We start from the raw sequence: 277,700 nt of genomic DNA, 5'->3' as shown, positions 1-277,700 counted from the left end.
GTCAATACAAAATGCCGATGTGTTTTGTGAGCATCGATAAATTCCGAGTCTTTGGTGGTACTCATAAGAACGGTTGGAGGCGTTTTGGTGGTACGTGCATGGACTTTGCTTTGCTTAAAAGTGCTAATAAAACGTACTCGCATCTTTGGAATGTACATGATGTGAGCTAATCTGTATGGATTAAGGTTGTAAAGGTTAGGTTCACGTCAACCGTTGGCTTTCGATCCTGACCTGGCAGCTGATTTGAAACCTAGCGAGATGCCAAGCATCAGGCTTTGGTCGTCGATGCCATGACATTTTATCTTTTGATCGAGTTGCCGAGCTGCATACGTCACCGGCCGGAGCGCTATGGTGGGTACGGATCAAGCAGTTCCGTGTAATGTCAAGGATGGCCGACATAAATCTCAAAAAAAAAAAGGATGGCCGACATATCAGCCGCCATTCCTGACATGTGCACACGCAAACATGTCACTATCTGAACTTCTCTCTCTCTCTCTCTCTCTCTCTCTCTCTCTCTCTCTCTCTCTCTCTCTCTCTCTCTCTCTCTCTCATGTCTGAACCTCTCCTTTTTTGGGTAATTAAAGATACATTCAATCATCAAAAACAGATAACAGAGGTACGACTGAAACAGCTCCATTAAACATTTTGCAGCGCCTGTTTAACTGGGCATTCAGTAGTGTGACCTATGTGATAGCAGGAGTATAAAAATGGAGGAAATGAAAATTTCCATGCCTCCTTTGCTAATCTGTGAGCATTGTTGTTGTTGTGCGTACTGATCTTCCTACACCGGAAGGTTGAACCTCTCTTTTGGATTCGTGCTATCCAAATCTTTTAACATAATTTATATGTCTCTCCTGTGAACACAACACAGAGGCTGAAGAGACCGGAGATTCAGTTCCATCCATGGTTAGGGACGCTTGCAAATTGCAATGGCACGGTCGGCCCAAAACGCGGCCGTGCGTACGTACGTGCAGTGTGGATTCAGTTGGGACTCGGGAGACAAAGCTGCAACGCAACCAATAGAGGCAGGTCTAGTCTAGGAAGGAAGCGTTCACTGCATCCCAATTCCAACTTCTCTTCGTCAGTCGTCACCGGCTTTTCTTTTCTTTTTTCTTCTTTATCCCAGATGCGTTTGATCTAGTCGGATGAAGTAGTGTTGGCCGCCTGCTTGTACGTTCAGAGCAATCCGCTGTATGCCACCGCCGTAGCAGAGACACACAGAGCAAAAAATAGGCGGCACGGAGCCGCGTTCGTTGCAGATAGCCAAGCAAAGAGGCGGTCATGCCCACGCAGGCCGCCGCCCCACGAGGTGCCCCCTCGAGATGCGCTTCGACCTTGGAATTTGGGATGCCGCCGGCTTGATCTTCTTTTGTGCTGGCCCACAGAGGTTTGATATGGGACATGATCCTCTTTTGTGCTGGCCCACAGAGGCTTGATATGGGATACAGGGGGCTCGCAGGGGCTATGGCCCCCTCTACAAAAAAAAAAACCAATACATAAATATATAGTAGTATATAACAGACGTGACAAGACGTCGCACGTGGGGTAAAAGATTAAATTGAGGCGATTGGAAAAGTTTAAGAATTATCTCCAACAAATTACTTATCCAACTCTCCAGTACTAAATAATTGATGTTTTGGTAATTAGAGTGTTCCAATAAATTACCAATCCAATTTCGTTATCTAAACATTTTAGTAATCACCAAAACACACCTTCCTCCCATCTCAATATGCAGGGTATTCATTATTTACCCTATTCTTGGTGTCTGAATTTTGATAATATGCTTCATCCCTTTACCCTATCCTTGGTTGAATTTTGATAGCCAGCTTCATCCCTCTACCCTATTCTTGGTGATTGAATTTTGATAGTCAGCTTCATCCCTCTACCCTATTCTTAGTGACTGAATTTTGATAATCTGCTACAACAACCATTACTAAAAAAATACAAAAAAAATATTGGTAATGGAGAGAGGGCATATTTTGGGTGTGAGATGTTAGTAATTTATTGAAGATGCTCTAAAATAGTTGTCTTGTAAGTTTAGAAATGAAGTTGAGATTCAGCAAAAAAAAATTAAGGATGAAACTGATTATTTATATATTCGTATGGTTCCTTTGATTTTCTCTACAGTTCCACTGGCAGCGCGAGATAGACCTGCAAGGGTTCGTGGCGTGATGGGTTTGGGCGTTTGGTTAATAAGATTGGGTGGGGATGAGGGAGTCATCTATCCCAGCAAGCATGGAATACTCCGCAAAATAATATTCCGGACCGTCAAAGACCGGGGGACCGAGCGTCCGAGAGCCATGAGAGCGGAGAGCCACGCACGGCTTGAGAGAGCCAGGCAGGCGCCCGCGCTGATGGCCGCCGCGGCAGCGAGCGCGCGGGAGGAAGCGACATGAGCGCTGGTGGCCACGACGCGCTCACGTCGGCGGGCGCGTGGACGACCTCTTTGCGGCGGGCATGTCGGTATGTGGGGAGGAGAGAAAGCAGGTGGGCGGTGAGCATGAGGGTGCGCCCGACGGCGAGCTCACCTGCTCACGGCATGTTGCTTCTCCATGCGTTCTCGCGTCTTTATGCTCTCAATTGGCTAGGTTACACCGTTACAGGCTGTAAACCTGCCTATTTAGCATTTGTGTTTCGACGGTAGTCGACAGTGAAATGTTTGTGGTAACTTTATCTATCTCTAGAGAGATCAAATGACTAGTCTCTTCTTGGAGCCGACTGTATGTTGAGTCTTGTGTTTTGGTTGCCAACTGAACAAAACGTGATCAACTCTAATTAATCCAAGAGAACCATCAAACACCACCCAACCATATATATTCATGTGTTGCAGTTAAAGCTCATTGGGAACAGGCAGTTAAAGCTCACTGGGGGCAAACAGGCATATTGAACTTATTGACAAATAGTAAATTCAAATGGTTAAATCCCAAGACGGAAAGAAGAGTACTCCTAACACAGTATAAGAACAAAAGAACATTTCATTCGCTACTACTTGTTTAGAGTTTAGACAGGGAAATAACACTAGATGCTTTCCCTGGCATAAACTTAATGCTTGTACTACTTTCGTAAACATGTTTTCCAAGATTTTGAAGAGCTTAAAGATAAGATTAGATAAACTTTCTTTCTGCCCGAGTCAATTATTCCACAAAAGATATAATAAAGAATCACACTTTGCATCATTCTCCTCCATCTGTTCCTCGTGCAGCATTCGTTGTCACCTTTCCGCAGCCCACCTTGCTTCACGCTCAATGTGTTCCTTAGCCTGCTGAGATTGCTCGGTGTCCAACCACTGCACGAAATCACATAGAGGCGCTGGAGTCTTCTCCAAATTATGTTAGTAATCAGTAATTGGTCTAGAAATGTGCGGTCCTTGCCGTAACCCTTGGGTGGGTCGTACTCATAGTTGTCGCACATGAAGAATCTCATCTCGAAGTCGTCCCCCAAAACCGAGGACTCCATGAGCTTGCACAAGAAACCGCAAAAGCACATAGGCACCTGGATTCCTTGGGAGACAGTTGCTCCGCTTCCTCCATGGAATATAGGTGGATCCTAAGGACAACATGGTGTTGCACTGTGTGGTGCTTATGGTGTGCAGTTCTTTGGTTCCATGAGCTGTCTGGTGGCCTTATTTATGGACCCAGTTGGAAGACCCATGGGCTATGTCCATGCACCTCCTGAAAAGAATGCAGTGAGTTGTCATATCATTGGTTGGCGTGCGAGCTTCATAGTGTAGCGCGCCGAAAGCCTGCAGCGGGCTAGCCGTCCTAGTGTCACTGCAATGTGGTATCCCATGTACCGTAGACCCTCACGGGGCAAATAGGTGTGCTGGCACTGCACTATCCTATACATAGCCTGCACCGGCCTATTTGTGATAATGACTTGGCACAGTTTAAAGCTGTCAACTTTATCCTGGACATGTTCCATCAGTTAGAAATGGTTGGGTTGATACATTGAATGAACAACATATGAAGGCAATACACAAACGTACATCAACCTTTAGAATACTTCAAGCGGCATACAGACACCATGGATTCGAAACTTTTATAATTTTTGCAGTGGCATGTGGGGCACCTTGCTACCATAAACGAGGGCTGTTTCTAAACCTAACCTTGTTTCTAAACCTAACCTTGTTTCTAAACCTAACCTGCCTTAGGAAATTTAGATAGGCGGATTTTAAACGAATATAATAAAGGTTACACCTAATAGTTCGGCTACCTAGCATATTGTGTGGCGCCTTCGCCATAGTAACCTCCCATTGGTGGTGGTTGTGGCGGTGGCGGTGGTGGCGTCGGTGGCAGATCCCCCTCCTTGTTGTGACAAGTACAGTTGCAGTATGGATCACTGCAGATTGGCTCCTGTGAAACGGCAACATTATTGTTGTCATCATCTTCCATACCGTTGTCACCGATATTCATTTCTAGATCGAAGATACGACTCTGCAGGTACTCAATGTATTCCTGATGTGGATAATAGGAGCTGGATCCACCCACCTAACGAACTCGCATTCATCCGGATCTGCAGAAGACTGAAACATGTATCTGGGGTAAGTAATAGGAACGAAGTGTGATGTGTGTAACAAATAAAGATTAGTTAAAGTTATCCATGCTCGCGGACATTTGAAGAAACGACGGCCTCCATCCTCTCCCTCGATCTTCATCTACACTAAACAGACGTCACCATGCATATATTTTGGCCAATCCTCTTTGCGGTTATCGTATCCTCTCAGAAGTTTTTTGGTAGTGAAGTTACTTTTGCTCTTTATTGGAAACTTTTGCTATGGCCCCCTAAAAAAAAAACCAATACATAGTACTTCTCCTTCCGTATCGTTTTAATTATCGTTCATAGTTCAACCGAAAAGGATCCAAAACAGATACCATTATAATGTAGGCATAAGTGATTGATTATTTTTGCCATTTTTGCCCTCCTCCACTCAGGGTTTTATTTCCCAACCGGAAACCGGTTACCGCCGCCCTCCGGTACCGGTTTACCGGACCGGTTAGGCCGGTAACCGGTGGAAACCGGTTGAATTCAAATCCAAATTCAAATAAATTCAAATTTTCCCGTGCAACCGGTTCCGACCGGTTTACCGGCCGGTTTTACCGGTTTACCGGTCGGTTTGACCGGTTTGAAATTCAAAAGCTCCCGTGCAACCGGTTTACCGGCCAGTTTTACCAGTTTACCGACCGGTTTGACCGGTTTACCGGCCGGTTTGACCTGTTTGATCGGTGGGCCTTCATGGGCCGGCCCATTTTTTTTCTTTTTCTTTTTTGATTTAACTTTAAATTCCCACAAACTATACTAAATGAATGAATTTTTGAGAAAATTTGACACCATTAGATTCATCACACCTTGAAGTATTTTTAGGAATTTTTTGGGAATTTTTCATTTTTTGAATTCAAATTTAAAATTTGAATTTTGGCCGGTTGGGTACCGGCCGGAACCGGAACCGGACCGGACCGGTTTGACCGGTAACCGGTCAAACCGGACCGGTTTCCACTGATTAGGTTAACCTTGCCTCCACTACGGCTGCTTTCCTCCTCCGCTGCTGTCGCTTCCATCGATTAGATGCTTCCAGGCTCCAGCCGCTTCTGCTTCTCATCATCCTCCTCCGCTTGTCCCCATGGCTGCCACCACTTTGTCCTCACGTGTTCCATCCATCTCCACACGTTGATGCTGCAGCATCCGGCGGCAGCAACGATGACGCGCACCAAAAAGGCAAGCAACAACGAGATAGAGTAGAGCATAAGTCTGTCTGCACTCATATTCCTCTAAAATAATCCTCTATAAAAACTATTTCCGTCTAATCATCAAAATTCTTTCCTCTATTTTCAATTTCTCCAAATCCATTCAGCCTCTGTACCTCCCTCTCTATCAACTAACAACCTGTGAGGCCCACGCGTCATATTTCTTTTTCATTTTTTACCAACCGAGCCCTCTCTCCCTACCATTCTCTCTCTCTCTCCCGGACCCTCTCTCTCCCGGTGGCGGCCGGCCCTCCGTCCCTCCCTCCATCGCCGGCGGCCGGCCCTCCGCGAGGCCGGGCCCCTGCCCCTCCTCTCCTCCAATGGAGGCGCGCCCTGGCCCTGGCCCCTCCTCCCTCTCCGTCAGCGCGGCGGCCGCGGCCCCTGCCCCTCCGCTCGCGCCGGCCGCGGTGGCGTGGCGACGGCGGGGACGAGCCGAGCCGTGCGGGCCGCTCCCGGCACCGCTCGAGGGTGGCCTTCCCCGCGCGCTCCACCTCCGCGGCACGGCACCGGGTCGCGGATACCTCCCGCGCGGCCTCCGCGTGCGCCGCGCCGCACCGGTCGAACGCCGCCGCGGACGAGGACGCTCCAGAGGCCCTCGGCGGAGAGGTGGCCCGGCGACGCATCTGGCGCGCGGCCGTGGGAAGCGTGGCCGCGGGCGAGCAGGAGCTGCGCGCGGCGCCCCTACCGCCCGCCCGCCCTCCCGGCCGCGAGGAGGACGACTAGAGCGGCGACGAGCAGCGGGGGAGGCGGCGCGGTGCGCGCGCGAGCGACCCCCTCCCCTGCTCCCTCAGCCGGCGAGGCGGAGCTACGAACGCGCTCGCCGCCGTCTCGCCACACCGCCGCTGCGCCATGGCCGCCGTTGTGGTGCCCTCTCCTCCCATGGAGATGCGGCCTCCCATGGCGGCGCGGCGAGCGGCCAGGGCGGGCGAGGGCGGGGGTCCGGCGCGGCATAGCAGAGGCTAGGCAGGGCGGAGGCGCACCGTGCGGCGGGCCGGAGGCGCGCCGGTGAGCTCCGATGGCGGCGGCGCGCAGGGACTCCGGAGCAGGCGAGGGCGGCGTCCCATTCTCGGCCTCGCCTGCTCCCCTGCTCGGGAACGGCGCGGCTCGGCATCGAGGCGGCCGGCGCACGCGCGGCGGGGCGGCGGAGGCCCGAGCGTTGGCGGCACAGTGCAGGCCACGCGGCGGCGGAGGCCCGAGCGTTAGCGGCGCGACGGGCAAAGGCGCTCTGGCGCCGGCGGAGCACGGCCACGGCGAAGGGGCGGGATCAGCCGGATAGTTGGCACCACGCGGGCCCACGCTGGGATACCGGAGGTCCTCTGCGTCCTCTTGAAATGGCGGAAGCACACCCCTCCGCTTGGGTTGCGGAAGCGATACCGGACCCCGGTGCAGTTAATTTTACGCAAAACGCGTACTGCAGGAGCGTATAGCGTTCCCCGATGCGGACAGCCAAAGGGGCGTGGCAAGGGCAGGGTAGCCATGGGGAGAAGCTCGGATGGGCCGGCCGATTGGAGCAGCTAGGATGAAGTGTCACAGGGAGCACCTCGGATGGGTCGACCGCGGCGATCGGAGTAGCTCCGACGAGCCGGCGGTGGGGGCACCGGGCGACCACTCGGCCTGTGGTGCCATTCTCCACCGGACGCAAAGTGTCGGCTGCCGGTAGCAGCATGAAACAAAGGACACTATCTTGAGGCTGATTGGAGTAAAGGCATCAATAGAATTTTACACATTTCTTATTTTTTCTATAGCTGTCGGAAACGACATTTAAATCGATACAGAGAGAGTGTATAACAGATGTGACAAGACTATGATAAAGAATTAAATTGAGCCGAATGGAAAAGTTTGAGGATTATCTTCAACAAATTACTCATTCCACTCCCCAGTACCAAATAATTGATGTTTTGGTAATTAGAGGGCTCCAACAGATTACCAATCCAATTTTGTTATCTAAAAATTTTTAGTAATCACTAAAACACACATCTCTCTCATCTAAATACGAAGGGGATTCATTCCTTACCCTATCCATCCCTCTACTCTATCCTTGATGATTGAATTTTGATAGTCTGCTTTATTCCTCTACTCCTACTCTTGACCGAAAGCAACCATTACCGGAAATATAAAAATAAAATACTGGTAATCGAGAAAGTGTGTGTTTTGGGTGTGTGGTATTAGTAATTTATTGAAGGTGCTCTAAAATAGTTATTTTGGAAGTTTAGAAACGAAGTTGAGATTCAGCTAAAAAATTGAGGATGAAACTGATTATTTATATATTCGTATGGTTCCTTTGATTTTCTCTACAGTTCCACTGGCAGCGCGAGATAGACCTGCAAGGGTTCGTGGCGTGATGGGTTTGGGCGTTTGGTTAATAAGATTGGGTGGGGATGAGGGAGTCATCTATCCCAGCAAGCATGGAATACTCCGCAAAATAATATTCCGGACCGTCAAAGACCGGGGGACCGAGCGTCCGAGAGCCATGAGAGCGGAGAGCCACGCACGGCTTGAGAGAGCCAGGCAGGCGCCCGCGCTGATGGCCGCCGCGGCAGCGAGCGCGCGGGAGGAAGCGACATGAGCGCTGGTGGCCACGACGCGCTCACGTCGGCGGGCGCGTGGACGACCTCTTTGCGGCGGGCATGTCGGTATGTGGGGAGGAGAGAAAGCAGGTGGGCGGTGAGCATGAGGGTGCGCCCGACGGCGAGCTCACCTGCTCACGGCATGTTGCTTCTCCATGCGTTCTCGCGTCTTTATGCTCTCAATTGGCTAGGTTACACCGTTACAGGCTGTAAACCTGCCTATTTAGCATTTGTGTTTCGACGGTAGTCGACAGTGAAATGTTTGTGGTAACTTTATCTATCTCTAGAGAGATCAAATGACTAGTCTCTTCTTGGAGCCGACTGTATGTTGAGTCTTGTGTTTTGGTTGCCAACTGAACAAAACGTGATCAACTCTAATTAATCCAAGAGAACCATCAAACACCACCCAACCATATATATTCATGTGTTGCAGTTAAAGCTCATTGGGAACAGGCAGTTAAAGCTCACTGGGGGCAAACAGGCATATTGAACTTATTGACAAATAGTAAATTCAAATGGTTAAATCCCAAGACGGAAAGAAGAGTACTCCTAACATAGTATAAGAACAAAAGAACATTTCATTCGCTACTACTTGTTTAGAGTTTAGACAGGGAAATAACACTAGATGCTTTCCCTGGCATAAACTTAATGCATGTTTTCCAAGATTTTGAAGAGCTTAAAGATAAGATTAGATAAACTTTCTTTCTGCCCGAGTCAATTATTCCACAAAAGATATAATAAAGAATCACACTTTGCATATACATCCAGTGGACAAATTTCTATGACATGAGTGAAATCAAGGATGACAGCTTAAAAGGGTCACCATGCACTAATGCTCTAGAATGTCCTGGATAAGATTTTTATAAAAATGATAAAGCACCAATGATATTCACGGCACAGAAATAGATGGGGAACCATGGGGGATCAGAAGATTATATACATATACTATTTGGTGGAAGGAATCGACTTACTATATCGTACACCAGATGATTATTCGTGCATATGTACAAATTTACATCAAGATTCTACATAAGTTGCTAATAGGATAGGTGCACAGACCTGAGATGGCTATAACACTCCTCACTGCTCTTGAATTTCTCCAAGCATGCCCAACAGATGTGGCTGCCACACCTACACTCAACATGGTTGCAACCTTCAGTTTTCTCAATTGTATATCCACATGAAGGACAACTCTTCACGTTCTCCTTCCCTTTGCGCCATTCACGCAAAGTTGCATCTGGGTCTGCCTTGTATTCTTTGTATGCCTCACAAGATATGAATGGATGGTACTCGAGATGGCACTTGGTACAGATCTCTACATAGCAAGACCCACAGACAAAAGGTTTGCCTTCTGCATCTGCAGGAGCTACTTGGTAAATGGACGTGCAGTCAGGTGTGGTGCAGAAGCGGTATAATCCTGGGCTAGATGCAACAAATGCATTCAAGGAAGCTCTAAACAGCTCATCAAGCTTGTCAGGCAGGAGAGACCTCAGATCTACAAGGAGGAGGAGCTTCTTGCACTCATTTTTAAGGCAACAAAGAGGGAAACCATCCTGTGATTTCATGGCAGATTCACACTGATCCACCAAACAAGCCTTACAAAACATGTGGCCACAGGATTCGAGCTTAAATGGATCTTCGAGCTCACAAAAGCAAATAGGACATGCATTCTCTGACAACAGTTGACCCAGAGAATTGTGGCCACTAGAGGTTATCAGTTCAGATATCATCTCTTCCACCCTTTGCTTATCTTCCTTGCTGCCTCGAACATATAGCACATGTTGTCGTGTGTTTAACTGAAGCTCTGCAGAAGGTACCTCTTTCTTAAATCCTTCTAGATCAGCTCCAAATTTTTTTATTACTTCCTTCATCAAGTTTGGTGGGAGGTTCCGGCCACGAAGACGAACTTCATGTGGCTTCTTCTCATGGAGCTGTAGAAGTGCATGAACCAATTTTTCCTCAGCTGCTGCCACCTGGTCTGTGTGTCCAAAGACTTTAGTGTTCAGGCTTTGCCTGTCATAGTGAATGTAAGTACCAGTCTCTTGTTCAACTGATCTCAAATGTGCCAAACCATCACGCGACAAGAGTAATTGAACAGCGCTTAACGTCAGATCAGGGTGGTTTATGGTTTTGCCTTCCATCAAAAGCTCAAGAGGTCTTCTCAAATCTGCTATGGTCTTTGTTGCATTTGCAGTGAGTTTAACCCGGAAATTGCCATTCTCATTCTTCTCTAAATTGTAAGATACACCTGCATGCAGAAACATCAATTGATCAAGACTTTAAACTAACCAGTGTGTTCAAAGACTATGCAGTCTCGAAGAAACAGATAACAAAGTGGTGCACTAGGAGCTACTTAAGACGGCCAGCAATACAATTAGATGTGTTAGGCTATTGCCATTATCTTTAATGGTTTATTTCACAGGACAGCTCACTTCACTTTATTCTTTATTACTGGATCTGCTAGCAAAGTCTACAGTGGTTCTGAAAATGTCACTTCTGAACACAAGGAACACAACTATGAATTAACATATCAATAATACAGCCAAAAAATTAGTAGCATCATACATGTATGATTACCTTACCCACATTCTTCTGACAGATAATTGGATATTATTTGCTGATTTGAAGGCATTTTGAATTTTCATTGATTTTGCACCCAGTGCATTCAAAAACACTTTTACATTGGGATAGGAGCAGATGACACTGAAATTTTACCCTTTTCGAACAGATAAAGTTCAAATAAAGAAATCTACCTAAATGCTCATTTGTGTGAGTGAAGACATGAGGCACAAAAAGATAACTGGATACATCCTAACATGGTCATCTCTTGAACCATTAAATAGGCTAGATTTCAAATTCTTCCAGAAAAAAAAAAGGACAGCAAAGCTAAGTGCGAAAAATAAAAAGTAGCTTTCTATGGAGAAATGGGAAGGAGAAAGGATTTTGGAACAGAATGAGGAGATTAGAATGAAATGCTAGAAAGGATGGCTAACACTTTGTAACTGGCTTGTATAAACTGAAGAACGGGGAGACAGACAAACAAGAATAGAACAAAGACAGAAGAGCAGGGTATGGTTCCACCAACAGAACACAAGGACCATTAAAGGAAGGTAATTTTTTTAACATACAAGAACATGGCATTAACAGGGAAGGCAGAGTATGTTGCGACAAACAGAGAAGTGGGAAGATAGAAGCAAATTTTCTAACAGATGGATTGAAGCCATACCTTTTTGGCTTCTGAAGCTCTCGAGCAAAGAACCAACTGCCTGGCTGATAACATTGTAAATGCGTGTCGGACAGGAAACAGTACTATGAAAAACATGTTGGCATTGTATTATCTGCCAAGGAAGACAACAAGGAAGAACACTTCCTTGAAGATGGTCCAGTGCTGTTGCAGCCTCTCTATGCATACTTCCATCAAAGGTTATGCTAGCTCTCATCATTGAGTCTCTCTCTTCTGGATTGAACACTTGCACACGGAAATTTTGTCCAGGAAAATTCTTATTTGGCATGAATTGAGATATCTCTCTCATCAGTGCTTCTTCACATTCCGAAACAGAGGGGCCAACTGTTGATGGTCCTCTAAGCAGGCGGATACCAAGGATTGTCCTGGTTGTTGTACCACGAAAAGCATCATACAATTCTGGCTCTGTTACATGGAAAGGAACCCCTGTGACAAAGACACAGTTCTCATACTTCTTACTAACCTCACAATTGAGGTACCTCCAACCAACTCCTAGGGCAAAGCAGTCCTTTACAACAAATTCAGCTTCTCCACTAGCACATATTACAAGTGCATGTCCCCTGCTTGGCTTACGTGGCCAAGATACTTTAGCTTTTACTGCAGGAAATGGTAACCCTGGATTCCTGTAAGAGCATACAGGAACCACTTTTAGCAAGGAACCATGAAATTCGATCCCATTCAATTTCGAAATAGCATCCTCAGCATTTTCTGGTGTTAGGAATGTAAACTTTCCCCACTTCATTTCATCTGAGGTTGCCTGAAAACCCCCGAATATATAAAAATTAGCTATACTAGGGACGTGATCATCCACCAAACGAATTAGCTCCTTCTCATCTATGTCACAAGGATTCTGATGCAGAATCTCCACTGTTAGATACCTCTTCCCAAGTTCCAAATGCTTGATTTCACCACCTGAGCCAAATAGTGCAAGAACAGAGCAACCAGGTCTTCGCTCGTCACATTCATTTCTCAGTAACTTAGCTTCAAATTCCAAAGCATCGTTAACAATGCAAAAGACCTTTTCCATATCATGTTGTTTAGCATATAACAAAACTTCATTGCCATTGAAGTCTATATCAACTGTTATTCGGTCATCTCTGCAGCCCTCCCTCAGCAGTGAAACAACTTTGTGCAGATTTTGGCCAGATTTACCACAAAATCTTCTCAGTGATTTATTTCCAATCCCAGTAATCACTTTCCTCTGCAATTTATTCATCTCCAATTCTTTAATAAAAGACATGGGGTAAACTGTACACAAGGCATCATGATCAACAGCTGTTACACACACCAAATACTGATTAGGGACTGACAAGATTTCTGCAAATACCACCCATTCAGGCTTGCTATCATAAATAAATAATGAGCATGAAGGGTGAAGCTGCACAGGTTGATCTGCTGAAATCACCTGATAACCAAACTTTTCATGTCCAGAAAACATAGCAAGATTGCCTCTAAGAGATGATAGAATGATCCTCTTTAACGAAGCATCATGCAAAGTAGGCTCCTCAGGGTTCCAACGCCAATAACTTGGAATAATAATGTTCAGTTCATGCTTTAGACAATTTTCAAGTTCAGATATAGTTTCCTGGCACCTCCTCAGGGTCTTGGCATTGATACTATTCTGCCAGCACCAGACATTCTTGTTCGCATGACCATCCTCCCACTTCTTATAAACAGCAAGTGAAGTGAAAAGGTCTCCATCAGGGTGACAGAATGGGACTTTCCGACGGTCAGCTTTATATTTCTCCTCATTAGTGCCCACTCTACAAAATATGCTACTAGAATTAGCCATAACAGCGGCTAGGACTACACCTTCTTTCTTCAGACCAGAACTGAAGCAATCAAGCATGATTTTCCCAAGCCTTGGTTCAATTCCTAATTTGACCAGGTGGTGTCCGATATCAGTTAGCTCAAACCCATTATATTTACATTCTATGGCACCTAGTTGCTCAAGATTATTCACAGCCATATTGATGGCCTCTGGATCTGGAGCATCAACAAACTCAAAATTTTGTACATCCCCAACACCCAAAGCAAGTATTCTCAGGACAGCAGTGCCAAGATGAACTTTACGGATTTCAGGTTCTTGATGCACTTCCATCATACCGAAGTCAGATTCTGAGTAAAGCCTGTAACATTTGCCTGCTCCTGTTCGACCAGCTCGGCCAGCACGTTGATTAGCAGAACTTTGAGAAATCCAATTGACTTTCAGTATATTGAGTCCACTACTAGGAATAAATCTGCATTCCTTGGCCAGGCCACAATCAACAACATACTTCACATCTTTTATGGTCAATGATGTTTCAGCTATATTTGTGCAGAAGATAATCTTCCTCTTTCCAGGATAGCTTTTGAATACCTGACTCTGTTCTACATGTGAAAGCTTTCCATGCATCGGAAGCACCACAGCATTTGGATCACTGAAGGATTCACAGGACCATTCTACTTCCAGTTGAGATGTCAAAAAAGCAAGTATAGCACCCTCTTCTTCATTCTTGTGGATGAAGCTAACCATTCTTACAACATCAGTAACATAGGAAGCAGTAGCACAAGCAACAGAACAAATACTTTGCAAAGGATTCAAGGAAGCCTCTGCTGATATGTCTGGGACATACTTAATTTCAACTGGGAAACTTCGCCCTTTAACATGAAATGTTTGACAACCATAAAAGTACTCCATAAGTCTGTCAGCATCAGCAGTGGCAGACATTATAATAAGCCGCAGATCCAGCCTATCAAGCAGCTTGTTCTTGATCATAGCTAACAGAAGATCAGTATTCAAGCTTCTTTCATGAGCTTCATCTACAATAATATACGAAATGCCATCCAGGCCCTTATCACTCATGCAGTGATGCAAAAGACAACTGTCTGTGGTGAATATAATCTCAGAGCCAAAACCTTGAGAATTTAAGAAGGTTGAATATGACATCACAGAATTGTTCCCATAACAGCCATTGCTTTCTTCATCTACTCTATGTGCTAAAGATATAGCAGCAATCTTTCGAGGTTGAGTACAGACGATGGAACCACCGGCAGCAAGACCCGAGTCTGCAAGAAACTGAACCAACTGTGTGCTCTTCCCAGAACCAGTTTCCCCTATCAAGATCATGACCTAAAGAAAATAGAGATCATTAAATTTAGATCACAAAGAAATTTTCTAGCTGACGTGCTGTGCGTATAAATTCAAATGGATGAATGATAGCAAATAGCATAAATTGCTCCCACACAAACATTGAACAAGCCAAACATTAAAAGTTTGATGCCTCATGCACTTAGGGGTCTGCACAAAGCATTTAGGATTACAGGCGCTTCTAGATGGTTACTATCTGACCGCCACGGTGGAGGGCAGCCCAATCTTTCCAGGCACTTATTAACAGAGTAGCCGCTCCACTTGGCAGTCGGACACTAGGTCCTTGCATGATTAACATTTCTAGCCTGAGCGCAACAACTAATGAATGGTAATTGGATTTAATTCGTTCAAGCCTAGTTGACCCCAAGAGCTCTCCTCTGCTCTATGAGCATGATTGGTCCAAAGTCCGAACTAAACGCATGCAAGGCCTGAGCAAAACTAAAATGAGTCTATGGTTCTGAAGTATGAATAAAAGGCCAGAGGAGAACTCTAACACAGCAGCAGAATGAGAGTTTCTCCTGCTATGGTCTCTAAACAATACCCAGTACAACTGACTGATCAATCCCTCGAAAATTCCAGCCTCACTTAATCGATGAAGAAGCAGGGTGTGATAAGGACAAGAACAGTTCAGTAAAGAAAAGGCAGATGCTTGTGGTAATGTGGTTAGTATTGGAGGCGAAAGGCACTTAAATGGCTCTTAAGTTTTTCAATATACTCCCTCCGTCCCATTTTATTTGCACGTATGCAGTTTAAAAAAAATCCCACAATAACGGGCTCCATGGCACTGCTAGACCGGTGAACTGTGGTGGCTGCGGTGGTTGCAGACGTGAACATAAAATATGCAAACAGCTGGAGCAATCTCATCCACACAAGCGGAGGCAAAAAAAAAGGAAAAAAAATCTCACAGCTGGAGTAATCATGGTTTGTATACTTACTGTAGATGTCAGGCCCTTTTTTTTAGGGGCAGTTTGGTAATTTCACAGCTTCCTTAAATGCCTCCCCCTCATCCTAGACGTGCAAATAAATTGGGACGGAGGGAGTATTTAAACGTCTGCAAATAGGTGTTCCATTGTAGGTTGAGGTTCTTATGTGAATGCCTATTGATATTCTCTCAAGCGCCTCCCTGTTGTACATGCCCTACTAAACTTTCTTCTAATACTCATCAGAAAGCACAAGCAAGGGTGTTCTTTCAGTATGCATCAAAATCCAAAACTGAGGCCACAAATCAGTTAACTCAGGATGCTGGACAACCCATCCAAACAAAGTCGAACATCTAGATGGCGCATCATTGTATTTGATAATGCACCCACAACCAAACACCAAACACGACACTTATCCAGAGTTGTAAGCATACTAAGCACGAACCTTCAAATAATTTACATGGTATTGCATTTCCCTCGAAATTAAAATCACGTAGTGAATTCAAATAAACCATCGTTACCTGGTTAGTGAAAATGTGATTGAGAATCCTCCTGCGGTACGCATAGATTGGCAGGCCCTCCTTGAGCCTCCGGCACTCACGCAGCATTATCTTGTGCACCCTCGCAAAGTCCACTTCCACACCTTGCACAGACCCAAAAACGTCCACCCCCTCCTCCTCATCATCAGTCTCACGCAGCATTGCGCGTCGTATCGACCTCATTGCCACCTGATACTCCGCAATTTTGGCGTCCACCAATTCCTTCTCCGCCTCGAGTGTCTTCATCTCGAGATTGAGCTGATCAAAGTCGCGGAAGCGATTTGGCGAGCGCAGGCGGCGCTTCACAGCCTGGATGGACGCTGCGAGTTCAGCAGACCGGGCGGCCGAGAGGGCCGAGAGGTCCGAATCGAGGAGGCGGGAGGCGTGGACCGCGAAGAGTGAGGCAATTAGCGGGGAGGCGTGGGCTGCGAGGGTGGGGTCCTGGAGTTCCAGGGTGAGGAGGTGATGCCCCTCGAGGCGGCGCGCCCAGAGCTCGGCCGCGGCGGCCGCGGCCTCGCGGAGGGTGCGGAAGACGAGGCGCGCGGCGAGGCGGCCCGAGGAGTTGACGGAGAGGCTGGCCGGGGCCGGGGACGGGAGGGCCCCGACGAGGGCCTCCACCTCAGTTGCGGTTGGCGCGGAGTAATCGGGACCCGTGCGGAGGAGGAACACGGCGAGCTGCGGCGGGGGATGCGACGGCTGCACGGGGCGGTAGCGTTGGGGCTGGGGCTGGGGCTGGTACTGGTGCTGATTGTGGTAGTGGTGGTCGCGGTAGTCGCGATGGCGGTGCGGAGGAGGCGGGGCCCAGTCCGGCGGGCGGAAGGGACGGCGGTCCTGAGATCCGAGCATGGCTGCGGTGGCGACGGCGAGGGGCGATGGCGTGGGTTCCAAGGGTTTGGGGGAGGGTTTTTTTTTGGGGAAGGTTTTGGAGAAGGCAAAATTAGCCCGTGGGCACTCTTCGATTGATGCTTTTGCTGCAGCCCACTAAGGGTGCGTTTAGTTCCCAAAAGAAAAAAAATTTGAATGTCTCGTCAACGTTTGACCAGATGTCGGGAGGATTTTTCGGACACTAATTAAAAAACTAATTTCAGAACTCACTTGGAAACCGCGAGACGAATCTTTTAAAGCCTTTGACCGCGACATTAGCACATGTGGGTTACTGTAGCACTTATGGCTAATCATGCACTAATTAGGCTTAAAAAATTCGTCTCGTCGTGTACATCCAAACTGTGTAATTAGTTTTGTTATTTAATTACATTTAGTGCTTCATATATGTGTTTAAAAGGGAGGTGAAAATTTTTGGGTGAAAATTTTTGGGAACTAAACGGGGCCTAACAAAAAACGGTTTGGCTATTTGCTGCTAGACACCGGACTCAATTGTAAAGGCAGCTGGAATAACAGATTTACCCCGTTGTCTTTTCCCCTCCCAACTCATTCCCTACTTGCCTTCTCAGGGCTAGCTGCTCGCACGAGAGAAGCGGCGGGGTCACTGCTGCATCCCAGACAGCGCCGCCCTGGCCGCCGGCGCGCAGCCCCTCCGGCGGATCTCCTCCCCAACCCACCTCACTCGCGGCGCGGGTCGTGCTTGACGGGCGACAGCAACCGGAGGTTGGAGGCACGCGACCTTGGCCTACCAGAGGTACAGTGCGACCACACCAAGCGGCAGTTGGTAGAAGATGGAAGCTCCACGATTTCTCAATGAGATTTTTCCAGAGGATCAAATGATCTTTCATGGGTTCCCGATGGATAAGTTTTCTTCCAATTTTTCCTAGTGTTAGTTTTTAACTTTGACCTTGATTCGGCGAAATAGGCCATACTGGGTGTTAATTCTACTTCAATTTGTGCCAATGTTTGTGTAGGATGGATCCCAGTTCGTCCTATAGGCTTGCTGTGCTGTCGGTGCTTATGTGAAATTGACTGATGATGGTGGCAGCATAACATGCCTTGTGTGTTGCAGGGAATCACCGAAACCTTAGATGCCCAAATTATTGCAGTATCTTCATCTGAAACTACACCATCCCTTTTGGAGCCTCTAGTTCAGGAAACTGTCGAAGTAGCCCAGTGACAAGAAGGTATTGCATTTTCCTGATTGTATTACTATCATAACTACAATTTTACATGCTTTCTACCTATATGTAGTATGTCAAGAAAAATGCTGGAATATGACTTGTCTACACCAACTAGAGCCATGACACTAGTTTCTACACCAAGCCCTGTCACAAGAAGGTACTGCAACTTCAATCTCTGTGCCTTTATGCTTTTTATCTATATTTATTTCACACAACTTTATATACATTTACAGCCGTAAGAGGATACTTGAACTTGAAGACACTATAGAGCCTGTTCAATGTCTTGCTTTATCCCCAGTTCCTATCAATGGCAAGGGAAAGCCAAAAAAAATGAAGGTTGTCAGATCCAAGAAAACATAAGCTATGTAGTGATATTTTCCTGTAATGTTGCTGTTCAAAGCATGACCTTGTAATATGTGGTCTTGTAATGTGTGGATCTATGGTTGGAGCATGATATTTTGTTGGACCTGCTACTTCCGTTTGAATCTGTAGTATTATTTTAAGATAAAATGATATTCACTTGCTCTATCATATTGCACTGTTATGCTGTTCAAATATTCCCCTGTTATGGTGTTCAAATGTTTATTTGAAGGGGTAAGGGTATTTTTGTCCAGAAATGTTGTTTACTTACTTGTTTGAGTGAGATATATTATTATAACAGCTATGATGTCCAGCAGCAAATTGACATGTTTGAGCAGTGTGTTTTGGCAAATCTCTTCTTTTTTAGTGTCCTGTGGCAAAAACCACAATTGAGTGATGTCCAGCAGCCAATTTTCCCTTTGGAGAAGCGGGGAGGGGAACGGCGATTGGAGATTGGAGTTGAGGGGAGGAGGCCGAGGTGGGAGACGAACAGAATCAGATCTTCAATTCAAAACGGGGTCTTCAATTCGCTTGGAGGACATAATTGAACCCAAGTTTAATAGTTGAAGGATTAAATTGGCCAAAACAAAAGTATAAGGACGAACTTGATCCTTTGCCAAAAATTTAGGGACCATTTTGACTATTTTGCTTTTCTACTTCCCACTACGACAGTGTCCAGGCAAACACTACGGTAAGATATGCAAATCAAACAAACAAAAAAAGTATAGAAAAATATAAATTTAAGATCCATGAAAATAGAAACGATACAAATAAAGTTATTATAATGATTACATAACATAAACAATTTCGCTCTGTTCGTTTGGTTTGTCAGCCAACCAGCCAGCAATACTGTTCTCTCATACTAAATCAGCACCAGCCACCAGCTACCAGCTAGTTAGCAGTACTGTTCTGACGGGGGAGTAAACCCAGGATCCCTAACAGGCCCGACTTGTGTGGAGCAAGGCCCAGCAGACTTATTGGGCCAAGGACGGGACGGCCCGCTAACCTGCGCGGGGAGCTACCTTCGCTGCTAAGCCAACGCGTCCGGGAGCCCGACCTCCCGGGACACGTGGCGGCCCTGCGACCCAACGCCCCGGGTCAGAGCCATGCCGGTGACCCGAGATGTGCGCTCCAAGGGCGCCGCGCCTCCTGACAGCCGTGCCGGCAAAGACAGGCTCCGTGCAAGCCCCAAGATGCCAGCCCTCCTTATCTTGCGGCAAGGGCTAAGCCAGCGGGACTCCCTGACAAGGGGACAGTGCCGCTCGAGCGGGCCCCTTGACACAACGGGAGGGGACGTCCGCAGACGCTGCCTCCCCTCGCCGTAATGATGGCTGCCTCAGTGCACCGCCACAGTACGCCAGCAAGCGTAACCAGACGCCCCCGGCCAGGCCTCGGTAAGACGCCTCTCACCGGGCGCGCCGTCCGGTGGCAGATCTACGTAAGATAGCCCCGCGGATAAGGAACACAGGCTCTGGCGGACAAGACCGAAGGAGACCCCCGAGCGACCGTCCAAGTGGTCGCGCCGCTGTAGCGAAAATGGCCTCTCATGCCATATTTCAATATAATGTTTTGGCGATTGATGACACACGCAACACTTGAACTAATGTGTTTGCTTAGATGATATACTCAGGCTTTTAGGTTCAAGTGATGACAAAGAGAAGAGAGGCGAAGCTAGGCCCGAAGGGCCGCCCCTACGGGGGTTCCGCTACCCGGTTAGCGGACGGGGGTCGAGGGGGAGCCGCCCCTCGCGGGTCTCAGGGCAGCGCCCTGAAACCTAAAAGAAATCAAGTCACCGGTTGAACCGACGCCAAGCAAATTACACACGTCGGTGCATTGACTTGAGCACGTCTGGGAGTTTTAGTATCACCGGTTGAACCGACGTAAGGCAAAATGTACTCATCGGTGCAATGACAGAAATGGCCTGCGGGCTAGGGTTGGGCACCGGATGAACCGACGATAGGAAGTTTGAATACGTCGGTGCAATGGCAGAAGCAGACCAAGAAAAATGCATACATCGGATGAACCGATGATGCACCGGTTAATGGCGTCGGTGCAGTTGTCCAGAGAGTTTGTTTTTCAAGGATCAGAGGACAGTTGCACTCACCGGTTAAACCGACGCTAACATTACATACACCGGTCGATTGCGTCGGTTGATTGCCCGTACACGTAACGGCTAGTTTTCAGTGGGCAGTTTAGTATCACCGGTTAAACCGACGATGGCATTTTGGGGAGCATCGGATTAACCGGTGTTAAGCACATTTCTGGCAGCTTTTCTCCAACGGCTATATTTGCTTGTGCTGCCTATATATACCCCCAAGGCCGCACCATTTGAGTGTGCTGGAGTTCAAAGAAGTATACTAGAGCCAAAGATCATCTCCAACCACCATAGAGCTTCATTATACATCATATAGGCTTAAGCACACTTGTTAGAGTGCTTAGTGCTTGATTAGGGATTAGTTCTTGCGAGAGCTCCCTTGAGAGAAGTCTTGCTACGGCAAGCAAACACTTGTACTCGTCGTGTGACCCTCCGACTTGGTGTGGAGTGGCAACGACACTTTGTGCGGGGAAGGAGGCCCCTACTTGGTGTTAAAGCTCCAAGATAGTGAAGACGGTGCCGTGGTGACGCTTCGAGATAGACGGTGGCGGTGACCTCGTCTTTGTGACTTGGTGTCACTTAGCCTTTGCTTGTCGGGAGCCTTGGAGGCGTGGCAAGACGGTGATCAAGCGAAGAGACTCGGTATCACACTTGTTCTTTGTGAGCAAGTGGCCGTGGACGTAGGGAGGGACTTTGGTGTCCTAACCGAACCACGTTAAATCGTGTGTCTTGGTGTCTTCACGGGAGTTTGCATATCCTCTCCCTTACCGCTTTACTTACCGCATTACGTTTCCGCATTTACTCTTTCTTGCTTACCTTTACTTTCCTAGTTAGTTTGATTAGGATTGACTATAGGTTGCAAGTCTTTTGGGGTAAGTAGAGGGTAGTATAGATAAACCTTAGTCATAACTAGCATGTGTAGGACGTGTTAGGTTTATCTTATGCAATTAGATTGAGCCCTAGGATAGAAAAGCGATTAGCGACCCTATTCACCCCCTCCCCCTCTAGGGTCGGACACCCCGGTGATCCTTACAGCCGCCCCGACTGAGCCAGAATGGGACAGCACCAGGAGAACGTGCCGCCCAAGAAAATCGCCAGGATCATCCCCTGCTCAGAAGATCGCCAGAATCAAGCCAGCCCACTCCCGACCGACCGACTGGGCCCCGACGACTGACAAGGATGAATCGCACCCCAACAGTGCCAAGACACAATGCTAGATATCTGTAATGGGGGCCCCACCTTGGACTATAAAGGGGAAAGCCCCCCACATAGGAAATGGTTGGACTCTCATGGGTTCAACACTGCTTGACCAGCTTTAAAGCTCCCCTCTACACTTTGAGCACCCAGGCTCGAGAGCAATAGAGCAAGAACACCACCTCCCATACTGGACGTAGGGCATTTTCGGCCCGAACCAGTCTAAATCCTCGAGTCTTTGCGTGCTAGACCATATCCGATCAAGCGCACAACCAACGAGCAATCGAGTAGTTTAGTAGTCGCCCATTTTCCGCAGTGACAGTTTTGGCGCCGTCCGTGGGGAGTGCTTTGTGTGTTCGCTGCTTCGGTGATCGGATGGTTTCGATCACCCTATTCACCGCTCCGGCGGCGAGCCACAGTGAGACGATCCATTTCGGGTCCCTGGAGTTCCCTGCGATCCCCCCGACGGATCGTGGGCGCCTCCACCGTTCCCGCCTTCCCAGACCCTCCGCTTCGGAAGTCTGGAGTTCGTCACCGACCAGCTCGGTGCGCTGCGCCTCCACGAGGAGGAAGCCACCCCGGCGGCCATAGAGGAGCTCGCTCCTCCCCCCAAGCCTCGCAACCTGAGGCGTCGGCGATCAGTTCGCTAGCGCATCAAGAAACATAGGCCATCACAGCCAACCCGAGCGGTGCTCCGCCGCATCGCGTTCATGATGGCCTGCAACCCCGCTGTCAAGGACGTCAATTTGGTCCTCTTCTCTCTGGCCAACGTCTCTTGGCAGCTCGCGGGCGGACCTCCGCTCCCGACACCCCTCTCATTCTCAGAGCAACTCCCGTTCGGCCTACGCAACACCGCGAACGTCTACGCTCGGGAGGTGCGCAAGGCCACCAAAGGATTCCAGCCTGCGTCATAGTTCATGGGCATGACAGAGAGCTACCCTAACTCCATCCACGACCTCTTGTGCTACGAGGATCCCCTGAGTGATTCCTCCAGCACGGGGGACAACCGCCTGGAGGGGACATCTGCACCGCCGTGCATGTGTGCCATGGCCGACGGCGACCCGCCACCAGAGGTGGTGCCGTCCGAACAGACGCACACTCCAGCGGACCATCACGAGCACGCGCTCGTCAACGCGCGGGCTCACGGCGAAGACCTCCTCAATCGTCAACAGACGCCTCCGCCCGTGGAACAGCCTCCGCGGGCCCCCTCCGGGTCAAAAAGGATAAACCCCACGAGTTCCGTGCGCCAGCGCGCACGTGGGGTCAACCGCGACATCATCAACAACGCCCGCATGCAACTGCCGCAAGAGTTCCGTGCAGGCCAAAACATCGCAGCGGCCACAATCCTCTTACAGATGTTGCCAGAGCTGGAGGATCCGGCCCAAAGAAATCTTCACCGTCAGGTGAGGAACATGGTGGAACTCGCCACCGTCCAACAGGCGGAGAGCTCCTCGCTACACCGCCGACAGGCCGCCGCCTTGTGTCCCATTGGCGGCGCGAGCCACGGTGGGCGGCAGCCATCCGAAGTACAGCGCACCCCACGTGCACGCCAGGACAACGTGGACGGCGCGCGCGTCCCAGCGGCAGCATCCGCTCCTCTCCCGCCGAGGCCACCGGTTCATGACCGCATCGGTCCCTACTACGATGCGTGCAGCATGATCCAAGGCCCGCAGCAGGCGAGGCACCACGCCGACGTTGACCGCGTGGCCGCGCGAGCGGAAGAAGCGCGAGAATACGCGCCCAACCCGGAACGCTCACCGCTCCGGCGTGGCGGACGTCCCTGCGACCCTGACGAGGATCGCGACTTGAGTCTGAACCCGGACCCCACCGGGCCAAACGCCTTCTCCAGGGCAATCCGGGGGGCGCCTTTCCCCCAACGCTTTCGACCGCCGGCGAACGTCGTGAAGTATACTGGGGACACGAACCCTGGCGTGTGGCTGGAGGATTACCGGCTTGCATGCCGGGCTGGAGGGGCAAACAACGACCGCTTCATCATCGAGTACCTCTCTATATGCTTGGGAGAGAACGTCCGCGCCTGGTTAGATTTCTTGCCCGCCGACTCCATCGGCAGCAGGGCAGATCTCCGAAAAGTATTCATCAGTAACTTTCAAGGTACATACGTACGCCCTGGCAACTCTTGGGACCTCAAGAACTGCAAGCAAGAGCCCGGCGAGTCCCTGTGCGACAACATCCGGCGCTTCTCCAAGCAGTGTAACTCACTGCCGGGCGTCGTCGACGCCGACGTCATTGGTGTGTTCCTCAGCGGAACGCACTGCAAGACCCTTGTCCATAAACTAGGGTGCCAGAAGCCGCGCACTACGCACGAGCTCCTGGAGATCGCCACCAACCACGCCTCCGGCGAGGAGGCGGTCGGGGCCGTCTTTGAGCGTGACCAGCACGCGGCAAAAGAAAAGCAACGTGACCGCGACAGGCCGTCCTCGAGCCACGAGGACAAAAGAAACAAGAAAAACTGCCGACCTCCCGCCGTCGGCGAGGTCGCGGCGACCGAGCGCCAAGATAACCGCCCGCCGAGAAACGATCACTTCTACCAGCTCCTGGAAAAGCCATGCACCAACCATGGCTATCCGGTGAACCACAAGTTCAAAGATTGTGACATGATGAAGCGCCTCCTCCGACGGACAGCCAAGGCCGACGGCGACGGCCGCAACAAGCGGCCCGACGCCGACCAGGACAAAGGGAAGCTGGCGGAAGGAGAGATCCTGGACGTGGATCAGTGTCTGGTGATCATCGGCGGCCTGGAGGACGAGTGCTCCAGATGACTGCAGAAGATTCGGCTCCGCGAGGTATGTGCTGCCGCAAGTTCCATTCCTAGAAAGTTGAAGTGGGCGTCCACGCCCATTATTTTTGATCAGGACGACCATCCGGTCAGCATCCCTCGTCTGGAAGCTATCCTCTCGTCGTCGACCCCGTCATCAGCAACATGCGCCTGACCATGGTGCTGATGGACGAAGGCAGCAACCTCAACATCCTCTACGTCGACACCTTGGAAGCCATGGAAATCCCGCGAGCCTGCTTGCGAGAATCCCTCTTCCACTTCTACGACATCCTGCCGGGCATGAAGGCGTACCCGATCGGCAACATCGACTTGCCGGTCACGTTTGGCAGCAAAGCCAACTTCCGCACCGAGACCCTCGAGTTTGAGGTGGTGGACTGGAAGGGCGTATACCATGCCATTCTCGGGCCCTGTTGGTGCTCCTTAAGTACCCATTTTATCCCTTATTTATCCTTGATAATGGCATGAATTTAATATCAAAATCACAAACTATCCTAACCCCGGCCTAATTATTGGTCATTTTCACATTTGCACATATATTTTGGAGGAACTTCATTTTTGCAGGTTTTTGGCCTATTTTGGAGCATGAAATGACGAGGCCCGTGATCGAGCGCTAACACGGAGAAAGACGAAGGCCAAAGCCCAAAGGAAGGACCAAAGCCCAAGTTGATTTGAAGCCCATTCATGCACATCCATACTCCAAGAGAGCCCAAAAGACCAAGCCCACGAAGATGAGATCAAGATACTTCGGGATTAAGCAAAGCAAATAAAAATTTAAGGAAGGATTCCCTATCCTATCCTTTCCTCGAAGATATCTCCAAGATAACGACGTCCAAAGGGGTGCAATCGTGAAGGACATAAACTCTAGAAGATGCGAGGAGTCTACACGCGAAAGATGAGACCGAGGCGGGCCCAAAAGAGGGTAGGCCGGCCGGCCTAGCCCATTTCTGAGGCGATTCGGCCTCCCCTTCGACCGGTGGCTTCCTCGGCTTATAAATAGCTCGCACCTTATTCAACTCGGGGAATCAATCCATCCAGAACTCGACGAAAACCTAGGGCCAAGACCGGAGGGAGGCGAATGGCCGCCGCAAGTCTTCGAGGGTACCTAGGAGATGGCTTAGGCCACCCCTAGCCGCCATGGCCTCCCTGCGAGGTTGTGCCATGGTGGAGTTCGGGAGTCACCCCCAACATTCGTCGGGATATGTACACACACGATGGTGATATCAATCTACTCTTTATTCTAGTTGTCTCGACTTTGGTCTACTTCAATGCATGCTTTCTTCCTCATATGTGATGCATCCATATGTTCATAGTAAGATTAGATCTATTCGTGGTGATTAGTCTATATCTTGCGGATACGTTGAGGTAGTGTGTTTTAGCTAGTTGGTTGATTACCCCGGTATGGTGATAGCATGGCGGAGGGAAAAATTCTAGCGACGCCATGATGTGGAATAGGATAGATGGCGAGTACCATGGGAGTTGTTGCGCGGCCACCAAGAGGAGGAGCTTCGAGTAAGAGCACTTGGTGGGCGTTTGGGGTAAAGCTTTGGGAAACCTTAGGCGTCGACACGCACCTCGCACCGGTGACCTTGGGAAAGTAGGCCGCTTGCGAGTCGCCTTTCTGAGAGATTATTTCGTGTACCTTTAGTTGAGATGCAATCTATGTTTTGATCACCTTTTTTACTAGCTCCTTGGTTGTGTTATCTCATCTACGGTTGTGGGTGTGATGAACACTTATGCTTCATTCATATCTATCAAGTGTTCAGTTTTTATGCAATCTTCGCTTCATGTTTAGGATAGGTTCGATAGATTAGATGGTAAACCCTAGTCGGTTCGCTTTCGATCCACGGATGATAAACCTTGGGGGAGTACTCTAAGGGAAAAGCTACCATGATCCGTGCACTTGCGGTATGTAAATTGGGGCTCTAAGGAGTGTCAACAAGCTTTTCTGGCATTGTTGCCGGGGATCGGCAACTCGAACCCTAGGGAGATCTATCTATCTTTTTGGACTAACCCTAATTTTATTATTGCATATATCCTATGTTTCTTGTTTGTGTCCATGAATGCAGGTAAAACCCTAGACACAAAGCGATTGAGAAGTTCTCAACGTCCGTACTTTGACAAGTCCAATCTCACTCAAGCAAGTTGATGGCTACGTGAAGACCCGCTCTTTAGTGGTAGGTGCTAACTTTTGTTAGTGGCCCAGCATCCACTATCGAGCCCACACTCAAAACAAGTAAAGATGAAAAAGGTATGCCACCGTGTCAATTTTGGCTAATGTCTCTTGGAGATTTCTTTGTCCAAGCCATAGGTGATGAAGTATGCCCAAAAAGAAAATCGTACGATCGGATCATCATCATCCCCAAAGTGCTACTGTTGTGATGAGATTTTCGTCCATGATCAGAGAAGTACCATGAGAGAAAATTGTATATTGTAAATCTCCATCAAGGCTTCTTTCCAACGCATCAAGAATCGTGAATTTTGGAGATCGGTGTGAAGAGTTGTGGTAAAATCTTTCAACGATGCGTGTTCTGAAATGTCTCAGGACAGAGCACAGTGCCGGAGTAAAACGACCATAACTTCTTCATCCGGAGTCCGTTTGGGATCAATGACCACTCGTTGAAAAGTTAATTTCATAAGTCTTTCCATGGAGTAGAATTTTGGTACATGTTCTATGCAGTATGATCATGGAATTCAATGAAGAAGAGGCAGCAACAAACAATGGAGAAAGTGATGACGATGTCGCAAGATGTTTGGAGGACCTTGTGCACAAAAAATTGATGATTTGAAGTTGACCAACGCTGGAGGCAACAAGATTAGAGGAACCATGATGCCACCCATCTTCTCCATGGGATGCTCAAGAAGCTTCTAGTCGAGTACAATCAAAGAAAGAGACCACTCTGATCATCGACACAAAGCACGAGAGCCTCCTTCGATCCTGACATCTTAGGCAAAGCAAGAACCATGGAGACAGACCATTGGAGCCATGCTACTCACTGGTGAATCAATGGTGATGACCTTGAAGCCAAGGATGCACAACAAGACGCTCCGAAGACCACAAGATCAAGATCATCGACATCTTCTGATCGATTCATAATAAGTCATTGTTATCATCAATATTCTGCTTGACCTTAGAAGAAAATTGCAGTATATTTTTGGATATTCAAAAGCCCCATGAAGTTCCGGTTCCAACAAATTAAAAATGAAGTCAATCGAAGTTTCCCACAAGAAGTTATGGCCAAAACATCGAAGGTCGTGCACTCTGAAATTTTCTGGACAGCATGCAGCGCTAAAGTAAAACGGTCATAACTCTCTCGTTTGGACTCCGTTTAAACCGAATGACCACTTGTTGGAAAGGTAATTTCATAAACTTTTCAATAGAGCTATATTTTGGTATATGTTCTATTCTGGACGCAGGGTAAAATCTGCGAAGGAGAGGCGAAGAGCAACATGACAAGAACAAGGTGAAGGAGATAAGGATGACAACAAAGAAGAGGAGCTTGGGCTGTGGTTTCATCAAGCATACATGATCGAATTCAGAAGCTCAGGACAAAATAAGGGCCCCAAGGATGTTGGCAAAGGAAGGCACGAGTGACAACATTCAACGCATGAAGATGTTAAGAGCGAACCACGATGGATTACTAAAGACGTCATCAATACAAGCTGCGCATGGACAATTCGAATTCTCGCACGAAGGACCATGGCTTCACATCAATGAGAAGGTATGTGATAAAGTCAAGCTCTATGATTTTAAATAAAGCGCTTTGCGGGAGGCAACCCGTTCATTTTATTTATCTATTTATATATATTAATATGACCGTCTACATTGCACTCTTTAATTGGAATATCAAGTAACATTGTACCATTGCTCTAACAAAAACCACAACTTCATGTTGTTCATTCTAAATGTTATTGAGGGAGCACTTTGTTATTTGATCTTGGGAAACTTGTAGACCTTTTTGTGTGCTTTATTTGTGTCCTTTTAGAGGGAAATAAGAAGCATTGCACCACCCTTTGATTCTAAACTTGTGGCTAGTTAACTTAGGCTAACTTTTGTTTTGTTTTAGACCACCTCATCATGTCATATCATTTTGTTCACCCACCCCGTGTTGCATTGCATACCATGTTGTTCGTCTCACCCTTGCATTGCATTGCATGTTGCATTTTAAAAAAACTTTTTCTTAAAACATTGACTAGCCTCGCTTTTGAGATCCTAAAACCCTTAGGAAAACCACTCATAGAGCAATCCTAAAACCATAGGTTATGTTTTTCTTTCAAAAAAAAATCTAACTTTTGTTTCTCTCTAGTTTTTTAAAACCACCTTAGATAGAATTTCTATACCCAACACTCTGTCTTCAAAATTTTTGTTTTAAGCCAAAAAAAATATAGGAAACCCATAAACCTACTTCTAAAACCTTGTTAGCTCGGTTGCTTGGTCCTTTTCGATAAATAACATTTTCATTGACAAAAGCCTCACTTCTTATGAAGTGTCGCGAAGGCTTTTTGTCACTCTTAGCAATTATTTTTGAATAAGCTAGTTGCGGAACAACATCGAAAGGTCCTTTCAACCTTGCTAACACTTGTTTTTGCTAACTTTGCATTTGCACTTTGCATCCATACCATTGTTCATGCCCTCATTTTGCTAGCTTGGTCTCAATCTTATTGATGTATGCTTTCCTATCCATGTAATGCTTATCATGATAGTATTTACCTTTTGCAATCTTGTGTAAACGTGGTGTTTAAACTTGTTTGCAGACCTCCATCTTTAAGCTCTTTTGACCAAGATAGCAATCCATTTTCCTCTCATTTGCATACACACACCTCCCACTTGCATTCACATACACCCATTAGGTTTAATTTTCACTAGACTAACTATGCCACAAGTTAAGTATCTTAGGGGATGTTTTTGGTTTGTTGGCAATTGTTTCTACTCCCAACTGTCACCTTGGGGGTAGATTGTGCACTTGAATTGTTTTGCAGGCATGACAAAGCGTTTCCATGAATTCGTGATCAAAGAAGAAATCAAATTCGTCAACATCTCCAAAGTTCGAGAGCAAGCCCCGCTGTTTTCATCAAATTTTGCACATGGACAGATATGTACAAGGAAGAAAAAGTTGATATTCAGAAGCTCCATGAAATTCCCGTTCCAACACATCTAAGATCAATGAATTTGAAGACCCGTACAAGGAGATATGGCAAGAACATTGGACGTTGCGCGTTCTGAAATTCGTCGGGACAGATTGCAGCAATGGGATGAAATGGACATAACTCTCTTGTTCGGAATCAATTTTGGGCGAATGAGGACTCGTTGAAAAGGAAAATTCATACACTTCACAATGGAGCAATGTTTCAGTACATGTTCTGTTCTGAAAATTGAAAGAAAAATTTATGAAGATGAGGCAGCAATGGGACAACGAGGAATTGAAGGAGGCGACGACGATGTGAAGCAATGATTGGGACCATGACTCAGTACAAGAAGAAGTTGAAGGGAATTGAGGCAACAAAGGTGAAGACACATTGAAGATGATATTCATACACATGAGGGAAGGACTTCAAGAATTGCAAGATGGTCCATCTTCTCCTTCCATGCCTAGCATCATGCTAAGCATGGGGGAGGATTTCGTGGACAAGAAAGAAAGATCTCATGGAGTAAGATAATCACGGTTGCCATAAGATGCTCATGATTCTTCTTCCATGCTTAGCACAATGCTTAAGTATGGGGGAGGCCGCACTACACTTCATTACGAGCATCGAGAAGGACGGTAATTCTTCCTCAACTCTCTCTTTTTCTAATGCTTATACATATATGTCGTCAACCATAGATGCAACCTTTGTATATCTCTCCCTATAATAACATGGCTACTAGGAGTACAACCTAGATTTGTTTTTGTTTTCAATGAATGATAACCACCATCACCTTGAGCTCACCACGATGATATTCTTATATGCTCTTGCTTATGGAAAAGTGATGAAAGTTGCTGCTTTGTTTTACCTACGCTATGTTGTATATGACTTGACCATTTGCTCTCAATTAAATGGAATTAAAATGATTAAATACCGGCTCTTTTATTTGTGGATGTTAAATTACTAAATTCTAGACCCACATATTCTATGTTGCTCTTTGTTTAAGTCTACCGATGACGTTACACTTTGTGTTGTTTAATTTGAAAACTTAATTCCTATACTATCTACATTTGTGAATCTCTTGTAAAGTTATACCTACCAAAGCCTATACCTACATATTCTTTAAAGATGAAACCTTTAGATTGCAAACTTATATTTTGATGAGTTGGATTAAGATTGATTTCTTTGGTATGAGACTAAGAAGCTGGTCATTCCGTTTTTTTTGTGTAACCTTCTTTTTGCTAGCCTATTTATCCATGCATTGTGAATTTCTACTTCGGGAATTTTGCAAACCTCGCTGGATATCCTCCCTAAACCAAAAATATCTTTTTGTCATTACCTCCTTACCACAACCCAATTTGAGTATGAATTATCATTTTGACGGAATCAAAAGAATCAAGGGCACCATATAAAGAAAAGTTTTGGGAGACAAGGCTCCCCGGAGATTCAAGAGGTTATACGAAGAAGAAGGTGAATTTGAGATACTTACCCTAGCTAATTTGTTCTCCCACTATTCATACTCAAGGACGAGCATTTGTTCAAGCTTGGGGGGATGGCTGGGTAAGTATTCTATGTTATCAAAAGTTCTAAGGAGCAAAAAGAAAGAAAAAGAGAAAAATAGACAAATGAAAAAAAGAGGAGAAAAGAAAAATGAAAGAAAAAAAGAGAAGAATAAAATGCTCCTTAGTTCTTTTTGGCTTCATTAATTTTCCAAGTTACTTTGAAGAACTATTCCATACTCAAATCTTCCAACCATATGCAATCCGATAACGAGAACTTCATTTGTGTCTCGGGATCATCCATTTGCCACTTGCACATGTCCACCTATCTAAATGTGTGTGTTTCATCTTTCTCCCTCTCCAACATTATTTTTCAAAGGCCTTTTTGACAAGTCTCAGTAAATCCAATAGATCTCTCTCTTAGTTTGACAATATTTCAGATATAATGTTTTGCTAGGATTGTTTTTACCTACCAAGCTCCACATAAGCCTTCCACTTTTATATATGAGTAGAATAGGTTGAAGACAATCTAATGTAGGCTTGAGAGACTTGATGAGATGAGTATTTCCATGATCTTTTGCAATAGAACCTCACTTATGTTTGATATGCATTCTTTTGAAAACTCTTCACGATGAAACAATGTAAATGTTTGAAGTTCGCTTAAGTTTGAGAGCATTGCATTTATTTATTATTGTGGCTTGTTCTTTAATTGCTAGTCTATCTTCCATAATGAAAAAGTAGCCGGTCACAACATGAACTTAAATGCTAAATACTTGAGAGAGCAATATGTCTTGTTATGTATGACTAAGTGCAGAAAGGACATTGAGGGGCAACGCTGATTTCTTTATAAGCAAAGCTCCTGGACTTACTCGAGGACGAGCAAGGTTTAAGCTTGGGGGGAATGTTGGTGCTCCTTAAGTACCCATTGTATCCCTTGTTTATCCTTGATAATGGCATGAATTTAATATCAAAATCACTAACCGTCCTAACCCCGGCCTAATTATTGGTCATTTTCACATTTGCACATTTATTTTGGAGGAACTTCGTTTTTGCAGGTTTTTGGCCTATTTTGGAGCATGAAATGACGAGGCCCGTGATCGAGCGCTAACACAGAGAAAGACGAAGGCCAAAGCCCAAAGGAAGGACCAAAGCCCATGTTGATTCGAAGCCCATTAATGCACATCCATCCTCCAAGAGAGCCCAAAGGACCAAGCCCACGAAGATGAGATCAAGATACTTCGGGATTAAGCAAAGCAAATAAAGATTTAAGGAAGGATTCCCTATCCTATCCTTTCCTCGAAGATATCTCCAAGATAACGACGTCCAAAAGGGTGCAATCGTGAAGGACATAAACTGTAGAAGATGTGAGGAGTCTACACGCGAAAGATGAGACCGAGGCGGGCCCAAAAGAGGGTAGGCCGGCCGGTCTAGGCCCATGAGGCCGGCCGCCCTAGCCTGTTTCCGAGGCGGTTCGGCCTCCCCTTCGACCGGTGGCTTCCTTGGTTTATAAATAGCTCGCACCTTATTCAACTCGGGGAATCAATCCACCCAGAACTCGACGAAAACCTAGGGCCAAGACCGGAGGGAGGCGAACGGCCGCCGCAAGTCTTCGAGGGTACCTAGGAGATGGCTTAGGCCACCCCTAGCTGCCATGGCCTCCCTGCGAGGTTGTGCCATGGTGGAGTTCGGGAGTTACCCCCAACATTCGTCGGGGTATGTACACACACGATGGTCATATCAATCTACTCTTTGTTCTAGTTGTCTCGACTCTGGTCTACTTCAATGCATGCTTTCTTTCTCATATGTGATGCATCCATATGTTCATAGTAAGATTAGATCTATTCGTGGTGATTAGTCTATATCTTGCGGATACGTTGAGGTAGCGTGTTTTAGCTAGTTGGTTGATTACCCCGGTGTGGTGACAGCATGGCGGAGGGAAAAATTCTAGCGACGACATGATGTGGAATAGGATCGATGGCGAGTACCATGGGAGTCGTTGCGCGGCCACCAAGAGGAGGAGCTTCAAGTAAGAACACTTGGTGGGCGTTTGGGGTAAAGCTTTGGGAAACCTTAGGCGTCGACACGCACCTCGCACCGGTGACCTTGGGAAAGTAGGCCGCTTGCGAGCCGCCTTTCTGAGAGATGATTTCGTGTACCTTTAGTTGAGATGCAATCTATGTTTTGATCAACTTTTTGACTAGAACTATACCTAGAGACGATAGGCCCTAGCTCCTTGGTTGTGTTATCTCATCTACGGTTGTGGGTGTGATGAACACTTATGCTTCATTCATATCTATCAAGTGTTCAGTTTATATGCAATCTTCGCTTCATGTTTAGGATAGGTTCGATAGATTAGATGGTAAACCCTAGTCGGTTCGCTTCCGATCCACAGATGATAAATCTTGGGGGAGTACTCTAAGGGAAAAGCTACCACGATCTGTGCGCTTGCGGTATATAAATTGGGGCTCTAAGGAGTGTCAATAGACGCCCCACCTACGCCTAGTTCATGGCGGTGGCCAACTACACCTACCTCAAGCTCAAGCTGCCGGGCCCGAACGAGGTCATCACCGTGAGTGGCTCCTTCGAGCAGGCCTACACCAGCAGCCGCGAGTACTACGACCTCGCCACCACCGCGGCAAACTCGGCTGAGCTTGGCCAGCTTCGCGCCACCACTCCCAAGTCCCGTCCTGACCCTGGCAAGCCTAGCCAGACACCGACCTTTGTCTCGACCGACGAGACCAAGACGGTCGTGGTCGACAACGCCGACCCAACCAAGACGGTGCGGATCGGCTCCCAGCTGTAGGCCAAATAGGAGCACGCACTCGTCGACTTCCTCCACGCCAACAAGGACACTTTTGCCTGGAAACCGTCCGACATGCCGGGCATCCCAAGGGAGGTCGCCGAGCACGAGTTCCGCATTTTGCCGGGATCCAAGCCCGTCCAGCAATGACTGCGCTATTGGGTGCAGGACCATAGGGGAGGAGATAGCTAAGCTATTAGCTGCTGGCTTCATAAAAGAAGTCTACCACTCCGACTGGCTCTCTAACCCAGTCCTTGTTAAAAAGAAAATTGGTCAATGAAGGATGTGTGTTGATTACACCAGCCTGAACAAGGCTTGCCCCAAAGACCCTTTTCCTTTACCTAGAATAGATCAGATAATCGACTCCACCTCCGGGTGCGAAATCTTATCTTTTCTGGACGCTTACTCAGGTTATCACCAGATAGCGATGAAGGAATCCGACCAGCTCACGACATCCTTCATCATGCCATTCGGCTCGTTCTGCTACGTATCGATGCCGTTCGGTCTCAAGAATGCAGGGGCAACATACCAGCGATGCATGCAAGCCTGCTTTTCCGACCAGATCAACCCGCCAATCGACCCTGACCGGCCGGATCCGCCTCGGGCGACGGTTGTGGTCTACGTTGACGACATCATTGTCAAGACGCCGCGAGAGGACGACCTGGTCACCACCCTAAGCACCACGTTCACAAATCTCAAGAGGTTCAACATCAAGTTGAATCCTGAGAAATGCACATTCAAGTGCCTAAGGGCAACTACTCGGATACATGGTGCCCGAGCGTGGCATCGAGGCTAACCGCGACAAAATCACGGCCATCACCAACATGGGATCCATCCGTGGCGTCAAGGGCGTCCAGAGGTTAATCGGGTGCCTAGCGGCGCTCAGCCGGTTCATAGCCAGGCTGGGAGAGCGAGGACTGTCGCTGTACAAACTCCTCAAGAAATCCAACATCTTTGTTTGGACAGAGGAGGCACAGGCGGCCCTCGACCGCCTCAAGGCCCTCTTATCCCCTCCGCCGGTGCTCGTGGCACCGGACCCCTGCGAACCCCTTTTACTTTACCTGACGGCCACTAACCATGTGGTCAGCGCCGCTCTGGTGGTCGAAAGGGAAGAACAGGGACATGCCCTTAAGGTCCAAGGCCCGTGTATTTTGTCAGCGAGGTACTAACTGACACCAAGTCACGTTACCCACAGACACAAAAACTCCTCTACGTCGTCATCATGGTAGCCAAGAAGTTGCAACACTACTTCACCAAGCACGAGGTGTCGGTCATCACCTCGTTCCCACTAGGGGAAGTCATTCGCAATCGCAATGCAGTGGGACGGATTTCAAAATGGGCAATCGAGCTAATGGGTTACGACGTCAAGTTCGTATCACGCACGGCGATAAAGTCCCAGGCCCTGGCCGACTTCATCGCCGAGTGGACGAAAATCCAAGCCCCGATCCCTGAAATATCCCACGAGTACTGGACCCTCTACTTCGATGGGTCGGTCATGGGACCCGGCACGAGGGCCGGGGTCGTCCTGATCTCCCCAGAGGGAGGCAAGTTCCAGTACACGGTCCGTCTCCATTTTTCTGCATCCAACAACGTTGCAGAGTATGAGGCGCTCATCAGCGGCCTCCGCATAGCCATCGACATTGGGGCAACCCGCCTGTACGTCTATGGCGACTCCAAGCTGGTAATTGACCAAGTCATGAAGACCTCCAACTGCATACTGCCAGGAAGTCCGAAAGCTGGAAGGGAGATTCCGGGGTTTGGAGCTCCACCATATCCCACGGAAGCAAAACCCTGATGTGGACGCTCTCGCAAAGATGGCCGCCGAGCGCAAGCCGACACCCAATGGCGTTTTCGTCAACGACTTGAATGCGCTGACGGCGCGAGAGAAACAGCCAGCCGCAAACAAGACAAAAACAGGGGAAACAGAGCATGCTCCCTCCGGCCCAGCCCCCGACCAGGTACCCGGGGGCCCAACCTGTCTCGCTACAGGACAATCCGACCCAAGCCAGGCAGACAACACAGATTGGAGAGCCGATCTATTGGCTTATCTCCTCCACAAAGTCCTCCCAGAGGAACGCAACGCAGCTCGTCGGGTAGCCCGACAGTCCAAAACTTTCGCTGTAATCGACGGCGAACTCTACAAACGCAGCCCCTCAGAAGCTGGCATTCTCATGAAGTGCATCCCCATTGCCCAGGGGAAGGAGCTCCTTCTCAAGATACATGCCGGGATCTGCGAACATCATGCTGCGCCATGTTCCCTGGTTGGAAAGGCCTTCCGACAGGGATTTTACTGGCCAATAGCCCTACGCAACACGGAAGACATCGTCCGTGCATACAAAAGCTGCCAGTTCTACGCCAAACAAACCCACCTGCCAGCCCAAGCACTGCAGACCATTCCCATAACATGGCCATTCGCCGTATGGGGTCTAGACATGGTCGGGCCACTCAAGAAGGCACCAGGGGGGTTCACCCATTTACTTGTCGCGATCGACAAGTTCACGATATGGATAGAGGCAAAACCGATAACCACGATAGACTCCAAGGAAGCAGTCAAGTTCTTCCTAGACATCGATTACAGATTCGGCATGCCCAATTCCATCATCACCGACAACGGGATCAACTTCACTGGTCACTACTTCCAAGAATTCACGGAAGGATACAGGATCCAAATCGAATGGGCATCGGTCAGACACCGGCGCACAAATGGTCAAGTAGAAAGGGCTAACGGCTTAATCCTCCAAGGGCTCAAACCCCGCATTTTTGACATGCTCAAAAAGTTCGCGGGCCGTTGGGTCGAGGAGCTGCCGGCAGTGCTCTGGAGCTTGCGAACCACACTCAACCGATCCACGGGACAAACACCCTTCTTCCTAACATACGACTTCGAGGCCGTGCTCCCTTCTGATCTAGACTACGGTGCACCGAGAGTCAAAGCCTTTGATCCTGCAAAGGCAGCCGAGGCCCAGAGGGATGCCATGGATGTCTTGGAGGAAGCAAGGTTAGCCACACTACACCGATCGGCCCACTACCAACAAACTTTACGCAGGTACCACGAGAGGCGAATTTGGGAGAGTACGCTGCGGGTCGGAGATCTAGTCTTGTGATGGGTCATGTCGACGAAGGACAAGCACAAGCTCTCGCCGCCATGGGAAGGACCCTACAGCATCGCAGAGGTGATACGACCAGGCACCTACAAGCTAATAGGCTCTGACGGTAACATTCTGACCAACTCTTGGAATATAGAACAGTTGTTGGCGCTCGTTAAGTATCCATTTTATCCCCTGTTTAACTTTGATAATGGCATGAATTTAATATCAAAATCACTAACCATCCTAACCTCGGCCCAATTATTGGTCGTTTTCGCGTTTGCACATATATTTTGGAGGTACTTCGTTTTTGCAGGTTTTTGACCAATCTTGGAGCATGAAATGACGAGGCCCACGATCACGTGATGACACGAAGAAAGACAAAGGCCAAAGCCTGAACAAAGGACCGAAGGCCATGATGATTAGAGGCCCGTTCGTGCACATCCACCCTCCAATGAAGCCCAAAGGACAAAGCCCACAAGATAAGATCAAGATACTTCGGGGCTAAGCAAAGCAAAGATAGATTTAAGGAAGGATTTTCCATCCTATCCTTTTCCTCGAAGAAATCTTGAAGATAACAACGTCTAATGGGGTGCAATCGTGAAAGGCATAAACTCTAGAAGATTCCATTAAACTTGGGGAGAAAGGAGGACACGAGGCGGCGAAGAAATGGGCCAAGCCGGCCGGCCTAGCCCCTTTTTGAGGCGGTTCGGCCTCCCCTTTGACCTAGGGTTTCTTGAGGCTATTTAAAGACCCCTCCCCAAGGTTCACGCAGGGATCGATTCGGGAGACGACGCCAAGGAGCAGAGAAGATAGAGGGACACCTCTCGGAGAGCCGAGGGTCGTGCTAGTTGTCTAGGGGCTTCCCTAGCCGACGTGGGAACCTTGCAAGGAAGACCACGTCGGAGTTCTGGAGCTAGGATCATCAAGATCAAGGTAGGGCCCCGGTTGTGATCTTGTGATGTACAATCATTCATGATGAAGTTATTTGTGATTCCGAATGTTTAGCGACCATGTTCTCTCTTTCGATTTCGTTCTTTTCTTTGGGTTTGCTTTATCCTAGATCTATTATCGAGATAGATCGCTTAGCATGATCTTGTAGTCATGGTGGCTAGAGGTTCATGGCGGAACTACCAAAGGGGGTTCGACTTGCTTCAGGATACTTTTGTCCAAAGGGGCGGCGTCGTGACAGGGCGTTGCCACTGAGTAGGTGGGGTATCGAGGGATCGGATTGGAGATTTTGAGTTTAAAGATGCTTTTCATTGAGATTCACATCTATCTTACTTCACTAAATCTAGCTGGAACTACAACATATGCATGATCTAGGTGATCTAGATTAGTTATCTCTAACTTTCTCTTGCTACCTTCGGTGTTTGTCGTTTTTAATAGTTTAGATTCGTTTTTCACCATCTCAACACAAAGGAATCTCTATGCTAGTAGATTGTTTCTTGTATCTTTGGTTCCGTGGATTGATAAACCTTGGGGGAATACTCTAAGGGAAAAGCTACACGAACCGTGCGCTTGCGGTATACAAATCGGGGGCGCTAAGGAGCTTCAACAAGCTTTTCTAGCGCCGTTGCCGGGGAACCATCGATTTAAGATCCAATCTTACTTGCATTCGTAAATATTTCTTTTTCTTGATTTTTTCTTTTTGACCTTTTTAGATCTCTTATTTTTCTAAGCTAACTAAAAAAACGGATATATTCCACGAAAATTAATCTAATCTAGAGTTTGCTTTATTTTTCTTTTATGTTTTGGATCTTGTATATTTATCTTTTAGATCTGGTATATATTTTTTTTTCACTAACCCCTAATAGGGGATGGACGGGAGCCTCTCCAACAAACCCGAAAATTTTGTGGATGATCCAGAAAAAATTTACAGGCAAAGGAGACGAGAAGCACAATCAAGGAAGCCGGAACTAGTAGATCCAAAAGTCGAAGCCGACGGTTCATCGTCTTCATCTCAAGCAACTCCACCAACAAGTCCAAAGGAGGCGCCACTTCACCAAGGGATGGCGCTACCGGAGCAGGAGAGTACGATCGGAGAGCTATGCACTCCAGACATTCGGGACTTGCCGATCCAAAATCTCGACAACATCGGAGTTCCGTTCGAGATCAAGACTTCAATCATAAGGATGGTGCAAAGCTCGCCCTTCACTGGAAAAGAAGACGCTAATCTACATCTTCAAGCGTTCCTCCAACTATGCCGCACCTTCGACATGCAAGGGATGACTCAAGATCAAATAAGAGCGATGCTCTTTCTGTTCTCTCTACTTGGGAGAGCGTTGCAATGGTTTCATTCTCTACCACCGCGCACGGTGCAAAATTGGGAGTCCTTGATGAAAGAGTTCATGACGGAGTTCTACTCGTCGGGCAAGACCCAGATTCTGCGCAACAAGATTGCAACATTCGCGCAAGCCCCGACGGAGACTATTGCGGAAGCATATGAGCGCTTCAACGACTACATCCGCGCCGTACCTCATCACAAGTTCTCAAGGGAGGATGTGGTCCAGAAGTTCTATCAAGGCCTCACTACTGCATCAAGGGGGATCATTGACGCATCGGCCGGATGTTCTATCATTGAGCTCACGCCTACTCAAGTTTTCAAGCTATTCAAGAAGGTGGCAGACAATGACGCATGGGCATCATCGGGGCGCCTACAACCACTCCAAGCCGTGGGCGCCGCGAAGAGTGTATTGCAAGTGGAACGTGAAGAAGTGCTAGAAGGGAAGATCGACTCGCTCATGAGAAGGTTGGAGAAGATGGAAGTGGAAAAGAGAGAAGCCCAAGCTATTGATTTGAAGGCGGCCGAAGCAAGGTCTACATGTGAAGAATGTGGAGAGTACGGCCATGTCCAAAAGAATTGCCCAGAGGAAGCCAAGATGCTCGACTACATGAAGAAGGGAGAATGGATCCCGCCACCCAACTTCCGCTACGGGCAAGGTAGACCCCAATTTAATGAAAGCTCTTCCATTCAAAACTTGGTGCCTCTTCATATAAATTGAAGGAGTTCATGGAGGAGCAAGACAAGATCAACAAGGACACCGTCACCAAGTTCAAGGCTATGGACAAGATCTTGGAGAACATTGATGGCAAGGTGATGGAGGTCGGGAGCTCTAACCTTCAAGTACTCAACATGATGAAGATGCTAGAGACGCAAGTGGCCCAGCTCGCCGGACGCCTATCTAGAAAAAAAAGGAAAATTGCCCGGGCAACCTCAAAGTCCGGAGACGGCAAAGGCAATTCAAACTCGCTCGGGAAAGGAGACCGAAGAACCCGAACATGCGACGGGAGCAAGGAAGCCTAAGCCAAGAGTTGAAGTGGAGACCCTCATCAAGGAGAAGGCACCTACTCCTATGCCAGAGATAGTCACCGAAGAGCCGGAGTTTAAGCTAGATGATATAGACACCAAGATTCTACCGCCAAGACCACGATACCACAAAGGTAAACATGAAGATGAGCAATTCAACAAATTTGTTGACTTGGTACGCAGGTTGAGCATCAATATGCCGCTCTTGGACGCTCTACAAGTTCCGACGTATTCTCGCTACGTCAAAGACATCATGGGAAACAAGCGCGAGATTCCATCAAGCACTGTCAAGCTAACCGAGGAATGTAGCACGACAAATGCTAATGAAGCTCCTGAAAAGAAGAGGGACCCCGGATGTCCTACCATCCCGTGTTCCATTGGATCTCTTTTGTTCGAAAGAACACTTTGTGATCTCGGAGTAAGTGTGAGCGTCATGCCAAAGAATGTGTTCGAGAAGCTACGCTTACCGGAGCCGGAGCCCACCGCCATGTGCCTAGAGTTAGCGGAGAATTCCATTCGCTATCCTTTGGAAATCGCCGAAGACGTGCCCGTGAAGATTGGAGAACACTTAGTCCCCGTTGACTTTGTGATTCTCGATATGGGAGAAGGGAGCAAGGTGCCTCTCATACTTGGGAGGCCTTTCCTCAAGACCGCAAGGGCGAACATCGACGTTGGCAAGGGGGAGATAAAGTTCGACATCAATGGCACCACAAGCGAATTCAAGTTTCGTCCACGCCTCGAGGTATGCAGCATGATCAATGTCAAATATATTCCGCCTCACCGCCGTGTCACAGAGGAGAAACCAAAGAAAGAGGAGGAGCTGAACAAGAAGGAAGCGAAGAAGGAGATTGAAGTCGTCGCGTCCATCGCGACAAAGAAGATCGCTGCACCCGTCAAGAAGAAAGCTAAAAGCCCGCCTGTGAAGACCAAAAAGACGACTAACCTAGAAGACAAACCTGCACCATGGATTGTGCAGAAGTGGGTACCCAAGACTACAGCGCCATCACCGAGCGTTGATCCGAAGTGAAGAAGAAGAAAGTCTAGCTATAGACTATAAACGAAGCGCTTTGCGGGAGTTCAACCCGTTCGTCGAGTCAAGAATAAGCTGCCGGGAGGACAACCCGCGAGAGGTTTTGGAAAGTGAGTCAAGAATTTTGCTACACAAGGACATGATAAACTTTTGAACAATTGGTCGTTTGGTCGAATAATTCGATTTGGATTTTATTCGCTCGGTCATTTCGATGTTGTTTCTTATTTTAAACCAATGACATGAGCCATCCTATGATTTATTTGCCTCTTCTTGAGAAAGTGTCGGTGTCCCGACCCGGGGGCCTGGATCCCAAACTAGTAAATGCTGCGTGTTTCCTCGTCCCAGATGATGATGCAAGAGGCAATCACAGTAACGCACGGTTTTATACTGGTTCTGGCCGCGGGGCCGTATGTCCAGCAAAGGGGGTGTGCGAGGGCACTGTATTATCTTGCACCCGGAGTGCTTGTAGTAGGGGATACAAGTGAGGCGAGAGAGGGAGAGAAGCTCCCAAGTCTCTGCTAGGAGTGGAGTCGGTTGAGATGAGTGCTCAATAGTGCTGAGAGTTCTCTTGGGAGATAGAAACCAGAGAGACCCAGCAGACTAGAGTCCAGTTAGAGCCCAGAGAGGCTTAAAGGGGGTCCGCCTCCTCCTTTTATAGTCACAAGGAGGGGGCGGCGTACACGAGTGTAGGGGCGCGGAAGTCGTCGTTTTCCCCTGAATCGCCGGTACAGTGGTCGAACATTGTAGGAAGTACATTGTGGGAAGGCGGCGCGCGTCGCTGTCGTCCTGGATTTCGTCCTTGGTTCTGCGAAGATGGCGCCGGCCGTTTTGCAGTGCCCCAGCGGTAGTAATGGCGCGAGTCGGCCCCGGACCCCCTGGTCGGAGTGCGGTTGTGCACACTAGAAGGTCCGGTGGACACGTGACGTCGCCGGACCCTTTCCTCAGTGGGGGTGGGTCCGGAAGGTCGGCGTCGGCAGAACAGTAACGGGAGCAGTGCCGAGCCTGTCCTATCCCGCGTCGCAGGTCCCAAGGCACTGCTACAGTGTCCAGGATGGCGGAGTGATGACCAGAGTCAGCGGATGGGACCCCGGTCACATCCACTGTGGGAGTTGCGGCCTGACGCCGCCCGTCCATTGAGCCATGGTGGAGCGGCTGGCTTTTAATGCCTTCGTACGGTGAGCGGTTGGGCGGCGGGACCGTTTGTCCCTTGTGCCGATAGACGGCCTCGAGCGAGGCGGAGATGAGTCACCCGCTCGAGGGTAGGTCCGCTACCCTTGAGCAAGGTGGAGATCGGTCACCTGCTCGAGGTCGGATTCGCTACCCTCAAGCGAGGCGGAGATCGGTCACCTGCTTGAGGGCGGGTTCGCTACCCTCGAGCGAGGCGTAGATTGTCCGGCCGGCCCGAGAGGGACCCTCGAGCGAGGCGGAGATCGTTCCGCGGGTTCGAGGGGGATGCGAATCCGCCCGTTGGGCTTCTTTGAGTCCCTTCCTTTCTTCCGAATGGGAGGCAGGTCGTGGGCCTTCATGGGCCCAGTTGCCTTAACAGGTGTTTTTGTGTTTTAAAGCGATCTTATCGCCCCAATTAGGGTGTCCCTAATTGTGGCACCCGACAGTAGCCCCCGAGGCTTTGGTCGAGTCAATGGATTCGGCCAAAGGGTGATTCGGTGATTTCCCTTTTGACGTGATCAGTCAATGTCGCGCACCCGCCAGATGCGCCTAAGCGCCAGCCCAGCAGATGTGACAACACGCCGGTCGGGGTAGTATGCCCGAGGGGGGAGTACTTCAGGCGCGCGCCTCTTTGTTTGTTTGTTTGTTTGAAGGACAAGACGTGTCCGCGCGCTGAGGGGGGCCAGGGCGACAGTAGCGCCCGCTGCTTGGCAGCTGGTGCTCCCATCGCGCTGTCCCGTACGTAGGGCCTTGGCCCCGGCGTTCCTGGTTGCTTTATGGTGCGCAGTTCGAGGGCATCCGGCCAGAGCCGATGCTGCACTGCTTAGCATCCTGGGGCTCAGCTCCGCTTCATTTCGTTCGGTCGTGTCTCGGCGCGGGGACCGAGGACATCCATTGCTCATGGAGCGCCGCTTCGTCACGGGCGATACAAGCCTCCGCTCTTTGATAAGCTTGAAGCTTTGTGCCCGGCGCAGCTGTAAATAGGGGTCGTGGGATTTCCCTTCTTCTCCAGCCTCCCGACTCTTTCGTCCAGCATTGCCTAAATCTTGTAATGTTTCCTTTGCCTTTTTGTGACCGGCCCCCAAATGGGGTGGCCTGGCTTTTTTAGGCTTTTGGCGCTAGAAGAATGCTTGCGAGCGGCAGGGAAAGACCGGAGTGGGCGTGCGCTCCATCCCCCAGACTCAGTGGGATCAGCAGAAGAGCATAGGGCCCGTGAGGTCATACTTCTGCGATGTCCCCTAGCCTGAAGGGGGATGGAGGCGCCTGACCATGGCGTTAGCGCCGGGTCCGGCGGCTGTTTTTCGCATCGTCCCCCCGGCGACAAGGTTGCTCTCGGGGAGACGGTGCGGAGGGCGCCGTCCGCCAGCTCTGTGGCGGAACCACCCTAAACTACTGGGCCCGGGTGCACTGATCTTTGTTGCTAAGCAACTCTGACCCAATTTGGCACTCACCGGTAGTTCCTCGAGTGAAGCCTCGATAAAAGCCACGCTCTTCCAGGATCAGCAGACAACACTCACACGAAGGTGAGCCCAGAGATTACAACACAGAATATTACATACACCTCAGAGTTTGCAGCGGAAAAGAAATTTATTACAAACCATGTTCAAAGTAGCAAAGTACTACAGAGTTCCATCTACTCAAAATTATCCAAGTCTCATTGTTCAGCGGAAGCATTAAAAGATAACTAGCGAAAAACATGACGCATCGATAAAGCCCGTACGAAAGCGTCACTCAGCGGAAGGGTGGTCAGCACCGGCTGAAGGGCCATCCCACTCAACAGACCAGCCCGGAGGCAAAGTACACAGCCAAGTAAGACTCGCGAACAGATCTTCAAAGTTAGTACCTGAAAAACAGTGCCACAAGCAAGGCTGAGTATACTAATACTCAGCAAGACTGACCCGTCACCGGATATAACATAGTCCGATAACTAGACATGCAAAGCTTTTTGGTTGGTGGGGTTTGTTTTGCCAAAAATGCCACTAAATGTTGATCCTTATTTTCAGATTTTATTTAGCCATCTTCCAGTTGGATTAACTATTCTACGTTTGCATCTAACTCTACACAAACATGGTAGAGCAACCATTTAATCAACCAGCAGTATTATCATCATCATGTTCCACTTGTTACTCTATGTGACCGAAAATAATAAGCAGTATCATGCCGTGAGAGGCGGACGATTCTGAATCGAATTTCAACCTGGCCAGGGGAACCTAGACCACACGTATGGGAACCAAGTCACCCACACAACTTTCCCCCTTTCTTTCCAGTCCGTGGATCCGGCACACCCTCCCCGACTACAGAGCCCGACGTCTCTGCACCCGTACGTCCGGACAAAAATAAAACCTACTTCTACCAGGAGGGTGCGAGATCGTTCCACTCGCTGGTCCAATCAGGTACTTAAGCTTACCGATTACCATATTTCTCGGCATGTGGCTAGTACTTTTAAACGCTTAACGAAATGAGCCACACCCCGCGACCTTAGCCATTTTTACTACACCTGCGGGGTATCACAACTACACAACCCCGCCCGTTGTCCTTATATTTCAGCACGAATTAAAGTCAGTCAACTCCTATAATCTCGCAAAAGGCAGGAAACCTCTCGACTTTTACCGTACCTAGTTAGCGGGGCAACTAGTCGAGAAAAAGATCCGGATAACAAACATAGGTACCTAGGGATCATGCACCTAAGGTTTTCGATCAACTCCTAGAAAACGTAAATGCGCAATAAAATTATTACAACATACACAAATAGTAAGATGAATATAATATGTAAAATAATGGGATTATGCACCGGGGCTTGCCTTCTTGGGCACTGTTCAAAAGTTGCCTTTTGCTCTTCCGAACATTGGTTCGGGTCTTGATTCAAGTCAGTATAATTAAGAGAGACACTCTCCGGAGCGGTAGTATTCGCGGGCACCAACTCGTAATCACCGTCGAGTAGATTTACCGTTTCTATATGTATGCAGAAATGATATTGTTACAACATGATATAACATATTTCTTTCCTTCACTATAAAGTTGTAGTCCAGAATAGCACGTGTTTGTTGTGGTGGTCTTAGTTAACTTTATTTTCTGGGCAATCGTTTATAGAGTAGTTCTTAATTTCACTTTACTTCATAAAAGAGCTGTGTGTTTTGATTTTCATTCTTATCATTAAAACATAGCAGACTTTCACTATTTCATAGCAACCAATTTACTCATGAGCTAGTGATGAAAAACTAAAGTAACACACATCCCAAACTTTAACATCTATGGTATAGAATTCAGCATCTAATCATAAAGAAAAATTATAACTATTCATGCAAGTGGATTAATCTAGTTGCTTCACCTTTTTGTACAGAACGTTTTACATAGGTTCTGGTGCTACAAATTTTACGGGAGCATCTACTCAGTACTGAAATTTTTCCAGATTTTATTCACGTATACAACAGAGGTAATAAAAAGAACAAAAACAACAAGCCATTAACTAAGATTAATTCTCCAGAGAGTTGTACTAGGGATATGATTCTCAAATTTTTACCAGAGCCTATTCATGAGCTAAACATACTCCAGAAAAATTATCGAGCTTTATAACCACCAGATAAATTAGTTATGCATTTAACTTAACATGAATTAGCATAAATTTCTCAAGGTGCATTTTGACCAGTACTGCATATGAAACTTTTACCATAGCTAGTCCTCATTATATCTAGTAACATGTCCAAAGATGAAGGCCAAAAATGACAGATTTCTTCTAGAACAAAAATAGCAAAACTAAACATGATATCTCAAGCATGGATTATAACTGTAATAATATTCAGTAAATGGTGCTCAAAATTTGTAGACATGTTTATATGACTAAACCAAAGTTTCAGAAATAAACCTAGATTTATCTAAGTACAGGAACTATATATCACAAATAAAGCCTCCATATCAAGCATTAACTCAAATATATAGTTAATTAGTTCAATAATTTCTAAAACTTGCGCAACAGTAAGGATTTAGTAACATGTATACACAGAAAAAGTTTCGTACATAGATCACTAGCATTTCTACCAGAATTAATATATGAGCAATAGTAGTAGATTTAGGAATCTTGGAACTTTGACCTAGTTAATTGAGTCACAAGGCATTCCAATTTTTACCAGGTACTAGAAACATTGTAATACATCACCTAGCCAAAAACTAGCTATGGTTACTGAGCATAACATCTAGAACAAACATAGCCCATTTAATCTAATCATTTTCGTAGATTAAAATAAAAGCAAAATATGAATATGTGACTGTAACAAAAGTTGTAGTTCTTGTTCTAAGGATTCCAGAACATTTTTGTTTGCATTTTTATGATTTTTATACGATTTTCTAGGCATTTTTGAAGTTTGCTGTTTTGGAGTTTAAGCACATTTTGCAGATTAGTCCCTGGAGGTTTTGGTTCTTCTCAATCGAGGTCCCTGGCGGAACTTCATAATAGAGCAGGGAACGGGAGCGGCGTTTCCCGGCGAGGAGGTTGGCCGGCGGCGAGGGGAAAGTGGGGGAAAAGGATGAGGAGCTCGAGAGCTACCTTTGGGTGGCCGTGGCTCGTCGGGAGAGGGTCTGAGGAGGCGGATCCACGGTGAGGGGCAGCAGGCGGAGGTTCTGGTCGCCGGTGGCGCCACTCCGGCGAGGGAAAGGCTGCGGGGCTTGGCCGGTGAGGTGCAGGGCGGTGAGAGGAACCCGTTCAGGGGCTCTATTGGAGCCGAGGAGGGGCGGAACGGTGGCTCTACGGAGCTCCGGCGGCGTCCGGCAATGGTGGCGATGGCCGGCGGCCTTGCTGGGCACGCGCGAGGGGCTGGGCTCTGCCCTTTATAGGCCCGGAAGGAGGGGGAGGGCGAGCTAAGGAGGGAGCAGCTGGGGCAGGGCGCGAAGCCAGGGGAGGACGCGGGCTCGGCGCGTGGCGCGGCGGCCATCCTCGTGGCGCGCGCAGGAGAGGAAAGGGGGGCGTGGCGAGCTCAGGGGCGCCCGAGAAGGTGGGTTGGGGCAATACCAGGGGCGCAGGAGCAGTTTTGGGTGGAGGCGCGACGCGTGGGGGCGGCCAGGTGGCTTCGCCGGCGTACGGCACCGCCGTGGGCGAGGTGCAGGGAGACGGAGGTGGAAGAAACGGTCAGGGGCAGTTTCGTAATTAGACCAAAGTTCCAAAACCCAGTTCTGTAATTTCAATTTTGCTCCATCTTATTGGCCTCAAATGAAAAAGTGTTGAATACCACTTTTGCTCAGTTTTTCGAGATCTACAACTTTTGTGTTATGCACTTTTTCATTAGAGCAATGGTTTGAGAGTTAGTTAATTATTTCAAAAACTGTCATTTAAAGTACTTATCATTTCATGTGAATTTTGGCACTTTTACTCCTAGGCTTCAACTAGGTTTTTGTTGAACATGACATGGTGAATATGTATATTCATTTTCCTATGCATAAGTGCATTGGTTTGAAAGTTATTTTTAACTTCCTTATTTCTAGAAACTGAACTCTTATTTATTTAATTTGTTTGAATTAGTAGCTCTTCACAAATCCAAGAATGGTTCCATTGATCTTTGCATTTGAGGGCTTTCTAGTTTGGGTTTGATTTGCATAGCAAGTTTATAGCTCATTATGAAAAGTGTATTTTATTGTCTTATTTACCACACATGTCAAGTCAAGTTTAAAAGGGTACCAATTTTTTTTTTCAAACACATTGCACTCAACATACATTTACACACAAGTTTGCAAGAACTAGACATAGGGTTCTTATTTAAGTTTTCTTAGCTCATTTGTGTGTGAAGTTATGTTAATTGACTAGCTTTGGTTAAACTGACTCCAGAGGTGTCACAGCCTACCCCCCTTAAAAAGAATCTCGTCCTGAGATTCAGGTAGAATAAGCTAAGTGTGGACAAGTGTGTGTGCCTTTGGTTGGTGAAATCAGAAGGTAGACATTATTACCGACTTCGAGTTGCAAAGATTTTCTTCTTCTTATCCAAATAACTCATTTGGCTAGAGTGGTCAGCTCTAAGATTTTCTTGTATTACCTTTGGTTGTTATTCTGCTTAATGATCAAGTCTGGTCCAAATATTTAGTGGTCTTCGGTTTGCGACAAACTCAGAGGAGTTTGACACCTTTGATCGTACGATGCTTTAAATAGTGCCATTTTCCAGCTTGCTTGATAGCTGGGTGAGAACTCTGCTAAAAACGGGTATTGGTCTTCAGTGGTTGTCATAATGATTGATATAAGATCTTAGCATGTCTTTTAAGATTCGGTCCACTTTTCAGTTTGGCCGTCGGTTCGAGGATGATAAGCTGAACTTCGGATCAGTTTGGTGATAGGAGAAGATTACAAGGGATTTCCCAAAAATGTCCTAGGAATTGAATGTCACTATTGGAATTAATTCTATGTGGTGTGATATGCAGACCATAATGTAATCAAGATGAATACCGGCTCACTTCTTGGTAGTATGAATAGTGTGTAATTGAAGAAAAGGTGTCGGTTGTCGATAATGATCCATATGGAATCAGGCCTTGGAGAGGTGCTTGGCAAACCAATCATGAAATCCATAATCGGCAAAAATTGGAGTGTAATGGGTATTTATAAGTGGTCTCGGTATAGCATTATGAGATATATTTAGCGAGAAATTTTGCCTAGGGTCTTGATATACTTTGTTAATACTCAAGTGACTGGAAAGCTTTGGAAGGGGTGACCTATCAAGAATTGGTTTTCAGAGATCACGGTTCAGTTGATCCACTATGGAGATTCAAACCATACAACTCTATCCTTGTCGCAGTAAAACATTTAGGCTTCTCCATTCTTTAGAAGAGCTTGTACTTGATGATTTTCGCAGGACAGATTCTGGGTAGCTGATAAAATTTAGCATAACTGATGAATCCAAGGTCGAAAAATTCTCAAATTTTTACTGGGGGTGCCTAAGATAATTGTGATCATTTCCTCTAGTCAACTCCAACTCAGAAACAGAGCTTAAGATAGTCAAATCCTTAAGTGTTTGCAGGAAGGTTGACCCAGATTTCAGACATGAACAGAGGGCTAGTATTTTGACTGTAAGTACCAAACCACTTGAAATAAAATTCTCAAAAACTTTCAGTAGCTTCTAGACTTAGTTATCAGCAACTTTCATGTTTAACGTTTTCTCAGGAAAAGCGTTTAGGTGGGTCGAAAAATTCATGTGGCCAGACTGCTACAAGTTGATAGGATCATAGGGGTTTACCAAAAGACTGAATTTTAGAGGGTTACAATTCTCCAAAATTTTCAAAATTTTACAGCAGTAAGGAGATTTGTTTTACTACATTTTGTTACACAGGCTCAACTTATTTTGAGGTAGTTGATCAGGTCTGAGATTTGGGTTTCTCTTCTGTACCTACCGGTCCGCTTACATTTGATTGCCTTCTAGGATGGAGATTGCAATGTGGCAATGCAGATATGTGGTTAAATGAGTTAAAGCACCCATGGGAGATAAGTTTGTGTCGATGTAATATACGGATACAACGACCCATACTCCTAAGAAATATGCACACGGATTGGTGCATTTGTCCTGAGGTAAGCTAGTGGATGTGCGGTTCATAGGTGTGATGGTACACATGGTTTATGCACATAATGTGGTACACACAAGTGTGCTGAGTAAGTGCGTGGGCATGCGTTGCACATGTTGCAATGCAGTGTACTGACCAAGAAAGTTATGCAAGTTCTTTATATTTCTGTTGACCTTCATGAATTTCTTCAAGAGTGGTGAAATTGATCCTTCCTTGTTCGACCTGATCAGCCTGTTTCTTGCACTCATCCCGCAATCTTTTGCGCATGCTTTTAGTTGTTTGGCTAGAACCTTGGTCCTGATTTTGCATGTGTGGCCTGAGGGCATCTTCGAGCGAAGTGGGTAGGACTTCTACAGATGAAACAACGGTTCGTCTCACTCGGACCATTGTGCTGTTTGCATCGTACGGATGTCATCACTGGCATATCTACTGAACCATTCTCGGGTATAGTGCACCTAGCTGGGTCCATGGTTTCACGGACAGGCGAGCGAGTTCTTGCTCTTAGGACTGTGTTGGCAGCAATAGCATTGCGGGTTTGTCTTTTACCACGGGGAATGAATTTTGTGCATGTAATTTCCCATCCAGTCAAGTCCATATTGCTTGAGCCATGCTTGGAGGTCAGACACTTTACTTGGTCATCCTTAAGTTTCATCAGAAGTTGTGATGGCGGCATTAGGGAATCCGCGTGAACATCCTTTATTTCTTGTGTCTCTTCCTGGAGCTCTTGATAGTCTGCAACTGGAGATTGGTGGACCTTGTGCCCATCTAGTTGAAAGTGTTGTTGCTGCAGAAAATGAGAAATCGCTTGCTGTCCCTGAACAAGTTGTCGAAGCAACTCATTTTGGGTGGCAAGTAATTCCTCAAGGCCGGGTGGTGGTGGCTGCGATCCGCTACCACTGGCACCGAAATTATCTAGATTACTATGGGTGGCTCTCACCATCTGAAATATATGAGTTCAAGCATCAGCGATAGCATTCGTATAGCTTACAAGATGCAATGAACAAGTGTGCAACAAAATAGAACACAACAAATGCTGTGTAACCAGTTTGTGCAGCATTAGTCGTTACAAAGAAATTTGTAACTTTCTTTTGGTTCATCGAAACTTTCTGAAATTTTGACAGCAACTAGATAATTAGACGTGCTACACCTTTGGTAGTCAACTCAGAGGCTAATTCTAAGAGTAAGATGGTTGAAATTGTCCATTACTACACCTCTGGTTTTCTGAACAGAATCTCTGTATTTAGGCCATAACTCCTACTGTATACATCTAATGAAGTTGAAATTTTGTAGGCATGTAGCTTAGGATGTTTGGAGCAACTTTGGTATTCAACCCCAAGGCTAAAACAGTGGTTAAGATGGGTGAAATATTCGGTCTTTGCTTCTCTATTCTGGCTGTTTTTCAGTAGGCCAGGCGATAATGTTTTGTCTATAGCTTGGAGTATACTATCTTCATGGATTTGAAAATTTGTGAGAACCTAGATCATGAAATTTGTGACCACTTGATTATTCAACTCATATCCAAGAAAAGTCATCTACAAGGGTGAAAATTTTAGCAATATCCCGTAGGATATAAATTGGACAATGAGAGTTCAATTGTACCGGAAGCAAGTTTAGTTTTTCATCACTCTAAATAGAGGGGTCCAAAAATTTTTGAAATTTTTCTAGGACATGTATTTAGTAATTGTGCACAACTTTTCTAGTCAAGCCTAGATCCAAATCAGATTTTAATGTGGTCATGTTTTCAAGTTTTCATCTTGCTGGCTACCCAGAAAACTCAGCAACCAGAGGGCTAGTGTTTTGTTCACCAGGGACAATCTACTTGGCATAAAATTCTCAAACTTTTACAGAAGATGCCCAAGGTAGTTAGGAACATTTCATCTAGACAACACTAAGGCCAGTTCAGATCCTAACAAGGTGATATGCTCAAGGTTTTGAAGCGATGTCAAACCAGAAAACAGATTGTCCAGAGAGGGTGAAATTTGACCATATCTACCAAACCACTTGACAAAGATAAATAAAAATTTTACAGTGAGTTATTCATCAAGTTCCCTACAACTTTTGTGTTGAAAGATTTTTCATATAAGCATCTTAAGGTGGTCGAAAAATTTCGTTTGGACAGACCGCTCCGAGTTAACAGATTTGCAGAAGATTACTATAAATTTAAAAACACTAAGGTGGGAAACTTAAAAAATTCTCATATTTTTACAGCAGCTTGGAATTTGTCGTAGCTACATTTCATATTACAACCTAAACTTGATTTGAAGTGATTTTCATATGTTAAAAATTCGAGGAAACCAGAATTTCCAGATTACACAGATTTGCTAGATGATCCTTAATGATGGATTTGTGACCTTTTCGATTACAATTTCTTCCAAAGGTTTCTTTGCTGAAGATTTGAGAATGAATGCAGAGCCTATTCGTCCTCACCAAGGAAAAGAATTGCCAAGTAACCTTGGTCTTACGCAAATGACTTTGGTGGCATACATATTACGTCTCTCACTATATAGCTACTTGATATAGATATCTAGCCTATGATTCGATTTCGAGTTAGCATACCTGCAGAAGATTGACAGTATATAAAATGAACCTTTCGTGCCAACACTCACGAAAGCATTCCCATACATTACCGATCACTATAGAACCGGCATCCATACAATTCCCGCCGTATGGACAACGTTAAGCATACGTTATCGAAATAACGTATTGACTGTGTACCATCTTTGACGGGGAATTGAATTCCAATTTCGAACCATTACTCTCCATATAATCAACCGAAGTTGGTATATGGGCAGCAGCTCAAGTAGGCCACTGCTTGAGCTCCAGCGTTCGGCTCGCATCACCGACGGGAAGGTCAGACTCGCTCAGCTGACTGAGTAAGCATACCTCCGCGACGACGATGTAGTTGTAGAATTTAAATTTCGGAATTTAAATACTAGAAAGTAATGTGCTGGAAGTTAGCCATACAAAATAAGCCACCTGATTATACCCATAAGATCCCCTAGGGCTTTACGTTCTAGACTTGTCCTTGGAGATCCTAAATTCTCTCAAAAACTTTAGTAGTCTTGAAGTCAAGTTTTAAGGTTTGTTGTTAGAAAACAAGGGTTGCCATCTCTGGTAGGCTGTCTGCGAGCTCTGATGCCAGCTGTGGCAGAACCACCCAAAACTACTGGGCCCGGGTGCACTGATCTTTGTTGCTAAGCAACTCTGACCCAATTCGGCACTCACCGGTAGTTCCTCGAGTGAAGCCTCGATAAAAGCCACGCTCTTCCAGGATCAGCAGACAACACTCGCACGAAGGTGAGCCCGGAGATTACAACACAGAATATTACATACACCTCAGAGTTTGCAGCGGAAAATAAATTTATTACAAACCATGTTCAAAGTAGCAAAGTACTACAGAGTTCCATCTACTCAAATGATCCAAGTCTCATTGTTCAGCGGAAGCATTAAAAGATAACTAGCGAAAAACATGACGCATCGATAAAGCCCGTACGAAAGCGTCACTCAGCGGGAGGGTGGTCAGCACCGGCTGAAGGGCCATCCCACTCAACAGACCAGCCCGGAGGCAAAGTACACAGCCAAGTAAGACTCGCGAACAGATCTTCAAAGTTAGTACCTGAAAAACAGTGCCACAAGCAAGGCTGAGTATACTAATACTCAGCAAGACTGACCCGTCACCAGATATAACATAGTCCGATAACTAGACATGCAAGGCTTTTTGGTTGGTGGGGTTTGTTTTGCCAAAAATGCCACTAAATGTTGATCCTTATTTTCAGATTTTATTTAGCCATCTTCCAGTTGGATTAACTATTCTACGTTTGCATCTAACTCTACACAAACATGGTAGAGCAACCATTTAATCAACCAGCAGTATTATCATCATCATGTTCCACTTGTTACTCTATGTGACCAAAAACATTAAGCAGTCTCATGCCGTGAGAGGCGGACGATTCTGAATCGAATTTCAACCTGGCCAGGGGAACCTGGACCACACGTATGGGAACCAAGTCACCCACACAACTTTCCCCCTTTCTTTCCAGTCCGTGGATCCGGCACACCCTCCCCGACTACAGAGCCCGACGTCTCTGCACCTGTACGTCTGGACAAAAATAAAACCTACTTCTACCAGGAGGGTGCGAGATCGTTCCACTCGCTGGTCCAATCAGGTACTTAAGCTTACCGATTACCATATTTCTCGGCATGTGGCTAGTACTTTCAAACGCTTAACGAAATGAGCCACACCCCGCGACCTTAGCTATTTTTACTACACCAGCGGGGTATCACAACTACACAACCCCGTCCGTTGTCCTTATATTTCAGCAGGAATTAAAGTCAGTCAACTCCTATAATCTCGCGAAAGGCAGGAAACCTCTCGACTTTTACCGTACCTAGTTAGCGGGGCAACTAGTCGAGAAAAAGATCCAGATAACAAACATAGGTACCTAGGGATCATGCACCTAAGGTTTTCGATCAACTCCTAGAAAACGTAAATGCGCAATAAAATTATTACAACATACACAAATAGTAAGATGAATATAATATGTAAAATAATGGGATTATGCACCGGGGCTTGCCTTCTTGGGCACTGTTCAAAAGTAGCCTTTTGCTCTTCCGAACATTTGTTCGGGTCTTGATTCAAGTCAGTATAATTAAGAGAGACACTCTCCGGAGCGGTAGTATTCGCGGGCACCAACTCGTAATCACCGTCGAGTAGATTTACCGTTTCTATATGCATGCAGAAATGATATTGTTACAACATGATATAACATATTTCTTTCCTTCACTATAAAGTTGTAGTCCAGAATAGCACGTGTTTGTTGTGGTGGTCTTAGTTAACTTTATTTTCTGGGCAATCGTTTATAGAGTATTCTTAATTTCAATTTACTTCATAAAAGAGCTGTGTGTTTTGATTTTCATTCTTATCATTAAAACATAGCAGACTTTCACTATTTCATAGCAACCAATTTACTCATGAGCTAGTGATGAAAAACTAAAGTAACACACATCCCAAACTTTAACATCTATGGTATAAAATTCAGCATCTAATCATAAAGCAAAAATTATAACTATTCATGCAAGTGGATTAATCTAGTTGCTTCACCTTTTTGTACAGAATGTTTTACATAGATTCTGGTGCTACAAATTTTACGGGAGCATCTACTCAGTACTGAAATTTTTCCAGATTTTATTCACGTATACAGCAGAGGTAATAAAAAGAACAAAAACAACAAGCCATTAACTAAGATTAATTCTCCAGAGAGTTGTACTAGGGATATGATTCTCAAATTTTTACCAGAGCCTATTCATGAGCTAAACATACTCCAGAAAAATTATCGAGCTTTATAACCACCAGATAAATTAGTTATGCATTTAACTAAACATGAATTAGCATAAATTTCTCAAGGTCCATTTTGACCAGTACTGCATATGAAACTTTTACCATAGCTAGTTCTCATTATATCTAGTAACATGTAAAAAGATGAAGGCCAAAAATGACAGATTTCTTCTAGAACAAAAATAGCAAAACTAAACATGATATCTCAAGCATGGATTATAACTGTAATAATATTCAGTAAATGGTGCTCAAAATTAGTAGGCATGTTTATATGACTAAAACAATGTTTCAGAAATAAACCTAGATTTATCTAAGCACAGGAACTATATATCACAAATAAAGCCTACTTATCAAGCATTAACTCAAATATATAGTTAATTCGTTCAATAATTTCTAAAACTTGCGCACAGTAAGGATTTAGTAACATGTATACACAGAAAAAATTTCATACATAGATCATTAACATTTCTACCAGAATTAATATATGAGCAATACTAGTAGATTTAGGAATCTTGGAACTTTGACCTAGTTAATTGAGTCACAAGGCATTCAAATTTTTACCAGGTACTAGAAACATTGCAAGACATCGCCTAGCCAAAAACCAGCTATGGTTACTGAGCATAACATCTAGAACAAACATAGCCCATTTAATCTAATCATTTTCGTAGATTAAAATAAAAGCAAAATATGAATATGTGACTGTAACAAAAGTTGTAGTTCTTGTTCTAAGGATTCCAGAACATTTTTTTTTTTGCATTTTTATGATTTTTATACGATTTTCTAGGCATTTTTGAAGTTTGCTGTTTTGGAGTTTAAGCACATTTTGCAGATTAGTCCCTGGAGGTTTTGGTTCTTCTCAATCGAGGTCCCTAGCGGAACTTCAGAACAGAGCAGGGAATGGGAGTGGCGTTTCCCGGCGAGGAGGTTGGCCGGCGGCGAGGGGAAAGTGGGGGAAAAGGATGAGGAGCTCGAGAGCTACCTTTGGGTGGCCGTGGCTCGTCGGGAGAGGGTCTGAGGAGGCGGGTCCACGGTGAGGGGCGGCCGGCGGAGGTTCTGGTCGCCGGTGGCGCGACTCCGGCGAGGGAAAGGCGGCGGGGCTTGGCCAGTGAGGTGCAGGGCGGTGAGAGGAACCCGTTCAGGGGCTCTATTGGAGCCGAGGAGGGGCGGAACGGTGGCTCTACGGAGCTCCGGCGGCGTCCGGCAATGGTGGCGATGGCCGGCGGCCTTGCTGGGCACGCGCGAGGGGCTGGGCTCTGCCCTTTATAGGCCCGGAAGGAGGGGGAGGGCGAGCTGAGGAGGGAGCAGCCGGGGTAGGGCGCGAAGCCAGGGGAGGACGCGGGCTCGGCGCGTGGCGCGGCGGCCATCCTCGTGGCGTGCGCAGGAGAGGAAAGGGGGGCGTGGCGAGCTCAGGGGCGCCCGAGAAGGTGGGTTGGGGCAATACCAGGGGCGCGGGAGCGGTTTTGGGCGGAGGCGCGACGCGTGGGGGTGGCCAAGTGGCTTCGCCGGCGTACGGCGCCGCCGTGGGCGAGGTGCAGGGAGACGGAGGTGGAAGAAACGGTCAGGAGCAGTTTCGTAATTAGACCAAAGTTCCAAAACCCAGTTCTGTAATTTCAATTTTTCTCCATCTTCTTGGCCTCAAATGAAAAATTGTTGAATACCACTTTTGCTCAGTTTTTCGAGATCTACAACTTTCGTGTTATGCACTTTTTCATTAGAGCAATGGTTTGAGAGTTATTTAATTATTTTAAAAACTGTCATTTAAAGTACTTATCATTTCATGTGAATTTTGGCACTTTTACTCCTAGGCTTCAACTAGGTTTTTGTTGAACCTGACATGGTGAATATGTATATTCATTTTCCTATGCATAAGTGCATTGGTTTGAAAGTTATTTTTAACTTCCTTATTTCTAGAAATTGAACTCTTGTTTATTTAATTTGTTTGAATTAGTAGCTCTTCACAAATCCAAGAATGGTTCCATTGATCTTTGCATTTGAGGGCTTTCCAGTTTGGGTTTGATTTGCATAGCAAGTTTATAGCTCATTATGAAAAGTGTATTTTATTGCCTTATTTACCACACATGTCAAGTCAAGTTTAAAAGGGTACCAATTATTTTTTTTTCAAACACATTGCACTCAAACACATGCACACATACATTTACACACAAGTTTGCAAGAACTAGACATAGGGTTCTTATTTAAGTTTTCTTAGCTCATTTGTGTGTGAAGTTATGTTAATTGACTAGCTTTGGTTAAACTGACACCAGAGGTGTCACAAGCTCGACCCCCCGCGTGGTCTTCGGTGGAGGAGACGCTAGAAGAAGACTTGCGAGGAGAGCGTCCCGCTGGACCTGTGAGGTCTGGGGGCTGCTTCTCGCATCCCTAGCAGCCTCGCTATTGCGTCAGCTAGGGGCTCGGTGCCTTTCTGCGTCGCTCTCTCCTCCCCAAGACAGGGAAAATTGCCACGTAGGTGGCAACGTGTTTGTATCTTTCGATGGCTTCGCGCCGGTGACCCTTTGTAATCTTTATTTGCATTGAGCAATAAAGTTCCCTTTCTCCTCTACGGGGAGGATCCCCGAGGGTATAGGGATGTAATAGAGTCTCGACCCTCGAATATGTGTGAAGTTACCTTCGCGGGGGCGCGTCAGTGCACCCGCGGGTGTAGCCCCCGAGGTCTTGGAGGAGAGTTTTGTGCTCGTCCAAGGGCTATAAATGTTGTCCCGCTGGGTAGCTTTACTGGGATGGCCGTCCAGCTTCTTTTTCAGCCGGCATCGACACTTTTTCAGCCGGCCTCGGCACTCTCAGTGCTGGTACAGAGATCCGGCGTTCAGCTTTAGCCATTAGGGGAACGTACGCTAATAGCGGTGGGTTCGGTTTACACGTGGAGCTCCATAAGTGACGGTTGTCGATTTATTCGAGGGTGTGGTTTTGAACTGTGGTGTGCGAGGAGCCCCCGAGCCTAGGCCCGTGTGAAGGCGTTCAGGGGAAACCCTCGACTTCGACTACGACCCTCGTCGCCCTTCCGCAGGGAGGAGGGGTGAAGCGCACCATGCTACCCATGCCCGGGCCGCGAGCTATGGCTGCTTCAGTGAGCTATTAGCGGGTTGTTCAAGCGGACGTCCGTGCCCCATTCGATAGGGGTCGGCTCGTGGTCCATAGACATGTCTCATAAAGTGCTCGCGAGGGTTCGCTAGGCGGGGCTCGAACCCATTCGGTAGGGTTCGAGGGCTCGATGCTCTCCCTCGATGGGATCCCCCTTCTAGGCACCCTCGACTGGCCTTGAACACTACGTAGGATGTCTCGAACTCCGCGCTCGAGGGTAGCTTGTACGGCACATCCCCGCAGTCCCTGACTCTGGTGATCTGGGGCGCCTGTCGAACCCCCTGAAGGGCCAGGCTTCGACCCCCTGATCAGTAAGGCCTCGAAATGCGATTCCTTCGAGGGTAAAGGGACCCAATGAAGGAATATTATGTCATGATCTGAAAACGTCGCAGAACCGTGAGCCACACGCGCGCGGGTCTTCCGCTAGTAGCGGGCGACGTGGCCCGATTTGGGCGGCACGGCGTGGGCGCGCCTTTTCAGGCATCCGCCTCGGGCAAACGAAGCGGCGTGGGCGGCGGCTGACGGATGGGATAGCGCAACAGTCGCGCCGCGCCCGCCGGTTACCGTGTCGCATTTATTGTCGCATGCGCGCGTGGGAGACTCCGCGGTCGTGGGACCCATCCGTCAGCGATAGCAAAATCTACCGCCTTCAATGCGGTAGATTTGGGCCATGGCTACGGATGCGCCCGTAATGGTGAATAAATATGAAGAGAAAGGGGAGGTTCCGGGTTCACCTGGCCATTTGCTTTTATTCTGCTTCGCCTTCTCCGCGTCCCCTGCATCCTGAGCCCGCAGCCAAGAGCGGAAGGAAGAAGGGGGAGGAGAGAGAGAGAGAGAGAGAGAGAGAGAGAGAGAGAGGGAGAAGGGAGAAAGAAGCACCTTAGCCATCCAGAGCTTTCGTTCCCACATTCCCCTTCGAATCGAAGACATGTCGGACATCCAGGAGCCCTTGCCGTGGGGGAAGTCCTCCGCCACCGTGGCGGTCCTGGAGCAGCTGGTCGCCAACTGCTGCTGCCACGGAACCCAGACTTGGGGGCGCCGGCGTGGATTTCCCCGCACCCGGACGAGACCGAGCCGAAGCCCCCGCAAGGCTATGTCGTGAGCTTCGTGCGCCTCCACGAGCGGGGCTTCGGCGTTCCCGTCAACAGGCTCATGCGGGCCTTATGCGACTACTACGAGGTGGAGCTGCACAATTTCAGCCCCAACTCCATCTCGTAGGTGGCGATCTTCGTCGCCATCTGCGAGGGGTACCTCGGCATCGAGGCCCACTGGGACCTCTGGATACATCTGTTCCGCGGCGAACTCTTCGTCGAGAACGTGCGGAACCAGCCGAGGCGGTACGCGCGCGCCGGTGGCCTGACGCTCCACGTCCGCCCGACCAGGAGGAACTTCTACATCACGAGCAAGATGACGACGAACAATGCTGGGTGGAGCCGAGGGTGGTTCTACCTTCGGAACCACAAGGGCGCACTTCCGGAGTTCACCAACAAAGTTCTCCGGGAGCGACCGCCGAAGTGGGACTGGGGGGTGTCGCCCCCAGCGCAACAGGCCAAGCTCGAGGGCCTCACCGACGCGCTGGTGCGTCTGGCGAAGAAGGGGCTGACGGCAGCGGCCGTCATCGCGAACTTCCACCGGCAGAGGGTTATCCCTCTCGTGGAAAGGGCCCTGCCGATTTTCGAGCTCACCCCCGGGAGCAAGGTCGAAGGCTCGAGGACGTCGAGCAAGCTTCTCTCCCACACCAACGCCGCCCAGAGGGCAAAGTACGCGGTGTCAGAGTTTCCCCAAGATCCCGCGGATCTTTGGAGGATCAAGATGCGCCCGAGCCGGGGTATATTTCCCTGGTAAGTTTTGGCTTCGAACTCGTCGTGCGTCGTGTAATTCCCCTTTCCTGACCCTATCTCCGGTGTGTTTTACAGGGGTTGAGGTGCGGCACCTCGAGGCCCCCGGTCCCAGAACAGCGCCTGATCAATCGCCTCCACGCAGAGAAGATGAAGAGGCGGAAGGACGCGGCGGAGACAAAGGCCGAGAGGAAGAGGAAGAGGAAGGCGAGGCACGACAAGGCGTGCAAGCTCGCTCGAGCAGAGGGGAAGGCGCGGCCCGCCACACCCGAGTCCTCGGAGGAGGATGAGGAGGAGGCCTCGGATGCCGAGGACCACGCTCCGAGGAGGGACGGGGAGGGCGCTAGCCCCCCACCGTTCTACCTGTGGGACGAAGAAGAGGGAGCGATCGTGGCGCCAGAGGAGCCGAGGGCCGTAGCGGGGTCATCGGCGAATCCCTCTCTCGAGAGTGCGGCGCAGGAGTCATCCTCGCCGGCGGCCGGCGAGGAGACACCCGCGCCCCAGGTGCTGATCCGTGGCCACGAGGCTGCGGCGGGAGAGGAGTCCATGCCGGCATCCTCGAGCCACCGGGCCGACACGAGGGGGGCGGCTTCGGGGCAGTCTTCGAGGGACAGCACGATGCCCCGGGCTCGAAGGAGCGCCACGAAGAAGCAGAGCATGAGTGCTCGATCTGGGTAAGTAATTTGGATTTCGTTTTTGTTACGTATTTGGTGGATTTCTCGATCCTGCTCAACTCGCGTCTCTTGATTTTCAGCCCCGGGGCCGTTCCCAAGGATGCAGTGCGGCTTGCCCCGGCCAAGGCTCTCAAGACCGGGGCTCGCAGCACTCCGCACACGGCGCCGCAGCCCCAGCCCGCCGTGGATCTCGAGGCGGCGGCTGCTAGGCTACGGGAGGCCATGGCCCGAGGGGCCCAGGCGGTGCAGCAAGCCCGGGAGGAGGAGGGTGACGCCTGTCAGAGCGACGCCGGCCAGCGTGGTGCCGAGGCGGCTGCTCAGGCGGCCGACGCCGGCGAAGAGTCCGGCCAGGACAGTGTCGGTGGCGCTGCCCAGGCGGCCATCGAAGTTGAGGCTGGTCAGGGCGACGCAGCCAGCGCCGCCCGGCTGGACACGGAAGGAGAGACCGGTGGGGGCGCGCAGGAGCGCCCTGCCGACCGTGTGGAGGAGACCCTCGTCTTCGAGCCCTCGAGGACCGAGGGCGGGGGCGTCGCGGAGGATGATACGGCGCAAGAAGCGCCGGCGGTGGAAGGAGCCCCTGCGCCGGGGCCCGCGGAGGCCCTGGACGAGGGTACCGTTGCGGTAGTGCCTCAGCCAATGGCGCAAGGGGGTGTGACAGCGGTGATGGAGCTGCCGGACAGCAGCGAGGAGTACGGGGATTCGATGGACATCGACCCCGCTGCTGCGGCGAGCACTGCCGCACATATCGCCGAGTTCGCGTCGGCCAGCGCGGGCGTGCTCGAAGCGGGGGCGTCCGAGGGGAGCCACCTCGGGGTGATCGTCCCGTCCGGGGTCCCCTCGGAGTTCCTCCGCAAGGAGCAGGAGGAGCAGGAGGCCTGGAACAAGCAGATGGGCATCGGGCGCGAGATCTTGCAGGCCCTCGACCGCGCTTATCAGCTCCATCAGAATGCGGATTACCAGGTCAGCCAGGTAAATATTTCCCCCCGGAAATTGCTCGGATTCGGTTTTAGCTTTTACGCGTCTTCACCCACGCCCTCCCCCTTTGCAGCAGCTGAGGGAAATCTCGCGCCAAAAGAGCGTCGAGATGAACTGGTTGTACTCCCAGATGAGCCAGCTCGGGCAACACAATGCCGAGCTGGTGCTCAAAAACATCGACGCCAATACAAAAATGGCTGATCTGGGAGCGCGTCAGCAGGCGCTGGAGGAGGAGCTGGCACGGGTTGCTGGCGAGCGAGACGTCCAGAGGGCGGCAGTGGAGCAGAAGGCCCGGGAGGCCGAGGCGCAAACTGCCGAGCTGCAGCGCCTTCGGACGGCGCTCGAGGAGAGAGCTCGCGAGGCGGAGGTGCAGAGCGCTGAGCTGCAGCGCCTCAGCACCACGCTCGAGCAGCAGAAGGCCGAGCACCTCCATAAATAGGTGGCCGTGGTCGCGCTCACCGGGACCCTCCGGGAAAAGGGCGAGGCCCTCGAGGGGAAGGAGGTGGCCCTCCAGAACATGGGGGCCGCCCTTAGAGAAAAGGAAGCCTCCTTGTCCTCGCTCGAAGAGGCCGCCCGTACACAGAGGGAGGAAGCGCAGAAGAACATGGCGGGTGAGTACCTTTGATTTTTCGTCGATTTGTTTTCTTTCGTAACTGACATTGGTTTTCTTTGCTCAGAGCTGAGGCAAAAGGTGGCGGACGAGACCGCGGCGAAGGAAGCGGTCCACACCGCGCTCACGGCGGCACAGATGGAGTTTGCTGAGCTGGAGCAGACCATCGTGAGCGTGTGTCAAGAGCTCGAGGGGGAGGGTGCTGTCTCGGGCAGTTCGGTGATCAGCTGCCTGCGCGCGCTAGGCGGCCGGGTTGCCGAACACGCCAAGAGCACCTTCCATCTCGGTGTCCTGCGGGCTCTCGTCGTGGCCTCGACACACTACCTCATGGATCTCCAGAGGGTGTCGTCGGGGTACGTCATTCCCGATGATGCGGATGCGGACGCTGCGTCGGTCATCATGGACGAAGCCGATGCAGCCGCGGAGGAGTTCGCCACCGTCCTCGCCGAGAAGCTCGAAGCAGACATCCCTCCCATCGCCGAATTCGACGCCCCTGAGGGTCCGCAAGGGGGGGATGGTAGCCTGTAGGAAAGTTGGGCCTCGAAGCCCATTGTAAGTAGATTAGTGTTTATATCATAGTCGCGCTTTGTAATCGCATTCTATGAATATAGAAGATTCTGTTTCGTAATTTGAGTGCGTGGCCCGTCGAGGCCTTGTGTGCTCGAGCCTGTGCTCCTTTACTTTATTCCCGTGTTCTTGTATGCGACTTGGACGACGTCTGCGAGGGGGTTCGCATTCATAAGCAACGTAGGCGTAGGGTGGTGAGGGGGGTGCCGTATCCCGGAGGCGTAGGCGGCCCCATGACTCAGCCGGCCCCGTACCGTAGTTGCTTATGCCTCGCGTGCATTTTTTCCAAGGATACGAGAAACTTAGGGTCGAGACGGAAATATTTCAAAAAACATTGGTGACTTTTTGGGGACGTTCGGGGGTTCCCCCCATAGTAGCCCCCGAGGGAGGCTCGGCTTTGCCGAGGGTAAAGCCGGGCGTACCTCAGTGTTAACGTGCATCCTAGCCTTCGAGGGCCCAGACGGTTCCCAAAAATAAGCCAGTAAAGCGTACTTTATTATTTCGGGAAATTGAAGATGCGAGTACGAGCAAATGCACAGAAAACTTGAAATTCTAAGGATAGAAACGACGTAGCTGTTGTATATTCCAAGCATTGGTGAGGACTTCGCCTTTTTCGTTGGCCAGCTTGTACGTGCCGGGCTTGAGCACCTCGGTGATTATGTACGGTCCTTCCCATAGAGGTGAGAGCTTGTGGCGGCCCCTGTTGTCCTGTCGAAGCCTTAGCACCAAGTCCCCTTCGTTGAGGTCCCGGCGCCGGACCCTCTGCGCTTGATACCTTCGCAAGGACTGCTGGTAGCGCGCAGAGTGGAGGAGCGCCATGTCTCGAGCCTCGTTCACTTGGTCCAGCGAGTCTTTGCGAGCTTGCTGGTTTCGTTGGTCCCGTCGAGGGGTGTACCTCCTGTCGTTGATGACGTTGCGGGCGTCGCCGTCGCCAGTGTACCCGCGAGTATCACGGATTCGCTCCCTTTCGGGAACTCTTCTGATGCGCTCATGCACCGAGGGTGCCCTCACGCCGGGCGCTACGACTGCCTTGCCCTTCCCCGCTGGGGGTGTGTGCACAGAAACCTCGCGGTCCTGACGCACAGTCCCATCACGTTGCTCCGGGGCCTTCGAGCGCATACGAGACGCAGAACTCTCGGCCTACTGCATGGCAGCTTGCTCGATGAGCTCTTGTGCCACGCGGCGCAAGTTGCGGCCCGAAGGTGTCGATGGCTCGGGCATAGCTTGGAGTAGGTAAGCCGCAGCGACGAGCTTCTCGCCCGCCGTCTTCAGTTCTGGTGTTTTGTCGACGTTGTCGTCGGCCAGGATGCGCTCCTGGGCAACACGTCCCGCCGCCTGGGCGTGTGCACCAGGGGCGGTACGCTGCTGCTCGAGTGTGGCGCGTAGCTCCTGGGTTTGTTGACGCTGCTCGTCGAGCTTGGCTTGAAGCTCGTTGAGCTGCGCAAGTTGAGCTTGTCGCGCCGCTGAACTTGACGAGGAAGGGGCTGCAGGCGGGACTACTGGTTGCTTTGCCCGTACGTCCGCCCTGCCGTCCTCGTCGTTGGATGGAGCATTGTCGTCTTGCTCGTCCGCGAGGTCCGCCATGAAGCATTCCCTGGAAGGATCGAAATCCCCCTCGCTGGAGTCTTCGGAGCAGGTGAGATAGTATGCCGTCGCCAGCTGGAACGCGCGGAGAGCGTCGGGGTCGCGGACCCCGGAGTAGTCCTCGGCCTCCTCGGCTACGAAGTTGTTCATGAAGAAGTCGATGTCGTCGGTGATCGAGCTCGCCGTCTCGGGGTAGGATTCGTCAGGGGATGACGCGATGAGGCTGCGAATCGACCAGAGATGATGACCCGGCAGATCCTCATGCTCGATGAAGCTAGCGCTAGTTGACGAGGCGTGGGCGGCAGCGTTGCGCATCCCGAAGGGGAAGGGCGACGCCGAAGTCAAGCCCCCCCCTGGGAGGCACTAGTGCCGCAGCAGGTGACGATGTCGGCGCAGATGACGCCGAGGCACGTGATGACGAAACGGTGGCCCCGTTGGCCGTGATGCTGAGTTGCGACATGCCAGCCTCAACCCACATGGGGGAGCTGTGGCGTGCCGCACGACGCCGCTCCGCGCGTGCTTGTCGCGAACGCTGACCCGAGCGCCTGTTGCGCCGGGCTGGCGAAGTCGGAGCGATGGGGTTGCGTCCGGGAGAGAGGAGCTGCATAAGGTAACCGTTGCCGGTTGCCCTGAACTCGAGACTCCCGAACGAGATCACGCGTCCCGCTGGGAACGGATCCGAAACACCCATAGGGTATGGGTTGGATCTGCTCGCCATTCCTGGAGATCAAATGGGAAAAAGAGAGAAAATGTCACGCAGAGCTCCCGTACCTGGCGCGCCAACTGTCGGTGTCCCGACCCGGGGGCCTGGATCCCAACTAGTAAATGCTGCGTGTTTCCTCGTCCCAGATGATGATGCAAGAGGCAATGACAGTAACGCACGGTTTTATCCTGGTTCCGGCCACGGGGCCGTACGTCCAGCAAAGGGGGTGTGCGAGGGCACTGTATTATCTTTCACCCGGAGTGCTTGTAGTAGGGGATACAAGCAAGGCGAGAGAGGGAGAGAAGCTCCCAAGTCTCTGCTAGGAGTGGAGTCGGTTGAGATGAGTGCTCAGTAGTGCTGAGAGTTCTCTTGGGAGATAGAAACTAGAGAGACCCAGCAGACTAGAGTCTAGTTAGAGCCCAGAGAGGCTTAAAGGGGGTCCGCCTCCTCCTTTTATAGTCACAAGGAGGGGGAGGCGTACACAAGTGTAGGGGCGCGGAAGTCGTCGTTTTCCCCCGAATCGCGGGTACAGTGGTCGAACACTGTAGGAAGTACACTGTGGGAAGGCGGCGCGCGACGCTGTCGTCTTGGATTTCGTCCTTGGTTCTGCGAAGATGGCGCCGGTCGTTCTGCAGTGCCCCGGCGGTAGTAATGGCGCGAGTCGGCCCCGGACCCCCTGGTCGGAGTGCGGGTGTGCACACTAGAAGGTCCGGTGGACACGTGACGTCGCCGGACCCATTCCTCAATGGGGGGCGGGTCCGGAAGGTCGGCGTCGGCAGAACAGTAACGGGAGCAGTGCCGAGCCTGTCCTATCCCGTGTCGCAGGTCCCAAGGCACTACTACAGTGTCCGGGATGGCGGAGTGATGACCAGAGTCAGCGGATGGGACCCCGGTCACATCCACTGTGGGAGTGGCGGCCTGACGCCGCCCGTCCTTTGAGCCGTGGTGGAGCGGCTGGCTTTTAATGCCTTTGTACGGCGAGCGGTTGGGCGGCGGGGTCGTTTGTCCCTTGTGCCGAGAGACGGCCTCGAGCGAGACGGAGATGAGTCACCCGCTCGAGGGTAGGTCCGCTACCCTTGAGCGAGGCGGAGATCGGTCACCTGCTCGAGGGTGGATTCGCTACCCTCGAGCGAGGCGGAGATCGGTCACCTGCTCGAGGGCGGGTTCGCTACCCTCGAGCGAGGCGGAGATTGTCCAGCGGGCCCGAGAGGGACCCTCGAGCGAGGCGGAGATCGTTCCGCGGGTTCGAGGGGGATGCGAATCCGCCCATTGGGCTTCTTTGAGTCCCTTCCTTTCTTCCGAATGGGAGACAGGTCGTGGGCCTTCGTGGGCCCAGTTGCCTTAACAGGTGTTTTTGTGTTTTAAAGCGATCTTATCGCCCCAATTAGGGTGTCCCTAATTGTGGCACCCGACAGAAAGCCACATCCAAAATTCCATACCCATTTTTGGCGACCGTCCTGTCCATGACAGCCGGACCAAGTTGAGATAAAACACACGAGTAGGGCCGCGCTATGTTTATATTATTTAAATTCCTGATGTGTAGGTTCGCACAAACATAAAGAGAATTTTCAATTTCATTACCATAGGACTAGAATTTTCCTAACCTTAATTATTCTCTTTTTCAAAAATCTCTCTCTCATTTTGGAAAAAATTAGAACCTAAACCCAAGACCCACGGTTGAATTCGAGATTGTTCGCTATCAATTCATGAAAGTGAACGGTTCCGGTGCAACGAAAATTAATGTAGTCGGGAAATATTTTTCGACTTACAAATGTAAAGATGTTTCAATTCCCCTCTGATTATTCATTTAAACTCATTGCATGCTTTGAGTCAATTCTGAAATTTCGAAGTTAGAGGAGGATTAAACATCTAAGCATGATTTGGAAAGGGTTTATGTGCTTTATTAACATCCATTGATCAAAGTGAGTTCACGGGAAAGAATTGTGCTCTCTACCTACCACCACAAGCAAATAATCCAAAGGAGGGAGCAGCCATGCATGGGAATGACATGTGATTTTCAGCAAAGATGGCACCATATGATGAATGATTAAGCATGGGACAAGGTGAATGACACAAAGTGAAGAAGTAATATTGCAAGTGGACATCAAAGGCAAAGAAGGAGTGGTTCACAGGATTTGGACGGTGCAAAGCATGAAAGATGTACTGAACAGAAGCAAATAATTGCACCAGAAAGCCACCAGAGAAAATTAAAGTGAAGGAGGGCCAGGAATGCCCTAGGCCGGCCGGCCCCAAGGCCCTAGGCCGGTCGGCCTGGCCCCTTTATAAGTGCTCTGGTGCTCCCCTTTGACAGGTACGTTCCTCACTCAGTTCATTGCTTATGTTCTTCAAGTTCTTCACCTAGAAACATCAGTTAGAGCCCTAAAAAATTCGTCCACCAAAATCTACTCCAAAAATCTCCGAAAATTTGCCACAAATCCTAGTTTGCTCCACTCTTCGATATATTGTTCTCCCGCCGGCAAGAAACCCCCGGTGTGTTTGTTTTTGTGTGTGTGCAGCAAGGAGTCACCATGAGTGGCATCATGAGGTTCGTCACCGGGAGGAGAAGGACGCGTTCATCAACATCCGACGCATTGGCAAGTTCTTCGTGGAGGCACTCGGTCTCCGAGTCTCCGCGGAGCATGGAGGAAGACAACCCCGCACCGAGGAGCGACATATTGCTCCTTGGTGGGATGAGAGACCTGAGAAGCTCCTCCATGAGATTCACCGAAGGGATGCCACCTCCTCCACGGCGTTCGAAAAGGTCATCCGCACGACCACCATACAAGCCCAAGAATTCAGAATATGGGTTTATTATCTTGTCGAAGGAAGAAGAAGAAAAGCTCAAGTTCATGAAGGGAAGGCTGCGAGCAAACTATGATTTTGATGATGAAGCATTGGAGAAGTTGGGATTTAATCATGACATCTAACAACTCTTGGAGAACATCGGTTGGAAGTTATTTTCCGACGGTGTCACGGTAGACATGCAAGAAGAAGTGGCTTTGGAGATGTTCATGACATTGGAGAAAACAATGGAAGTGGTGGATGACGAAGAAGTTCCATGTCTGAAATTTCGGCTCAAGAATGAAGAAAAAGTCATCACCTATGGAGAAATAGTAAGTTTGCTCGGATTCAAAAGTAATGCATATGAAATGGTGCAAGTTGAAGATGGAGAGCTTGATGAATTTTGGGCAAAGATAGCAAAAGATGTCAACCGCCAAAGGAAGAATATAAGTAATGTGACTCTCCAAATATTCCACTCTTGGTTGAGAAAAAAATTCTCGGGAGGATGAGAGAATCAAAGGTCACCGACCAAGAATTAAATTGGATGTATGCTGCATTGGTGAAGAAGCAAGTGATTGATCCCACCTACATCATGGTTGAAAGGTGGATTTGTGAAGCATCATCCGGTACGGGAGAAGTAGGTTCGGGGTGTTATCTCACAATGATAGCCCGAGCCATGACTCCAGGGTTACGAGTGATCCAAAAATATTACGTCCCGGGAAGAGATATTGGGATTGAATATTTGAGGCAAGGCCATTATATCGGAGGGGATGAAAAGAAGGGATTCACTATTTCTGAGATGGATATTTCCCTCCCCGATCAAAGGCTGAAATTATTCGCAAGAGGGAGGACTGATTGGCGAGTTGAAAATATTGGAAGAAAGGTGAAGAAATCAAAAAGAGGAAGGTTAATTGAAGGAACATCGGCATCGGCACAACAAGAAGACTTGGAAGTAGACCTTCCACCGCCAAGTTCCGCTTATTGGAGGAATGAATTTCAAGGTGCATCAAGTGGACAAGGATACCCGCAAGGATGAACAAGTCAATGGGAAGGGAACCAAGATCAAGCAAGGGGGCATGCTGCGGTGGCGGCGCCACCATTTAGCAACTACGGCTACCCACCCCCATCACACCAAGGAGAGATGCCCGACTCGTCATTTGGAGCACAATTTTTTGACCTCCCTCAACCGGAACAAGGAATGAGAATCATGGGTGCCTATGTAAGAAGAAACATGGAAGACATAGACGCCATCCGGAGGCACACAAGCCAACTAGAAGATGGAACCGCGGGAATTGCATATCAAATGGGACTTCTAGGCCTGGTGCCACCGGAACAATTTGATGGAGGAGCATTTCAACAATATTATGACCAAGGATACAACACAAGAGGCAATCAAGAAGAGTGATCGATGACAAGACCATGAATAAAATGCTCGCACGTGTGGTTTGGATTTTTCTATTTCTTTTCATTTATTTTCAGCATGTGTGCAATTTGCTTTCTTTTGTTTTCATCACCATGATAAATAAATGCATCACCCACGCTTTAATGTTATGGTTAGTAATGATGATAGAAAGTTTGTGCCATGATAAAATATGATGATCGTTGCCGCCTTGTCTACTTTCTTGTGCTTGGTTTATGCATGATTAAACTAATGCTCTCTCTAACTTGATCTGAAAATTAATTAAATACCGGCTAATTCAATTGTGGAGGTTATGATAAATTAAGACCCATGTAACACCCTAATTTAAATTTCAGCATTTAGTAATAAATTTAATTGGCTTTATTTAATTTTCTAAGTTTTATTGTGTTTAGCTGCCATTTAATCCAATTTTGTTCCTCAAGAAATTAAAATTTACCATAGGTTTAATTTTTGTTGTTGCATTCATGCTGGTTCATACTTTTATTTGAGTGTGGTTTGAATCCAAATTTTTGTTTTGAATTCAAACTTTGTTTGAATTAGGAATAGAAATAGAAGAGAAAAAGAAATAGAAGAGGAAAGGAAACCTAAACCCCAGCCCAACCCAACAGCCCAAGCCCACTCCTCCCTCTCCCTTCCCGCTGGCCCACTTCGGCCCAGCTCGCGCCGCGGCCCGAACTTCACCTCAGCCTGGCCCGCGTTCCACTCCGGCCCAGCCCGATCTCCCGCGGCCCAGCACGCTCGCAGCGGCCGTCCCGCGTCGCCCAGCAACCAAGCCAGCGCCCCGCCCCTGCCAACTGGGCCCCGCTTGTCGGCGCCCCTCTCCCGCAGACCGCACGCCCCGTCGCTCTCACTGCCAGCCCGGGCCCGCTCGCCAGGTCCGTCCTCCTCCTCCCGCAACGCCCGCCCGCGACCCCCGCCTGGGATCTCGCCGGCCTTCCAAACCGGGCGCGCACGCCTAGGTTGGCCGCCGCCTTATAAATGCCCCCTGCGGCCTCCCTGGACCCCGTCCTCGCGTCCACAGCCGCCGTAAACCCTAGCAGCCGCCCCCACCGGCTCCGCCGTGCCGCCACTCCTCTGCGCCGCTGTGAGCTCGCCGCCCCGCTGCAGTGCAAGCTTCCCCGTGCCACGCAAAAGCTTCGCCACGGTCCAGTGAACCTTTCCAAGCCCTCAGCACCGAACCTGCGCCACTGCATCGCCGGAATTTGGGTGCGGACCTTGCCGCGGGTGAGCTTCGCCGCCGTCGCAATCCCTCGTCACCGGCGACCCCCGTGCCTCGCTAACCCCTGGATTTGCTTCACAGGGACATCACACGTCGATCTCTGGAGTCCAGGTGCCCGGACTCCGTCTGCAGCGACCCCTCCTCGAACTCCGACCCTGCGCCGCCGCTCGCCTTTGACGCCGCCGCCCCTGCACGGCTGCTCTACCCGATTTCGGGCACCGGTGAGCACTTCCCGAGCCCCTGACCCTTTTATGCTAGATTTTAATCCCTGACTCGCGCCCAGGATAGCCTCCACGCTTCATGCCGGCGAAGCACCGCCACACCGAGCCGCCCCCACAGCCGAGCACCCCGCTACGACCCCCGCCGCACCTTGATTTCCACTCCAGTGGATTACGCGTTCCACACCGAACCTCCACGGCCAAACCCCGGCCCAAACGGAGCTCTGTAGCCCCAGAAAACCCCTACTCCGGCGAGCCGCCGCCGCGGAGCTCTGCTCCGGCGGTGTTCCGCCGCCGCCCCGAGTGCCTTTGCCCAGATCCGTCCGATCCGAGATGGACGCCTGTGATCCCAAACCGATCAGATCTGGACCCTCAGATCCGAATCCAACGGCTGAGATCCAACCGTACCCCTTCGGCCTGTCACATTTGCTAAAGAGCCCTCGCCTTTCTTTGAAATCAACCCGCCGTCCAACTCGGTTGAAAAGTATTTACAAATCTGTCCTTACTTTTACGCTTTAGCCCCTGACTTTTCCAGTATTCGAACCCGCCGTCCACCCCTGGCTTTTTCACGTGATAGCCCCTGGATCTTTTCAGTATTTATGTTTAGGCCCTCGGTTTTTGCAGAAAACCCCCTGGAACCTTAGTTTTCTTACAAATAAGCCCCTAGAACTTGTTTTTAGCCTAGAAAATGCGTTTTAGCTCCGTTTTTAGCGTTCTTTATATCCACGCGATCGTTGTAACGAGTAGAACAGTTTAGACTTAGTTTTTCTTGCTGTTTTATTGTATTGATGTACTGTTTCTTAGCTTTTGTTAGTGTTTGCTCGTATGCTTATTTTCGTGCATTGTTTTGGCCATGTGTTCGTGAGTAGACATTGATCCATCTGAGGAGCCCCAGTACCAGTACCCGGAGCAGCCGTCTTCGGAGCAGTTTGAGCAGCAGCCAGAGCAGTACGAGGAAGGCAAGTATAACATGAACAGCCTATCATTTTAAATACAATTTCATACTGCATTTAATACTGTATGCCTATAAGGATTTCCTAGCCACTTTATATCCTTTATATATACCTTTGGGTTGCATTTTGGTTAGTTGTGCTAGGTTGCTGCGCTATAACACACTCTGGTCCTTTTTAATTAAATTGATTAATGGTTTACTTGAACTTAATTCTGAGAGTGGCCCTCTGTGTGGATGAGTGGCTCACGTCTCGTTAAAAGATGGTTTTTGTAGAAACATGGTTTAGGGGGCCAGCACGGTGCTTAGTGCTTGGTTGGCCACTCTCCATAAGGACCGGTTCATAGAGCGACAACCTGGGACAACAGCGCTACCACAAGGCTAGAATGGGATAGACTTGGCTTACTAATTAGGTCTTTTTGGTTTGGAGTAACTTACCTGCGGGGCAAGAGTAGTAAGCTTCAATGGTCCCTGCTCCTCCGGCTGGTCTGTGCTTGGATTGCGCTCCTGTGCTTGTACCCCCGTGAGGTGGGCCCCATCGTCGCTGACCTATCTCTCGCGGTTACGCTTTACCAATGAGATTCTTTGTAACGGCCTCGTAGTGAGTCGCTAGTCATCTCACCTAAGGAAGTGTGATGAACCTCTGGCGTAGCTCACGACTTGTGGGTAAAGATGTGCAACCTCTGCAGAGTGTAAAACTGGTATACTAGCCGTGCTCACGGTTATGAGCGGCCCAGATCCTCCTTTTGATTAGTGGAGTTATCTCCTTCCGACGAGGGAGGTGCTTCTCGGGGTTACCTTGGTGGCTTGGTTTTGGTTTGGTTTCTCAGTAGTTACATGATTAAACTTGATTAATAACTATGTAACTGGGTTAATGGTAAATCATCAACTCGTAGTAAATAGCTTAAATAAAATCTTGCCAACACTTAAAAGCTAATGCAGTTGAGTCAGCCAGCCTAGAGCCTCATAGTTTGTGTTATACTTGTTGAGTACAAGTTGTGTACTCACCCTTGCCTCTTCTCTACTTTTTCCTCTTGGCTACGCTACTGCTGCTCAGTTCCTGCCGACACGAGGGAGTTCGTCCAGCGCTACCAGGACTTCGAGGACTTCTAGGTGTTCGTCTCCCAGTCGACGTCCCTGTGGCGCCCTGCTTCAGCTTCGGAGAGCTTTATTCATATTTTGTACTTCGCTTCCGCTGTATCAGACATTTTTGTCATTAATGTAATAAATAACATTCGTATTCGCTTTATTATATCTTTTTACGTGATATGTGCTTTGATATACTATTCATTCTGTTGTATATACGTGTGACTAGATCCTGGCACGTATATGATTGCTCGGTTTATGTTCTCTTATAAACCGGGTGTTACAGAGTGGTATCAGAGCCGTATCGACTGTAGGACGAAGCCTAGATAGAACTGGTCGAGTTTTAGGACTTCTTCTCACCAATCCTTGCCTGCTGAAATTATTTTACTATTATACCCCTTGACTTCTTTGACTTTTACCCTTCTTGCCTTGATTTCTCTCTCTGAAGAATAGTTTCGTAGATTTTGGCCTGAATCAGTCATCTGACCACCATGAGTATTAGCTAGGTGACCCTTTTATAATAATACGATAGCACGCTCTGCGACGCGTGGTGTTAGTCGAGTCTTGTGTTAAACTCGGCTAAGTCGTGAAAATTGTCTGCTTGTTATTATGCTACATGTTTGATTTGGATTTTTGAATGATTGCATAGCATAGTAGTTTAAATTTGTTTAAAGAAAATCACTCAGATGTAAAGTTAACTAATTAATAAAATGAGTTAGATCATTGGGGGTAAAACAGTCAACTCTATCCTGTCTACTTTATCATGGCTGAGTCTTTTTCCGCAAAGGTTATCATATCCATCTGAGTTTATTCCTGCAATATCCTTACTCGTGAAATCTTTTGATCAAATCAGATGGTGAACACCAGGAGCACCGGTTCCGGTTCTGGCCAGCAGCAGGGTCAGAACAACCAGGGTACCGGGATCCCGATGCCTCCGCCTTTGACTCCGGAGCAGTACTTCCAGCTCCAGATGCAGATGATGGCTACCCTGAACAACACCGTTCAGGCACTTCAGCAGGCTCACACTCAGCCCCCGCCTCCTCCACCGCCGCAGCCTCGCGACAGGCGTGCTGAGTTCCTGAGGGGTCACCCGCCGACGTTTTCTCACACGTCCGACCCTCTTCAGGCTGACGACTGGCTCCGTGCAGTGGAACGTCAGCTGGACATCGCCCAGTGCGATGATCATGAGCGAGTTCTGTACGCAGCAGGACAGCTGCGAGGGGCAGCTTTGGACTGGTGGGAGTCCCACCCAGTTCACGACCGCGAGACTCTCACTTGGCTCCAGTTCAGGGAGCGGTTCCGCAGCCACAACGTCCCCGCGGGCGTTATGAAGATGAAGCAGAAGGAGTTCCTTGCACTGAAGCTGGTAATCTTAAGTATAATCATTCAGTGTTTTCTTTTGAGCTAATGCCCCCTTGTTCTATCCTTATGAATCTTGAGTTAATCTTTCGATATCTATCTGTCTTTGTCAATTCAGGGGACTATGTCGGTCACGGAGTATCGTGATCGCTTTCTTCAGCTGGCTCGCTACGCCCCTGCCGATGTTGCAGATCACCGCAAGAAGCAGGAGCACTTCATGGAGGGTCTTGAGGACTACCTCCAGTACGCGCTGCTCAACCTCCGCTTCGACGACTTCAACCATCTGGTTGACAGCGCGCTCAACACTGAGCGCAAGCACCTGGAGATGGAGGACAAGAAGAGGAAGATTGTCCCCGTTGCTTCCGGCAGCAACACTCGCCCTCGACTCCAGCAGCCCCAGCAGTACCAGCAGCAGTACCAGCCTCCCCAGCAGTACCAACCGAGGCCGCAGCAGTACCCGCCTCGACAGCAGCAGCAGGCAGGTCAGGGCCCGAGGTTACCGGCACCTCCGGCTCGTGCTCCACCGGCTCCACCGGCACCGCAGGCTCCACGTCCGGCAGCTCCTACCGGACAGCAGGCTCAGGGACCTCCTCGCACCTGCTTTCACTGCGGCCAGCCGGGGCACTACGCCAACGCTTGCCCCCGGAAGGCGCAGGCGGGACAGCAGGGGCGCCCAGCTCAGCCCAGGGCGCCACTTCAGGGCAGAGTGAACCACGTGACGGCCGAGTCAGCGGCCGAGGCTCCCAACGTGGTTATGGGTACGTTCATGGTTAATTCATATCCAGCTACAGTGCTTTTTGATACTGGTGCTACGCATTCCTTCATTACTCAGTCTTTTGTCGAGCATCATGGTATTCATACTAGCACATTAAAGAGGTGCCTATTAGTATCTTCACCGGGAGGACAGTTGAGGTCTCACACTTACTGCCCGAGAGTCAGTGTTTCTTTGAGGGGAGTAGAGTTCTGTACTGATCTGATGGTGCTAGACACCAAGGGCATTAATGTCATTCTGGGAATGGTGACTCTGGCCAAATGGGGAGTTCGGATAGATTGTGCTCAGAGGACAGTCTTGCTATCAGCTTCCAGTGGCCAAGAGGTTGTTATCAGTGCAGTAGAGCCTTCGGGATTTCTTCATCAGATGGAGGCTAGACCCACGGACGGTATTCGCGTGGTGTCTGAATTCCCGGATGTCTTTCCGGATGATCTGCCAGGTATGCCGCCTGAACGCGCCATTGAGTTTTGTATTGATCTCTTGCCTGGCACAGCTCCTATTGCAAAGCGGCCCTACCGTATGGCACCTATAGAGCATGAAGAAGTTAAGAAGACTATTGATGAGTTGCTAGCCAAGGGCTATATCCGTCGCAGCTTCTCTCCTTGGGCTTTTCCATTGCTGCTAGTAGATAAGAAGGATGGCTCGAAGAGGATGTGTGTCGATTATCGGGAGCTGAATGCAGTCACTATCAAGAATAAGCATCCACTGCCCCGTATTGAGGATCTCTTCGATCTGCTTCGAGGTGCTCGTATATTCTCGAAGATTGACCTTCGTTCGGGTTATTTTCAGCTGAGGATCCGTCCTGGGGATATTCCGAAGACGGCATTCACTTGCAAGTATGGGCTATATGAGTATACAGTCATGTCCTTCGGCTTGACTAATGCCCCGGCTTTCTTCATGCATCTGATGAACATGGTCTTCATGGATTATCTGGATGTCTTCGTGGTGATCTTTATTGATGATATCCTGATCTTCTCCAAGACAGAAGAAGAGCATGAGGAGCATCTGAGACTCGTATTGCAGAGATTGAGAGAGCATCAGCTGTATGCCAAGTTCAGCAAGTGCGAGTTCTGGATTGACGAGGTTCCATTCCTTGGTCATGTTATCTCTCAGGGAGGCATTGCTGTTGATCCGAGCAAGGTGAAAGATGTGCTCGAGTGGGAGACACCGCAGACAGTAAAGGAAGTCAGGTCTTTCTTGGGCTTAGCAGGATATTATCGGAGGTTCATTAAGAATTTCTCCAAGATCGCGAAGCCTTTGACTTCCTTGCTGGAGAAAAATGTGGCTTTCGTGTGGACTGATGAGCGTCAGAGGGCCTTTGATGAGCTAAAGAAAAGGTTGACTACGGCGCCAGTCCTGACTCTGCCAGACCAGACGAAGAGGTTCACGGTGTATTGTGATGCTTCGAAGGATGGTCTTGGGTGTGTTCTGATGCAGGAGGGCAGAGTGATTGCTTATGCTTCACGGCAGCTACGCCGGCATGAGTTGAACTATCCTACTCATGATCTTGAGTTAGCCGCAGTTGTGCATGCTCTGAAGATTTGGAGGCATTACTTGTATGGGCAGCGGTGTGATATCTACACTGATCACAAGAGCCTCAAGTACATTTTCACGCAGAATGAGCTGAACATGCGGCAGAGAAGATAGCTAGAGTTAGTCAAGGATTATGACCTGGAGATTCACTATCATCCGGGCAAGGCCAATGTTGTAGCAGATGCTCTGAGCAGAAGAAGTTATGTCAACATGGCCGTGGGTTTCCAGATGCCTCCAGAGTTATGCGAGGAGTTCGAGCAGTTGAGTCTGGGCTTCTTGCATCATACTTCCAGTGCAGCATTTGAGGCAGTACCGACTCTAGAGTCAGAGATCAGGCAGCATCAGAAAGATGATGAGAAGCTGCAGGAGATTCGTGAGTTGCTCAAGAAGGGCAAGGCTCCTCATTTCAGGGAGGATGATCAGGGTACTTTGTGGTACAAGAACCGGATCTGTGTGCCAGATGTGAAGGATCTCCGGAAGTTGATTCTGAGTGAGGCCCATGATACAGCTTACTCTATTCATCCGGGCAGCACGAAGATGTATTATGATCTGAAGGAACGTTTCTGGTGGTATGGGATGAAGCGTTCAGTGGCAGAGTACGTGGCTATTTGTGACACCTGTCAGCGTGTCAAGGCTGAGCATCAGAGGCCAGCAGGTCTATTACAGCCTTTGAAGATTCCAGAGTGGAAATGGGAGGAAATCACTATGGACTTCATTGTTGGATTGCCTCGTACTCAGAAAGGGTACAACTCCATATGGGTAGTAGTGGATCGTCTGACGAAAGTTGCTCACTTCATTCCAGTGAACACTACTTACTCCGGTGCTAGACTTGCAGAGTTGTACATCTCTCGGATTGTCTGCTTGCATGGTGTGCCCAAGAAGATCATATCTGACAGAGGGTCTCAGTTTACTTCTCGGTTCTGGGAGCAGCTCCATGATTCGTTGGATACGAAGCTGTGCTTCAGTACGGCTTATCACCCTCAGACAGATGGGCAGACAGAGAGAACCAACCAAGTGTTGGAGGATATGCTGAGAGCTTGTGCTATTCAGTATGGTACTAGTTGGGATAAGTGCCTATCATATGCTGAGTTCTCGTATAACAATAGCTATCAGGCCAGTCTGAAGAAGTCCCCCTTTGAGGCATTGTATGGCAGAAAGTGCAGGACTCCTCTCTATTGGGATCAGATTGGTGAGAAGCAGCTCTTTGGCCCTGAGATCATAGATGATGTAGAGCAGATGGTTCAGGCTGTGCGAGAGAATCTGAGGATTGCACAGAGCAGACAGAAGAGCTATGCAGATGGCAAACGGAGAGACCTGACTTTCAGTGTCGGTGATTATGTGTATCTGAAGGTGTCTCCGATGAGAGGAATCCGCAGATAGATGGCAAACGGAGAGACCTGACTTTCAGTGTCGGTGATTATGTGTATCTGAAGGTGTCTCCGATGAGAGGAATCCGCTGATTCAATGTCAAAGGGAAGTTAGCACCTCGGTATGTGGGGCCATTCAAGGTGCTAGAGCGGAAAGGCGAAGTTGCTTATCGCCTGGAGTTACCTCTCAGCCTCTCAGGAGTTCAAGATGTCTTCCATATATCTCAGCTGAAGAGGTGTTTGCGAGTACCCGAGGAGCAGGCACCCCTGGATGGAGTCGATGTGCAGGAAGATCTGACATATACTGAGCATCCGGTGAAGATTCTGGAAACATCAGAGAGGGTTACTCGGAACAAGCGCATCAAGATGTGCAGAGTTCAGTGGAGTCATCACAGTGAAGCTGAGACTACATGGGAGCGAGAAGATGAGTTGAAGAAGACATATCCAGATCCCTTTGCTAGCCAGCCCAGCTAAATCTCGGGGACGAGATTTCTTTAAGGGGGTAGGGTCTGTAACACCCAAATTTAAATTTCAGCATTTAGTAATAAATTTAATTGGCTTTATTTAATTTTCTAAGTTTTATTGTGTTTAGCTGGCATTTAATCCAATTTTGTTCCTCAAGAAATTAAAATTTATCATAGGTTTAATTTTTGTTGTTGCATTCATGCTGGTTCATACTTTTATTTGAGTGTGGTTTGAATCCAAATTTTTGTTTTGAATTCAAACTTTGTTTGAATTAGGAATAGAAATAGAAGAGAAAAAGAAATAGAAGAGGAAAGGAAACCTAAACCCCAGCCCAACCCAACAGCCCAAGCCCACTCCTCCCTCTCCCTTCCCGCGGGCCCACTTCGGCCCAGCTCGCGCCGCGGCCCGAACTTCACCTCAGCCTGGCCCGCGTTCCACTCCGGCCCAGCCCGATCTCCCGCGGCCCAGCACGCTCGCAGCGGCCGTCCCGCGTCGCCCAGCAACCAAGCCAGCGCCCCGCCCCTGCCAACTGGGCCCCGCTTATCGGCGCCCCTCTCCCGCAGACCGCGCGCCCCGTCGCTCTCACTGCCAGCCCGGGCCCGCTCGCCAGGTCCGTCCTCCTCCTCCCGCAACGCCCGCCCGCGACCCCCGCCTGGGATCTCGCCGGCCTTCCAAACCGGGCGCGCACGCCTAGGTTGGCCGCCGCCTTATAAATGCCCCCTGCGGCCTCCCTGGACCCCGTCCTCGCCTCCACAGCCGCCGTAAACCCTAGCAGCCGCCCCCACCGGCTCCACCGTGCCGCCACTCCTCTGCGCCGCCGTGAGCTCGCCGCCCCGCTGCAGTACAAGCTTCCCCGTGCCACGCAAAAGCTTCGCCACGGTCCAGTGAACCTTTCCAAGCCCTCAGCACCGAACCTGCGCCACTGCATCGCCGGAATTTGGGTGCGGACCTTGCCGCGGGTGAGCTTCGCCGCCGTCGCAATCCCTCGTCGCCGGCGACCCCCGTGCCTCGCTAACCCCTGGATTTGCTTCACAGGGACATCACACGTCGATCTCTGGAGTCCAGGTGCCCGGACTCCGTCTGCAGCGACCCCTCCTCGAACTCCGACCCTGCGCCGCCGCTTGCCTTTGACGCCGCCGCCACCGCACGGCTGCTCTACCCGATTTCGGGCACCGGTGAGCACTTCCCGAGCCCCTGACCCTTTTACGCTAGATTTTAATCCCTGACTCGCGCCCAGGATAGCCTCCACGCTTCACGCCGGCGAAGCACCGCCACACCGAGCCGCCCCCACAGCCGAGCACCCCGCTACGAACCCCGCCGCACCTTGATTTCCACTCCAGTGGATTACGCGTTCCACACCGAACCTCCACGGCCAAACCCCGGCCCAAACGGAGCTCTGTAGCCCCAGAAAACCCCTACTCCGGCGAGCCGCCGCCGCGGAGCTCTGCTCCGGCGGTGTTCCGCCGCCGCCCCGAGTGCCTTTGCCCAGATCCGTCCGATCCGAGATGGACGCCTGTGATTAGATCCCAAACCGATCAGATCTGGACCCTCAGATCCGAATCCAACGGCTGAGATCCAACCGTACCCCTTCGGCCTGTCACATTTGCTAAAGAGCCCTCGCCTTTCTTTGAAATCAACCCGCCGTCCAACTCGGTTGAAAAGTATTTACAAATCTGTCCTTACTTTTATGCTTTAGCCCCTGACTTTTCCAGTATTCGAACCCGCCGTCCACCCCTGGCTTTTTCACGTGATAGCCCCTGGATCTTTTCAGTATTTATGTTTAGGCCCTCGATTTTTGCAGAAAACCCCCTGGAACCTTAGTTTTCTTACAAATAAGCCCCTAGAACTTGTTTTTAGCCTAGAAAATGCGTTTTAGCTCCGTTTTTAGCGTTCTTTATATCCACGCGATCGTTGTAACGAGTAGAACAGTTTAGACTTAATTTTTCTTGCTGTTTTATTGTATTGATGTACTGTTTCTTAGCTTTTGTTAGTGTTTGCTCGTATGCTTATTTTCGTGCATTGTTTTGGCCATGTGTTTGTGAGTAGACATTGATCCATCTGAGGAGCCCCAGTACCAGTACCCGGAGCAGCCGTCTTCGGAGCAGTTTGAGCAGCAGCCAGAGCAGTACGAGGAAGGCAAGTATAACATGAACAGCCTATCATTTTAAATACAATTTCATACTGCATTTAATACTGTATGCCTATAAGGATTTCCTAGCCACTTTATATCCTTTATATATACCTTTGGGTTGCATTTTGGTTAGTTGTGCTAGGTTGCTGCGCTATAACACACTCTGGTCCTTTTTAATTAAATTGATTAATGGTTTACTTGAACTTAATTCTGAGAGTGGCCCTCTGTGTGGATGAGTGGCTCACGTCTCGTTAAAAGATGGTTTTTGTAGAAACATGGTTTAGGGGGCCAGCACGGTGCTTAGTGCTTGGTTGGCCACTCTCCATAAGGACCGGTTCATAGAGCGACAACCTGGGACAACAGCGCTACCACAAGGCTAGAATGGGATAGACTTGGCTTACTAATTAGGTCTTTTTGGTTTGGAGTAACTTACCTGCGGGGCAAGAGTAGTAAGCTTCAATGGTCCCTGCTCCTCCGGCTGATCTGTGCTTGGATTGCGCTCCTGTGCTTGTACCCCCGTGAGGTGGGCCCCATCGTCGCTGACCTATCTCTCGCGGTTACGCTTTACCAACGAGATTCTTTGTAACGGCCTCGTAGTGAGTCGCTAGTCATCTCACCTAAGGAAGTGTGATGAACCTCTGGCGTAGCTCACGACTTGTGGGTAAAGATGTGCAACCTCTGCAGAGTGTAAAACTAGTATACTAGCCGTGCTCACGGTTATGAGCGGCCCAGATCCTCCTTTTGATTAGTGGAGTTATCTCCTTCCGACGAGGGAGGTGCTTCTCGGGGTTACCTTGGTGGCTTGGTTTTGGTTTGGTTTCTCAGTAGTTACATGATTAAACTTGATTAATAACTATGTAACTGGGTTAATGGTAAATCATCAACTCGTAGTAAATAGCTTAAATAAAATCTTGCCAACACTTAAAAGCTAATGCAGTTGAGTCAGCCAGCCTAGAGCCTCATAGTTTGTGTTATACTTGTTGAGTACAAGTTGTGTACTCACCCTTGCCTCTTCTCTACTTTTTCCTCTTGGCTACGCTACTGCTGCCCAGTTCCTGCCGACACGAGGGAGTTCGTCCAGCGCTACCAGGACTTCGAGGACTTCTAGGTGTTCGTCTCCCAGTCGACGTCCCTGTGGCGCCCTGCTTCAGCTTCGGAGAGCTTTATTCGTATTTTGTACTTCGCTTCCGCTGTATCAGACATTTTTGTCATTAATGTAATAAATAACATTCGTATTCGCTTTATTATATCTTTTTACGTGATATGTGCTTTGATATACTGTTCATTCTGTTGTATATACGTGTGACTAGATCCTGGCACGTATATGATTGCTCGGTTTATGTTCTCTTATAAACCGGGTGTTACAACCCATATCTTTTATTCTTGTTCTCTTACTTAAGCTTGTCAAGAAAATTTTAATTTGGATTTAATTTTGAGCTAACCTTGTCAATGATACCTTTTGCAATTGCTCTACCCTTCTACAAGCCTAAATGATACATCATAACAAACCATAGAGCAAGAATTATTTTCAGGTGAATTAATTCAAGATTTATCTTCTTTGGTACGAGACTAAGAAGCTGACCATTTCGTATTTTTGCGTACCTCATGCATTGTGAGTTTCTATACCGGGAACATCGCAAACCTTGCTGGATATCCACCCTTAACCAAAAACATCTTTTTGTGAAACACCTCCTTGACCACAACCTATATATTGAGTATATATTTTTATTTCGACGGCAAAACAGTGGAATCAAGAGCAAAATTCAGTAAAACATAAGCTTGGGAAGCATCAAAGAGTTCGCAGAAGAAAAATCCGAAGAAGTGGAGGCCTACAGGCAGTAGGACGGCCGGCCCAACACCCCTAGGCCGGCCGGCCTGCCTGCCCCTTTTCCTCCTCTGTTGGCTTCAATCTTTCATGAGGAGATGCTCCCTTGAATTCCAAAGTTGAGTCCAGAGAATTGATAAAGGTTTTGTGCACTCACTCCATCAAGTTATCATCACTTCATTGCTTGAGGACAAGCAAACGTTCAAGCATGGGGGGAGGTGGAGTAAGTGCATTGTGTTGCCAACGGTTCTGAGGAGCAAAAAGAAAGAAAGAAAGAAAAAAAGGGAGAGAGAAAAGAAAAAAATGAATGATGATGAAAAGCTCCTCGGTCCCGTTTGCTTCATTAAACTCCAGGTACTTCGAAGATTATTCTATACTCAATTATTCCAACCATGTGCAATCCGATAACAAGGACTTCAGTTGTGCCTTGGGATCAATCGTTGCCATTTGCACATGTCCACCATATAAAGTGTGTGTTCCATTCTCTCCCTCTCCATAAAGAAATTATTTTCCAATGGTCTTTTTGACGAGTCTCGGTAAATCCATAAGAAGAATTTCTTGTTTTAATAATATCTTGATTATAATATCTTTTGTTAAGACTAACCTTTCCAGAGCTCCAGATAAAGCCTCACACATACATATGAGAGAAAGAAAGGAGAAAGTTCTAGCAAGTTTGAGAGACAAGATGAGCTGAGAGTTTCCATGAGCAAATTGCAATGAGGTTTAAATTATTGATCTTGGTTTAGCATTACTTATGGAACTTACTTTCTTAATTCTGAGACTTGTTTAATTTTGAGAGCATGTTCTTAATAATTGTGGGGAAGCATTTAACTTGTATCTACCTTTCACATTGAAAAAGCTGGTTACAACTTGAACTATTAACTGCAAAATATTTTTAGGAGCATTGTGTTTTCTCGTGTATGATCAAGTGCAGGGATTGGACACTGAAAGGCAACGCTGATTTTTATCAAAGACTTACTCGAGGACGAGCAAGGTTTAAGCATGGGGGGAATATTGGCGCTCCTTAAGTATCCATTTTATCCTCTGTTTAACTTTGATAATGGCATGAATTTAATATCAAAATCACTAACCATCCTAACCTCGGCCCAATTATTGGTCGTTTTCGCGTTTGCACATATATTTTGGAGGTACTTCATTTTTGCAGGTTTTTGACCAATCTTGGAGCATGAAATGACGAGGCCCACGATCACGCGATGACACGAAGAAAGACAAAGGCCAAAGCCCGAACAAAGGACCGAAGGCCATGATAAATAGAGGCCCGTTCGTGCACATCCACCCTCCAATGAAGCCCAAGGGACAAAGCCCACAAGATAAGATCAAGATACTTCAGGGCTAAGCAAAGCAAAGATAGATTTAAGGAAGGATTTTCCATCCTATCCTTTTCCTCGAAGAAATCTCGAAAATAATGACGTCTAATGGGGTGCAATCGTGAAAGGCATAAACTCTAGAAGATTCCAGGAAACTTGGGGAGAAAGGAGGACACGAGGCGGCGAAGAAATGGGCCAGGCCGGCCGGCCTGGGTCCATTGGGACGGCCGGCCCAGCCTCTTTTTGAGGCGGTTCGGCCTCCCCTTTGACCTAGGGTTTCCTGAGGCTACTTAAAGACCCCTCCCCAAGGTTCACGCAGGGATCAATTCAGGAGACGACGCCAAGGAGCAGAGAAGATAGAGGGACACCTCTCGGAGAGCCGAGGGTCGTGCTAGTTGTCTAGGGGCTTCCCTAGCCGACGTGGAAACCTTGCAAGGAAGACCACGTCGGAGTTCTGGAGCTAGGATCATCAAGATCAAGGTAGGGCCCCGGTTGTGATCTTGTGATGTACAATCATTCATGGTGAAGTTATTTGTGATTCCGAATGTTTAGCGACCATGTTCTCTCTTTCGATTTCGTTCTTTTCTTTGGGTTTGCTTCATCCTAGATCTATTATTGAGATAGATCGCTTAGCATGATCTTGTAGTCATGGTGGCTAGAGGTTCATGGCGGAACTACCAAAGGGGGTTCGACTTGCTTCAGTGTACTTTTGTCCAAAGGGGCGGCGTCGTGACAGGGCGTTGCCACTGAGTAGGTGGGGTATCGAGGGATCAGATTGGAGATTTTGAGTTTAAAGATGCTTTTCATTGAGATTCACATCTATCTTACTTCACTACATCTAGCTAGAACTACAACATATGCATGATCTAGGTGATCTAGATTGGTTATCTCTAACTTTCTCTTGCTACCTTCGGTGTTTGTCGTTTTTAATAGATTAGATTCGTTTTTCACCATCTCAACACAAAAGAATCTCTATGCTAGTAGATTGTTTCTTGTATCTTTGGTTCCGTGGATTGATAAACCTCGGGGGAATACTCTAAGGGAAAAGCTCCACGAACCGTGCGCTTGCGGTATACAAATCGGGGGCGCTAAGGAGCGTCAACAACAGTTACGTCGTTTCTTCCCGTAAGCAGCACTAGTAGCTCAGCCCAAGTGCCCCGACCCGGCAACTTCCGGCTCAGAGCACTCGGGGGGCCCGACACCTGTCGATTTTTGCTCCCCGCACAACACAATGCACTCACTCGGTGCCCCGACCCAGCCCTTCCCTGCCCGGAATCACTCAGGGGCCAGACACTTTCCTTTTTTACATGCTCACAGCACAATCAAACTCTTTGGTTTCTAGCACCCCGACCCATACACATTTGGCTCGGAGCGCTCGGGGGCCAGACCATGGTCTTCGACCATCCCACTTTCTGTTATTTCCCGCCTCTACAGCACCTTGCCCTGAGCACTCTCAGGCCAAGGCGCTCGGGGGCCTCACTAGGACAAACTGTGCAGCACGCACACTGGTTTATCCTACCACACAACACACCACTTTTTCTGCTGATCCGCATGCTTTTCATCCTACTCAAACTTTTTTTCCAAACTATCCAATCGATTGGATCCGTGTAACGATCTACGGCGACTAGCGAATGATGCCTTTGGGCCAACTCCCGGCTATACATCGCAGCCTACGATCAGCACGCAGTTCAAAAAGAAAGGAATGCAGAGGACCAAAAATGTTCACGAGCAAGCAGATAAACAAGCAGCAGAACCTTTTTAGAAAAATATAGAAGAGTACTTTGACCACAAAGCGCATCATGTTTTTCTTCACCAGTAATCTTACATAAAACAAAAACTAATGTGCCGTTTACTTTTGCAACGGAGGATCAACATTCAAGGAAGGGGCAGCAGACCCGCCAGTCGACGACGCGTCCGCCACGGCCCTAGCACTTCCGCCGCTCACATCCAACTCCTGCTCCGCACGCCGGACTCTCGTCACCGCCGCGAAGGTCAGACCTCATGCCACCTTTTCGGCGATGGGCTCTAGCCTCCTGGCCACCACAAGGACGTCTTCGTACGGCTTCCCGGCAGAGAGGTCATCCTCAAGACCTGCCAGGTCTAGCTCCGGATGCCGCAGCACCACGGCGCTCAACGCGGTCGAAGCCCCGTGGTAAGCTGCTATGTCCGTCAACGCAGCTAGCTCCTTGGGGACCCGTCAAAGCTCATCCTGCAGAGGACTTGAAGGAGGGGAGCCGTGGACGCAAGAGCAGGTCGGACTCACGGCACAGATCCCGGTTCCGAGTAGTCATTTCTAAAAAGCAACATCATTACACCATGAGCGCATACGGCAAATGCAATTGAAAGAAAAGAGTGCAAGGGAAATCACCATCCAGTGCTTTCTCCATCGCCTGGCGACCCGCCTCCTTTCACTTTCCAGGTGCTGGAGAAAATTTCCAAGAGGAAGTTGACTTTCCTACGGGAGGAATATGGTCGCGGAGTGATGGGAGAGGCGGCGCGCCGGACTTCGCGGAACGGTTGTGCTCCGTGGAGGCCGCGCGTGCCTCCGATACTGAGGAGTATCGCCACAACCTTGCGGCCGTGGAGGCCCAACTCGTGGGGGAGCGCACCCATCGCAACCTAGAGGTAACAAGCTTCTCAGCACGCTCTACCTCCTTCAACACCAGGGCAATGCGGCTTTTAGCGGAGGCAAGCACCTCATGAGCCTTGAGGCCCTGCCGACCCACGAGCCGCTAGACCTTGTCCACCCGAGGGTCGTTCAGCATGAATCGCACGTCGCCATCCTCGTCGCAGGACGGCCACTCTAGTGGTCACTCCGGCAGGCGGAAGGGAACCAGGGCGCCCTCCACCGATGGTGGTCCCCCCAACACAGCGACCTCCCCCCCGGCAGACGACAGGGGGAAGCTCTCAGCAGGAACACCCGAGGGGCCCGCGGGATGTGGCACGAATGCCGTCGCCACACCGACCGGCGAAAGGATGGGACCCAGCATCGCCACTGTCACCATCTGCGACGAGGACGTCCCCAAGGGCACACACCCTACCCGACACCTGGCGAGCAGAGTCGCCAACGTAGGATGCTCAGTCCACTCCACCGGATCGGCCATCGTCTGGAAACCGGTCGAGACCCTGCATTGCAAAAACAAGAAAGCACGTCACCAAAAAGGCTGCCCCTCCGAAAACACCAGAACAAGAATGGCACTCACGCTCTTGCTGCCATCTTCGGCGGAATGGCCTCGGCTGACGACGTGGAAGGTGGGCGCGTCGTGACGGCCGCCACAATAGGCGCTGGTGTCCCGCCGTCCTCTCCGCGGATCGGAGGGATGGTGCAATCGGCATCCCAGGGAACGTCGCCGACAACCCCCGACATGCCCGGGTCTTCGCCTCGGAGCCGTTTCACCGACTCCGGCTCCGCCTCATCGCGGGCATGCTTGGGGACCCCAGATTTGTTCCCCCCATGAGGGGAGATGTCTGGACCAGAACCCCCACCCCCAAGCGGCTCCAGCTCTTCTTCTTCCTCCTCCCCGTCGGACCCGGATTCCGGATCCTCCGGGAGCCGAGCGTCGACCAAGTCCTGAGCATCCGCGGGGTCCATCCCCTCGTGGATAAGCTTGGCGACCTCCGTTTCATGGCTCTTGTGCTACCAGGCATGGAGCACCTTCTTCTTCTTCTTCTTCTTCTCCATGGCCTTCCTTTGCTGCTCAGCTTGGCGAGCAGCCCCTTCCGGCGCCTTGTTGCGGTGGGGAAGAGATTTGGGCCTGCCAAGTCCCTGCCAATGCGAACGACAATAAGACGGATGGAAACCAAGACGTTACAAAGAGGAGCAATAAATGGAAGACGAGATGGATAATTACCAGGTTAGGGGGCGACCCCGACCAAAAGGGGGACGGACCGCCGATCGGACGACGGCCTTCGCCCGCGATCATACAGTTGAGCCACCTCCATAGCCCAGAGCTGCCGGGATCCTGCAAATCCCCATGTGGCTCATCGCGCTCATAGTCCCACATCTTCCCTCGCCGCGTAGACAGAATGCGCACCTTGCAAAGAAAGATGGTGGCGAAGACACGGGCGCCATCCAAACCACGAGCCACCAAACCTTTCAGCACCTCCTCGATCATTCCTACACTATTCTTCTTCCTCCAAGAAGCCCCCCAGATCCAACTATCCCGCTTCTCCGGGGCACTCCTGGTGAACTCCAGGAACGCCTCCTCCCTGCTGGAAGGGCTCCGGATATAGAACCACTCATCGCGCCACCCTCGATTGTTATCCACAGGGGTGTATCGGGGGTATGAGGTCTTCCCAGGCCTCCGCTGTAAACCGAAGCCACCCACGGGCACAAGGGTCACCTCCGAACGCGACGCCTGGCGTCACGCCTCAGCGTCACCGGACGGCCGACGAACATCTCCCGGAATAGATCCACATGTGGATCTATCCCAAGGAAAGCCTTGCACACCGTCACAAAGCCCATGATGCGCAATATCCCAGTAGGGTTGAGATGATGCAGTCCAATCTTCCACTCTTCCAGCAAACCCAGCAAGAAGGGGTGGGCGAGGTGGCCAAGCCCCCGCGAATAGAAGATGCGGAAAGTGACCACCTCGTCAAGACGAGGATGGGGACTAACCTCCCCAGACGGCGGCGCCCTCTAGTGAGCCACATCCTTGGGAGGAATCCACCCCTCTGCGGCCAGCCTCTCGAGCTGAGTCTCGGCCAGAGAGGACGGCCTCCACAGCGACATCACCACGCCAAAAGCTCCGACCGAACAACAGGAAAGAAGGCGAGGGCAGGGGCGACGGCGAGGGAGAACAGGGAAGGAGGCGGATGCTGAAAGGCGGAGGAGGAAAGGAGTCAGAGCCGGGTAAGCGAGAAGACAAAACCCCCCGCTCCGTGAGGGTTTAAACCGGTAGGCCCCACCGGGAGACGGGGGCCTCCGAATGATGCGGCGTCAAAATGCGCCTAGAGCGCGCCCCCTCCGGGTCGGAGGCAAGCCGGGCCCCATGGGCCGACCACTCGTTACACATCTGCCGAAGCCCGACCGTTCCCGACCTCCCCTCGGGCGCCAACAGATCCCACGGGTCTACGAAACCCAAGGGCGATGAATGGAATGATGGCAAAGGCAATGGCTCTCTTTTGAACCCGTTACCCATGATGGGGATGACCCTCGCCTGAGGCAATGAGCGTCGGTCCGTCGTCAGACGGAAGCCGCCAAACCAAGTTTGATCACACAAAGCAAATATATTTCCATATGAATTCACTAAAACAATTGGCTAAACGCCGTTACAACGGGCCAGGGTTAGCCAATCCCGGCTCGGGAAAGACTCAAATACAATGGATCAAATCCATGAACACCCCACAGGCAGGAAACCAAAAGAAAAAAGGCGGGAAGGCGCCCCAAGAACGCCTTCTCCAACTATGGCCTCGTCCCCCAGCTACAGAAGATAAAGGCGGCGATCACCCCGGGCGAGGGGCAGAGGACATGCTCAAGAGAACCCGCAGGGCGTCCTCTGGAACTTTTGCCGCATCGTGGTTTGCTTGCAACATCTTCATTTGTCGAAAGTCGACCGCTTGTGTCTTCATTTGCCAATGTCATTGGGGTTCTTCCTCTGCTCCAAGCCTCTGAATTTTATCATGTACGCTTGATGAAAGCATCGCCCAAGCTCCCCTTCATTGTTGTCATCGTCATCTTCTCTATCTTGTTCTCATCACGTTGCTCCTGCCTTTTCTATGTGGAATCTCTCCTATATACTCAACAGAACATATACCAAAATATAGATCTATTGAAATGTTTATGAAATTACCTTTCCAACAAGTGGTCATTCATCTTAAACCGAATCCAAACGAGAGAGTTATGCCGTTTCACTTTTGGCGCTGCGTGCTGTAAAGAAATTTTCAGAGTGCACAACCTTCAATGTTTTGGCCATACCCGCTTGTAGGAATCTCTGATTGACTTGGTTCTTGATTTGTTGGAACGGAAACTTTGTGGAGCTTTTGAATATCCAAAAATATGCTGCTCTTTCCTTCTGAGGTCGGGCTGTACATTGATGAGAACAATATCTTCTTGTGAATTCGCCCGAAGATGTCAATGATCTCGATCATGTGGTCTTTGGAACGTAGTGTCGTGCGTCCTTGGCTTCAAGGTCATCACCATTGATTCATAGCGAGTATCATGGCTCTAATGGTCTGTCTCCATGGTTCTTGCTTTGCCTAAGGTGTCGGGATCGAAGATGCTCCTGTGCTTCGTGTTGATGATCCGAACGGTTTCCTTCCTTGATAGCATCACTCGATTAGAAGTATATCGAGCATCCCACTGGAGAAGATAGGTGGTGTCGTGGTTCTTCTAATATTGTTGCCTCCAGCTTTGGTCAACTTCAATTCATCATCTTTTGTGTACTCAGCCTTCCAATCATCCTTTGACATCATCATCACTTTCTTTGTCGGTTGCTACTGCCTCCGTCCTCGTTGAATTCCCCTTCATCCAGTGCAGAACATGTACCAAACTTCTCCTCCATTGCAAGGTGCATAAAATTATCTTTCCAACAAGTGGTTATTCACCCCAATTAGACTCCGGATAAAGAAGTTATGCTCGTTTTATTACGGCACTGCAATCTGTCCAGAGGGATTTCAGAACGCGCAGCATTGAAAGATTTTACCATAACTCTTCACACCGATCTCCAAAGTTGATGGTTCTTGATCCATTGGAAAGAAGACTTGATGGAGATTCAAAATAATCTATTATTTTCTCATGATACTTCTCTGATCTTGGACGAAAAACTCATCACAACAGTAACACTTCATAGATGATGATGATCGCACGATTTTCTTCGCGGGCATGCTTCATACCTATTGCTTGAACAAACAATTCTTCCCAAAAACATCAGTCTTTAAAATCAATTGACACGGCGGTGTACCTTATTTATCATCTTTTGCTTTGGGGAGTGGGGACTCGATAGCGGATGCTGGGCCACTAACAAAAGTTAGCACCTACCACTAAATAGTGAATCTTGATGTTGTTGCCGTCATGTCGATGTGGACGTTGTCGATGTTCCATGTCGAGGCTCCTCGATCATCTTGTTGCCGATTGTTGAAATTTGTCGAAGTGGATTATGGACTTCTCGAAGTCCAAGTTTGGTGTCTAACTTTTTCCACCTGCTTTCAAGGACACAAACAAGAAAACAAGGGTATATGCAATAATAAAAATTAGGGTTAGTCCAAAAAACTAGATAGATCGCCCTAGGGTTCGAGTTGCCGATCCCCGGCAACGGCGCCAGAAAAGCTTGTTGACGCTCCTTAGAGCCCTCAATTACGTACCGCAAGCGCACGGATCGTGTGTAGCTTTTCCCTTAGAGTATTCCATCCAAGGTTTATCAATCCACGGATTGGCAATGAACGACCTAGGGTTTTCCATCTAATCTAACGGATCTATCCTAACATGAAGCATGAATTGCATATAAAGAGTAAACCTATATAAGATGTGAGTGATGTGTATAGCTTGATCTCATCCATGAACAAAGACACAACCAGAGCATAACCAAAGGGGTGACTAAGCCTATTATCTTCTAGTTGCAACTCCGGCCAAAGCGATAACCTAATCTAACTCGTACCATGATAAAGAGTCATCCTACTCAACATTACACGTTCATCCGGCCTTTTCCCTCCCGCATGCTGTCACCACACGAGGATAATACGACCGGCTTCTCATGCACCACAATGATGAATCCGCAAGACAAAGACTAATCACCACGATTAGATCTATTCCTACTAAGAACATATGCTAGCTATCATATGAACGAGAAAGCATGCATCGAAGTGGATCAGAGTAGAGACAAGATTAGATTAACATCACCATTCAGTGTACATATGCCTTGATGGCATGGCTCCGGAACTCCGCCTTGGCACAACCACGCAGGGAGGCCATGGCGGCTAGGGGCGGCCTAAGCCATCTCCTAGGCAACGTCGAGGACTTGTGGCGGCCGTCGTCTCCCTCCAGTCTTTGCCCTAGGTTTTCATCGAGTTCTGGGTGGATAGATGCCACGAGTTGAATAAGGTGGGAGCTATTTATAAGCCGAGGAAGCCACCGGTCGAAGGGGAGGCCGAACCGCCTCATAAAAGGTCTGGGCCGGCCGGCCCCATGGGCCTAGGCCGGCCGGCCTACCCCTTTTCGGGCTCGCCACGGTCTCATCTTTGGCTTGTAGACTCCTCGCATCTTCTAGAGTTTCTGTCCTTCACGATTGCACCCCTTTGGACGTTGTTATCTTGGAGATATCTTCGAGGAAAGGATAGGATAGGGAATCCTTCCTTAAATCTTTATTTGCTTTGCTTAATCCCGAAGTATCTTGATCTCATCTTCGTGGGCTCGGTCCTTTGGGCTCTCTTGGAGGATGGATGTGCGTGAATGGGCTTCGAATCAACATGGGCTTTGGTCCTCTCTTTGGGCTTTGGCCTTCGTCTTTCTCCGTGTTAGCGCTCGATCACGGGCCTCGTCATTTCATGCTCCAAAATAGGCCAAAAACCTGCAAAAACGAAGTTCCTCCAAAATATATGTGCAAGTGTGAAAATGACCAATAATTAGGCCGGGGTTAGGACGGTTAGTGATTTTGATATTAAATTCATGCCATTATCAAGGATAAACAAGGGATAAAAGGGGTACTTAAGGAGCGCCAACAAAGGCGCTCCAAGAGCACCACCTTCTGCTTGCAGCACCAAGCCCTCGCCCAAGCCGGCGCCGAGGAATACCAAGGAAGCCACAAGGGAGATATAGCCGCTTACCACGCCCCTTGGATAGGGAACCAGTGGTCGTGCTCGCCTAATCTCACCCCACGGCACCTCGGTTCCTCAACGCCGGCACGCGACTCATGGGAGGAGCGCGATAGCAGGTGCGTGTCTGAGGAGGATCCCCCGCCATTCGCAAGCATTCTTCTAGCACCAGAAAAATGAGACATGTCCACTCTCATCTGGAGGATGGGTGTGGGATGTGAGGAAGAAGACTACCAAAGGGATTTCCATGATCTGTCTGCTTGTGTGGAACCATGTATCTGCATTGCCCCTATTTATAGGCAAACATGGGCGCTAACGGCCCCAGCAATCAGTGGGCCGGCCAAAACGGGGCACACCGAAGGCCCTCACCCAACCAAACCCCCTGTTAAATGCCGACGGAACGGCGCCAGCACGCCTAGCAACCGCCGTGCCACTCGGGGCACGATTGCTGCACAACCCACCAATGGGAGGCGACCCCGAGCAGGGGAAACGAGGCGTCCGTGGTACAGCGATAAGACGCGACGACCGGCCTCAAAATTCCATGACCCGTCAGCCGGCCATCAAGACGGGCCTGACCACATCACGCCATCACTGGCGCACACAAAAAGCTGAGGGCGCGGGCAGTCGGATGGGACGCCCCGGTCAGGGGTCATCAAGACCAAGTCCAGCGGCTCCACGATTATTTAAAATAGCAGAGCCGCTCGGGGGGCCTCTGACGGGGGAGTAAACCCAGGACCCCTAACGGGCCCGACTTGTGTGGAGCAAGGCCCAGCATACTTATTGGGCCAAGGACGGGATGGCTCGCTAACCTGCGTGGGGAGCTGCCTTCGCTGCTAAGCCAACGCGTCCGGGAGCCCGACCTCCCGGGACACATGGCGGCCCCCCGACCCAGCGCCCCGAGTCAGAGCCATGCCGGTGACCCGGGACGTGCGCTCCAAGGGCGTCGTGCCTCCTGACAGGCGTGTCAGCCAAGATAGACTCCGTGCAAGCCCCAAGAAGCCAGCCCTCCTTATCTTGCGGCAAGGGCTAAGCCAGCGGGATTCCCTGACAAGGGGACAGCGCCAATCGCGCGGGCCCCTTGACACAACGGGAGGGGACGTCCGCAGACGCTGCCTCCCCTTGCCATAATGATGGCTGCCTCTGTGGACCGCCTCTTTACGCCAGCGAGCGTGACCAGACGCCCCCGGCCAGGCCTCGGTAAGACACCCCTCACCGGGCGCGCCATCCAGTGGCAGATCTACATAAGATAGCCCCGCGGATAAGGAACACAGGCTCCGGCAGACAAGACCGAAGGAGACCCCCGAGTGACCATCCGAGTGGTCGGACTGCCCCGACTGAGCCAGGATGGGACAGCACCAGGAGAACGTGCCGCCCAAGAAGATCGCCAGGATCATCCCCTGCTTAGAGGATCGCCAGAATCAAGCCAGCCCACTCCCGACCGACCGAGTGGGCCCCGACGACTGACAAGGATGAATCGCACCCCAACAGTGCCAAGACACAACGCTAGATATCTGTAATGGGGGCCCCACCTTGGACTATAAAGGGGAAAGCCCCCCACGTAGGAAAGGGTTGGACTCTCACGGGTTCGACACTGCTTGACCTTCTTGTAAGCTCCCCTCTACACTTTGAGCACCCGAGCTCGAGAGCAATAGAGCAAGAACACCACCCCCATACTGGACATAGGGCATTTTTGGCCCGAACCAGTCTAAATCCTCGAGTCTTTGCATACTAGACCATATCCAATCAAGCGCACAACCAACGAGCAATCGAGTAGTTTAGTAGTCGCCCATTTCCCGCAGCGACATGTTCTTTCATAACAAATCAGAACCAGTCACCAGCCATAGCCAAGCGAACACAGCCAGAGCTAGTCGTAAACAAAAGGACAAGTCCATATCAAATTTGACCATCCTTTTTTTAATACTGAAAGCTTTATTGATTTGTAAAAGACTTGTACTCTTGATCTTGATTGCTATTTAGGAACTTGGCCAGGGTTGGCCTCAGGCTGCTCGCAGTGGGAACCTGTAAACGGTACTACAGTACCGATATAAAGTAAAATGATCTGCAACGGCATACCCTAAGAGCTACGCTATGCTAGCGGACGAGCTCACCTCCGCTATTCCGAGCGTGGATGGAAGGCGTCCGCCACAGCGTGGGGCCCGAGCGCTCGATCCAACCGCCTCAGCTATGCGCCTGGAGAGGAAAAAGGGGAAACAGTAGAGGAGGCAAGACGGCGGCGAGGGCGCGAGGCGACCGGCAGCGAGGAGCAGAGAGGGAAAGTGGAGGCGCCGCCGGCTCCTGCACGCCAACCAGCGAGAGCTCCTTCGCCCCGGTGGTGCTTGGAGCTCCGCTGCGAGAGCTCGAGGCCGCCGAGCTTGACGCCGGCGGAGCTCAAGGCCAGATCTTCTCACTGTGGAGGTTGGAGGGAGGACTGAGCTCGAGGCCGGACCCACTCGCCACGAAGGGAGGAGGAAGCTCGTGGCCGGATCTGCTCGCCGCGGAGACAAGGGAGGAGGAGGGACGCTCGCAGCGGTGGGAGCTCGAGGCCGGACCCGTGCACCATGGGAGAAGGAGGGCGGAGAGGATCCAGGGGCTGGTGAGCAGAATAGAGACCACCAGTCCACCACACCACACCATGGCTGTCTCAAGTCTGATGGTCTCCCTCCTCTTCGCGGCCGCGGCCGTCTGCGCCACCGCCGGGGCGAGCACAGCACTGGACGAGGTGTGTGGGGTCCTGGGCGGGTACTACGTGACGCCGGAGATGTGCGCGTCGGTGCTCTACCATGACGCCTCATCGCCGTGCTGCGAAACACGCGACGCGGGCGGTGGCGGCGCTCGCGGCGAGGCTCGCGGCGGCGAACGCCACCGTAGCCTGGGACAGCGTCGCCGTAGCTGGGGCGTAGGAAGGGGTAGCCGCCGCAGATCCGAGGCCGGCGAGCTCGCGGCCGGCGAGCTCCAAGGCCAGCGAGCTCCGAGGCCAGCGAGCCGAGACCGCCGAGCTCGTGGCCGGCTAGCTCCGAGGCCGTCGTCCCGCGAGCACGCACTGCCGTTGTCCCGCGCGCGCCGCCGCCACCACCGTCCCCCGCGCGCGGGGGTGGGGGGTCGGGTTTGTGCCGCACGGACGCAAGGGAGGGGACGTCCCCGCCGCCGTCGCCGCTGCTGCTGATGCAGAAACTGTTGACGAGGTAGAGTGAGCAGGCCGCGGAGCCGACGAGCATGGCCAGCCCCGACGCCTGGAGGAGCCGATGCTGCTCGACGGCAATGGCGCGAGGTTCTGCACGGCGGGGATGGGCCCATCGGTGGTAGCCTTAGCTCATGGGGCACCCTGCAGGACACGGGAGGCGGATTGGAACACGCGAGCGGAGGGCGGCCGGGAAGGAGGAGCAGAGGGCGGCGAGGGAGGAGGAGCAGAGGGTGCCGGCGATGGAGGGAGGCACCAGGGAGGGAGGCTGGCTTGCTCGATGTCGGGAGAGAAGAAGGGGAGGGAGGGGGTAAAAGAGATTTAAAAAATCTGACATGTGGGGTCCGCTGCGGGTAGTTGGTATAGAGGGAGATATAGAGGATGGATCAGTGCAGTAAAACTAGAGATAGAGGAGAGAATTTTGATGACCAGGATAGAATATTCCTTTTAGAGGATGGATATAGAGGATCATAAGTGCAGACAGCCTCATTCTCCCATCAGTAGCTGATTGGATTGGATATTGCTGTTGGAGGTTTGAAGCCAGCATCTCACTGCCTGTTAAATAGGTGACATGATTGCAGTTCACCATTCTAACTATCGCATCCAGATGCAGCACCTGTGCTCCCGCATGAAGGCAATCCAGAGCATAGATGTGTGAATTAGAACCTTCGATGACGCGACAAGAAGTTGACGCATGTGTCTCCTTATCCTTGATGGCTTGCGAGGTGGCGGCAGAAGCCTCCTGTGCTGTCAGCAACGCACACCCAGGGGGCCAAAATCGAACATCGTGCCTTCTTCAAATGTGACGGTGGGTTTGATGGTCGCCACTGAATTCACCAGGGGATCTTTGGTGAACGCCCTTACTTATCGCAGCCAGCCATATGTGTTTATATCGTCAACCTACCGAGGGATATAATGATGTAGTCAGGGGTGGAACCACATGGGGGCGGGCAAAGGCCTGCCCCGCCTAATGCTTTCATAATTCCACTTAGAATCTCTAACTAAATATAAAATTATCCTATATTATTTCTCTAATTAGCTTTTTGCCCCCCCAAATGGTTGTTTGCCCCCCCCCCCCTCATTAGGAATTCCTGGCTCCGCCCCTGGATGTAGTAGATTGTAGGTAGGGTGTCACCAAGATAAAAAAAAAACTCAATGATGCACATAATACAACATTTAGACAGGTTCGAACCACTAAATAGCATAATACCCTACGCCATGTTTGATGGTTTGTATTGTGTGTGTAAGGATGATTGTATGGAGATATATTTTTCGACGGTTACTAGTCACATATCTAGGTATTCCTTGTCAATTACGATCCTAGAAATCCTTTCCCTATTTACATCGAGTACTTTTCATATATACTACAACTAGTTTAAAGTCTATCCATATAGAATCTTTGGTATAGATTACAAGAGATAAATTACCCCTTATACATGATATTTCATGTTACACAAATAGTCCCATAGATGATGGTCAGACACAGTCATAATAGAAATGAACCGCTTGTACATCCATATTTGGTGAAAGTATATAGGACCCAGTTCGGTTTATCTGATTTATTACCATGTGAACCATGAGATGGTTTAAAAAGATGGTCCTAGCTAGGTCTCTTTGGCGAATGGTTGTAGGCAAGCTAATTCCTAGAGATCAATCACATTATGTGAAATCGTGTTGAAGAAGTAACACATCCATGTCATAGCCATCCTAACAAACACCGGTTTGATATTCCTAATCGCATTACGGAGAAACACCATCATCATCATATGGCAATCGTGAAAATTATAATTGGTTAGCTATGAATCCTTCATGGAGACTAGTTTCTTGATGTTGGATGAGATACCCGTGGGCCTCCTCTTAAATACATGCAAAAGGATTGTTTCTCTTCTGTTGTTAGATTGTAACTAGCCACAGATTGGGTTTTTTTTTTGTTTGCACAATCCTATGGGTAACGTTCTAGCCTGATACCAAGTTATTACCATGCAAGACTTGAGGTCATCCTTCTTCTTGCTCGATAGGTCCAAGAAACCAATGTTTGTTAGCACTTCACGAGAATCCGATGAAGCAGAGCAAAGCAGAGTGTTGCCAAAGAAGCCTTTGATTGGTCAGGTTATTTACTGTGAAGCCTGCTAACTTAGATTTCAGTGTTTGTATTTTTGGTTAACTATTCTTTTATTAGATAATATGACTCAATCATGTGGTGATTCTGTCTATCTAACCTAATCTCTTGGAGATATTCATAGAGGTATGTTGTGTATGCATACTTTCATATGAGTGATTTATTGAATTATGAGGCAATTGCATGATTAAATTCAAAAATAAATAAATCATGAATATAACAAGATTTAGTATGAACAGCTCTATCATACTAACGATCAGACATAACATAATCATGATCTCATAAAATATGATTAAAAATTGAATTAAATAACTGTGCACGTACTAAATAGGTGTCGTCGGGAAGACGAATGGTGCTAGACGAAGACAGTCATACAGATGGAGTGCAGCAGACGGTGTTGCAAACGATAATACATGGCTGCGCCTGATTTGGACGGAGGAGGAGTCGTGGTGAAGATTTTGAGCAGTCGCGCTTGGCGCTTCCCAAAAACCTTATCCGACCTCTCCCAGTGCAGGATCGCAAGGACGAAGGGTTCCAGAGACCTGCTCTCCCGTTCACTGATGCACGCAGACGCTCGAGATAGAGAAGGCTACAACGGCGGCACAGTAGGGAGAGAAGGCAAAACCCTAGCTTGAATTGGTGCACTTTCGATGGTGGTCGATGGGTCACATATATAGGGAAGCCAGACCCCATCCTTAGCCTCCACTAGAAATATGGGACTAAAGATTTGCACCACACCTCCACTTCCCCATAGCCTCATGGGCCTTTGAGATTTTATTTGGAATTGCTGAAAATCCATGGGGCCAAGCCCAAATTCCAACAATCCCTCACCACATCTCAAATGCCCATTTTAGAGATTTTCTTGTTTCTCACTACTGTTTAATATAACAACATTTCGGCAAGGACTGTTAAGTTGAACTCACACCTAGAGCTTCAAGTTACACTTATTCACAACTTGGCAATAGACTATGCCTTGAATTGCTAGTTTTCTACGAACAAGTTTCACTCAAAATCATAACCAGTACATGGCTGCTAGTAGACTTCCCTGCGGGTGGAGCATATGCGTCGTACTCCCTGGTCTCTTTGTGAGTTTGCTAGAGATCACCCAAGTCCCATAGACTGCGACGTTTAATAGTCAGACTCATTTAGGTGTGTTCTTTCAAGAATGCTCAGCATCTTTGCTTATCAAAGCCAACAGAAACACATTAAGGTGTATAGGCAACCTACCTTACAACATTTGAGACTATTGCATCTTCATAGAGAGGGTTTAAAAAGGTTAGTCTCCTCAGTCAACCAATAGCTTGTTCTTTCCAGATCCTAATTCATGGGATCTCTGATCGCATAGGTTGGGTTGCTACTATGGCAACTTATATGGTTCTCATACTCATCTCCCTCGATGAACTTTCTATCACATTTGGTGATAGCCCTTTTGTAAAGGGATCTGCCAGATTTTTGTCTATTTGAATATAAGTCACACTTATTACTCCAGAGTTTCTCATCTTCCTGACAGACTTTAGTCGTCTTTTAACGTGTCTTGATGATTTTGCATTATCCTTAGCATTGTTCACTTTGGCTATCACCGTTTGATTGTCACAGTTCATAAGGATAGCCGGTACTGGTTTCTCTACCACAGGAAAGTCCATCAAAAGCTCACACAGCCACTCTGCCTCAATAGTGGTTGTATCCAACACAGTAAGTTTTGCTTCCATGATTGATCTCACCGAAATGGTCTGTTTGCAAGACCACCATGATATCGCAGCACCTTCAAGGGTAAACACATACCCACTCGTGACATAAAGCTCATCAGCATCAGAAAATCCAGTTCGAATCACTATATCCCTCAAGCACAGTGGGGTGCCCAGAATAGTGAATCTCATAACTCATAGTACCAACTAGATAGCGCATAACTCTTTCAAGTGCATGCCAATTATCAGTACCCGGATTGGACATGAACCTGCTCAATTTGCTCACAGCAAATGATATGTCGTGTCTTGTTACAGCTAAGTACATGAGCGAACCAATTATCTGAGAGTTGATACTTTGAAATTTTCTTATTCTTTCGAAGTATTACACTAGGATCGTAAGGAGTTGGAGAAGACTTGCTATCCACATAGCCAAAAGTGACTCAAAATCTTCTCCACATAATGAGATTGCGAAAGAGTAATCCTATTCTCACTCTTAATCAGCTTGATGTTCAGAATCACATATCAAAACTCTTTGATAGAAAAGACTTGACGTCATTGATCACATCAATGTACGTGCCAAAGATCAGTATGTCATTCACATACAAACATAATGTAACTCCTGCACCCCCACCATAGAGATAGTACATACATCTATCAATCTCATTTATGACAAAGCCCGCAGAAGTTAAAGTTCTATCAAACTGCTCATGCCATTGCATAGGTGCTTGTTTCAGACCATATAAAGACTCAACAATTTGCATACAGTCCTCTCTTGACCCTTCACTGCAAACCTATCAGGTTGATCCATATAGATCTACTCATCTAACTCTCCATTTAGGAAAGCTATCTTTATGTCCATCTAATAAATGATAAGACCATATGTGGCAGCCAGCGAAAGTAGTGCTCAAATAGAGGTCAACCTAGCAACAGTTGAATATGTGTCAAAAAAAGTCTTCGCCTTCTTTTCCCGTGTAACCCTTGCCCACAAGCCAAGCCTTGTGCTTCTCAATAGTACTATCAGGCCTAAGCTTCTTCTAAAACACCCATTTGCAATCCACATGCTTGCAACCATATAGTCGTTCAGTGAGTTCCCATGTACTATTGGATAGAATCGAGTCCATCTCACTTTGGACAACTTTTTTCCAATCATCTGCATCTTGAGATGTATATGCTTCAGCAATAGTAGTGGGTGTGTCATCCAAAATGTACACAATGGAATCACCACCAAAGGATTTTGCAACCCTTTGTCTCTTACTCCTTCGAGGAGCTTCACTGTCATCCTTCTCAAGAATTTTCTCATGCTCAACTGGTTGTTCAGAAAACTCAACAAAGGTAGGAGCAACTGGTTCAGAAATTATCTCAGAAGAAAATCTAGAAGTGCTATGCATATCTTCCATAGGAAATATGGTCTAAAAAAATGTTGCATCACGAGATTCCATAATACTGTCAACATGCACATCAGGCACCTCAGATTTAACTATTAAAAATCTGTAAGCTATGTTCCTCTGAGCATATCTCAGGAAGACACAATTCACTATCTTAGGTCCCAACTTGCACTTCTTGTTAATTGGTACATTGACTTTCGCCAAACATCCCCAAGTGCACAAGTAAGAAAAGTGATGGTTTTCTCCCAATCCATATCTCACATGGAGTATGTTCTTTATTCTAGTTTGGAACTCTATTCAAGAAATGACTCGCAGTTAATAGAGTCTCCCCCCACCATGCCTTAGATAAACCATTAGTGTATAACATGGCGTTAATAAAGTCAATCAACAAGCGTTTTTTCCGCACAGCAACCCCGTTTGACTCAGGTGAATAGGGGGGCGTCCTCTCATAAGTAATCTCATGTTCCTCATAGAATTCATCAAATTTTTTAGGAAAATATTCACCACCACGACGTTTGATCTTCCTCTCTAGTTGATTTTCAACTTTGGTCTTATAGATTTAAAGTAGTCTAGTGCTTCATCCTTAGTTTGAAACAAATAAACATAGCAGAACCTAGACGTATCATCAATCAATGTCATGAAATAGCTCTTTCCACCCTTTGTCAACACACCATTCATCTCGCACAAATTAGAATGTACTAGTTCTAGAGGTGCCAAGTTTCTCTCCTCGGCTGCCTTATGAGGCTTCCAAGGTTATTTTGATTGCACACAACTATGGCACTTTGAACCCTTGGCAATGGTGAAATTCAGAACTAAACACATGCTGGAAAGCTGAGACATTAAGCCAAAATTAACGTGGCATAACCATGAGAGACAAACACTCGCATCATCACTAATAGAACCGCAAATATGGTTCACTAACTCTACAAAAATTTGCAAGGGAAAGACGAAACAAGCCTCCGCAATCATAGCCTTTACCAATGAATTGTCCATGTTTCGGCACGACTAATTTATTGAACTCTAACACTACCTTAAACTCGTCCTTGCACAAAAGGGAGCCAATCACAAGATTCTTGTTGATAGTAGGGACAAGCTGCACGATCTTTCTCGAAGTAAACTTCAAATCTATCATACCAACACCACGAACAGAAGCATGTGACCCATTCTCCATCAGGACGCTTGAACCTTGAACGGTCTGATAAGAAGAGAACATAGAAATGTCAGCACACACATGAACATTAGCACCCGTATCAAACCACCAAGTTATGGATTGAAACACTGAAAGAACAGTATGTAATTATTGTACCCATCCTCAGTGCTGCCAAGGGTCGTTGTTGGAGTATTTTGGGGTATCGTGAAAATCCTTAGGGAAGCACTATGGTAAACTATATCATAAATTGTAATGATAACCTTTATTGATTATATTGACCGACTAGTTTAGTAGAGGTAATCCAGATAAATCGATAGGATAAATGGCCAGGCAATGACCGTTTGACACAAGAGACTCTATACCTTAGAGAGATAGCAGCTGAAAGGACAACGAGCGAGAAAGAATACCTAATACACTTCTAAACTACCGAGCTAGCCTCACTAGAACAGACCTAGGCTTCTTCCTTGGTGACAAGAACCTAGAGCTTACTTTGGCGGCCTCAGAGAAGGACTCAGATTGGGATGAGAAGGGAGTCCAATGACAGTCGGCAACTACTGCTATGAAAACACCCGAACGTTGTGGACTACGAAGATCGGACAAGGTTGTCACCACTTGCCGACTACCACTGTGGTACCTTGGGGTGAAACACACTTTCTAGCTAGTACTAAGTCAGACACCACGTCTGCACTTGGTACTAGGATTTCTCTTGAGGCCTTCAAGAGAAATCCCCCTCAACCTTGCGAAATAACTTGAGCTCACTAGTCCGGGCGAGAAAACCCGTAAGACAAGCTCCGACAAACAAGAGAGATAACTTAAACTGAACTAGGAGATTACTTCCGCAGACAAGTACTCATACTTGAAAGATAAATGACTAGCAGAAAGTAAAGCTGACTCGAAGTAAATAAAGAAGATTACTTATGTTAATAAAGTCAAAGGAAAAGATACAAGTGCTTATACCAAGCTTCGATGACGACTCCGGATCCCCGAGACAAGGTCGACTCGACTCTAACTCCCAACTACTAACCTACTCTAGAAATAAGAGAAGAGAGAACTCCTTGGTGTGTGTGTTACAAGTGAGGATGGCAGACCCATTTATAGTAGTTCCAAGCCGGTTCAAGGGCCGGTGCTGCAGGTGTACGCTACCCTTACTTGGCTTCAACTCCATACAAAAGGGTGACCTCAGGGGCTGACATGTGGGGCCAAGTGGCCTCCCCTAAGCTGGCCGGCCTAGGGGTGCTGTCATCTGGCCACCGCCTTCGAGTGGACACCCCTGATTGCCTCCTGGTGTCAGTTCTGTTGATGCTTGGTCCAAAGATAGTTATCTGAGGCCGAGCGGCCTAGGGGAGGCCGGGCCCGTTGGCCCTCCATTTTGCTGACGTTGTAAATTAAGGCCTGTGATTGCTCCTGGGTTGGGTATCACCGACGTTTACTCATTGTTGCACTGACTTATGGGTCCTTTTGGTACTTGCCCATGCCTTCCGGGTCCGCCAACTGAATCAGGTGCCAATCCCTAGTTTAGGGGCATTGTGAGCATGTCACGTTGCTCCTGTGACAAGGATGTACCCATGTATGTTGAGGTGTCAAGCCGGCCGGCACGGTCGAGGCCGGGCAGCTTGGATTTTCTCCGTTTTCGTCCATTTTTGGGTTGTGATCTCCTGCAAGCACAAATCATCCAAAAACTGTGGAACTTATTAGGATTAAATAAAATATGCATGGAACATTGTACAAAAGCTCATTTTATTCCCGAGAAGTTGACGATCAGAACGGGAAATAATGGTCGTCAACCGTCGTCATGTTGACATCCTTGGATCCTCCTGATCCATGACAAGCCTTCTGTCCCTTGCAGTCTGCATGGTTGGGACAGTCCCTTGAGAGGTGTCCCAAACCGTTGCAAGTGTAACAGTTCATCTTAGCTAGGTTCTTCCCTTTTCTTCTTCTCCTCCTCCTCTTCTTCTCCTCCTCCTCTTCTTCTTCTACTTAAAGGTAGTAGTCTTGTTAAGCTTGACTTGTTTATTCTTCCCTTTGTTCTTGTGTGTGGGAACTTTTGCACCATGTGGGCTCTGGAATGAACCTCTCATTTCTAAGCAGCATCCTTAGCCCGAGCCTTATCTTCAACATCAAAAGACGCTATCAGATTTTGAACTGATAACTCCTGTCTTTTATGTTTCAAAGTCGTGGTGAAGTCCTTCCAAGAAGAAGGAAACTTTGCAATCACGCACCCAACCACAAACTTGTCGGGTAAAGGACAATTTAGGAGCTCAAGTTCCCTCATGATGCTCACTACCTCATGAGCCTGTTCCACGACATTACGGTTGTTCACCATCCTGTAGTTATGAAAAGTCTCCATAAGGTAGAGTTCACTGCCTGCATTTGACGCATCATACTCTGCAATAAGTTCATCCCACAGTCCCTTTGCATCAGTATGGTGCATGTATGCATCATATACCTTGTTATCAAGAACACTAAATATGCATCCGATGAAGAGATCATTGGCATCCGTGAACTTCTTCTGCTCTTTAGCAGTTAGTTCACCTTCAGGCTTGCCAAGTCTCGCATCCCACACATGCATAGCTCTAAACCAGAGACCGACTTTGATAAGCCATCTCTTGAAGTGCACACTAGTAAATTTATCTGGCCTCATTGTCTCAGCAACACCAGCCATCGTAAAGTTATCAACAGATTGCTTATAATAAGGTTTTTGGATTGTTGAATTATTAGACAATTGCATTATTAAATTCCAAAATAAATAAATCATGAACATTATAAGATCTAGTATGGACAACTCTATCATACTAGCGACAAGACACAACATAATCGTGATCTCAAAAAATATGATTAAAAATTAGATTAAATAACTATGCATGTACTAAGCAGGTGTTGTTGGGAAGACAAACGGTGCTAATGTGACGAAGACGGTCCTGCGGACGGAGTGCAGTAGACGGTGTTGCAGACGATGATACGCTGCATCGCCTGACTTGGACGGAGGAGGAGCCGTGGTGAAGATCTTGAGCAGTCGCGCTTGGCGCTTCCCAAAAACCTTATTCATTCTCTCTCGGTGCAGGATCGCAAGGATGAAGTGTCCCGGAGACCTACTCTCCCGTTCACCGGTGCACACCGACGCTCAGGATGGAGAAGGCTACAACGGCGGCGCAGTAGCGAGAGAAGGCAAAACCCTAGCTTGAATTGGTGCACTTTCGGTGGTGGCCGATGGTTCTCATATATAGGGAAGTGGGCCTTTGAGATTTTATTTGGAATTGCTGAAAATCCATTAGGGCAGGCCCAAATTCCAACAGGATTATATGTACGTGTATCATGCTTAAAAAATAATGATTTTAGGCTATGCTCTTTCAATTTTCTTCAGTTTCCTCACGTCTAGTGCACTAGTGGTACTGAGCTTCAAGTAGCAGTGGTATAGTTTCTCCTTTTTTTTAGAAAATGGAATTCAGTTTCCGGCCTCTATAGCGGTATAGTTTTTTTTTTTTTTGAACTACAGCGGTATAGTTTCTGATTGAACATGTACATGATTCGTAGACAACTTATTACTGAGCGAGTCTTTCCTCCCTAGAGGTTGTGGGTTACCTTAAAAGAGTAATAATGTCTGTTGTAAAATATCACCACCTTCTGTCATTTTATATTACTACAACCAGGGTTTTCCTTACTGGTAAGGAAAAAAACCGGAGGTCAGCGAGAAACGCGTTTATCGAATTTCTCGGAAAATTATCGGATTTGCCATTTTGATTTCGGATGAAATTTAGAAAAAAAATCTCAATTTATGCAGGAAGTAACCTAGATTATTTCCAAACAATCTAATAGTATAAACAAGATACAACAATACATATAAATATGACTTTCTTGCCACAACAAACAGTCTGTTTAATATGGCCACCGCTATCGCCATGGCTTCCTATGAAGTCGTGGAGGGACCGAGAGAGATGGGGAATGGAATATGAATAAGATTTAGTGTTAGGAGGCAGCGGGGTGGCCTGATATTTGGCTGCACCAATTTAGTTTGGGCGGATATTCAAAAGGGCCGAAAATTTCGGGCGATAAGTAAAAAAACCGGACCCCGCCGAGAAACAGGATTTTCGGTTTTCTCGGAAAATTCTCGCCGAGAAATTTTTCCTTGACTACAACACATGCAAAACAAGCATGACCAGCTAAATCAGAACAATTCACGTAACCGGACATTCAGGGATCAAACGCCGGGACCTCGCAGGTTGGCCCCCGAGCAGCTTGGTACAACATTCTTGGGATGAGGCTCCTGTACTTGTCCTCCATCCTCTTCTCCAACAAGTACGAGATGATACGCTCGACCTCCGATTTAACATGCATGTAGAGATCATTCGCAGCCTGCTTATCAGTCAGGACGTCCTGCCTGCCCTTCGTTGGAATCGGCTTCCCGAACTGGTAATAGAACCGTCCTGGCATTTTCAGATACAGACCCGGGAAGAACACCTCATGATCAACGTCCTCCCTGAAAGAGCAGCATTTCAGCAAACATTCAGGAGCCGTTAGCGTAAGGAGTTGTCAGATACTCGAGACATCAAAACTCAAAGAAGAAGCAATTTGCTAGTGTGCACCTTAGCTTCAGATGATTGCTATACGCTTGCATCATTTCCTTACCAAAGGGTGCACTCCGGATATCTTCGAAGGTACAAAGCAGCTGCAGATCATTGTTTTCAGGTATGCGTATTAGCTATGTATCTTGAGATTATTCTGAACGTTTTTACATTGTCAAGAATGCCCATTCCTTCCTTTTTGTGCCTAATTTCTTATATTTTTCAAAAGAAAAACTGCATCCTGCCAAATACCAATAATGCTTATTCTTAGGTTTTGACCAAATGCCTAACTAGTTGGAAAACAGCAGGGGATATGGCGGAGCATACTTCTAGCAGATCATCCTCTCCGACGACTCCAAAAGGCACAATTGTAGCGTTAAACTGTGCTGCCAGCCTGACAAATTCGGCCTGAGATGGCCAGAACAACCTATGCTCTTCCCCCTGCAAAAAGAATTCATGCGAATCAGCTGGACACATTTCAGTAATCAAGCACACAAAATTTAATGTTTGATTATTTTGCGTTTTTGCAGATGATCTCTGCCCAACTCAATGCATAACAACTAACAAGCAAAAAGACGAGCAAAGTAAAACCTTGCAATGGAGCGCCTCCCGGTGGCCGCCGGGGTAGAGGAGCACGAACTCGCCGGCGCTCAGCAGCTGGTAGATGTACTTGTACATCATGGGCACGCCACCCCACAGGTTGAGGAAGTCGAAGAAGTCGTGGCCCTCCGACCACGCCCTTTTCTTGTTTGGGAACAGCAGCGTGTGCGCGATGCCGCGCACGACGATCCCCTTCAGGCGCAGGAACTCTGCTGCAAGCGAGATCAGCTCGATCCCCAGAAGCATGTGGTTGCCGACGAGAAGCACAGGGCCGTCTTGGGGTACTCCGGCCAGACCCCTCACAACCGTGCCGTCTTCCAAAGTGGAGTACATCGCTGGGCAGGTCCTGAATCTGAGATCACTGCAATTTGTTACATGAGAATATCGTGTCAGTCGTTTCGAAGCTGTACAATGTGTTCAGGGTTCGGTCAGACGTGAAGAGTTTAACAGGCAATCATTCCGGTTACCGGGTAGCTTTGTCTACTTCATTCAGCTCAGTCGCAGATGGAGGGATGTAGTCGAAAACCCGGTGGTGCCGCCTTGAATGGCGGTAGAGATCGGTGCACTTAATGATGGATGCGACATGAACACCGTACTCCTGAAATGTATCCTGAATTGTATCATTTTGTCTGTTCAAGTGTATTTTCTCTTGTTTCAGTTGAAAAAATTTACGGTGATCTACTCGTCAGATAAACCTTACCAACAGTAAGCTGTGCCCATGCTTGTCAAAAAAATAGACTTTGCATTTTGGTAGCAGGTTCTGTAATCTGTCAGCTTCAGCTTTGCTTGGAAGTAACTTGTCACCACAGCTGACAAAAAGCATACCAAGATAAAAGTTATTGTCCAATGATGTGATGGAATTTCTCAAGTGACAAGCTTCAGTGAAATATGAAGCAGTTAACTGAAAGCCTTAAAGCAGCTGATAAACCTGGCAAGCAGTAGCACTTCAGCTTGAACTGATTGTAGACGATAATTGGCATAAGAGGCAGCCCGTTTGATCAGCTTCATTTTCCATTTCAGTGTATCCTCAGGTATCTTGTCCAGTATGTTCTACAATGGAAGGATAACATTTTGATCGCAGCTTAGAAAGGATTATAAGCCAAGTGCAAGGAAATTGGTTCATTTCTAGAATTATTTCTACATCTCTATTTATCATTTATTGAAATGGACCCAATAGTAAGAGGTGAGGGAAACAGTAAATACTGAATGCTTCAGGAAAGATGACATGTTACTTGTCAATCTGTTCAGTGCTGCTAAAGGATGCTTCCCATTTATCATGCTACTCACTGCCATGTGCACTTCATTGTCTGGTCTCATGATCAGGAAGAACAGAAGCACCAGCACACAGTAAAATTACACATGCAATCATTGACAAACATAAGACAAGCACAAAAAAAGGTGTGCCATTATATGTGCATTTACTCTTAATGAAAATTAATATAGTTCACCTGTAAGGATTTATATTAAATGCTATAACAAATTCACAAGCTAGTACTGTAGTCAACAAGTAACTTTTAGTTAATTAGATTTATTTCCTTGCATTTCAATTTTATTACCTATCCCTATGCTTTTATTTATCACTTTTGTGCTACAACCTACAAGGTTACTTACCGATGTTGTAGTTCAATAGAGCTGTAATTGCCATACAGGCTTGACCTGAGAACAGACTGAAAAACGATAGAAGCTGCTGTATGCCTGACTTCTCATATGATGTTGCTTTTGCATTAAGAAAGAAAGAAAAGCTTATAGGTAATGTTCCATTAATAAACTAAAAAGATCCATGTAGTAACTAACATGTAATCTAGCAAATACCTGGATTTACTAGCACCAGTATCAAATCAATGTGTGGATTACGAGAAGCTACTGCAAGTGCAAGGCATCCTCCGAAAGAATTCCCCAATAGATAGATGGGCTTATTGGGAGAAGTGGCATGCTCCTTTCTTACAATATCTTCTACCATTGTAACAAGATCTGAAAAAGAAAAGCAGCTAAACCGTACAATCTTGAGAACTTTGAAGTTGGCTAACCATTTTTTATCCTGAATCATAACTAAAGTTTGAAAAAACAGATCTCAATTAAGATGGGAAAGAAACTTGCTTAGACTGAAAACGCTTCAATGAACTAATTCACAAACATATGCATACCTTCGAATGGCGTGCGATCATGTAAAGGGACGTGCATGCATCTAAGTTCGAAAATCCTGCCGACAGGAACAGTAAGTATCTGACATTATTCAGTTATCAGAAGAATAACCAGCTGAAATTATCCACAGTTACATGTTTCTTACCTTCCAAGTGCCTTGTGATGCATGAATAGCCCCATCCCCATTCCATCTACTCCTGAAAGTTTGCCATCCAAAACGCTTTGAAGCGTTACACAATGCACACTATGGAAATTCATATAACACAATTGATCACGCAACACTTATCTGCATGTTTACCAGGCAAATACAGCATTAGCGGAGCATCTTCGATAGGCGAACCGGCATCGACCGGACAAAACCAACGCGGCGGCCCACTGTCATGCTCCACCAATTCCCCAAGTGATTCGTAGTAGTAGTCTAGGTTCTTCACCGTCCGGTATCCATCGTCATACAGTGGTTCAAGCCCCCTGTACGTCGCCTGCAATCTCCCGGAATGGTTCAGCTGGCAGCTGGTCCTCTCAAGTGAGCCATGCCATTGTCGCCGTGGTCGCCAGAGAGCAGCGGCCTGCGTATGCAGAGGAGGAGACAGAGTCGCCATTGCTGTGAGCTAGAAAGCTTCTTCGGGAGTTTTTGGCATGGTTTTGGGGAGGCCCAGGAGCCAACGGAGTCATGCGTTAGGGAAGCTTCAAGGTGTGCAACGACAATAACTGAAACGGAATGAGGCACAAAGGGTGTGAGTTTGGACATTGGAGTCTTGTAGTTGTAGAGTTGCACTCCACTGTTTGAAATTTGTGTGATCCGGTCATGTGACCGGACAAAACCAATGCGTTTATCTTGCTGAACAGATAAACGTCGTCATTAAGCCTAACTGCTAAGGGCTAGTTTAATTTGCGAGCTTTTCAAATATTGAATAAAGTGTTCGTTCAAAAAAAATATTGAATAAAGGAAATAAAAACATCTGCGTAGATTTGTCTTGAAACAAATTCATTATGTTATCTATACTATAAAGATCGAAAACAATTGAAAATATTTGTTATTCAAATCGGATCCGTTATACCCCTCACGTTGGACTCACATGTCAGGGTTGAGGAAGGTGGGACGAGGTGTAGACCCATAAAAATCATATGTTAGGATGTTTCTGCCGAAAAACAACTTTTTTTTCTCACCTGACGCGGTTATACATGCCCGCCCGTACCTGTGCTGATCAGATGCCATGAGAGATCTAGGGAGACACGATAGATGCTTCGACTTGAGGACGAGCTCTGACCGAGCCTAAGAATCGGACACGTATTTGATTAGCCTAATCTGATTATGGATCTTATGTGTCCTTTGAGGGAAAAAAACTCCTTTTTCTGTGCTTCAGAGTTCTTGCAAGAATAACCATGAGGCTTCTGCTACTTTGATTCTTCTTTGTTTGTTTTTAGACCTTGATTTATATTTTCCTTGCTTTTTGTCTGTTCAAATCTGCCATCCCAAGCATCGATATGTCCAATCATGAAACCACGTTTTTCCATATATGCCTTGAGATTTGGTCCATCTATGAAATCAAGCAGCTGGTTTCTTGAATCGACCCATGTTAGACTATATTTGAATTTATTGTGATTCATCTTCATTCTCATTAGTCTTAATAGTATAAATGCAGACATGTTAAAAGCTAACTAGATTTTTAAAAATCACGTCGTGTCGCATGGCGTCTATGCTAGTAATATAAAATAATAGTCAAAGTTGCACCTTGGAAAAACCGTAAAAAGTAAAAAATGGAACCACACAAGGAGTTGTGCTATATTAGCTTTCTCCTTAACTGAGCTCAAGATATTTGATCATGCATTCATGCTCCATCAATGAACCTGAACTGGTAGCACGAGGTCTGCAATTTGTGGATGTTTTGGCATTCAATAGGTCTCCTTAAGAGATATGTTTTTCCAAGAATACCTCGGGTGGAAGCCCTATATGATGTATTGAAATTCAAGTTGAGGAGAATCCAAATCTGGGTAGTGGGATGTACACCCACACCTCACCACAATTAACTGAGCTAGGCTCAGTTCCTACATGAAGCACTAGATATTTATTGTATCTTATAACAAGAAACAAAAATTAGAAGGGGACATTGCAGGCCATCAATAAAATTAGAAGGGGCTTTTTGTCGAAAGGCAGAAAAGATATAAGGGGTGTCATTGTTTAATTGCTTGGCCTAAAGTTACTCGACCACCTGACTTGGGAGGCCTTGGAATCTGATCTACAGAAACTGGGATGGGCTTTGCGACTAAGGTGGTTGTGGCTTCAAAAAACCGAACCTGGAAAACCATGGGCCTTCTTTCCTATCCAATCTTCACCACAAGTTAAAGCCTTCTTTGCAGCTGCCACTATTTTAGAAGTGGGCAATGGCAAGAATACTTGTTTTTGGGCTGACAGATGGCTTTGTGGCCAAAATCTACAAAAGTCCTTTCCTAATCTGTTTGGAGCAGTGGCTGCTAGAGCAAGGAAAAGAAAGGTGTTTGATGCTCTCAATAATAGAACATGGGTCTCTGGCATAAGAGATGCACTTACAGTACATGTCCTGACTGAGTACATTCATCTATGGGAGCTGCTCTCAAACGTTGAGCTGCAGCTAGATGTTGAAGATACACATATGGTGCAATTCTCCACTACTGGTCAGTACACCTCAATATTGGCGTATGAAGCTCTTTTCATTGGAGCTATTCAGTTTGGTCCATAGGAGAGAGTATGGCAAAGTTGGATCCTAAGTTTTTCTTGTGGACAGCTGCACACAAAATATACTGGACAACAGATCGGTTGGAAAGAAAAGGGTTACAGCATCGTGCTGCCTACCCACTTTGTGACCAAGCTTAGGAAACAATGGACCATCTTTTAGTCTCTTGTATTTTTGCTTGGCAGATGTAGTTATCTATTCTGCAGAGATTTGGCCTACAAGTGCTGGCTCCAAACCTTGAGAATGAAAATTTTGATGAATGGTGTGCAAATGCATGTGGTAGGGTGTCTGGTCAGATGGTTAACGGATTGAACTCCATTATAATTCTGGTAGCCTAGAATTTATGGAACCACCGCAATCGGTGTGTGTTTGATGGCGCTTCCCCTAGTACTGTTAGCATCATTTCAACCAACTTTGAAGATCTGCAGTAGTGGTCCTAGGCCGGTGCTAGAGGAATTTCCTTTCTCCTCGCCCTGGTGCCTAGAGGCTTTTAGATTTTGGTCTAGTCCTGGTCTAGTCTAGTTTTTTCTTAAAGATTCAGTGTAGTTGTAATTTAGGGGGGTTACAGCCCCTTTACATCTGTAACGTTTTGGGATAAAACCCCCTCCCTTTTCTTTTTAATATAATGATGTGCAGTTCTCCTGCATGTTCGAGAAAAAAACAAGAAACAAAAAATCCAAGACGTACCGTGTATATAAATTTGTTTCAGTTTACTCTGAATTTTTTTCTGTAGTTTTCTTGCTTATTGCACAGGATCTTTTCCTCTAATTTTTTTACTTTTCTAGAATTCAGTAAAAAAAATTTCTTTTTTTCATGATTGAGACACCTTGTTAATATATAATCAGAGGAGCATTGCCCCTCCTGTTTCTTAAAAAAATATTATCAGGCTAATCACTATCAGTATACCACTTACACCCCCGTCAGAAAACTGTCAGAAAATATACACATGCAATGTTTTTCTGCATAGTACATGTAATGTACTTCTGTACAGTGTGTAAGGGAGGAAATTTCCTCTGAATGGATTGCGTAATTTGCATCTGATCAAAGAATCGCAATAAGCTTGCAGTTACAGATGTCCTGCCCTACTTTCACCGATTCTTTCACCTACTTTGTTTGTGTGAGCTTTCAAATATCCAATCACACTAACATTTCTGCACCTGATCTTCATGGTTCGAAAGTTGGAACTTGAGCAGAGACGCCCCATGTTGCCTGGTATAACGCACGCTGCGCTATACTCCTGTAAGGGTCTTCCTCCCTCTTCCTCTTTAGATATGACATTATCTCCTCCACTTCTGATTTTATGCGAAGATACACTTCATTTGCACTCTTTCTGTCTCTGACAAGGTTGTTCATTCCTTTCATTTCGATCGGTTTGCCAAATAGGTAGTAGAATCTGCCAGGTACTTTTGGGAGAACAGCAGGCAAGTGCATGTCTTGATTCCCATCCTCCCCTTTGACGCTATCCCTGAAATGAATAACGCGAATGGAACTAAGAGTTCGGTTGAGCAAGCACAAAGGTAAGGTTTGATCATTCTGTTTTGGTTTTGGAGAAATAGATTGACGTCTGACCTCACTCTGTCAGTTTCTTTGTTGACTGACTCTATCCATTCCCGAAGGCCAGGGATGTTTTTCTGATCATTATAATCCACAACCAACTGCAGAGTGATTATTTGCATCAGCATGTGGTACAGAAACATAATTACAAATTTGCAATAGCATGACTTGTAGCCCATAGGCATCATGTACTTTTTCAGACAAAGGAATAATGAAGCAAAACATCTAAAGCTAGCCATTTTCTATGGTATTTTAAGCTTAGAGCATGGTACTTTCAGATTTATACGGTAGATCAAAGACATGGATCAACAGATACCTACCTCTAGAACATCATCCTCTCCTACACACCCAAAGGGTATGACAGTAACACCAAACCGTGCAGCCATTCTTACAAATTCTGGTTGATCCGGCCAAAACAACTTGTATTCTTCGTTCTGAAAAATTAAGTAGATATAGTAAGGAGTAAGCAAAAGGTGGTCCACAAATTGGAGTTCAAGTAGCAGTTATTCTTTTTCATAGGGATACCAGCTAGCTCATTTTGAGTTTATGTTATTAGCACATAGTAATTGGAAATCTTTGAGATAATAATTTCATATGCAATTAATGGTTCAATCAAGGCTAGTAGTGGAGAAATTGGTCAAGTCAAGCAAACCTTTCTATGCAGAGCTTCCCGAACACCGCCAGGATAAAGCAGAACAAATTCATTCCTCTCAAATAACCTGTACATATTGATTGGGGTGACCGGTAGTCCACCATACATAGAAACTGTATCTAACCGAGATAATTCCTGGCGCGAAGACTCAAATTTTGTTCCAAACAAAAGTGGATGAGCCAAGCCACGAACAATTTTTTTCTTCTCCCTCAGGAACTCTTCATACAGTGGACTCAATTCAATACCCATGAGCGCATGATAGCCCACAAACAAGACAGGACCCTTATCAGGAATGCCAGATAGACTACGGACAATTTTTCCATTCTTCAGGGTAGACATCATAACTGGGCTCAGTGCAAGGTGAAAAAGTCTGCAGAAAATTCAGTTTGCAATTTTCCAATAATAACAAAAAGACTAGAATAGAACTTTCAGCATTTCATCACATACTTGTGATCCTCGTCAAATGTTTTCTTGAACTCACTTAAAGTAGGAGGGAGATAATCGGTTACAAAATCCCTTTGTCTTCCACGGCGATACATGTTTACTCCCTTTATGACAGATAACAGATTGACACCATCCTCCTGTACAAGTACATTTTCACTTTCAGAATTGCAGGGAAAAGAATGCACGGCTTGGTACAAACATTACAATTTGATGGAAACAACAGAAGAATTATTAGTGTGATGCGTTATACCAAGAGTAGCGTATGGCCATTGTCCTTGAAGTATCGAACTCTGCAGTTCTTCAGTGCCTTGAAAAGACGATCTGCTTCATCTCTGCTTGGTAGAAGGTTGTCGCTACCGCTGAATACAGGTATACACTATGAGACCAGACATGTGGGGCTAAAAGTCAGCAGACTACAAAACCACAGGGTATACACAGGAAGTATTAATCCAAGGACCTGGCAAGAAGTAGAACTTCTGCTTGTACAGCATGAAGTCGAGAATTTGCATAGGCAGCTCCAGTCTTAAGAAGTTTGAGTTTCCACAAAAGAGTATCCCTTGGTATAATATCTGGCAATTCCTAAGGTAAAAAAAACATGGGATCAAAATGAATAAATGCAGTTTGATTTGTAACTGATCTCATAATCGAAGGACAGAATGAAGATAAACTTCCAAGATAGTAACTTAAAAAGAAATACATACTTATTCTGTCATTTAGACAGATACAATACAATATAATGCACTGCTAAAAGTAATGTTTGTCACACATTTTCGTGAAGAGAGGATTAAATTATAGAAGAATACAATTCTGTCCAAAATGTTCTGCACAAGTGCACATTAGTTGTAAGAGTGAGAACTGATCTGATGAATGATAAGTGCCAAGCGCACTCTTAAAGCCTTAGAGCAATCTAGTCGAGTTAGACACTTTTTTCTCAACTTGCAGGAGAGCTGCCTGTCATTATATTAAGGAGAAATAACAGATAGAGTTAGAATCGAGAAACAAGCAAACAAGGACCACAGGTCACCTGATCAATGAACACTAAGCGCCACCGGACTTAATAGACAGCAACAATCAGGAATATAATTATCGATATATTAACATTCAGGTTCGGGCTTAATCGACTTAGAAACTTAGACTTTCCTGATGTTGAGGTTTAGCTGTTGGGCTGCGTCATTATTCATGTGTAGTGTGATTGTTAATCTAAACTAAGTCTAAGTTTGTTTGTTAATCCAAACTAAGTGTGTTGGTGTGTGTCTCTCTCTAACAGAAGAGCTTGTGTACTTGGCCAGCTTTTTTTTTATTACAAAGAAACGCAACTCTCTTGCCTGTTTGAGAATAGAAAAGGATTAATCTGATAATATGTATGAAGTTCAGAAATATTGGCATTCCGAAAGTTTGGACAAAGGTGCGAAAAACTAACCGAAAGTAAAGGTAGCATTGAAGTGAGACTATCTGACAATTTCTGTAGAGTTTCTGGAGGAGATAGATTGTTTTCAATGCTAACCGAAGCCATCTTCAGGGGGTCACCTGTTGAAACACATCCGTAGAAGTAAGAAAATAGAGAAAAGATACATTGTTTTTTTACTTTCTACACTGATCACAGCTCTAGTATATTTTCTACCACCGAGAAATGCAAGTGGCCTTTGCCTTTTGAACGCCACAAAAAATGAAAATCTAAAAGATAGATGCTGTTAAATAACAAGAGCTTATGAGGAAAAGAAATAAAGGTGGATGGCCCCCAAAAAATCCATCAATTAATTTTGAATAAGTCTCCAAAATTTCAAGTAAATATTACTACCAAATTGTTTGGCAACATCCAAATAAATTTGAGTACAATAAGCACATCTTCCCTTTTTTGTATAGTACTTACTATGGTGTGATTTATCACAAAGAAAAATAAATGTCAACAACTTTCCGGTGACACTCATATTGGCACGGGCGAGTTTGAACATGAAGACACAAAGGTTAGCTTGAACCAAATGGAAAATGGACTCAAAGCGCCGAAACAAGATTACCAATACACTCTCGTTGAAATGATCAAAATAGACATATGGATCGCTTAAATCAGACTCCATGCAAGCTCTCTTGTGGGCTGGTGGCGACGGGAGTGCGCTCTCAGTCACCAACCCGGGTTCAAAACTTGCATTCTCTTAATATCGAAGCGCGGGGCAGTCTTCCCTTCCCGCCAAGCTTTTTTTTAAAATCGACCTCCTAATGAGAGAGTTTTGGCAACAAAAAATGACATGCGCTGCTAACACCGATTAAATCAATCAAATAAGTTGGTCAATTTTCTGTTGGTTCTGAGGGTCAAAATTGCAGAATGGATAACACCGTTGGATAGCTCTCATCAGTTTAATTGAAATGGACATGTGGATGACCCCAATCAGATATGGCTGATGGAAGGTGAGGTGCTAAAATCGACAGACTAATCCATTGATAGCTATAAGTTGAGTGAAGAATGAGTCGGTCAATGAAGAGGGTTTATGGGTTTCTGTACAGTATCTCATACTAATCCTGTGCTTATTCGACTGAATGGGCCAGTCATTTCAGAGAGGTTAAGAAGGATTCTTTACCCTCACCGATTGATTCGATCAAAAAGGTCGGTCACAATGGGGGATAAGTCGGTCATTCCAAAGCCAAAACAGAGCCAAGATCAAGTCGAGCCGAGGATCACTAATTGAGTCGGTCAAATACATTTTGGACCCCTACTATTCGGTCATCAGTTTTTGGCATCACCAGATGGACCAGTCATTGACTAAATTTGCTGGTTTCAACATGTTTTCAAAATCTACTCAGATTTAGACTTTCCATAGCCCATGTATTGTTGGTTTGGCACTCTTTGGTGCGCCTCTTACCTTTTGGACAAGTCCTGCATCAACCATGAGCGAATATATCAAACACAATTACTTATTTTTCTCTTTGCCCCTATTTTTCCAACCCTAGTTGTTGTTCATTCTTCGTCTCAACGGTGACCTAAGATGCCCTAGCTGGCCTGCCGAGGGCACTCCATTGGCTGCCACACCCTGATGCAGTCCCTCTGGGGTGCACTGTTCTTCAGATTCAAATCCTGGCGTGTCTTGCGCATCACGGTCACCGTTGAGGGCACTCGGTGCGTTTGCAGTGTAGGACACATCTTCGTGCCAACACTTTCCTCTCTCCTATTTGCATTTATGCACCTTTTAGGTTTTTTAAATTATTATGAATGCCCCTGTTTTTTTTCATCTTGGCAAAATAGTGACCTAGTAGGGGTGGCAGAAAAAAGAAATGGAAGCTACATAATGCTGAAAAAGAGCAATGATAGATTCTATGGTTGCAGAAAAGGAAATTAGAGATCAAACCAGTAGCAAAAGAATTGTCAATAAAGAGACCTTTTTGTATAGTAGTACAATGGGATATTATAGTTCAAATCAGTTTGCAAAAGTTAAATTTCTCTACAATAATGTGGAACAAGAATTGCATTTTAATATTAAATGTACTATGAAAGAAATTATTTATGAACATTCAAGACTAACTTTCTTATGTAAAAGTGAAAGAAGGTCAGCATTATGCTGTTCAGTTGATGCAGATTGGAAAAGGCTGATCTGGATTGATGAGTATTTAAAAATTCAGCCCTTGTTTAGATGCATAAAGTTTTGGCTGTAAAACACTGTAGCATTTCCGTTTGTATTTGATAATTATTGTCCCGCTATGGGTTAACTAGGCTCAAAAGATTCGTCTCGCAAATTATAGACAAACTGTGTAATTAGTTATTTTGTTTAGCTACATTTAATACTTCATGCATGCGTTCAAAGATTCGATGTGATGGAGAATCTTGTAAAGTTTTGGAATTTTGAATGCATCTAAACAAGGAGTCAAATAAGAACTAACAGGAGGCATACCCATGACAAAACTGAGAAGATACGGAACTGTAACATGAAACTCGCTTGGCATTGATTCCAAAAGAGGCAATATGGGCTGTAATGGAGTCTTTGCAAATGATGTAGCTGGAAAAGAAAAACAGGTTAGTTGGAAACAAAGACAGAAAAAAAAGGTATTAGGAAAAGAATCTATTTTAATCAAATGTTAAACTGAAAACGATCACCTGCCTGGATTTACTAGTATGAGAAGCAAGTCAATTTGTGGATTACGAGCTGCCACTGCCACTGCAAGGCATCCACCAAATGAATCTCCAACGAGGTATATTGGTCTGTTAGGTGATAAATCATGCTCATGCTTGATAGTATTTTCAACGGTTTGTAGTAACCCTGCAGTCACAAATATCAGAAAGAGAGAGGATTTTTGGATTACTCATCCCTCAACCTCTTGAACAAATGAAACGCAATTCAACAATTGGCCTTCCTAATTTTTATTCTCTAAATAATAGCTACACATTTCCTCTCATAATATCAGAAAGATTTTCTTTTGGTATCTCCAAAGAGGAGTTATCCTAACAAAAGATAATCTAGTGAGGAAGAATTGGAAGGGGAGTTTGAAGTGTTGCTTCTGTAACTGTAATGAATCGATTACACATCTCCTCTTTGACTGTCACCATGCAAAGGAGATTTGGAGGATAGTCTATTTAGCTACAGGGTTAACCCCGCCAAGATCAGTTTTCCATATGCTAGGGAATTGGCTCTCAAATTTTAGTGACAAGGAGAGGCGTGTCATGTTGGTGGGGGCAGCTGCATTGTGTTGGGCTATTTGGAGATGTCGTAATGATATTATTTTTAACAAAACCAAGTATTCTCCATTTATATAGGCTATTTTCAGGGGGGACCTACTGGTTGCGTCTATGGGTGCACCTACAGCATGAAGATATGATGAATGTGCTATTCCGAAGGACGAGTCTTGCTTTGGAGACCGTCGCCTTGGAAATAGCCAATCGGGGGTGGAAGCATAACCTCAGGATTGGTTTAGATTATTTTCTCTTTATTTCTCCCAATTCGACCATGGATGGTTTTGTTTTGTAATAATCTTTTGGCCATATACACTGGGCTAGAACTCGTTTCCATTATTAAAAAAAAATAATAGCTACACAACTATAGAATAGGGATGCAGACTGGATGAACCAAGTTTTGTCAAGCAACATCATACCTTCAAATGGTGTACGATCATTGACTGGTATGTGCAAGCAACGAACCTCGAATACTCTACAGAATTAAGAAAGGAGGAAAAAAGAGTTAAAAATGAGGTTGACTCAACAAGCTCCATGAGTGCCACAAGCAAAGAATGGCAGCTAGAGAAGATGGAGATGATAACAGGAATATTAAAAATTACTTGGACTTGATGGCATCGACTTTTTTTTCGAAACAATAAAGTTTAGCATACCAATTATAGTTGGTGAAACTGTGATATGAGTAAAACGCTAGTTCAGATTCAGATCATAATATTCAGTTTGTTCCATTGAGTAGCGGTTCCTAGATGCAGTGGTTGGAAGAGACAAGACAAAACAAGAAGGAAACAGAGGCAGACAACTTTTGTCACATGGGCAAGAAAAGTAAGAGGAATCAACATCTAGTGGATCAATCACTAGTGGACTGGTTAGTCATCTTATCTTCTTCTTTCATAACTTCGTAGACAATGACTGCACGGCTGAACTAGTAATCAGAATTCAGGATCAGAGGGCAGTCCTTTCTGATTGACTTGGAACAAACTTGGATACTCCGCTACCATGAGTCAGTGACACGAACAAAGCATACTAGCATAGACACGTACACATCACATGTAAAAACAGAGGAAAATAAAAGCAATTGCTACTCGTTTCGTAATTCCATTGAAGTTTGCAGGAAGAAAACTGGTAAGGTTTTCCTTTTAAAAAAGGGAAATTGGTAAGGTTTGCAGAGCATGGATACATGAGCTGGAAGAAGTTTTCTCCAAACCAGCTACACCTATCATTGGAAAATGGTAAAGAACAAAAAAAAATTGTTCATCTGTGAAAAGAAAGGAAAAGACTCACTTGCCCAACGACTTGTGGTGCAGGATGAGCCCCATTCCGACGCCATCCGTTCCTGCAGTGTTGTCAATTCGCTGCTCAGCCATCATCAAAGAAACACAGGCATGGAGTCCAGAATGGTTTCTCCATTTGGGTATGTGCAGACGTGGTAGTGATTGATCTGTCGTGGCCACTGGCCAGCTCAGGGACCGCGTACCTGGCAGGAAGAGCAGCAGCGGCGCGCCGTCCACCGCCGGGCGGCCGCACTCGACGGGGCAGAACCAGCGCGGCGGGCCGCCGTCGTCCCTGGACACGGCCTTGGCCGCCGCGAAGTAGTCCTTGACGGTGACGCCGCCGAAGCCGTCGTCGTAGAGGGCGTGCAGCCCCTTGTTCTCTTCCTTCTCCGCCGCCGCCGCATCGTCCTTCACCTTCTCCTTCCTCTCCACCGGGGGCCCTGCCACGCCATCCAGCGCCGTCGAGGCCACAGACGGCGACTCCAGGGAGCTCGCGCGGAGGCCGAAACGCCGGTGGCGTCGGGCCCTGCGGCGGCCGGCCCCGACGATGGCCGGGAGAGGGTGGAGCGCGGCGACGGGCATGGCCACGGCTCACGGCGGCTAGGCCTGGGCGGGAAGACGGAAGAAGAAACAGAGGAGCAGGGGAGCTGGAGAGGTAGGGAGCGGATGGGGCGGGCACTGACGATTGCTATTAGTTTTTGTTACGAGTGTGAATGGTCGGGGTGGCCACTGTGGCGTGGTGCACGTACGTTGGCGAGCGTGCGAGAGGCACTGACAGGGGACACACCGATTGGGCAGAATGGGTAAAGGCCTTTTGTGTTTTCTATTTTCTAGGGTAAGGAGGCCTTCTCACATTATTGGGCGGCACGTGTCAATGACGTAGCCGTCGGTTTTATCTTTTTCAGGTGAATTGAATCTCATATGAAAATAAAATGATTTTTTATTTTCGCAAAAAAAAGAAAACTTTTTTTCGGAATGGGACATGAGAATGAACTGGGCACATAGATTCACTTTTTTTTACTTTGTTCTTTTACTTTTTTTGCAAGAAAAGTAAAAGGGCTGTGCTTAACGGTGTATTTAGGCACATATGTTTTGTGCACGTAGATTGAAGTTTTTTTTTTTCAAACCTTGGCTACTAAGATGGGACGAGCAAATTGTTAGCTACATCTATTCTTTTCAAAAAAAAATAGTCATATCTTAAGAACCTTTTGCCAAAGAGGTAAGGTAACGTGTGGTTGTCAATCAAACATATCCTAAATTGACACCCAGCATGGCGAAATAATGACCAAAATTGTTGAAAGCTATGAAATATGGTTGGACAAATCAATGGAAATGCTAGGAGTGGTTCATATATATGTATCTGTTGGATCTAAAATTGAAAGGTTGCGAGTGCTTTGATTGACCTTCTCCATCCAAGAAGTACCTTTAGTTTGACGTGGGCGGTAAAAGGCCTTAATTTTTTGCTTAAATAATCTAAGAGCCGGATTCTAAAAGTGTCGGGCTCTAATCTTATACAATTTTAAACTAAACAAATTAAAAAAATTGTGAAGAGATCATTAAGGTCATGGCCGATTACCACCCCTACGTGCAAACAAGGTAGTATACCTAGAATGTGTTATTTTGTGGCTCACATCCATACATTCCCATATAATCATGTATTCATGTGGTGTCATTTTTTATTTTATATTCATTTCTAAAAGCAGATGGTATGTAAATCATTTCGCAAAAGAAAAAAAAGGAGTACGTATATGAGCTATTCGTGTTTCCCAGCATGCTAAGATGTCAAAAAAAATACTAGTGAACGTCGTCAAAGAAAAAAAAAAGAATGACCAGCGTCATGCCTGACGACAGGAGTGTCCCATGCTGCTGCTGCCTGCCTGCCAGTCGTGTCGCTCACACACACACGCCGATTGGACGTGAACGTTCCACGGTGACGGCGGGGGTTTCTCTCCTCTCTCGCCCACCCATCTTGGACACGGGCGTTCCAGCTTCCAGCAGGCAAAGCGTGTGGAAGCGTGGAGCACCCACCCGATCGACGGCAGGCTCCGAAGCTTTAATTCCAGCACGGCGCCGGGCACATGTGCGGTCATGTGACGCCGGGGCGCAACCGGACGAACGCGATGCGATCCGCTGGTGCCGAACCGAATCCTCGACAGCTACCGCGAGTCGACATCACGGGGGACAAAAATAGCTTCGCATTTCATTCTCTTTTTTGGTGGTTAACCTAGTACTGCTGCATGCGGCTCCGACGAATTAGTGTGGCGGTATAATTTGCTCGAGACGAGAGATGGGATGGAAAATAACTGATCGAGATGAGCTTGCTCGCTGTGTGATCACCAGCAGCTTCATTCTGGGCTGCGACGTACTACATCTATTGGTTTGCAGATTTTGCCGGAGGAGTGTGGCTCCTCTGCGGCTTGTTTTTCTTAGCGATGCCGGTGATGCAGAAGCGACGGCGGCGCAGCGGAATAATTTCTCCTAGCCTCTTCCGTTCTCCTATGGCGATATACTCCGACGTCAACGGAGAGGCTGGGGAGACCTGTCCAGGAGTCGAGGGCCGGCGCATCGTCGTCTTCTTCAGGTGATAATGTTGTTGACTCTGTTAATCTCGAGGAAGATGATCTTTTGTGAAAATCTGAGCTTTGCTCGGGTTGCCGGCGGTGGAATCGAAGGATGCGTCATGGGTACGGGAGTTGGCCGATGCGCCTGGGAGGCTGTGTACTCGGCTGATTCGCCTAGAAGTAAGCCCTCCTCTGCGGCCTCCACCTTGTGGAGATTGGCTCCGGTGCCCGACGACGACTGGGAAGCGGCTTCGGCGGCAGTGATGAACGGATCTCTAAAAACTTCGAGGAAGATGAACAGGAGCTTTGAACTTCTTTGTAATTTTTCTTTTCTTTAGGGTCATGTTTGTGAAAGAACCGGTATAATACGCTAAAAATCAATACATTTTCCTCCTAAAAAAACGCACTCCGTCCATATACATACATCTGGCGTGTGCGTGCTTACCCTCCAGAACACGTAGGACGTGTTGCTGCCGGTAACAGCCTCCGGCACGCACTCGTGAGTTGTGACGTCTCAGCAGATCATGCCCCCCGTACACGAGATCGGCCATCGTCTGTACCATCTCTGTAACTTGTACGTATCTTTACCCATTATCCGATACTTATATGATTTTCATCCATAGCAATCCACGAACATATTTACCTACTCCTAGTTACTGTAATAATAATAATAATAATACAAGAAGACTCCAGAAACGATTTTTTTTCTAGATAATCCAACATCCCACCCTGGTTAACGCTAGCGAGCCCAGTCCACGGCCCATTTTGTGAGCATGTCCAGTATTTGAGCCCCTCGAACAGGCCCAATCAGCAAAAGGTCCACAAAGCAAGGCCGTTTCGGTCAACACCCAAACAATCCCCCCTTATCCTTCTTTTGACCACCTTAACAAAAATTTGGCTCAGTTTGGTTAACAAAATTCAACTCGCCAAATCTATCTAGGGAAACGATATCGAAAAAATTAGTCTATCTCCATAAGTTATGGTGTCTTATGTCACTCAAAAATCTCAACTGTACATGAAAAAAAAAAGAATCCAACTATTGGGTTAAATTGGACTAACTGGAGAGTTTGGGGAGTCGAGATCGATCCAGCCAAAATTTTACTCAAAGGCCTCAAGGGGTGAAGATGACAAAGTAAATATTGTTTGGGACTCCCCTTTATATTTCTACTGAAGTGTACTTTTTAATCGTTTTCTATTCCAAATAATTTCAATAATATGAACCAAATTGACGCTTAAGTTCATTTAGCAGCAGTAGTAGCAGTAGCAGCAGTAGCAGTAGGAGTAGCAGTAGTAGTAGTGACTTGCCCTGTTCATGGTCCGGTTTTACCAGTTTCTAGTTAAAAACCAAGCCAAGCCATGAGGAGGTCCAGTAGCGGGTTAGAAACCAGTGGGTTGTATGGTTAATGGATTAAACCGGTCGCTAATTACAGTTGCGATTTGCTATCAGGCCTAGCGGCGGCGGCACGATCAAGCTGTCCCTGGTATGCGCCTAGGCAGGTACTAGCCATCTTCTTCGATGGGCTCCCGCAGAGTGTTCCATCACATATTCACATGTGCAGATTTCAAATAACAAAAACAAGAGGCGGCCGGAGCTTGGTAATTTCAAGGCCTATCGTCTCTTCTTCTTGCCGTGTGTCCCTCCTCCTCTGCTCGAATCCTCCTCTCCGGCATGGAGGGTGGGCAGCACCAAGCCACGCATTGGCGTTGCCACTTACCAGCAGGACGCACTGCCACGCTAGTAGCTTCGCCACGACGATTCGCTCGAGTCTTAGCCCTATATGTACGTCTTGCTCGAGCAACTGCTGTCGGCTGCCGGCTGAGGAATGTGGAGTACTCTCTTCTGGTTGTGATGAGTGAATTGTCAACCGTACGGTGTGATCGTGTGCTTGGTCTTTGGTTGCAGGTACACGGGCGTCAAGTGTCGACGGAGAGCTGCCGTGGAGGTGCTGTGGCCGATGAACCGTGCGGTGGACGGCGGTGAAGGGCAACCAGGACCGGAGCTCGGGCCAGACGGCAGCTATGGCGTCCACTCCTGGATCGAGGGCGCAAACGCCGACGGATGGCGGGTTTCTTGGTTTGCGCCACAAAACCAAGCTGGCAGACGGCGGTTGAAGACGCCAAGTCGTGGAGGCACGGGCGTCGGTCTCGGGACTGGCGAAGGAACGGACGTCGACGGCGTCTAGGGCCTCGCTACGGACGACGAGGTGACGGGCGGCGGGCGGCGTCTAGGGCCGTCAGAAGGCCGAGGCGGGAACGGCGTCCAGGGCCACGGCGTAGAGGCGGGAATCTTCCCGCGCGTGGAGTTTTGGCGGTTTTCTCAAAACCGGCCACCTACTCGGGTTTCGCGGATCCTCCAAAACCGCAGACCGGATCTTCATCTACGTGGCGGCATCGCGGAGAAGACTTCGATTCGAAGAAAGAACCTCGGCCGTCGGATGAGTCCTTGTATCCTTTTCCGGTTTTGCCCCTACGAGCTTTCTAGTGTCTAATTAAGTCTAGAGATAGTTTAGTCTTTTAGTTCTAGAGTTAGTGGGCATAAATATCCCCTCACCCACTCTCTCTCTCTCTCGCTCTCTTTCCCTGGCTGGCGCACAGACCAAGCACTGCCTCTCCCGTGCGTCTCCTTCACCTCCTCTTTTCTTCCTCCCTTTCTTCTCTAGGGTAAGGTTTGGAGTATGGATTTTTGAGACTCTTGTATGGAGATTGATCGGGAAAGGAGGCCCTTCCCTCCTTGTGCCCTCGGGGTGTTTGATTTCGTTTCAATCTCGTACGTCTTGTGCTTTGTTTGTGATGAATTCGACTTTCCTTTGTCGATTCTTGAGCACGAGATGAGGGGTTGTTTCTTGACGATCACGTGACTCTTTGAAGTGATTCTAATCCATCTAGCCTAGTGCTAAAACCCGCGGAATCACGAGTCCCTTCAATTCGAAGTTTTTTGAGTTCTAGAGAAAACACCGTTCTTGCTCGGGAATTCCTCGATTCCTCCCAAACCATGGAGTAATTCGTCGATTCCTTTGGTGGGTATGTTCACAAGGTCTTTGTGATCGTGCCTGCAAAATTTGAGCCCCTTTGGACTTGGTTTGATCTTCCAATCGTCAAGATTTCCAAAGGACGCAGGCTGGAAAAATGTTTCTGGACTCGAACAGAGTTTTTCCTACCACCGGATGAACCGACGCCTTTGAAACTATCCACGTCGGATCAACCGGTGAGTAGGTTACTCATGCGTTAGGGTTTTTCTGCGGTTCGTCAGTTGCACCGGTGCATTAGCTATCCACGGGCATCGGATCAACCGGTGAAGCTTCACCAGCGACCTCCTGCTTGCTTTTTCCTCGTTGCACCGACGTATAGAGTTCTTTCAGCGTCGGATCAACCGGTGTTCAGCTGGGTATGCTTTGAGGCCTCTCTGGACAATTACACCGATGTAGGTGTTTTGACACCGTCGGTTTAACCGGTGTTCATGAGCCCGGTTTGAGGTGTCTCTGGACATCTGTACCGAACTCTTGATTTTGTCGGATCATCCGGTGTAGTGTCGCTGGTTGAACCGATGCTTTGTTAATCCCTGCGTCGGATCAACCGGTGCTCGCTTTTCTTGCTGCCGGCTCTGTGACGTCGGTTGAACCGGTGAAGACTTTCTTCACACGTCGGTTTAACCGGTGTTCATATACCGTGCTGTTTCTTGCGCTGTTACTTCGTGCTTGCATCCGCATTGGTTCTCGCTTGTTCCTAGGGGTGTTGTGTGTTGGTGTAGCTCATCCATAGCTACTCCATACTTCACCTAGGATTCTAGGGTCGGGTGTGTACTTGAGATCTTAAGCCGAACTTCTGATTGCGATTATTTTTATCGGCTCCCATTCACCCCCTCTGGTCGCCTTTTTCAGTCCCTCACCGGCCCTGTCTGCCATGGCTGCCATTAACGTTGCACCTGGAGGAGTGGAGGACTAGGAATAGATCAATTCTTCGCTGACGCCGCAGGTGCGTCCGTGCGTGGATGGAGGCATGGTCACTAGTAGAGTTGACGAACCTAAAGATAGACTCGCGAACAGCGGGTTACGCGGTTTAAATCGGAGTCAGACCAACCTGTACAGGGTCTTCAGAAAGCTGTTTGACATGGGCTGGTTATACGGTTTGGCTGGGTTGAAGCCAGACCATGACCATGTACAAGGCGGGTTTTGACGGAAAGCAAAGCATCTTGCGGTGTTGTTGGACCTCGGTCCAGCGCATTTACTGATGAATAATGACCCGTGATACGAGCGCATGCACGTACCCCGCCGCCGGCCCATGCATGTCAACGCTGACACCGGTGGGGAGATTCGTGGGACCTAGACCCACACGGAAACCCGCCGTTAAATGGCCGCGTTGTCGGTTTGCGCCTACGCATGGTATGGGCGCCGCTAGCCTGTATGTATATGCGTCGTTGACACTCCGCCGGCGACCATGCGCATTTACGCATCACAAGCTACCAACTCATCTTTCAAGAAAAAAAGATTGTGAAAGTGCCTGTACTCTAGTGGTTACAAGAGTCTCGGTAGTATCTGAGATCCTAGATTCGACTCCTCTTGGAGCGAATGTTCTGGGATTTAACGGCATTATGCATTAAGTGGTAGGCGACGTTCCGCTCGACAGCGAGGCGCCTGTGGTGACTTCCATAGGATTTGCAGGCTCAGTCTTCGAAGATGCTCATAAGGATAGAATTTGCGTACGTGTGTTCATAGGGGTGTGAGTGTCTGAGTTGTACTGTGTAATCTCGAAAAAGCTACCAACTGATCTTTCGGAGAAAAAAACAAGCGACCAACTGCATAGCGGGACCGGGGGTAGCGGAACTGAGGAGGCTAACAATATAATTTTTTAAAGTACCCTTTAATATTAGTTTAATTTTAGCTTAAGTTTTTAAATACCTCTTAATCTTAACTCATTTCAGCCCACTATCATTCGGTTGGTCAAAAGTCCACAATTCATCCTAATCTCTAGCTCCGGAAGTTCTCTTCGCTCATTATCGCAGCTCATCGATGTCTCAGCGGAGGACGCCAGACACACATCTCATAATCAGCAATGCACGACAAGCTGCCGATGGCAAGCAGGCAGGTGGCCGCAGCCTAGATGGACAACAACAGCAAACCCACCTGCTCCACTAATGCAGTTGCATTAGCCATCATAGCTATGACTTTTGTCTCTACTTTCTCCAATTTAAATATATATAAATGTATTATTGTTGATAACATGATGTGTAGATATTATTGATTTCGTATCGCATAATAGAATAGATATTTTAAAAATTAGATGTAATCGTGTAGGAAACTAAAGCAAAATTAAAATGAACAAAATATACTGACAGACGCTCCTAAATTTTTTTGTGAATTGTCAATATATATTGTGGCTAGCTATTAGTGCATATTAGCACGATCAACAAAAAATATTGCAAACTGTTCGACCTTCTTTAAGGGTGTGTTTAGTTGGTGAAATTTTTTGGATTTGGGTACTGTAGCACTTTCGTTGTTATTTGATAATTAATATCCAATTATAGACTAATTAGGCTTAAAAGATTCGTCTCGTCATTTATAGTTGAGCTATGTAATTAGTTTTTTTTCAACTGCATTTAATACTTCATGCATGTGTTTGGAGATTCGATGTGACGATACTGTTGGAAAATTTTTAGTAACTAAACAGCGCCTGAGTTTCTTTCCAGTTCCGCGCCTACTGCGCCACATGCCCACAATGTACCTCTGCTGCATCTGCATGAAATTGATCCTCATCAGACGCGCACGTGGTTACGGATCGAAGCTGAACTCCCTGGCCCATTTTCAATGGCCTAAAATAGAAGGGTAAAAGTTTAGCCCTAGGCTAATTGGAGCTAATCAAGGGTTAATAGCTTCTAACTGCCGATTAGTTATCTATTATCTTATTATTTGGCCAACAAATAGAGCATCCACGTTCGCTCTCAAGGCCTAGAAATTTTCACGTTAATCGGAGAAAAATAAAAATTACCCACATCTGCCATTATAATAAATTTAGCCTAAAATACCCCTGTGCCTAATTAAAAACCATCCACCAATTATTATTTGGCCAACAAATGGAGCCTCCATGTTCGCTCTCAAGGCCTAGAAATTCTCACGTTAATCAAAGAAAAATAGAAAAATAAAAATTATCCAACACTGCTATTATGATAAATTTAGCCTAAAATATCCCTGTGCCTAATTAAAAATCACCCACCAATGTCATTATGAAAAATTAAATATATATATACTATTAATAAAAACTAAAGCTAACAACAATTAATCAAAATAAAACAAAAATAAGAATAATTATATGCATAATATTATTAAAGCTCAACAAATCAAATTGTTATTATAGATAGATCATATTTGAATTGTTTTAACCAACAATAAGACATACTTTACGATAATGAACATGGTAATGTATGGTAAAAAAATAGAATAATCTTTAAGTAAGGATGCAATAATATGCAAATTTTTGAATTTTCAATACTAGCCGCGCAAATGCGCAGGCTATACGCCTAGTTATTTGTGAAATAGTCTAACAATAAGCCTATATTTAGTCCTTCTTCTTTACATCCAAATAATAGGGCGGATCCAAACGGAGCTATCAATTGAGCGCCGACTCATTAATTGATTGATTAAGTCCAACGGTGGTTCTCCATTTCTTTCTTTTCTTTTTCGAGAAAATTGGGATGTACCTTATTCATCATTCATATAAAGGATCCTCTGGGCGAAGTTGGGTCCGAATACAATCCGAAGATATAAGTCGACAGGTCTGAGTGGGCAGACCTGGACATGTATTTAATTTGGGCCTAAAACACGTCAAGCTTTTTCCTTGATCCAGTTGAATTTTGCTCAAGTCTATTCTCCACCAACCTCTCTTTAGTTTAATCATCAATGCCAGTCTTTTTTTTTTTGTCAAAATGAGCATTGTAGGGGTGCAAATAGTATGAATATTGTCTATCTATATTTGAATTCGGCAGGGTTTAAGATCCGTCTGTACCCGAGTCCAAATATTCAGTCTGATATCCTGATATCCTACCTGAATCCGAATACTCAAAGTTAGATTTATACAAGATCGATATTCATTCATATGTTATTTGACTCATAATCTAATCCAACAAAGAACATGCCCATATCCAATTCCTTTTTACACCCCTTGCACCTGCTATACATTTTCCTAAAAAAAACTCAGTAGTTAAGTGAATGAAAGAGAATAGATAAATGACTTTAGTTTCATCAATTTGTACCACTAAACAACAGTTATAATTGAATATGGTACGGTGTACCTAAATTGGTCAGCGAGAATTTGATCAAAATAATAGCTTGGGAGGTTATTGTACAAAATAATACTAGGGATCAAAGTTAACGTCATTTGTCTCATTAATTCTGATATATCTTTAGTGGTATGATATTCCCTTTATTGACCTTGTCCACTAGGTCTCCATTGCCACCCTGGCTGATGGCTCCCTCGATCGCTACCTTGCAGCCCCATCAACCCACCGTCGTCTCCACTACTTATTATTGGTCCTTTGCTTCTAACTCAATCTAACCTCTCATAGGCTTGTCGGAGTTGGAGAATAAGAAGCACTAAAGCTAAAATAATAAGAGAATGAGGATCAGAAAAAAAATGTGTTAGAGTCTCGAAATACCCCTGAGTTCAAGGTACGATTTGCAATTTTTAATTATTTGAGAATTTTGAACAGTAGTACTCTCTTCGTCCAAAATTATTAGTCGTTTTGACTTTTCTAGATGCATAGATTTTAATATGCATCTAGATATTTATTATGTTTAGGTGCATTGCAAAAACTATATATCTAAAAAAACTAAAACGACGACTAATAATTTGGACCGGAGGAAGAAGAACTACTGTAACGGTAGTTGCGAAGCTGAAGAAGACAATAAGAAAAGGCAAAGCTGCAGAGGAGCGAGAACAAGAGGAGAAACGTGCTTGTTGGCAACACTAGAATGGTGACACGTGGTTAAGGTTGTTATTAGTAGGGTTTCTGAAACAAAATGGATGGCAACAAAGAGGGTTGAGGTTTAAAAATAGTTGACTATGAATATTCGATCTAGACCGGAGTGTCAAAAGTTTGGACAATATTAGATGTGAAAATAAACTTTTGTAAGTGTTACGAGTATGGGCTGTGGAGAACAACAAATCGTGGTCGAATAATGAGCATGAATGTCCCGTAACAAAGACATGCATCCTGTGGATATATATATATATATATATATATATATATATATATATATATATATATATATATATATATAGATATATATATATAGACACACACACGATCCAGTATTGGATTGTATCCAAGGGTGAGAAGCAGGCAATGCCGTCTGGAGTTAGAAGTGAAGAAGAAGGAATCAATCCATCAAGCATCTCGATCATTCTCCGAAACCCGTTACGGTAGGCGGTAGCGGGCGGTAACCGTGTCCACCGTGCCCTCTTTTTCCCACCATAATACCCCACGTACGGTGCGACCAACCGTACCCAACAGCACTCCTCTACCTCCCCTTCCACAACTGCTAGTGCTCTAGTACAGCCCACCCACACTCCCCGCCCCCGGCCGCGCGCGCACACGCGCCTCGCCCCGCTCGCCTACCCCCAGGAGGGCCGCCGAGGAGAACCGCACCGCCGGCCGGCCATGGAGACGTCGCGCGTGAAGCCCGGGTTCAACGGCGCGGGCGCGGGCCTCGACGGCAGCAGCCGGCGGAGCGGCTACATGGGTGGCGTGGGCGGCCCGGTGGCTACCGGCGGCAGGGCGGCGCCGGTGGACGCATGCGGCGTGGCGCTGCGCGTGTTCGTGCTGGCGGCGACGCTGGTGGCCGCGGTGGTGATGGGCGTGGACCGGCAGACGAGGACCATCCAGATCACGCTCGCCGACACGCTGCCGCCGCTGCAGGTGCCCGTCACCGCCAAGTGGTCCTACTCCTCTGCCTTCGTGTAAGTCTCGCCGCTCTCAGGCTCTCTCTCGGCTGTCGGCTCTCCCTCCCTACCTTATCTCCACCACTCTGATGCTTGCTCATCTTCTTGTGGCCATACCCATACCGCTATCTTGCTGGCTTTGGGGTCACGTACGCCCTTAATTTCATACAGTACTGCAGCTCCTCTTCTTCGCCGAAGAATAATCGATCTTCTTCATTCTTTTTCTTGTTACCTTTAATTTACAGAGGGTCGATTATGGTCGTGACTCGTGATCGATATGCAAACCCCAGGCTAGCTAGCTAGTGACACTGACACACTCACTACTCATCATATTATATAGGACAAATTATGAAAGGAGTAATCAAGGATAGATGCGGCGTACGTTTTTGAGAAATCAAATGCGTACGTAGATGGTTAAGGACGCACTTGCATGTCTTGTCAGGATTATTACTACTCCTGTTCTGCAACGCAGAATTATTTCACTGCACTGCACTTCTCCAATGTGGAACCAAATAGCTTGGCCGCCCCGCATCTCCACATGTCACACATGCTACCACACTACTGCTACTGCTGTCTGGTCTCCACGCTTGTCGTTGCTGCTGCCGCCGAATTATATATAACGAGAGATAGATATATATGATTAGGCTATCTCCAACAACTATGAAGACCAAAAAACGAGACCCATTCCATGTTTTGGGTCATGCACAGTAAATGGGTTCCACCCCAAAATCTCGGCATCTCCAACAGCGAACGCAAAATTCTCTCCTCCATGGGGGAGCTCGGCCCCGGCGCCATGGGGGAACTCGGCCCCGGCGCCATGGGGGAGCTCGGCCCCGGCCGCCATGGGGAAGCTCAATACCGGCCGCCTCGCGGTCAGCGGCGACGACGGCCATGGCGAGCTCATCCCCGGCGGCCTGGGCGAGCTCGGTGGCAGCGGCCAGGAGGAGCTCGCCGTTCCCGCCTCGGCCTTCTGACGACCCTAGACGACGCCCGACGCCCGTCAACTTCTCGCCCCGCAGCGAGGCCCTAGACGCCGTCGACGCCCGTTCCTTCGCCAGTCCCGAGACCGACGCCCGTGCCTCCACGACTTGGCGTCTTCAACCGCTGTCCGCCAGCTTGGTTTTGTGGCGCAAACCAAGAAACCCGTCATCTGTCGCTGCTTGCACCCTCGATCCAGGAGTGGACGCCACAGCTGCCGTCCGGCCTGAGCTCCTCCACGGCAACTCTCCGTCGACACTCGACGCCCGTGTACCTGCAACCAAAGACTAAGCACACGATCACACCACACGGTTGACAATTCACTCATTACAGCCAGGAGTGAGTACTGCTCATTCCTCTATCTCCCCCTTGATGAGTGCATTGTCAACACACCACCTGTAACTAGAGAAGTGAAAAATAAAAAGTGGCAAGAAGAAAGTGAAGAACTCAAGCAAGTGACAAAAAGCTCAGAAAGGCAAAAACAGTCACTTACTCAAGCAAAGATCGATTCCCTAAGACAAGGGCAACGGCTCGACGCAATTGATCAAAAGCCAAAACATGACTCCTTAAAGACAGAGGTAATGCTCGACGCAGTCATGCAAGAAACGGAGGGAAAGCGAGGAAAAATCAGGAGCCAAAAACAAAGCAGACACTCCCCATGCAAAGCCTTTCCCTCCCACAAATGCAACTCTCCCAAAATGATGCACTCTCAAAGCCCTGTGCGCAACAAGTTTTTCAAAAATCAAACAAGTCTCAAGTATCCTCCTTGTTCGATCACTTCTCCCAAAAATTCTCCCCCTTATTGGCACATGCACACATCAAGCCTAAAATATGCCTAAATCTCCCCCTGAAATCATGCTATGCAATGAATGTCGTGCAGAGGGTGTAAGTGAAACATTTAGGCATACAAAGATATGATCATCTAATGACAGGCATGCGTGCTTCATAAACAGGAACTGAATCTAGCTCAACAGGGTATATCAATCAAGTCTAGAGCTAGCAAGTTCAGTTCAGCAAAAATAAAAGCATCACCCATGATCTAGTAACAGCAAGTAGGAGAAAGAAAGCAGTGCTTACCAAACTCATACAGGATGATCCAAAGCAGCCAATATATTTTATCATGAATCAATTCTGCATCTCAAAACTTGCATTTGAACGAAAAGTTAACAGGTTATATCAAGCAAGTGATTCTGCCAGGGGTTGAAAGTTTGTCATGCTTTACTTAGCTGCGACACCAAGCCTATGCCAAGGGCAGTCAGAAGCTTAAGACACTCGCTTCAGTCATGCACAGCCTTGCCCGGGTTCTCACTAGTGCTATGTGAGCCGTCCCGAAAACTCGATCAGTGCGACAAGCAATATCACCTGGATCTTTTCATTCCATTTCAGACATATATTAAATAATTTTAACAATTTTAGCTCATGTCAAAGATTAAAAACCACACTAGCATGAATAGGATAGCAAAGCATATCAATACAATCTAACATGCCAGTAGCCAAGACAGGGTGATCATGTTTTCAGATTTTCAAATCAAAATAGCTTAACTCAGTTGATATGACATATACTGAAGAGCAAACTATATATAATCAAGTCTAAGAAACTACACTAGTAAGCACTAGAGGATCATAACAGTGTATATAAGAATGCTAGTGTAGTGAAGCAATGCGAAATGCAAACATGTACAATGCAAATGCATCTATCAGAAGCTAGAAAGCGAAGAGAAACAAAAACAAAGACCTACAAAAAACTAACCAAAGAGAAGTCAGCGATTAAAAGGGGTAACAAACCCCAAGCTCCCCTCGCAAGCGAGCAAAGGTGTCCTACTCAAGTGGTTTGGTGAGGATATCTGCGGTTTGCCTCTTTGAAGGGACATGGATCATGTCTATGTGGCCTCTTTCATGGTTATCTCGCAGGAAGTGGAACCTGATATCTATGTGTTTGGTTCTGGAGTGTAGGACAGAGTTCTTTGCAATGCTAATAGCGGACATGTTGTATACAAAGATGGGAACCCTACCAAAACTCAACCCATAATCCAGCAAGGTTTGTTTCATCCAAAGAATCTGAGAGCAGCGGCAACGTATTCGGCTTTTGTGGAAGAAAGTGCTACACTAGCTTGCGAGAAGACCACGAAACCAACGATGTACCGAGAAAGTTACAGGTGCCGGAATTCGACTTGCCATCCAGCCGACACCTACCAAAATCGGCATCCGAAAAACCAACCAAAACAAGAGATGGATCCGCAGAATACCAAAGACCGAATTCAGGAGTGAACTTGAGGTACCTGAAGATGTGTTTCACCACTTGCTTGTGGGAGGTGCGCGGCGAAGCCTGATATCGCGCACAGAGGCCGACCCCGAACTGAATGTCCGGTCGGGTCGCCATCAGGTACTGGAGAGAGCCAATCATGCTCCTGTACTCCTTCTGGTCCACCGCCTCGCCATCCAAGTCCGCATCAAGCGCCGTCGATGTGCTGATCGGAGTCGGCTGAGAAGATAAGTTACTCATGTCGAACTTCCGCAGCAAGTCCTTGGTATACTTGGCTTGATGGACGAACGTGCCCTGAGGAGTTTGCTTGATCTGCAGCCCGAGGAAGAACTGCAGCTCACCCATCATGCTCATCTCGAACTCCCTGGACATTTGCTCAGAAAACTTGGAGACAAGAGCATGAAAAGAGCCACCAAAGAGATACCATCCACGTATATTTGAACCAACAAAAAGTCAGAGCCAGAGCGCATGAGGAACAAGGTTTTATCAACACATCCCATTTTAAAACCTTGAGCAAGCAAGAAGTTTTTCAGTCTATCGTACCAAGCTCTAGGCGCCTATTTCAAACCGTAAAGAGCTTTCTGTAGTTTGTAAACTCGGTTTGGAAACTTGTGATTTTCAAAGCAGGGGGTTGTTTCACTTACACTTCCTCATCAATAAAACCATTCAAAAAATCAGATTTCACATCCATTTTTCACATCCATTTGGAAAACTTTAAAACCCTTGGAAGCAGCAAATGCAAAAAAAATTCGAATCGCTTCTAAGCGTGCTACCGGGGCAAAAGTTTCCTCATAATCTATCCCATTCTTTTGGCGAAACTCCTGGACTACAAGTCGAGCCTTGTTTCGCACTACCAACACATCTTCACCTTGCTTGTTCTTGAAAACCCACTTGGTTCCAATGGAATTACAAGCAGGCGGAGGCTCAACCAAAACCCAAACCTGATTTCTTTCAAAATTTTCGAGTTCCTCATGCATGTCATTGACTTAATTGGAGTCAGAAAGTGCGTGTCTAACATCTTTGGGCTCGAAAGAGACAACAAACGCTGAATGAGCAAAACCAGCGATACATGTTACCTTGGACATTGTGACTCGCTCGTTGATGTCACCTAGCATCTGTTGAGGTGGATGACGACGCTGAATGTGTCGCAGTGCTTCCCTTGTCGAACTCGCCTCCTCCTCAACCAAAACTGGTGTCTCCTCAGGTGCAGCTGGTGAATGCTGAGTCACCTGCTCGATCGGCCCCCGGGAAGTAGATGTAGTCGTGTCGGGGCCGTCATCATCGTCCGAGCTCGTGGTGGAGGCGGCTGGGTCCACAGCATGCGTGATAGCCTCAGCATCACCCTCCGCAGCTTCTTCCTCCTCATCTTCAAAGATGGGGGTGCCGAGCTCATCATCTCCTACAACCTCAAAGACAGAAGAATTGCACGGTGCAGTCCCGTCGAAAGTGACTTCACAAGTCTCTCTGAGGATGTTAGTATCAATAATCAGCACACGGTAAGCTCTAGAGTGAGAAGCATAACCGATAAAAATGCCGTCAGACGATCGAGACTCAAACTTATCAAGATTTCCTACCTTTAGCACAAAACACCGGCAACCGAAAACTATGAGATGGTCAACACGGGGCTGGCATCCAAATCGCAACTCATAAGAAGTCTTGTGCATGAAAGCACGCAAGAAAATATGATTGGACACATAACAAGCGGTGTTAACTGCCTCAGCCCAGTACTTTCTAGGAGTCCTATGCTCATCGAGCATCGTCCTAGCCATATCAACCAACGTCCGATTCTTCCGTTCTACAACTCCATTCTGCTGTGGAGTGTAGGGGGAAGAGTACTGGTGTTCAAGACCTTGATCACTGCAAAAGGTGTCAAAACGAGCATTTTTTAATTATGTGCCATTGTCACTGCGAATCGCTCTTATGACCTGGGGTAGCTCATTTTTCAACCTCAAGATCAAGTCTCGAACAAACTCGAAAGGCTCATCCTTGGTTCTCATGAAAAAGACCCAAGAATAGTGAGAAAAGTCATCCATGATCACAAAAACGTACCACTTCCCACCAACAGACATCACCCGAGAAGGACTAATAGTGTCCATATGAAGCAACTCTTCAGGGTGAGTGGTCATCACTTGATTAACAGGCGGATGGGAGGTGGCAACCATCTTCCCGTGGCGACACGGATACCAAACAAGATACTTCTCAAACTTCAATTTGGGCAATCCTCGGATTAGGCCAAGTGAGCTAAATCTCGACAACAAGTCAAAGCTCAAATGTCCAAGTCTCCTATGCCACTTCCACAAGTCAGAAGAAGGACCAGCCACCAAGCAACAAGGAGGACCAAGAGAAGTTCTAGAGAAGTTAACCAAGAAAATCCGATCGCGAGGTAAAATCCTGCAAACCAAATCTCCCCTGGAATCTAAAACACGAGAAGAACCCTTCTTGAAGCGAACTTCAAACCCCTCATCAAGAAGTTGCGAAACAGAGAGCAAATTGAACCCAAGGTTCGAAACCAAAGGAACTTCTCTCAGGGTAAAGCGATCATAAACATGAACAACGTCAATTCCACGTATCCTTCCTTTTCCATTGTCCCCGAACACAATGTACTCCTTTGAACGCATCGGGGTGAGGCTGGAGAACCATTTGTCATTCCCGGTCATATGGCGCGAACAACCGGAGTCCATGATCCACCTGTTCTCCAAGCCTCCAACCTGCACATCAGCAGTGAGACAAAGGGTGAGCAAATATCTCAACACTGGGTTAGCAAAGTGTGAAGCAAACCAGTGTCGAGCCATTTGCTCTACAGAAGGGTTAGCAAAATCAGGCAAAACGTATCCCCCGTCCCGTCTACCGCGAGGCTGACGACCACCACCGCGAGCAAAGCGTGGTGCATCGTAACCTCCTCCAAAGTCTCGGTCCCGTGGTCCATAGCCGTACTGAGGACGACTAGGAGCACGACCGGCAAAGCGACCACTCGCTGGAGCACGGTAAGCATCACCGTCTCCCTGTCCTCCACTTACACGGCGCGCCCTAGCATCTTGCCTATCACCACGCCAAGGAGGACCATGCACCCGAGCAGAGTACATGTCCGAGTTACGTCTCTCCTGCTCACGCCTCACAGCCCGCTTCCTCTTGAAGCAAAACTCCTCCAGGTGACCGTCTCTGTCACAGTACTCGCAGTGGTACCTCACCTATTCGTTGTTTTGCTGAACTCGTTGTGACGATTCTAATCCATCTAGCCTAGTGCCAAACCCCCTGGAATCGCGAGTTCCCACGAATTGGAGTTTTTCACGTTCTTGAGTAAACCCCAATCCACTTTGATTTTCCCTCGAATTCTCAAGTTCCTTTAATCTTTTGGGAGAGATCTCTTGGGGATATGTTCATGGGACAGTTGTGAAGGTATCCTCCAAGTTTCGTTGGATTTGGACTTCGTTTGCTCAACATTCAACATTTGAAGCCTTGTTCACGGGCTCTCTGGGAGCAACCGATCTGATCGGTGTCGACCACCGGTCTAACCGGCCCAACCGGGGTGCTGCATCGGTCTGACCGGTCCCTGGGTGTGAGGTTTGCAGATTTTCTCGTTCGCTTTTGTGTTTTCTCTCGCTCGTTCCTAGGGTCTATTTGTGTTGATTTAGCTCTTCCATAGCTATTCCACACTTCACCTAGAACTCTAGGGGTTGGGTGCGCAATTGGGAGATATGCCGTACTTTTGCTTCGGCGAAAGTTTTAATCGGCTCCCATTCACCCCCCTCTAGTCGCCTTTTCGGTCCCTCAGCGTGCATTACCTTCTGAAGATATATATATGGCCGTGTTTAGTTGTTTACGTGTAAAAATTTTGCAAAGGAATCTTGCTAATTTGAAGTACTAAATGAAGTATATTTACAAAACTTTTTGCACAAATGGGTTGTAAATCGCGAGACGAATCTAATGATGCTAATTAATCCATGATTAATTCATAATTAGCAGATGGTTACTGTAGCATCACTGTTGCAAATCATGGATTAAGTAGACTCATTAGATTTGTCTCGCGATTTACAGCCCATCCATACAAAAAGTTTTGTTAATAAACTTCATTTAGTACTCTATGCATGTGTCAAAACATTCGATGTTATGTTTTTTTTAGGTTTAAGATCTAAACAGGGCCTGTATCTATCTGTCCCCGTCGATATCTCTAGCTAGGCCTAGGAATATGGATGGACCGCGAGGAAGAAAGAGAGAAACAAACAAAAATGCTTTCTTCCGAGGGCCAGGGGTAGCGATAATGATAGATGGAGAGTGATCGATGAATGCGTGTTCTAATTCCCATCCTCTCTCCCTCCCACCGCCGGCCACCAACTGGCCTAGATCCCTCCATCGTCGCCTCGAGCTCTCCTCTGATTGCACACGTACGTGCAAACAAGCAGAGGCCTTCCTTCCCTTTTCCCCTGCCTTAGTGGGTGTATGCTGGACAAGGATGCAAGAACGAAATGGAATTATACATGAAAAAACTACTTTTTCTAGGCAATTGAATTACCACGGTTGGTAGCTATATATATTGATGTGGAATTTTGCAGCGCATTATTGAGTTACCCAACTATAGACACATATTTAACATTATATTACTTGATTGGTTGGTTAGGTTGAGAAGCTAAAGCAGCTAGTTGGTTTGTAGGTAAATGGTTACCTACAGACGATTGTAAATGAGTTTAGAGGCGGTACCTGCAAGCAGGGCTCGCCGGAGCTGATGCATGAGATTGATCAGAGCACTCTCCGATCCGGTTAGTACAGTAGTTTGGTAGGCAGCAAATAATACGTGCAGCGTGAAGCAGCTCAACTTATCATCAGTTAGTAATGAACTGCTAACAGCCTACCACTAATCAATCAATTACTTAAATATTGGCGCATGCGTCACCATCCAGTCTTTAGATGGCGCGCGGCATGTATAGATAAAATGACCATACTCCCCACCTACATGCATGGAGCATGTGGCTAGCGATTGAGCAATAATGTAATCTCGATCGCGGAAGGGCGAGCTATCTATGCGTGTCCAAGACGAGAAGTCGACTGACCTGGCGATCGAGCGACGGGGGGATGCGTGGCGCTTTCGGCACACCACGTGGCACTGGTCCGTACCATTATTGCCCCGAGCCCAAGATAATAGACTCCCCGAGCCCAAGATAATAGACTCCGTTTGGCGAGTGAATAGTGACACTTTAACCGCTAATTAGTGTCAAACAAAGTTAGTTTACAAAACCAACTTCAGAACCCCGCGCTAGTGACTCTGAAGAATCTAATAAGGTCTTTGACTGCACGATGTGAGGATGGTTACTGTAGCATCACTGTAGCAAATCATCGATTAATTACACCCATGCCTAAAAAGTTATACCCATGCCTAAAAAGATTTTACAAATAGACTTCATTTGATTTTTCATGCGGAGACTAGAAGAAGCGCGCTAGAATCCTAGCGCTTGAACCAAACGAGGCCATATATACTACTGATGCGTGGTGACATGTCTCGCTCTCAACCCCGGCCGGCCATCATCTGCGTAGGAATGAACAAGGACGGGGGCATGGCCCCACGTACGTGGTGATCATCCTGAAAGAATTCCTGATGAGCTCCGTGCGGCCACCGGTTCGGCCTTTGCGAAAAGGCGATCGATACGGATCGGATCGGATAGAGATTAAATTCAGGCTTGGCCAGTTGGGGATCGATCGAAGCTGCTGATGGGTCGATCGATCTGCTTTAATTTCCAGATCCATCAACGTCGCGCTCAATTATTCGCCGGCGGGTCCGATAATTCCGTGGCCATGATAGCTAGCTAGCTGCATCCAATGAGCCGGCGGCCAATGCATCCCACTGTATGTTGATGGACGCGTCCAGATCCAATGCCTCTGCTGGATTCTTTTTTCTTTTTGTTTTGTTTTCGTTTTCCATTAGATAGCAGAGGTTAGATAGATGTTAGTGTATCCTCTCTTTCTGTCGCCTCGCCTGTCCATTATTCGATCCATTGCTAGCTGTCGATGCGAACTCGTCTGGATCAACCGTGCAGTTGCGTGCTCATCAGGCACGCACACATCTGGAAACGGCATGTCTGGAGCTCCGATCGATCTACAAGTAACTAATAAGATGAGCAACGATCATGGTGGCGTGCTAGCTAGTCCGGTGAACGTAAAACGGTTAAGTTCACCGTAACCGCAGCTAATATAATAAAGCTAGCCTGATAAAAGCGATGCAGATCGATCTGCTTTACAACTCCAATAATGCGTTGCACATCCGGAACACTGTACCACACACTTGAGTAGTGTACTTGACACTGCCCCCCGGCCGGATTATTCGATTTCTCCACGCGACTAAGGACTGACGGCGGCGACAGCTGATTGTTAACGCGGTGGTGCTGGCGCAGGTACTTCGTGGTGGCGAACGCGATGGTGTGCGTGTTCTCGGCGGCGGCGCTGGCGGCGTGCCGGCGGCGCGGCGCGGTGGTGCCCGTGATGGTGGGGGACCTGCTGGCGCTGGCGCTGCTCTTCTCAGCCGTGGGAGCCGCCGCCGAGTTCGGCATCCTCGGGGAGCGCGGCAACTCGCACGTGCGCTGGGCCAGGGTCTGCAACGTCTACGGCGCCTTCTGCGAGCGCGCCATGGCCGCCGTCATCGTCTCCCTGCTCGCCGCCTTCGCCAACCTCGTCATGCTCATGCTCACCATCCTCGCCATCCACAAGAACTCCTCCTACTACTAGTATACTAGCTAGGAGAAAAAGGATCATATCATATTCATATATATGTGCGTTGACGTAGTAGAGCTCGGTGCGTGGAGCTGGTGATCGACACAAGGATCGGAGATAGCTGAAAGACTATACAGTAGTTCTTATTATTAATCAATTGGGTGCCAATTATGTTGGAGACGGTAATTATATTGGACACAGATTATCAGTGTTCGGAACTTTCGATGCTAGTCATCGATCAGTACTAATAACCAGTAGTAGATAGCAAGATGGTATGCGAATGACAAGCATGCCCTCTCGTTTTATGCCACTGGGAATGCTTTGTGAAATTGGGAGGAGTTGGAAGGAACGTGCTAGACCTCATTCGATCTTTTCTCAGCCTATCCCAGCTGCCTGGGCTGGGCCTGCGCTTGCGTTTCTGATGATTTCTCCGGTCTAGAAAAAAGACGGGATTCCACATTTATACATTACATACAACCGAAATCAGTAAGAAAATAATGTCATAAAAAAATCAGTGAGAAAAAAAGTTCAAAAGACATTTGTTGAGAGTGGGATTTGAACCCACGCCCTTTCGGACCAGAACCTTAATCTGGCGCCTTAGACCAACTCGGCCATCTCAACGGTTTTCTTACGAGTCCGTCACTGGATTTATTAATTATCTATTATTTTCATCCACTTATCATACCACCAGGCAACAGCGACAAACAGCACACGCAACCAGTAATACGCCACTTATCACTACTTTACTTTATACCACCAGGCGACAGCGGCAAACAGCACACGCAACCAGTAATACGCCTTTGTTTTTGCTGATCAACAACAAACTTCCTCATGCCAGAAAGACATAAAAAAAGATTAATTGGATGATCAAGAACAAACTTCCTCATTTTGTTGTATTCTACTAAAACCATGCAGCTGAAGCACGGCCACCCCAACTATGAATTTTGTACATTCCCGAGGATTACAAGAGTGTCAATATAGTTTACAAGGATAAGCGACGACCAATTGACTGATTTGCTTCATACCATGGTTATAAAGAAAGAGAAAGCAAAATTAGCCTGTGATTATTCCAAACTCTGCGTTTACCTGAAACTGAAAGCCCTGGCAGGCGCGCATATCATGGTCGTAGAGCAATCCTGACTCGAGAGGTAACAGTTTCCTCGTCCAGGCAGTAGAGGGCGTCAATGAGGTGCATCCTGAGAGAGGCAGGCCCCTTTGATGACCATCCCGATCTCTCCCGCCTGGCCAAAGATGGCAAGAGCACATGCTGCTGCGACAAGGGCATCTGAAGGTTCGACGGCAACAAAAGCCGCAATAAGGGCGGTCACAGCGCACCCTGTCGCTGTGATCTTTTGCATCATGGACACACCATTGCTTGCGCCGACAACCTGCTCCCCATTGGTGATGAAATCAACAGCTCCGGATACCGCAACGACAGTGCCGCTGGACAGTGCTAATGCTTTTGCAGCTTCGAGGGCGTCCACAGACTCATGTGAACTGTCAGCACCCTGCAATTTGATCAGAAATTGATTCCAAGGGCAACAAGATAGAAAACTATAACCAGTATAGGTAATGGTATGTGTGTTGCTAATCTACACGAGATAGAAAGAAAGGATCTAAACATTCCTGCGATCCTGAAAAGGGTCTAAACTAAGATCAATGAAGCTAGGATATAAGAATGATACTGAAATTTGTCATAATAATCGGCAGAACACAACTACACATGTTTAGCATAGGCCCTTCAGATAGCAATCACATATGAAAAGTTGTGAAAAGCAACAAATAAACAACACCGTGGATCAGATCAGTCCATGGAACAGTAGGAGAGGAGAAAAGGTTAATACAGGGTTCTAGATTTTGAGAATGTGATGAGTAAAAAAAATATCGTTTTCCAATTCATTTCAGCTAAGTACAGTCTACTGGCTATCCTAAGTCAGTGCCATTCACAATCAAGCAAGCGATTCATCCATCTAATTTTAGCTAGGATTTTTCTTCCTCCGTGCTTGGATTGGATATAGCAGATTATAAGCACATGGATCAAATAAAATAGAGTGCAAAGGAGCGATGCAACAAAGTTTTATGCGGGGTTTTTGACTTTGAAAAGTGTGGAAATATTTATTTCAGTTAATTTAAGCCCCATCTTTCTCTTATCCTTATCCTTATTGGGTTGGAGTCTTGGACACTGAACTGAAGAAAACAAAGGAATGGTGTACCTTAAAGTTGGACGAGGCGGGTACCGAGCGGTCGGCGAGCGCGAGGATCTCTGAGGCGTTACCCCTGACGACGGCGGGGCGGAGCGCGAGCAGCTCAAGGCAGGCCTCCATCCGGAACCCGGAAGCGGCGGCGGCCACGGGATCGAGCACCCATGGCCGGCCGGTCGAGGCCGCGGCGCGCATAGAGGGGAGCCAGTCCTCGGAGAGCGTGCCGACGTTGACGTACACGGCGTCGCAGCGCGGGGTGAAGTCGGGCACCTCGCGGAGGGAGTGGACCATGGCCGGGGACGCCCCCGCCGCGAGGAGCGCGTTGGCGGCGATGTCCATGGAGACCAGGTTGGTGATGCACTGCACCAGCGGCGCCCGCGCGCGGACGGCCGAGAGGAGCGACCACGCTCGGCGGCCCCACCACGCGGGGTCCCTCTGCTCCTTCGCGCCGGCGTCCATGGCGCTGCGGCGCTTGTGGCAGGAGAAGCCAGTTTTTTTTTTCCGCTTTCGCTTTCGGGGGATCGGGAAGACCGGAAGTCGGACACGCACGGGCCACGCGGCGGAACCCGAACATGGATGAGCTGAATTTTAGAATTTTGCCACTTTCACATATTACTCTTTATTATTTGACTTGTAGGTTTAAATTTATGTTATGAACTCACTTTGAAGAATGTTTTCCCCTTCTAGCAAAACGCAACAGTACAATTGAGACCTTAGATCACTTTGTACTTTGATTTTTTGAAAGAAATTTTCAATATTTGAAGTATTAAATGTAGATTAATCACAAAATTAATTACAGATCTCGTCTGTAAACCACAAGATGAATCTAATGAGCCTAAGTAATCCATCATTAGAGCATATTTACTGCAGCATTACTGTAGCAATTCAGTGTCTACTCACGTCCTAATTATTCTCATTAGATTCGTCTCGCGATTTATAGTCTATTTGTGTAATGCGATTTATTTTTCGACTACATTCAGTAGACCATGCAAGCGATTTATAAAAATTTTACATTTTGAATTTTGGAATCTAAACAGGGCCTGAAGCACGTATGCTCACAAAATTGTACTGTTTGATGATAGGCAATGTCAAGGGATTTTCAATTAGTTGTATGTTAAACAATAGTACGGAAACCATGATTTTATGATATGATTCCTCAAAATAGCACTAAAAACATACTAGTCTTATATGATAAATCTAAATGTATATAAATTTACAAGCATTTGGTTATTAGCATGATTTAGCTTCTCAATTCATCCTACTTTTCATCCTATACGACCCATATGTGAGGTGGATTTGACACATTTGCTGCCGGATTCAAAATTGAATATTGAAAATGTGTAAATTTGGTTTACGAGCTTAAATTGAGGAACTATGTATACTGATACAATGTGACCCAATTGTAATTAGAAATTAGAAAATAAATAAAAACATTGATAGTCTCATATTAGTACCTCATATATAAAAAAATAGCTCATAAATTTAGAACACATACAACTAAAATTCAGCCTATCATGTCTATGTCCATAGAATGGATGAGTAACCAACTACTTTCCATGTCTTAACTGTCAATGTATTCTTTTATACTTTTTTGTGCAACCTGAAATAAGAGTTTTCTCCGTAGTTGTATTCTTGCTACAAAGACCAAATGACCACTAGGTATTATGGTGTCCAATGCTTATTTTTAGCACTGAGTATTTTCATTTTTGAACTCTTAAATGTCGATGTTTAAATACCTCTTTAATGTAAATAATCCTAATATCTAATTCACTATATACATCTTCAATCTCACTCATGTTTGGCTTAGGCAGCTCATCACCGTGGATATGCATAAGAGACGTACACACATTATATACAAAAAAAGGAAGTAAGAGAATAAGAAAAATGAATCTACATTCAAGATCGACCAAGAACATATTTGTAACTTTTGATTTCATCTCCATTGTGATAATAACCAAAAGAATCTGCATTGGTCCAGTTGTTAAGGCAATGTCTTGCTTATTATTAGTTCTTCTTATGCTTCAAGAGTAATTATATTAATTATGCAAGCACATAGATTAAAATTATAGCATTTCATCTTAAGGTATTTCAAGATATTATAAATTTTCTTCAGTGGAGCATTGTATAAAAGAATATAAGTAAATAGGATGTGTGCTGGAAAATAAAAGTCCCATTTCAGAAATTCTAAAGCAAGAGTAAATGGCATCATGTAATCACATACTCCTAGTTTGAGTTGGTGCAAGCCAACTTAAATAGGAAAGCTCTCCCCTGTGGTTGAACATACAACAAAGGGAAGAATGAGGCTGGTTTACACAACGTGCCCATGCGCGTATGTTTTCGCACGAAATATAACTTTGAATAAGGGATTTTCAATGAGTTACATGTTTACAGCAATAGTATGGAAACCTTAATGTTATGATATGATTCCTCAAAATAGCACTAAAAACATACTAGTTTATATAATAAATCTAAATGCATATAAATCTACAAATATTGCATTCGGTTATTAACATGATTTAGCTTCTCAATTCATCCTAGTTTTCATCCTATACGGCTTTATGTGAGGTGGATTTAACACATTTGCTGCCGGATTCAAAGTTGAATATTGAAAATACGTAAATTTGGTTTATGAGCTCAAATTGAACAACTATGTATGCTAATACAATACGATCAAATTATAATTAGAAAATAGAAAATAAATAAAAATATTTATAGTCTCATATTAGTACCTCATATATAAAAAATAGCCCATAAATTTAGAACACATACAACTGAAATTAAGCCTATCATATACTGTGTATATGTCCATAGAATGGATGAGTAACCAACTACTTTGCTTTTGCGCAGGCTGAAATAAGAGTTTTCTCCGTAGTTCTTGCTACAGGGACCAAATGACCACCAGGCATTGTGGTGTCAAATGTTTTCTTTGACACTGAGTATTTCCATTTCTAAAGTCTTAAGTATTAATGTTTAAATACCTCTTTTCTTCAATTACACTCATTTTTGGCTTAGGTAGCTCGCCACCGTGGATGTGCATAAGAGATGTCGGCATATTATATATAAAAAAGTTACTAAGAACATAAGAAAAATTGAATCTATGTTCAGGATCGACCAAGGCCATTTTGTAACTTTTGACTTCATCTCCATTGAGATAATAACCAAAAGAATCTACATTGGTCTAGTTGTTAAGGCAATGTCTTGCTCATTATTAATTTTTCTTATACCTCAAGAGTAATTATATTAATTCTGCAAGCATATAGATTAAAATTGTAGCATTTCATCTTAAAGTATTTTAAGCTATTGTAAATTTTCTTTAGTGGAGCATTATATAAAAGAATAGTAGTAAATAAGATGAATGTGTAACACTAACTTAAATGCCAGCTGGACCTATCTGCGGACGAAGGATAATCGCTCTGTTCGTTTGGCTTGTCAGCCAACCAGCCAGCAGTACTGTTCTCTTATACTAAATCAGTACCAGCCACTAGCTACCAGCTAGTCAGCAGTACTGTTCTCTCATAACAGATCAGCACCAGCCACCAGCCACAGCCAAATGAACACAACAAATAAATAATAAATGATAGGAGTGATAACCAATGGCACCTAGGAGATTCAACATAAAAATAGCGGTGGTTGTTGGGAGGACAACGAAATGGGATCAAAGGTTCCTAAAACTCCTCTACTAACTAAGCTAAGTGAAACAGATCTATAATCTCTCCCGACTACTCTCTCCGTTCCAAATTATAGATCGTTTGACTTTTTTTGACATTAAGTTTGATCACTCGTCTTATTCAAAAATTTATGTAAAATATCACTTTTTTTGTTTTGGCTTGCTTTATCAATACAAGTACTTCAAGAATAACTTAAATTTGACTATATTTATACAATATTTTTTGAATAAGATGATTGGTCAAATTTACTGTTAAAAAAGTCAAAAAACCTATAGTATGGAACGAAAGTAGATGAGATCTATACCTGATTTACTTTGGACAGTCAGCCTTGTATCTCTAAAGGGATGAGAACAAGTTGCGAGTTCTGGTGGGGTTATATACGCATTATCATCCAATGCTGATGTAGCGAAAATGGCCTCTCATGCCATATTTCAATATAATGTTTTGGCGATTGATGACACAAACAACACTTGGACTAATATATGTGTTAAGATGATCATTATCAGACTTATAAGTCCAAGGGATGAAAAGATACAAAACCCCGAAGAAATCAGGTCGAAAGGACCAAGACAGAGGTAATTTGCACTCACCGGTTAAACCGGCGAGAGGCAAATTACACTCACCGGTGCAATGGGCTCAGAGAAGACTCAGTTAGCAGAGTGCACCGGATGAACCGACGAGGAGCAGAGTGAAGGCGTCGGTGCAATAAACCAAGAAGCTGAGGCTAGGGTTTTGCGTCGGTTGAACCGACGATGCCTGAAGACAAGCGTCGGTGCAGTTGTCCAGAGACTCCGTTTTTGGGGGTTTCTGAGCTTACATATACCGGTTAAACCGACGATGAATTCAAGAGCGTCGGTGCAATTGATCAAGTAGCCGTTGGAGCAGTAACGGCTAGTCGGCTGGGAAAATGCACTCACCGGTTAAACCGGCGATGACGATTTTCTTGAGCGTCGGATTAACCGGTGCTAAGGAAATCTGTCAGCTTTTCTTAACGGCTAGTTTTGGAGGGTGGGGCTATATATCCCACCCCACACCTCATTTGGGGCGTGCTGGAGTTGCCGAAGAGATAGAGATGTCTACTACACTTAAAGAACACCTCCAACCACTATAAAGCTTCATTGTACATCATATAAACTTAAGCATACTTGTGAGAGTGCTTAGTGCTTGTTTAGGCTTAGCTCTTGAGAGAGCAACCTTGAGAGAAGCCTTGCTGCGGCAAGCAATCATTGTAATCGTCGTGTGACCCTCCGACTTGGTGTGGAGCGGCAACGACACTTTGTGCGAGGAAGGAGACCCCTCGTGGTGAGAAGCTCCGATAGTGAAGACGGTGCCGTTGGTGACACTTCGAGAGAGACGGTGGCAGTGACCTTGTCTTGGTGACTTAGCGTCACTTAGCCTTTGCTTGTCGGAAACTTTGGTGATGAACACAAGACGTGATCAAGCAAAGAGACTCGGCATCACACTTGTTCTTGTTGGACAAGTGACCGTGGACGTAGGGAGGGACTTGGTGTCCTAACCGAACCACGTTAAATCGTGTGTCTTGGTGTCTTCACGGGAGTTTGCATATTCTCTCCCTTACCTCTTTACTTACCGTATTACGTTTCCGCATTTACTCTATCTTACATGCCTTCACTTTCCTAGTTAGTTTGATTAGGATTGGCTATAGGTTGTAAGTCTTTTGGGGTAAGTAGAGAGTAGTATAGATAAACCTTAGTCATAACTAGCATGTGTAGAACGTGTTAGGTTTATCTTATGCATGTAGTCTGAGCCCTAGGTTAGAAAGTGAATTAGCGACCCTATTCACCCCCTCCCGCTCTAGGGTCGGACACCCCGGTGATCCTTACAATTGGTATCAGAGTTTGGTCTCACACCTCTTACGAGGATTAGCCAATTTCATTGGTAAATTTGTGAGAAAGCTCATAGGAGACCCGTCGACTTCACCGTCGAGTGAGTATCATGTCCGGGGAAGGGATGAGTACCGATAGGGCTCCGTTTTTTGATGGAACGGGTTTTCCTCGATGGAAAGTGCTTATGCAAGCACATCTCCAAGCCTATCGGTATTTGCTAATCAATTCTATTGTCTTCTCTATGTGATAGTGTGTTTAATCGTGTATTTGCTAATGAAAATGCTTATAAGCTATGGAAGCAAATTGTCGAGAATCATGAGGGCACAAAGGATGTTGCAAATCAAAAATATCATATTCTTGGCGAGGAGCTAAGTAGGTTTAAGCAACTTCCCAATGAAAATGCTCATGACATGTACTCACGATTAAATATTCTTGTCAATAAAATCAATGTCTTAGGTCTCAATCAAGTTAAAGATGAAGAAATTAACCGCAAGATTCTCCGAAGCCTCTGCAAGCCCGATTATAACATCATCAACGCTCTCTTGCAAAAAGAAGACTTGGTCAAGATTACACCCAACCAAGTCATCAATCAAATCATCGCCCATAAATATAGTTTGGGGATGACAAAGAAGAAAGAGCAAGAGTCCACCTCTTCTTCAAGCAAAAAGAGTCTCGCCGCCAAGCACTCATGCAATCACCAATCAAGGCGACAAGACTCACCAAACTCAAGTGAACAAGAAGAAGAGGATGAGGAAGAAAGTGATGATGAATCAAGTTCAAGTGATGAAGAATATCCAAGGGCCGTGCTATACCACCACCGTAAGATTGCCGAGCATGTACATGAGCTCTATGAGTTTGGGTACAAAACACTCATTAGAGGGAGTGCGGTTGGGATGGAGAAGATGGCGAAGAAAAAGAACAAGTCAAGATCACAAGCTCTCACCGCCATCTACAAGCCCAAGAAAAGTGGTGAAAGCTCAAGTACCAAGAATAATTCCAAGAGCTCCACCACCCATCGCCCTCGGAGGACATCACCACCACCCATGTGTCTTATGGCACTAGGTAATAACGATGTAAGTGATCACTCCTCCTCAAATGATGAATTCGATGTTGAAACTGATGAAATTAGTGAGATGATGACACTCCATAATCAACAAGAACATCTCATTGAACAAAATAAGGAAATCAAAGCTCTCAAGGCTAAAGAAAAACTTCATGCTTTATTTGTCTCAAGATATGAGAACTTGCTAAACAAATTTAATTTATTAGACAATGAGCATAAAGAACTTAAAATAAAATATGAGAGCTTTGAATCTAAAAGTGAATCATCATCGGATAAATTATTTCCTTGCAATATTCCTTGTGCTATTCCCATTGTCAAGGCAGATGCGTCTACCTCTTGTGATCTAACCCTTTGCAATGAGAATGTGATTGTAGAAGCATGTGATGATCTCATTGCTAAGGAAAATAATGAGCTCAAACAAGAGGTAGAAAGGCTAATGGCGGACTTGAGGCAGCTCAAAGGAAAGTACACTCAAGAGCAAGTCCAACCTTCTCAAGATAACACCTCCGCGGGCGTGAAGAAGCTTGAGAAAGGAGAAACCGTGACTTGCTTCAAATGTTGCAAAGAAGGTCACAAGTCCTACCAATGCAAGGGGAAAGAGAGCGAAGCAAAGGGCAAAGAAAACGGCAAGCCCAAGAACTTGAACAAGAGCAAGAAGGGACACAAGAAGGCTAAGGAGATTAAGAAAAATACATCTCCAAACTTGAAGGCGTCATACATGTACACCAAGCCCACCCACAAGAATAAGCAAAAGAGCAACCACTACATACTTGAAAAGAAGAAGAATGACAAGGTGGTAGCTCATATCATGGGGTGGAGAACATATGGATGGAACCGGCCTATTTGGGTGCCCAATGATATTATTCATACCATGGATGGCTCTAAAAAGGTTTGGATCCCTAAAACTTAGGCGCCAAACAAGCACTACGGGGAATTTGGAGGCTTGTCAAGATTTGGGATGCATGGGTAGGGATGCATAATGCAAAGTTGAATTAAAGCCAAGTTATGGATTAAAGATTAGTGACCCAAATTCCCCTCCCCTACATATGAGGTAATGAACAAGGTAAAAGGATGATCTCAATTCATTTGATATCCTTCATGCATCATTGTAGCTCAATGCCTCTCTAGGATTGCATGATCTTATCTTTACTATTGGTATCTTTCATTTGATATGCCTTCCAAGAAATTTCACATGGTAGGTTATCCATGTCTTATTCATATCTTGTTGTAACCTAGATGAGCTTAATTGATTCTCTCACATGGCATATGTCTTTCATAGCATATCTTGCAATTTGATATCTCTCATATTCGTGGTAAAAATGTTTTTGATATCAATTGCTTGTTTATGATGCCATGATTAGCAAGTTATGAAGTTAAATCCCCATTATGTGAATTACAAGTGCATACATTTGTTTAAAGTGATTCAAACACTAATGCACATATTTAGGGGGAGCTAACTCTATAACTTATGTTTGTGTGACTAATATGCTTTACAAGTGCTATTTGTTATAGTCACCTAGAGCTATCTCCATGAGTTCAAATTTTGTTTGAACACTACCCCTACAAGTCATAATTGGTGTTAAGATGAGAAGTGCCACAAGCTTTGAAAAAGAGGGAGCTTGTTCAAACCAAGGGAGATATGCCAAATTTAGTGGGTATAACACTCTATCACTAGTAAATTCCTTTTGCTATTAATGCTCCTTGCTATTAGTGGTTATGAAGGTTTTAGATGTTTGATGACAAAGGAGGAGAAATATACCCTAAAAGCAAGCAAATAGTTTGGAGTAAATGATGCCATTAGCAAGGGGGGAATGGAAAATGCAATGCAAAAGGATGCATGGTGATAAGGGGAGGTACTTAGTCAATATGGGGGAGAAGTGCAATTTGATGATCCCATGGACTAAGGTAAAAAAAATTTCATTGCTCATATGGTTCAAACCACATAATTGTCTTACATTAGCCACAAGCCATTGTTTCACAATTGCTATCAAGTCGGAAGCATTTCGTCCTATGGACTAATCAAATGCCGGTGGCTTTTAAAATGAGCATTGAAATGTCATCCGAGCAAGCTAAGTAGTTTCTAACTTTTCAATTTGGTACCAATTTCTTATTCTTGCAAATTCATCTTGCTTGCTTTGGTTGTGTTGTCATCAATCACAAAAAAGAGGGAGATTGTAGCGAAAATGACCTCTCATGCCATATTTCAATATAATGTTTTGGCGATTGATGACACATACAACACTTGGACTAATATATGTGTTAAGATGATCATTATCAGGCTTATAGGTCTAAGGGATGAAAAGATACAAAACCCCGAAGAAATCAGGTCGAAAGGACCAAGACAGAGATAATTTGCGCTCACCGGTTAAACCAGCGTGAGGCAAATTACACTCACTGGTGCAATGGGCTCAGAGAAGACTCAGTTAGCAGAGTGCACCGGATGAACCGACAAGGAGAAGAGTGAAGGCGTCGGTGCAATAAACCCAGAAGCTGAGGCTATGGTTTTGCGTCGGTTGAACCAACGATGTCCGAAGACAAGCGTCGGTGCAGTTGTCTAGACACTCCGTTTTTTGGGGTTTCTGAGCTTACATACACCGGTTAAACCAACGATGAATTCAAGAACGTCGGTGCAATTGATCAAGTAGCCGTTGGAGCAGTAACGGCTAGTCGGCTGGGAAAATGCACTCACCGGTTAAACCGGCGATGACGATTTTCCTGACCGTCGGATTAACCGGTGCTAAGGAAATCTGTCAGCTTTTCTTAACGGCTAGTTTTGGAGGGTTGGGCTATATATATCCCACCCCACGCCTTATTTGGGGTGTGCTGGAGTTGGTGAAGAGATAGAGAAGTCTACTACACTTGAAGAACACCTCCAACCACCATAAACATTCATTGTACATCATATAAACTTAAGCACACTTGTGAGAGTGCTTAGTGCTTGTTTAGGCTTAGCTCTTGAGAGAGCAAGCTTGAGAGAAATCTTGCTGCGGCAAGCAATCATTGTAATCGTTGTGTGACCCTCCGACTTGGTGTGGAGCGGCAACGACACTTTGTGCGGGGAAGGAGACCCCTCTTGGTGAGAAGCTCCGATAGTGAAGACGGTGCCGTTGGTGACGCTTCGAGAGAGACGGTGGTAGTGACCTTGTCTTGGTGACTTGGCATCACTTAGCCTTTGCTTGTCGGAAGCCTTGGTGGCGAACGCAAGACGTGATCAAACGAAGAGACTCGACATCACACTTGTTCTTGTTGGATAAGTGACCGTGGACGTAGGGTGGGACTTGATGTCCTAACCGAACCACGTTAAATCGTGTGTCTTGGTGTTTTCACGGGAGTTTGCATATTCTCTCCATTACCTCTTTACTTACCGTATTACGTTTCCGCATTTACTCTATCTTGCATGCCTTCACTTTTCTAGTTAGTTTGAATAGGATTGGCTATAGGTTGCAAGTCTTTTGGAGTGTAGGACGTGTTAGGTTTTTCTTATGCAAATAGTTTGAGCCCTAGGTTAGAAAGTGAATTAGCGACCCTATTCACCCCTCCCCCTCTAGGGTCGGACACCCCGGTGATCCTTACAGCTGTAAAAAGTCCATAATAATTAACTTAGAAAAGGGGATAAGTCCAATTGTCACCCTCCAACTATTACTAAAGTCTGGTTTTCAACCTTAAACTACAAAACCGGACATAAAAGGCCATTGAACTATCCAAACCGGACAAATTAGGACCTTTAGCTGGTTTTCAAGGTGATTTTCCATTTGTGAAAAATAGAGAAAAATAGTTTAGTCTAAAAAATACATAAATAATTCATTTTTATTCAAAAATATTTGAAACCAGTACCAAATTTTTTCTAAAATGTTAGATATCTGTCGGTGCTCTATTGGGAGCCACTTTCATCTGATTTATTCCTATTCCAATATTTTTAGAAAAAGTAATAAAAACTAGTAACTTAATCAAATAATATTCAAATAATTTCAAACAGTGCACCAATAGATAGATGGCATTTTTATTAAAATTTTGGTACATGTTTCATATTTTTGTGATTTAGAATGAATTAGTTATGATTTTTTATATTAATTTAGTTTTTTTAAAAATTTCACAAAATGGGAAACCACCTTCAAAACCAACTAAAGGGCTAAATTTGCACGGTTTCGACAGTTCAATGGCCTTTTACATCCGGTTTTGTAGTTTAAGGTTGAAAACCAGACTTCTATGATGGTTCAAAGGTGTAAATTGGACTTTTCCCTTCAAAAAAAGGTCCATAAGAATGATCTGACTGTCACCACCTATTGTTATCTGTTATCGTATTTGAAGAAAATGAGTGGTCGAGTTTAGAGTTAAAAATATCAAACAAATTATAATTTGGAATGTAGAAGTATTATTCTAATTTTAATTATGTTAGATGTAATGATAAGCTAAACATAAATAAAGGAAGACACGGGTATATAGCAAGGAATAACATCCGCCGCCCGCCACGACATATCACCGACCCATTCTTCCCATTTTCGCCTGCGCTTCCCTTTCTTGCCGTGCCCCCTACAGGCCTACTCCCCTCCCCTCGACTCGAGTCCGCCGCCTTCGTCTCACGTTTCTTCACCCAGTCCCCCACTACTCTCCGCCTTAAACCCGCGCAATCCAGCGGAGGAATCCATCTCCGCCGCCGGCGACGCCTCCCAAACCCTAGCCACCCCGCCGGCTCCGCCGCGCGCGCCAATGCCCCACGCTGAACCCTAGCAGCAGCATCGTCCTCCTAGCTCTCCCACGGCCGTCGCAAATAGTATTTGCCCGAAGATGGCGGCCGACCCCGCCGCTGCGGCGGCTGCCTCGGCGGCGGCTGCGATCTCCGCCGTGATGGACTGGCGCTCCGCCCCCGACGCCCGCGCCGCCGCCTTCGCGTACCTCGAATCGGTCCGTGCTCGGTGCTCCTCCGTTCCCCGACCGTCACCTTCCTCATCCCCTTTGGGCCTCGTCCCCCCTTGTCTGCTTTTGGTTTGCTCTCGCGTGTGGTACTGCGGTGCTGTGCCGAGCGCTTGGTTGGTTGATGCCGGCTTTGTCGTGGCTGGATTTTTGCCTAATCCGTGAACTGTTGTTTCATGGGCTTTGTGGTTTGATACGCTAAATGTTAAAGTGGTTGTGGCACTACAGCGCATTTTGTTCTGCTACATGATTATTTCTGTGTTTCGTTCAGCACTGGATTCATTGTCTAATGGCAAATGACGCTCCAACTAGAAAAGTTCGTTGCCATTATGTTTGTGCCTGGTCTATAAGAAAATCCCATATGCCCCATTTCTCCAAAATGCAATAATGTGGATGGTATGCTGACAAAGCTTGCTAATTGCAGGTTAAGAGCGGAGACGTCCGAGCATTGGCAAGCACATCATTTCTCTTGGTACAGAAGGATCAGGCATCAGAGATCCGCTTGCACGGGTTCAAGATGTTGCAGGTGAACCTTACCTCTGTTGTGATTTTATCGAACGGTATTGTGCTGATTGCTTTAGCAAGTAGTAGCATCTAATTTTTGAACTCTCCAGTTGTTCTTCGCTGCTGTGTTAGCTTAGGTGCACTTATTTCCGTTGAAGTCCATTCTAAATTTCACAAAGCTCCATGAGCTATAGCAAATTGGAAAAAGTCTGAATTATTCCCCTCAACTATAGCCAAAGTCTGGATAATCCCCTAAACTATCGTTTGGTTCATTTTACCCCTCAAACTATGCTCTTTGGTTCAAATTATCCCCTAATACAATTTTTCCTTTTTATTTCTTCACGCATACATGGAGTTTTAAGTTGAAATTTTACAAGATGATAGTACACATCATAACACATGATAGAAAAAACATATCATAATTTATATTATTATTTTGATAGTTAGGATATTTAATAATACATTAATCATTGGAGTTCAAAATTATAATAAAAATAATGATGAAAAAATTATAAGAATTTTTTTAAATATGCATTGTTATGTCCACTACCACCCTGCAAAAATTGAAATTAAAATTCAACTTGTTTATGGAGAAACAAAAAAGACAAGTTGTATTATGGTGTAAAATGAACTAATGGCATAGTTTAGGGGGTAAATTAGACCAAGGTATAGTTTAGGGGGTTATTTAGACTTTGGCTATACTTGAAGGGAGTAAATTGAACTTTTTCCTAAGAAATTTGAGGAACTTCTGTTGCTTCTAGTAAATTGCTACACCTTATCATGCATTTCTTTCCAAGTGATAATATAGTTGGTGTTAGAGGAACAGAGCATGGCACTGTGCTTTGATCTTGTTTGGCTGCTTTTTGATGAGTTATCTTGTATGAAGTGAGAATAAAAAAAATCAGGAAGATGCAAAAAAGTTTCCAAAAACTGTATAACGACATGTTTAGCCTCAAATGACCTTATGTATACTGGAATCCTGGAAATTTCTGTAATATGCAAGGGCATAGCTATTATTAGCTTTCACTGTTACAGATAACATATTCTATTATCTCCCAATAGTTTCCAATGGCATATATCTGATGGTGTACTGCAAATGCTTGATATTGCTATTGTGCTACTTATTTGGCAACCATAACTTCTTACTTACCTTGCTAATTATTACCTCGCTACAGTTGAATCATAGCGCTAAATGATGATTATGGTCATTTAATGTTGATCACTACAGTAATCGTGTTCATTACATTGATTAATATGATCTTTGTTCTCATTTTACATTGATTATTGTAGTTTTTTAGGAAAATATATTTTCAATATTGTAGCTATCATCATATTGTACTCCTTCCATACGTCATTGTTGTTTGCCTAAGTTACTGTACTCACTGTAGCTTACCTTTGTCTATCACTTGGATTACAACTTTTGCACCTATAGACTTGACAAACTGGAATTCAGATCAGCTTAACTCTAATTAACTGGGTTACAACAGGAATAGGCAGCAATTTTCTTTTTTGCTTCATTCACTGCATGCACCATTGCACCTGACAAAATATCAGATGTATTTGGAATGCAGTAGTGGAGTGTGGGAAAAATAACAGAGGACCATTGGAGAAAAAACCAAAAGCAGCCGCAACAACAATTTTATTTCCAAATCTGGTGGTAAAGTCAAAAGGAAAATAAATAACAGAGATGAAACCCGAAATGTACAAAAAGGGAAAATAAATAAATTAGCAGGGATAAAAGGGAAATAAAGAGCCCAACATGAGCAACCAGAAAAGGAAAAAAATTAGTAGGGGTAAAGAAAAGGAAAAAAAGAGGTATTAGTAATAGCAATAGTAATAAAGTAATAATGATGGTAAATGGGGAACTGACAGTCTAGGTGATATGTTGGGTATGTGGATTGCTGTTTTCTGTGCACTCCTACTCACTGCTCACTCTTTCGGTATATTCCAACTTCCAATCTTTCTCTAAGTCTCTCTACTGCTTCCTCCCATGTCAGGGCTTGGCCAACCATTTCCTCTCTTGGATATGTCCAAAATATCCCAACCGATGTTTCACTTGTTGCCACCTCTACTCTTATCACGTATATTGTTGATTTAATTTAAACTTGATCGTTCCTAGTTTAACCACAAACCCGTTGCAACATCCGCATCACTCCTACGCTTATGTGCTGGATACACAGCTGCTTAGCACGTCAACATTCTGCCATCCACAATATCACGGGCCTAATTGCTGTTACTAAACATATCCCTTAGCTGTACTAATCATGAACATATCGTACAATTTTTTATAGAAGTGGAGCTATATTGGCATCCATGACTCTCTGTCCTGGAAGAATTGATGATTTCTTACTATCTTTGCAGCACCTTGTGAGATTGAGGTGGGAGGAGCTCAGTGCTGCAGAGCGGAATGAATTTGCTAATTTGACCATTAATTTGATATCAGATGTTGTTGGCCCTCATGAGATGTGGGCCTTGAAGAGTCAAACAGCTGCTTTAGTAGCAGAGGTTTATCACCTTATCTTTATTGTTTCTCGTTCTGTTGAAGCCAATTAGATGCAAGCCTGTACTTCAAATCCTTTTCCTTAGCATATATCTTCTCTTTGTAGGTAGTTAGAAGGGAGGGAGTTGCTTTGTGGAATACCTTACTCCCATCTATTGTTTCTCTCTCTAACAGTGGTCCAATCGAGGTAATGTTTCCCATCAGCCTTGCAGATTTAAATCTGTTCTATCATCTTACTGGTTGAATTGCATTTTGGAATCCTTTTGTGTTAGGCTGAGTTAGTTGCCATGATTCTAAGGTGGCTTCCAGAGGATATCACTGTTCATAATGAGGATTTGGAGGGTATCTATCCTTCCTTTTGTTTTAATTTCTTATCTATGTCCAAGACTTCCTTCCAACTGCAATGATTCCAAGTTTGAACGATAAAATAAAATTAGAAGAACAGAAAACCTTTTTTTTTTCTCTTCTGCAAAGTGTTATGTTAAGTATTTGTTGTGACCAATAGGTGATAGACGGAGATCTCTGTTACGCGGCCTTACTGAATCCCTGCCACAAATCCTGCCACTTTTGTATTCCGTAAGTTTGTCTTTACGCCTTTACTATGTCCAAAAGACACCGAATAGTTCTGTCGGTTTGCCTAATTTCATAATATCCCAAGACATACTAACTTGAGTGTTGTGTAATGTCTCATTTTGTAGCTACTTGAGAAACATTTTGTCGCTGCTTTAAGTGAGCACTCAAAGCAGCAAATAGACTTGGCTAAACAACATGCAGGGACAGTGACATCAGTTCTTAATGCTGTCAATGCATATGCTGAATGGGCTCCTGTGACAGATCTTGCCAAACATGGTTTAATTCACGGGTATGTTTACTAGAGTATCTGATATCCCAAGTTTTTGATGGGATTCAGTCACTTGTCTCATAAGTTGTTTTGTTCATTTTGCAGATGTGGGTCCTTGCTATCTTACAGTGATTTTCGCCTCCATGCTTGTGAGTTTTTTAAAGTAATATGTCAGAGGTACAAAGAGACTTTAAGTACTTCACTAAAAGTTCAATTCACTGGTAGCCTTACCCTTTTCTGATATGTTCTTGGTTTGTGTGGTGCTCTGTCTCAGAAAAAGACCTGTGGATGTGGCAGTTGCTGAGTATGATGCTGCAATCTGCAACATCTTCCAGGTGTTGATGAACATTTCACAACAATTTTTGACCAGATCTGGCATGCAGCCCAGTTCTATTGACGAAAGCGAGTACGAGTTTGCAACGTGTGTTTGTGAGACAATGGTTGCTCTGGGATCTTCTAATATGCAATGCATACTAGCTGATGGAGCTAGAACTTTCCAGTTCTTAAAACAAGTGAGCATTTCCAAATACACTTCTCATACGTTTTGAAAAGTAAATAATTGCTTGTACTACCGTACAGCATCTTCCCTTATTTGTTCTAGGGCTAGTTGGCATCAAGGGACTCAAAAGAAATATCTCCGGGGTTGTTGAAATTTTGTGAAAGACTGCCTATTTCTTTTTGTTTGAATGTGAATTTCAAAATTAAAACATCAGAATAAAGATAGCCTAAAAAGCTGAGTTTGACATGAAAGTGCTACTGCTGTAGTTGCAAGATCATATAATCTATGTGGTGGTGTTAGTTTTGATTCCACATGTTCCATCCTTGTTTTTTTCCTTCTTTTATGTGGAATTGTAAAAATAAGTGGAGCTGATTTGGGATTCAACCCACTCCGTGACACGTGCTTAGCAGCCACCTGAACAGCTGTATTTGCGTGTGTAACTCTCTGGTTGATTATATCAAAATCAAATCAGATGAAACTTTCTGGTTGGTTATGTCAGGACCTCTGCGAAGTCCTGTTATCACTGAATATTTGTTCCCTGGCTCGTCTGTAAGTGTACTTACTGGTTACCAATGTGGTGATGTTCTATGTCACTTGCATGCGGGCAATACCCATTAACCTGTGTAATATCACTGCATGAGTAGTTGGATATGCTTATCGAAATTCATGCAAGTCTTAAAATTTCACTAACATGATGATTTCCATGTGTTAGCATGTGGTCCCTTACTTTTTACTATTCTTTGCAGATGCTGGAGTATTACCAACATTACAAGATCACGCTTCATTTCCAGTCTTTATTATTTTGGCTGGTATACTCCTTCCCTTTTGTTTTCATAGTTGAAATGCATGCCATATATTTTGTAACTTGAGGGAATTTAACCTAAACTTTGCCTAGGTGGTATTGAGAGAACCATCAAAAGCTAAGTCTGTCGCACGTGTTTCTGGTGACAATTCAACTGCTGGTATTTCTGCATCGACTGGTGATTTATCAACAGAAAAGGAGAAGAAAGGGGTGTCCGTATTTGTTACCGATGAAATATACAGTACAATTTTGGATGTTTCTTTCAAAAGAATGCTCAAGAACAGTGGAACTGCATCTTCCGGGTTGTTAGAACTATGGAGCGAAGAGCTTGAGGGGAAAAGTGACTTCTGCAACTACCGCACCAAATTGGTATGTGTTATTTTCTCATGAGTCATGACTTCTATACAAATTAGTTGCCCTTGGTCCTTGTTAATCTTCAAACATTATTTGTGGTTACCCTTGTCTTTCCTTGTCATCTCCAGTGTCTTGGAGTTTGGTTTTATGATGTGAAGCTAAAGCAATAATAGGAGCGTGGCTAGTTATCTATAGTACATATCTGTGTCCTTCAATTGGTGATTCTTTACCTTGCTGTGAACAACATGTAGTTGCCTACTACGTTCTCCTTCCTTGCAAGTTTTCAATTTGATTGTGTGATTTGTCATAGAGGTGAAACTTTTTTTTGTAGTATACAATTAGGAGGGTATATAGGTATTAACTATGAGTAAATTAGAAGGCTATTTACAGAACCTCTTTAGGACCAATGGTAGAATTATCTGGCCTCTTGTTTACAATACAGTTAGCTGTTATGCATTTACTACTTACCAATTATTTTTTGATTCTTCCTGCAGTTGGATCTCATTAAAATCACTGCTTCACAAAGACCTGTGATTGCTGCAGCAAGCATTGTCCAGAGAATAAATGTTGTTTTTGGAGATGCTAATCAAGCAACTAAATCCCCCCAGGTTCGATTAGCTGCATATGTTTATCACATCAACTTAATGATTTATCTTTCCATTTTGGTCAAAGAAGGTCACCTCTGCACATTGAATTTTGGTTCCAGGATCTTGATGCAATGGAAGGGGCTCAGCTGGGGCTTGAAGCAGTTGTCAGTGCTATATTTGATGGCTCAGTTGATTATGGAAAGACTGATGTGGAGATGAAATCCCAACTGCACAAAATTTTTGAAGGTTTCACCCAACCTAACTTTATTTTGGACTAACTATTGGGGTCTTCAGTGCTAAGTTCCCGTCTACTTTCACCAGGCTTACTTCAGCAGCTTCTTTCTTTAAAGTGGACAGAACCTAACCTTGCGGTTATTCATGGTCATTATCTGGATGCTTTGGGTCCTTTCTTGAGACATTATCCAGATGCAGTTGCCAGTGTTGTTAATAAGCTTTTTGAACTGTTGACGTCTCTCCCCATCACATTTCAGGTACATTTATCTTTTTACTTCAGTAAATACCATAGTACTCTGATTCCATGTGAAGCAGTAAGGCAGGGGACTGATATCCTTCATCTGATTCGATTCCATGAGTTGTGTTGCTGTTGCTGTGAGTCTTGTGCTTGATAGTTTCTTTTGTGAATGAATACCTGTCTATTGAACCTGCCATGCCAATCAATTGTGATGGTTGAATGACATAGTATGTAGTAGTAGTTGGAGTTGGAGTATGGTCTCCATTGTAGCAAGTCTGAAAAACATTGCCGCGAACCATGTGGCATGTTTTGTATATATATGTAAAGAAGGGGCAGCTGTGGAGGTAACCAAACATCACTACATTCACCATTGTTCATCAGTTTCCTAGGGCTCAACATGAGCATTCTTAACAACTGCAGAAACAAAAAGCTGATGCCACTTTAAGCTGGACAAATCTTTTGATGTCCACTCATTCCATGCCTTTTTTATTCTGTTTGCTAAATCTGAATTATTTGGTTGCCATGTCATTGCACAAGTTTTGTGTTTACATTTCTCTTCCTACTGTTTACTGTATGGCTGTATCTGCAGGATCCATCAAACAATTCTCGCTTAGCAAGGTTGCAGATATGTTCATCATTCATTCGTATATCGAGAGCTGCTGATAAAGCTCTTCTGCCTCACATGAAGGTCAGGCTCAACTCATAATTGATTGCCACTATCATTTTATTATTCTACATGGAGTTGCTTTATGACACATCTTGGTATTCTGTGGCAGAGACCATTTACAGTACCATCTTCAAGTTTCTAGTGCAGTTGTTTTCACATTCATTTCCCTGTTTATCCCATAGTTACCAGAATCATGGTTCGTTGGATTCATGGATGGGTTCGGGATTTGCTACTTTTTAGAAGTTAGGTCCGCTAGGCTATAGCGCATTGGTTTGTGAATCAGGAATTGGGTTTGTGAATGGTTTTCAGTTTTATGATTGGAATAATATTGCTAATGAAGAAGGAATGGGAAATGGAAAGAAATAGGTATCACATTAGTTAATAGGCCCAGTCTGTCACTTAATCATCACAAACCCACACCAACCTGCCATTTGCTGGATAATATCTTTCTTGTTCTGCTCTAATCCCCCTCCAGTCCAACTCCAGGGCCAAACCTGCAGCCACCCCTACTTGACCAGGGCAGCTTCTTGGCGATTGTGCGCTGGGATGAGTTGGCGACAAACACGTGTTGCGGACTACTAGTGGCGCATGAGCGCAGCAATTAGCTAACTACTACTTGGTGTTGGAGTATATTGAGCCCATGTGTATACAGGCCCACCTAGAGGCCCATGTATAGGTTCTGTATATACCCACCCATCTAGGGTTGGAGGAATACAGTGATTATTCCCGTCATTATGGTATCAGACTAGTTTCTTTTCCTCTTCTCCTACCCATCCGCCGCCGCTGCCGGCAGCCATGGCCGGCCGCCGGCACCGCCCCTCCCGGTGCCGTCCCCCTTCTCCCCTTCCTCCTTCCCTCCCCTCCCCTCATCTTCCTCTGCTGCCGCGCAGCAGGCGCTGAGCTCTGCTGGCGCCGCCGCATCCTCTGCCTGGGGCGCCGCGGCCTCCTGGCCGCAGATCCGGCCCGTGGCCGCCCTGCAGCCCGTCGCCGCCGCTGCAGCGGCTGGCGCGGGCGCGGGTACCGGGCCCCGGCCGGCCGCCGCCCTGGTCTCCTCCCAGCCGCCGGCCGCCGCCCTGGTCTCCTCCCAGCCGCCGTCCGCCGCCCTGGTCTCCTCCCAGCCGCCGTCCGCCGCCCTGGTCTCCTCCCAGCCACCACAGGATGGCGCCGCCGCGGATCCCGAAGGTGCTGCCACCGCAGCCGCCGGGGGTGCAGGCGCGGGGGGCCTGCGGGCGCGGGGGGAGCGCCGCCCAGCTGCAGCCTCCCCTGCAGCAGGCACCGAGCGCCGCCGCTCAGCTGCCGCCTCCCCTGCAGCAGGCGCTGCAAGTGCAACCGCGGTCCACGGCCGACGCTAATGCAGCTGTGGCCGACGCCCAGAGCGCCCGCGCTGCTGCCCAGCGCGCCGCCGCCGTCGATCCGGCCGTCCTGCGGGCCGCGGCGCAGCTGCTGCAGGCCGCGGGCGTCGATCCGACCGCCCTGCAGGCCGCGGCGCAGGTGCTGCAGGATCCCGCCGCCGTCGCCGTGGCCCACCGCGCTGCTGTCGCCGCGGGCAAGCAGCCCGCCGCCGACGCCGCGCCTGATGCCGCGTGGACCGGGCTCGGAATGTCGCCTGCGGATGCGCCGCTCTCCGCCGCCGCCCTCCGCGCCGCCAAGTCGGAGGCTTCGGCGGCCCAGGAGCGGGTTCCCGGCGTCCGCTCCTCCGATGTGACAGCCCGGGGCCTCTTTACACTCTTCGCATTCCTGCTTCCGCTGCCTCGCCTTCGGCTTCTTCGTCTTCTGCTTTTGCCGTGACGCCTTCTTCCACCACCTGTCACCGCCGGCTTGGTCACCCCGGCCGCGATGTTTTGGCTCAGCTCCGCCGTTGTACCGATGTTCCATGTACTAGGGCTCCTGCTGAGCACCTCTGTCATGCGTGCCAGTTAGGTCGTCATGTTAGACTTCCGTTTTCTTTTTCTTCTCCGCATGCTGCGCATGCTTTTCATCTCATTCACTGTGACTTGTGGACATCTCCTGTACTCAGCATGTCTGGCTATAGATATTATCTGGTCATTGTTGATGATTTTTCTCATTACTCTTGGACTTTCCCTTTGCGCGCAAGTCTGAGACCTTCCCCACCCTCCTCCACTTCTTTGCCTGGGTGTTCACTCAGTTCGGCCTCACCGTTAAGGCCGTCCAGTGTGACAACGGGCGGGAGTTCGATAACTCCACCTCCCGGTCTTTCTTCCTGTCTCGGGGTGTTCAGCTGCGTATGTCTTGTCCGTATACCTCTCCTCAGAACGGCAAGGCTGAGCGGATGATTCGCACGACGAACGACGTCGTGCTCACCCTTCTGATCCAGGCTTCTCTCCCCCCGCGCTTCTGGGCTGAGAGCCTCCACACCGCCACCTACCTGCTCAACCGCCTTCCGTCCACTGCTTCTCCTGCTCCCACTCCACACCACGCTCTTTTCGGTACCCCTCCTCGCTACGATCACCTTCGGGTCTTCGGGTGTGCGTGTTACCCTAACACCTCTGCCACCGCTTCTCACAAGCCGGCGCCACGCTCGACTCGTTGTGTGCTCCCACTCCACACCACGCTCTTTTCGGTACCCCTCCTCGCTACGACCACCTTCGGGCCTTCGGGTGTGCGTTACCCTAACACCTCCGCCACCGCTTCTCACAAGCCGGCGCCACGCTCGACTCGTCGTGTGTTCCTCGGGTACTCCCCTGACCACAAGGGGTACCGATGCTTTGACCTCACCTCTCGCCGTGTTTTGATCTCCCGACACGTCTTCGACGAGTTGGATTTCCCCTACTCCACACCTTCTTCTGATCCCGAGCTGGCGTCTCTGTTTCCGACTGACCCGGTGGTACAACCACCATTACCTGTCTGTCCTTTTCCTGCAGGTTTTCCCGGCGCCCCAGCACCGCTTCCGGTGATCCCTGCTGCACCGAGCGCGGCCCCGGTGCCCGCGGTCGCGCCACGCGCGGCCCCGGACCTCCGGTCGTGCCGCGCACGGACCCGGTGTCTCCCGCTGCGCCACGCGCGGCCCCGGTGCCTTCCCCTGCACCTGAGCGGTATGCTCAGCCGGTGCAGGTGTACCGGCGTCGCTCGGCACCGAACCCGGCGCCGCAGCGGTACGCTGAGTCGGTGCAGGTGTACCGGCGTCGTTCGGCGTCGACACCGGCGCCGCCTCCTGCTCCGGAGGCTCCTGCGACGCCGACACCGGAGCCGTCGCCGCCGCCGCCTCCTCCGGCTCCCTCTCGAGCCGAGCCGGAGGTGTACCACCCGCCGGTCATCCATTGGGATCCTCGGCATATCCATCCCATGGTGACTCGGCGGATGGCATCCCAGGCCGCGACTCTCTCCGCCTCCGAGGGAGAGCCGCGGGTCTCTCCGGTACCCTCCTCCGTCCGCGACGCCTTGGCGGATCCTCACTGGCGTCGCGCGATGGAAGAGGAGTACGCAGCTCTTCTTGCCAACCAGACGTGGGACCTCGTGCCGCGTCCGTCTGGTTGCAATGTGGTGACTGGCAAGTGGATCTGGACGCATAAGCGTCGGGCTGACGGCACACTGGAGCGCTACAAGGCTCGCTGGGTTCTCCGGGGGTTCACTCAGCGGCCTGGTGTGGACTATGATGAGACTTTCAGCCCGGTCGTGAAGCCCGCTACGGTGCGCACGGTCCTCTCGCTTGCGCTCTCGCGCACTTGGCCTGTGCACCAGCTGGACGTGAAGAATGCGTTTCTTCACGGCACCTTGTCAGAGACTGTTTACTGCTCTCAGCCTGCGGGATTTGTGGACTCGTGTCGTCTGGATATGGTCTGCCGGCTAAACAAGTCTCTCTATGGACTGAAGCAGGCTCCACGGGCTTGGTACTCTCGGTTCGCCACGTTCTTGCTGACACTGGGGTTCACCGAGGCCAAGTCTGACGCGTCTCTCTTCATCTACCGCCGTGGGGATGAGACTGCATATCTGCTGCTATATGTCGATGACATTGTGCTCTCAGCTTCCAGTCAGCAGTTGCTTCAGAGTGTCATCTCCTCTCTGCAGCAGGAGTTCGCTATGAAGGATCTCGGTCAGCTCCACTTCTTGGGCGTCACTGTTGAGCCTCGCCCGTCTGGTCTTCTCCTTCACCAGCGGCAGTACGCCCTCGATATTCTGGAGCGGGCTGGGATGACTGATTGCAAGGCTTGCTCCACTCCCGTCGACACTCAGGCGAAGCTGTCTGCTGATCTGGGTGATCCGGTGGCTGATCCTACTGTCTACCGGAGTCTGGCCGGCGCTTTGCAGTACCTCACCTTCACCAGGCCGGACCTCACCTACGCTGTTCAGCAGGTCCGTCTCCATATGCATGATCCCCGGGAGTCACACCTTGCTGCGCTGAAGCGTCTCCTCCGATACGTCCGTGGCACTGTGGACCTTGGCCTGGTACTTCACCGCTCGTCCTTTGCTGAGCTGGTGGTCTACACCGACGCTGACTGGGCTGGCTGCCCGGACACTCGTCGCTCCACCTCCGGCTACGCCGTCTTCCTGGGCGGCAACCTGGTCTCCTGGTCGTCCAAGCGGTAGCCGGTTGTCTCCCGCTCCAGTGCCGAGGCGGAGTACCGGGCTGTCGCTAACGGCGTGGCGGAGGCGTCCTGGCTACGACAGCTCTTGGCGGAGCTCCACAGCCCGCTCGCCAAGAGTACACTCGTCTACTGCGACAACGTCAGCGCCGTGTATCTCTCCACCAACCCCGTCCAACATCAGCGGACGAAGCACGTGGAGATCGACCTACACTTCGTGCGCGACAGAGTCGCAATCGGCGATGTTCGGGTACTCCATGTCCCGACTACCTCCCAGTTTGCTGACATCTTCACCAATGGGCTGCCCTCCTCGACCTTCTCGGAGTTTCGATCCAGCCTCAACGTAGCCGGTGGCTAGTTGTGGTTACGGGGGGTATTTGCCCTTTGTACTCTATTTGTACTCTCATCTTGTCCAGTCTTGAACACCGCTGCGTCGGTTGTTCAGACTGCGTGGGGTGTTAGCTTTCATGTTGTCCAGTCTTGAACACCGCTGCGCCGGTAGTTCAGACTGGGGGGGGGGTGGTGTTGGAGTATATTGAGCCCATGTGTATAGAGGCCCACCTAGAGGCCCATGTATAGGTTCTATATATACCCACCCATCTAGGGTTGGAGGAATACAGTGATTATTCCCGTCATTACTTGGCAACAAATCAGTCGGCCGCACATGCCTAGGCACAGCTGGTGTTCCTGTTTCCCTGTCTACAAAATTTGCAACGCTTCAATTCTTGTTTTTCCTGTCTAGCTTCTCTTAACACTTCGACACAAATTGTTTATAGCGTGTTTTTTTCCCCATCTGTTTTGGGACGGTCTGGGAGATAAAATAGGTGGGGGATTACTTTCAAGTGATACGTGAAAATGTTTGCACCTAGAATTCAAAACTATTGAATTAAGCATTGGAAACTTCTCACATCTCTAACTTTTAAGCCAAATATCTGAAACTTTTATTCCCGAATTGAAGAACTTTCAAAACATATATCAAAAACTTTATACAACTCAACTTTCAAGTCATATATTAAAATCCTTGCACTTGGAATTAAAAAAAAATTGTCAAACCATATATTTAAAAAGCATCCTACATGATTACATCTATATTGTTCAAGTTAGATATCAGAACCTTTGTACTTGGAATTCAAAAACTTTCAAATCATATATACATTACTTTTTACATATCTATCTTTGACATCATGTACAGAAATCTTTGTGCTTGTAGTTGAAATCTTTGTATCCAAAACTAGATAGATTTGAGATCACATACCTAAAAAGGTAGTGCATCTCTAGCTTTCAAGTAATGCACAAGAAACATTAAATTGGGAATACAAAATCTCTGAAATCATGTGCAGAAAACTTTATACTGGGAATACAAGAAACTTTGTACTCGGGAATACAAACCTCTTGATTTTAGCTGCTTGTGGAAAAGAATCGCATGAATTTGAGCAAACCCTATGCATAAACCCATAAAATAAACTGGATTTTTTTAAAAATAAAAATAAACTAGGTCGATAACACCTTGTGTCTCAAATTGATTAAATAATCAAGAACTATGTATACAAAATTACTTCATATATGGATTTGCGGAAGGGCGCGGACCTCACCTTGCCCCCCTCCTACTGCAGCCTGACATCGCCTACGGCCATTCTCTATCGTTGGACATTACAGCTATGAACACTCCAAATCCCAACCACCAAAATCCTAACAGCTCTAATAAAATCTCCTCTTCCTCCTCTGGCGTTGCTGCAGCACCTCAGCACTGGATAAGTAGTTGTGCTACTAATTTATTTTTGTGTGGAGAGAAGGAGATTGGAGACAGCTCGAAGTCGAGACGATTGGCGAGAGGGGTGAAGCTCGTGCATCTAAGGACAGGGGTGAAGTAATCGACTCCTCGAACGAATATATAAAAGGTTGTCCGACTAAGCCACGTACAAGCACATGTGTCAGTTCGCTGCAACCGGCTGGTAGCGCTCGCGCGCCCGTTAAGATTTTTGCTACCTGTCTCTCTCCTTGTTCTACTTTTACTTCCACAAACGCAGCTCTGCGTCTGGCATTCCTCACTGACAGCCACCATCTTTCACCAGTTACTAGCAAACTGGATAGCCTGTGTCACCCTTGTCTCTCTGTTAACTTGTTTTGCCTAGGACAGCAGACTGCTTTGCCATTCTGATGCCAGCCGAATCCCTCCCTGCATCATCCCTTCATTGACTTTCGCATGCATGGTGGTGCCCCCAACAACTCATGCCTCAGCCTTGGAGATGTCCGATCTCCTTAGCCCGTTTGGGTGCATCTAGGCCTCATGTACCACCCACCATTTCTGAGTGATTCAGTTTGCACACCAACCATGAATTGGTTTGCTTGAACTGAATTACGATTTGTGGCCCTCAGGCGGGATTCTGGTAACTATGATCTACCCTTTTACTCACGAGAGAAAAGTGTGTTTCGTGATATTTAGTTGTAAGATGGAAGCTTAATGGTTTCGAAGGTGCTTTCGTTGATGGCTTTTGGCTCCATTTAATTCAGCCGTGTTGTGCTTCACCTTGAAGTTTATATCAATAGTATGTGTGCTGTGCTGCATAATGGAATATTTGCTGCTATAGAAACTTTATTCTGTTAAGGCAGCATCATGGCTCTGAAAACGTGCTATATAGCTGCTTTTGAGTTGTTTTTTTAATGAAACAGTAGGGACCCTCAGGCCAAAAGAAGTGGCTTTGGGTTGTTATTGTGTTCAAAAGTAGTAAAATAAAACTGTGGATGATAAGCCACCACAATACCAAACTAAGCCTAAATAAATTCTTATTAACTTTTTTTTCAGATTTTCATGTACATTCTCAGCTTTCAATTTTTTTATGAGCTCTGACTTGAAGGGCAATATATAACAGAGTTCAGGTTCTGGTTTTGTCCCACATAGGAACAAAATAAATAAAATGAGACTGTAGGCATTACTAGTATAGGACGGTAACTAGGAAAGTCTGTAGAATGGCCCGCCTCTTCTGGAATCACAGTTCATTTTCAAATTTAAATTTTGGAATTTTTCAATATACTATTAGGTTGGTGTTTGTGATTTGGTACCCTCTGGGGAACCTTGCCAGTTTGCTACCTTTGTTTGCTTTGTGGCCTTGTAAACAATTGTAAATACATGCAGATTATGTTACATTGAAGTCTTTTAGCCATATCCAATTACCATCCCTTTTGAACTATAAAATACAAATTGCGGCTACAGTTCTATGGTATATGAAACTAGTCAAGAAACATATGTGATAAACTTTTGTTACTGGTTGGTGTGGTGAACTTTCATTCTTGAGTTGAAAAGGATCTGAATTGAAGAAAGGTAGAATGGGAGAAACACCACACCCAATCAGGGGGGTGAGCCTTCATATATATAGCCAATGTGGCTTGTGTTACAAGGAAACTATCCTGGTACAAATCAATCAGCTATACATAGCAACTACAATAAGCTATATATGTCAGGTTCTATACATTTCCTAATACCCGCCCGCAGTCGCAACGGGAGGAGTACGGACGCAAAGACTGGACCGAAACTCTGTGAAGAGCTGTACAGGGAGGCCCTTGGTCATGATGTCAGCGAACTGATGAGCGGAGGGAACATGAACCCGGACCTGTCCAAGCGCCACCTTCTCGCGGACGAAGTGAATGTCGATCTCGATGTGCTTCGTGCGCCGGTGGTGAACAGGGTTGGCCGTCATGTAGACGGCACTCACGTTGTCACAATAGACAACGGTGGCGGAAGCGAGGGGAACATGGAGCTCCTGAAGCAACTGGCGGATCCAGCAGCACTCAGCAACGGCATGGGCGACCGCACGGTACTCGGCCTCGGCGCTGGACCTGGACACCGTGGTCTGACGCTTCGAAGACCACGAAATCAGGTTGTCGCCGAGGAACACGCAGAAGCCTGAAGTCGAGCGCTGGGAGTCCGGACAGCCAGCCCAATCGGCGTCGGAGTAGGCAGTCAGACTGTCGACGGGGCCGGTGCCGATGTGGAGGCCGTAGGAGAGCGTGCCCTTCACGTAGCGCAGGATGCGCTTGACCAAAGCGAGATGAGGCTCGCGAGGGTCGTGCATGAAGAGGCACACTTGCTGGACAGCGTACGCCAGGTCAGGCCGAGTCAAGGTGAGGTACTGAAGAGCACCCACGAGACTCCTGTAGTCGGAGCTGTCAGAGGCAGACAGCGGGGCACCATCCGAGCCTGAGAGCTTGGCCTGAGTGTCAACAGGGGTCGCCGTAGAGTGACACTCAGTCATGCCGGCACGCTGGAGAAGATCCATGGCGTACTGTCGCTGGGACAGGAACAGGCCGTCAGACGAGCGCGTGACGGAGATGCCGAGGAAGTGGTGCAGGTCGCCGAGGTCGGTCATGGCGAACTCAGAGTTGAGTTTGGCCATGATCTGCTGAAGAAGCGTCGAGGACGAAGCGGTGAGGATGATGTCATCGACGTAGAGCAGCAAGTAGGCGATGCTCGCGCCCTCTTTGAGCACAAAGAGGGAAGTGTCGGAGGCCGAGGCGATGAAGCCGAGTTGTCGAATGAAGGAGGCGAACCGCTGGTACCACGCTCGCGGCGCCTGCTTGAGCCCGTACAAGGACTTCTGCAGGTGGCAGACGTGATCAGGGGCGGCGGGGTCGACGAATCCAGGCGGCTGCTGGCAGTAGACCGTCTCGTCGAGGTGGCCGTGAAGAAAGGCGTTCTTCACGTCGAGCTGGTGGATGGGCCAGGCACGAGAAGTGGCGATGCTGAGAACAGCCCGGATGGTTGCCGGTTTGACCACCGGGCTGAAGGTCTCGTCGTAGTCTATGCCATGCTGCTGGGAGAAGCCTCGGACGACCCAGCGCGCCTTGTGCCGAGCAAGAGTACCGTCGGAATGGTACTTATGCTTGAAGATCCACTTCTCGGAGACGACGTTGGCACCAGGCGGTCGGGGAACGAGACGCCAGGTGCCGTTGTCGATCAGGGCCTGAAACTCATCAGCCATGGCAGCTCGCCAATTCGGATCAGCGAGCCCGCTGCGGTAGTTCGCCGGGAGCGGGGACGGGACGATGGCGGCCAGCCCCTTGTACTGCACGCGCGGAATAACACCAGACTGTGTACGAGTCACAGGTCCAGAGAATTCCGGGGCAGCAGGCACAGGAGCAGGCACAGGCGGAGGAGGCACAGGTGCGCGCGGTCGGCGAGAGTAGACCAGCAGCGGCGGTGCTGGGGGCGCTGGGGGGGGTCTGGTCGGAAGTGCAGGGCCAGACCCGCCCGGAAGTGCAGGTCCTGATGGGGGCACTGGACCACGCCCGCCGGGACCTGCAAGCTCGGAGGAGGGAGGCGGCTGCTCAACGTTCGAGGAGAACGGAGCGACCGCGGGCGCCGAAGGCGGACGACGAGCTGCACGGTTAGTAGAGCAAGGCATAGTATCCACAGTATCGTCGGCCAAAAAATCAAGGGACGATGGGGATGCAGTAGGGGAGACGTCTGCAAAAGGGAAGTGTGACTCGTCGAAGACAACATGACGCGAGATGATGATGCGCCTGGTGGACAAGTCGAGACAGCGGTACCCCTTATGAGCTGTAGGATACCCGAGGAACACACAGGCTGCGGAGCGCGGGGCTAGCTTGTGTGCGGAGGTCGCCTGGAGATTGGGATAGCACAGGCACCCAAATACTCGCAGGTGATCATAGCTAGGCGGCGCGCTGTAGAGGCGTGTGTAGGGGATCTCGCTGTGAATGGAGGACGAGGGGCGCCTATTAAGCAAATAGCAGGCGGCTGCAAGTGCCTCAGCCCAGTAGGATGCTGGCATGGACGCATGAAGCAGGAGAGTGCGCACGGAGTTATTGAGCGTGCGAAGAACACGCTCAGCCTTGCCGTTCTGTGCGGAGGTGTACGGACACGAGAGACGTAGCAGGGTGCCATGGGCCGCCAGGAAAGTTGACGTGGCAGTGTTGACAAACTCTGTGCCATTGTCGGCCTGAAAGCACTTAACGGGCAGACCAAACTGAGTGCGAACATAAGCAACGAAATCAACTATAGTCTGGTGGACATCAGACTTGCGTCTGAGGGGGAATGTCCAGCAGAAATGAGAAAAATCGTCCAAAATCACCAAGTAATAAGAATAGCCAGAAATGCTAGATACTGGTGACGTCCAAACATCACAATGAACAAGCTCAAAGGGTGCAGCAGTATGCGAAGTAGATGAAGTAAATGGCAGGCGAGCGTGTTTGCCAAGCTGACAAGAATGGCAAAGCGAATGGCCTGAATTATTACAAGATAATAAATTGTTTTTATTCAATCTAGCTACTGCTGCTGGAGCGGGGTGGCCGAGGCGCTGGTGCCACAAAGTGCTGGAGGCGGCGACAAGTGCAGACGCGGTGGAAGACTGCAAGGTGTATAGATCCCCGTCGCTATTGCAGCGAAGAATCACGCGCCCCGTCGGGATGTCCTTAACAGAAAACCCGAAAGCGTCAAACTCAATGGAACAGTGGTTGTCGCGGGTAAACTGACGAACAGAAAGTAAATTCTGAACAATCGAGGGAACGACAAGAACATTATTGAGTGCAAAAGTGGACGCTGTGGTGGCGAGAACGGAGTGACCGTGAGACGTGACTGGGATACTAGTACCATTGCCTACTAAAATTGAAGAGATGGAAGTGGGCAGACGTTTGAGGAGTATACCATCCGAGGACGTCATGTGGGAGGAGGCGTCGGAATCCATCACCCAGGGGGAGGACCCTTGGACAGACATCTGCTGGAGGGCTGCAATCAGCCCAGCTTGATCCCATGTCGAAGCTTGGGCCGGAGGAGCAGCGAACGGGCCTGGCGAGTACTGGAGAGGAGCAAACGCCGTGTGGGCCTGCTGCGGCCCAAGTGGAGCGAAGGCCGCGTGGGCCTGTGGCGGCCCAGAACCCAGCAGGCCTGGCGAAGGGCGCCACGGCTGCCCAGCAGGCGGCCCACCAGCGCCGGCCCAGTACTGGCCGCCCGGGTTCATACAGAACCAGGGCCCAGCAGGCGATGGGCGCTGCGAAGCGCCGAAGCCGCCGCCGTGCGCGCCGGACCCTCCGCCAGATCCGCCGCCGTTCTTGCGCCCGCCCTTCTTGCCGGAGTTGCGCCTCTGGCCGTCGCCGCGGGGCTGCTGCTGCGGCGCCTGCTGCTGACCGCGGCAGCCAGCGCCGCCGCAGGAGGAAGCAGAGCCGGCGATGAGCGCCGTGGCGGCGGCGACCTTCTTCCCATTCGCGAGGCGCAGCTCCTTGAGGGAGAGTTGGTCGCGCGCGTAGGTGAGGGTGAGGCTGGTGGCAGCGACGTGGTCGGCGGTGCCGGCAAACTCTTCGTTCAACCCGCGGAGGAGATTGAGGACGAGTTGTGGCTCGTCGACGGGATGGCCGATGTCGCGGAGCTTGTTGGCGGTGGTCTTGACGCGGAGGCAGTAGTCGTCGATGGAGGAATCCCCTTGAGTCATCGAGTGGAACTCGTGGCTCAGGAAGATGGCCCTCTGCGCCTTGTTCGCCTGGAAGAGACCGTCGATGGCGACCTAGAGCTGACGAGTGGTCTGGGTGGTGCCGGTCGTGGCCATGTCGAGGACGGCCTCGGCAACGGAGCCGAAGATCCAACTCCGGACACAGCAATCCGCCTGCTGCCAGGAGGAGTCGGCGGGGGAGGGTGGAGCAGTGCCGTCGATGTGGGAGATGACGCCGAACTTGCCGCACATGGCAAGGAAGCTCGCCGACCACCGGGCGAAATTGCTGCCCTGGAGTTCCAGCGTCATCGGCACGTGATGCTTCACGTTGACAGAGGCGAAGGGGTGGACGAACAGAGGGCCGACGGAGTCGCCCTGTGTCCCTGGAGAGGAGGAGGAACCAGACGAGAGGATGGTTGATCCGGAATTGGCGGACGTCATGGCGGCGGCCGTCAATAGCAGATTGGATCAGGAAAAATAAAATGCTGCGGCCTGGAAGAGAAGGCGGCAGCAGGGAGGGAGACGCGGCGGCCAGAGGAGGCGGCGGCGTGGGTAGGCGCCGAGGTAAGGGCTCGGCGAGATGGTGGTTGGGTCGCGGCCTGGTGGCGGCGACGGGGGTTTAGCGGAAGGGAGAGGAGCCAGGAAGGGCCCGGACTCTTGATACCATGAAGAAAGGTAGAATGGGAGAAACACCACACCCAATCAGGGGGGTGAGCCTTCATATATATAGCCAATGTGGCTTGTGTTACAAGGAAACTATCCTGGTACAAATCAATCAGCTATACATAGCAACTACAATAAGCTATATATGTCAGGTTCTATACATTTCCTAATATGAATAAATCAGAATGCAACTATGTTTTAGGGCTTGTTCTAATTTTCCATGCATCAGACTTTAAAGTTGGTCTGACCATTGTTTATGAGGTCCTCTGATTGTTGAAAATACCTTTTCCATTGTTACAGAACATTGCTGATACAATGGCTTACCTTCAAGGAGAGGGTCGTTTACTACGTGGTGAACATAACCATCTATGTGAAGCGTTTCTTGTGATGGCATCTTCTGCTGGGTATTTGGCCACTAAACCTTTTTAAATTTATGCCTGCAGCCTTCAAGTATTTCTGGTGTTGCTTCTATTATAATTTGTATTTTTATTTGTTTCCATAGGATTCAACAGCAACAGGAAGTCCTTGCTTGGTTACTTGAACCTCTAAACAAGATGTGGACTCAAGTGGAATGGCAAACTGCATACTTGTCTGATCCTACTGGTTTGACAAATATGTTTGCTGATAGCCAATTTATGTGGTCAATTTATCACACTGTTACATTCTTTGAAAAGGCACTCAAGAGGAGTGGAACCAAAAAGTCTACCACAACTCCACAAGCACCCACCACAACAGCAGCACCTGGTTATCTGCATCCAATATCTTCACATCTAGCATGGATTCTGCCCCCTCTCTTAAGGGTATGTTTGGCAGTTTGATTATCAGTTGAGATAATAATGAGAATTACAAGAATGGAAATTATGTGATATTACTCAATCCTATTATAAGCTTTCTGCAGTTACTTGCTCTGCACTAGCTATGCTGATAAATAACTGGCGTTTTAACTTTTCTCTCTTAATCTGTTTTTCGATTTTCAGCTGCTGCGATGCATACATGCTCTCTGGGCTGAGCCGTTTGCTCAGTCTCAGACACGGGAAATCAAAGCAGCAAAAAGCATGACTGTTGCGGAGCAGGCTAGCCTTCTAGGAGAGACAGGCAAACTTACCAAAGGCCAGGTTGCACCTGCTGATGGATTGCTGGAAGTTCAAAGAGATGGAGAATCCAAGGAAAACAACATAAAAAACTGGTTGCGCGGGATCCGAGACAGCGGGTGAGAACTATGAACTGCTATTACCACTGCAGAATACTTTCGCTGAAAATGGAATCTATCCTTGCAAACTTTTCTTTCTCTTGTTAGTCTAACAACATTAACAGCAACATGGGTGATCTGTGGTCAGAGTGGGATTTGATTGTGTTTGGTTGGTAGCCTCACTAGTCTTGCGAGATATTGTTATCGCTGCAACTGTTTGACTGTTATCTGGATATTTACCAACTTGGCAATGCCCTTGCATAGTTGGGTAGGGCTGAGCAATACAGTTTCCACCAAACCATCTAGATAAAACCTGTGAATGAATCTAGCAGGCGATGAAGAAAATTAAGCAGCTGCAACTATCGAACAGTTAGGACCGAAACCGTCAACAGTGCTGATGAGCAGCACCCCTTGTTGGTAATTTGGCCTTTCACTGCTAATTTGTGGTAAAACAACTCATTGTGGTCAAAGCCTTCTTCAAGTGTTATTGTGGATTCACTCCCATCTATCTACTAAGTCTTGGCTGGGTAACACAATGGAAGGTCATGCACACATCATACTATCTTTGTTTAAGCCACATCATAAATAAGTAACTGATTATTCAAACAAAAAAAAAGCTACTGAAGCACAGTTAGGTAGAGGCGGAAAAAGTTTTAAAGCAATCAATGGAAAGAGTGTAACTTGACAAAATTTAGAAGCAGAAGTTGTTTCTAAACCAAATTCTGCAATATCAATTTTACCAAATACTCTGTACATGATTTGGCTATAATCCAAAGTTCCAAATAACCTTCTTTCACTTGGTTTTGGTCATGGCCAAGTTTTGGTGGGATTATTTGCAGTTCAAACCAAACATAACCTACTATTCATGTCATGTAAATGTCTGAACCCTGGTCAATTTGAGATATTCTTATACACCCTGCAAATTTAATATTAAATATACTTGATTGACACTTTAAGTCATCAGAATCAGTCGTATATTGCAGTTCACAAAAGTTAAAAACGATCTCTCCTGTTTGTTGTAATCTTTTTTGACACGTGCAAAAATTGTATACCACAGGTACAATGTTTTAGGATTGGCAGCTACTCTTGGGGAAGCATTCTTTCGATGCGCAGAGGCTTCCTCTGTCGCACTTGCTCTTATGGAGAATTTACAAGTTATGGAGTTTCGGCATTTGCGCCAACTTATCCACCTTGTTATTATTCCATTTGTCAAATATTGCCCTGCTGATCTATGGCAAGTGTGGCTAGGGAGCCTTTTGCAGCCATTGTTTGTCCATTGTCAGCAAGCTCTTCATTATTCATGGTCCAGTCTTCTTCATGAGGGTCGGGCTAAGGTTCCAGACAGCATTGGTAATCTTTCTGGGTCAGAACTGAAGGCAGAGGTCATGGAAGAGAAGTTGCTACGTGACTTGACTCGTGAAGTGTGTTCTGTGCTTTGGGCTTTAGCATCACCAGGCTTAAATAGTGGACTTCCATCCTTGGAACAACTTGGACCTTCCAACCGGATGGATTCTTTGAAGAATCTGGAATATTTTGCTTCAACTTCTCTCACTGGGTAATGCAAAAATTTCTAGCACGTTGCATGATTTAGAGAACTTGTATTTGAAGGATTTCTGTTTTAACATGTTTGGCATTTTATAGCTCTTCAAGAATTTTGTTGCCTGTTATAAATTGATCAGTCTGACCCATTTATTTAACCTACTTCCTTTGCTGTATCTGCATCTCATAGCTGTAGCGTTACCAGCATCTCGTAGCAGTGACTAAAAAAAACTATTAATATTGCAAAAGACTTTTGAGGATAAATTTAGTCCTATTATTTTCATGCAATTTCGAGGCTATGTTGTTGTTGTTGTTGTTGTTGTTGTATTTTCATGCAATTTTGAGTTTATTGGATGAAGTCTAAAGCATGGATCAAAAATAACAAATGAAGTCTGATGTTTTTTTTCCTTTCTTTCACAGATTTCTTATGCTTCATGTTGGCACAGCTCTTCCTGCATTGAGAATATCAGTTGAAGTGTTTAGTTGGACTGATAGTGATGCTGTGACTAAAGTTATCCCCTTTTGTGGTGCACTGATTCACCTTGCTGTTGCTTCAAACCAGGCTGAGTTGAGGCAGTTTGTTGCAAAGGATTTATTTTCTTCTATAATTCAGGGTTTATCTGTTGAATCAAATTCCATCATGAGTGCCGAACTTGTTGGGCTTTGTCGGGAGATATATGTCTATCTGTCTGATAGAGATCCTGCACCTAGGCAGGTAATTTTTGTGGGTCACATAATTCACGATATAATAATGTAGGGCAATTTCCTTATAACGTAGTTGCTCTAACTCGACAGTAGTTGTGCTATGCCTTTTAGGCCTTGAAAGTTTATGCTATTGAGAAGGGGTTCACTTTGATTTCGAGTGCTATAATTAATCCTTCATGTTGATTTCGAATGCTATAATTAATTCCTTCTAGTTTAAAACTAGAAAACTGTACACATGTTGGAGCAGTACTTTCTATGGGCATGGGTACATTCGATGATGTGTATCATGTTAACTTTATTTGTGGGCTTGTTTTGAACTATTTCTTTTTTTCATGAATATTGATATTTTCGATGTTAAGTACTGTTTTAGATATTCGTATCATTGCCTAAGTGGTATTGCACTACTTATTATTTACACTTGTTACCTTTGTTATGAAAAATGAGTGCTTATTATTCTTTTTCGTTACTTAGAAGCCTGCTAATATTTAACTTTGGTCGTTGATGTGTTGGACTCTATAATAGGTTAATAGCTGCGGTTTGTTACACATGAGCAAGTTTGACTTGAGTGCATGGTTCATGACCACATTATTTGTAGCAATTGTTGCGATAACTCTCTAGACTCTAGACCTATTAGTGACCCACCTTTTTTTGTCTACACATCAATATTCCCTTAACTTTGGATAGTGTTATCATTTTTGTCATTGTTGTTTCATAGGTTGCAACCATTTTAACTTTTCATAGTTTTATCATCCCTTAACTTTCCTTATTTTCTTTGTCTTATTTTAAAAATCATTAATATTAGTAGTTAAGGGCTATGTTGTAGCTACTCACTACTTTTTAGTAGGCCTTGCTGTGGCAGACTGATGTCAACATTTGTATGTATTGATAGTGAAGTTTCGAGGTACTAAAGTATGCAAGTGAACAAATGTGTGGGCATAGTATTGATACTTTTCGGTATTTAGGATTGGTGCTACAAAAGGATGGCGATATTGATGAAGATGTTAGGCATAGAATTTCAGCTGGCTGGTTGAAATGGCGGCAAGCTTCTGGCATCCTTTGTGACAAGAGGGTGCCACAAAAGCTAAAAGACAAATTCTATAGGACAGCAATTCGTCCGGCGATGCTATACGGTGCTGAATGTTGGCCTACAAAAAGGCGACATGTCCAGCAACTGAGTGTAGCAGAGATGCGGATGTTGCGGTGGTTTTGCGGGCACACAAGGAGGGATAGAGTCCGGAACGAAGTTATTCGGGATAGGGTCGGAGTGGCACCAATTGAGGAGAAACTTACCCAGCATCGGCTGAGATGGTTTGGACATGTCCAACGAAGGCCTCCTGAGGCGCCGGTGCGTAATGGGGTTCTTGAGCGGGTCGACAATGTAAAGAGGGGTAGAGGTAGACCTAAACTGACGTGGGATGAGTCGGTTAAGAGAGACCTTAAGGATTGGAATATATCTAAAGAGATAGCTTTGGATAGGAGCGCTTGGAGACTAGCTATCAATGTGCCTGAACCTTGAACTTATTTCTTTCGGGTTTCATCTCTAGCCTACCCCAACTTGCTTGGGAAAAAAGGCTATGTTGTTGTTGTTGTTGTTGTTGTTGTTGTAAATGAAATATCGTTACCAATGAGTCAATGGATAGTTTACAAGCACAACCTCCACTGATTGCTATTTAGTAGTAGGATGAAATTCATGTTCTAGAAAAGTAGGATGCAATTCTTTACCTGGTCAGTTATGTGCATTGGGAATAAATTTGAGTGATTCGCCTGTAGGTTCTTCTTTCCCTCCCACACATCAAGCAGGAAGATTTGCTAGCGTTTGATGACTCTTTGAGTAAAACTGCTAGTCCGAAAGAGCAAAAGCAACATATGCGAAGCTTACTTCTGCTGGCTACAGGGAACAAATTAAGAGCTCTTGCTGCCCAGAAGACAACTAATGTGATTACCAATGTTACAAGTGAGCAACTTTTTTCCTTTTATTTTCATTATTGTGTATTGCACCATCAGGTCCTTTATATAACCAGCAGAAAGTTGGGGTCTAAATGCACATGGTTACATTTCTTCCGCGCACCAGATTTATTTTTCATAGCCTCTATGGAGTTTTATCTGTTGCTTGCCATAAAAGATGGTTATTTTCGTGTCAAACCAAAATCGGTTCCCTTTGACCTGTTGCTTTAGGCATTTAGACAATGTCCGACATCTAATGTCAAAGCTTATTACCTCAAAAAAAATGTCAAAGCTTAAAGTTAGGACATGTAACATGGGGCGAGAGTAGTACGAGGACTAGGGAGTTTTTGTTTGCACTTATAATTTTGTGGCTTGCTAATTTTTTGTTCCATGTAGATTGATAGCTCGAAATGCAGTGTTATGCTATCAAATAATTGGAGCTTATTTGAAATTTTACAATATCCCACATTAACATACATTGCTTTCTTGCAGCTCGAAATAGGAGCTCTTCGGCACACCATGGAATTGCTGAAGAAGATGGCCAAATTGGATTGGCCACACTATCATCAACATGACTTGCTAAAGTTTTTGGGCGTGTAAAAAAAGGTAATATAGAAATGGATCCTAATGTGGTAACTACTGGCGGATGATGGATTCGTGCAGCATCATTATGTGAGGATGAATGCATGCTAAGATATACGGCTATAACCTTGCCATCATGAGCAACTGACCGATTCTTTGGTTTAGACGGTTTTGTTTTGTAGATGGTACGGTTTGTACTTGGTAACCGTGCGTCGATGTGTGGGTTTCGGGGAGGTGGTGAAAGCGGTATATGTAATTACCTGTAGTTTATAGTTAACATACTTCAGTTTGCGATAACTTTCCAGGTCATCTGGCAGCACCGTTCTTGTGACAGAAAGGGTTATTAGTTTTTTTTATGGTACAGGATTAGTTTAGAACCGGTAGATATGATTAAGCATTCTTTGCATCCAAGGATTTTCATAGGGGTTTTGGAAGGTTTCTAGATTCTCTGAAAACAATCGAATCTGCTAGACAAGTTTTATTTTCTTCATATTTCCTCCAATGCATTCTCTCCTTTCTGTGTTTTTTCTTATCGCGTTTTGAAGTCATGTACTAGTATTCTATAACGAGGTACTTCAAGTACTACAGATTGTCTACTGAAAGAATCCCCGTTTCTTTTTCTTCTATCTGTGCGTTTGCTAGTGCAGCGTCGTAAAGAAACGTTGAAAAGTTCAATTTGAGCGCAATATCATCTTCGGATATTACTTCGACGTGTGTGCATGCAGTGTGACAGGGACCTGGACCTGTAGGTTTTGCATGCGACCGTAATTTTTTTCTTAGCTTATGGGTAGGCATGTCATTTTTTTATTTCTAAGATTATGGTTGGTTTATTTGGATGCGACGGTGCTTGAGCCTCACGAGCGACAAACAACGTAAACTACGTCACTTAGTTTATTTGTCGTGTCGGCATGCTAGTTATTTGTCGTGTCAGCTTGCTACTGGACAAAGTCTGAAGGCTTGAACAAATTAATGGACAAGAACTTGTGGTGAGCAATTTGTAGTTACAATAGTCCCGTCGTCCAAACAACATAAACTGCGTCACTTCGTGTAAATTTGTAAGCCGTGGTTTCTTCTGTGAAGTAAAGTTCGAAAGGTTTCTTCTACCGTGCTTGAAAAGGATATGATAACTAGGGATGAAGGTAGATAATTTTTGGGTTATTGGATTGATCTAAAAAATTGATAAAATGAACTAGAATGATATTATGTGTAAATAATTTGGGAGGAGAAATAAACTAGAGTGGCATGGTATCATAATTAATTAGCTCAAAAATACCATTGGATACCCACTTGCATCCTTGGATGCAACTGTCTTTCGGCTTTCTAGCCTCTCTAATCAATAGAATATGCAGCTCTTCTACCGGTTCATTTTAGATAAAACTTTAAATAAGTACTTATTAGAATATCAACTTTAATGATAGGATACAAATAGTATAGTTACTAGTTGTACCTATTGATACCTTCTGTGATCTAATAAACCTTCCATCAAGTGTGCCAGACAGGTCCGTGCAGCATTTGGATTGTTCGACTTCTATGGAAGTTTTAGAGGATCTGAATACTTAAATTTACAAGGGCCCTTTGGAACAAAGAGTTCATTTGACGAATCCATATCACATTGGAAACTAATCGATGTTATCTTTGAAGCCAAACGCATCACCTCTTTTACCTCGCTGGTAGAGTGCACATGCAACATGCATGTGTTTTCAAAAACATACAAATAAGAAATTTATAATATATGGAGTGCACGTGTTTTGGATATGAGAAGCACGGACCGTGAAGGTCAGGTTGAGGGCCCTCCTCCCTTCTGTCTACCGATCATCCCTGTCGTCCACTCCCCTACCCCCTCTTTCCTCCCATCCCCTGTCTTGTAAAACTCTCACTATTTCCATTCTTGCAATGGAAATGGGGCAAGCCTTGATTCAAAAAATAAAGAAATTTATAATAAATAATAACTTATATCTATAGGAAAAATGTACACCCATAAGGTTGTATTTTCTAAACACTTCATAAACAACAATTTTTTACAGTAGCCAACAATTAGCATGGCATGCATTAAAATCGATCAATAACAAAAAACATGGTATTTGAATTCTTTGTGCAAAGAGTTGTAGAAAAGTTTTTCTAGCTAAGCAAAATATAGGGATACAAGCCATAATGTTTTGAGTTGCATTACTACATAACAGTTGTGACATAAAATGGCACATTGCGACATATCATCCATACAATTCTTGACGATCTTAATCTAAAAATTTCTTGACGATGGACATCATATAATGATTTTTACTTAAAATTGAGAAGTAAAAAACTAAAAATATTGTTTATGGACCAACTGAAAATAATGTCAACGGGAGGTCGGGAGCCAACGCTTGGTGAAAGATAAGAGCCAGGTGGCACAAAAGAACTTTCCTCCAGTGCAATGTAGACTGATTAGCTCGCCACCGCACAAGGCGACCCAAGAGCCAAAGCACCATTTAGAGCAAAAATTGCATCAACTTGCATCGTCCAGTTCCAAATATTCTGTAATGTTGTGAGCCATTAAGTTCAGTTAGTACACAGGCAGAATAAAACACCAGTTATCGCATAGCGTGTATGCACATGATTTGGAACAGAAATTGTGTACAATATGCTAATACTTATATGAAACCATATAAATAAAATCGGGTAATCTTATTTGAAACCATATAAATAAATCAAACTGCAACATATGCTAATCTTATTTGAAACCAGAAGATCAGGTAATTCTTGTGTAATCCAATGTCTATAAATAAGAAGAAAGCTCCTACATTTATTTATCATTTGATTGAACGGCACACAGGCATAACAAAAGACTGCGAGCGATAGTTTTAGCTTTGTCTAGCTGACCAGATCACATTGCAATGCAAGCACTGCCACCACCAAAGCTCCATCTGTTCCAAAGCAGGATTTGGAGGTGAAATAAACATTTTTTTTTTCTGATTCTAAGTATTTCAATTTAAGCTTATATGCAATCATTTATGCTTGGAATATGAAACACTGAATCAGACGTGTCCTACTAAAAAATGTCAGTTATCACAATGAACAGAGCATACCTCCTCCCATCCCATCTGGTCCAATTCTCCTTCCTGTGCTTGCAGCTTGTACAATCGTAACCCCTTTTCTTCAAACACAGCTAATTCGCTAAAAACAGCTAGCTTTCAGTGATAGAGGCAAACTGACATAACACCATTCTTAAATAAGCAATGACTTGCTGGTACTTAGTAGTTCCCAAGATTTCTATTCCAATAGAAACCATAGGCTTCTTTCCAAAACAAGTGACCAAACAAATAAGTTTCGCAGCAAAATCCCCCATTTTGTGATATTGCATATATCCTGCTCATTTAGTCTAATTAAATGGAATAGAAGCCGGATATCATATTGTCAACTGCTTAGAGGCCCAGACTACAAATAGAAGAAGAAACCATTAAACTCACCATTCCAATAATGGTAATTATGTAACTTGCTGTCCTTGTATGGCAGGCCAAAAAATTCATTCTTGATGTCCTCCACCTAATTGTCAACTGCTTCGATGGATCAATAGAACATAAATGCTAATTCAAGACTAAACAGATAAAAAATTTAAACATGGATTAGTACATAGCACCTAATTACACAACTAACAAGGTCTGAGAACTGCTAGCTTTCCTAGTTCTGCACACTTGTTAGTAGCAACGCTAATTCAAGATTACTTTACTTTCATGTCACCACGAATCATTGGGACATTGTCCCATCTGCCGACGAGGAAGGGGAGGCCCGGGACGGCAAGGCTGATAGGTGTGGCGGCACCGGCCTCGTTATGCTGGTGTGTGACGCAGCAGGAGCTCTTTCCATAGCTGCGAGCGGCCGGGCGAGGACGGGGAGAGACCGAGAGAGGGAGGGAGCTTTTTTTTTTGAGAGCAATAGGTATCTTTCATTGATCAACAGCGATCATTACAGAGTTTTGACAAAATAAGTTCAGGAGGAGAATGAAACCATTCTGACACACACAACTGATCAGCTGACTTAGCCAAAGCATGAGCTACCTCATTACAATTTCTACTTACATGGATAAAAGAAAAGACAACAGAAGAAACTCTCATCAGTTGTTTAATATCTTCAACGATAATCCCTGAATGTGAGCGATCCACCTTTCTTGATCGTAACTTGTTGATCAGCGTCAGGCAGTCAGAGGCCACCACAACTTTATCATATGGCAGTTGCATGGCAAAGAAAAGTGTACGCCTGAAAGCAATCGTCTCAGCCAACTCTGGGTTTGTGATTTTGTCGATCCCTTGCCTGAACGCGGCCAAGAATTCTCCTCTATGATCACGGACCACTAAGCCCAGGCCATACGATTTGCATCCACAAAAATAGCTGCATCTACATTAATCATAATCCATCCCTCCGGCAGTGGACTCCATTGATTTGGCATTGTGGATTCACACCTTTTGGGGGAGATAGATTGATAGCAATGCAGGAAGACCATATCCACATATGCAAGAATTTTTTTCCACCGAGCACCATGGGTGCAGTTCAGTTTCTCCATTTCTCATTGCATTTCTAGCCTCCCAAATATGCCAAAATGCAATAGCTAGAATTGTAGTCTCTCTACTGGTGCACCTGGACAAGATGTCAAATAGCCAATTCCTTGCAGAACCACACCATTTTTGGTTAATTTTGAGACCTGTTCGTTTCTTTAATTCCTTCCATACCTCAGCCACATACTGGTAGCCTATAAATGTGTGATGCAGATTCTCCTCTCTAGCACAATGGCAGCAAACCTCTGATGCTGTAATGTTCCTATTCTTCAATTGTTGACCTGTGGGGAGACAATAATGAACAAATCTCCACAGCATAATTAGCATCTTGGGTGGTACTTTAATTTTCCACAGCCTCTTCCAATCATTGGCAGCTTGATCTTGGTTTGATGTTGCACCTTTACCTTGAGCACTGGTTTTCAAGTACACTTGCTGACACCTTGCCATAATATACGCCGATTTGATAGTGAATGTCCCCGTCTTTGTCCATGGCCAAGAGACACAATCTGGAACCCTGTTACAGCTCAACGGGATTTGGAGGATTCTGCTTGCATCTGTGGATGAGAAGCAAGCAGCAATTAATTCTTCATTCCATCGACCTGTGGTTGTGTCAATTAAAGCACTCACTCTTAGCTCATCAGGAATAAAGACAGTGGGTTTAACTGTGTGGCACGATGCATCTAAGACCCATCTATCTCTAGTAATTCTTATATTTTCCCCATTCCCAACTCTCCAGACAATGTCTCTTTGTAACAAGTCCTTACCAAACATGAGACTTCGCCAAGTAAAAGAACATGATCTGGTTACAGCGGAGTCCAAGAAAGAACCCTGGTAGTATCTTCCTTTCAGTACCTTTGCACATAAAGAATGTGGTTCCAACATTAGTCTCCAACACTGTCTAGCTAGCATTGCTTGATTAAATAATTTCATGTCTCGAAAGCCCATCCCCCCATGAACTTTGGAGTTGTTAACAAATCCCAAGATTTCCAGTGCAATTTCTTCTTCCCCCCTTCAAAACCCCACCAATGATTGGAAACAATAACTCTCATTCTATCACAAATAAAATCCGGAAGCTGAAAGCAACTCATTATATATGTGGGAATGGCCTGAGCTACAGATTTTAACATTGTCTCCCTTCCTGCCCTTGACAGGGGTCTATCACTCCAACCTTGTACCCTTTTCCACATGTGCTCAGATATAAAATTAAAAACAGAATTTCTTGATTTCCCCACAAAAATTGGCATGCCAAGATAAATAGAGTGGATGGCTTCGTTGTGTACCTGTAGAGAATCCTTTACCCTCTGTTTTATATGATCTGGGCAATGAAAACCAAAGAACAGAGTAGATTTTTGAAGATTTATCCTTTGTCCTCATCCCCTGCTGTAGATCTGTAAAAAAGATTTCAAGCTATTAATACATTTCACATCAGTCCTAGTAAAGAAAATACTATCGTCTGCAAAAAGAAAGTGTGAGATGCGTGGTCCCATAATTCCATTTCTCACCCCTTTTAAATGGCCCATTTGTTCCTCTTTTTTCAATAAACATGACAGGCCCTCTGCACAAAGAAGAAACAAGTAGGGACTTATAGGGTCGCCCTGTCTCAATCCTCTTGATGGAATAAACGGTTCAGATAGGTCCCCATTTACTTTAATTGAATATCTTACAGAGGTAACACAACGCATGACACTATTAATCCAAATTTGTTCAAATCCCATTTTTTGTAAAACCCCTTCCAAATAGTTCCATTCGACCCTATCATATGCCTTCATCATGTCAATCTTCAACGCAAAAAAGGGGTTCCTTGCATGTTGTCTTCTAATAGTATGCATGCACTCATAGGCTATCAGTACATTGTCTGTGATTAACCTCCCTGGTACAAAAGCACTTTGTTCTTCAGCAATAATGTTAGGAAGCACAACTTTCAGCCTATTTGCTAATACTTTAGAAGCGATTTTGTACAGGACGTTACAAAGGCTAATAGGCCGAAAGTTTGTTAGTTTCTCAGGTCTCGACACCTTGGGAATGAGAACAATTATTGTGTCACATAGACCTTTTGGAATTTCATCACCCCTCAGGAAGCTCCTAACAGCATCACATATATCATCTTCTAGGATTGCCCAGTGTTTCTGATAGAACATAGCTGGAAAACCGTCTGGTCCGGGAGCTTTTGTTGGGCCCATCTGAAAAAGCGCCTCCCTAATTTCCTCATTAGTATATTGCCTTCATAATTCATCATTTGTGGACTGATCAATGCGAACCGGAATCGACTCTAGTACCCTTTTTGTGTCATCATGGGGTTCTGTTGAAAATAGATCTTTGTAAAAGGAACCTGCCATCTGTTTGATCTCTGACTGATCGTCACACTTGCTTTCATCCTCCCGTAGAAGGTTATTTATTTTATTTATTCGTCTTCTTGCTGTAGCTCTCGCCTGAAAAAAGGATGTGTTACGATCTCCAGCTTGTAACCAGTCCACTCGAGAACGTTGGCGTGCCATGATCTCTTCCCTTTCAAACAATTCACAAAGTTTTCGTTCAATTTCCTTCTCCTCTTGACAGTAAGCCCCTGTGGCACTATGGATCCTGAGCCATGACAACCTCTTCTCAAGCTTCCTGATTTCTATCTTAGGAGCCCCAAATGATTCCCGACTCCAGGCTGCAAGAGACTTTGCCATCCCACTCAGCTTGCTCCATGTTGTATGCAAATTCCTTGGTTCATCTCTACCCTCTGTTCATAATCTCTCAACTATTTCTTTGTAGTTAGCTGCTCTGCACCATGCTGCCTCATATTTGAAGTTATAGTTGAAACCTTAATTTTGCCTTCTTTCACCTGCTCTATCAAGCGACACCAACACAGCATAATGGTCGGAGGATGTGGTGATAATATTTTGAACCTGTGTATCAAAGATTTGTATAAATGGTCCATTTGCCACAGCTCTGTCCAACCTGACCCGCACGTTATCACGCCCTTGTTGTCTATTATTCCAGGTATACTTGGGTCCACTGAAACTCAAATCAACAAGCTGGCAATCCTCCAGACATTCACGGAATTGGCACATTTGTGCTTCCCCTCTAGTACAAGTCCCTAGATGTTCATCATTATAAATCACTTCATTAAAATCCCCCATACATATCCACAAACCATTCCATTGGGCTTTGAGGAAACGTAACCGATTCCAAAAGATGTGCCTTAGCTCTGCCTTTGGTTCCCCATACACAAAGGATGCTCGCCACATTAATCCTGAGTCCTCCTTAATTTTCACATCAATAAAGTTTTTACACACATATTGCAAACAGACACATGTAGTACATGTAGACCAGAAGAGAGCTAACCCCCACTTCTCCATGTACAATTGACTGCCAAGCAACCATTGTATCCTAATGACCACATAAAACGCCTCACCTTTTCTTCTCTCATTTTGGTCTCAGATAAGAATAGGAGGGACGGTACTGCTTCACTAACCAGCGAAGCTCTCCAACTGTCGAGTCCCGTCCCAAGCCTCGACAGTTCCAACTTAGTAGATTCATGGTTCCCGTCGGGGCTGCATCGAAGCCTCCGCCGATATGTCTTCAATGGGGACCTTTGATTTCTTCACTTTCTTGCCTATTTCTTCAAGTGTTTCATCTAAATCAAAGTTCACTCTTGATTGCTGCTGTGTAGAATTCTGCACTAATTGAGGATTTGCAATAACTAAAGCCATTGCATCATGCTTCACTTCTTGCTCATCACAAACAATGGTATTAATCTGAAAAGGTGGATTCTCGCCTGCTTGCGTTTTACACCTTGGTTCTTTGGCCGATACGGAATTAGTTCTTTGCTGACATCCCCATCCTTTCCAATCATCTTCTTATCTCCACTTCTAACCTACCTTTTCATAGGAGGGGTTGCTTCATTCTCCAGCCTAACTGTATGTCTTTCACCCAACCCTAAAGACCCCATTGGGTTTACTTGATTATGAGGACCCTTTGCAGCCTGGTTGCCTTCACAGGAGCCTCTTTGCCCAACAGAATAAGCTTGGTTGCCTTCACAGGAGTCTCTTTGCCCACCAGAACTTATACTGCCACCTGTTGAGGTGGATTGTCTTTCACCTACTACTCTTCTCAACTTGCTTTCCTCAGATGCTCTCAAATCCTTCCCGTAAGGCAAGAGCCCCTTTTCATCTCTCTCTGCCGGAGTTGGACACACAATAGAGGAGTGCCCAATGAGCCCACAAGAGTAGCAATAGCTTGGTAATTTTTCATACCTGACACTAAAATGCTCTGTTGCTTGCCTTTTCTCTGAAAATATTGTGATACAACGTAGGAGGGGCTTAGCTAAATTGATCTATACTTTAGCTCTAAGGAAGGGTCCCCATGCTCTTCCCTGAGAGTCAACCTCAACCTTCAACACTGATCCAACTTTTTTGGCCAATTCCCAATCCCATTTGCTGTTCATTAGACCAAAGGGGAGGTCGTGGATTCTGATCCAGATTGGCATTTTGTCAAAAGTTACCTCAGACGGTCTCAAATTTGGATCAAACCACTGCACCAGAACAAGCTTGTTGCCTACATTCCAGGGGGATTCATCTAAAACTCGCTCCCAATCTTGTTAGGAGCTGAATTCCGCAATAAAGGTGTTATCTCCTACTGATTTTACCTCCAATCCTCTTGGGTTGCCCCATGGCGGCCTGAGAGCTGACATGATTGTCTGAATGTGTAGAATATTTGGTGACAGTACCTTACCAATAACAGCCAGGTTTGAGGTCGCCAGGCCCTCCAGGGAGATGTCATCTACTGACAGCACACTGCTTTCCTCTGCTGTCAGCTTTAGACGCCCCATTAGCTCTGTGACATTGGAGCTTGATCCATTCGCTATTTCTGCCTCCATGGATGGCAGAACAAGAAATGCTGCTTCAAATCTTCACCTGCAGCTACTAGAACCACTTCCCTCCTACAGATCCTACAGCCAGTCCACAATCACCCCTCCCAAATGCCTTCGCAAGCCAAGGATGGGTAGCGAAGCTAGGTTCGCCCCTTAGTCATCCCGAGCCGCGACCACAGAGGAAGGGGGAAAGGGATCTTTCTGGGTTGTAGATCGAGGACTGAAGTGGAAAATAGGTGCACCTCGCCGTAGTTGCTAGGGCACAGAGAAGTCCCAGAGCCCAGGTCCGCCGTTCGCCGGAGCAGCGCGTGGGGAACGAGAGCACGGGAAAGTTCCAGCCGGTTCTAGGTGGCGCTTCGAGGGAGCTGTGAGAGTGAGAGAGGGCCAGCTGGCTGGTGGGCAACAGGTGAGCAGGCTGCGCAAGATGGGCCTGCACCCTTCACCTAGCTGGGAGAGGTTGGCGGCCAGGCATGTTTGGGTAGAGACCGAGAGTGGGACAGATGGAGTTGTGGGAGTCTTTTACCTATATATACCATTATGAAAGATGGTGGTTACCTATGTACCACTAAAAAGTTGACTCGTACCTGTAAGCCATCGTGCGAACTTTCTTTTACCCATGTACCATTCCATCTACAGCAGACGCTAATGGTGTCAAATGGAGCTACGAAAAGACAAAAATACCCTCGGACCCACTTGTCATTCTCTCTCTGTTGGCTACCCGCCGATGAAGGCCGCGGCGACAGTGCCCGCGCCGGCGAGCACCAGCATGCCCACCGTCAGTTACTGGCGCTCGTCCTTGGCCCAGAGCACACATAGGAGGCTGCACATAGGGATAGCAATGGTTCAGTTTTGGATCGGATATCCGCGGGTTTCGGGTCTAGCGGGTTCGGATTCGGGGATGATTTTTGACCCACGGTTTTCGGGTTCGGACCCCAAAATTTATTGGGTTCTGTTTCGGGTTTGGTTTTTCACCCGTGGATACCCAATGGATAACCATTTGGAGTAAAAACTCATACTTTATAGTATACTTAGCAATAAGTTTGTTTACTTAGACTACAAAATTTATTCTAAATTGGCTTAGAAAATTATTTACTATTTGTTGCCTCTTGTTTATACATGTAAATATTTTATATATCTTGTGTATGTTAATAAGAAGTACTTATTTCTCTTACTATGTTGCCATACAAAGCGGGTTTTGGGTATCCAATCAGGTTTCGGGTATCCGCGGGTTGCGGTTTCGGGGATGGATTTTGAGCTGAATCAGTCTTCGGGTCGGGTTCGGGTTTTAAGTTTGAGTTTTGGTTTTGGGTGCCCAGACACTCCACCCGACCCAAACACGACCCATTGCCATCCTTAGCCGCACATCTCCTCCTCCAGCTTCGGCGACACTATCCTTCATGCTCTTGGTCACCCGAATCGTCTCCATCCACCCGGAGTCTACGCGGCCAAGGAGAAGAGCTCACCACTATCTTCGAAGTCGAGCCCCATGGACCTGCTCCTACTGCCGCGGGCGTCCACTGCAAACTTGGCACGCACGAAGCACGGGTTTGCCGTGCGGCGGTGAGGCCCGGGAACGCGGCCACATCGTGCGTGTCCAGGCTGCCGGCGAGGCCGAGGCCGCAGAGCTGGAGGGAGGTCAAATCCGCTCGACTCCCCTCCATGGATTTCGAATCCACCGCACCCCAAGCTCACTCACCTCCCTAGCTCCCTCTTCAACCTCTCCAAACGCAGCCCCGACCCCCATACCGGCGGGAATTAGAGATTCTCCGGTCACCGGCCATTAGTGCCCCATGAGCTCCACCTCACCGTCGACGACCTACCCTCGTCCTCTCTCCGCTCAATCTTGGTATAGAAATCTGGTTCCTCTCTCCTCCACTATGCTCATGCTCCCTCTACTTACTCGCATTCACCGGCCAATCGGCCGAAACGCCGCCGCTCCAACCCGCCTGCACCGCCGCACGCACGCCGGGCGCCGCCCTGCGCACCCCTACGCTGCGCCACGGCGAGCCACGGCTTCGCCCGGCATTACTGGCCGCGCCGCCGCCTTCTAGCCTCTCCGATGGCGCTCTTGCCGCCTGTGCGCCGGCCTGGGCCTCGACGCGCGGCAGTTTGAGGCACCTTCCCAGACGCGACGGAGGTACACGCAGCGGAGCGGCGAGCGAGTAGCCGAGGGAGGGGGCGAGGCAGGCTGTAAGTTGCCGGAAGTTCCACGTAGGGGCAGTGGCACGCTACTCTAGATGGACAAGGGAAAAATGGTCAATTGACAAGGGAGGGCCCACATGTCAGATCTTTGAATCCATTATCTATTAACAGAAGGTGGATGGAATGGTATACAGGTAAAAAGAAGTTCGCGCGATGGCATTGTTGACGATCAAAATTGGCAAACTGTGCAGGCCGGTCAGACTGATATGCACAAACCGGTCTGACCGGTTAAGGTGACTTTGCCAAAATGTAAATTGGACTTTACCATTGCGTAGCTCTCGTCAAGATGATCGAAATGTATATGTAGAACGCCCAATTTGGAGTTCGGATGAGAGAGTTATGGCTTCTGGAAGATTTGACATAGGGTCGTACTGGTCAGACCGGTCCAAACTGCACAGTCCGAATTTGGAGTTGTATTTTGACACGGGATTTGTATAAAATTAGACTCCTAATGAGGTACGACCTCCCCTCCCTATAAATATAAAGGGCCACAGCCGATTGAGGTTTATCCAATCGAATCTATCAAACACTTTTATCTTTTTTCACTTTTCTTTGCCCTAATCTTTTCCAACCCTATGTGATGTTCGTCTCTCGTCTCCATGGCGTGAGGGGGCGCCCTAGCTGGCCTGCCGAGCCTAGGGCAACCCAAGGTGCGCCTGCCCCGACGGGGTCCCTCCCGGACGGGCGTTCGTTGGATCCTCGCCGGGCTACTCCGGCGAGACTGGTCTGACCGGTTGGTGCTGCGGCGCTGCAAGGAGCGTTGCTATGTACTGCGCGATCTCGCGCGTTCGTGTGTTGGCCCAGAAAGGTGTCAACACAAATTGGCGACTCCGCTAGAGAACGAGAATTAGGCTATCATGACCGATTTGTCAAACCCTAGCAATCCAACATCATATGAAGAACTACTTGAAGAGTATCGGCGAGAATACGACAGAGCAGTCGAAGGCCTACTTTTGTCCTGTTTTCGTATAACAGAGCAAGGAGTCGTTAAGATAAAGGAGTTGCAGCCACATCCACCATCGATGTATTAATGGAGATGCAATCTTCAGGTACTTTATCTAATGTGCTATCTGATTTTGTCAAGTATTTAATTGATAAAGAAGATAGTTCAGTTGCAATTTCTGTTATTCAAAAATCGGCTATTGAAAAGCCGACTAATAATCCTTGCAATGATTTGCCAACTTGTGATGTTGTTGGTCAAGATACAGTTCGGCCGTCTCAAGCTGAATTTGTCGAACCAAAATCCCCTAGAATGAGCACAACGAAATCTAGTACTACAAAACTCGGGGGGCAACAAAACAAAGGCAAAGGTGCCGGTTGCACCACAACCGGTTTGACCGGTTCTCCAACCAGTCTAACCACTTCTTCTAGGGTTTCTGGTGGAAAATTCCAACCTAAGATGGTTAAACCCAAGAAACCCGAGATTGGTGTTTGGAAAAAAGTTGAAGCCATAGGCCGTAGAAAGCATCAGAAGGAAAAGCCGAAGCCCGTTCTTGGAGAGCTTCCGGCTAAATCCAAAAAACAAAATAATGATGCTAGTCAATCTAAAAATTCCAAGCAAGCCAAATCTGTTCCAAAACAGAAATTCTATTATCGGAATCGGCAATTGAGTAATCCTCACATGTCAATGCCGTTTCCATCATATGGATCATCTTTACATGTGCCGTGGGAATTTTGTTTTAATATGCATTATTCTTATCCTCCATAGTCTTATAATTCGTATATGCCGTTTCCTCCTAGATATTTTTGTTCAGATTATATTACATATAAGGAATCGTCAATTAAAAAGTCACCACCTAACAGCAATGATCGTTTTAATCACAAAAATCGGTCTGTGCAGAAAAAGACATATAAGGTGACTAAACAAGTCTATCGTGTCAAACAAGATGGGAGGTTAATTAAAAATTCAGATTTGACACAAAGGATAGACAAGCCGACCGTTGAAGAAACATCGGCTAGTTCTATTGAACAGATTGCCCCAGATGTTGAAGATGTTTCAAATAATATAGCTGAACAAAAATCAAGTTCGGCTGGGCTGCAAGATGATCCCAAAGCAACTGGTTTTGATGGAACTTGTCTAACCGGTGTCCTGACCGGTCTGACCGGTACGACCGATCTGACCGGCGCCAAGACCAATCTGACCGGTACCTCCAGTGAATCTGGGAATTCTTCCAAGGCCAAGAATTGGATAAGGCCAAGCTTCAAAGAGCTCCTGGCCAAATATGAGAAGATGGGAGCCACCCAGAAGCAAAGGAGACGGCCAAACGAAGCTAAAGATGAGAAGGCATCCTCGTCCATCTCAAGGTAACTGTGCTGCTATGCCATACTCAGTACCGATTGCTCCATGGTTTTGGTCGAATCCTTGTTATTATACGCCTTTGGATTATAACATGATGCACATGCAACCATATGGTATACAATATCCTATTTCATATTCAAAGTATGGTTCATCACAACGACTAATTACTACTGATGGTAATTTGGCCAAGATCGGCGCGTGTGCCAAACAATGTGAGAATAATAGCAAACAAGGTTCTAAGTATACACAGCCGAGGTGGTGTCCCTCAGGCTTATCTCACACCCAAAAGAGGAGGCTGTAACGAATGCGCAAGAAAGAGTCTATGGAACAACAAGCGGAGGTTGTACCAGTAAGGTCGGCGACCATAAAGTAGGTATGGAGGCCTAAGCAAGTTGTTTCGTCATCAGCTTGAAGAAGAAGCAAGATACAGCCGATAAAATTTATCGCCCTTAGATCAAAATATGGCTGATGCATGTTTATCATCGTCCTTAGGCAATTTTGGTCCAGAAGCTTGTTTTTTGGTATGCCAGCATCACCAAAAAACAGGGGGGAGCATATGTAGACGACCAAAATTGGTAGACCGGTCAGACCGATATGCACAAACCGGTCTGACCGGTCAAGGTGACTTTGCCAAAAATACAAATTGGACTTTACCATTGTGTAGCTCTCGTCGAGATGATCGAAATGCATATGTAGAACACACAATTTGCAGTTCAGATGAGAGAGTTATAGTTCTGAAAGATTTGACATAGGGTCGGACCGGTCCAAACTGCACAGTCCAAATTTGGAGTTGACACGGGATTTGTATAAAATTAGACTTCTAATGGGGTACGACCTCCCCTCCATATAAATATAAAGGGCCACGGCCGATTGAGGTTTATCCAATCGAATCTATCAAACACTTTTATCTTTTTTTATCTTTTCTTTAACCTAATCTTTTCCAACCCTATGTGCTGTTCGTCTCTCGTCTCCACGGCGTGAGGGGGTGCCCTAGCTGGCCTGCCGAGCCTAGGACAACCCAAGGTGCGCCTGCCCCGACGGGTCCCTCCCGGGCGGGCGTTCGTTGGATCCTCATTGGGCTACCCCGGCGAGACCGGTCTGACCGGTTGGTGCTGCGGTGCTGCAAGGAGCGTCGCTACATACTGCGCGATCTAGCGCGATCGTGTGTTGGCCCAGAAAGACGTCAACAGGCATACAGGTGCGAGCCAACTTTTTATTGGTATACAGATAACCACCATCTTTTGTAATGGCATACAGGTAAAAGACTCGAGTTGTGTTGGCTGACCAGCCCGCCTCCGGGGAGATGTGCGGAGTGGCGATGGAGAAAGAAATCTGCAGACACGCGTCACAAGTTGGTGGGTAAGCCAAGCAAGCGGTGAGAAAAACAATTGATCTTTGGTAGGAATATCCTCTAGCCCTTATTTTTTATGGATCTGCACCTTCTTCCACTTCTCTTGGCCCCGATAAGTGGATCAAATGTGAGAGGTATGGTGGATCCAGTCTAATTTATAAATATTTTTAAAGTTTTTCAATCTTCATAGTATAGATAGATAGATTTCTCCTTTAAAATGCATGTGTTACTGTTATCTCCGGGAACCATCTAAATACAACACTTACATCATTTTTATGTTTAAAATCGCACAGTTTAATTTGGTAATGCGAGGCACTCCATCCCAACCTTTTCCCTATTGTGTTTTTCCAACTCGGACCTCATAAAGAGGTCCTTGAAATGTTCAATATAAGAAAAGTAAAGTTTCTTCCGTTCCTCCAGTAGTAGACAATACAATAATTGTGCAAGTTGTTGGTGTAGTACAACATATTTCTTTTTCCCAATATGAGAAGACAAGTCATTTTGAAGACCATATTCTTTTTATATAAATCATGTTTGGATGCATTAGAACCAATAGTTACCAAATAAAACTAACACGTGGAGGTGGAGATTTGAATAGCTGTAGCAGTCCATTACGAGAAGTTAGTTATAATTAGTTGGCTGGTTGTTGCTAACAGTTTGGTACACATTTTTTTCACAAAAAAAAACAACTACCCAACGAGTTAAGTAGGTGAATCCATAGAACTCTTACTAGTTAGCCATCTAGTAGTTAGAAGCTAAATAAGGGGCTATTTGTGAGGCTTTCTCGCAATACAGCTTCACTGGTAAAATAAAAGCAGGTGAAGTAAAACAACTGGTTCACTCAACTTCTAATTCATGTTTGGTGGAGCTTTCCAATTCGGTAGTGATGAACTTTTATGTTTGTTGTCATAATTACTCACCGACCTATCACAACATTAATAAGACAAGTATATGAAGACTTGACCAAGTACATTCCAACGTGTGAGCAACGGTAGACCTGGTCAGAAGGCGGCGCACCAGCGAGAAGAAGGCAAAACCCTAACTCGAGTTGATCTATCTCCGGTGAAGAGGCCGTGTCAAAGAAGTCTTCACCTTCTTTTTAATGTTGTCATCCTGCGCCCGGAGAAACTTTGCCACTACTCTGCAACACAAGAGACAGGAAATATCAATTGAAAACCTGATAGCATCTCTTAATGTTGATGAGAAATCTCGGGCTAAGAATGTTTCTAAGAAGGGAGGCGAGGGTAACTCTAGCGCCAACATGGTGCAGAAGAACCACCCACCCAACAAGAACAAAAAGGCAGTCCACAAGCCTGTCAAGATTACTACCTTCAAGAAGAAGAAGACTGCAAATGCTAAAGGAGCTTGCTACGTGTGCGGTGATGGGGGACACTTCGCGAGCGACTGTCCAAATCGTGCAGACCGCAAATTAAAGACTAATCATAGATTAGGAGGATCCAGGGATGTCAACATGACAACTCTAGGTAGCACTGAGGATGGGTACGGTAATCTGTCTACCGTTCTTTCAGTATTTCAATCCATGAGTTTGTGGGTTGATACGGGTGGTAATGTTCATGTGTGTGCTGACATCTCTTTGTTCTCTTCTTATCAGGCCATCCAAGGTCCAAGCATGCTGATGGGAAACGGGTCACATGCTTCTGTTCGTGGTGTTGGTACGATAGATCTGAAGTTTACTTCGATGAAGATCGTGCAGCTGAAGAACATACAACATGTCCCAACTATCAACAAGAATCTAGTGAGCGGCTCCCTTCTGTGCAAGGACGGGTTTAAGGTAGTGTTAGAGTCCAATAAATTAGTTGTGTCGAAACATGGACAATTTATTGGTAAAGGCTATGATTGCGGAGGCTTCCATGAGACCTAAAAATCCTGCGAATATGATCTCACAAACTTGTTAGTTCCATTGATTGTGTTGTCACTCGATCACCAAAATCAATCGAAATGGCCTAAATGGAGCCATGTTCATTACAAACATCATCCCTAAAAATCATTATTCACATATTTGTCGTAGAAGGCTACTGTGGCATCTTTCGGTGGATTGTTGTTTATGGTTTAATTACATTGGGCTTCGTGAAAATTCAATATTAGAGACAGTATAACTTTTTCCTCAATGGAAAAGTTCATTGCCGGAGGGGGCACGGCTAGGATTCTTATCTCCGTGTTAGTCGTGACCCCATACATACATATCATGAAAATAACATGTTGACACAAACGACACAACTGTCACCGGAGGCCAGCGGGAATACAACTGCCATCTATAGGTTTGCATTGGTCCGGACAATTCTGTAAATCTTACTGTTCTTTTTCTGTGGCCAGATGGCTATATATACATCTTCGGTCAGTGCTCCATTCCCCACCACAATTTTTTTACTCGGATGGGGACTCACAAGTTAAGCCGCTACACAACTTCACGGTCGTCGCGTGGAGCCATGGACAGACTGACTTCCAAGTCTCGCAAGTCCCAGCCTGCAGATCAGAGCGGTCGTCGGTCATGTGGCTGCTTACTATACTGCTACCACTATATACTTACTCCAGGGCTGCAGGAAGTCCAGTTATGATCCTGAAACCAAGTTGGCGCTCTTACGCAACAGCCACACACAAGTAGAATCCCGCAAGCTAGAGTAGGAAACTTTCTAGCAACATGCCTCGTATGGATGCATCTACTACCGTCCGTGCTACCAAGTGGTGGTTCGAGTTATTGGCATGCCTAACCCTCCTGGCTGCAGCCACCGCCGTGCTGGGCGTATCTGCCGCGCCCCCCTCCGCCGCCGACCTCGCACTCGCGCACTGCCCCAAATCCTGTGGATGCGTGAACATCTCGTACCCCTTCGGCATCGGGCCGGGCTGCTTCCGCCCGGGCTTCGAGGTCACCTGCAACCACAGCACCAGGCCTCCCAAACTCTTCCTGGCCAACACCACCACCACCACCGAGATCGTCAAGCAATATCCATGGGGCGCTGTTGACGCGTCTATCGTCTTCAACATCGCCACCAGGCCCGGTGCGTTTGGCAATTACAGCTGGTCGTGGGAGGCTCCTGGAAAGAGCCTTATTATCCCCACGCAGTCAGCTTGGTTCATCGTCGGGTGCGGTTTTGAGGCCTTCTTGTTCGAAAATACTACTACTGGTCCCGGCGACCTGCTGGGCAATTGTGCAAGCACGTGCGACGATTCGGCGGCTTTGGGAACGGAGGTGGAGGAAGGAGGCTGTAACGGCATGGGATGCTGCAACATCGCGTTGCAAGAGCCCGTTCGTGCCTTTGCACTTTCCATCATTCAAAAGGAAGAAACAGTGTCTGCTGCGCTTGCGAATGCTACCGTCAAAGCGTTCCTATCTGATGGAAGCTACAATTTTAGCATGGCTGATCTGTTGTCCGATAAGGTCAACGGAAGCACCATTGGCGCTGCTACGGCATACCTATGGCTTCTCATCACAGATCAACCAACTTGCCGAAAGGCTAGGATGAATAAGCAGTACGCCTGTGCTGCTAACAGCGATTGTAAGGATTCTTATGATGGAAGCGGAGGCTACTACCGATGTCGCTACTCCAGCTTATACGATGATGGCAATCCCTATGTTGTCGGCCCGGGCGGGTGCTCCTCATCAGGTAAATACTGCACTTCTAACGGCGATGATGCCCTCTGTGATCAATTTATGAATTTGCATGTGCACATTTACGTGTTTTTATTTATTTATAATTTAATTCACCCCAGCAATTAAATTATATCTGATCTTTTGCAACTGCTTTCTACAGCAGCTTACAAACAAGCTATCATAATTTTCTTAAAACACAGAACAAATGCACACACTTAAATTTCATACACTCACCCATGTGAGTCCACGCACAAATACTCCACTGGTCAATCACTGAGATATTACTCACTCCATCCTAAAGTATAGCTATGCTCCGGATTCAAAATTCAGATGAACAGTCCAAAATACCTTCAGCAGAGCTGTATGCAGCGGGGACACGTTTTTATGACACGAATATTTGACCTTTTACCACTCTCCTTAATCTGTCGGAGAAAGGCTAAACGTGCCACAGAGAGTATCAATTAACTCTAAGGACTAGTCCTAATTTGGATATAGGTCTGCCACAGCCCATAAAGATTCTAACCGTCCAGCAAATCAAAAGCAACTGAACTTTCATGAAGCCATCAACAACGAGTATCAGATACGTATAGTTGCATATGCGTTAATTTGTATGGATATACTAGTAAAATGTACGTGCGACACGCACGTAATATAGTGTGGAACACATATTTTATATCTATTTAATCAACATAAATGAGAATGCCACATAGTTTCTTTGGTCATATTATTGAATAGAAGTTTGAAACTCAGGGTATAAGTGCACTTCAAGCCAATTAAACAACCGTGCTTGCTTTTGAAATAGGCGAAGTACAGCACACACGCGTCAAACATATGTTTTCAAAGATATCTAGTAAATAATTAAATACAAATCTGGATAGTTTTATCATAAAAATCTTATAGCCTATTTAGGGTCCGTTAGGTTAGGCTGTGCTCGTGGAAAAAACTGCGGTGGGTTGTGAGCTGTGAAAAAAAGAAGCTGAAATCCGTTTAGTTGAATTAGCTACGAGTCTTTGGGATTGGTAAGAAATGATTGTACTGCCCCTAAACTTATGATAGACAGTTTATATGGAAAATGATCATAAAACATTGTCCTGTTTAGACATTCACATGTAAATAGCTGTTTTAGAAAGGAAACTTATTTCTTTAGTTTTGCATCCATTATTAATATGAGGTGTACAAATACAAAAATAGCATTTGACAAATCGAAGGTTCGAAACTTGGAGCACTTGGATTGTATCTTGATTATGATGAACACAATAATCTAAATGAATCAATTAAATCCATTGAATGAAATCATGACGGTTTAAGACTATAAATAAATTCGCCAACCTGCTTATTACAATCACCATGCAAGCCAAAGGATGCTAGCCCAGTTGGTTAGTCACTCCGGCGGCACCCCTCAGGTCCTGAGTTCGACTCCCCGTGGGAGCGAATTTCAGGTTGAGGGTAAAAAAAAATCCCCTCGCTGGCCCTGTGTGCCAAAGCACTAGTTGTGAGACGGCCTAGGTCGGCCTGAGGACCCTTACATGGCCCAGGCACAGTTCCCAGGGGTTACGTCTCCTAGTGTCAGGGCGGGGCCAGGGTTCGGGGATTTTCTCGGTCGGGGAAGCCGATGCTTCTTCTTAAGTTAATACCGGTGGGGCGGTCTTTCCCCACCCGGCCGAGTTTTTACAATCACCATGCAAATAATAAAAACACACACTTTCTAGGAGTACAATATAATGAGAAAAAATGTAAAAAATAATTATCAAGATCAGAGTACAGAATGTATTGGTCTACTCTGCTCCATCCAAATATGATGGAGGACATCAATTTTTTTTTCTTCCCCGTGTCAATTTCTCTCTGGATCAGGCGGAGGATGTCCACTACCTAGCCTCTCGAAGCCGTTGTTGCCGTAGTAGTAGTCCTTCATGTCCTGCTGGATCTCGGCAGGCGAGTTCATGACGAAGGGCCCGTGCCTCACCACCCGCTCGCCCAGCGGCTGCCCGCCCACCAGCGCGAACGCGCAGCGACGCGCCAGACTTGTTCCACATGCTCATTCCGTCATCAGGGCCCAGCACGAGGCAGTGGTGCGCGCCGCCGGGGGCCAACTTCTTGCGGCCGTACCTGCCCTCACCGTCGATGATGTACATGAAGGCGTTATAGCCGTCAGGGATGGGCTGCTGGAGCTTGGACCCCGGCTGCATGGTGAAGTCCATGTACATGGTCGGGGTGCGCGTGTACACCGGGGAGCGCACGCTGAAGGCCTCGCCGACGATGATCCGGACCTCCACACCGTCTTTCTCGGCCCGACTGATGTACTTTTGCTATGAAGCTCCTGGTACCTGGGCTGGACGGGACCCCGCACGACGAGCTGGCCGGGGGCCCTGCCGCCCTCGCGCTGCCGTGCCTGGGAGGGTGGGAGGTGGGGCAGGCGGCGGGCTCCTGCGGTGCCCAGCGCTGCGGGAGGAGCCGGACAGGGGCTGCCTGCCGCCCTCACACCACCGTGCCGGGAGGGGAGCAACGGGGCCAGGCCCTCGGGCCGCAAGAGGAGAAGAGAGGGTTCGGGGGGGGGGGGGGGGGGGGGGGGGGGGATCGGCCGGAGACATCTGGATCCACCACCGCTGGAGCTGGGAAAGCGCCTCCTCCGACTGCGGATGGAGCTGCCATTGCATTTGCTTCGAAGGAGATAGGAGCAGTGGGCAGGGTGGCGCATGGGTTAATGCATCACGAATAGGGAGGGAAGTCGAAGAACTGGAGTGCGCCAGCCGCAGAGGAAACAGACGACACAAATTGACGGGAGTCAATGAGCGGGTACGCGGGTGGGTAAACCAACCGATCTGTGATAAAAACAATTTCTTTTTGGCAGAAACATCCCCAAATATGTAATTTTTATGGATCTCCACCCCTCCCACCTCCTTGTACTCTGACAGGTGGGCCCAGCGTGAGGGGTAAAGTGGACCCAATTTGGATGAAAAAAGTTTTCAATTGTTTTCGATCTTTATAATATAGAATAGATAGATTGATAGATTATATGATCGAGCCATAGACATAGGGCTGGTCCAACTCGCATACGGGATGAAATAAGACCCACCTGTCAATGTCACCAGATAGACCAAACTAAAAAATTTAGGTGGAAACGTTGTGTGCTTTAGACAAAAAATAGGTATAGATATATTGTAAGAGAAATTTATGGTCAAAGTAATATACACCACTGAAGAGTTTTTCTAATACTAATACACCTATTAATAAAAACGATCGGAGGGATCAGAGTATCTTGCAGTACTTTTATTCTTTGATTTTTTTTTCATTCGACGTAAACATGCCTTTTTCCATGGATTAATTTGGCGCGCATGCATTCACATACTCATATACAAATTCATCGAACAAGAAACAAATCGTTATGTATTCAATGTATAAGAATGGGTACTAGTCAAATAATTTTGTATTCCCATATTAGTTTCGTATTTGTAGCAAGTCACCTTGCTTGTTCTTATTAACCCTGTTTAATGCAACAGGGTATGACCCCAGTCACGACAAGCTGAATTGTTCAAGAACATGTGGCAATACAAGTATTCCATTCCCCTTTGGGCTAGAACCAGAGTGTTCAGCTAATGTGAATTTTCTACTGAATTGCACATCAAATCAACCCCAGATCGGAATACATCGGCAGTATCAGGTGGTAAATATTTCTTTGGATGAAGGACTCCTATCTGTGAACAAAACCTATTACCCTAATAAAGACATGTCACTTATTAATGATTATTTAATGGATGATACTGAGGAATATGGTATTTGGAAATGGGCTATCAGCAACACAACTTGTGACAAGGCAAAGAACCAGAACCACACAAGCTATGCATGCATCAGTGCAAACAGTGAGTGCACGAATGTCACCGACGGAGATGCCTACATTGGTTATCGTTGCAAGTGTTCACCTGGCTATGAAGGAAACCCTTACACCAGCAGGAATGGTAGTTATAGTTGTCCAACGGGCCCAGCCCGGCCCGACCCGGCACGGGCCCGATCCGGCCCGGCCCGATTAGCCCGGATAACTAATCGTGCCGGGCCGGGCCGGCCCACGTGCCGAGGCACTGCGCACGAGCACGGCCCGAGGCCAATTTAGCGTGCCGGGCCGGCCCGACCGGCCCGTTAAGCGCTCCACGGCCCGAGCAGCCGGCGCGGAGCCGCCGCCGCGCGAAGGAGCTGCCGGCCGCCACGCCGCGCGGAGGAGAGGAGGTGGCCCGCCGGCCGCAGTGCGGGGGAGGAGGTGGCGCGGCCTGGAGGAGGACTGGAGGAGGATGCAAAGCCGGCGGCCGCGCCCTGGAGGAGGAGGCGGCCGCGGCCTGGATCTGCTGCATCGCCGGCCGGAGGAGGAGGGGGGCGGCGCCGTCGCCCAGCGGAGGGAGAGAGTAAGGAGCTGCCGACGCGGAGGAGCCACGACGCGGAGGAGAGGAGGTGGCCCGCCGGCTGCAGTGCGGGGGAGGAGGTGGCGCGGCCTGGAGGAGGAGGATGCAAAGCCGGCGGCCGCAGCCTGGAGGAGGAGGAGGAGGAGGCGGCCGCGGCCTAGATCTGCTGCATCGCCGGCCGGAGGAGGAGGGGCGGCGGCGCCGTCGCCCAACGGAGGGAGAGAGGGGAGGGGGCGCGAGGGAGGACAGGGGTGGGGGGCGGGCGGCGTGAGGCCGTGAGCCGCGTGAGGGAGGGAGGGGTGGGCCGGTGGGGTGGCACTGTGGCATATGTGGGCTATGGCCTGCTAGATTTAGGGTTTGAGACATGGACTTTGTATTTTTATGTGGGCTGAATACATATTCGTGCCGGGCCGGGCCGGCCCACGTGCCTGAGGCGCGGCCCAAGCACGGCACGATGCCCGTGCCGGGCCGGCCCGGGCACGTTTAACTTCGTGCCGGGCCGGGCCTTGTATCGGGCCGAAAACTCGTGCCTCGTGCCGGCCCACGGGTCTCGGGCCTAATGGAAAACTATAATGGTAGTTGCCATGGTACGCATACTCTGCATCTATAATCATTTTTGTTATATTTTTATTTTTTGAACGAATTTAGGATTAAATGTCATACATCTAAGGATAGATATGTATGCTTAGGTAGCCAAAATTAAACTATGTGGTATGTAACTTAATACAAAAAAAAGACAATCCACAATATGACACTAAAAAGTTATATTCTTTTATAATAAGCCACTGTTTGTGAGTCTGAAACGTTGTATGCCCACCACGCGGTCCCATAACTTATCCAGTGGCACTAAATTAAATAAAGTTCCACCTCCATGAGGAAACACTCGAATAGTCATGTGAGGTACATTATCCAGTTAATTCAGCTCACTTTTTGGAACGCCACCTGCAGATATCAACGAGTGTTTGAAGTTACCCTACTTATGTAATGAAACATGCCATAACCTGGAAGGAAGCTACAATTGCACCAGCTGCCCTCAAGGCACATCTTTCGATCCTGTAGAAAGGCAATGCACTCCCAGTAAACATCACAACCTTGTTTTTGGTATGTAAATAGATTTTCACTGTACCTCATTTCGTTGCTTTTTTTTTGAGAAACAATAAAAATAACCAAGGTTATTTTTATAATTACTTGTGCAGCTGTTGCTATTGGGCTTGGCTCTGGCTTTGGAGTCTTGGCTCTCACGTTAAGTACAACCATATTAATCCAACAATGGAGGAGACACATCCGAAGGACAATTCGAAGGGCACACTTCCGCAGAAACAAAGGCCTACTCCTGGAGCAGCTAATCTCGTCTGAGGAAACTGCTACCCAGAGCACAAAAATATTTTCCTTAGAAGAACTGGAGACGGCAACAAATAGCTTTGACTCGACACGAATTGTTGGTTGTGGTGGTCATGGTACAGTTTACAAGGGCATTTTATCAGATCAACGTGTGGTATCCATCAAAAAGTCCAAAATCGTGGAGCAGAGTGAGATCGATCAATTTATAAATGAGGTTGCCATCTTGTCTCAAATTATTCATCGCAATGTGGTGAAACTTTTTGGTTGCTGCCTTGAATCTGATGTGCCTTTGCTTGTGTACGAATTCATCTCGAATGGCACACTTTATGATCTTCTTCATGGTGATTTGAGTACCAGATGTTTGTTAACATGGGAAGACCGTACAAGGATTGCTCTTGAGGCTGCAACTGCTCTTTCTTATCTCCATTCGGCAGCTTCAATCCCAATCTTCCATAGAGATGTGAAATCAGCCAACATACTGTTAAATGATAGTTTCACTGCAAAGGTTTCAGATTTTGGTGCTTCAAGATCCATTTCTATTGATGAGACTCATGTTGTCACCATTGTGCAGGGGACATTTGGGTACTTAGATCCTGAGTATTACCATACAGGACAGTTAAATGAGAAAAGCGATGTTTATAGCTTTGGTGTGATTCTAGTTGAGCTACTAACAAGGAGGAAATCAATTTTTCTCAATTGCTTGGGTGAAAAACAAAATTTATCTCATTGCTTCCTTCAAAGACTACGAGATAAAACTACCGCAGAAATATTGGATCCTCAGGTTATTGAGGAAGCAAGCCAGGGGGAAATTGATGAGATGGCTTCACTTGCAGAGGTATGTTTAAAGCTTCAACGAGAAGAGAGGCCTACAATGAGAGAGGTGGAGTTAAGACTGCAGCTCCTACGGGGTAAGATAACTAAGGGCAATCGAGGAAATTTGCAAGTGGACAATGAAATTGAGCCATTTTTATTGTCCAAGTCCAACTCAAGTTCTCGCGCTCAGTATAATCAGCTCGGAGCAAATTCTGACTCCATAAATAATCATGAAGCCACTCGATGCTACACCATGGAGCAAGAACTTGTTTCTTGGAGTGATTTACCTCGCTAAATGTGGAATGTACTTCTTGTATAATTCCGTCAGTGTAAAAACTTTCTTTGGATTGTACTTTTAGATTTGTGGTTGTGGAACTGATCTAGAGGATGATGTAGGAACTCTTTTTGAAGTTGAACAATTCAATATTTTCTTGTTAATTTGAATATTTGATGCTAAGTTACTTTCTTCGCCAAAAAATGCTACTTTACGATGCTGGTTTACATGATTATTGTCCTTCTATGCACGGACAGCATCCGCATGCGGCAGGCTAACACCCAACGGCCTCATCGCTCCTCGGGGCAGCTCGGGCAGACCCCCACGCCCGGCGCCGCTGCCCTCCATGCACCGCTCCCCATCCCTCGCTGTCTCCTAAGCGGCCGCCGGAAGTTTGTGCGGCCGCAAGGAAGGCGATGGCAGGGCATGCCCCTCCTTCCTCCCCTTCATGCACTCCTAAGTGGTGGTCCCGTCCATGGTGACGGTAGCGACTGTCGTTGCTCCGCAGTCGGATCCACCCATGTGGGCTGGGATCCGCTCACACAACCGCCTGATCTGCTCCCCCAAGGCCTCCGCACGATGGGGCTCTGTGGCTGCGGTGGTGCGGCTCTATGTCAGTGGGTCGGGCGGCACCCGCCGGGGCATGCTCCCGGCCGGGGCAGGCCTCCACGCGTTGGGGCACGGTAGTGGTGGTGGGCCTGGCTCCTGTCCCGCGCGCAGAATGGATATACTATGACCAGTGGGGGGGTGGCTTGGCTCGGTGGTGTTCGGGGCTGACGTCCTGCGTAGGCAGCGCTCAGCGACAGCCGCTGTGGTGGTGGTGCATGCGGCCGGCAGCAACAGCACTCGCCGCGTGAGACGCCAGCATTGCGCACGGTGGTGCCAGGTGACATTGGGTACGCCTGCAACACTCTTGTCTGGTCTTGTTCATGACTGTTGCCGTTCCTCCGAGGATTGGCTAGGGTGCTGGCGAAAGCTTGGACGGTGACGTTTGTGGACGGTGCTCCCTCCTTGGAGGCGTTCGTTTGCACCTCTCAACATCCCCATGCCAGATGTTGTGGGTGAAAACCCAACCCATCTTGGGCTGGGGTCGGTAGCGCTTTCAGCGACATGACCTTCTTGAAGGCGACGCTAGGCTAATCTGGATGGCAGCGATGGCCATCAACAGGGTGTGCTACCTCTTCTCTTCCTTTCTTCCTCCTATAAATAAAATCATTGTTTGCATTGGTATGGCTCGCGTTGAGGACCCAATCCGACCAGGTAGGGTGTGTAGAGGCTCTGGTCGATGGCCCAATCCAACGGGATACAGTGAGTTGAGGCATGTGTCGATATCACGATCCGACCTGGGGCACCAGAGGCTTTCTATCCGCACAGGTGTTGCCGTGGAGATTCCAGTGGTAGCACAACGAAGGTGAGGTTTTGGAGTGTCTCGGTGGTACTATGTCACCCTCGATGGTGAAGCAAGCTCAGATCCTTGGATAATCCGGCGATGGTAGTGGCGAGACATTATGCACCTTAAGGTGGTGTCCGAGGAGTGGTGTGCGGTGGTGGATTTGGAGAGGTCCCAACACATTGAGTTAAGGTTTAGGTCGATGTCCCAATCCAACCTGGGCGAGGAGTTGTCTCAGAGTTCCAGGATCCGGTGCATTTTTCGGTGCTTGGGGTGCATGGTGCCGTAGTGGTAGTTCGGCAAAGGTCCTGTATGGCGGTGGCTCTTTCAGTGTGATGCAATGGTTAGGAATGTAAATGGATCAAATACAAATATATATTCCTGATATCATATTTGTTTTCATATTTTTGTTCGAATACAGATCAGATACGGATAGTGTTAGTTTTTACCGGATAAGACTATAGTAGATATTGACATCATAAATATGTAACTTTTAGTATCCAGTTACGGATATTCAATATCCCAAATCGGATACGAACGGATAAAACCCCTTCATCGAATTCGAATACAGTTGGGAAATATTCGTACCATTTACATCCCTAGCGGTGGGCTCCTCTGTAGACTACTGCCAACGTACGTTTGGTGTTTGGATATCGGCGATCATGTATGCGTGACATGGACTGCGGTGGCCAGTTCTATATGGCAGCGACTGGTTGGTGTGGGACATCGTTGGGGACGAAAGCGCTCGTGAGGTGGGCTGCTTGTCAGCTTCTTGTTGGATAGTGGTGGCGCGGTGTGGTGGTTTTGTATGGAGTCGAGTTTGAGTTTCGCAACTGTGTTGACGTATCAATCCAATCGGTTGTTTAATAGTTAAGTTCGAGAGAAGTTGTGTGGTTATATTGGCTGGTGGTGGTGTTTTTGATGATTGTTGCGGTGTAATCGGTAGCCATCATGTCTGGTTCGTTTTAAAAATATAAAAATGCACATGCGGGAGGCTTTTTTTAGGGGAGCATACCGATACGGCAGGCTTGATGGCGACTAGTCCTCGAAATGGCGAATGTAGACCCACCCGCTAATTTGCTTCTCTCGTCGGCCACTAATTTGTTGTGTGGGCTTTTTCTGGGCTTGTGGCTTATTCAATTGATTTGGTGGGTCGCATTGTTTGATTCCTAAATTTTTTCGCAGCAGGCTCCCCTAAGTGGGTGGGGTTATATGTCAACAATTCCACCAACAAATATCACCTGAAAACTTCTCTACTAATAATATTTAACTAGGTTTGTGCCCGTGCATTGCTACGGACAAAAAAATATGACCAATACAATGCATAAACCAATGCACCCGATGTTAACATTCTTACCCTATCGGCGCAACGGCCAAAATTTGGGTTTCAAATTTTCTGCAGTCAGAAAGGCTATATAATGTTTATATTACAATTATCTACAATGCATGTCTAGTCTCTCATCAAGATTCTACACGCGCATAACAAAGGCTATAGAATCGTTCCCGTGCTAAACAAAAATAAACCCAAAACAACATTTTGCACGTCCGAAAAATATTACATTCAATGAAATCAAAATATACATATCCATAATAGATGACTCCTAATTATTGCTCTTTCAAAAAAACTAAGGAAGCATGGTTCACCAGCAACCAGGAGGATTCTACTTGATACGACACAGTAATGTGTATGTCAGGGGTGTTGCTTTGTTCAGTCAGTCACCATAATATTGCCTAATGCCAGGAACCCAGGACTATAAAGTAAGGTAGTCGATACATGCCTGAAGAAAGAAAAAAAGCTATTTAGTCGCCATGTCTATTGGGAATTTCACCAAACAGCTGCAGAGCACTGAGATTGGACTCACCTTTGAATGAATTTAGTTTTAGAAATAAGAAATATCACTCTCTTAGCTACATTGAACCATATCTTTGCTGCCAAATCGATTAAAATTGTCTCATCTTTAGTTGAGTCTTCACATCTGTCATGTTCTACAATACTGTCATTACCCACCAAAGCAAGGTGGTTTTTAGGAGTTTCATAAATAGGATCTTCAAGAAATAAATAATGCATCAATGTAGTTTACATCATGGAAAACCTAATACGGACTCCTCTCCAGTACTAAGCTCCCATTGTTGAGTGCTAGCATCAACCTAGGACTGGCCAACAGAACAATTCTTCCTCTGAAAAACTGAACCCATAAAAATATAGAAATAGACAATGATACACAATAAATCGATGAAAGCAGAGCATCATGGAAGGAAATGATATTGACATCAACCTTCAAGCTGAAACAAATTACAAGTACTTCAGAAACAAGAAAATTTCCTATGTGAAGAGTTACCCAGAAAAGACATTTACCTTACTCTTAGCATTCAAGCGGCTCTTAAGTTTTGCAATCGCTTTAGAAGCTGCTTGTTCACTTGCTACCATTAATTTGGTGAATGTTGATTTCAGATACGACCTTATTCCAATCCCCCCATCTTACTCTTTGACACTCAAAAGCTTCCTGGATTCTTCTTTGCCAACTAACTCTAGAACCTCGGGTACAGAGTCCTCAAAACTTCCTTGAGCTCCTGGACACTGGTATGAATATGTCAATACATAATATAGAACACACACTGCAGAAGAACTCAGTGCCTGCAAGGCTGCAACACTTTGAATTCCTTTCTAGGAGGCAATGGATTCAAACAACAACGTTCAGACAGAGGAGCAGAATAAGCTCATCAAGCAAACTGAATGTCTCCCAGAAAACATTTCACCATCCCTTACTGCCTACTAATCGAAAACAAGGTTGCTCAACACCTCATCCTAACAATCAACTATTAGGTTGATCTCCTCATTAATAGGCCCAACGGCATATTAGGCCCTTGATCCGCGCCCTGATCGGTGGCGCCCAACCTTTCATTGGTTGGTGGGCCCCGCTGCACATCGCCACAATAAATATGAGGTGGGGGGGGGGTCGGGGCTCACGACACGAGGTTCACCGTGCTGCCAACCCCCTCACCGACATCCTAAACTCTAGTCCGATCTGAGAGGGGGCGCTGGAGCAGCGCGAAGCTCCACCTTCGCTGCCGCCGCCATCGTCCCTGATTCGCAAGCGTCGGTGCCACCGTCCTCGACTCCACTGCTACGCCCGGAGTGCCACTGCACCGCTCGTCGCCGCCCTAGAGCGGATCTGCATCACCGAACCTGAGATGGCCGGATCTAGCTCCACTGGTGGTGATGGTCTCTTTCTCTCCCTCTTTGTGTACTCTATGTTGTAGATCTAGGACTCTCTTGTACTCAAAACAAAGAAAGAAGGAAGAAATCCTCACGATCTATGCACTATGTGATCCTAGAGTCTAACAATGGTATCAGTCTCCTACACTAGAGTGTAGATCGAGTTGGGAAAGGATGGATTCGAACACGAATCGAAAGATTCTATCTATCTATATCTATCTATCTATACTATAAGAATCCAAAACAACTAAAATTAGCATGTATCAAGATTAGCCTACCCATCTCCCTCACTAACCCATCTTTTTAGAACCCATATATAAGCCCAAAAATTTGACGAAGCCTAGGGCAGACTCATTTCGTCATCCCGCAGCATACAATTCCGCCTTGACTTCGAATTTTTTGACACCGCGCCTCCGTGTACCCACCTCCGTGTACCCGGCTGCTCATTGGTCATCCAACCCAAATAATCAGCGTGATTACCTTCCAAATGGGGTGCCTGGCCCTTCCTCGCAGCCCCGGATTATGCCCTCCCTCGTCGCCCCGGATCTTCGCCGCGTGGGTTCCTATCTGGGTGCGTCATCCTCATTGCCGTGGTGGTCCTCCGCCGCAGCTCCCCGTCCCCGGTCCCTGTCCACGTCTCCGCTCCGTCCCGGTGCGCCGCCTCTCCCCATCCCCGGCTGCTGTCCGCACTACCGCTGCTCCGTCCCCGGCCACCGCGCCATCCCTAGCCGCCGCGCTATCTCCGGGTGCGGCGCCGCCCGCAGGCTGCCGCCGCGTCGTTCACGCGCCGCCACCGCCGTGCCATCCACTCCGCCACAGACGGCACCGGCACGCTCACAGTCTTCACGAATGAGAAAGGCGGCGCCATCGATGACTCCATCATCACCAAGGTCACTGACTAGCACATGTACCTCGTCGTCAACGCCAGCTGCAGGGACAAGGACCTCGCCCACTTCGAGGCACACATGGAGGTCTTCAACAAGAAGGGCGGATATGTCAAGTGGCACATCCACGATGAGCGCACGCTGCTCGCATTGCAGGTCAGTGCCGTTCTCTTGCCCTCCTGCTGGTGTTCATCGATTGCTTTAATTGATGAGTGCCATACGTGAATATTCCTAAAAGTTTTTTTAATGTGCTGACGATGCAATAACGACAGGTCAGAGAAACTATTGTGAAAATGATTTTTATTGTTTAGAAAAAAATGTATTTGAGTTCAGATGTACCGGATCAGTTGATGGACAGAGGCTTGTTTGATATAGTGCATTTATAACCATTAGATCAATGCGGGCTTTAGGATGTGTATGGCTGAAAGCAGATTGTTTTTGCCAAAAAGCTTGGTACTCAGTGATGCTATGGAGTGTAGACTATGATTGGTGATTAGTGAAAAGTGGATGCAGTTTATCTGAGATCTCTTTATTAGTTTGTGGTGTACTGGTGTTTGAATTTCCTGCCAGTATCAGGTGTGTTTAGTCTTTTTAGCAAGATTATTGGGTTTTCTCAATAGCCCATCCGATGTGATGGCATCCTGGTAAATATTGCCTAATTGTCATACTACAAATGTATGTCCTTTGAGTTTAATTTCACATTGTTTTCGGCTTTTTTCAGTTTTCAAATTTGGGCACTTGGTACTCGCTACTGTGTTTTCAATGTTTCAGTGAGTCGTCTGGTAGCTCAAGCACCATGGCTGTTGTTTTTAAGGCTGATCTGCTCCAATTGTTGCAGTCTTATGTTTCTTTATGAATATACTCCAGTGTTCCTAGCGAACTGGCCTTAGAATTCCCCTTTTGCTTGGTGTAGTTAATCATCTATGGTTAAATGGTCTTAGCTGCAAAATATCAAGGAATGTTGTAGTTCTGCCCTTCTGAGAAAACAGGGCTAACCTGTTCAAGTTAGGATTTTTTTTGGCAATGTTGCGACTTAAAAAAAGTGCTTGTTAGTTCCCTGCAAAATACCAATTCAGGATGATACTTGTTCTCACTTTTCTTCTGGTGTTGCTTTGCAGCTGCTAGGCGAGTCTTGCGAAACAACAAGGCCCTTAGGAACAAGTGTCTTGTTGCAATGGTGAGCTTCATGAGCCTGCCTATTCTTCTCACACATCATTGTTCTCACTTTTCACACATCATTTTTCTTTTCACAGTGTTCGCAAGTTAGGATTTTTTTTGGCAATGTTGCGACTTACATGCTGTAGTGATGCCACATCGAGGGGAAACCTGGAAATTAAATCTGAGGTTTTTGATTTTTTGTGTCATTATCCTACAAAAGTGACATAATGACCTAGGCTAAATGGATGGCCATTTACATGGGCTCTCAGATTCCAAGGTAATGCTTTGACTGTTCTATCATTGAGGGATCAGTTAATTTTATTCAAGACTTGTTTAGTTTAGGTGCTCTAGGACCATCTTAATAGGACAATTCCATTATTTTATTAATCCCCACCCATTTCATGCAGAGGACAGCAAAATGGATCCGGAAAATTGCATTTTCCATTGTATGCCTTCTCTGTAATTGAGTCACTTAGGGTATTTCTGGTGCAGGAGCAGGACCTCGATGGAAATAAGGTTGTCAAAGAAGTGATTTTTGGCCCAGGGGAGAAAACGTATCGTTACTGCAAGGTATGACTTCAAAACTTCACAGCATAGCTGTTTGTGAAATAAACTGCTATTTATATCCACTAATCTCCTTTCTTTTTGTTAGTAGCACATCTCAAAGCAACGCCTCCCAAACCTGTCTAGCGACCTAATGAAGAAGGGAAAACATTTCATATCGATACGCAGCCCTCTAAATGTACTGGTATCTGTCACTTTTTTTGTCTAGCATCACATGCAGCTTGTCGTATTCTTCGGTTGCACAATTTCTATTTTTTGTAGCACATCCGCAGAAAGGAAACCCATTATGCTTTCCAAATTATTTTGCTTTAGCAGAGTTTGCATATTTTATAGTGTACCTAATACCTCCTGGCTACCACTAATAGCACTTGATTCCATAAACCCAGCCATCTTTAGATAAAGTCATTTCACCATCCTTCTTGGAGCTTGGTATAGGCGAACTTGTCTCAATATACAGTGAATTATGTGAAATTGGGAAGGCACCTCCTGTGATAGATGCAGATGACCTGCAACAAGAACCTGAGGTAAATCTATAATTAGTTAATGCATTCAGTTTATCATAGTGACAATTATCCATCTTATGAATGTAGTCTAAGAATAATAGATACCATCTTCCATGATGTGGTGTAGCAAGCTTCTTTGAAGGGCATGACATTTTAGTTGCTCCATTAAATCCTCAGCTTTTATGCTTTACTAAAGATTATGTATTTAGATCCACTGACAATTGGATTGTGAAGTAAGCAGTGAGGTGTAGTAGATTGCATGCTGATAGGAGCCCCTTTAACCATGGTGACCAATAATTTAATGTTCCTTTAGGGTGCTTGCATTCTTCTGAAACAGATTTAATGTTTCAGTTATCTTTGCTCATATATGTATAATCTTTGCAGTAACCTGTATTGTGTTTCAACTGATTTCCAATATATTCAGGACCTGCTGGACCACCCGAGGGGAAGGTGCAGTAGGGTACCCGGAAGCAGCGCACGCTCATCGACGATTTCATCCCCACCATTGAGGGAAAGAATGCCATACGCTACCCACATCCGAAGACGCTTCCTGGTATGTAGTTCGGCCACGATTTATTTACCTGATGATGCCTCTTGCTAGGAAAATTCAGCAATCAAACAGTGATGCAAACAGTCAGGTGAAATTATACAGATAGAGATGGGGAAAATAACAAATAAGTGTCTCTTCATACACGGTCCTTCTTATATGCATGTTATTTGCATGCCTGAATTGCATGAGTGAGCAAATTCAATATGCAAATAAGTCGCAACATTTGCAAAAAAAAGTGCGGCTGCTTGATGCTAATCTATGTTCGAAATAAATTTATTATTTGGTCCTCTAAACTGTATATGAGACGTGTCATACAAATTGAGGACAATAGCTTCAGATTATTCTAAAATGCACAAATCCTATTGGTTAAGTATACCTGAACTTAATTCCTATTGCTATCTTTAAGGGATCAATTATGGTTATTGCTATCTGCATGTTTGGGCAACCACGAGTGCTCTGAAAATAGTCATCAATCAGACATCCTCCACTAGAATTGCTCACTAGATTAATTATAATTTTCAATCAGATGGACATCATTATAGTACCAATACTCTTTATTCTTAGAATTTAGTGTGCTATCATTTCAGGTTCACCTGGTTCAGTATTATAATTTCAGGTTCAGGAACAAAGTAAAGATTCTAATTGGTAACTTTTGTGGTGCGTTTGGCGACCTCCGGTCACCAAGAGTAATCAGTAAGTTTTGTCGGATATTTCATTTAAAGATACGGGGACTCCAATTAGTCCAATTCAGTGTAGATTTGTTTACAGTTCAAGGGGTTCATTGTCACCTCTAAATGGTCATGGTATGGTCGTAAGAGATTAAGATTACAATCTGGTCTGGCACCATTGGTTGAAGAAGAAAATGTATTTACCACTTGGTGATGTGACAAACTCAACAAACCTCGGGTATGGTCGTGGTCGTAAGAGATTAAGAGTAGAATCTGGTCTGGCACCATTGTTTGAAGAGGAAATCGTATTTACCACATGTGTAGTAACTCAATTATTTTTTAGTGTACCACACCATTGGTTGATTATTCAACAAACCTCGGGTTTACAGTGTATTTTCCAGATAAATATTGGTTTACCACACGTGTACTAACTCAATTATTTTTTCAACACTGTAGAAATTTTGGAGCAAAATGATGCAAGCTGATGTATTCTTGCGAGTTTTTGGCACCCACTAGGAGATGGAACCATAGTCACATAGTTCCGGAGTCGATAGGGTCGTGGGTCGGGGTCGAGGTTCGAAGGTGTATAAAAATGCGGGTCGAAGGGAGTAGTTTGAAACGAATGACCCCGATTAATTCGGGTCGACCCTCCGGGTTGATGACACAGGTCACCTAGATCTCATATGTCATACAATTAGAGATGTGAGGTAATATGCATATACAATACAAAAGAAATGAAAGCAAAATTCAAAAAGAAAGAAAGAAAATATCAACTCGGCTCTGGAATGCTGGCCGGACAAAGATTTAAAAGCAAAAATGAGAGAAAAGAATACTTGGGCTGCCTATGTTGGCCCAAATAGTCCATCACTCATCTAACATAACCCTATCTTTGAGTCACTGGCCGCTGCAGTCGCATGCTGCAGCCACAACCGTCATCTCTTTCCTCCCCGTTCTCCCTCTGCTCTGCGCTGCCGGCACCAATATGGTAGCTGTCTGCAGCACCTAGTCGTGTGCGCTCCGGTGATGAATCGGGACGTGAACCTGCTGGAATTGGGTCGACGACCCTGGTCGTCCCCGACCCTCGATTCGGGACGACATTCCCGGGTTGAGGAACGTGAGGTCGACCCCGAATCTGGTGACTATGGATGGAACATTCATCGAACTGGAGCAGGTGTGGATAGGCGCACGGAGGATCTCGACACTGATGTAGGCACACTTAAGTACTTAACAGAGCATGCACAATATCTTTAGTTGGCTCATAAAGAAAACTTTTTATTTCTGCCACAATGAAAATTATAGATCATTAATTTGTCCATCGCCAAGAACAAAATAGATAGTATATGTTACGACATGTTTTTAGTGTAGAAAAACAATTGATAATTATAGTATAGCATCATCCAGTATATTGCATTTCAGGTATCTGATAATTGTGTTTTGAGTCCTTAAATTTTTATTATTTTAACCAATTCTCTAACTATTTGCGCGAAGGATTCAAATGAATTGATGCGTGAACTGTGAACAGGCCGTCCATTGCTTTCTACACTATCTCTGAATATAAAAAAATTGTTTGAAACATGTTATAAAAGCTCAATGTTGGTGAAAATAATTGTGATATAGGTTAAGGCTTTTGTTATTGAATACACCTTCACAGTATATATGTCTTTTGTATTCTATAAAATTATTTATTATTGTATTTTTAAAAACATGTGCGTGCCGCACGTACCCGCTATTAGCCCTACCCCTCACAAACCACCCCTTTAGAGCCCACATGTAAGACGAAAAGTTTGACAAAACCTGGAGGCAGACTCATTCCGTCGCCCTGCGCCATACAATTCCACCCATCCTCTAATTTATTTTTCACCAGCGTCGGATCTACCCACCCACCCGTGTTTTTTTTCCAATCCCAAATTAACGGAACCCGCCCGACCTTCCCCTTCTCCCGCTCCCTCTCCTTCCCTGACCCCTCTCCTCGGCTCCTCACGCGGCGGTTCAGCTGTCGTATATGGACCATTGTTTATTCAGTTCACGCGGCCGCCGCGTGAACTGAATAAACAATGGTCCATATACAACAGCTGAAATGGTGAAGCATTTTAATTTAACCTTCGTACAAAATAATCATATCTTTTTGTTCTAGGCATGCCAATAGTGCAGACCATTTTACTATTAAAGAGAGGTCCCTCACTTGCCTAAGATGGTCGGAATTGGCTCAAGGTCTCACGGTTGTTGCTCAAGTTCAGCGGACTATATTCATATTGGATGGCCAACTCTTAAGGTAAGTGTGACCATACAATAACCATAGATTACATTGTGTCTCTATGTCTTGTATTACTCTAACTGCTCTAATCCTTTTGTATTAAGCTATCAATTTCTATTAGCTTCATGAAATAGAACTTGCATGCCATGTATAGCCTCTTAGATGTAGATGTACAGACCAGCAGTTACATGATCGAATGCCAAAAAAAAAACACTGTCAATAGGACATGGAAACCATGGAAATAGAATCGTCCCATTTTAATTTCAGTGGGAGGCTAATAAGCAGAAAGTAGGGCAAATATTCCACTATTTCAGTGTATCCAGTGCTTAAGTATTTGATAGGTAAAATCATTTCTTGTTTTAAATTGGTCTCTACAGATCCCATTTTCCAAAAATGTGGCATCCATAACACTGCATTCCCTGCAGTGCAACAGTTGTCCCTCAAATCTATCCAGACCGCAACAGGCAACTTCGAAACATTGATAGGAGGGTGTGTTTGGAGCAGTTTATCCAGACTGCATACCCTACATTTTATTTTGCTAAATTGACTGCTCTGAACTATCTAATAACATGGGCTTCAACTCGATATTATTTGTGTGACATGTTTCTTGCCAAAATGAATTCGCTTTAGTTGCTTGCTTTGAATTTTTTTGCCCAAGTGGTAGTACTTGGTCTGTTCTGCTTTTTTGCATTGTGGCGTGTGCTCAATATATTCCGATCACTTTGAATGGTATGTAAGCATAATAACTTCAGATATAGATGTTTTTCCTGAGATAGGATGGGTTTCGATATGATAACTCTTATCTAAACTTACATATTTTGTTGCCAGTTGTATGTAGCGCAATCATATCTAATGTTGGTCTCCTAGAGCATTTTTTTATGGCCAGCTGTATGCAGCGCTATCAACAGGTGTTTCACTTGATACTGTATGGGTTCTCACGAAAAGAAATATGAACATCGATCATACTGGAAAGTGAACCAAGAATATTATTTATCAGGAGGTCTTGGAGTCGTGAGGTAAGTTTCTCTGTTTTACTTTACTATACGTACATATATACAAGCTTTGAGATATTTGTTCTTATTTATGTCCCTTCTAAGTCTATTTATTGTTCCTACGGCATTTATGGTTGAAGCTTGTCAATGGTACGCAGAAGAATAAAGATAGCAGAATCAAAAAGCTATTGCATTTACTCAGATGGATGTAAAATGCCTCTTGTGCATTAGTTAGAGGAATTACTATATTATTATATTTGTAAGATGTGTATGATAGATATATGTATTTATAATCTATGTATATCTCTCCTAATTTCATTATGGGCAAAATTTCAAAGCTTATGCGAGTTCAATTAGTTCATGATAGATTGTTAGCATATTAATAAATTATTTCTATCTATTTCCAGGACTTTTTTTTGATAAGTTAAAAGTTATTTTTCTATCATCTCTTCGTTCTAATAGTTTTATTACTTACAACATATTTTATAAATATATAATTCTGATTTATCAATTTTTTTTTGAAAACACGTGTCTGTGGCACGTGTCTGTGGATCTGACCTCTTGTTCCTCTCCTGCGCAGGCGTCGGATCTCAGGGACAAGTTCGAGACCAACCGACATGTGGTGAGCCGCGTGATTCGTCTCTGCACCTCGATCCCCCATTTCGCTGCTGTTGGGGAGCGAATTCGCGAGTTCATTTGGTGATTATTTATGTGCTGTGCTGTCAGTTATGATGTTGGATTTCGTGTGTGGGGGTGGTGCAGGATAACCTTGACGTAATCGATAGGCTAATCGATGATGCAGAGGCTCAGTACAGGAATTTCTGTGGTGGCGGCACTCGGCTAGGCGCGGAGCGGCGGAGCAGAGCCGTGCGCGGCCTGGCGGGGGCCATGGCATGGTGCCGAGGGTGGCGACCCCAGGAACAACAATGTACGCCGTCTGACCCTAACCTAATCTGATTCCCCGGGAACCCTAACCGCTCTGCCCCCCATTTTCTTCGTAGGATCCAGCCACGGCCGGCGGTTTGCAGTTTATGTTCTATTTGAGTGATGTGTGATGGGCTATTAAATTATTGTGATTTGCTATTCATGGGATACCTGAATAGATGAACAATTTTGAATGCGAGGATTTTGGGAAAATGTACCAGGCTATACCGTTTCCTGCAAAATTCCTTCATAGTCATGTGAACTGCTGGTTCCTAAACTGCAAGCTGGGTAAAAATCTCTCTTCACACTCTTGCTTTTATAGTACTGTAATGCAGTGAAATCAGAATAGAAAATGATGTCAGTCTGAAGTGGTAATGTAAAATACAGGTATCTATTCACACTCCTGCTTCTCTGCCTATTAGTGACTCCTGATGTCAGTCAGAATTGTCTTATTTTTCATGTTTTTTATAGATGTGGAAGAGGACGTGTCGGGAGGATAAAAAATTATCATCCAAGGCAATATGTAACAGTAATAACAAAACATGACACTTTATGTCTGAACCAAAACTCAATCGTAAAGGAATCAGTTGGGTATGGAATCAATTTGAAATGATCACTATTAGTGAATGCAAAATATGTGCAAATCAATTGTACAAATCTTGCTTACTTATCTTTGCTTTCAAATGCTATGTTATGTCATAATCTTTGTTATTATCCTATCACTTTTCTCTACAGTGCTGGATTATCTTTGCTTGGGAACTGACTAAATTAGTGGTATTTGTAATTGTAGATGTCGTAGAGGGTCAGGATCAATCGATTTTTTCTTAGGAATATTCAAAACATTCCCTATGTAGAATTTCTTTAACAGAAACCGCAATACATTTTGTATGTTCTGGTTTGTATTTGTGAGTTTATGTTCCGGTTTATACTTGACCTTATTTAAGCCACAATACATCATGTATATATGTTTCAGTTTGTACTCATGAGTCATGACATGTTTTCGAGTGTTACACGTGGTTGAATTGCACTTAGGCTAAAATTTTCATCTATTAGAATTTTTGAAGATACATCCTTGACGCATGAACATCTTTAGTATAAGTATAAATTATAAATTACTCGATGTTTTATAGACATAAATACTCCCTCCATACTCAAAAAGAATGTCGTTTTGGACAAGGTTTGAGTCAAATATTGGAAATATAAATCATGAATAACTTTCAAGTCATTGAGATTCAAAATTCAAAAACTATATGAATAGATTTGTCTTGAAAAATACTTTCCAAAAAGTATAAATATATAATTTTGCGATAAGTATTTTTATAAGAATAAAAAGTCAAAGTTAAGCTTTGGAGACACATCGCTGTCCAAAACGACATTCTTTTCAAGTATAGAGGGAGTACTTATTTAGTAGACTTTTGAGAACACATGCTGGCAAACTAACTGCATATTGTGCGTGTTAATTTGTTTTCACGCAATTTCTGTTCATAACGTGGTTTTTAAAACATGTGGGGGCATCCCTACTATCTTAGGCCTATCTCCGGTGGCCGAACCATCATCTGACGTGTCTTTCTTGAAGCGAATCTTCACCGATGCAGCAACTGAATCATCTATTGTGATATGAATGTTTTGACCTGACTGCATATTTTCGCCATATATAGTTTCGTTAAAATGCATTTTGCAACTAAAATTTAGTGTATTTATTTTTTCACAGTATTGTTCTTCAAACACGTGTGGTGCCGCACGTGCACCCTACTAGTCAAACCAAAGGAACAGAAATCGATCGCGGATCAAAAAGTCGCAAACCCTAACACTAAAGATGAAAGGGCCATGGGACCTACCTAGTCCCTGCGCCACCGCCAGCCGCCCTCATGCAGGACAGACCCGCGCCGCCCGCTCGTCGGGGCACGGCACAGAGAGCTCCGCCGCTCGCCGCCGAGGCGCCGGACCCGCGCGTGCGCGGGTGCGAAAGGGCACCACCGCAGGCCGCTCGACGGCGAGTGCGCGCGCCGGCGAGAGGGCCAGCGGCGGTGCCGCCGCTTCCTCCTCTGGTCGGCCAGAGGGCCGCCACCGTTCATATGTGGAGAGAGAAAGGAATGGGGAAAATGAACTAGGGTTTGGATGGCCGGTCGCCGCTGCACAGTTTTGATCCGGCGAAAAAGCCGGATGGCCGTCCGATTCGAATCGACGGAATCGACGGCCAGCAGTGACCGGACCGGATTTAGCCCAGGTAGACGCCGCGCACGGGCCGGTTTGGCGGCCCAGGCCTAGGTTGCGACCTGGGCGCGCAGGGGCACTGCTCGCAGGGGCAGGCCGCGTGCCCTGCTGGGCCGCCGTGTCGGGCTGTTCAGCCCAAGGGCGCACAGTTTTGGCCGCTGGGCCGAATTCACAGAAACGCACAGAACCATAGTTTCTTATTTTCAGAAGCATTCACTTTATGATTATTGTATAGTTTTGATCTCTATTCAAATTTGAACCAACGGAATAATTTGTATTAGAGAACAGTAATTTTTTTACAGTGATATTGCTTCTGAATAAATGTGTTTTACATGTTTCCGCTGCAAAGTTTATATACATGATTGCTCTTTAATTAGAACCAACGGGACAATTAAATTTTGAGAGCATAGTTAAAAAGATTATTTTGAGGATTATGGTATTGTTATTTTCTGACCAACGTTGTTAATTTCAATACTGTAATTTTATAGTTCTTGTGCATTTATTTCTATTTCTGCCCAATGGTACGATATAGATTTAATTGCATAAACAGTTGTATGTTCTATTTTGACCAACGTTTTGAATTATTACATGCAATTATTGTTATTACATTCTCACTATCTTTGAAATTTTCAGCGGGGGTGAACTTGATGGGCTTCATCAACCACATCCCGACCCTCAAAGGAGACAACTATGGCGAATGGATCAAGAAGATTGATCTTGCTTTTGTCTGTGGAGAGGTGGATGAGATGATCACCACTCCAAAGCCCATTGAGCCACCGGCTCCAGTGAGAGGGACAAATGACACTGATGCTGAGTGGCAGAAAAAAGAAAGGGACTATGCTCCCTTAAAGATGTCATATGATCTGGCAAACACAAAGTGGACCAATGCAAACAAGAAATGTGTGGCAGTAATAAAGAAAACAATTGAGCCTAACATTTTGGGCTCAATTGAAGAGTGTGATTCTGTTGCAGAATACTTTGAAAAGATAAAGAATCAATTCACTGGTTCTTCAAAGACATATGTCACACACATCATAGAGTAGTTGGTAACAAAGAGGTACTATGGCGGTGTCGGTACTATAAGGGATCATATAATGGGGATGAGCGCCTTGAACTCCAAGCTCAAACCAATGGACTTGGATCTCAAGGAAGAGTTTCTTGTTCACCTGGTGTTCGCTTCTCTGCCAAAAGAGTTTACATCATTTGTTGTAAACTACAACTCGCAACCAGAGAAGTGAAACATGGAAAAGGCAATAGCAATGTGTGTGCAAGAAGAAGATAGATTGAAGCGACAGAATGGTGGTTCACTTAATTTTGTGCACAATAAAAGAAAAAGGCCTTTCCAAGCTGGCTCTTCCTCACAGTCCAAAGACAAAGCTCCTACGCCACATAAGTATCAGCAACAACGTCCTACAGCAGAGAAAGATGAGTGCTTCCACTACCGTGACCAGGGGCATTGTAAAGCAGATTGTCCCAGCTACTTAAAGATGATAATGGCAAAGAATGGTGAGAATGTAATTTCATTTGTAAATGAATCCCTGTATATATAGTTTTCTAAATCTACTTGGTGGATTGACTCCCGTGCAACTGTGAATGTTGCAAATTCTTTACAGGGGTTCCGTTCGACAAGGACTATGCTAAGAAGCGAAAGACACATTAAAGTTGCGAACGGAGTACAAGCAAAAGTTGAAGCTATTGGCGATGTCTCCCTCGAGCTAGTTAATGGCTCTATACTTGTATTAAGAGATGTTTTATTTGTTCCTTCGCTTCAAAGAAACTTGATTAGTATGTCGCGTCTAGACAAATATGGTTATGTTTGTCATTTTGAAAATGGCAAATGTGAACTATGGTATGATAATAATTGCGTTGGTGATGCTTTCCTTCACAATGAGCTTTATTTATTATCTATGCGTGATAAAGTACATTCTATGTGTGATGTGAATGTCAATGAGTCCTTGTCAGAGAAAGAAACAAAGAAAAGAAAGAGAACTCAACATACATCATCGAAATTATGGCACTGTCGTTTAGGCCATATTTCGAGGGGGAGAATTGAAAGATTAGTGAAGAATGAAATTCTTTCTCCACTACAGTTCTTTGATCTTGAACAATGCATAGAATGCGTGAAAGAGAAGTTTGTAAAGCAAATTAAAAAGGGTGCCAAACGAAGCGCAGGAACATTAGAGATAATCCACACTGACATATGTGGTCCGTTTCCTGTGAAAAGTATGGATGGCTATTATTCATTCATAACATTCATAGATGATTACTCTCGTTATGGATACGTTTATCCAATTAGAGAAAGATCAGAAGCATTGGATAAATTTAAAATATTCAAAGCTGAGGTAGAAAATCAACTTGACAAAAGAATTAAAATAGATAGGTCAGACCGTGGGGGGAGTACTACGGTCGACATACCCCATATGGTCAAGTTCCTGGACCTTTTCCGAGGTTTCTACAGAAAAATGGCATAGTTGCCCAGTATTCCACACCGGGTGAGCCTCAGCAGAATGAAGTAGCTGAAAGGCGCAACCGTACGCTGATGGATATGGTGCGCAGCATGATGAGTTACTCCACACTGCCATTGTTTGTGGATAGAGGCGTTAAAAACCGCCATTCATATTCTCAATAGAGTGCCAAGCAAGTCGGTGCCCAAAATGCCGTATGAGCTATGGACAGGAAGAGTACCCTCATTGAATCACCTACGGGTCTGGGGGAGCCCAGCTGAGGCTAAAGTGTTTAACCCAAATGTTGGGAAGCTGGACCCCAAAACAATAAGCTGCCATTTCATTGTCTATCCCAAGAGATCAAAAGCTTTTCGTTTCTATTATCCAGGCAGACATACAAAGTTCGTAGAAACGAGACATGTTGTCTTTCTAGAAGACGAAATGAAGGGGGAGCATGGTACCTAGAGAAAATGACCTTGAGGAGAAGCGGGTGTATGTGCCCACTCCTATGATTCAAGAGCCATTTTTCTCACTACCTGCTGATGCTGCACCGAAAGTTCCAGAAATAGTGGTGCCAGTACCTGCTCCGGTTGTTGTTGCGCCAACTATTTCAGATATCATGGTGCCAACATCTGTTGCAATTCCACCCATGCCAACAGTAAGTGAAGGTTTGGAACCTGTCATTCAGGAGCTGCCTGAACCCGCTATTGAACATGAGGAGGAGGAGCAACAGCCCCCGATAGAAAATGTGCCAGAAGTTGAGGCACAAAATATGCCACAAACTGAGGGCCCTAGGAGGTCTCAAAGAGAAAGAAGGCCAGCTATTTCTAGCGACTATGAAGTATATGATACAGAAGAGATTCATATGGAGGGTGATCCCACTTCATATGAAGAAGCCATGAGAAGTGTTCACTCATCTAAATGGCTGGAAGCTATGGAGGATGAGATGAAATCGATGAATTCCAATTGTGTTTGGAACTTAGAGGAAATTCCTAAAGGGGCCAAAACAGTAGTTAAATGGGTCTACAAGATTAAATGTAACTCCAAAGGGAATGTAGAAAGATTTAAAGCACGACTCGTGGCAAAGGGTTTTACGCAAAGGGAAGGGATAGATTATAACGAAACCTTTTCTCCGGTTTCGTGTAAAGATTCCTTCAGAATTATAATGGCATTGGTGGCACATTATGACTTAGAGTTACATCTGATGGATGTAAAGATGGCATTCCTTAAGGGGGATCTATATGAAAGTGTTTACATGGCACAACCAAAAGGTTTTGTCATGGAAGGAAAAGTGCGTATGGGATGTCACTTGAAGAAATCCATTTATGGATTACAGCAAGCCTCTAGGCAGTGGCATCTAAAGTTTGATGAAACGATAGGAAAATTTGGGTTTAAAGAAAATGAGAAGGACAATTGCATTTATGCAAAGTTCAAAAGTGGAAAATTTATTTTCCTCATCATGTATGTAGATGACATTTTACTTGCTAGTAGTGATGTCAGTCTATTACTGGAGACAAAGAAATTATTGTCCTCAAATTTTGACATGAAAGATCTTGGTGAAGCTTCATTTGTTTTGGGAATTGAAATTCACCGAGATAGAACAAAGGGGGTATTAGGACTATCACAAAAGACATACTTGGAAAAGGTACTAAAGAAGTACAGTATGCATATGTGTAATCCTTCACCTGCTCCAATAGTCAAGGGCGATAGATTTGGAAAATTTGAATGTCCCAAGAACCAATATGAGATCAATCAAATGAAAGCAGTTCCATATGCTTCAGCTGTCGGAAGCCTACAGTATGCTCAAGTGTGTACACGCCCTGACTTGGCATTTGTTATCGGGATATTTGGCAAATATCAAAGTAATCCAGGATAGACACACTGGATTATGGTAAAGAAAGCTTTGCGTTATGTATAAGGCACAAAAGGCCTCATGCTAACATACAGAAAATCTGATTCTCTAGAGATAGAAGGGTACTCAGATGCGGATTCTGCAGGGGACATCGATGACCGAAAGTCCACGTCCGGTTATGTGTTCACGCTCACAGGGGGAGCAATATCGTGAAAAAACTCCAAACAAAGTGTCACTGCATCATCAACGATGTACGCGGAATTCGTAGCATGTTATGAGGCCTCGGGGCAGGTTGAATGGTTAAAGAAATTTAAACCCGGTTTAAGAGTGGTAGACAGTATTCAAAGACCACTCAGAATGTACTGTGACAATGAACCAGCAGTATTTTATGCTCACAACAATAAGTCAAGTGGTACTGCCAAACACATTGACATAAAGTTTTATGTTGTGAAAGAGAAAATCCAGGATCACTCCATTACTCTCGAGCATATAAGTACAAAGAAAATGCTTGCGGATCCGCTCACAAAAGGCTTACCACCCAATGTGTTCAAGGAACACATAGCCGGCATGGGTTTAAGGGAAAGCATGTGATTCCTGGATAATAAAAGGGCCCAAAGGTTAAAGAATTTGTTTCAAAATAGTGATGTGTGTGGTAGCTGTTAAGTCTATCGGTCATAGACTGTGACGATGAAAGCATGCTCTATACACTAATCTATGATGGAACAATTAAAGGCAAAAGTTTAAGTTAAAGTATAAAGTTAAAAGTACAAAGTGAGATCAAGGGGGAGAATGTTAGGTTGATCTCCTCATTAATAGGCCCAACGGCATATTAGGCCCTTGATCCGCACCCTGATCGGGGGCGCCCAACCTTTCATTGGTTGGTGGGCCCCCACTGCACAGCACCACAATAAATATGAGGTGGGGGCCGGGGCTCACGACATGAGGTTTACCGTGCTGCCAACCCCCTCACCGACATCCTAAACCCTAGTCCGATCTGAGAGGGGGCGCTGGAGCAGCGGGAAGCTCCACCGTCGCCGCCGCCGCCGTCATCCCTGATTCGCCGGCGTCGGTGCCACCGTCCTCGACTTGCTCCTACGCTCGGGATGCCACTGCACCGCTCGTCGCCGCCCTAGAGCGGATCTGCATCACCGAACCTGAGATGGCCGGATCTAGCTCCACTGGTGGTGATGGTCTCTTTCTCTCCCTCTCTGTGTACTCTCTGTTGTAGATCTAGGACTCTCCTGTACTCAAAACAAAGAAAGAAGAAAGAAATCCTCTTGATCTATGCACTGTGTGATCCTAGAGTATAACATCAACCAAAAGTAGGGAGAGACATCCAGAAAAATATTTCAGGGCTCAAGCTACATGCTACCAACAAACAAGAATCTACTGCATAGGCAATTCAGTTATCTACTGCACCTTAATATTTCAGTCAGCTAGTGGTTACAGTTCATTATGCTTGAATAGGCAATTCAGCTATCTACTGCACCCGCACCACAGAAAATTCAGTGATAAATAGACACTTGGCCGCACCCATCACCTGCCCACTTTGATTGCTACCTACCAAACCAGCAATCACTTTCAGGAGCACCGCTGGATGCTGATTTGGACAGAACCCGAGCATTCAGGATATATCCAGTAGAACACTGGAACAACTTAGTGGACACCATGGCCCGTCATGGAGCACGCAGTCGAACCTCACGAAAGGCATGCGATTTACCAGCATGTGCATACTTCCAGTGGTTTACCAGCATGTGCGGGCCGATGGCGAGGGAGCACGACGGCTCGAGACGTCGCAATGGGGCGGCGGCTCCGGTTGCGTGGATGATGTGGTGGATGGCGAGCGGCGACAGTGCGGGACGGTGCGGGATCACATCGGCGAGCGTTCACAGGGGCTAAGGTTTTTTCTACCGGTAGGAAATTTTTTTTGGCACCTGCCGATAAATGCGATTTTTCAGGAATTTCGGACAAAATTTAAACAAATTCAATTTTTTTAAAAAATTATTGCCAGAATTTCAGCCAAACCTATCCCTAATCCTTCCACATCACATTTGAATATAAAAAACAGCATATCACAGATTATAATACACAAATGATACATCCATTGCACCACAGTCCCAAACTAAGTCTCAACAGCAAGTCCCAAATTAAGTCTCAACAGCAACAGTCCCAAATAGTAGTTTTAACAGTCCCAAATCAATGGAGACTTGGAAAGTCCCAATATTACATGTCCATGGTATTACAAATTAATGAAGTGCCCAATATTATATGTTTAAAAACTTCCCAAAATATGCCAATTTATGGAACTTGCACCACACTGCAGGTCCATATCTTATCCATTGGGGCTTCAATTTGCATCACCATTCACCATTCACCATTAAAGCATCCATATGCTGCAAGAATGTAATTTAACAACTTCACATGTAAGGTCTATATATTAAGCTAAGTTGCTACAGAAGCCAAGTTCAAAGCTAAATGCATACCCAAGTTAGTGGAGAGATTCTTCATTTAACCTTTTAGAGGTCTTTGACACACTTTAGAGTTGGTTTCTTATTTCTAGCTGACCTTGGACGAATATGAACCGGTTTCCCAATCCTCACACTTGCACTATCATGAACTTTACTACCACTAGCACATTCACCTACAAAATCATAATTTTTATAAAAGAACTTGAATGTTGGAAATAACCAAAGCAATTAAAGCAAACTGAAACTAACCATCTCCTTTGGTTACATATGCCGTACCACCATCATCTTTGCCTCCCTCCACATCGCCATGATTATCAATAAAATTAGATTTGTTGACAGTAAATAAGAGGCGGTGTTCACAGTAAATAAGAAATCACAAATGATTTTCAACAAAATTACTTATTGTCACCTTTGGAAGCAAATTAGATTTTCAACAAAATTACTTATTGTTCACAGTAAATAAGAAATCACAAATGCAGATTTTCACCTTCATTATCAGAGCTAGCAGAGCTACTTTCATTTGACTCAGCATAAACAAGGCTACCATGTGAAGAATCTGAATCACCGTCATCTTCAAATAGATGTGCATATTTCTCAACAATTTCATAGCCCCTCCATTTCTTCTTACCGCCCTCCTATATCCCTCAATGATTCTCTTAATGCCCATCTAAGCTGCCCAACTTCATCACTAGGAATGTTGTCCCTTCTTGCTTCTCCATATGCTTCTTCCATGAGTGCCTTTTGCACAAAGAGGCGGTGTTCTTTAATGTCCATCCTATTCTTTTTCCCTTTCAATTGCTCTGCCAACATGAATTCCCTCACAAACCTTGGCACCTTATTGCATGACACCACATCCCCTGCCACTTCAGCTAGATGATTTCTCAATCTGGTTGCACCTCCACTATCTCTAGCAAGCATACAATAACCACACTTGAAACCATTGTTTTCTCACTTTTCTCCGTGACTCCAAGGCGCCGTAATTGGTCCTCGTAGACACACCTCTTTTCCTACAGTTAAAAAGAAAGAAAATGGTTTAACTTGATACTAAAATCTTATTTAAACAAGATGCTAAAATCTGAGTAGACTGGATTAAAAGAACTAATGAACAATGCAATTTACACGAAACACCATCAATTAATCAGCTTTACTGTTATGCATAAAATATATCAACTCAAGAAAAAAGAGACTGCCATGCTTTACTGTTAACTATTACGCTTGAAACAAATTAAAGTAATATGCTTAATCACACATAAGTGAAGCTCATAGGCTCATATTCGTTACATAGACAAAGCTCATATTCAAATCCTATGCTTGATAAACAAAACCACAAACAAATACAATACAGTATTGCAGTGCAGCAGCATCCAACATTGCAAGATCATGGGCAAGCTCACCTTCTTTACTAATGACAATGTCACCAGATCTAGCTTCACGATCTATTTCACCGCCATCGGCAAGTATCTTCCCCTTCCCCTTCCTGGAATGCTCACGATCTCTCTCAGAATCCATGCTTCCTTGTCCAATCATGGCAGTGCACCGAGACGAAGCCGACAACTCCCTCCCTGGCAAGCTGGTGGCCGCACTGCATGCTTTTCTTGTTTTGAATTTGGAAGCGACGATGAAGCAAGTAAGAACTAATGGAAGCCATAATCTTGGGGTCTCCTTAACTCACCTTGGGATTTTGGGAATCGATTAAATCGAAGGTTCGGCGTTGGTGGGCGATGGCAGGAGGCGGAACTAGCCGGCGCGGGGACGTGCAGACTGCCGCGTCAAGCCGGCGGGGTGGTCACGCCGCACTGCCCTGGGAGAACGAAGCTGTCGTCTGCCGATTTGGGAATTTGGGGGGAGAAAACCAGTGGATTTAGGGTTTGGGGGGTTTTATTTGGTGGGCTGGCCGGCGGGAATATCATTTTGGGCCTTGTGGCGCCTGATTTCGGCGGAAGGCCCAAATTTGGCTGAAATTTTTGACTGGCATAGTTTTTTCTTCAGCAACCACAGATAAAGATGATATTTTGGAAATTTCGATGAAATTTTGCAGAAAAAAAAACTCAAGGGGGCGCCACGGGGGAGCGTGACAGTGCGGAACAACGCGATGGGCCGGCAGCTCGGGTTGTATGGACGACGCGGTGGATGACAGCGGGTGAGCGCAGGGGCAGATCTAAGGGGGGGCTCGGGGGCTCCAGCCCCCCCTACAGCCATGAAACTCCATTGGAGAAAGAGGGGAAGGGGGAGAAGAAGGTAGGAAGAAGAAGATGATGAGAGGAAAATGAGGTGAAGATGGAGGTGGAAAGGGAAGGGAGCCCCCCTATCAGCTTGTGCTGCATCCACCACTGGGTGAGCGCGCCGCCGAGCGGCTGCAGGGGGGCTCGAAAAAGGAACGACACGGTGGATGGCGAGCAGCGACGCCGTGGGATGCCAGCGAGGGATTGCGCCGACAGGTGAGCGCGCCGGAGAGCGGTCGCAGGGGGATGCCAGGGAGGGAACGACGCGGTGGACCATGGATGGCGAGCTGCGATGGCGCGAGGCGCCGGTGAGGGGACGACGCGATGGACGGCGAGCGACCACGATGGTGGTTGAGCGCGCCAGCGCAGGAGCAAGAAGGCGCGACAGACGCGAGATGGAGAGTAAAAACCAGATGAGTTGCGTCATATCAATCAGGCAAAAATCATGGGTGGAAAAGACGACGAGCAAAAATCAGATGATGGGGGAAATATGGATCACTAGACGGGTGAGCGATCAGATGCTCCCCATTTCCCCGAGGACGGACGACGGAGGTAGGCGTCTGCGTCATATGCGGTTGTAGAAACCAAATAAAAATGACCTTTAGCCACTTTTTAGTAGTAGAGATAGAGAAGAGATAGCCATCAGACCAACCATCCAATGAACGAGCTGTTTATGCACGCAGCATACTTCGAGGTAAAAAATCTATCAACTATATTGTAATTATGATCACATACAGCACGCACGGTCTAGATAAAACGACGTGTTGGTAAAGTAAAATATATAAAATCATGACTCCACATACAAGCGACCTTTAACATAAAAAAATCATAAATACCAAACAGAGTATCTAAATTAAATTTCAATTTCACAATATATTTCATTCGATGAGATTGTCAAATCAAAACAACACTTAACTATATTAATTTTAACTATTGTATATAAATACTTAAAGACTAAAATGATTTCTTTGTACAAACAAAACAATTAACTATATTCTCATTTTTTTTAAATTTTTACTACAAACTGATATATTGTGACAATCTAACTTCTTACTTTTGGCACTTCTAAAAAGGAAACAGTCCACTAATCTCGTGTGACGGATCACTCTGAAAACAACCCACCATAATCTCATGTAACGGATCACTTGGGGACGCGTGTGACCCCGAATAATGAGTGCCCTATTCTCCCTCCCTCGGCCGGAAACACCACCACACATAGGCCTGGTCTAAATTTTTTGGACCTGAACACCAAATCTGAACAATCCGAATCTGCTTTCGAAATATCCGAATCCAACTCTTTCAAATGCGACGTCGAGAAATCTGAATTTGGGTCCTACTCCCGTTACCCCAAAATTCCAAAATACTATAAATTCCCACAGGGTCCAAGTTCCAAGACTCATCCCAGTCTCAGGCCTTGAAAAAAAACTAGAGCAGCCCAGGCATGCACCCGTGCGCACACACACGGCTGACACCCCGCGTCCCCGCCGCCGCCGGCCGAGCTGACCCAGGCATCCAGCGTGCCGCTGCCTGCAGGCGGCCGCCGTCCAACGCCCCTTGCGGCCTCGCCAGCTCGCCCTTCGCTGCCCTCGCCCAGCGCGGCTGAGCCTGCGCGGCCGGCGGGCACCACCCTCGCGGCCTCACTCCCGCCCTGCGCGGCAGCCGCGCAGCTACCCAAACCTGCTGCGCGGCCACCGGATTTCCGTTCCTCCCCTACCCCGCTCCCTTCCTCCCAGCCATCGCTGCCAGATCCAATGCCGCCGGAGCGCCCTCGACTGCAACACCTCCGGGTAAACTACCTCTCCCCAAATTTGGATCTCCTCTCGTCCTAGTGCTCCAGTCCCTGTGGAAGTAAGAGATCGGCTACTGAGGATGTACGCTGTTTTCGTTTGCAGCGAGAGGGGAGAAACCTAGGAGATGAGGCTGGTGGGGTTGACGGGATCGCGTCCGGGAAGAGCACCGTGTCCAACCTCTTCAAGGACGCCGGAGTCCCTGTCGTTGACGCTGACGTCGTTGCTCGGGTACGCTAAGCGGGCTGCTCAGTCAATGACTTTTCTGACGCTTCCGTGCAAAGCCTACTTAGTTTTAACCTCCCCCCCTCCCCCCCCCCCAAAAAAAACTTAGTTTTAACCTCAAAGTTTGTAGCTTTAAGCTGCCAGCTTTTGTATGATGTTGTTAAATTTGGTACACTTTAGGTCTCACTGTAAAGCTTAGACTCTTGTCAATTACGCTCAGCAGTGCTTTTGGCTAGAATCAAGAGGAACAACCAGGTCCTTGCATTTAGTATTAATATCTGGACGCCAAAACTTCAGTCTTTGCATGCTTTTGTTAAAAAAAAGTCACATATGGCCGTGCCAATTATACTTTTTGGCCAAATAAGAGGAGGTAGAGCCTGGTCTGTATGGGGGGAGATAAGTTAAGTGTTGATAATTGGAGTCCACTGGCTATCCCCGCCTATGTAGTTATTTTCCAAGAAAGAATCCTGTTAATTTTCACATAAAACTGTAGTATTTACTTCACATTACAGATATGTACATTCACTTCTGACTCAAAATAAAAAAGATAACTACTTCCAATGGGAACTGTTTAGAACAGATCTTGTACCAATAATAAGATGATAACAGGGATTGTCAACCTCTCAAAAGTAGTCTTGTGTTAGTTGGAAGTTGTAAAATCATACAATTGTTCCTTTAATCAAATGAATAATAATAGCTTAACAAATTGCAACTACAACAGAATCAGTGCCACCATAATGCACGGAGCAATATTTTTCTATCATTTTGATATGTAGCCTATCAACAATTGTACTTGCAAACCACAACAGTAGTTGCTGCCAAGCATGGCTTAGATATACTTGCACTGCAAAGCATGTCTATTAGATAGTTGGATGGTCTATGTTATCCGGTTTTGTAATCGAAGGTTGAAAATCGGACTTCTGTGATAGTTGGAGGGTGTAATTCGAAATTTTCCCTAATAATAAAATGTGACTATGTTTACATGAGTAATCCTTGAATGCTGGAGAAACTAATGTTTACTGCATTGAAATGTGCCATAACTAACTTTGAGACAGGTCTTTGCAGTTGTTTGCTCTTCTTTTTTTTTTTGAGCATCCAGTTGTTTGCTCTTCAATAATCTCATGACTACTTCATAAGTGCATAATGATTCCTTCGCGCTAATATCTTTAGGTAAATATATTCCGTCATGATTGGCGCCATTTCATGTATAACTTATTGTTCAATTTCAGTCTTCTGGCACCACATATTTCTTCTGGCATATTCTGGGAGATGGCAAAACTATGGATCAAGGGATGCAAGGTTATTGTCCTCGACATCCCGCTGTTGTTCGAAACAAAGATGAATAGATGGACAAATCCAGTCATTGTTGTCTGGGTTAATCCAAAAACCCAGATCGAGAGGCTCATGTCAAGGGACAGGTGCTCTGAAGAACAAGCTCAGAACAGGATCAACGCACAGCTTGCTCTTGACTAGAAGAAGTCGGAAGCGGACATAGTGATCGACAATTCTGGATCACTGGATGACACCAAACATCAGTTTCAGGAGGTGTTGAGGAAAGTCTTTGAGCCCTTGACATGGAAGGAGCGCTTGCGATCTCGAGACGGTCTGATCTCTGTTGTCATGTGTACAGTAGTGGGAGTACTACTTGCTCAGAAGAACCTGCTATGATCCTGATAAGTTTGAGGAGGTTAAAACCAGTGATGTGTTGTTTCTCGAGACCAGCACAAATAAGCTTGTGTGGTCTCTTAAGAGTGTGGGCATTGGATGGCTGCATTTGGAACACTTGGTGATAAAATAAATTTTTGTAGTATGGTTACTGTTTTACCGTAGAAACTACTTGATGTCGGTGGCATGTAGCATGCGTGAGTGGAGAAAGCTGTCCGTCAGTTTTCTCAGTTGCTTTTACTGGATAATGGTTCGTGTCATGGAACTCTGCTTGTTTGTTTTGCTGGGCCAAATATTGCTTCAAACCATATGTTGTTGGATGGAAGGATGGGCCAAGAAATAGAACTCAGTTCGGCCCATCCGTGTGGATACATTGCGTGCGTCAGGCAAATGAAGCCTTCGACGCCAATTTGTTCATGAGCATTTGTTTTCTTTTTCCAGTTCCTCTCGCGTGGAGTTGAATTATGGAGGAGCGTGAAATGAAGAATAAATCATCGTTTTGCACTTCTGCTGCATTGCTTCAGGAATCAGGATTGGCATAATTTGCGTTAAAAATTAGTAGACATAATAGCTAATGGGTGAGATCGTTAACAAGGGCACATTCTTTTTTTTTTGCGAATAACAAGGGCACATTCGGAAACAAGAAAAAAAAGGAGGCTATGATGACAGGCAGAACGTACCGCCAATCACGGCCGTAATCAGTGTCGCTCGCTGTTGAGCCTTCGACCATAGGACTCGTGCTTTTCTCACGTTAAGCATGGGCAACCTAGGAGGCATGCCCCGGGACAGGCCGAGCCCGTCCGGCGCTCGTCAACCGGTCACCGTCCGGCCGCTCATACCTGCATGTGCCGCCGGTGGTTACCGCGTCGCCATCACCGGCCGGACGCCGCGGAAACCCTCCACCCGTCGTACGTCTGGCTTGGTGCCACGGCACCCACACGGCCATCAGGCTATGCTCGCCGCGGTCGTCAACAGTTCGAGAAATCTAGAGCCCCGGCTGCTTGCTTGTATCATTGCTTGGGGTTTCAGTTGGATACGCTGACATTGCGTCGCTGTGCTGCAGTTGCGAGCTAACACTGTGCACTGTTGTACCGATCGATCAATTTGGTACTGGCGGTCACACCTACTGCTCTTCTCCAGTTGCCTATGTTAATTCGTCACGGCTCCACTGTATGTAAACAATGCCGTTCCTGCCCTTGACAGCGAACGGAAGGAGCGACCGGGCTAGACGACAAGGCGTTCCGGTCCGGGATTCCGGTAATGGCCAATCACCGTTGGAGAATAAGCAGTAGTTGTTGGTGTTAGATGATTGATTGCATTTGCATCGCATGTGTTTGGGTCAGACGACTGGGATTAGTACATACAGCCGAACAGGACGGTACAACCACTACCGGAAAAACGCACATTCGTCCGCGGCCGTTAGTACCGGTCACGGCTTTGGCCAGTACTAACGAGCAAATTTAGTACCGGGCCAAAGAAATAGTGGCCCTGGGAGCCTATTAGTACCGGCTGGCGGCTCCAGCCGGTACTAAAGTCCGCCACCGACAGGCTCTGACATCCGCCACCGACAGCTAGTGACAGTTTAGTACCGGCTGGAACCAACAGCCGGTACTAAACTGCCGCGAGAAAATTTAGTACCGGCTGGTGGCTCCAGCCGATACTAAATGTAGAGCGTTAGTACCGGCTGGAGCCACCAGCCGGTACTAATGCGCCCACTATAAATTGGCACCCTTCTTCCTCCCCGAGTCCGAGCCAGTGCCATTTCACCAGAGAAGCTCGAGCTCGGGGTTGTTCTTCCCTTAGAGAGTTGCCGCCATTTGTTCTAGTTTTAGTGAGTGTTCTAGTTATCCAAGTACGCCAAAGGTTTGCAACTCCATCATCTCTTTATTGATAGTCTTTATTCTTCGTTTTATACTCTATAGTTAGAGAAATTTGTGACTTTTAGAAATAGTGAGGATGAGTATGATTTCTTTGATTTATGCAATGATTTGAGATATATAGAACCGATGCCTCGAATGTGGGAGTAGGTTTATTGGCTAGGTTGAATATGAAAAATTTATAGACATATTTTTCAATCATTTTCTATATATTACAAATGACCGTAGCATATTTTTTATTTTTAGATTCAGATGAGCATGTGGATAGTAGAAATTTTTAGAATGAGTGTAGACAAAACATGTGATTATAGTAGATATAACCATAATGTGGATAGTTATTTTTTTATAATGAACTAATGAAAGAATTATAATAGATTTTTTTATTATGAATTGATTATTTTGACACTCTAGTGATGTATTTATTTAGGCTCACATTGAAACTATCTATAAGCTAAAAAATCTTTATTTCGAAACAAGTATACGTCGTTAATCTCCATCCAATAGTGATGACACTACCTTTCGGGGAAATACTATGCGCTATATGGACGTCGCGAATCTGTTGGTCGCATCACCAGCACTTTCGATTGATACGAAGACAGCATTTGACGCAGTCAGCGTGACCGTTGTTGCACTGAGAGCATATCAACGAGCACGCTGCCTGTGCCTAGTGCTGCATTCCTATTAACCAGAAATGTTGGTGCTGCGACTGACCGATTGGTGACATCCTTGTACCGCACCGTGTCCCCCCGAAAGGCATTGTCATCACCGCAGGGTCGAGGTTACCGACATATATATTTTCCGAAATAAAGTTTTTTTTCCTTCTAGATGGTTTTTGGATATTGAAAAGAGTGTTCTCCTGGAACTGAAGGGTGTCAAAATAATTAGAGTCATCATCCTCTCTTGTTTGATGGTATTTATTATTTGTTTCATGCTCTGTAGTTTGAAATATTTGTGATTTTTAGAAATATATAGAATGAGCACGATTTCTTTGATTTATGCATGGATTTGAGATGTATAGAATCCATTACTTGAATTTGGAGAAGGTGTATTGGATAGTTTCAATGTGGATAATTTATAGGGATTTTTTTAATTTTTTTCAAGTGACATGGTTAATTAGTTTGGTATTTGTTATGTATTTAGTTGCATTATTTTGGCACTCTAACGATGTATTTATTCGGGCTCATATGGAAACCATCGAGAAGTTTAAAAAATATATGTTTCGGATCATGAATATATCGTTAACCTTTGATCCTGCGGTGAAAACACTGCTATTCGGGACTAGCATCGATATCCACAATACGGTGCGGTATATATGAGGACGCGATGAAGGAGTACGGTCTTTGTCTCAATTATACACAGACCGCTGCGAGTACGACTACTAATACTAATTAATTGAAATTGAAAGAAAAAGAGAACAAATATAAAGCATCAAAAAGAAAAAAAAATCGTTTAGTACCGGTTGGTATTACCAACCGGTACTAAACTGCTCGGCCTAGCTGCTGGCGTGGCCAGCAGTTTAGTACTGGTTGGTGTTACCAACCGGTACTAAACAGGCCGTTTAGTACCGGGCCAGCTGACCGGTACTAATTGCGCGTGTACTTAGTACCGGAGGAGCGGTACCGGTCGGGAAACCAATACAAACCGGGGGTTCCCGACCGGTACTAATGAGAGATTTTCTAGCAGTGAACAAGTAGCTGCCCAACGTACATGTGCACTACAGCACAGTTGACAAGCAATGCAACGAACATACATGTGCCGCGGAGAGAACAACACCTCGCTCTCTCTCTCGCTTTCCCCGGCTACAGTTGCGCAGGGCGATTTCGAGAGCGAGCGCCTCTTCCTCCGGCGATCCGCCGGCCCCCTCTCCCCCGGTGGCCCTCGGGTCGCCGGAGCTGAGAGGGGAGCCCGACCCCTCGGCGGGTGGAACATGTATAGCTATAGGTCTAGATCTGCTAGCTCCTGTTTCCCGGCGGTGGCTTCGTGCCGGCGTCTAGGGTTGGGTCTCCTCCTGCGTTTCTTCGGCGGCGGTGGCGACGGCGACGGCCTCAGCGCTTCTTCCGGCGAAGGGCAACGGTGGGTTTCGGTTCTCCTTTTTGTTGATGTCGGTTCTGCCGTCGTCGATGGGGAGGAGATTTTGCTTCTCCGCGGTGGTTCTGGCGAAGGCTTCTCCGGCCACCTGTGAGGTTGGTGGTCTCTCTCTTTTCCGCGAAAGGAGGGATAATCTGGGCTTCCCCTTGGGTTGTTCCCTCCGGGCCATCGTCGATGGTGGCGCCGGCTCTGGGTTGGTTTGGATCCGAGGAAGGTGGTGTTCTTGGTGCTCTTCCGTTTCATCCGCGCGAGGATGCTGCTGATGTGCCCCAGCGATGCTAGATGCGTCAGGGATAGACCTGGGCATCCTCCGGGCCGGGTCGGGTTCGGGTCGGGCCAAAAAAAGCCCGGTGATTTTTCTAGCGGCCCGTGCCCGACCCGACCCGGTGGCCGGGCCGTAAAATTGAGCCCGCACCCGACCCGACAGCCAGTCGGGTCGGGTCGGGTTCGGGTCGGGTCGGGCCAGGCCTATGTAAAATGTCGGGTTCCTTCGGGTTTTTCGGGTTTTGGGTCAAAATTTTTAGCCCGTGCCCAGCCCGTCAGTCATACCGGGTCAAAAATTTTGACCCGAGCCCGCCCATCAAACTCTTCGGGTCGGGTCGGGTCGGGCTATTTTCGGACGGGTTGGGTCGGGTCCATCGGGTCGGGCAGCCCATGCCCAGGTCTAGTCAGGGAGTGGAATCCGTGGCATTGGCTTATGCAGCGTTTCCAAAATTTGGAGCTCCTCGACGGCGAGACGGCATGCCCCAAGCTTGGTGGCGCCGGCGGGCGTCAGTGCTCACGGAGGAAGATGGCAGAGAAGGCCTTCATGGGCTGCGTTGTAATTTTCTTTTCTATAAGGGTCTTTTTTGTAATTCGGGGATGTACTGTGCTTCAAGTTTAATACCATCCTTCCTTTCGCAAAAAAAAAAATGTGCCGCGGCAATGCAACACAAAGATTTCCAGACCAAAGACCTGCGCAGTCAATGCACCATGGGCGATGATGCGTACATCTATTATTGTCGTTGCTGTGGCGAGCTCGCGACGGAAGAAGCGACGAGCTGACAGGCAGATAAACAAAAACAAACGCCACTAAATTTTGTCATGCTGCAAAAACTTGGATCAGTGGCAGTTGTTTAAGATTACCAAAGCCGGTTTCATTACTCTTGTTTCATTTCCGCCGGTCTCAAAAAACAAAAGAACAACTGAATGTTGTACTTGGCTTTTGCGAACACCGATCGGAGACGAGACCGCTAGCTACTTAATAACCAACGCGTCCTATCTGTAGACTGCAGCGTCGTTAGATTCCCCCATGACAACACTGCAGCTTTATTCTTCCCTCTCCCAAAAAAAACATTTCTATTTAGTAATTTATTACCACACGCACTTCATCATCATATAGAGCACTTGCACCTTTCTAATATACAAGAGCAAGTTTGCACGGATGCCAGGTCAAAAATATAGATCAAACGGAACTTTCAGAGCAACCCCTCTAGTAATACGTTTTTATACTACTTTTACTTGGCATTCTGTCTTGGATTCATATAGCTCTGACCCTGCATAGTGCATATACTAGGCCGGTGAGCACCACATCCACAAGCATGGTGATTGCATAAAATCCCAAGTGTACTTTGCTTGGCATGTCCACCAAACGGATTGCTGAGGGAAAAAAAAAAGAGAATTACCTTTCAAAAGAAAAGAAAAGAAAATATGTAACCTCCGGTAATTTTGTCTTGAAACCAGAAGCTTGTTTCACGTTATAGGTCCATTGAAACCACTTTTCAACAAAAAAAAAAAGCTCTACCATTTCTTTTGTGTGTGTAATTTTTTTTTTGTGTCTGTAAGTTAAGAGGCTGTATTGAACGACTTAATAATTGACCCGTTCTATTTTCGTTGACCTTTTTGGTCTTTAACACTCTTAGATGTAACTTTGACTATTTCTTTTATTACTTTATTACATGACTCAAATTTATTGGAACACTATAAAGTATCTCAATTACAATCTAGCTTTCCCCTTTGTGGGCAGGGCCAAATTGCTTGCCTCACCAGATCATGAATAGATCCTAGTAGTGGCTTCACCCAATAGCTGCTCATGATTTTTTATCCCTCTTTTATTTCAGTGAAGTTACCATAGATGCTTCGCTATGGACGGGCACGTAGCTACCACGGAAAGAGAACGTCCGGTTAAATCTAGGGAAATGCGAACACCCGTGCTTCGCTATGGAAAGGGAAGGGAATGGGGAAGGAGAGGCAGCCGGTGCTGCTGCTGCTGCGCTAGCTGCTGCTGGGAGTGGCTGGGCTGCTTGGGAAGGAGAGGAACAAGAGATATCCAGTCTACAGAAAAGTACGGCCCTGATACCAGATGTTAGTAATTCAATGGTTACTCTCATGGATGAGAGGGTGACACTCGAGCTGGGGAAGTTTTCTGGTTTTTCTTCATTCACATTCACAATGCCATGCCTTCCAACGGAAGGGGTGGCCACGTTTTTATACAAGGGCTGCAGGGCAGCCAAAACACACACCAAGGACTAGTCTAAGATGCTGTCCTCTAGGTCCTAATTGTTGTCCTCTAGATGCTGTCCTCTAGATGCTAAAGCTAGTCTAAGATGCCAATGTGCTGCAGCTGCAGCAACCACCACGCAGCAAGGACCATGCAAGGTCTGAGATGCTGGTCAAAAGAAAAACTAAAACTTGTCCTAGGTGGAGACCCACAAAGACTGAGATGACAGAGACTCATCTGTGGCCAGTGCACTACTACTTTTTTTTATTAAACATGACCACGTGGCCAATTAAGATTCAGCCATTTTTTCTTAAGAATTATTCTTGTCGATTGTCTAAAAAGCAGATCTACCTTGCAATGCTAACCTGAACTTTGCACCCAAAAAAAAACTTCATCATTTCAAAGAAAATTGCCCATAAACTCGATCACTGTGCTACTCGAAGTTGTTTTTTTAAGGACACTACTCGAAATTATTGTTATTCGAATTGCATACATGAACATGCATAGAACTTTCAGCAATTCAGCTTCATCTCTTTCATATCGATAGATCGCTTTAGCCTTTTCATTGGTGCAGTCTTAGCGGTTCACACAAACTATCTAGGTGGCTGCCCGTCGCACTACTAGAACTCCCCGGTTTCCCTATATGTGAAAAATTCCTATGAAAAGAGAGAAAAACAGTAGGGAAACAATTTCCCCACAGAAGTTTCCTAGGGATGCCCGTGCGACTACTCTAAACATCTAATCCTAAATGCCCGTGCGACTACTCTAAACATCTAATCCTAAATGTCTGTGTGCATCTAGCAGGTCTGTTGCCATGATCTTTATGCAAAATCTGGACTACATGCCTTTTGATAAGCCTTGGAGTATATATTTAGCGGGATGCTACAGCTCATACCATGTGCAACTGTCGCTTCCGGCAAGTGGGAGCAATAATACACAACTTCACTGTCGCGTGGACTGACTGACTGACTTCCGAGTCTCCCAAGTCTCATCATAGTCCGTGTGCTTACTGCAGAGCTGTCATGCATGTGTGCTTACTGCTAGCACTATATATATACTTACTCCAGTTAAGATCCCTGAAACCAAGTTGGCGCTCTTACGCTAGAGCGACACACAAGTCCACAAGAATAATCCCGCAAGCTAGAGTAGGAAACTTTCTAGCAAACATGCCCCTTATGGATGCATCTACTACCGTCCGCGCTACCAAGCGGTGGTGGTTCGAGTTATTGGCATGCCTAGCCCTCCAGGCTGCAGCCACCGCCGTGCTGGGGGTATCTGCCGCGCCCCCCTCCGCCGCCGACCTCGCGCAGTGCCCCAAATCCTGTGGAGGCGTAAACATCTCGTACCCCTTCGGCATCGGGCGGGGCTGCTTCCGCCCGGGCTTCGAGGTCACCTGCAACCACAGCACCAGGCCTCCCAAACTCTTCCTGGCCAACACCACCACCACCACCGAGATCGTCAAGCAATATCCAGGGGACCCTGTTCTCGCGTCTATCGTCTTCAACATCGCCACCAGGCCCGGTGCGTTTGGCAATTACAGCTGGTCGTGGGAGGCTCCTGGAAAGAGCCTTATTATTACCTCCATGAAGTCAGCTTGGTTCATCGTCGGGTGCGGTTTTGAGGCCTTCTTGTTCGAAAATACTACTAGTGGTCCTGGCGACCTGCTGGGCAATTGTGCAAGCACGTGCGACGATTCGGCGGCTTTGGGAACGGAGGCGGAGGAAGGAGGCTGTAACGGCATGGGATGCTGCAACATCGCGTTGTGGCAGTCCGTTCGTGCCTTTGCACTTTCCATCATTCAAAAGGAAGAAACAGTGCCTGCTGCGCTTGCGAATGCTACCGTCAAAGCGTTCCTATCTGATGGAGGCTACAATTTTAGCATGGCTGATCTGTTGTCCGATAAGGTCAACGGAAGCACCATTGGCGCTGCTACGGCACACCTAGTGCCTGTGATCACAGATCAACCGACTTGCCGAACGGCTAGGATGAATAAGCAGTACGCCTGTGCTGTTAACAGCGATTGTGAGGATTCTTATGATGGAAGCGGAGGCTACTACCGATGTCTCTGCTCCAGCGTATACGATGATGGCAATCCCTATGTTGTCGGCCCGGGCGGGTGCTCCTCAGGTAAATACTGCACTTTCTAACGGCGATGGTGTCCTCCGTGATCAATTTACGAATTTGCATGTGCACATTTACGTGTTTTTATTTATTTTTAATTTAATTCCCTACCAGCAATTAAAGTATATATTTGATCTTTTGCAACTGCTTTCTACAGCAGCTTACAAACAAGCTATCATAATTTTCTTAAAACACAGAACAAATGCACGCACTTTAATTTCATACACGTGTACAATCACCATCGACAGATATATACACGTATACCTATCACTGAGATATTATTCACTCCATCCTAAAGTATAGCTATGCTGTATGCAGCGGGGACACGTTTTTATGACACGAATATTTGACCTTTTACCACTCTCCCTAATCTGTCGGAGAAAGGCTAAACGTGCCACAGAGAGTATCAATTAACTCTAAGGACTAGTGCTAATTTGGATATAGGTCTGCCACATCCCATAAAGAGGCTAACCGTCCAGCAAATCAAAAGCAACTGAACTTTCATTAAGCCATCAACGACGAGTATCGGATACGTATAGTTGCCTATGCGTTAATTTGTATAGATGTATTATATGATCGAGCCATAGACAGAGGGTTGGTCCAACTCGCATACGGGATGAACTAAGACCCACCTGTCAATGTCACAAGATAGACCAAACTAAAAAATTTAGGTGGAAACGTTGTGTGCTTTAGACAAAAAATAGGTATAGATATATTGTAAGAGAAATTTATGGTCAAAGTAATATACACCACTGAAGAGTTTTTCTAATACTAATACACCTATTAATAAAAACGATAGGAGGGATCAGAGTATCTTGCAGTACTTTTATTCTTTGATTTTTTTTCATTCGACGTAAACATGCCTTTTTCCATGGATTAATTTGGCGCGCATGCATTCACATACTCATATACAAATTCATCGAACAAGAAACAAATCGTTATGTATTCAATGTATAAGAATGGGTACTAGTCAAATAATTTTGTATTCCCATTTTAGTTTCGTATTTGTAGCAAGTCACCTTGCTTGTTCTTATTAACCCTGTTTAATGCAACAGAGTACGACCCCAGTCACGACAAGCTGAATTGTTCAAGAACATGTGGCAATACAAGTATTCCATTCCCCTTTGGGCTAGAACCAGAGTGTTCAGCTAATGTGAAATTTCAAATAAATTGCACATCAAATCAACCCCAGATCGGAATACATCGGCAGTATCAGGTGGTAAATATTTCTTTGGATGAAGGACTCCTATCTGTGAACAAAACCTATTACCCTAATAAAGACATGTCACTTATTAATGATTATTTAATGGATGATACTGAGGAATATGGTATTTGGAAATGGGCTATCAGCAACACAACTTGTGACAAGGCAAAGAACCAGAACCACACAAGCTATGCATGCATCAGTGCAAACAGTGAGTGCACGAATGTCACCGACGGAGATGCCTACATTGGTTATCGTTGCAAGTGTTCACCTGGCTATGAAGGAAACCCTTACACCAGCAGGAATGGTAGTTATAGTTGTCCAACGGGCCCAGCCCGGCCCGACCCGGCACGGGCCCGATCCGGCCCGGCCCGATTAGGCCCGGCCCGATTAGCCCGGATAACTAATCGTGCCGGGCCGGGCCGGCCCACGTGCCGAGGCACTGCGCACGAGCACGGCCCGAGGCCAATTTAGCGTGCCGGGCCGGCCCGACCGGCCCGTTAAGCGCTCCACGGCCCGAGCAGCCGGCGCGGAGCCGCCGCCGCGCGAAGGAGCTGCCGGCCGCCACGCCGCGCGGAGGAGAGGAGGTGGCCCGCCGGCCGCAGTGCGGGGGAGGAGGTGGCGCGGCCTGGAGGAGGACTGGAGGAGGATGCAAAGCCGGCGGCCGCGCCCTGGAGGAGGAGGCGGCCGCGGCCTGGATCTGCTGCATCGCCGGCCGGAGGAGGAGGGGGGCGGCGCCGTCGCCCAGCGGAGGGAGAGAGTAAGGAGCTGCCGACGCGGAGTGAGGAGACACTTGAATACAGTCATCTGAGGTACACTTGCAGATATCAACGAGTGTGTGAAGATACCCTACTTATGTGACGAAATATGCCATAACCTGGAAGGAAGCTACAATTGCACCAGCTGCCCTCAAGGCACATCTTTCGATCCTGTAGAAAGGCAATGCACTCCCAGTAAACATCACAGCCTTGTTTTTGGTATGTAAATAAGATTTTCACTGTACCTCATTTCGTTGCATATTATGTTTTTTTAGGAACAAAAAATATCCAAGTTGTAACTCTGAACCCACAACCATATAATTACTTGTTCAGCTGTTGCTATTGGACTTGGCTCTGCCTTTGGAGTCTTGGTTCTCACGTTAATTACAACCATATTAATCCAACAATGGAGGAGACACATCCGAAGGACAATTCGAAGGGCACACTTCCAGAGAAACAAAGGCCTACTCCTGGAGCAGCTAATCTCGTCTGAGGAAACTGCTACCCAGAGCACAAAAATATTTTCCTTAGAAGAACTGGAGATGGCAACAAATAGCTTTGACTCGACACGAATTGTTGGTTGTGGTGGTCATGGTACAGTTTACAAGGGAATTTTATCAGATCAACGTGTCGTAGCCATCAAAAAGTCCAAAATCGTGGAGCAGGGTGAGATCAATCAATTTATAAATGAGGTTGCCATCTTGTCTCAAATTATTCATCGCAATGTGGTGAAGCTTTTTGGTTGCTGCCTTGAATCTGACGTGCCTTTGCTTGTGTACGAATTCATCTCGAATGGCACACTTTATGATCTTCTTCATGGTGATTTGAGTACCGGATGTTTGTTAACATGGCATGACCGTACAAGGATTGCTCTTGAGGCTGCAACTGCTCTTGCTTATCTCCATTCGGCTGCTTCAATCCCAATCTTCCATAGAGACGTGAAATCTGCCAACATACTGTTAAATGACAGTTTCACCGCAAAGGTTTCAGATTTTGGTGCTTCAAGATCCATTTCTATTGATGAGACTCATGTTGTCACCATTGTGCAGGGGACATTTGGGTATTTAGATCCTGAGTATTACCATACAGGACAGTTAAATGAGAAAAGCGATGTTTATAGCTTCGGTGTGATTCTAGTTGAGTTACTAACAAGGAGGAAGCCAATTTTTCTCAATTGCTTGGGTGAAAAGCAGAATTTATCTCATTGCTTCCTTCAAAGACTGCAGGATAAAACTACCGCAGAAATATTGGATCCTCAAGTTATTGAGGAAGCAAGCCAGGGGGAAATTGATGAGATGGCTTCACTTGCAGAGGTATGTTTAAAGCTTCATCGAGAAGAGAGGCCTACAATGAGAGAGGTGGAGTTAAGACTGCAGCTCTTACGGGGTAAAATAACTAAGAACAACAGAGGAGATTTGCAAGTGGACAATGAAATTGAGCCATTGTTATTGTCCAAGTCTAACTCAAGTTCTCGCGCTCAGTATAATCAGCTCAAAGAAAATTCTGACTCCATAAATAATCATGAAGCCACTCGATGCTACACCATGGAGCAAGAACTTGTTTCTTGGAGTGATTTACCTCGCTAAATGTGGAATGCACTTCCTATATAATACCGTCAGTGTAAACACTTTATTTGGAATATACTTTTAGATTCGTTGTTGTGAAACTGATATGGACGATGATAAGAAACTTTTTGAAGTTGAACCATTCAATACTTTCTTGTTAATTGAATATTTGATGCTACGTTACTTTCTTTGCAAAAAAATTGATGCTACTTTACGATCCTGCTGGTTTAGAAGATTATTGTCCTTTATATGCATGGACAGCATGCGCATGCGGCAGGCTAACACCCAACGGCTTCATCGCTCCTCGGGGCAGCTCAGGCGGACCCCAACGCCCGGCGCCGCTGCCCTCCACGTGCCGCTCCCCATCCCTCGCCATCTCCTGAGCAGTCGCCGAAAGTCTGTGCAGCCGCAAGGAAGGCGACCGCAGGGCACCACGCCCCTCCTTCCTCCCCCTCGTGCACTCCTTAGTGGTGGTCCCATCCATGGTGACAATAGCGCCTGGCGGTGGTCCGCGGTCAGATCCACCTGTGTGGGCCCAGATCCGCTCACACACGGCTTCCTGATCTGCTCCCCAAAGGCCTCCGCGCGACGTGGCTCTGCAGCTGCGGTGGTGCGGCTCCTTGTCGGCGGATAAGACGGCACGCGCTGGGGCATGCTCATGGCCGGCGCAGGCCTTCGCGCGTTGGGGCACATTGGTGGTAGCGGGCCTGACTCCTGCCCTGCGTGCAGCATGGCCACACTGTGACCGGTGGGCGGGGGACCTCGGCTCGGTGGCGTTCGCGGCCGGCATCCTGCGTTGGCGGCGCGCAGCAACGGCCACTAGGGTGGTGGCGCATGCGGACGGCGGCAATGGCACTCACCGTGCGTGATGCCTGGGTTGCACACGGCGGTGCCAGGTGACATTGGGGACGTCTGCAACACTCTTGCCTGGTCGTGGTCATGACTGCTGTCGTTCCTCCAAGGATTGGCTAGGGTGCTAGCGAAAGCTTGGACAACGATGTTTGCCGACGCTGCTCCCTCCCTGGAGGCGTCAGTTTGCACCTCTCGGTCTCCCCGTGCCAGATGTTGCGAGTGAAAACCCAACCCATCTTGGGCTGGGGTCGGCAGCGCTTTCGGCGATGCGACCTTCTTGGAGGCGATGCTACGCTAATCCGGATAGCGGGGATGGCCATCAACAGGGTGTGATACCTCTTCTCTTCTTTCTCTCCTATAAATAAAATCATTGTTTGCATTGGTATGGCTCGCGTCGAGGACCCAATCCTACCGGATAGGGTGTGTAGAGATTCTAGTCGATGGCCCAATCCAACCAGATATAGTGAGTTGAGACCTATGTCGATATCCCAATCCGACCTGGGCAGCGGGGATGAGTCGTGTCTCCAGAGGCTTTCTATCCGCACAGGTGGAGCAGTGGAGATTCCAGTGGTAGCAAAACTAAGGTGAGGTTTTGGAGTGGCTCGGTGGTACTATGTCACCCTCGACGGTGAAGCAAGCTCGGATCCTTGGAGAGTCCGGCAACGATAGTGGCGAGACATCTTGCATTTTAAGGTGGTGTTCGAGGAGTGGTGTGCGGCGGTGGATGTGCCAAGGCCCCCACGCGTTGAGTTGAGGTCTTGATCGATGTCCCAATCCAACCTAGGCGAGGAGTTGTCTCGGAGTTCCAGGATCCGGCTTATTTTTTGGTGTTTGGGGTGCATGGTGCCATAGTGGTAGTTCGGCCAGGGCCCAGCATGGCGGTGGCTCTTTCAGTGTGGTGCGGTGGTTAGGGATGTAAACGGATCAAATACGAACGGATATTAATGATATCTTATTTATTTTCATAATTTTGTTCGAAAACGGATCGGATACGAATAGTGTTAGTTTTTGCCGGATAAGACTGTAATAGATATTGACATCATAAATATGTAATTTTTAGTATCCAGATATGGATCGGTTCCGGATATTGAATATCTGGAATCAGATACGAATGGATAAAAACCCTTCCAAACCGGATCGAATTTGAATACGGTCGGATAATATCCATACCATTTACATCCCTAGGGGTGGGATCCTCTGCTGACCAATCATGTCTGTGTGATGTGAAGACGACGGTGGTATGGTGGAGGAGTCGATGTGGCTAATTGGCTTGCAGCGGACTACGGCAGCCAGTTCTGCATGGCAGTGGTTGGTTGGCGTGGGACATCATCGGGAACGACGACGCTCATGAGGTGGGCTGCTTGTCAGCTTCTTCTTGGGTAGCGGTGGCGCGGCATGGTGGTTTTGTATGAAGTCGAGTTTGAGTTTCGCAACTGTGTTGACGTCCCAATCCAATCGGTTATTTTTTAGTTAAGTGCGAGAGAAGTTGTGTGGTCATGTTGGCGGTGGTAGTATCTTTGTTGGTTGTTGCGGTGTAATCGATAGCTCTCCTGCTTGGTTTATTTTAAAAATAAAATAATACATAGGCCATGCAATGGCGAATGTAGACCCACCCGCTAATTTGCTTCTCTCGGCTAATTTGTTGTGTGGACTCTTTCTGGGCTTGTGGCTTATTCAATTGATTTGATGGGTCGCATTGTTTTATTCCTAATTTTTTAGCAGCAAGATCCCCTAAATGGATAGGGTTATATGTCAACAATTCCACCAACAACCATCACCTGAAAACTTCTCCACTAATAATATTTAATAGCCGTCAGACCAACAGTCCAGTGCATGGGCTGTTTATGCACGCAGCATACTCCAAGGTAAAAAAAATCTATCAAGCCTATTGTAATTATGACCACATACAGTACATGCACGGTCTAGACAAAACGACACGTTGGTAAAGCAAAATATCTAAAATCATGACTCCACGTACAAGCGACCTTTAACATTAAAAAATCATAAATCCCAAAAAATATCTAAATTGAATTTCAATTTCACCATATATTTCATTCGATGAGATCGTCAAATCAAAATCACACTTGACTATACTTAAAATATTTTTAATATAAAATAATTAATTTTAACGACTAGAACAAATGATTTTTTATACAAACAACAATTAAATAAAATGAACAAAAAGATTATACATTGCGAACATTTGAAAACTAGATATCACGACATCATAGAATAATTTAATCTACTAATCGAACAAATAATTTAATATCACGAAAAATTTTGTCTACAATGGAGAACAAATGTTCTCACAATAGAACAAATTATCCTTTCGCGTGAATAAACTATTCTTATAGATGATCAAAAGGAAAAATGACAAAAATTGGACAAAAAATAAAAAAATTATGAAAAACAAATAAAAATAAAAAATTAGAAAACCACAATAAAATAAAGTAGTTAGTATACAAAAGATAAGAAAAAGGAAAAGATAGAATAAGAGAAAGGAATGAAAAAGGGAGAATAAATAAAAAAGTTACAAATAAAAGTAAAAGGAAAACTATAAAAGATAAAATGTTTACATCACCAAAAAGCAGAAAAATAAAATAAAATAAAAATAGAGAAAATTAGTATTATTGAAAAATAGAAAATATAAAAGATAATCAAGAAAAAAGAACAAAATCTTTTACAAGAAATAAAGGGAAAAAAAGAAAAGGATGAACGAAAGGAAAAATATAAAGAAAGGAAAGAGAACAAAGAATTACGTTCAAGTCCCAAGTTGCATGGCTGCATATGTGCATGCATAGTATACACTGTGTTCGCTTGGCTTATTAGCCAACCAGCCAGCAGTACTGTTCTCTCATACTAAATTAGCACCAGCCACCAGCTACTAGCCAGCCAGCAGTACTGTTCTCTCATAACAAATCAGCACCAGCCATCAGTTAGCAGTACTGTTCTCGAAGATGAGGCAGCGCAGAAGGAAGACGAGCTTCGAGCGGTCGCGCAGATGCGATGCCCAGAAACCTTATTGCCGCCCCTCGTGCAGGCTTCACGACGGCAAGGGTTCGGAGATACCGCTCATTCTCCTCATCAGTGCACGCTGAGGGAAGGGCCGGCGAGATTCAGCAGCTCAACGACACAGCACAGCGAGAGATGGAAAAATGGCAGAGAAACTTAGAGAGAGTGACCTGAATGTTTCCAGTCCACTTATATGGGCACGGCTACCCTCAAGGAGCCATAATCACATTGATGATGCCCATAAACGACATTAAAACTCATTCAGGATGATCATAATAATTTACTGGGTATTATGGAATTAATCGGGCATTGATTAGCGCCTAATCAGTGCACAACGGTTTAAATGAGAGACACAAGTGGCAAAATATGTGCTGAATTACAGCCCAACGACCGCACGTCTCAAGTCACAAGTCACGCGAACATACACGCGAAAAGACACACGAAAAGATGCAGATACGCGTGCGCGTGCATGCATTGGTGTGTGTTTAGCAAAACCTTACACACTCCATCTCTTGGCTACTCCATTCAACACATGGAAAGTGCTCCAATATTTAAGTTGGTGTCCACTTGCTTGTCCTAGCAATATGGGACTATACCAACCAGCCACATGTTGCTTTAGAATTCTCCTACATATGCCATAAATGGACCAAATTCCAACAATCCCCCACCAATTCCAAAGTCAGAAATGAAGAAAAAGGATCACTGTGTTGTATCATTGTTAATATACCAGTCTTTCGGTATGAGTCCCATACGGGTTGAACTGATACATAGGATAACAAGATTCATCTATCCACAACTGATGAATGGACTAGGCCATGAATTCTCAGTTATATATGGATAGATTTCACCTGAAATCACAACTGATACTAGGCTGCCAAACAACCTCGCCTATCCGGAGCATTAACGGTCTGCTCCCGTATCTAGTCATGAGCCTTTATGAGAACACCCAACTCTCACTAACTGCGACCTACGCTTAGGTTCAAGTAGGTGTTTTCCTTCAGGATATTCTGTAGGCTAATATCTTATACCACAGAAAACATTAAGGCTTTATGCCAACCTGCCATACAGTAAAGAGTACTTTTGTCATTTGAACATGGGTACATTTTGTATAATATTGTACTCCTTGGTTACACCAATCAACTTGTTCTTCCTATTATCTCAGTCACGGGATCTCCGATCATGAGAATAGGTTACTATTGTGGTGTAAACTTCAGATGGGCCTCATACCCATGTTCTTAGACGCCACAGAAATCGCATTTCGTGGTAATCCCTTAGTGAAAGGGTCTGCCAGATTACTTTCACTTCTTACATAGCTCACGGCTATAACTCCGGAGTTTTTCATCTTTCTGACAGATTTCAGTCTACGCTTGATATGCTTATTGGACTTTGAGTTATCCTTTGTATTCATAACCTGAGCTAGCATTGATTGGTTATCGCAATACATGAGGATAGGCAGTACTGGCTTTTCAACAAAAGGTAAGTCCATCAATAGCTCTCTTAGCCATTCGGCCTCATTAGTAGCTGTTTCAAGTGCTACAAGCTTTGCTTCAGTGGTAGACTTTGTCAATACGGTCTGTTTGCGAGACCTCCACGAAACTACAGCACCAGCAAGCATAAACACATAGCCACTCGTGGTCTTGGTCTCATCCACATCTGAGATCCAATTGGAATCACTATATCCTTCCAACGCTGGTGGATATCCCGAGTAGTGAATTCCAATCGAGGTTGTGCCTCTCAAATAGCGCAACACTCGCTCAAGTGCCTTCCAATGATCATCTCCAGGGTTTGAAGTAAACCGACTTAATTTGCTCACAGGAAAGGAGATGTCTGGTCTCGTAGCACCAGCTAAATACATTAGTGATCTAATTATTTGTGAATATCTCAGTTGATCTTTTCCCTCACCTTCAAATTTTTGAAGTTTTATACTTGCATCATAGAGTGTGGGAGTGACTTTACAGTCCTGAAAGCCAAAATGGCTTAGTATCTTCTCTGTATAGTGAGATTGATTCAAGGTAATCCCATCCTCACTCTTGATCAACTTAATATTTAGAATTACATCTGTTGGTCCTAAATCTTTCATGTCAAAACACCGAGACAAGAAAGACTTAATCTCATCAATTACAGCAGTGTTTGTTCCAAATATTAGTATGTCATCGACATACAAACACAATATTACTCCCTGACCCCCACCATAACGGTAGTACACACACTTATCTGCTTCATTCACACTGAATCCTGCAGATATCAAAGTGGTGTCAAACTTTTCATGCCATTGTTTGGGAGCTTGTTTGAGGCCATACAGGGATTTTATCAATCTGCACACTTTATTCTCTTGCCCAGAAATTTTATAACCATCCGGCTGCTCCATATATATTTCTTCCTCTAACTCTCCACAAAGGAAAGCCGTCTTTACATCCATTTGATAGACATGTAGACCATAGGAAGCTGCAAGTGCAAGAAGCACTCTAATGGTGGTAATCCTGGCAACTGGAGAGTAGGTGTCAAAGAAATCTTCTCCTTCTTTCTGAGTGAATCTCTTGGCAACAAGCCTAGCCTTGTACTTCTCAATAGTACCATCAGGCCTTAATTTCTTTTTAAGATCCACTTACATCCAATTGGTTTACACCCGATAGGACGATCAGTAATCTCCCATGTCCCATTTGACATTATAGAGTCCATCTCACTACGGACTGCCTCTTTCTAGTACTCAGCATCATGAGATGCATAAGCCTCAGGAAGAGTATTTGGCACATCATCCACAAGATAAACAATAAAGTCATCACCAAAAAATTTCGCAATCTCTGGTCTCTTACTCCTTTGAGGAGCATCATCGACTAAATGTTCATCTTCAGATTTCTCATCATTCGGTTCAGGTTGAGTATAGTTCTCTAAACTATGCTCATGAGTAAAAATATTCTCTCTCTGAGAAGTGCTACCTGCTGCTTTCATAGGAAAAATATCTTCAAAGAAAGAAGCATCTCTAGACTCCATAATTGTATTCACATTTTGCTCACGAGTATCAAATTTTACTACTAAAAATCTATAGGCTATGCTGTTGTGTGCATAACCCAGAAACACACAATCTACTGTTTTGGGTCCAAGCTTTCTCTTTTTTTTCGGCTCAGGTAAATTAACCTTAGCTAAACAGCCCCATGTTCTCAAGAAGTTAATATTGGGTTTCCTTCTGTTCCATCCCTCATAGGGAGTGACTTCTCTGTTTTTAATCACAACTCTACTTAGAACAAAGTTTGATGTTAAAATAGCTTCCCCCCCACCATTCATAGGGCATATCGGCACTCTCCAACATGGCATTCATCAAGTCTGTTAGTGTTCGATTTTTCCTCTCAACCACCCCATTAGATTGAGGTGAATATGGTGGTGTTACTTCATGGATTATACCATGCTCATCACAAAATTGAGAGAAATCATTGGAGATATATTCTCCCCCACGATCATCACGCAATCGTTTGATTTTCCTCTCAAGTTGGTTCTCAACCTAAGCCTTATAAATTTTAAAGTCGTGTAAAGCTTCATCTTTGGTTTTCAACAGATAAATATAGCAAAAACGAGTAGCATCATCAATAAAAGTTATGAAATATCTCTTGCCTCCTCTTGTCAACAATCCATTCATTTCACACATATATGAATGAATAAGATCTAATGGTGCCATGTTTCTCTTTTCCTCTAAACTTTTGAAAGGTTTTCGAGGTTGTTTTGCTTGCACACAAGATTGTCACTTTGATCCTTTGACAATATCAAACTTAGAAATTAATTCTAATCTGGACATTCGAGCAATGGTATCTATGCCAATATGACAAAAGCGTGAGTGCCATACATCAGCCTCACAAACTTTATTAATCAATAATGCAACTTTGAGATTAAACAATAAATCAGAAGTACTCAAGCGGAACAAGCCTCCGCTCATATAGCCTTTACCAATAAAGTTTCCAAACTTAGACATTACAACTTTATTAGACTCAATCACTAACTTGTAACCATCCTGACACAACAAGGAAACGCTAATGAGATTCCTGTTTACTGTTAGAGCATGCTGCACGTTCTTCAAAGGAACAGTCTTGCCTGAAGATAGCTTCAGATCGACCATACCAACACTAAGAATAGAAGTGGCTAATCCGTTTCCCATCAGGATGGAGGAAGTCTGCGCTCCCTGATAAGAAGAAAATAAAGACATATCAGAACACACATGAACATTAGCACCCGTATCAACCCACCAATCAGTAGGTTGAATTGCTAGAAATACAAACTGTAAATTACCGTACCCAGCAGATCCGGCCTCGTCACCGTTCTTGCCAATGGTCACATTCACAGCTTTCTGTTCATTGTCCTTGTTTTTGCGGTGGCGGCAATTCTTTGCAAGATGCCCTTCCTTGCCACACACATAACAAGCTCTATTGTCTTTCTCATTCTTCTTCTTCTTAAAGTTAGTGGTTTTCTTAGGCTTCCCACTATTCTGCATCTGCATTTTGCTCTTATTCTTGCTGTTGAATTTTTTCTCAACAATATTTGCACTCACACCATTCTCTGCTGCTGCAGAAGTGCTTGGAGCATCTTTCGCTCTTGCCTTTTTTTCCACATCAAGGGCTATCACCAGATCCTCCGTGGAGATATCTTCTCTCTTGTGTTTCAAGGTAGTGGCAAAGTCCCGCCAAGTAGCAGGGAGTTTGGCAATAGTGCCCGCTGCCACAAACCTGTCAGGCAAAGCGCAACCCAGACTTGCAATCTCCCCGGCCAATAGCTGCATCTCATGAGCCTGCGCTACTATGGACTTTGCAGCATCAATGCTGAAGTCATAGAATTGCTCACAAGTATACAACAAACGACCAACTTCGGAGACAACAAATTTGCGCTCCAGTGCATCCCACAACTATGTGGGGTTAGTGTACTCCATGTACAAATCATATAGATTATCAGCAAGAAGGGTCAAAATGCAGCCAAGAGCAGAATCACTCGTAGATTGAAATGTGTTGGCCTGCTCAACTGTAAACGGCATTACTGGGTGGATCACCCACCACAGCCCCAAAGACATTAGCCAAAACTTGACCTTAGTCTGCCATCTACGAAAGTTTTGGCCACCAGAAAACCACTCAGGTTTCATTGCATCCGATGCACCAGCCATTGCTAGAATAGAATAAACACAACGATAAGGTTTCTGGATTGGTGGAAATATGCGCATTATTCTATTTCCAGATTTTCGATTGAGGCATATTTCATAAACAATTAAATACATGATGCGAGCTAATCCTAGTAGCAGGTAGAAGAACACAAATAAAATTAGATGCGACATGGACTCACAATCGGGTTGAAGTCGCTAGGGAGTTGACGCAGTGATGATTCGCCGCTGTGCAGATCGAAGATGAGGCAGCACAGAAGGAAGACGAGCTTCGAGCGGTCGCGCAGATGCGCTGCCCAGAAACCTTATTGCCGCCCCTCGTGCAGGCTTCACGACGGCAAGGGTTCGGAGATACCACTCACTCTCCTCCTCAGTGCACGCTGAGGGAAGGGCCGGCTGAATTAAAGCCGAGGAACCTCGAACTACCTCCTTTAGGTGACGGAAATTAGGTTTGTGATGCGAGAGATATATATAGCTCTCCCACATCTAAGCTGCTGAACTTAGCTCGCTCGTTGACAGCCGGCCCACCCCCTATTCTTCCCATAAATATTAAAAGTCACATGTATAACGGGTAATCAAACCATCACACATAATGAAGCATTTTTTTTATGCAGAACCAAATTTGGTTTTGTTGGAACAATTGTTCCATCAATAAAAAAAATTATCCCACATTCAAAAAATTGTTCCAATTTTTTAATATTTACTGCGAACTGATATATTGGACCAACCTATCTTCTTATTTTTGGCTCATCTAAGAAGGAAACAGCCCACCATAGCCTTGTGTGATGGATTAGCCCTGAGTTGATTTTGATTTTGGGGTGGGTACAATGGGTGGGTAGATTACTTAAGGTGAAAAATAAGTCAAATTATCGAAAACATTTTATAAAGAGTGTTTTTCCCTCATCATTATATTTTCATTGTCCTCCTTCCCGACAGGTGAGGACACCGTGAGAGGTGGATGTGAATTTTCTAGGTACATACTAATTTCAATTATTTAAAATCCTTATAGTATAGATAAATTCTATTGTCCTTCTTTCCGATAGGTGGGGACACCTAAGAAGTGGGTATGAATTTTCTAGGTACAAATTAGTTCAATTGTTTGGGATACTCCAGCCGGCACCCGAAAATCCCGAAATATCCGAATTTCTTAAGACCTCCTTCGGTTAGATAAGAACCGATCTAGCCCAGGAATGAATGGATCCACGTGGACCACTCCTTCCAGGTCCTGATCGGATCCTATCCTGGCTGGACAGAAGTGAAGGATCGGCTGGACAGCAATCACAGCATCTCACAAACACGTAGAAATTCAAGGCTGATTGCATGACGAAATGGAGACACCACGGTACAGGTAGTTGAAGGAAAAACAGAAAAAAAAATGAGCATCATCTCATGGGGGTACTCCTCTCTGATCTTTGAGATAAGAATGGGTGCCCATTCTAGATCACATCCACAACATGCAGAGCATGTAGCTTAAGGAAAAATAGAAAAAGCGAGCATCATCCGATCATGGTACTCCTATCGGATCTGAGATAAGAAGGGCGCCCATTCCAGATCCATTGCCTCCTCCAAGGGAATGGAAAACTTGGAAACCTGATATCAGAAAAATACAAATTATGTCATGAGTTTAGAAATAACAGATTTTAAACTGTGCTCAATAGCTGACATAAGAGACTGATGTATCATAAATTCCCAATACCATCCGAACCACCAAAATTGCTATCACAATGCTAGATAAAGGGACAAACAGTTACATAAATTCCCAATACCATCCGAACCACCAAATTGCTATCGCAATGCTAGATAAAGGGACAAACAGTTACTATGCATGTCTAGATACAAGGATCAAGTTCGCACTACTCAGAATGGTGACAAACACCACATGATACAAAGAAAGTTAATGGACATCAGTGCTTCACATTGGACAACAGAAGCGTCAAATAAAATAATTTGCTAGAGAAAACATGGACATTGGAACCATCTGCTGACTACAGTCCGCCAATGGTGGTAAACTGAAAACAGAGACATGCATTCTAATCACCATTGATGCTCGAGAGATCTACAAGTAACAAGAAAAAATATTTGTTAAGCAAAAATGATCTACAAGTAACCAAATTACTGCAGTAGGTATACTAAAACAAAATCTGATAAATGCCTTTGCATTACCACTGCTCGTTCAGTATTAGTCACTAAGACCTGATATCCTGAGACCTGATGTTGTTAGAATCTGATAAATGCTACTGATTGAGCTACAATGACAGTCAAAGATAAACGACCCTGCCCAAACATTACAATAGTTTGCCGAGCAAGACTCTAAACCCTCCAGAACGAGCAGTCAAAGATAACATGGTCATGCTACTGATTGAACTCTAAATGGTGCCGGTGGGATCTACAAGTAACAAGAAAAGGTATTTGTTAGTCGGGACATTACTCATGATAATTGCAAAGCAGCAAATATAGTATATGCTTCCATGTTATGACTGACGGCAGCAGAGTTAAAAACTCGGAAGGAGAAAAGCATAATCAGGTTTTGTGTGTGCAAAAAATTAAAAATGCTTAAGGTGTGAACGCACCAGCTCAAGCAAAGAGAAAGATTTCCTCAGATAGGACACTCCAGATGGACACAGTGGCACTGGTCAATGTTTCAGATTGCCATGTGATTTGGAAAAGAAAAACATTTCTCCAGGTCAGTTTCACAATTAGGGACATAATCATAACGTAAGATGCTTGACATGAATTGTAAGTGCTGATGATCAGACATGATGATGAATGTTATTTTACTTTATGTCATAGTGTCATCTATTGAAATAATTCAGAGCATGATATTTTTCCTCGTCCTTTTGTGTTTGAAAAGTTGGCTGATCCAGGTAGTGCTCTGGATCCTTGATGACGCCTTGCAATCAGGAGCTACCAATCAGATGCTTCTACCTGTGGAGCTAGCAGCGTCAGATGCTGAATGGGATAAGCTGGTCTTCTGAGCCATATATCATCAATCATATGATACATGGAAGACTGATGTTTGAATAGTTATCCATTTCGGAGTCAGCACAATTTACGGTTACTGGCTCATGTGGTTTAAGTAAGACAAGCTTCTGTTGGGCTAATGACATGCTGTGAAAGTCTAGCATAGCCAGGAAAAGTGACAGTTCTTGTACCCATCTGATGGTATCCATACAACAGTTACCATGCAACACTGTTCTAATGTTAGTTATCTCCATGACTCCATCAGATAGTAGTAGAGAATACACTTCTTGCTTCATTTCCAAAAATAACAATTAAGAAGAGGAAGCTGAATCGATTTGGCAACAACAACTGCCGGGACTAGTAATGGTCGACCTGACTGGCCCCAAGTCTATGGCGTCTAAATGTCTTGCCGCCAAATCTTCATGTTCATGTCGTGTCGACACTGCAGTGGGTTCTACTCAGAATTTCGTTGGATGAAATCGACCCAACGATTTTCGCCATGGGGCAAGAAGCTCAAGACCAGATCAACCTAGGGTTTCCCTAAAAATCAAATCAAGATTCTATGCATATGCGCCATGGATCTCAACTACCTCGTGCAAGAATCTCAATGAGGACGAGATGGAAGGACGAGAGGGCAAGGCCTACCAGCGAGAAGGGGGCAAAGGAGCGTCGACGTCGGAGGGAGATGGTCGTCGTCGCCGCTGCCGACGGTGGTAGCCGTCGGGGAAGATGTGCCAAGCCGCCGCCTCGCACCGCTAAGTCGCCGCCTCGCACCGCCGCCTCACGCGCCACCAGCTCCGCCTCTCGCCCGCCGCCGAGCCTCACCTCGCATGCGGCCGCGGAATCGTTCCGGAGGTACGGAGGTGGGGATGTAATCCGGGCCGATTTGGGGCTGGAAAGGCCGTTCAGGCCCATTTTTCATTCCGAGCTGGCCCAAAACGAACAACAATTTTTTGTTGGACCTGGTTTTGAAACGGGCTGAAAGAATCCGCCTGGAACAAGGCTCGGAACGGCCCGATCCGGTGAAAACGAACGAGGCCTATACGGTCCAAGGTCAAAAGCCCATCTAAATCCTCATACGCCCAGGCGGCTGGCCCACAACTTGAGAATCGCTAGAGCCAAAGCCAACACAGCTAGCCCCACACCCCCAAACCCTCCCAATCCGCACCGCACACAAACCATCCGCACGGCCGCCGGCCGCCGGCCGAGCACCCCAGGAACCTAGCGACCAGCGTGCCGCCACCCGCCGTCCAGCACCTCTCGCCGTCCTCGCCCATCGCGGCTGTGCGGCCGTGCCCCTCGCGGCCTCACTCCTTGCCGGGTGCGGCAGGCGGCAGCGCATCGCTCCTTGCTTCGCTCCCCTCGGCCCTCGCCTCGCCGGCCGCGTCCAGGCTGCCAGCCCGCCCTCAGTCCAGCCAGCCAATCGCACGGTCGCGCCCCGCGCGGCCCAGACCACTCGCCGCGCTCCTAAACCGCGCTCGCCGCTGACCAGCGCCGTTAAGCGCCCCAAACTACTAGTAGGTCGCTCGTTGACAGCCGGCCCGCCCCCTATTCTCCCTCCACAGGAAACGCCGCCACACAAACCTGCTGCGCCGCCACCGGACTTCCCCTCCTCCCCTACCCCGCTCCCTTCCACCCAGCCATCGCTGCCCGATCCATCACCGCAGGAGCGCCCTCGATTGCCACACCTCCGGGTAAACTCCCTCTCCCCAAATTGGGATCTCCTCTCGTCCTAGTGCTCCAGTCCTTGTGGAAATAAGAGATCGGCTACTGAGGATGTACGCTGTTTTCGTTTGCAGCGAGAGCGGGAAAACCTAGGAGATGAGGCTGGTGGGGTTGACGGGCGGGATCGCGTCCGGGAAGAGCACCGTGTCCAACCTCTTCAAGGACGCCGGAGTCCCTGTCGTCGACGCCGACGTCGTTGCTCGGGTAGGTTAATTGGGCTGTCCAGTCCTTGACTTATCTGACGCTTTCGTGCAAAGCCTACTTAGTTTTTACCTCAAAAGTTTGTAGCTTTAAGCTGCCAGCTTTTGTATGATGTTAAATTTGGTACACTTTAGGTCTCACTGTAAAGCTTAGACTCTTATTAATTACGCTCAGCAGTGCTTTTGGCTAGAATCAATAGGAACAACCAGGTCCTTGTGCATTTAGTATGAATAACTGGACGCCAAAACTTCAGTCTTTGCATGCTTTTGTTCAAAAAAAGTCACATATGGTCGTACCAATTACACTTTTAGTCAAATCAAGAGGAGGTAGAGCCTGGTCTGTATGGGGGGAGATAAGTTAGCGTTGATAATTGGAGTTCACCAGCTATCTCCGCCTATGTAGTTATGTTCCAAGAAAGAATCCTGTTAATTTTCACTTAAAAACGCATGCATCTCACTCATTACAGATATGTACATTCATTTCAGACTCAAAATAAAAAAGATTCCTGAACTTATTTGCAGATCTTATCATTCTCTTCCAATGGGAACTGTTTAGAACATATTTTGTACCAATAATAACATGATAACAGTGATTAGCAACCTCTCGAACGTAGTCTTTTGTTGGTTGGAGGTTGTAAAATCATACAATTGTTCCTTTAATCAATGAATAATAATAGCTTGGATAACAAATTGGCAACTGTAACAGAACCACTGCCAACATAATGCACGGAGCAATACTTTTCTGTCATTTTGATATGTGGCCTAGCAACAATTGTACTCGCAAACCACAACAGTACTTACTGCCAAGCATGGCTTAGATATATAACTTGCACTGCAAAGCATGTCTATTGGATATTAATAGTACTTTTCGAGTTCTATTTTTTTTTCACTTGATGCCGTCAGATAAGCCTGTGAGATGTGACAAATATTTGTTGTACTAATTTCATAGCATTGCATATATAGAATGTAGTGCAGAAAGGTACTGGAGGTTGGAAGAAGATTGTAAAAGCCTTTGGGGATGAAATTTTGTTAGACGACGGAGAAATCGACAGAGCTCGCTTGGGACAAATTGTGTTTTCTGACCCATCAAAGCGGCAACTTCTTAACCGGTAACAGCTTTCACTAAGTTAAATATTTTCCGTTTTTCTAAGAATGCAGATTTAGAAATGAATTTGCTTATATAGCTATTACTATAAAAGAATTATATTAGGAAGAGAAACATTGCTTATTTCTGTATCATGTACTCGAATATCTTTTTGGTTGGCATGAAAAATGACATTGTTTTGCTGTATGTTTCTATTCATACCAACTATGTTCTGCATTAATACTGATCTTTGTGTCATATTAACAATAAAATGTGACAAGGTTTACATAAATAAACCTTCTGCATTGAAAAGTGCCATAATTAACTTTGAGATAGGTCTTCACAGTTGTTTGGTCTTCAATAATCTCTTGACTAGTTCTTAAGTGTATAATGATTCCTTTGCGCTAGTATCTTTTGATAATATATTCTGTCATGATTGGCATCATTTCAAATATAACTAATTGTTCAATTTCAGTCTTCTGGCGCCACATATTTCTTCTGGCATATTCTGGGAGATAGCAAAACTGTGGATGAAGGGATGCAAGGTTATCGTCCTCGACATCCCCCTGTTGTTTGAAACAAAGATGGATAGATGGACAAATCCAGTCATTGTTGTCTGGGTTAATCCAGAAACCCAGATCGAGAGGCTCATGTCTAGAGATGGTTGCTCTGAAGAACAAGCTCAGAACAGGATCAACGCACAGCTTGCTCTGGACTGGAAGAAGTCGGAAGCGGACATAGTGATCGACAATTCTGGATCACTGGATGACACCAAACAACAGTTTCAGGAGGTGTTGAGGAAAGTCTCTGAGCCCTTGACATGGAAGGAGCGTTTGCGATCCCGAGACGGTCTGATCTCTGTTGTCATGTGTACAGCAGTGGGGGTATTACTTGCCCAGAAGAACCTGCTATGATCCTGATAAGTTTGAGGAGGTTAAAACCAGTGATGTGTTTCTGGAGACCAGCACAAATAAGCTTGTCTGGTGTCATAAGAGTGTGGAAATTGGATGGCTGCATTTGAACCACAATGATAAAAATAAAATTTCATATGATTTAGTGTTTTACCATAGAAACTACTCGATTGTGGTGGCATATAGCATGCCTGAGTGGAGAAAGCTGTCCGTCGGTTTTCTCAGTTGCTTTTACTGGATATAGTGGTTCGAGTCATCGAACTCTGCTTGGTTTGTTTTGCTGGGGCTGGGCCAAATATTGCTTCAAACCATATGTTATGGATGGCACGATGGGCCAAGAATTAGAACACAGTTCGGCCCATCCGTGTGGATATACATTGCGTGTGTCAGGCAAGTGAAGCCTTCGATGCTAATTTGTTCATGCGCATTTGTTTTTTGTTTTCAAGTTCCCCTCGTGGAGAGCAAGTTGAATTATGGAGGAGCGTGGAATGACGAATAAAGCATCGTTTTGCACTTATGCTGCATTGCTTCAGGATTGACATAATTTGCGCTAAAAAATAGACATAATAGCTAACGGATGAGATCGTTAACAAGGGCACATTTGGAAACAAGAAAAAAAGGAGGTGATTCTATGATGACTGGCAGAAGTACCGCCAGTCACGGCCGTAATCAGTGTCTTTCCCTGTCGAGCCTTCAACCATAGGACTCGCGCTTTTTCTCACGTTAAGCATGGGCAAGCTAGGAGGCATGCGCCGGACCCGGACAGGCCGAGCCCTGTCCGGCGCTCGTCAACCGGTCACCGTCCGGCCGCTCATACCTGCATGTGCCGCCGGTGGTTGCCGCGTCGCCGTCACAGGCCGGACGCCGCGGAAAGCCTCCCCCCGTCGTCTGGCTTGGTGCCCCTGCACCCACACGGGCATCACGCCCTGCACGCGGCGGTTGGCAGTTCGAGAAATCTTCTCGCTAATCTCGGCACTGACACGACCATCAGGCCCTGACACGGGGATTCAGATTTCAGACTTGGCGGCGTCACATAATCTAGAGCCCCGACTGCTTGCTTGTATCATTGCTTGGGGTTTCAGTTGGATACGCTGACATTGCGTCGCTGTGCTGCAGTTGCGAGCTAACACTGTGCACTGTTGTACCTATCGATCAATTTGCTACTGGCGGTCACACCTACTGCTCTTCTCCAGTTGCCTATGTTAATTCCTCAGGCTGACCACAGCGGAGGGAGCAAGAGCAAATTTGCTCCTTCCTCGTTTCCCACGCCCTCTCTGTCTACAGTGTCAAACAGTGCGTCTACAGTGCCAAACAGTGTATTTGCTCCTTCATTTCCTCCTACATGGCCACTACTGTATGTAAACAATGCCGTCCCTGACCTTGACAGCGAACGAAAGGAGCGGCCGGGCTAGACGACAAGGTAATGGCCAATCGCCGTTGGAGACTAAGCAGTAGTTGTTGGCGTTAGATGATTGATTGCATTTGCATCGCATGTGTTTGGGTCAGACGACTGGGATTAGTACATACAGCCGAACAGGACGGTACAACAATTAGCTGCCCAACGTACACATGTGCACAGTACAGTTGGCAAGCAATGCAGCGAACAAACATGTGCCGCGGCAATGCAACACAAAGATTTCCAGACCAAAGACCTGCGCAGTCAATGCAACATGGGCGATGGTGCGTACGTCTATTATTGTCGTTGCTGTGGCGAGCTCGCGACGGAAGAAGCGACGAGCTGACAGGCAGATGAACAAAAACAAACTCCACTAAATTTTGTCACGCTGCAAAAACTTGGATCAGTGGCAGTTGTTTAAGATTACCAAAGCCGGTTTCATTACTGTTATTTCATTTCCGCTGGTCTCAACAAAAAAAGAACAACTGAATATTGTACTTAGCTGTTGCGAACACCGATCGGAGGTGAGACCGCTAGCTACTTAATAACCAACGAGTCCTATCTGTAGACTGCAGGGTCGTTAGATTCCCCTAGGACAACACTGCAGCTTTATTTCCGTCTCCCAAAAAAATTATTTTCTGTTTAGTAATTTATTACCACACGCACTTCATCATCATCATATAGAGCACCTGCACCTTTCTAATATAAAAGACCAAGTTTGCACGGATGTCAGGTCAAAAATAGATCAAACGGAACTTCCAGAGCAACCCCTCTAGTAATACGTTTTTATACTACTTTTACTTGGCACTCTGTCTTGGATTCATATAGCTCTGACCCTGCATACTAGGCCGGTGAGCACCACATCCACAAGCATGGTGATTGCATAAAATCCCAAGGGTCCTTTGCTTGGCATGTCCACCAAACGGATTGGTGAGGAAAAAAAAGAGAATTACTTTCAAAAGAAAAGAAAAGAAAATCTGTAACCTCCGGTAATTTTGTCTTAGCTTGTTTCACGTTATAGGTCCATTGAAACCACTTTTCAACAAAAAAAAAGGTCTACCCTTTTGTGTGTGTGTGCAAGTTAAGAGGCTGTGTTGAACGACTTAATAATTGCCCCGTTCTATTTTCTTTGACCTTTTTGGTCTTTAAAACTCTTAGATGTAACTTTGACTCAACATCAACATCAACATCAACAAAGCCTTTTAATCCCAAGCAAATTGGGATAGGCTAGAATTGAAACCCAACAAAGACCATTATTCATAGTTCTGGCATGTGAATCGCGGCTTTCCAAGCACTCCTATCCAAGGACAAATCTCTAGGTATACTCCAGTCTTTCAAATCTCTTCTAATTGTTTCTTCCCATGTCAACTTCGGCCGGCTCCTGCCTCTCCTCATATTACCGCCGTGCTTTAGGATACCACTATGCACTGGTGCCACTGGCGGTCTCCGTTGGACATGTCCAAACCATCTCAGCTGGTGTTGGATAAGCTTTTCTTCAATTGGTGTTATCCCTAGCCTATTCCGTATATCATCATTTCGAACTCGATTCATCCTTGTATGCCCACAAATCCAACGCAACATGCGCATTTCTGCAACACTTAATTGTTGGACGTGCCGCCTTTTTGTAGACCAACATTCTGCACCATACAACATTGCCGGTCTAATCGCCGTTCTATAAAACTTGCCTTTTAACTTCTGAGGTACCTTCTTATCACAAAGGACGCCAGATGCTTGGCGCCACTTCATCCATCCCGCTTTGATTCTATGACTAACATCCTCATCAATATCTCCATCTCTCTGTAGCATCGATCCCAAATATCGAAAGGTATCCCTCTTGGCCACTACTTGGCCTTCCAAACTAACATCTCCCTCCTCATGAGTGGCGCCAAAGTCACACCTCATATACTCAGTTTTAGATGTAACTTTGACTATTTCTTTTATTACTTTATTACATCACTCAAATTTATTGGAACACTATAAAGTATCTTAATTACAATCTAGCTTTCCCCTTTGTGGGCAGGGCCAAATTGCTTGCCTCACCAGATCATGAATAGGGATCCTAGTAGTGGCTTCACCCAATAGCTGCTCACACTACAAGAAATGTGGTGATCTATGACGAAAATTTTATGACATTTTTAAACAGCGTCATAATTACACACAATCCATGACAATTTTCAGATTTTCGTCATGAATTTGAAGGTATGGGCCCTAGGCCCAAAACTTAGTGACGTTTTATTAAATTCGTCATAGTTGAGCCCACAAAATATGACGTTTTAACATTAATGTCATAGAAATCGTCATAGTTATTTTGACATTCATCATTTTTTCCAAGTTTTTGCTTCTCTTATTTGATGTTTATTCAAGCTATGCTCTCATTCATGGTATGCTAGGCGTTATTTTTTTAGTTAAATTACCAGTATGGCTTAAAATCACGATCTTTCATTTAATATTATTTGTTATTGTTTGTGTTAATTGCTATTTTATGAATCATATTCATATGGCATCATTTCTCAATAAAGGTTAGATAGGAGTCAGCCTATAAATTAGACGCTGAAATGTTTAAGGCAAAAATATGTGGAAGCAGGAGTGTTGAAGACAAGAAAAAAAAATTGGACTTTGAAGACCAAAATAAAACCTGGACGCACAAATATTCAAGTAAAAAAAATTGCATGCCCAAGGATTCAATCTTTAGACCACCATGCTCATTTTTTAGATGCACTACCATCACACCAAGTGACAAAACCATCAAAAAATTGAGGCACAGGGGGGTTCGAACCATGCACCTGAGATTTAGAGTGAATAGCGTCTTCCATTGGGCTGGTAGTCCACTCGTGTTAGGCAAGTGCATTATGAACTTTAGTACCAATGCTCGTTGTTTGTCTGGAAAATAAAAAGAAAACTCGTCCTCCCGAGGAATCGAACCTGCGACCTGGGTATGGTGAAAACAGAGCACTACCACCGTGCTACACGCTTTGCTTTGTGATTATTGGGCATTAAAAATATTTTATTCTAGTGCCACGTGGGCGATGCGAAGAACACACCTATGATTGATATTTTTCTTTTTAATTCAGGATTAAAATTCGTAACTGGTATTTCTCCCTCGTATAAATTCCAAATTTGATGGTTCTTTTTTCTAATTTTTTCTAAAATCATGTTCTTTCGTGTAATTGCATTTTTTTAAGTTAATTATGATTTCTTGAATCTTCTTCATATAGCTTGTTTTCTTTCATTTAAGCATAGAATAGCAATACATATTTTTACATAACAATAACTAATTTAACTTCATAATTTCTATTATTATGGTCAACATAATCTTCAGTCCAAATTTGAGATCCATACGAATTCGAAAATGTTATCAAGTAGTCTAATCTCAAAGATTGATTTGAGTTATAAGAAACTCTTTGAGAGATGTATCCATTTGTGAACCATGCATGGTCCAACTTTACTAAAACTATTTAAGTTTTTTATCGTAAGATTATAGACAAAAAATATGTTATCATGTGAAATTTTAGAATTTTTTGACCAAATTTAGATATTATTATAATTATTATGTGGTAATTTGGAGAAAGAAGTTTGAATTATCCATATAAGACAATTGAATTTGTCATCTATCTATAGGACTTGGACTGTAATAGAACATATGAGTTTAAATATAATTTTTGTTCAATTTTTCGAATCTTATCAGATGTAATTGTAGCTCAGCATGGAGTAATTATTGATAAGTTTGTAGAAATTCATTTAAATGATAGAAAATAGTAAATATACTAAAAAATTATTGAACCATCTACATAACAACTCCAATGTTGTCCACTACCTGTAAAAAATATTAGGTATTTATAATATAATTATTTCGCAAGTTATTTTGAAGGGTACCTTAATTAGGTGAAAATTTAAAAAAGAACAGTAAACTGGTCCGGATCTGGACCGTTTTCTCGGTGTGCACACAAGGTACAACATATCGTGTCCGTCCATCCCTATCAACGGTTTGGATCAAATCCTCGTGTTATAAAATCACCTCCATCCGATACGCCACCGCAAACCCTACCTCCTCGTCCTCCCTCTCGTCTCAGATCCACAGCCGCCGCACTAATCCTCTCTTTGTGCCTCAGATCCAGCCCACTGCACCTCGCTCCACCACCTCCTCGGCCTCTGGCGCCGCCTCCCCTCCTCCGCCGGCCGCATGGGCGTGGAGGTCGAGGTGGAGGTGGAGCCCTAGCAGCACTGCAGCAGCAGCTCGCGTCGGGACGGATAGACGAGGCGCGTGGCGGCCGGCGGCGGGCCTCTGGCCATGTGCGGCCATGGTGCGGGTGAGTTCGCCGGCGTCCCAATCGTCGTCCCCAGCAAGGGAAGCAGCGCCTGAGGCCTGTTCTTCGGCCATCTTCCCCGCAGCGAGGATGGCACGGAGCTGCAGCGGCAGAGGTACGGCCGTCTTCCTCAACCTCAGATCCGCGTGCAAACATGGTGATCCGGTTCCTCTACTGCAAGCCGATGACGAGCAAGCAGGTCGCACACGGCCTGGGCAGTAGGTAGCCTGGTGGTCCTCCATATCAACAGCCAGATGAGGCTGCTTCGCTCTAGCTCCATCCAGGTTGTAATTTCTATTCCCCCTTTTTTCACCTAGCCACGACTCCCCAAACCCACCGTGCCTCCTCTCCTCTCATCCTTGCACCTTTAAATGATTATTGAACCCGCTGCCTTGTTGTCTCACACCCCACTGCTTGATTCGTATAACCTGATTCATATGCCTGTGTTATTAATCCATACTTCAGCTCTAAACCATGATGTGCAGAGATAAACGAGACCATGTTATGTTCAATTCATTCGGTTACTTACCAGATAAAGCAATGCAGTCAAACACAGATCTGTTGTTGTTTGCTTGATTGTTCCACGATGCATGCCTGATTAGCATCTCTCAGATTTGATTAGCATGTCTCTGAATATTATCTCCTTGCCTTGGCAAATGTAAAAAAAAACTAATAAGTTCGATACGCAGAACAGTTGCAGCTCGACTTCTAGCTTGGTCTGATGGTGCTAATATCGACTTGGACTCACAAAGGAAAGGGAATTGTGTTGTTCTCGAGACATCCACGAGACAAGTAAATAAACTTTACCTGAACTGATCTTAGTTGATGTCTAATGTCATGAATGCTCTTCACTTTGTCATTGCCTGTTCACTATATGCATGCTAGATTTATCCTAGTTCGTGCTAGTAAGTATCAGTAATTTCCATCACAAATATCCCTCTGATTAATATTTGTCAATGTGAATTTCTGCTAGTTTCAGTAGTTTCCATCACAAATACAAATATTGTCCTCTAATTAATATTTGACAATGTGCTCTTTTCATGTTAGGATGAAATGGTAGAAGGAACAAACAATGAGAAGAGATTGGAAATTTGAAGGCAAATGCTGGAATATTTGATGTTTTTGTTTCTAGTGTTGCTTTTGATGCAAGATGAATGTAACTTGCATGTAAATTTTGAGGTGCTTCTCAATGTAAATCATACGATATTGTATTTGATTTGATGCTGTGGTAAATGGTCTTACAATTTTGGTATATATATTCTGGGCTGTAATGACTATTCTAATAAAAGGATTGAAATTAGGCCCAATTTGGTGGCCCACTCTGAATTGGGCCCATCCACTTGTGGGCTGTGCTGCTGATGTCACTTGCCACATCACGTGCGATTGCCACGTCATTGTCCACATCATTGCCATGTCAGTCATCATTGCTATCCACGTCATCGTTAAGTCAATAGCCACGTCATTCTTTATGTCACCATTGTGTGACATGGCAATTAAATCTGTGACGAAACTTATACTATTCGTGATGTTAATTTTTGTCATAGAAAATGGGTTTGGGTTGGGCTTCGGGGGCCCGGGGACATTCCATGACGGTTTTAAAACGTTATGGATCAAGCAATCTATGACGAAAATTTAAGGAACGTCACGAGGTGTGATCTGTGACGCTCAATACATGACGTTATTTGAGATTGTCATAGATACTGTTTTATGACGGTTTTTCAGTGATCTGTGACGAAATTCAATCGTCATGAATCAACAGATTTTTTGTAGTGTCATGATTTTTTATCCCTCTTTTATTTCGGGGTTAATGATTTTTCTTGGCTCACTAGGTCATGAATAGGGATACACAATTGATGGCACGAAACATGTGGGTCATCAACTAGCTTAGGTAGTGTTTGGTTTACCATTTTGTAATGTAATCAGATTAAGGGGAAGCAATCACGTTACTTGCGTTTGGTTGGAGCCTTCGAGGTGGCATGCAATCAATTAACATGGAATCGGTTACCTGAACATTCAGTCCTGTTACCGCCGCCCGTGGTCTGTTAAGGCATTGCGTAGCTAGTACGTACGCAGCGCTGGTGGTGGACGCAGGCACGCAGCTCCAAAACAAAGCTTGCTAGTAGCTGAAATTTTCAATAGAAGTGTCATATCTGATACCGTTACATTTTTAAACCAAACAAAATGTGCAATCACTCATCCCACCATTGATTACACCATGGACTGATTTCATTTGTGTTCGCATTAGCACTCCTTTTACCAAACCCTGCCTTAATGTTCATATGTCATCTTCCCTTGTTTTAAAATTCAGATTAACATAACTACTTCCCGTGTTATAATGTTCAGATTAACATAGACGAGTTTTAGATGAATCCAATGTCCCAGAGAAATAAAAACTTTCATCCCTAGTCAAGAACCAAATAACTCCATATGTATAATTTTAATAATTTTAAACGTAATGATATGCCACATTTAAAACCCCTTGCCTTGAGCCTCTGTTCGCTTGGCTGGTGCTGGTAGCTGGTGCTGATTTGTTATGGGGAAAAAATACTGCTGGCCGGCTGGTGCTGATTTGGCGTGAGAGAAAAATACTGTTGGTTGATTAGTGGTTGATTAGCTGACAAGTCAAACTAGAAAAAAGTATACCCTTGATGCTTTCAATCTAAGTGTCATTTCGACATTCAAGTTCAGGCCAGATAGGTCAGATGCAGTTCAAATTCCTAGGCATGCCTTCAATTTGCCATGTGATTTTGCTGCTGGGTTCTATTTTATAGTTTGTAAGTTGCAAGTGGTTGAAGTGACCAATAGTGAAGTCAAAATGGGCATCGCCTACAGGGCGGTGAACACACACAGAATGAAGATTTATAGTACTAGGGTATCCATATAGCTGTTATCCTGTACGTTGAATTAGGTATAGAGATCTGTGCCATGTTCTGTAGCGCTGCAGGTGAGTCAGTATTATGTACAGCAAGTACATATAGTATACGGTGGGACAGGAAGTACTGTTCACAATGTGCGCGGATAAAATAGCCGGCTCCCCCTGCCTCTTTTTTAAAATCATTTGAACAACTTCTCTCGTCTCGCCCGTCCTCTCCCCCACTGACGGTACCGGCCCCCGGCGGTAGTGCTTCGACCAGATCTAGCAACGCTAGGTCCAAATCAGGTAATGCGGCATCGTGGAAGGCGACGAGGGGCCTTCCATTCCGGCGTTGTGCTGCGAGCTCGCCGGCCGCCGCCGCTTCATCACGGCCTCCTCCTCTTCGGGCTCCCCTCCACCGCGCTCACTGTTCCGCCGCCGCCACCTCCTCGCCACGCCTTGTGCGGTGGCCTCCAGCGCCGACGGGTCCGTCTGGAGCGGAGCTCATGCACGGAGGGTCCATGGCCTCGGGCTCCACCACAGAGGCAGCCATGGCGCGGCGATGGTGGAGGCTATGGCGGCCGTAGCCGCCACTCGCTCTGCACGCCTCCTCGCCGTTCCCTCGTCCTCGCCGCTGCTCGTCCTACAGCCCTCCTCGCGGCCCGTCCCCCACTCTAGCTCCTCGAGGGCGACCTCCAGGCCAGCGCCACGGCCGGCGGCTCCCTCCTCTGTCAAGGACGCCGGCTCCCTTCCTCCCTTGAGCGCGCCGGCTTCCTCTGCTCCCCTGCACACGGGAGCTGTGGCGCGGGGCCACGCCATCCGACGCACGGCGAGGCGGAGGCGCGGCGCACGGCGGCCGGGCGCAGGACCGGTACCTCTTGGTGGTGCACAAGCGGCTGAAGGCGCCGTTCTTCGGCGGGGGCGACGGGCAGCAGAGCGCGGTTGTGCACGCGCGGGCGGCGCTTTCCCGCGCACGGCGTGGTTCGCGGAGTTCGCGGAGAGATGGGAAAAAATTGCAATATTAGGACTGCAAACACTGACCACTCGTGAATGGCATGTGGTTGCGGCACGGCCTATTCTGGGCGTTTGATGGCGGCGCGTCCAAGTTCCAGGCGCACCCCGGGGAGCGATTCTTGGAGGTGTTCATGGAGAGCGTGAGCGACGCAGACGGCGGCGGTAGCGGGACGGCACGGGCACCGGCGCCGGGCGGGCAGCTCGCCGTCGGGTTCACCATGGAGCCGCGGTGCACCTCTTGGCCAGACGCGGAGAGCGAGTGGCCGGGGCTGAGAGCACTGCCCACCGCCCACGCAGATCCTCTCCCGGCGCGGCGTGAACGCGAAGTCGAAGCGCAGGAGCAGGAGCGGCGCCCAGTGCCAGTACTCCAGCAGCGACGTGCTTGCCATGGTTGCTCAGGAAGGATTCCGAGCGCCCGGATGCACACTTTCAGGTCAACCCCGTGGTGCCACTGCTTCATGCTCTTCACTCTCCTTGGCTTCTTTTTTATTTTTTGTTTCATGATTTGATTTTTCTGGATGCGTACAAATCATGACTGGATTGAATCATCCTAATCACTGCACATGCGTACAAATATTTATTGGTAGTTTGTAGTTTTTGAAACCTCCGTTCTTTCTCTCTGTGCTTCATGTTCCTGCTTCCTGTTAAGGGGGTGTTTAGTTCCCAAAAAGGAACAAAAAAAATATGCTACAGTAGTATGTCACTTCACGCATGCATGAAGTATTAAATGTAGTTAAACAAAGCTGGAAAGTGCGAGAAGAATTTTATGCGCCTAGTTAGTCCATAGTGGGACAATATTTACCAAATACAAACAAAAAGTGCTACAGTAGCTCAACCCAAAAATTTTCACCAACTAAACACCCCCTAATTGTTTTAGTATAGCATGAGCACTCAAGTCTTTCTGCTAATTGAAACGTCCATTCTTTCTCAGGTTCATCAACAGTAGCAATATTTTGATTTTTCAGAATGGTCAGAATATAGTTGAGTTTTGGTCTAAAGTTTCTCAAAATGATTGTGCATATTGGTACATGCACGTTGTTTGTTTTGCTTAATCTGAAACAAACTTGTTTTGACCATAATTGCATTGTTGATGTCTTCTTGTAGAATCTCATTTGTGCATTCATGTAGCAGTACATGCTAATCTATATGTACCCGTATGCCGTATGCTCATTTGTGTTTTGTGCTTAGAGACATGGATTCCAGCTGGGTTGTGCTGGGTTGTGCTTCTCTCAGCATGTGGAGGAGGAAGGTGCTACCAGTTGAGATTTGAGGAAAACAGAGAGCAAAGCGATGAGCGCTCCTGCTTGCCTGATGTGCTACTCTATTCGTGGAGAAGAAATTGCTGAGACAAAGGGAGAGACTTTCTTGGTGCTTGCCGATTTGAGAAATGCTTCTTGCGGTGCTTTGCCGTTGTGGAATAGAAAGAGCTATGGTAGTAGTGAGTACATATACAGATGGTACTAGTGTATTCTGGTACCAGCGAACACATGAAGTTAGAAAAAAAAGGTATAGATATGATGCTGTAAGTGAGTATTTATAGTCAAGGTACCAACATGTACCCGTAAACATACGGATATATTTTAGTTACACTTCACTCTCTCTAGGTACGAGCATGTATCAGTAGACAGTACCCATATATTTTAGTTATACTTTAATCCTCTCTAGGACCCGACATCTAGAAAATTGGAATACACATGTTCTCTTTTTTTTTTTAAGAAAGAAGGAATATGCATGTTCTCACTTCTATGTTTTAATTGTACACTTTTATGTTTAATTGTACTTATTAACTGGTGCAGGAGTGCCATCTCCTACAAACGGTCTTTGTTGTTCAAAAAAGATATTCAATAAATTATCACTTTGCCACGGTCAGGCGTAGTATGTTCAAAATTCAAAATTTTAGTGGTGGGATGCAGGTCACAGTACATACAGGAACAGGCTTTTCCTCGGTGCTCGCGAACTTTAAGTCAGCAGGGCACAGTTCGGAATACAGAAAGAAAAAATAGAAATACCTAAATACATTCAAATGAGACAATATGACACACATCTCGAGATAGAATCTGCGGCCACGATAACGGCTACACGAGTAGCCGGACATAAAACTGAGTCATAAAACTGAGTTTTCGCACACACACACAACACAAACAGGGCTTACGTGCGTGGCCTGGCAGAGAGCATCTTTTGACGTACTTATTGTTGTTTAGGCTGTGTTTAGTTGGTGAAATTTTTTGAGTTTGGGTAATATAGCACTTTTGTTTTGTTGTTATTTGACAATTAATATTCAATTATGGACTAATTAGACTTAAAAGATTCATCACATTATTTACAGTTGAACTGTATAATTAATTATTTTTTCAACTACATTTAATGCTTCATGCATGTGTCCGAAAATTCGATGTGACATGTACTGTAACAAAAATTTTGGCAACTAAACAGGGCCTTAGCAGGACACATAGATGCAAATGTATCTCCTAAGGCCATATGCAGCGTATCAAAATCTTTCATTTATCGACCATGTGCAACATTTTGAAATAGGAGATCTTGGTTTTTTTTTGAGAAATACAGTAAAGACATGAACACGCACAAACATGCATGCACACTGATCCCTATCAACACACGCACACGACCCTATCCTTATGAGCGCTTCCTATAGGTTGATTCGGTAAATTCTTGAGATTGGTGAAGTTACCATTGGCGCTTCGCTATCGACAGGCACGTAGCTACCACGAAAAGAGAAAGTCCGGTTAAATTCAGAGAAATGCGAACACCCGTGCTAAGTTGGGGACTCGAACCCAAGTGGACAGGTTCCACCATAAAAAACCTTACAGCTGAGCTACATCTAAGTTGGCGGAGATCTTGATAATAGTACACTCCAAGGAACAAATTCAACCTATTCAAAGTTACATGAGCTGTTTTTTTAATTTCGGAATGTGATGATTTCACATGAATGCTTCGAAATTTGTTTGGTCTCCTTTGAAATTGTTGCATTCCAAATGGAAGATTGTATATATATTTGTACGAAAGAGAGACGGAATACATCTTAGTACTTAGCTAATATTTTTATAATTCAAAAATAAATAAAGGAACATGCGAGCACCCGTGTTGGTGTTGAGTAGAGCGACCGAACCTGGATCAGAACTTCCACCAGCTGTGTTATGCTTTTTATTGACACCCAATGGATGTCTGCGGAGCCAAGGGTGAGAATTCAAATCAGTCGACAGGGCTGTACATCAACAGGGGCAAGGAGGGCAGTTGCACAGGGTATCAAATATTTGGGTCCCTCAAATCATATAATTAGTTAGTTAATAAACTATAGAAAAAAGAAGGCCCACAAGCCCATCCGGTAGATGTTTAGGACACAAGAAAGACTTAATGCATTGACAATAATAGCACTTGAAAGTGATATCATGAAAATTTTATTTTAGAAATACTAGAAGGATGATGCTTTTTAGTAGAACATGAAAGTCAGTTTATTGTTTTGGCACTACCTTTACAATTTTAGCTTAAATAATGTATATTGAAATTAAAAATATGCTTTATTTTTGTCGTATTTCAAAAATTTTAGGCCCATTATTCGTTTCGCACCAGGGCTTGATTCATTGGTATGGCCCTGGTGACCAATATCAAACTTTAGTTAAGTGATCACGATGCGTGTGTTGACAGTCAAATTTGGCAAGTCAGAGGCCGACCGGTCAGACCGGTCTGCCCAGTTTTAGTCCGAGTAGGAGTTGTTTTATTTGTGGAAACTTTGTGTAATCCGACTTAGAGAAGGGGTACGACTTCCCCGGCCTATAAATATAAAGGCTAAGGCCGATTGAGGTATTCTCAATCGAATCAATACAAAAATACATCTACTTTTTGTTCCTCTTAAACCCTAGCTTTTTCAAACCTTAATTCTGTTCTTCCAGCGTCTCGACGGTGTTTGAAGACGTTCTGAGTGGCCCGCCGACCTCAAAGCAATCCTAGCTGCGCAAGCTCCGATGGGGTCCCTCCTGAGCTCGCGTTTCTAGGCTCGACGTGGTTCTCTGCACCTGACCGGTTAGACCGGTCGGCGCAACCGGTCAGACCGGTTCACCCAGAGTACTGCTGGTGTTGATCGTTTTGACGATCGTTCGCGCATTCTAGCGCATTCGAGTGTGTTGGCGTGATTCTGTGTCAACATACTTTTTGGCGACTCCGCTGGGGAAAGATTAATCTGGTTTTAAAACCGATCTAATCTAGTCCTCGAAGAAGATGGGTTCTTTAGAAATCGACAAGGAAAACATCATCACGGCTACAATGGAGGAGCTCACTGAAGAGGAGCGCAAGGCCTACCTTCTTGTGGAGGAGCACATCAAGTCTCAATTCCTGAAGGGCATCAAGAAGGATCGTGGTGGCCTCGTTAAGAGGGTGGAGGAGTTCGTGCTGCCGTCTCTCAAGCTTAACAAGGATAAGGTTGAAGAGGTACCCAATGTAAGCCTCTCTCCCTCTGATATGTTTAATAAGATGTCATCCATGATGGATCAAAAGATTGTTGCTGCACAAGCTGCTGAGGGTGACGTTTTAATTAAATTGAGTAGTGATATTGATGAGCTTAAAGGCAAAAAAACCCATGTCAGATCTTAACTCATCAGATCCGAGTTCGGCTACTCCTGAGTTCACATCTGAGCCATTCTATGGTATGCCGCCGAACTTGTTTCCAGGGCAATCCCTGCCAC

The 277,700-nt window shown here is 46.2% G+C and overlaps 10 protein-coding genes, 5 long non-coding RNA genes and 1 other non-coding gene across 23 annotated transcripts; 9 read left to right on the top strand and 7 right to left on the bottom strand.

The window, feature by feature from the left end:
• Positions 1 to 9,148: 9,148 nt before the first annotated feature.
• On the bottom strand, positions 9,149 to 17,117 carry LOC120676104 (ATP-dependent RNA helicase DEAH12, chloroplastic-like). Its single transcript, XM_039957327.1, has 3 exons — positions 16,124 to 17,117; positions 11,535 to 14,664; positions 9,149 to 10,556 (listed from the first exon to the last, which is right to left on the bottom strand). Exons 1-3 carry the CDS (start codon positions 16,985 to 16,987, stop codon positions 9,346 to 9,348), a joined length of 5,205 nt encoding a protein of 1,734 aa, XP_039813261.1. The 5' UTR covers positions 16,988 to 17,117; the 3' UTR covers positions 9,149 to 9,345.
• Positions 17,118 to 17,475: 358 nt separating this feature from the next.
• On the top strand, positions 17,476 to 18,738 carry LOC120676103. 2 transcript variants are annotated; one of them, XR_005675669.1, is made up of 4 exons: positions 17,476 to 17,777; positions 18,096 to 18,210; positions 18,278 to 18,364; positions 18,441 to 18,738. It is a non-coding gene; the product is annotated as an uncharacterized LOC120676103 (long non-coding RNA). The 2 variants fall into 2 exon arrangements; XR_005675668.1 differs by lacking the exon at positions 17,476 to 17,777 and having other exon boundaries at positions 17,907 to 18,210.
• An 87,324-nt stretch (positions 18,739 to 106,062) lies between these two features.
• On the bottom strand, positions 106,063 to 109,417 carry LOC120676975 (acyltransferase-like protein At1g54570, chloroplastic). Its single transcript, XM_039958321.1, has 10 exons — positions 109,265 to 109,417; positions 109,064 to 109,168; positions 108,656 to 108,759; positions 108,381 to 108,502; positions 108,153 to 108,261; positions 107,920 to 108,050; positions 107,444 to 107,813; positions 107,180 to 107,293; positions 106,874 to 106,956; positions 106,063 to 106,767 (listed from the first exon to the last, which is right to left on the bottom strand). Exons 1-10 carry the CDS (start codon positions 109,410 to 109,412, stop codon positions 106,482 to 106,484), a joined length of 1,572 nt encoding a protein of 523 aa, XP_039814255.1. The 5' UTR covers positions 109,413 to 109,417; the 3' UTR covers positions 106,063 to 106,481.
• A 3,808-nt stretch (positions 109,418 to 113,225) lies between these two features.
• LOC120672754 (acyltransferase-like protein At1g54570, chloroplastic) lies at positions 113,226 to 121,591 on the bottom strand. Its single transcript, XM_039953322.1, has 13 exons — positions 121,084 to 121,591; positions 120,891 to 120,942; positions 120,029 to 120,084; positions 119,041 to 119,199; positions 118,834 to 118,938; positions 116,376 to 116,482; positions 115,413 to 115,534; positions 115,206 to 115,314; positions 114,959 to 115,092; positions 114,512 to 114,881; positions 114,180 to 114,293; positions 113,875 to 113,960; positions 113,226 to 113,770 (listed from the first exon to the last, which is right to left on the bottom strand). The coding sequence occupies exons 1-13, from the start codon at positions 121,460 to 121,462 to the stop codon at positions 113,470 to 113,472; spliced, it is 2,094 nt and encodes a 697-aa protein (XP_039809256.1). The 5' UTR covers positions 121,463 to 121,591; the 3' UTR covers positions 113,226 to 113,469.
• A 10,334-nt stretch (positions 121,592 to 131,925) lies between these two features.
• Positions 131,926 to 142,657, top strand: LOC120673139 (CASP-like protein 1E1). Its single transcript, XM_039953843.1, has 2 exons — positions 131,926 to 132,390; positions 141,994 to 142,657. The coding sequence occupies exons 1-2, from the start codon at positions 132,092 to 132,094 to the stop codon at positions 142,322 to 142,324; spliced, it is 630 nt and encodes a 209-aa protein (XP_039809777.1). The 5' UTR covers positions 131,926 to 132,091; the 3' UTR covers positions 142,325 to 142,657.
• A 192-nt stretch (positions 142,658 to 142,849) lies between these two features.
• TRNAL-AAG lies at positions 142,850 to 142,930 on the bottom strand. The gene has a single exon. It is a non-coding gene; the product is annotated as a tRNA-Leu (tRNA).
• A 234-nt stretch (positions 142,931 to 143,164) lies between these two features.
• LOC120673138 (hydroxyethylthiazole kinase-like) lies at positions 143,165 to 145,033 on the bottom strand. Its single transcript, XM_039953842.1, has 2 exons — positions 144,523 to 145,033; positions 143,165 to 143,817 (listed from the first exon to the last, which is right to left on the bottom strand). The coding sequence occupies exons 1-2, from the start codon at positions 144,967 to 144,969 to the stop codon at positions 143,491 to 143,493; spliced, it is 774 nt and encodes a 257-aa protein (XP_039809776.1). The 5' UTR covers positions 144,970 to 145,033; the 3' UTR covers positions 143,165 to 143,490.
• Positions 145,034 to 155,561: 10,528 nt separating this feature from the next.
• LOC120672487 (protein HASTY 1-like) lies at positions 155,562 to 182,407 on the top strand. The gene is made up of 22 exons (XM_039952907.1): positions 155,562 to 155,990; positions 156,424 to 156,525; positions 158,865 to 159,008; positions 159,110 to 159,190; positions 159,276 to 159,345; positions 159,509 to 159,579; positions 159,702 to 159,865; positions 159,950 to 160,021; positions 160,119 to 160,356; positions 161,090 to 161,152; positions 161,239 to 161,514; positions 161,994 to 162,107; positions 162,206 to 162,332; positions 162,408 to 162,577; positions 163,148 to 163,246; positions 176,166 to 176,269; positions 176,368 to 176,665; positions 176,843 to 177,075; positions 178,112 to 178,609; positions 179,014 to 179,308; positions 181,069 to 181,252; positions 181,735 to 182,407. The coding sequence occupies exons 1-22, from the start codon at positions 155,874 to 155,876 to the stop codon at positions 181,815 to 181,817; spliced, it is 3,603 nt and encodes a 1,200-aa protein (XP_039808841.1). The 5' UTR covers positions 155,562 to 155,873; the 3' UTR covers positions 181,818 to 182,407.
• A 1,497-nt stretch (positions 182,408 to 183,904) lies between these two features.
• LOC120675708 lies at positions 183,905 to 185,713 on the bottom strand. Of its 2 annotated transcripts, XR_005675456.1 has the most exons (3): positions 185,271 to 185,713; positions 184,890 to 185,169; positions 183,905 to 184,338 (listed from the first exon to the last, which is right to left on the bottom strand). It is a non-coding gene; the product is annotated as an uncharacterized LOC120675708 (long non-coding RNA). The 2 variants fall into 2 exon arrangements; XR_005675455.1 differs by having other exon boundaries at positions 184,890 to 185,713.
• A 13,744-nt stretch (positions 185,714 to 199,457) lies between these two features.
• Positions 199,458 to 207,676, top strand: LOC120675982 (wall-associated receptor kinase 5-like). 3 transcript variants are annotated; one of them, XM_039957183.1, is made up of 6 exons: positions 199,464 to 200,686; positions 204,171 to 204,626; positions 205,637 to 205,648; positions 206,010 to 206,162; positions 206,258 to 206,967; positions 207,000 to 207,342. In XM_039957183.1, exons 1-6 carry the CDS (start codon positions 199,723 to 199,725, stop codon positions 207,024 to 207,026), a joined length of 2,322 nt encoding a protein of 773 aa, XP_039813117.1. In that variant the 5' UTR covers positions 199,464 to 199,722; the 3' UTR covers positions 207,027 to 207,342. The 3 variants fall into 3 exon arrangements, with proteins under 3 accessions (XP_039813116.1, XP_039813115.1, XP_039813117.1); XM_039957182.1 differs by having other exon boundaries at positions 199,458 to 200,681; positions 204,169 to 204,626; positions 206,258 to 207,676; XM_039957181.1 differs by having other exon boundaries at positions 199,461 to 200,686; positions 206,258 to 207,676.
• A 5,331-nt stretch (positions 207,677 to 213,007) lies between these two features.
• LOC120674353 (branched-chain-amino-acid aminotransferase-like protein 2) lies at positions 213,008 to 215,665 on the top strand. Of its 4 annotated transcripts, none has more exons than XR_005675060.1 (4): positions 213,008 to 213,136; positions 214,631 to 214,708; positions 214,794 to 215,226; positions 215,630 to 215,665. XR_005675060.1 is itself a non-coding variant. In XM_039955526.1 (3 exons), the coding sequence occupies exons 1-3, from the start codon at positions 213,062 to 213,064 to the stop codon at positions 214,908 to 214,910; spliced, it is 270 nt and encodes an 89-aa protein (XP_039811460.1). In that variant the 5' UTR covers positions 213,014 to 213,061; the 3' UTR covers positions 214,911 to 215,561. The 4 variants fall into 4 exon arrangements, 1 of the variants encoding a protein (XP_039811460.1); XR_005675062.1 differs by lacking the exon at positions 213,008 to 213,136 and adding an exon at positions 214,267 to 214,415; XM_039955526.1 differs by lacking the exon at positions 215,630 to 215,665 and having other exon boundaries at positions 213,014 to 213,136; positions 214,794 to 215,561.
• Positions 215,666 to 233,197: 17,532 nt separating this feature from the next.
• On the top strand, positions 233,198 to 235,778 carry LOC120676781. Its single transcript, XR_005675985.1, has 2 exons — positions 233,198 to 233,811; positions 235,035 to 235,778. It is a non-coding gene; the product is annotated as an uncharacterized LOC120676781 (long non-coding RNA).
• Positions 235,779 to 242,980: 7,202 nt separating this feature from the next.
• Positions 242,981 to 247,723, top strand: LOC120675655 (wall-associated receptor kinase 4-like). Its single transcript, XM_039956858.1, has 4 exons — positions 242,981 to 244,041; positions 245,091 to 245,549; positions 246,052 to 246,216; positions 246,331 to 247,723. The coding sequence occupies exons 1-4, from the start codon at positions 243,081 to 243,083 to the stop codon at positions 247,581 to 247,583; spliced, it is 2,838 nt and encodes a 945-aa protein (XP_039812792.1). The 5' UTR covers positions 242,981 to 243,080; the 3' UTR covers positions 247,584 to 247,723.
• Positions 247,724 to 257,843: 10,120 nt separating this feature from the next.
• LOC120672508 lies at positions 257,844 to 260,624 on the bottom strand. Its single transcript, XR_005674161.1, has 2 exons — positions 260,164 to 260,624; positions 257,844 to 259,186 (listed from the first exon to the last, which is right to left on the bottom strand). It is a non-coding gene; the product is annotated as an uncharacterized LOC120672508 (long non-coding RNA).
• Positions 260,625 to 260,679: 55 nt separating this feature from the next.
• Positions 260,680 to 263,712, top strand: LOC120672507 (dephospho-CoA kinase). The gene is made up of 4 exons (XM_039952933.1): positions 260,680 to 261,212; positions 261,318 to 261,447; positions 262,407 to 262,552; positions 263,003 to 263,712. Exons 2-4 carry the CDS (start codon positions 261,340 to 261,342, stop codon positions 263,439 to 263,441), a joined length of 693 nt encoding a protein of 230 aa, XP_039808867.1. The 5' UTR covers positions 260,680 to 261,212; positions 261,318 to 261,339; the 3' UTR covers positions 263,442 to 263,712.
• Positions 263,713 to 268,446: 4,734 nt separating this feature from the next.
• Positions 268,447 to 270,464, top strand: LOC120673268. The gene is made up of 2 exons (XR_005674601.1): positions 268,447 to 269,930; positions 270,186 to 270,464. It is a non-coding gene; the product is annotated as an uncharacterized LOC120673268 (long non-coding RNA).
• The last annotated feature ends 7,236 nt before the right edge of the window (positions 270,465 to 277,700 follow it).

Source organism: Panicum virgatum, chromosome 5N, assembly GCF_016808335.1.
Source record: "Panicum virgatum strain AP13 chromosome 5N, P.virgatum_v5, whole genome shotgun sequence".
NCBI classification, from domain to species: Eukaryota; Viridiplantae; Streptophyta; class Magnoliopsida; order Poales; family Poaceae; genus Panicum; species Panicum virgatum.
This window is presented reverse-complemented; position numbering and strand designations above follow the sequence as displayed.

Excerpts from the sequence above, each read along its gene's own strand:
- LOC120676104 (XM_039957327.1), bottom strand. The coding sequence starts at position 16,987 with ATGCTCGGATCTCAGGACCGCCGTCCCTTCCGCCCGCCGGACTGGGCC. Across the intron at positions 14,665-16,123 it reads ATCACATTTTCACTAACCAG|GTCATGATCTTGATAGGGGA; the intron begins GTAACGATGGTT and ends TATTTTCTTTAG. Across the intron at positions 10,557-11,534 it reads GAGCTTCAGAAGCCAAAAAG|GTGTATCTTACAATTTAGAG; the intron begins GTATGGCTTCAA and ends TTCTGCATGCAG.
- LOC120676975 (XM_039958321.1), bottom strand. The coding sequence starts at position 109,412 with ATGGTAGAAGATATTGTAAGAAAGGAGCATGCCACTTCTCCCAATAAG. Across the intron at positions 108,760-109,063 it reads TCTATTGAACTACAACATCG|ACAATGAAGTGCACATGGCA; the intron begins GTAAGTAACCTT and ends TCATGAGACCAG. Across the intron at positions 107,814-107,919 it reads GAAGTAGACAAAGCTACCCG|TGATCTCAGATTCAGGACCT; the intron begins GTAACCGGAATG and ends AACAAATTGCAG.
- LOC120672754 (XM_039953322.1), bottom strand. The coding sequence starts at position 121,462 with ATGCCCGTCGCCGCGCTCCACCCTCTCCCGGCCATCGTCGGGGCCGGC. Across the intron at positions 115,535-116,375 it reads CAATGCTACCTTTACTTTCG|GAATTGCCAGATATTATACC; the intron begins GTTAGTTTTTCG and ends TTTTTACCTTAG. Across the intron at positions 114,882-114,958 it reads ACATTTGACGAGGATCACAA|ACTTTTTCACCTTGCACTGA; the intron begins GTATGTGATGAA and ends AATTTTCTGCAG.
- LOC120673139 (XM_039953843.1), top strand. The coding sequence starts at position 132,092 with ATGGAGACGTCGCGCGTGAAGCCCGGGTTCAACGGCGCGGGCGCGGGC. Across the intron at positions 132,391-141,993 it reads TCCTACTCCTCTGCCTTCGT|GTACTTCGTGGTGGCGAACG; the intron begins GTAAGTCTCGCC and ends GTGCTGGCGCAG.
- LOC120673138 (XM_039953842.1), bottom strand. The coding sequence starts at position 144,969 with ATGGACGCCGGCGCGAAGGAGCAGAGGGACCCCGCGTGGTGGGGCCGC. Across the intron at positions 143,818-144,522 it reads CCGCCTCGTCCAACTTTAAG|GGTGCTGACAGTTCACATGA; the intron begins GTACACCATTCC and ends ATCAAATTGCAG.
- LOC120672487 (XM_039952907.1), top strand. The coding sequence starts at position 155,874 with ATGGCGGCCGACCCCGCCGCTGCGGCGGCTGCCTCGGCGGCGGCTGCG. Across the intron at positions 159,866-159,949 it reads AAACATGGTTTAATTCACGG|ATGTGGGTCCTTGCTATCTT; the intron begins GTATGTTTACTA and ends TTCATTTTGCAG. Across the intron at positions 162,108-162,205 it reads AAGCAACTAAATCCCCCCAG|GATCTTGATGCAATGGAAGG; the intron begins GTTCGATTAGCT and ends TTTTGGTTCCAG.
- LOC120675982 (XM_039957181.1), top strand. The coding sequence starts at position 199,723 with ATGCCTCGTATGGATGCATCTACTACCGTCCGTGCTACCAAGTGGTGG. Across the intron at positions 200,687-204,170 it reads GGGCGGGTGCTCCTCATCAG|GGTATGACCCCAGTCACGAC; the intron begins GTAAATACTGCA and ends TTAATGCAACAG. Across the intron at positions 206,163-206,257 it reads ACATCACAACCTTGTTTTTG|CTGTTGCTATTGGGCTTGGC; the intron begins GTATGTAAATAG and ends TTACTTGTGCAG.
- LOC120674353 (XM_039955526.1), top strand. The coding sequence starts at position 213,062 with ATGGAGGTCTTCAACAAGAAGGGCGGATATGTCAAGTGGCACATCCAC. Across the intron at positions 213,137-214,630 it reads GCACGCTGCTCGCATTGCAG|GAGCAGGACCTCGATGGAAA; the intron begins GTCAGTGCCGTT and ends TTTCTGGTGCAG. Across the intron at positions 214,709-214,793 it reads AAACGTATCGTTACTGCAAG|CACATCTCAAAGCAACGCCT; the intron begins GTATGACTTCAA and ends TTTTGTTAGTAG.
- LOC120675655 (XM_039956858.1), top strand. The coding sequence starts at position 243,081 with ATGCCCCTTATGGATGCATCTACTACCGTCCGCGCTACCAAGCGGTGG. Across the intron at positions 244,042-245,090 it reads CCCGGGCGGGTGCTCCTCAG|AGTACGACCCCAGTCACGAC; the intron begins GTAAATACTGCA and ends TTAATGCAACAG. Across the intron at positions 245,550-246,051 it reads TTACACCAGCAGGAATGGTA|GTACACTTGCAGATATCAAC; the intron begins GTTATAGTTGTC and ends CAGTCATCTGAG.
- LOC120672507 (XM_039952933.1), top strand. The coding sequence starts at position 261,340 with ATGAGGCTGGTGGGGTTGACGGGCGGGATCGCGTCCGGGAAGAGCACC. Across the intron at positions 261,448-262,406 it reads ACGCCGACGTCGTTGCTCGG|AATGTAGTGCAGAAAGGTAC; the intron begins GTAGGTTAATTG and ends TTGCATATATAG. Across the intron at positions 262,553-263,002 it reads AAGCGGCAACTTCTTAACCG|TCTTCTGGCGCCACATATTT; the intron begins GTAACAGCTTTC and ends GTTCAATTTCAG.